General features: G+C 49.5%; 3 protein-coding genes across 8 annotated transcripts; 2 read left to right on the forward strand and 1 right to left on the reverse strand.

Annotated features, from left to right (window-relative positions):
* Positions 1-4,487: 4,487 nt before the first annotated feature.
* On the forward strand, positions 4,488-241,522 carry PPM1L (protein phosphatase, Mg2+/Mn2+ dependent 1L). Of its 2 annotated transcripts, XM_051983101.1 has the most exons (5): positions 4,488-4,573; positions 5,738-6,194; positions 176,632-176,806; positions 225,808-225,969; positions 232,186-241,522. In XM_051983101.1, exons 2-5 carry the CDS (start codon positions 5,796-5,798, stop codon positions 232,530-232,532), a joined length of 1,083 nt encoding a protein of 360 aa, XP_051839061.1. In that variant the 5' UTR covers positions 4,488-4,573; positions 5,738-5,795; the 3' UTR covers positions 232,533-241,522. The 2 variants fall into 2 exon arrangements, with proteins under 2 accessions (XP_051839061.1, XP_051839062.1); XM_051983102.1 differs by lacking the exons at positions 4,488-4,573; positions 5,738-6,194 and adding an exon at positions 166,307-166,470.
* LOC127552840 (uncharacterized) lies at positions 50,290-61,577 on the forward strand. Its single transcript, XM_051983103.1, has 2 exons — positions 50,290-55,925; positions 61,049-61,577. Exon 1 carries the CDS (start codon positions 53,927-53,929, stop codon positions 54,872-54,874), a length of 948 nt encoding a protein of 315 aa, XP_051839063.1. The 5' UTR covers positions 50,290-53,926; the 3' UTR covers positions 54,875-55,925; positions 61,049-61,577.
* A 7,242-nt stretch (positions 241,523-248,764) lies between the features above and the next one.
* B3GALNT1 (beta-1,3-N-acetylgalactosaminyltransferase 1 (globoside blood group)) lies at positions 248,765-268,359 on the reverse strand. Of its 5 annotated transcripts, XM_051983108.1 has the most exons (4): positions 268,050-268,359; positions 267,070-267,486; positions 263,551-263,715; positions 248,765-251,330 (listed from the first exon to the last, which is right to left on the reverse strand). In XM_051983108.1, the coding sequence occupies exon 4, from the start codon at positions 251,256-251,258 to the stop codon at positions 250,305-250,307; it is 954 nt and encodes a 317-aa protein (XP_051839068.1). In that variant the 5' UTR covers positions 251,259-251,330; positions 263,551-263,715; positions 267,070-267,486; positions 268,050-268,359; the 3' UTR covers positions 248,765-250,304. The 5 variants fall into 5 exon arrangements, with proteins under 5 accessions (XP_051839068.1, XP_051839067.1, XP_051839065.1 ...); XM_051983107.1 differs by lacking the exon at positions 263,551-263,715 and having other exon boundaries at positions 267,070-267,188; XM_051983105.1 differs by lacking the exon at positions 263,551-263,715.
* Positions 268,360-285,431: the final 17,072 nt, after the last annotated feature.

Raw genomic sequence — 285,431 nt, forward strand, 5'->3', positions numbered from 1 at the left:
GTCCTTTTTGTGGCAAGAAACTGGAAACTGAGGGGATGCCCATCAGTTTGAGAATGGCTGAATAAATCATGATATGTTAATGTTATGGAATATTATTGTTCTGTAAGAAACGACCAGCAGGATGATTTCAGAGAGGCCTGGAGAGACTTACAGGAACTGATGCCGAGTGAAATGAGCAGGACCAGTAGAACATTGTACATGGTAATAGCAATATTACATAACGATCAATTCTGATGGATGTGGTTCTTCTCAATAATGAAATTAAGCAGGCCAATTCCAATGATCTTATGAAAAGAGCCATTTGCACCCAAAGAGAGGACTAGGGGGACTGAGTGTGGATCACTACATAGTATTTTCACTTTTTTGTTGTTTTGTTTTCTTTCTCATTTCCCCCCCCCCCCTTTTAATCTGATATTTCCTGTGCAGCATGATAATTGTGGAAATAAGTATAGAAGAATTGCACATTTAACATATACTGAATTGATCTGAGTTCAAATCTGTTCTCAGACACTTAATATTTTCTAGCTATATGCCCTGGGCAAGTCGCTGAACCCCAATTGCCTCAGAAAAAAAAAGGAATTATATTCAATGTTTGGAAAGGGCCACTGCACTATTTGAACAAAGAAAGAACTTAGAAAGTATTAAACCCTGTAATACAAGGGTCCAGCAACAGATTCTTCCAGTTAATTGTAACTGATCATCTCTCTTGTCCTATTAGGGAAAAGGTATGATAATACTTTGGCTGAATCAATAGACTATTATATGTCTGATCAATTCTTGGGAGATGTCAGAAATCAGAGGGTTTCCAGCTTTTATGTGTGGCCTTTAAGGCTTATGGTCATAGCGAAAGCCTTTAAATCAGAATATCATAAAAGAGAGATTTATGGGTGACATGATTTAGTTTGGGAGAGAGATTTATGTTTGAATGGAGGAAGAGAAATGGGGCAGGGGAGTCCTTTCCAACTTCGATGAGGCTCAAAGTGGAAGGCTGGACAAGGTTAGTATTTTAAAGGAAAGAGTAAAAAGAGTGAGATGTAAATTTATTTACAGGTCATATTGGGGGGTGGGGGGTTAAGATTTATAGCAATGGTGCAGAAAGGGTAGGAGGCTAGTACTTAGGAAGAAATTCAGTAGAAGAGATTACTGACAGCAGAGAAAGATTCAGAATGACATTAGGTCATAAGAACAGAGACTGACAATTCAAAGATAGGAGTTGGGAAGGGCCACGGAAAATGGGCAACAATCTTAGTTCCTTATGGTAGCAATATAAGTGTTATTTCCTTCTAGACACTTTACCTTCAGGGTCAGATGCCCCTCACACTGACAATAGGGTCGTATAAAGGAAGATGAATTTGTTATCACAACAGCCATTAGATGAGCCACAAATGCTTTCCACCATGAAGAGGCTTTAAAAAAGATGCCAGCGATGTGGTCCAGAGGAAAATGAACCAGATTTGAACCCCAAAGACATGAGTTTAAATAGCAACTCTTTTTTATGCTACCCACTGTTTGCCTCAGTTTCCTCATGTTAAATGAGCTGGAGAGGGAAATGCCAAGACAACCCCAAATGAGGGCGCAAAAACTTGGACATGACTTAAAATGACAATAACAACACAGTAATTGTAATCTTTGCAGCATTCTGCTCTCCATTGTTTTGATTTTCCCATAGATGCTGTTGTATCATTATGTATATTTTATTTATGATATGTTTCACTTTAGATCCGTTGGTCTAATTTTTCCTCTGCTTTTCTTTTTTTTAAAAAAATCATATTTAATTTTTTCTTAGAGTGAAGAAGAAAGGTTCCATTGAATTCACAGACTGCCATTTTCTTGACTGTTCTCCAATTAATGACATGAACTTTATTTCAGTTCTTTGCTCTCAAGGAAAGTGCTGCTCTCATCATAGGGATGCCTGTGGTTGAAATCTCCAAGTTATAGGGTATGACATTTCACTTACTTCCTTTGCATAATTCCAAATTACTATCTGGAAAGATTAGGGTCAATTCACATGGCCACAAATAGCACATTATATATAATATGTACTTCTTACATATTGTGCTTTGCACAACCCTTCCAACTCCTGATGATTCCTCTTTAGTGATCTTTGCCTGTTTCCGGGTGTGAGATAAGACTTCAGCGTTGTTGTGTCATTCTCCATCCCATCTCCAAATTAGTGATTTGACAAAATCTTTGATATGGTTAACAGCTTCATCATTTGGCCAATCTACTAGATTTTAATTTGATTAAAATTTGGGTTAGTCAAAAAAAACACTATAACAATTTATTTTCCTTAGGTTGTCCTTCCAGGGAAAAACAAAAGTGGTATCAGTGGGGAACTCAGTTTATTTTTTAAAAATTGACTTCAAAGAAAAACGTAAATTTTTTTATTAAAAAATTTAGTTTCTCTTTTTGTCCGTTAGCCTCTATTCTCATACAAAGTAGTGGCTCAGGTCAGATATCTGAATTAAAAACTAGTGTGGACAAAAGGCTAATTAGAACACCGAACACCAGAAGAGTCTTGGAAAGGCTTCCTGTGTCATTTGAATGGCTTATCTGCAGTTTACAGCAGTATTGTGTCTGCTTTTCCTTATGTTCTACGAACCCCTTACCCTAATATGTATCAGGGACACTTGCAATAGAATATTAACCTTAGGGTTCTCTGTGGCTCAACTGGGAGGGATTTTTAGGGTGCACCTGGGAATCCAAGGTGAATCAAAGGGGAAAATTAAATATATGGAGTAGGATTTAGGGTTGGGTGGAATTGCAAACGAAAGGAATAAACCTATTAGGACAAACTTAAAGAATGGCGCGATTAACATACTGTTGAGTTGTTTTCATTTTTGTCTGACTCTGTGACCTCATTGGGATTTTCTTGGCAAAGATATCTGATAGTTTGCCATTTTTTTTCCCTCCATCTCATTTTAGGGATAAGAAAGGGCAGGCAAATAGGGTGAGGTGACTTGCCCAGGGTGACACAGCAAGTAAGCGTCTGAAGCCAGGAAGGAGACTTCTTGATTTCAGGCCCAGCACTCTCAGCACTGCATCGCCGGGCTACTCTAAACAAAACCTAGATAACTCTCTTTTGTGGCATTCCTGATCCCATAAAGGAAGTCTTCTAAAGGCAGTTGAAATCTTGAAGCATTTACACACATTTAATTAAGATATTTTTCCAAATAGGAGGTTCGAATTTTATTTCTCTTGGCATGGCGGGGCGCCATGTCCTTAAACCAAGATTAAATTTATAGGCAGAGATCGGTATGTTCGGGAAAGGCTAATAATGTCACCATCTTTCGCAACAGATTTTTGGTGTAATTTGCTGTAGGGACTCGGGACTGTTTTTCAGGCAAAATGAAAAGCCCCTAAAATTTAAAGATAGGATTTTATTGTTAACCCCTTAGCTTTCTGTTTTGTATATCGCTGTGCTTGGTTGTGCTTTGGTGTGTGGGCTTTACGCTTGAGCGTCCATCCGCAAATCTAGGGGGGAGGTCACTGCCGGCAGCCCAGCGGCCCGGTCCGGGCTCAGCCTCACCCCGTGGCATCGCCCCCCTGATTTGCATAGACTTCCAGTGGCAGAGAAGAAGTCAATTTCCTTGGGGCAATGACGTCACGAGAGCCTCAGGTGGCGGGCCAGAGTGTCGGCCTCCAGGCTCGCGGTGGGCCTGCTGCTGCAGCTGCCTGGTCCCGGGCCCCACGGGCCGTGCCCCCCTCCCCCAGGGACTCTTGTCTCTGTCGTCCGTGGGCGCTGATTCTGCCCCCTTCCCTTGGGCCCCTTGATGCCCAGGTCTGCGTCCACTGCGGAGTTTTAGATCACTTTTCACGTGCAGGGAATGGAAGGTATACAGGAAGCGCCCGACAGAGACGGTGGCCTTCCTTGCGCTCTGCAGGGGCGCCCCGCAATTCCGAGGTGCCACCTGAGAGCTGGTTACGCGGGACCCGAACTTGGGAAGGGGGCGGGACAGTCCCGAGCTGCTCTGCCTCTATTTTCCCTCCCGTAAAATGGGGGTGCCTGAAAGATTAAAGGCGATCGAGAACAAAGAAATCGCTTCGAGAACTTGGAAGCGCTCTGTAAGCCCTTGCCACTGTCACAATAGACATAGCGGTTAGGAAAGATCCGGGTCGGGGCAGCCCGGCCCCGCCCCGCTCCCACATTCCAGACCCGCGCTCCTCAGGTCAAAGCCTTTGACCTTGATCTGGCCGCGGGACCCCGGGAGCTCCGGCTCACGTCCAGCGGCTCCTCAGCCCGACCCTTTGGCCCCGGACTGCCCCATTCCTGCTTTCTCCCGCGGTCTCGTGTCCCCGCGTGGCGCGGGAGTCCGGCCGCAGCGCGACGAAAGCGCTCGCGCGCGCTCGAGGAAGTGCGTCCCTCCTCGCTTGCCTTATGCCCGGCACACAGCAGACCGCACCACTGAGCGCTGGCACGGAGGGGGGAGGCTCACGTGCGGTTTCCGATCCCAGCGGGCGGCGGCGGCTCCAGGAACCCTTCGGCCCACGAACCGGACCCAGGCCGTACGGCGCTTCCCCGAGATCGGGAACAGAGAGCAGGACAGGGGTCCTCGGGGGACAGGCGGCCGAGGTAGTATCCCCCGTGATCCTTCTCCCCTTTCAGTTTCCCCGGGCCGAGCGGAGATGGGGTAGTCCGCGGGGGAGGGGAGGCCCCAGAGCGGCGGCGCGTGCCCGCCGCGGCGTCTCGCGAATTGACAGCTCCCGGGGGGTGGGGGTCCGGGACTGAGAGCGAGCCCTGAAGAGGCGTGGCTAGAGGGCGAAGGCGGGGCGGGGGCGGGGCGGGGAGCGAGCGCGAGGGAGCGCGCGCGGGCCGCGTGAGACCGAGAGGGGAGGGAGGGAGGCGGAGGCAGAGGCAGAGGCTGGGCCAGGCTAGGCTGCCGGCGGCTCCCAGGGACAGTGCGGCGTCGCCGGGCTCCGAGCTCCGAGCTCCCCGCGCCTCCGCCGAGCCTTCGCTAAACTTTCTCCCGGGCCCTGCGCGGCGGCTGTGGTTGCTGCGGCTGGGAGGCGCCTGGGCGCTCGGACACCGGCAGCGGGCATCGCGCCCTCCCGCAGCCGCCTTCCCCTCCGGCTCCGCCGCCGCCTCACCTGCCGCCGCTGCCCGCGCCCTCCGGGGCACGCCCGCGGCCCCCGCACCGCAGCGTCCGCTCCGCCCCGCCGCCCGCAACTTGGACTTGAGCGGCCGCGGCGGCGGAGCAGCGCCTGCTCCCCGTGCCCTCCCCGAGCGGCCGCGGCGCCTGTCGTGCCGTCGCCGCTGTCACCGCCGCGTCCGAGGGACCCGAGCCCAGATCAGGGGGCGTCCGGGGGACGAGGGGACAGGTAGGAGCCGGGGCCGGGGCGGCGGGAAACAAAGGGAGCGCGGCTGCCCTTTGGGGGGCCCGGCTCCGAGCACGCACTGATTGTTTTCCCTTCCTTTCCCCGGGCTGCTGCTGCTGTTCCTCCTCTTCCTTCTCCGCTCTTTCTCCTCCTCCCTTCCTCCACTTCTCTTCCTCCTCCTCTTCATCCTCTCCTCCTCTCCTCTTCTTCTCTCACCTGCCTTCTTCCTCCTCTTTATCCTCTATTCCTCCTCCCCTCTTCTTCCTCCTCCACTCCGCTTCCTCCCTTCTTCCACTTCTCCACCTTCCCTTTCCCCTCACTCCTCCTCCACTCTTCCTCCTCTCTCCCTCTTCCACTCCTCCCTCCCCCCTCCTCCTCCCCTCCTCCTCTCTCCTCCTCCCCCTCCCCTGCCTCGCTCTAGGACCGGAGGAGCCTTCGGGGGTGCGCCTCGGTCGCGGTTGGGGCTTTAGCGATAATAAATGATAGAGGATACAATGACTTTGCTGTCTCTGCTGGGTCGCATCATGCGTTACTTCTTGCTGAGACCGGAGACTCTCTTCCTGCTCTGCATCAGCCTGGCCCTGTGGAGTTACTTCTTCCACACGGACGAGGTGAAGACCATCGTCAAGTCTAGCCGGGACGCGGTGAAGATGGTCAAGGGCAAGGTGGCCGAGATCATGCAGAACGAGCGGCTCGGGGGGCTGGACGTGCTCGAGGCGGAGTTCTCCAAGACCTGGGAGTTCAAGAGCCACAACGTGGCCGTCTACTCCATCCAGGGCCGGCGCGACCACATGGAGGACCGCTTCGAAGTTCTGACCGACCTGGTCAACAAGACCCACCCGTCCATCTTCGGCATCTTCGACGGGCACGGCGGCGAGGTAAGCTCCCGGAGGGAGGCGGGGAGGGGGGGTGTGTCTGGGCGCGCGTGGGTCTGCGTGTGAGCGGGGTCCGCGTGACGTCGCGCACTGGGGACCGGAGAAGGCGCCCGGCGATGGCCAGAACTCGGCCCTGTACAAGGACCCCGCGTGATCGGGGGCGGGCGCCTTACTTCACCCCGAGGGAAAACAGAGTTTGGCCGAAGGATCGGGGCCCGCGAGCGACTCCTCAGCTTGGGGGGGTTTGTGTGCTGCTGGAGGGCGAGACCCCCAGCTAAAGCGGGGCGGCGTTTGGCGCACGTTCCGAGTGAAAGCCCGCAGCGCTTTGGGGCCCCCGGCGGGGTCGGGTCCCCAGGTCTCTATTCCGGCTGACCCGGGTTCCGATGTGGAGGGAGCTAGAGCGGCTCGCTTGGCCGGAGGGGCTTCCGGACCGCCAACATGCTCCCTTTCCCCTCCTCCTGCCCCTGGACGGACCCATTTCCCCGCTTTCCCCCCGGGAAGAGAGCGAGCCCCGAGCTTCTTCCCAGACTCGCAACTCTTTCAAGAGGTGCCGGAGACGGCGGGGGCTCGGGGCGAGGTATGGGGCAGAGCAGGGGCAGCCCGGCTCCCCCGCTGCGGGATCCGGGGCGCGGAGCTCTCAGGCTGGGCAGCGGCCGCCAGTGTTTGTGGAGGGATGCGACGGGGAGCTGGGAGAGAGGCCCGGGGGGCGGGGAGCGTCCCTTCGGGATGCCCGATCGCCGGGCTTGGGGACTTAGGGAAAGCCCCGAAGATACCGCCTGCCCCCAATTTCTAGCCCGAACGCCCCGTCTGCTAGATGGCTTTGCTCGGCACCGTGTCCCACCGACGCTCCTTTGTCTCAGCCCTGCCCTTCCCTCCGTCCCCTCCTACCCCCAGCTCCTGCCTTTTCTTTCCGTCCTTGCCCCTGCCTCTGTGGCTCCTCCGCCGCCCCTCCCCCGCCGTCCCTCTGCCGCCCCCCCCCCCCCAAGTCCTCTTTCTCCGCGGCCTCCTTGTCCCTCTGCCTTGCCCCCCCCCTCCGTGCCAACCTGCCTGCCTTTCCTAAACCTCCCGGACCCCGGGGACTCCCGGGGCGCCTAGCAGTTTGTGTTTCGGGGACCGCCTTGTGCCCGACTCTGCCCCCTCAAACTTTCCGCGGGGGGTGCGGGTGCTCGTTGCCGGCTGGACGTCATCCCGCCTCTCCCCCCGTGCCCCCTCCCCCGGCGCCTTCTTCCTGGCCTTTTCCTGTTTGTGACAGGCCGGCTCTGGGGCCCGGGGGTGGTCTCCTAGGAGAGGCCGCATATATGTAGATTTCCTCCCCAGGCCCGTCCTGCTCTGGCCTTCCCCGGGACACTTCACAGACAATCCCGGCGCGATCCGAGTTCCGGGGGTTGGGGCCGGGTGGCAGAGAAGCTTTTCCTTCGGGGAGGCCCCGGGAAGTTGGGGCCGCCGGGTTTGGCACAGGGTGAGGCCATCCTGTCAGATCTCCTCGGGAAGGCCGCAGACGGGTGTTGGGTTCTGGGACTGGCCCAATCCCACTTTACCTGCCCAGAATAACGGCATCATCGGGGCTGGCTCCCGTGGTTGGCCGGGAAGTCTGCTTGGGCTTGTGTCGGCCCTGACCCTGCAGGGATCACGGCCGCTGGGGAAGCCTGGCTGGTTCTGAAAGGAAAAGCCTAGTTCGGGTTCCGGGATCTCTTCCTTCCCTTCCATCAAAGGGGCCTCCGCGGTGAGTGTGAGGGTTACTGGGGCTCAGGGTTTCATTGGTGCCGTTGGCCAAGGGCCTGCAATATTTACTTAAACTACATCCGGCTGCCCGGAGTCATCCGGTCAGCGCGTGTCAGAGGTAAACTTAAAGCCGGATCTTTAGAAGGCGGCCCTCCTCACTTTATTTACCCTGAGGCGTTGGCAGTGTGTGCTCTTGTCAGTGTGTTTGGGATTTGCTTCATTTGTCCATTGTGAATCTTATTTTTAGATGATTCTTTTAAGACCTGGAGTTTTTGAATGTGGTCATTTGGATCAGGTTTGTCTGGATATTTGGGGCCTGGATATGTGTGTGTGTGAGTGTGAGAATGAGAGTGTGAGTGTGAGTGAGAGTGAGTGTGTGTGAGAGTGAGTGTGGATGTGTGTGTGAGTGTGTGTAAGTGTGTGAGTGTGTGTGAGAGATTGTGAGTGTATGTGTGAGTGTGTGTGTGTGAGAGTGTGTGTGTGTGTGAGTGTGTGTGATGTATGTATGTGAGTGTGTGTGAGTGTGTGTGTAAGTGTGTGAGAGTGAGTGTGAATGTGTGTGTGAGTGTGTGGATGTGTGTGAGTGTGTGTGCATGAGAGTGTGTGTGAGTGTGTAAGTGTGAGTATGTGTGTGAGAGTTGTGTAAGAGTGTGTGTAAGTGTGTGTGTGAGAGATTGTGAGTGTGTGTGATGTATGTGTGTGAGTGTGAGTGTGAGAGTGTGTGTGATGTATGTGTGTGAGTGTGTGTGAGTGTGTGTGTAAGTGTGTGAGAGTGAGTGTGAATGTGTGTGTGAGTGTGTGGATGTGTGTGAGTGTGTGTGCATGAGAGTGTGTGTGAGTGTGTAAGTGTGAGTATGTGTGTGAGAGTTGTGTAAGAGTGTGTGTGTAAGTGTGTGTGTGAGAGATTGTGAGTGTGTGTGATGTATGTGTGTGAGAGTGTGTGTGTGAGTGTGTGTGATGTATGTATGTGAGTGTGTGTGAGTGTGTGTGTAAGTGTGTGAGAGTGAGTGTGAATGTGTGTGTGAGTGTGTGGATGTGTGTGAGTGTGTGTGCATGAGAGTGTGTGTGAGTGTGTAAGTGTGAGTATGTGTGTGAGAGTTGTGTAAGAGTGTGTGTGTAAGTGTGTGTGTGAGAGATTGTGTGTGTGATGTATGTGTGTGAGTGTGAGTGTGAGAGTGTGTGTGATGTATGTGTGTGTGAGTGTGTGTGTGAGTGTGTGAGAGTGAATGTGTGTGAATGTGTGTGTGAGTGTGTGTGAGTGAATGTGTGTGAGTGTGTGTGTAAATGTGGGAGTGTGTGAGATTGTGAGCGTGTGTGATGTATGTGTGTGAGAATATGAGAGTGTGTGTGAGTGTATGTGTGAGTGTGTGTGAGAGAGTGTGAGCGTGTGTGTGAATGTGTGTGTGAGAGTGAGCGTGTGTGAGTGTATGTGTGAATGTGTGTGTGTGTGAGTGAATGTGTGTGAGTGTGTGTGTAAATGTGGGAGTGTGAGATTGTGAGTGTGTGTGATGTATGTGTGTGAGAATATGAGAGTGTGTGTGAGTGTGTGTGAGTGTGAGTGTATGTGTGAGTGTGTGTGTGAGAGAGTGTGAGCGTGTGTGTGAATGTGTGTGTGAGTGAGTGTGTGTGAGTGTATGTGTGAATGTGAGAGTGTGTGAGTATGAATGTGTGTGTGTGTGGTGTGTGTGTGTGTGTGTTGCTCGTGAGCATGAGAGCTCGTTTTAAGTCTCTATAAGTTGGCACAGTTGGGTATGCACACGATTCCGGGGCTAAACCTTTTCTGCTTCTACCCAGTGGTTCGTGTGTCTCCATGAAGGCACCAAATAGGTTTATGATAAATGCTTTTGTTCTAACAAAAGCATTTTACAAATACCTGCCTTTGCATTTTAATTTTTTCCCACCAGAGAAAACAAGGTTGTTGTTAGCAGACCATGAAGCACCTGGTTTATGTGCCTTCCATAAAACAAAAAAAGAGAGAGAGAGAGAAGCTGGTGCTGCTGGAACACTCGGTCTCCTATCCCGGCTTCCTTTTTGTTCTGAGGGAGCCTGGTGAAACGGGGCAGCCGGGCCGGCTCCCGTGCGGCCAGTCCATCCTACTACCACATTGTGCTGCTTGGAGGCAAAGGGACAGCGCGCCCTAGAAATGAGGTTGCTGTCCTGGCTTCTGCTTTAGGTGCGCTCTTTTGTGTTTAGAAACAGTAGATGGGCCCGGAACACATTCCAGGTCCAGTCCAGCTCCGCTTCTTCCCATCCCATGGTCTTGGACGAATCCCCTCTCGGAGTTGGGATCTTTGAGCTGTTAGGAGCCTTTGAGGTCCCCAGGCCCAGAGCTTGCATCCCTATGTCATCCTTCAGTTTTATTCTTTGGTTCCCATGGTCAGGCAGCTTTGTAGAACAGGGAGTGCATTATTTTGCTGTATTCTTCAGGATTAGAGCCAGAAAAAAATTCTAGCATTGCATCAATTGATGGGAAATACGGCCATTTCTAATGTTTTAAAATATTTGAGACAAATCCGAGGTTGCCACGGAGGTGAGGCTTCTTTGTCCCTGTCAGGTCCCCCATCTTTGAGCCTTGCTTGGTGGTGGTGTTGCTCTTGCCGGCTCACGTGGGCCGCATGGGTCTGGAATCAGTTGGCACGGGCTCCTTATGGGGCTACTCTACATGCAGCTTGTTTCTTATTCTTTCTGTGAAAAGTTATCAAGAGCATTTAGTTTTCAATGTTGTTTAAGGTGCCCAATCATAGTCTTTGGGGGAGCTCATGGCTTCCCATAATACTCTTACAGATATCACCTGTGCAGATGCCCTAGTAATTCTGGGAAAAAACCAAGACAAAAAAACAACCCACTCCGAGTTAAGTGCTTGTGGTGGAACATTCAGCTAAAATCTGAGTACCAGGGGACCGGTACTTCAGAAGAAAGTGACCTAGATTTGGAGGCAGAGGACCTGGATTTCTGGCCTCCACACAGTGCCCGCTGTCTGACTTGGGGCCAGCCTTTCTCCTCTTCGGGCCTTCATTTTCAGTTCAGTTCAGCTAGCTTTCTTGTGCTGAGAGGGTGTGATGCTTTGGGCTGGGGGGAGGGGGTTGAAGACAAACAAGAAAATGGGGCCTGCCCTGCGGTGGGCATCGTCCCTGCAGTACGTGGCCTCTGGTGGTCCTAACCCTTACCCTCCAAATCTGTGATCCTAAGTTCTCGACTCAGTTTTTAAAAACTTTCTGAAAAGATGATCTTTAAAAGCTAATCTATTTCTAGTACCAAGTATGGGTGACAAGTCAACAAGTGTTTATTAAGCCCTTCCTGTGTGCCAGGCACTGTATCAAGCTCTCTCTGGGCACTCACAGTCTAAGGGAGAAGATCTCAGGAGGAGGGGAAGGGGCTTACATAAAGGGGCTGGGGGAAACCAGCCAGGGAAGCTGGGAATCAGAGGCAGGCAGAGAGAGCTTTTCAGGTGGGGAAACCTCTGTGGCAAGAGCATCACGTGAGCGGTGCGTCAAGAAGGCTGGTGTCCTGGAGCATCAAGCTAGTCAGATCAACCAGCAAGTGTTTATTAGGTGCCAGCAATATATTAGACCTAGGGAGGAGATCTCAGTCTCTGGAACTGGAGAAGGAGGGAAGGAAGGAAAGAAAAGGAAAGAAAAGAAGAAATGAAGAGAGAGGAGGAAGAAAAAGAGGAAGGAGGGAGAGAGGGAAGGAGGAAAGAAGGAAGAATGGAGGAAGGAAGGAAGGAAAGAGGGAGAGAGGGAAGAAGGGAGAAGAGGGAAGGGAGGAAAGAATGGTGGAAGGAAGGAAGGAAGGAAGGAAGGAAGGGCCAGAGTGTGCAAGAGCATCAGATGCTGACTAGCACAGTTATTTGGTTAGAGGCGTGATCTAAGAAGATACAGCAGGAACTGAGGGGAGAGTGGATGGGATGGGGAGGGACTACCCAGGTTAGTGCCCTCCTCCAGGGCTGAGGTGTTGGTGAGTAGATCCATGGATGGAGAAAACATTACGTGCTTTCTGTGTGTCAGACACCGAGTTGGGGATAAGCAAGATAGTCAAGACAGCTTCTGCCCCCAAGGAACTTAAGATAATAACATAAAATGGAGCCAGAAGAGGAAAGTTTGGATTGGCGGCGTTGGGATGGCGAGGAAGGGCGAGGGAGGCCTGCCCTGGGTGAGGTTCGAGGAGAAGCTTGCGCTCAAAATCTAAGAATCTGTCTGGGAGAAGGATGAAGGAAGGGAAGCTTTTATTCTCAGGCAAAGGGTCTGATTGCCTCTGGACACTGGCCTTGAGGGTGGCCTCTGCTGGACGGGAGTGCGGGGGAGCTTCTTACTTTCGGGGGCCTGGGATGGATTTGCCTCCGTGGCCAAGTGTTTGTGGGCCCGTCGCTCCCTCCTGCCGGCTTGTCCAACCTGGCGCCACAGAGTAAGCAGTTACTAGGAGGATTCCCAGGGTGGTCTTTCCTCCCCTCTCACAGCCAGCAAGAGGCTGCTTGTGTTCTTAGTGGAAGGGGCCTGGCTTGCGTGGTGCCCTCTGGGAGGGCAGGTGTGTGAAGCCGCCGGCCCGGGGCTCTCTCAGTGCTCAGGGACTGTCATTTTTGCTCAGCAGCTTCTCCCTTTACTTGCCAGTTTTGTGTGTGTGCGGCCTGTACATTGTGTGCTCAGAAGTTTTCCCTCACAGACTCTTAGCCACAGCCCCAGAGAAAGGGTTTCCTGGCTGCCTCCCCTGGGCTAGGCCTGTGTCAGCTGCTGGAGGTGCAAGAATGGGGAAAGGAGAAGGAGCCTTTCCTTCTAGGAGTCGATGTCCCATTGGGGGTATGGAGGGGGGGGGGCGGTGTGATCAAGGACAGAAAAGGCGCTTATTGAGGACTCGGTGCCCCGGACAGTGGCGAGGGCCGGGGATACCGACCCAAAAACAGAGACAGGCCCTGCCCTGGCATGGGGGAGAGGGCGCCCAGGACAGCATCGCCCAGGGGGGCCATCGTGAGTCGGAATGGAGGGAACGAGAGGCAGGCGGAGGAGCAGCATCCGAGTGATGTAGTCACGGTTCCGGAATGGAGACGAGGGGAGACGGGGAGCGGGGGGCCAGTGGTCGGGAATGCGGCCGGCCTGAAATTGGGAGCCATGTGAAGCTGGCGCCAGCCCGGACAGTGGGAGCAGATGGGAACGAGAGGCCTGGGCTTGCATGGATGCCCTTGTGCAGAGAGCCACAGTGGGAGTAAGTCTAGGAAACCGTTTTTTCCTTTTCTGCGTCTGACTTGCCTTTTGCTCCGAAAGTCCTGGGAAGGCCCCAAACTCTTGGCTAGATAGGCCTGGGCAGGAGCTCCTGCCTCCTTGCAAGCCAAGGGCCGCAGCAAACCAGCCCCCAAGTGGAAGATGCAGTGGGTGCTCCTCGGCCCTCGCCAGAGAAGCCCCCGATCGGGTCTCAGCGGGGCCCCCTTGCTTGGCTTCGACTGGAGGCCGGGCGCCCCTGCTCGCTGCTGGGAGCGGCCTTTGTGGCTGCTTGTACGACCCTTGTGAGCTTCGTCACAGCCCAGAAGTAGAGAATTATCAGAGCTCTCCTGTGATCGTAATCCAGGGTGATAATTAGACCCACGTGGAGGGATTGATGGTTTGCTTCGTGACATTGTCTCTTGCTGCAGCAGAACCATCGGCTTATTTACAGCCAAGGAAACTGAGCTAAAAGCTTGTAATGACGGCTGTTATCGATACCCGGGCTAAGCCCGTGGCGACGACTGTCATTGTTATCGATACCTGGGCTTTGTCTTCTCCCTGGTCTCCCCAAACCTTCCAGAGGAGAGACCTGGCCGGAGGGCCGCTCGTCCTGCCTGCTCCCCCGGGCTCCTCCTGTCTGCTTGGGCCACAGCAGGGACGGGGGCCCGACTCAAATCTGGCCTCAGACACTAACTCTGGGACCCAGGCAGGGTACTGGCCTCTGTCTGCCTCAGTTTCCCCAACTGGGAAATGGGGATGATAGCCTTGACCTCCCAGAGTAGTTGTTAGGATCAAATGAGTCCCATTTGTAGGATGCTGGGTATAGTGGCTGGTGCAGGGCGGGTGCCGTCGGACCCTCAGTCCCCGCCTCCCGGTGCAGGGTGGGCTCCATTGGACCCTCAGCCCCTGTTGCTACCACCGCTACTGCTGAGCCGCAGCCAGCCTCCTTTTGGCTCCCCTGGCCGGGAGCTACAGTGCTTCCGTTTTTAAAATTCCCCTTGTCGACGACTCCTGGGTCTCCGGGGGCTTTCCTAGCTCAGTCTTATGCTGTCGGCCGGCCCTCCATGTTGGCCTGGGTTCTTTGGGCTCCTGGAATGGGAGCGCAGAGGGGTAAAGGGTCCACCAGGGAGTGGGGGAGCTGGGATGGCCCCGACGGCCGTTTTCCCTGAGCCTAACGGTGAGAGTTTGTGGCGTGTGGCCGGCTTCCCGGGCCCCCTTTCTGCGGAGCCGCCAGAGCTGTGCAGTCCTCGTGTCGTTAGCGCATTGATGAATTGAGAAGCGATCTGTGAGTTTTTTGTCTCGCATCCAGCCTTTTTTTCCTGCTTCTTTCTTTCCAGTAAATTAGTTTGCAGACATTAGGTAAATTAGGTGCTGGTCATAATCATTAGGATGTTATTTCTTGCTTAATATGTGGACTATGGACTATCACAGCAAAAGGTGTAATTTTATTAAAAATAATCTCGCAGATCTGCTCCGGGCCAGGAGGGGAGACTGGGGAGATGGGGGGGGGAGAGAAGAAGCTTTTTCTTGATCCTGGAGGACTCTGAGGGGGTCACGGAGCGATGGGAAGGAAGCTGTAACATGGTTGTCTCTGTGTCAGATGAGCTGACTTGGGGCGAGCGCGGGGCGGCCGTGTAAAGTGCCGGTCACGGCGCTGCCGGTACAAATGGATTATGATGGGGAGACGTTGCCGGCCGTGAGCGCTGACGTCTCTGGCCAGACAGGGGACAATTATCCATCCATCCTGCCTCTGGTCTGCAAACACATGGCCTCCCCTCCCTTAGGAGTCAGGCTTTGCCCCCCTCAGCTTTCTGAAATGTCCCGTTGCCAGCATCGTTGGTGGGGTTTTAACACCCCGTGGCAGCCAATCTGAAATATTCTTCCCGGAGAAGTGGAATTTATCTTCAGCCTTGCTCTCGGTGAGTTGACTCTTTAATGTAAAAACTCCCCAAACATTTTCTGTTCTACTGAGTATGAATCGACCCCGGGGCACCACGTGTTTGTTCTGATAAGTGGCCAGGACTTCGCCTTGATGGTCTGTTCCCTTTTTAAGTTGAAACCATTTTAATTTTCCAGAAGGCAGTGGCCATTTCTAGGTCAGGCCACTCGCTCGTTTTCATTGTCTAATCATTTTTATCCGGCGGAAAGATCTATTGATCTGAAATTAAATTTTATTTTTTAAATGGACAAAAATATTTTCTCTTTTTCTCGCCTCTCCCACCACTGTTGGAAAATGAAACCAGATCAGGTAAACAAAGAGGCGCCGTCAAGCAAGATGGATTCCCCCATTGACCATGGATGTAGTTTTAAAAAATGACTCCTTGTGAGCCCGGCACGTTCTAGGCACTTGCTGCTGCTTTTTGTTTCTGTTGTTATTTAAAGGTGATTCTTAATGAGGGCACAGCTCCAAAGCAGATGCTCGGTGCTTGGGTCCGCCAGTCTCCAAGGGTGGTCACCCCTACTCCCTGCCCCGGGGCGGCTGAATCAGCCCCTCTGCATCTGTAAAATCCTGAGGGGCAACTTCGGGAGAGGCGGGAGAGCTGGGAGCAGGCCAAAGCCCGGCCGTCTGTACAATAGATGGGTCGGCCCGATTGGGGCCCAGGGCCGCTTCCCAGGCCGAAGCTGTGATGGCTGCAGCTGGACTACCCTCCCGGTCCCCTCGTCTCTGGGTGGGCATTTGCTGGAAACTAGTTCTGGGGTGAATAATTTCTTTCCCTCCCACTGAAAGGAAGGAAATGGGCATTATGAAGAGTCTGCTATGTAGCAGGCACTGTGCTAAGAGCCGGGGATACAAAGAAAGGCAAAAGACCACGTCCTGGGGGAAATCATGGTTAAACGCAGGACTCTGTGGAAACAACGAGGCACATGGGATACACTGGAAATCCTCAATAGAGGGAGGGCATTCGGATTCACTTCATAGGGCCCAGCCCCTGGCAAGTGCCTAGCGCTGCTGTTGGCTCGAATTGACTCATCTCCCGCTGATCCCTCCATTTCTGAAGTTAGGCCCATGGGCTTTTGTGCGGACCTACTAAGCTTTTAGCATCTGCTCCCAGCATGCTGCAGATGTTGCCATTTGGCTATGCCGGGATTCCCTGCCTGCCACTGAGACCGCGGAGCTGCATTTTCCATGGTGGGTAAAGGAGAAGTCAGTAAACTTGAAATGGGATATACTGAGGGCAGGGAGATGTGAAATTTAGTTTAAAACAGGAGGGGGGAACATATAAAAAGACATCATTTAATAAAGAAAAGTGGTTCTGGGTTCCCTAGTTGTTCCGTGTTCTTGCTGAGGGATTGAGAGATCTGGCTTCTGATCCCAGCTCTCCATACAGCCTGTGTTGACTGGCAGGTCACTTACCTTCATCACTACAATGAAAATTTGGATTGGGGATCTCCAAGGTTCTTTCGAACTCCGGTTGGAGGATCTTATGGAGGGGGAACTATGGGTGAGGATTTTGGTTCAGACCATGGGCAAGAGAAAGACTCTCATTTAAAAAAAAAAAAAAAAAAAAAAAGGACTTGATTACAAATGCTATATGTCTCATTTTTGTTTTTCATGATAATTCCATGGAATGGGTAATATAAATATGATCTCCATTTTATGGCGTTTGGCTGAGGGGTGATTGTGTTTGCTGTGGTTCTGTAGTTTGCAGGTTTCAGTGAGACTTTTTCTGTTAGACCAGGTGATCTTAACCCAAGGTCACAAAAATGGTAAAAAAAAAATTTGGTAGCTATTTCTATGAAATAGATTTCCTTTTACTTTATGCATTTTAAAGCATTATTAATTTTTTTTTTAGAAAGGGTCCATAGACTTCATTAGTCTGCCAGTTGCCCTAACCCCCAATTGAAGAACCCCTATTAGACCACATGAGCTTGGGGAGAGAGTCAAGGAGAAAGGCCCCTCTGATGGAGGCAGTGGCAAAATCAGGATGAAAAAAGAGGGCCAGAAATGGAATGAGGTGGAGGAATTATGCTGACAAACACCTCAAGGAATGGCTTTAGCTTGGCAGGTGGCACTAATTGGATGCCAGAGACCAGATTCTTTCTCTGGGGAAAGCCCTCGCCCCACCCAAGAGGCCTGGGAGAGGTAAATATTCGTCAGGTTATGTTTTCATTAACCATTTATTAAGTGGTATACGAGGGCACCAAACCTGGGCCAGCATGGGAGGGGAACCCGCTGTTCAGGCAAGCACTCCTCAGGATTTGGGGAAGCCCAGAGGAGAAGGAGAGGGTATTCTCCTCCTTCCCACAAGAAGCCCAGCCTGGGAGTCAGTCCTGGCCTTGTTCCCTGCTCTTGGTCAGGTGGTTTAAGCTTTGTCACCACTGCTGGAGCTTTGTAGGCATTTCCCATCCCCTTGGGGATGGGAGGGGTCATTAAAATAACGATCTAAGCCAGATTATTCTGGGATTGCAGTCCTGGCAGAGAGCAGGCTCTAGGCCACACCGAGCTCCCCATGGCTTCAGGACAGGGCCAGCCTTGCTAAGGTGCCTGAGGTTCTTCAGCAGCGGCTCTGGATCGTCCGTGACCAGTCCTAGAGAACACAAGCAGGATGACTGCAGTAATAACGTCCATGGGAAAAAAAGAAAAACAAAACAAAATAAAACAATAACAACAAAAAAAATAATGTCCATGGAGCAGAGCAGTTGGGGACTATGGGAGTCGAGTGGGGTGCACACTGTTAGAATGCTCTCCTCAGTGGCTGGTGTGCATTCACAGTTGGTCCATTGCTCTCCACAAGCCATTGCAAGGGTGGATGCTGAAAATGATCTCGGCCTGTAATTTTTAACATTAAAACTTTTTATTTTCAAAACATATACAGGGACAATTTTTCAATATTGACCCTTGCAAAATTCCAAATTTTCCTCTCCTTCCCCTCACCCTATCCCCCAGATGGCAAATAATCCAACATATGTTATACATGTTAAACTATATGTTAAATCCAATATATGTGAACATATTTATACAATTAGCTGCACAAGAAAAACCAGATCAAAAAGGGAAAAAAATCAGAAAGAAAACAAAACGTAAGCGAACAACAACAAAAAAGAGTGAAAATGCTATGTTGTGGACCACACTCAGTTCCCAGAGTGCTTTCTCTGGGTGTAGATGGTTCTCTCCATCACAAGATCATTGGAACTGGTCTGAATCATCTCATTGTTGAAAAGATCCACGTCCATCAGAATTGATCCTCGTATAATCTTGCTGTTGCTGTGTACAGTAGTACTCCTGCTTCTGCTCATTTCACTCAGCGTGAGTTCAGGCAGGTCTCTCCAGGCCTCTCTGAAATCATCCTTCTGCATGTATTTTGAAAAATCAAAAGCTATTATGAAAAAAAGAGAACTGTTCATAAACAAAATTTACCCCTCCCCCCAAGAAAGACCCACTGTTCTCTCTCATGTTTGTGAACTGTCCTGCGCAGAGTGAGGGAGAGAAAGAGAAGGCCAAGTGGACCAGAGAGGAGACTGCTGTCCCAAGGCCGGGGACCAGAGACGGTATCCATTTGTCATGGAGTAAGAAGCTGGACAGAGGATGCCTCGTGAACCTCTCCCGCCTGAGGTTCCCCCTCCTGTCCCCTCATACTCAGCATCCCAGATGCTCCTCTGCACATGGGCGCGGGGACCTTAAGAACTGACCAGAGCAGCGACAAGGGAGATGATGAAGTCTAACGCTGTAATTGATTGGGAATCTTCTTGGCTTTGTGGCCGTCTCTTTACCGTGCTGCCCTGCTGCACTTCCCCTGTCTTGACATCGGTCCCTTAACCCAGGTTCTTTCTAGATCTTCCTCATTTCACATTGTCTGGCGGTTAAAACTTTGTGTCATTTTCCCCTTTCCCAGATTTCCCTTAGCTGGTGAGTCACTAAAAAGAGTTGAGTTGGACACTATCTTTCCCAGCCACCTCTCATCCCAGTGGTTTCTTATGCTGCCTCTGTGGATTGATCACCAAGTGTTTATTATGCACCTACTATGTGCCTACAAGCACAGGAGAGAAAAGTATATAGAAGGAAATAATCCCTGCCCACAAAGACTTCATAGTCTAATGGGGGAGACCTGAGGTATACATATATGGAAGAAAATAAGCTTTTATTAAGTACCTCCTGTATGCTATCACTGTATTAGGTGCTTTATTATTATTAGCTCATTTGGATTGCATCCAACCCTGGGGGCTAGAGGCTATTAATTTTTCTCTTTTATAGTTAAGGAAACTGGTCAACAAATAACCTGTCTAGGGTCACCCATGTGAATGGCCCGGGACAGTGTTTGAACTCTTGTCAACTCCAGATCCAGTGCTGTCAGATATACTACTTAGCTACTTAAAATTTAGTTTTGTACTTTATATCAAGGCCACCATCCTTAAAACAATAGCTGTCATCTTCTACAATCCTGGGAAGATCCATACGGTGAATGGAGAGGTTTTGAAGAAAAAAAGATCTCTTAGTTTAAAAGTCTGGTACCAGCTTTGCACAAAGCAGGCAGAAGACCACTGTGTTTTCCCAGCAGGCAGCGGGGAGCAAGCAATAATTTAAAAACAGGGCAGGTTAGGGCTGCTGGCCAATTTCCTTCATGTTTAGGGATTGGCTTTTACTAGTTTTTTTTTTTTTTTTAATTCATTAGACAGGTTCTGAATCAACAGACCCTCAAGGCTCTAGACCTGAATCCAGACCAGGTTACCAGGATGTAGAAACGTATCCTGAAGCCACATGGAAAGGATTTATTATTATTATTATTATTATCTCTGTAGCTCCTTTTTGTCATCTTTCTCCCATAATTAAGGACTTATGGAGAGGCAACATCTTTCAGAATGAAGAGATATGCAGTAATTATTGAATATTCAAGAGTGGAAAAACTGAAAGTCACCTGATTGGCCTTGAGTGGTGTGAGGTTGAAATATGGAGCCTTGCCTGCAGACCCCCTGGGAGCTGGGAGATTGGGGTTTGAACTCAGCCGGAGAGAAGGCAGCAGCCGAGCCTGTTTTTGTAACTAACTGCCAGGAAACCTGGAGACAAGATATCACATCTGTGTGTGTTATTAGTGTAGCTCTTCAGTTCATGAGCTGTTCTTTTTGTTTATGCCAGGGAGAGGCTTCAGGAGCAGCAGCAGTTTATAGACGTGGGGCACCTTTGCCAAGCGAGGCTCCTGCACCAGGAAGGTTCCTTGTATAAACTCAGCATTTTCCACTTTGGGGGATGTGCTCGGATACTGATGGAAATGAGGGCAGCTTAACTCTTATCAAGTGACACCAGTGTCTGCCTTCTTGGAGCCCCCCGGGCCACATGAACCAGAATGATGTTGGGGGCTATTTCATGCGTGTTGCCGTGACCCATCGCGCACGCTGGGAGAGATTGGCACCTGGGGGAGAGATTCTGTGCCCTCCCTGCCTCTGCCTCACTCTATCCCACCATTTCCTTATGTACTTGGCCTACCATATGCTTTATAAACTTTCAGTAAGTATAAAAACCTAAGTTATTGTCGGCAGTGAGCTTGTGTTTAGATAGTGCTGATTTTTTGGTTGAGCTTTTCAAGTTCGGTGTTTTATTATAAATCTTAGATAAAAAATGAATACATTGGGGTGAGAGGGAGTGTGCAGCTAGGTGGGGTAATGGATAGATCACCGGCTCTGGAGTTCAAATTTGGTTCAGACATTTGACATCTACTTACTAGCTGTGTGATCCTGGGCAAGTCACTTAACCCCACTTGCCTTGCCAAGAAAACATTATGAATACAGCTAAATGTTCTTAATAATTATTTACTTTCAATTAATTTCCCTGTGCCATGTAGCAGAAGATCTTTTCTGTGCCTCTTATACAGTCCATCTCAAAATGCTTGACCCACTCATTCTCATTCACTTTTCCTCATGTGATCAATCACTGCAGTTCTAATTTTGCCTTTTCCCCTTCTCTTTTGAATCTTTTTGAAAAAATATATTTTTTATTAAAGCCTTTTATTTTAAAATTTCTTTTGAATTTCATAGTCTTTCATAATCTTCATTAGGGTTTGAAAAGAGCTACACAAACTTTATCTTGTTTGAGCTTTGCAATAGCCCAGATAGGTAAGGATGACAAATGGTATTATCCCTATTTCACAGATGAGGAAGCTGAGGCTCAGAAATTTACCCATGTTTACCCAGCTAGTGTCAGAGGCAATATTTTAATCCTGGTCTCTCCTGACTCCCAAATCCTGTGCTTTTCTTGCCAAGGTAGCACACAGTGGTTTCCTCACAGTGATCCTTTGCACATTCATTTCCCAAATGGAAAGGTAATCTCAGAGAGACTGAATGACTTGTGCATGAGCACACAGCTGATAGGGCCAGAGATTTGAACCGAGGTCCTTTCACGTACTCCTCGCCTGCAGTGGTGCCTCATGTCACCAGATGGTTCAATCTGGTATCTCCATCAGATTGGAGAAATTTAGCATTGCAAGCCCTCTAATTGTCATTCATCCTTATCTCTCTTAAAAAAATGCCATCTCAACTATTTCTGATTTAGCACTGCAAGTGACCTCTAATTGTCGGCCATCTTATCTCCCTTAGAAGAATGCCATCTCGACTATTCCTGACAAATTTGAAAATAGACTCGGGGTCATCGCATATAGCTGGCCTTTGGTCAGGTGCTTGTACGCAAGGAAGTAGTGGTAAGAAATGCAAAAAAAAGGTTTTAGCCTCTGAGATCGTGAACAGCCCTTAGCATAGTACCTGGCACTCCTTAAATGCTGAATACCAGACTGACCACACTTAATTAGCCCAACCTCTCCTATAAAAGGGACAGGGATGTGTTGGAGAGGGGAGGGGAGAGAACAGGCATTTACTAAGTGCCTACTATGTGCAAGGGCTAAGTGCTTTACAAACATTTCAAATACTGTACAAGTTAGTAGAAATCAAGCAGGTTTCACGATCCTCCCTGAACCAGGATACAGGAGTTGTCAGAATTGCAGGGAGCTAATGTTTTGTTGCTTGTTTCATTATATTCATTATTGTTGTATTGCATTTTTTTTTTTTTTTTATCCTTCTCTGTCTTTGAATGTAGTGTTCTTGATGACTGCGGCTGTTAGCACACAACACACAGTAGGCACATGACAAATGCTTATCGACTTGAATTGATTTTGTGGAAATCTAGCAATTTCTAGCAATAATAAGAGCTTTGTCCTTTGAAACTTACCCTGTCAAAATACTGGAGGATGCTAAATGATTGAGCTCCATGAGCACAGGTTCTGCCTTTTAAAATTCTCAATTTAGTTAATTTATAGAGCCGACCAGTTTAAAAGAAAATCTCAAAAAAAAAAAAAATGAAAACAGTATTATGTAAATCTAATAGGCCATACTGACTGCATCTGTCACTAAAACAACAGGAATTTATTAAGTGCCTATTGTGTGTCAGGCTCTGGGGAAGTAAAAAACAAAATGAATAAATCTGTCCTTCAGAAAATGTGTATTCCATCAGGGGATAGCCACATCAAGACTCCACCTGGAGTCCTTGAAATTTTTTCAATTTAAAATATTTTGATAATTGTGTTTCCTTTTGAGGAAATCTGGGGAAATTAGGATAGCAAGTGATTCACTATGGAAATTGAGTGAACCACACCAACTCCGTCTTGTGACTCAAATTCTAGAGCTAGTTGGTTTCCTTTCTATTCAGTTACAAGTTTAGTCCAACTTTTGCCTTTGAGAAAACTTGATTCAGTAGTGGGAATTGAGAGTAAACTTTGTTGCATTGTTCACCCTGAGTGGTTGAGAAGCTGGACCACCTCTACCTGCTGCTTGGAGGCCCTTAACATCTAGATGATGCTGATCAGAAATCCAGTCAGGATCCAAACATTCATGCAAGTTTTTTCCCATTTATACCTCACACACACACAAAGGGAGACAAGTCCGGAGTGTGTCCTGGGGGTCCTGGGAGAAAGAGGCCTTTGGAGGAGGGTGGGGGCCCAAAGATCCAAGCAGAGCCTTTTTAAAGCAGGGGATGTAGGTGCCTGTGCTTGTCCTGGACAGCCCCCTGGTCACTGGCCACGGGGTTCCCAGAGAACACCCCCTCATCCCCCTCAGCCAAGGCCCCTCTTGATTCTACCTCACAGAACACAGGATTCAGGGCGGGGAGCTCTGTGGAAGCCGCTGTGATTTTCCATGTCAAAAACGCTTGCTTTCCCCCAAACCCTCAGCAGCTCAAGGTGATGCTTCTGTGCTGGGAGCACGGAATTGGAGCGCGTCTCTTGGAAGAGGATCTGGGCGTTGCCCCTGGTTCCATGGCACATTGGGCTCTCAGGAAGGCTCACTGACCTTAGTCGTCCCGAGGGGGGCTGCTTGTTTGCCTTTGTCTGTCCCCCCTGCGCCATTCTCCGGGAGCTGGGACTTGAGGAAAGAAGAGGTGGATGGCCCGTGGAGAACACGCTCAGAGCACCTGAGCCACATCAAAGCACACCTGTCCTGAGGAACGGGCATCGTCCCGGGGCCCCTGAGGCCCTTGTCATTGGGCCTCCCGGAGCAGGAGAAGCTGTTGCCCTGGGACAGACATATTCCTGCCTTGCCTTTGCCCAGAAACAGAAAATCGGCCTTTTCTTGTGAAGTGATGGAGGGAGCTTCTAGGACTGGGGGGGCCGGGGAAGTGCCCTGAAACACTTAACTCTAACGCCTGGTTTGTAACTGGGCAGGGTGACTGCTCCACCCGCTTCTGGGCCACTTTTCCCAAGTTACAACTTCCTCTGTTCTCCTTTAAAAATAAATCGCATGTGGAGATCAGCTCCTTCCTTAGTCTCTGGCTGGTGCTTTGGAATCGTTTTTTCTCTTCAAAGCCAGTTTTAAGACAAGATAAAACACTAGAAGTATGTGCATTCATTGATTTTTTTTTTTTTTTTGAAGAACGTGAATTGTCAACGTGGTTCTGTTGACAAATCAAGGTCAAACTGACCTTAAAAAAGTTAGAAGACTCTTTGCTTATCAATGTTGGAATTGGGGAACCCGGATGCAGCTTTGTTTAGAATGTCAGACACTTTCCTGATAGCCCAACAGCTGGGGTGATGAAATGGCGGCAGCATGGGGGTGAGGGGGGAAACTTTGGGGAGCCTGCTGCCACTGGGATTCTTCACTGGCCCCCGGAATTTGTGAACGTCCGTGAAAGTGCGTGTCCGGAGCTCTAGCTGGCGCTGGTCTTGGAGAGACGCTCTCTGGCGTCGGAGGAGACCCTCTCCCGGGGATCAGAGGAGATGTTCGATGTTCTCTGTGGTTAAAATGAACAAAGGCCTTTAAAACAACTTGGGGTTAAAAGTCATTTCCAGCCGCTTGCTCCAAGTCTCTCCCAGCTCAGGCCCAAAGGCTGCTGGGGAGGCTGGGCTCTGAGACCGGCTGGGTTCAGAGCCTCTCCTGGGCCCGGGCCTTCACTGTGGAACTCTGGCCCAGTTTCCCAGTCTTATTGCACAGCCTCTTTTCCCTTAGTTGACCTTCCAGCCTGACCAGATTTCTTGTCCCTTCTACCTGGGGCAGGACAGCCCCTCCAGCCCCTGTCCCTCCTGCCCCTCCCCCTCCAGCCCTGCCCCTCCCCTCCCCAATGCCCGGCCTGCTGCAGCCTTCCCTGATGAGCCCAGCTCTCTCTCCCCAGGTCCCTCCCCCCTTCCCCGCCCCCCACTTCTACCCCCAGGCAGAGAGTGTTTCCCCTGTTTCTTGCCTTTGTGTCACCTGCATGAGAACTCAGTAGAGGTTTGTGGCCCAAGTGCATCCCGCCATCCCTCCTGACGTAGGCTCCTGATCAGGGCCGCAGTGCGCCGGAAGGGCCGGCTCTTGTCTCCGGGGGAAGGGCTGGGTGGGCTTGGGGAGAAGCGGGCCGAGTCCTTGGATCTCCCCCTTATAAACTGGGAGCCTGAGCTATGACTGACTGCTCAGGTCCCCGGGGGTGGCGGCAGGAGGTTGTGTCAGGTCTGAGGGGCTTTGGTGCATGAGGAAGGGCTGTGTCATCTGGGGGGGACTTGTCACTGCCTCAGTTTCCTCATCAATGAAATGGGGACATCCCAGATTGTTGTTAGGACCATATAAAGGGCACTTTGTGAACCCAAAGCGCTGTAAATGTTAGTTGTTGCTCCCTTTTAGCTCCGATCCAGCCTCCAGCTTCCTGAGAAAGTGCGGGGTACTGGGATGTGCCTTGGAATCGGAGCTGGGAGACCTGCATTCTAATCCTGTCTTGGTCCCCGACTGCTCATGGGACTAAGTCACACAGCGGAGCAGTGGTTAGAGCACTGCACCCGGCCGGGAAGCTCCAGGGCAGGAGAGGAAGGAGTCCCCGGCCTCAGGGAGCTGAGTTCTGAGCTCCTCGCAGAGACGCCTGTGATCCTTAGGGGGGCCGCTCACGAGGAGGAGGGGGCACAGGCTCCGCAATGCAGTGTGAACACGGGGACCCCTCACTTCTGAGGCTGCTGGGGGGCTCTCCTGCTGCTGCCATCCAAGAAGGGAGCGAACGCTTGGCCTCCAGTGCCCCAGGGAGGGGATGGGGTAGAAGGGATGGAGGTGTGAGGCTCTCCTGTGCCAGAGGGCCCCGTGGGGGCTCGGGGGTCAGCTTCTCCAGACCGAGAGGCTGCGGGCTCTCAGGGAGGGGAGGCCGGGCCGCCCCTCTGCAGAAGGCGTGGTCCGCCCTGAGAACCTCCCGTTAAAACCCTGTTCTCCACAGCCTCTGCCCTCTCCTTCCCGCGTCCCCTCAGGAAGCTGCAGTCAGTGCGGGCCCCATGGCCTCCTGGGCAGAACCGTGGCCCGAGTGGGCCTGGGGAGCTGAGCCACCGAGGGAGGCTCCGGGGCTGGGCCTCTTCTTCCCTCTTAATTTGTGGAGGAGCAACTTGATGCAAGGAGCCTGGACAAGAGGGGCCCAAATCGCCCCCAGAGGTGTGAGAGGGCAGGAGCCAGGGAAGGGGTCGGGGTGAGCAGAGCCCCCTGAGAAGCCTCTCGGGAGCCTCCTCAGGAGCACCCCAAGCTTCCCCGCAGCTGCCGGGCGGATGGAACTCTCCGGGGGAGGCCCTTCTCCTGAGGCAGGATGGCGCGCAGGGGCCGGCTCTGGGACTTGGCAGCTGGGAATTTTAGACATAACTGTCCGATGCTGATGGAACATTTAAGGAAGGCGAGGATTTCTGTTTGCTTCATATTGGATTTAATCAGAGAAAACGAGACGGGACGTCTCCGAGTAATAGTTGTGAGTTAGAGGGAACTAAGGTTTAATTTCTTGGCTGTTCTGTTGGTGTGAAGAATTTTAATAAAACTTGTTTATCCCTTTTGTTTTTATGTCACCTTCATTTCTCTCCATCCGATCCTTCTTATGGATGATAAAAAAAGGAGGAAAGAAAAGCAGCTTAAGCAACTGGGTCTGGCTTACCCCCTCACCGCGCCTGATGCCAGCTGGGCATGGGTGCCCGCCACCCTCCCCCCATGCAAAGGAAGGCCGCTTCCTTCCCCGTCCATTCCTCACATGGCCCGGCCTTTCTCCCAGTCAGCCTGTTTTTGGTTGGTCCTGTGCCTTCGGGTCGCTTCCCTTTGCCTTAATCCCACCATCTCACTCGGCCGTCCGGGAGAGAAGGGCCTTGCCCAGCATCCCGCAGTTGGGAAGGGAGGGCTGCAGGGCCAGGGCCCTCTCCATGGTACCCGGCCCGTACCCGCAGAAGGCGCTCTGTCTCTTCTGGATTCTCCCACGTGCCCCCAGTACCGCTTTAGCCGCCATGTTGGCCGCTCGCCGCCGTGCCAGGGACGTGTGGGTTCTGCGTCTCTGGCGCCGGGTCCCTAGGCCATGGGAACGAAGGGCGTGCGAGCTGGCGAGTCAGTAACAGTGACGGCCGCCATTTGTCTGGGCCCTCCCAGTGACCAGCCCTTGGTAGTTTTCCCATTCCACAGAGGAGGACACTGATGCTCCGGGTGGTGTTTGGTTGTCCGTGGAGCTGAGTTCGAGACACTGTCCTGACTCTCCCTGTGGCAATTGAGTCAGGAGAGTTGTTTGATGAATGGCGCCATCTCGGGAGTCTCCGGGCCGGGCCGATGATGCTCTGGTTTCTTTGAGCGTCTTTCCTCCTCGTTATTTAGTCTGACTGTGTTGGGGGGGGGGGAGGGAGGGGCGCAGAACTTGCCTTGGGAACATTCCCACTGGCCTGGAGCATTTTCTTCTGTTGCTCTCAGGCAGACCAAGTGGTCTTTGACTCACTTGGGACAAGTAGTAGTTTTACGTCAGCCAGCATTTATTAAGCGCCTCCTGTGTACCAGGCACTGGGCTAAGTGCTGGGGCCCGAGGAAAGGCAAAAAGCCCCGCCCCCCCAAGGAGCCCGATGGGAGAGGCCCCTCTGAAGAACTGTGTCCAGGCCAGGCCAGCACAGGAGAGGCTGGGGGCAGGCATGGAGGGGAGATGGAGGGAGAGGGAGGACTCCAGGTGGAAGGAGGGCCGGGTGAGAGGTGAGGGTGGGCAGGGGGGCAACCAGAGGGAGCCCCCGGGCTCAGCAGGTGAGGAGCGGCCAGCTGCCCGGGGTCACTGTCGCCGAGCCCACCCAGTCGGAGGCCGAGAAGGCTTGAAGAGCTCTGCAGGCCAAAGAGAAGGCCTTGTCTTTGATCCAGGGGTCCTAGTGAGCCACTGGAGTTTACTGCCGGGCCACGACGCTGGTTGGCCCCCTTGAGGAGGGAGCAGGAGGAGTCTGGGCGCTGGGGAGGAGCTGGCGCCCCCCGGACAAGAGCAGAGAGATCCGAGGGGGGCAGGGTTGGGGGGAGGTGGAAAGTGCAGTTTGGGGCGTTATTTAAGGTGTCTGGAGCATCCTTGGAGAAGCCTGATAAGCGGTTGGAGATGGCGGGCAGCGGGCCAGGCGGAGGTCGGGGCTCCCCGTGGCTGCAGGGAGGATGACTGGAACCGCGGGAGCCGGCGGGGGCGCCCGGGACAGAGCGCGGGGGAGCCAGCAGGGAAGCCCCTGGCAGACGGGGCACAGGCTTCTGAGGGCCGGGGTCGGCGCACACAGACCAGCGCCAGAGAACCGCCAATTAGCGCCTGAAACACCAGGAACGGCCCTGGAGAGAAGTCACTCCTGCTCCGGGAAACGCCGCTGGCCCCGAAGCCTTGGCGAGAGAACACCGGGGAGCCTCGGGTCCGCTCTGGGAGAGGGCGCGCTGATACAGACTCAAGGACCCAGAAGCAAAGTGGTTCCGGAACTATTTGGTTCCACCTGCGGAAGGATCCGGAGCATGCTGGGTGCCGGCGGCCCTGGGAGGCCAGTAAATGTCTCCTGGGCTGGGAACCTGCCGGAGTCCAACAACAACAGAAGCATCATCCCCCACGGAGTCTGCCTGGGGCCCTAGGGGGGAGGGGGGTGTTCTTCCTGGTCCCCCTCTGGTCAGTGTGTGAGGCGGACCCAGCTCTCTGTCCGTCCCCCCCAGCCCTCTGTCCGTCCCCCCAGCCCTCTGTCCGTCCCCCCCAGCCCTCTGTCCGTCCCCCCAGCCCTCTGTCCATCCCCCCAGCCCTCTGTCCGTCCCCCCAGCCCTCTGTCCGTCCCCCCCAGCCCTCTGTCCGTCCCCCCAGCTGCCCCGTGAAGGAGCCGTCTGGCCCCCGGTGGAGGCTCCCAGTGCAGTTTGTGCCCAAAGGAGAGTTTAAGAACGCATGTTCCAACGGGTGCCCCTGAGGAGACTAGAGCCCTACTGGATGTGTTTAAGGATGCTCAGAACCTGGGAAGTTGATCCCATGCTATTGAATCCTGCAGCCCTCGGCCCACTGGGAAGTGGGAAACTCCCCCTGTACAAGGGAAGCCCCCTCAAGGTTATGGGGTGAGTGGGTAAAGCGTTGACCCCTGGCCCCTGAGCTCCCTGGCCGCCGGCGCACAGGAGGCTGCCCAGTGCTGGTGGGGCGACTATTGGTCAGCCCTGCTTTTTGGACGGGGCTCAGAGAAGGGCCCAGGAGCGTGGGGAGGGGGCAACCGCCAAGGGTCAGACAGTGGGCTGCGGAGCAGGGCTCTGAGGGGCCCCAGCCGGCAGAAAGCCAGAAAACGCCTGGTGGCGGCGCCGGGACTTGTCGGGCCTTGTCGTGGGTCCCAGGGCCTCCTGACTCCCCCGGGAAGAGGCCCCAGCCCCAGGCCGGGCTCCCTCGCTGACCCCCTCCATTGGCCTGCGGGCCAGGGAGCTGTGAGATCTGACACCTTTTCACCCCGGGTGTGCGGAGGAGCCGCAGGCTTTCTTTCCCTAAGAGCCCTGCTCTTTCCCCTGCAAATACAGGCGGCATCTCCTGCACTCAGCGCTCCCATGCTTCCATCAAAAAGCCGAGGGGTTCCAGGCACTTTGCCCCGGGTTACCCCGAGTCTGGGTTCCGGGTCGTGGGCTGTGGCCCTAGAATGGGGACTGTCAAGGTGAGCCCAAAGGTGCCTCATGGGGGCAGAGGTCTGGGGGAGGGGGGCCGGGCTCCGGGCAGGGGGAGGGAAAGTGACGGACTTGGGGCTGGGGGCACTCCTGATTGCAGGCCTGGGGCTCACTGGGGCACTGAGGAGGAAGGGCAACGAGTTCTATTTTGGACATGTCGTGTTTGCTGCCTGTTGGACGGCGGAAAAGGCTTCACTTAGCAGCCCCCTCCCCCTCCTCCCTTACTCTAGCGCTGCTCTACCAGCAGCTTTTTTCTGTCTTACACTTTATATTGTTTTCTTTTCCTTGACTTTGCCCAGTGTATTCAGTCCCTTGCCAGCTCCAGAGCCACTCCTTGTTAAAGAAAAAACGTCCAAAGGAGAGAAGCCCATAGAAGGGGCTCCCAGAACCACCCTGGGCTGAGTCCCATAGTGCTCTGCGGCCAGGCCCTGCAGAAGGGGCGTCCCCCTCCTGCTTCCTGGGGTCACTGATTACCCAGCGTGGGCTCTCGCTCTTTGCGCCTTTGTTGGATGTTGTTTTCGGGTTCCCAGTGGCCCCCCCCTTTCCCTTCAGATAGCGGGTCCTCTGTGGCCGCTGCCACCGTGGCGCTGAGTTGGGGGGTGCACTTTCATGCCGGGGGAGCTGGTCTGGGGAGCGCCTCGATTCTGCAGCTGTGAAATGGTTGTAGCAATTAGGAATCTGGTCTGTATTTTTTATCTAATTAAAGGAGCAGGTTTGGAGAAGTAATTTTTAACATAAACTGGAAATGAAATCAGGCTCTTACCTGCTTTAAGAAAGAACCGTGCTCTTACCCCTGCGTAACGTACATTATTAATCTGCGCCTTCGCGCTTATATTAAGCAGAAGTCAGGCCCGTGTTGTCATAATGGTGTTTGGCGTTTTGCTGGGTAAGTAAAGCCAGGCAGAAACGCTGCAATAGTCACTTCATGTGTGTTTGTGATGTTCGTTGGAAATGTATGTTTAATTTATGTGATGTTTGGAACAAATAAATCAAATTCTCATTGTTGCAAAAAAAAAAAAAAAAAGTTGTGGGGGCCCAGATACAAGAAGATGAGATCCTTATACTCTAAGAGGGGAAGCCAAGCTAGAAAGGGGAGCTGTAGGTGGTGGGGAGGCTGGGGAAGCCCAGGAAGAGACTTCCCGAGGGGTGATGTGGTCTGAGAGGGAGGGGGCGAAACTCTGCACATTTTAACCCCGTTGGGACCCCATTGGCGGTCGGAAGCTGGGCCAGTGGAGCCGGCTGTGACGGGCCCTGTGGCTTGGTGGCCTCGCCATTCTGAGACCGCCATACCCTTGGAGAGCCTCCTGTGGGGGTTTAGCCCAGGGCCGGTGGCGCGCCTGGCCCTGGCAGGGCAAGGTGGCAGCCAGCCTGGCCGGAGAGGGTGGTCCCCAGTGTTGGAGAGCACAGGGCTTTGTTAAATACCCAGGGTGGGCCGAGCATTGGGCTACGTGCTTGGGTCCGTAGCATCCCTGTTGTCAAGGGGTTCCCATAATGAGAGGGCGAGGTGATCTGGGCTCATCAGCATTTATTAAGCACCTACTGTGTATCAACCACTGACAACATTCAGACAAAATACGCACAGGGAGACTTGGAATCGATTTCAGATTGCAGACGCCACTATTTAGGGAGGATAGAAAGGCGGGACTGGAAGGAAGCCAGGAAGCGGAGGTAAGGAGCCAGAGCGGTCCTGGCATGGGAGGTGCCCCCGATTACTCAGCTAGAGCCACCTGCCCAAATTCGTCCGGTGGACATGGCCCTTTCCGGCTGGGGCTGTGTTCCAGGCCCCATGGAGGGGGAGGTGTCATTCTGGGAACCTCCTGAACCTGAGGGGAGATCTTGAGAAGTGGGGAGCTTTAGCAACCGGAAGGAAACCGCAGCACAAAACGATGTGGGACCCCAGCCAGCCTGGATGTTCTGAGGAACTTTTATTTTGTCCTTTTCCCCCTGACTCTTTTTGCTGTAATAGATCCAGACAGTTTTCCTTTATGATTTTGTAATTTCATGACGTTTCTTTCAAGAGCTCATGTCCTGCTTGTAACTGGGCCCTTTCTTTCTTGGCTTTGGGGAGATCTGTTACATTTTTCTCTGGTCACTTCTTGGACATCTGGACCCATATTCTGTGACGTTCCTTCTGCTGACTCATATCTCTAGTTCTGTTCTTTAAATTTGGAAGTTGTGTCTTGACCACAATTCCTTGACTTCCGTTTGTGACTTTCACCTCCCTGGCGTGTCTGTCCGAGTGTCTCAGCTCTCAGACCGCTGCGCATTTCCACGACATCTTTGCTTCTCCCAAGACATCCAAGGTTAAGGAGGTCAGAGTCTGGCTCATCCTAGTCCTAGCTCTGCAATTCCCGCCCCTCGGATGTGGAGCATCTCGGCCCTGAGTGCTGGTTTCGGCGCTTAAGGCCCATGGCAGAAGAGCTATTTTAAAAACGATTTATAAGAATGTTTTGTCATGGTTCTCAGCATAAAGAAAGTCTTTTTTTTTCTTTTTCACATATTTAGTTAAATCAATCAGCAAGCATTTTTAGTGTCTGTTTTGTGCCAAGTGTTGTGCTAGGTCCTGGGCATATAATTAGGAAAAAAATGCACACACACACACACACACACATAAAATAGAATACAGTTTGCATTTTGAGACAGGAAGGTTTTATTAGATCTCTGCATGACCCTGTGTTGTTTTTCTGGGTGGTTGGTAGGAGCTATAAATTTACTCTCTGGTATTTATCTTTTCTTCCTTTGGATTGTTTTGCATTTATGTTGTATTTTTATACCTGTTTTCCCTTTGAGTTTTCTCAGAGGAAATTGTGGGCTTTATCTTTTTTTGTAGGAAAAAAAATTCGTAACAAAGTTTTCTCTTGGTCGTCTATTAAAAGTGTGACTTAGAGTGGATATGATCCTTTTTTTAGCTTATAGCTTCTAATTTCTATAAGATGCAATCTATGTGGATTTTTCTTTTATCCAATTTTAATTTTGGCATACATATAATTGCATCGTTAACATTCATTACTGTAGGTCACTATTGTCTGCTGGATTGGGAAACTAGGAAGAGTCTCGTGCTGCTTAGAAATCTTGCCTCCATTTTCATGTGCACACAGCTGTTTTCTCTCTCAAAAACCTAGACAGAGGCAGCGAGGTGGTGCAGTGGATAGAGCACCAGCCCTGAGGTCAGGAGGACCTGAGTTCAAATCTGGCCTCAGACTCTTCACACTTCCTGGCTGGGTGACCCCGGGCAAGTCACTGAACCCCAACTGCCTCGGCAAAATAACAAAAACAACAACAAAAAAACCCTACATAAAAGTGTGCTATTGTTTCTTTTTAGGTTAAAGGCATATCATGGGAGGTTGGATAATATCCTCAGAACCCTCGTTGGTTTTGTATTAGACTCATTTGGAAACCGAGTCATTGAAGAGATGCTTTCCTTGTAGCCAAGGAACGCTGGAGCAATCTGTACAACATTTATGAGATATATTTGTTATCATTTTATTGTACATTTCTTAGATCCTTTTTGGAAGAACTAGCTCTGTTCAAGCTATTCAAGTCACCATTTTAAAAATCGGTTTATTTGATTTCAGTTGAGCAAAGCATCCCTCTCCCTTGCCCTTTTTAAAAAAATCAGAATCTGTGACCTCACTAGTATAGGGAACTTCTCACAGTTGGAAGTGACCCTAGCCTTTCTTGCACAAGCGACGCTGAACCAGACTCTAGAATGGATCCATATGGGAAGGGTCCAGGCAGGCAGCACACCTTCTGTTGCCTGATGGAGGACGAGGGCAGTATTTGTGGTGTCCCATTGGGCCGATTATGTCTAACACCCAGAACACCAAAAAACCTCTTGGAAGGAAGCGTGCCATAACTGCCCACCCAGGAAGAATAAGTGAGTGTGGATGCTCGGTGTCTGGGATGGACCACACTGAGGGTCTAGATTTGGGGCAGACAGTGAGGGGCACAGCCGAGGAGGAGGAGGGGAGAGAGGAGGCTGCCTTTGGGAAACTGCCCGGGGTGAATAATCATCTCAGATTTCTTCCTGAAATGTGCACCTATCTCTTTAATGTCAGTAGTCAGCCAGGTGTCTCAGCACCTAGAACACAGACTGGGAATCAGGAAGACTCCTCAGAGCCTTATCAGTGGTGACACCCTGGGCAAGTCACTTTATCCTGTTTGCCTCGGTTTCCTCATCTGTAAAATGAGCTGGAGAAGGAAATGGCAACTCATCATAGTAACTTTGCCAAGGGAAACCCAGATGGGGTCATAGACGTGTCTCCTGGTAATGTTGTACGACTGTGGGTCATGGGATAACTTAGTCTCTGGAGAACTGGTGTTCAAGTCGCAGTGGAACAGATCGCAGTGGGCCTGGTTGGGCAGCAATATATTAGCAATGATGTATTGATAAACTGGTCGTTAGTTAAAAAGAGAGATGAACATTGGATATCTTTTGTGCTTGACCACATGTGGATCACAGTGCGCCTAGTTGGGCAGCAATATTGGATATCCTTTGTGCTCGACCACATAATGTCAAGTAACCTTGAGGAAGGTCCTCAGCCTGTTACTTGGATGCCCCTACAGAGGATTGAAGGACTTGGACAAGATTCCCACAGAAATGAGAAGGTATGGAGAGTTTTCAGCTTGTACTAGAGAAAAGAAAACTAATGGAATGAGATCATGATCCATTAAAGTCATTTTAATGACGTGGAATAGGAATTGTATTTGCTGAGCCATTGATTATGGATGCCATTTGTGTCACATATGTCATTTGATTGTTCATTGTAAGCAGAGACCATATCTTTTATTATATTTTCCTACTCAGAGGTCACGGTGCTAGGCTTGAAGTAAATGGTTAACAAATATTTGTTGGCAGGCTGATTGTTAATGAATAACTTGAATAAGAATTGAAAATGAGAAACCATTTTATTTATTAGGAACATTATCGAAATCATTCTTAATTCTTTGTTTACATGTCATTTAAGAATAGGTTTTATGGTCAATATGTACTAATTCCCCCCCCCCCCCCCCCATGGATAAATTTAACAAGTTAATAAAACTTATTAAAATGAATTTTAAGGATTGGATCAAACAGCATAAAGATTGTTATCATAGAGACGTATAGCTAGAAAAAAAATTAAGGCTGGCAATCATTGGACAACCCAGATCCTCTATTAAGATCCTCATGATGTCAGGAGCACATGGGGAAGGGCTTCCAGGTCTTTTTGTGGTGACTTTACTGGGAGCAGCCACCAGAGTTGCCCATGGTGAGTAAGCATGAAGGGATATCATTGTGGGGGAGAACCCCCTTTGAAGGGAATCGAGGTTCCTATTGAAAGAACACATCTACTTTGCACAATGTGTTTTTCCCAGTTATTGCAGCAAGTAAAATCCCTAAGGCAAGTGTCACATTTTATTTCAGTAGAAAAAGTCTCTGTAATTTATTTTAAGAAATGTAGACCTGTCAATAACTTTTTTTTTAAGGCACAGGAATAGTAAGATTTATAAGGTGTTAACTGCCGTTCCCAAAGTCACGTCTTTGTCCTTTTAGGTATATTTAGAAAAGTGAACATTTGCCAAGCTAATTATTACGCAGACCCGAACCTTCACAACAGCGATAGTTGCTCCCTTTTCTTAGACACTCTTTCCACTTTGGGACTAATCTTAGCCTTTTCTGATCAGGACAACAAAGCTTTTGTTCCCAGAGATACCCTGTACTTGGAGTAACGTGTTATTTGTTAAGCAACTGGATATTATGTCTTGTAGGGAGGAAAAAACAGGGCGATTCTGTTTCTGTCAATCCGTCACAAACATCTCTGTTGAATTTTAAGACTAAAGGTTTGTCTCTAAGGAGCCGCTGCCCTGGGCCTGGTCTGTGTAAGTCAGGAGTAATGTATGTTTCTGGAGGCACGAATGTGAGGGGCTTTCCCTGCTGGCAGGAGGTGACTCCAAAGGCAAATCGGGCAGAGTCCAAACTCGGGTCTCACCAAAGGCTGCTGGAAGGTGCTGAGTGGTGGAGGGCGCGTCTCTTGGGGGAGGCTTCGCCCCGCTAAGTGGACTGGCCCCCGGGCCGGGGTCTCACGAAGAACAGATGCCAAGGCCCGGAGAGTTGTTGCCCGAGGGAGCCCCTCTCCGAGGTGCCCGTTATCCTGATTTGTCACTTGTGCGATGGGACCTGGAGCAGCCCCTCCGTCACTGGCTGTTTGCCCAGGGTTATCTGCTCCCACGCCCCAGAGAAATCGGGTTTCCCTCGGGAGACAGCTGTGTCCTGACCCTGTCCAACCCACCAGGCTAGCAGAGGTGACCAGGGAAGGCTCCCAGAGGCGGCCCTTCCACCCTGCGGGCAGCACGCCAAGGGCCAGGGCTGTGGAGGTGGGCAGAGCTCTCCGTGGGCCAGCCCTGGGGCGGCCTCCCCCTTCTCCAAAGCCCCAGCTGCGGACTCCCCGCATGGTGTCTTCTTCCTGAAGTTTGCACCTTTCCTCCCTCCCCAGGGAGTCACTGCAGTCAGCCAGTCACTGCGCAACCACGTGCTAAGGCCCGGGATTCAAACACAGGTCAAGGAGCCTCCGTTCTCATGGGGAAAGACCGCCATGGGAGGAAGGGAAGGGGGAGGTGCTGAAGGACCCAATCCTGGGTCCCGGTCACTATGGCAATTGCCTGGGAGGCTGCGGGAGCCGAACTGAGGCCGAGGGAGCAACTGAGGGGCCAGAGGTGGGATCAGGAAGCTTCATGTTCTAGAAGAGGGAAGGGGACACACAAAACTACCGATGCTTCTTAGGTCGGCTCTCATCCTGTGTGCGAGTGCTCTCAGGCGGCCCTGGGGCGGGCGGAAGTCCTGGCTGCTCTCCCGTGTCCGGAGCTGCCATCTCGGGGCTGCCATCTTGGAGCTGCCATCTCAGGGCTGCGAGGTGACTCCCACTCTCTCACCTCCTCCCTTGGCACTGAACGTGGGCCTGCGTTCTGACCCAGCCGCCCCCGCCATTGCCTTGGCCGGGAGTCCCAGCGTGTGCCGAGGGCAGCCCTTGTGAGCGCCCCCCCTCGGATGGCCCGCCCGCTTCTCTACCGCGTGGGGGTGGCGCTGGGCGGGCCTGATGGCGGCCGAGGTTCCCCCGCGCCCAGATTGGCCTCCTGTGAATGGCCGGCCCGCCCGGAACCGCTGCCCCCACGGCACCTCTTGGCCTTTCCTCCCCCTCCCCCCCTTTGGTTCCCCCACTGCGCAGCGCACTGGCTCCTGGGTTGGGAAGCGCTCCTGAGGGCGCCGGTTCCTGTTGGCCGAGGCAAGGCCGGGTTGGTGCATCCCGCGGTGCCCCCGGGTGTCTCCCTGACGGCGGGAGTCCGAACGGCCGGGCCCAGCTGTCCGCCAATGCCCCCTGGGACGCTCCTGGGTGACTCGGTACAGAGAATGGTGCTGATGGCGGAGGCCTCGAAGGTCAGCCCGAGGCCCTCGGACCGTTCCGGGCCTAATAGAAGTGAGCCCGGCCCGCCTTCGGGTACCGACTGACTGAGGAGCAGAGCCCCCGGGAGGCGGGGAAGCCCAGGACGCATGCGCGGTGCTCTTTTATAGGGCACCAACAGATCGTTTGTTGATGTTTCAGTTCTTGATTAAAAAAAAAAAAAAAAAAAAAAAGAAGCTAAAAGGCTCTGAGCTTGGGTGGGCGGAGCTGCGGGAGGGAAGAGGGGAAAACCTCCTCCCGGGAGAAGGCGGCCACGCCCACGGAGGCGGTTAATGAGCAGCTTTCAGGTGCCTGATGTCTGGCTTTGGAGCCTCCCATTCTCCGCCAGGTCCGCCCTTTCTCGCTGCCGAAGTTCCCTCTGCTGTCCTGGGATGGTTTCTCTGCTTAGTTACTCACTTCTACATGACCATTAATAAACGCAGAGCTGATATTTCCCATTACGCTTTGACACTCCGTGTTTAGAGAGTTTTTCCTCCTTTTTCTAGAGCTCGAAATGGATTGTTCCAAGTTTTGCGTAATGTTTGGATTCAAGTCTCCCTTTGCATAAATATCTGTGAATGCTTATTCACAGCTAAACATTATTTTATTATTAAATTGAATGAATTGAACACTGTCTCCTTCTACGTTTCATGAGAAATATGACCTTGAGCTTTTAATCCTGCGGATCCCACTTCCTCCCATGCAGCTCCTGAAAGGCGGAGGAGGGCCTGGGAGCCTCCCATTTCTGTGTCTAAAATTAGGCTTGACCCTCAGAGAATACCCAGCCGGTCTTATCAGATATCCCGATCACATGCTTTAGAGAAACGGGGCTGTCCACTCTGCCAATAAGTGGCTGCGAAGAGAACAGGCTTTCTGTGTGTGACAAGTGGACCATAAATCAGAGGAGCTTTTCCTCTCCAGATCTCCCCTGTCCCCTTCTTTAGGAACAAAGAGGAAGGGCGTTCGTTGTCGTTGTTGTTGTTAACTTCGTGACACCAAAAAAATTTTGGCTGGAACTCAAGTGTTTTTTAAGTGATTGTTTAAAAAACATTTACATGTGATTGGGAACTATTTAATGAAGAAAATGACTAGACGGGAGGTTTTATATAATTTTTTTCCTGTCCTCTTTCCCCTCCCCCTTCCTAAGAAGGCAAATACTTTGATTTCGATGATACAGGTGAGGCCACACCAAACATTTCCATAGCAGCCAGGCCGCAAACAAGACAAAATCATAAAATAAAACAACAAAAACGTGCTTTCACGTTCCGGGTTCCTCAGTTCTCCTCTGGAGGCAGATAGCTTTATTTGTAATCACGAGTCCTCGGGAATTGTCTTGGATGATTGAGTGGATCGGAGCAGTTAGGTCTTTGACGTTGGATCATCCTTACAATATGACTTTACTGTGTATGGGTTCTGGCCCCGCTCACTTTGCCTGAGCGCATGAGTCTTGCAGGTTTTTCCGAGATCCGCTTGCTTGTCGGCGGTGTTCGGTCGGCCATTCCCCACTTGACGGGCAGCGCCCCAGTTTGCGTTTCTTTGCCACCACGGATAGTTTCTTCCCTTTCCTTTGATCTCTTTCAGATAGAGGCCGAGTGTTTGGGGCACAGTTGGGCACAGCTTTATAGTCCTCGGGGATGAGGGGGGTACCGAGAGTTTGGGGATGGGTACTTCGCTGCGGACGGTGAGAATTCCGGCTGCCTCCAGCGAGGATGGAAAAGGAAGCGGGAAGCAGCTGGGAAAGCTTTGTTCCCGTGGGCTGTAGAACGCCCCCGGCTGCCAGAGCCCGCGGCGCCCCCCGACTTGACATTGGCTGTCCGCGCTGTGACCGTTGCGTCCCCTCCTCCTGGATCGGGCTCCCACGAAGCTCTCCTGCCTCTGGGGTTGGGAGCGAGGCCGTTACAAGTCAGCGGCCTCTTGCACAGTAAGCATTTGGCTCCCGGAGAGAAGCCTTCCTCCTCTGCATCGCCGGACTCCCTCCAGCGCTCACACCTTGTTTGCCGCGGAGCTTCTCCGGCTCCCTTCTCCTCCTCCCCCTGCTGGTGCCCTTGGGCTGGGGTGAGGCTCCTTGGAGGGGCTCCTTTGGGAGGGAGGATGCAAGCGGTCAGGCCTCTGGCTGCAGCGCCGACCCGGCGCGCCCCTGGGGAGTGGGCCGTAGTTTCACCTTAAAAAGGGGGCTCCTTCCGTTGTTGGAGAGCTTTGCTCCCCCCATCCCCCGCCCTCCGATTCCTGCCCCCTGCCCCGGGCCCTCGCCTGGTCCCGCTCTGTGGCACCTGAGGATAAACAGCCAGCATCTCATCACGTCCCTGACAGCGCCCGGCGTCAGGCAGAGCGGAGTGATTCATCTCAGAGCTCGGCCTCCGCCGCCCCGGCCCTAATGAGGCGGATCCGGCCGCACTGAGCCTCCTGTTCCCAGCACTCACCGCGGGGGGAGGGGGAGCCACCAGGCCGGGGCCATCCCCTTCCTGCCCTTAGCCCCATCGCCGCCCGTCTCACTGTCCACTTCTGGCTCCGGTGGGTCAGGGTCGCCCACAGCGGCCCGATTGTCCCTCGGGGCCCGAAGTCAGCGCTCAGGCCTCGCTGCCGACTCCGGACCCCCAGCAGGATCCTCACCCGCCACCGGAGCTACTCCAGGGGCCCAGAGCCACGTGGCCACCGGCACTGACCCCACGGGCCCTCAGTGGGGGGGAGGGACTAATGTCAGGATCCAGGGGACGGGGTCAGCTGGAACAAGCCCCGGAGCCCTCTCCCGCAGGATGACCCTTCGTCACCGGGCCGTCCTCTGGGCAGACTCCGCTCCGGCCGCAGCAAGCGCCTGCTCGGACCTCTGCTCTGTCCACCTTGTAACGTAAGGGGGGGCGGGCCCTCGGCGCCCGCCCGTGTTGGGACCTGGAATTCTTTTTTGTTTCCAGCCTGGTTAGATCAGCAGCAAAAGTAACATTTGTGGCCACTGCTCGCATCCCACCCGCAGGGCTGGCCGTTTGCACGGAGTCCCCGCACAGCGGCTGGGCGTGAGTCAGCGAGCTGGGAAAAGGGGCCTGGCATCGGCCGCTGCTGCTGCCAGGAGACCCTGGGGCTGGCCGGCTGCGGGAAAGGGCCGGGCCTCTCCCCGGAGTGTGTCAGTGCTCCCCGAGGAGCGCCCCGACCTCTCTCCAGAGCACGTCAGTGCTCCCCGAGGAGGGCCCCGGACCTCTCCCCAGAGTGCATCAGTGCTCCCCGAGGAGCGCCCCGGACCTCTCTCCGGAGTGCGTCAGTGCTCCCCGAGGAGTGCCCCGGACCTCTCTCCGGAGTGCGTCAGTGCTCCCCGAGGAGTGCCCCGGACCTCTCTCCGGAGTGCGTCAGTGCTCCCCGAGGAGTGCCCCGGACCTCTCCCCAGAGCGCACCGATGCTCCCCAAGGAGCCCGCCAGACCTCTCTCCAGAGCGTGTCAGTGCTCCCTGAGGAGCGCTCCGGAGGAGGGACCTCTCCAGAGCGGGTCAGTGCTCCCCGAGGAGCGCTCCGGACCTCTCTCCGGAGTGCGTCAGTGCTCCCAGAGGAGTGCCCCGGACCTCTCCCTGGAGCACGTCAGTGCTCCCGGAGGAGTGCCCCGGACCTCTCCTCAGAGCGCACCGGTGCTCCCCAAGGAGCCCGCCAGACCTCTCCCCAGAGCGTGTCAGTGCTCCCCGAGGAGCGCCCCGACCTCTCCCCAGAGCGTGTCAGTGCTCCCCGAGGAGCGCCCCGGACCTCTCTCCGGAGTGCGTCAGTGCTCCCAGAGGAGTGCCCCGGACCTCTCCCCGGAGCACGTCAGTGCTCCCGGAGGAGTGCCCCGGACCTCTCCCCAGAGCGTACCGGTGCTCCCCAAGGAGCCCGCCAGACCTCTCTCCAGAGCGTGTTAGTGCTCCCCGAGGAGCGCCCCGGACCTCCCCAGAGCGCGCTGGTGCTCCCCAGGAGAGCACCCAGCAGTTACAGGCTGCCCGTGCACCTCCTCGTGGCCCATGTGTTACGGGAAGTTAGGTCGGCGCTTGTTAGTCACAATGGCCGTCCCAACATCAGCCACTTCCCTGGTCCTTCAGGCCTTCCCAGATGGCCAGGGCCACTGCCGCCTCGGGTAGGGGGAGCGCTCCCGGGGCCGTGCGATTGTCGGGAAGGAGGCGGGAGAGCCCTGGGAGTGTCAGAGAAGCCCCCGTGGTCGGGGCCACGGGGCAGGACTTTTTAGTGCTTCTCGGTGCCCTCTCACCCCGGGCCGGATTATTCAGTGTCTATCCCTGCCCACGCCTGTGATGAGCGGGGAGCAGGAGGAGGAGCCGGAGGCAGGGGGCGTGTCCCGGTCATGAGGCCGCAGGCTGGGGGGCTTTAGGCGATCGGGAAAGTTCTCTTCCCCTCCCAAGCCCCCGGAGAGCAGAGGCCGGTTCCACCACGTTTGGCCAGTCTGCTCCTGGCCAGAGATGGGGAGGCGGTGGGCAGGGCCAGGAGGGGGCCGGGCGCCCTCTGGGTGGGAGAGCTCTGGGACCTGGGCTCCCCAGGGCAGGCTCTGGGTTCTGGCTGGCCGGGGCTTGGGTCCGGGCAGAGGAGATGAGGGCCCCAGACTGGCCTGCATTTTCCCATCCGCCCCCCAGGCCTTTTCCGGGCAGGGCCGCTTCTCGGGCCCCTCTGGGTGCTCCGGGGCCGCTGTTCCCCGAGCCAGGCAGCCCTGGCAGCAGAGCCCGTGGGAGGGACCCAGCCGGGCCTTGCTTGGCAGCGGCTGCTCCCGCCGGCCTCCTGAGCTTGTGGCTAGGGCTGGGGCGGGGACATGGCCCCAAGGGGAGGGGGGCCGCCCAGAGGCCCCTCGGGCCAGCCCGGGGTGTCGGGGAGACGAGGCCAGAGACATCTGCGCCCAGTCAGAAAAGGACGCCGGCTCCTCAATGGCTGGGCAGGAGAGAGAGAGAGAGATTGGAACTGAGAATGAAATAAGGGGGAATAAATCAGAGCGCGGGTTGGGGAGAACAAGGCCTGATCCTGGGTGGGGGAGGGCGCGGGGCTCGGGGACCCCTCCCCGGGGAGGCAGGAGGAGGAGGCCGTGGAGTCCCGTAACCCCAGGCCCCTGGGGGCGGTTCCAGGAGGTGGTCATGGGCCTTGGGGTGCAGGAGAGCTCCCCTTTGTGGAGGGGGCAGAGGGGGCAGCATGGGGGCTGGCCCAGTGGTCAGGGGTCAAAGGGCAGGGCTTGTTCTGGGATGGCAAGGATGTGCAGCTGAGGGAACGAGCGGCCAGAGGTTCCTGGGCCTGACCCTGGGAGCTGCCATTTCCTTGGCTTCTCGGGATCCTTGCCCGCCCAGGGCACCTCTCGCTGCCTCCCTGTCCCGTGGGTCCCCCCCCCCCCTTGCTTTTCTGCCAGTTTGGCCTGGGAAGTGAAGCTTTCCCACCAACCTCATATTTTCCTCTCCCAAAATATCTCCCGATCGATCTCGTTTCCAGATGTTGTAAGAAGCAAAAGCGCCGGAGCGAGGCTTCTGCTGCCCAAGCACAGCCTCGGCTCCGTCCTGGCCCAGGGAAGTCACGGCTTAGAAGCTGTCGAGGAGGGGCCCCCAGTCCCACGCCCGGCCGGGCTCCATGACCCACTTTCCAGGCGGCTCCCCCTCACCCAGACTTCCCGTTTTAACTGGAGCTGGGACCTGGCGCCCGGAGGCTCCTCCCTCCCCTCATGAATTTTTTCTGGGCTTCATTTGGGCAGAAGGAAAGGGAATGAGCATTTATGTACTGCCTACTGTGTACCAGGCGCTGAGCAAAATAAGCGGCATCTCACTGGATTCTTTTTTCACGTTTAATTCTAAAAAATTGTACTTGCTTTGCAATTACATTTTTTATTAAAACCTTTTATTTTCCAAACATATGCATACATAATGTTCACCATTTACCCTTGCAAACCTTGGGTTCCACGTTCCCCCTCCCCTAGATAACAACTATTCCAATATAGGTCAAACATGGGTAATTACGTTGAACAAACATTTTTTATCATTCATTTTTCCTACAAAATTATTTGCAAAATATGTACATGGACCGTTTTCGACATTTACCCTTACAAAATCTTGTGTAGATGGCAAGTAATCCAGTATGTGGTAAACACATCATTCATTTTAAACAATTTTGAGTTCCAATTCCCCCCCACCCCCACCCCGTCCCGCCTGCCCTTCAGAAGCGGCTTGTCTGGCTGCTGAGAGAACGGTCCTGGAGGGTCGGATTCACCCCTGACTTGGGGGCCCAGAGGTCCTAGGCGTGGACAGCAGGAGCTGGAACCTCCCACGTTCCTGGTGGATGGTCCTCCCTGACATGGGACTTCTCTCCCAAGTGCCCCTGCTTCCTCCCTAAAGGCACCCCGAGATCTGTGTCGGAGCAGCCAAAGGTGACAGGATCGGTGACGAAGGAGAGGGTCGGCCCGCCAAAGTGCTTCTCAGAGGGGGGCCAGGGACTCCAGAGGCTCCGAACCCCTCCAGGCCCTCCTAATTCCACAACAATACTGAGAGTTTTAACTTTCTAGTCCCAAAAATATCCATACGAACCCCCGTCAGGGGAGGCTCTCCGGGGTCCTCGGTGATTTTTAAGAGCCTAAGGAGGTCTTGCCTTTTGGGAGAATCTCTGCCGGGGAGGTGGGGCTTGCCGCCTGTGCCAGGGGTCGGGGGAGTGATGGAGGCCGGGCCTGGGAGCAGATGTGGGGCAGCTTCTCTCCGAGCCTGGAGAAGAGATGGGGAGGAGAGACCCAGGGCTGCTGTGAGATGAGCTTGCTCTGGTGGGCCTCCTGGAAGGGTCTGGGGAGCCTCGGGGCCCCTGGTCCCACCTGGAGAGATGGAACAGAAGGATCAAGATGCAGGGGCCCCCACATGTGGCACCTTGGAAGGGAAAAGGCAGAAACACGGGGTGGGGGTAGAAGGCTCAGGGGGGACCCCCCTCGCCAGGTTGAGACAGCGGGGGAGTCGGCCGTGAGCCTTTCCCCCAGAGCAATAAGTCGGACCTGTCCTGAGCCTTTGTCCAGGGTGGCCGTGAGGAGGAGTCCTCATGTCCCAGGTGTCCGGCGCTCCTCACGTGGGGTCATTGAGGCAGGGGCAGCAGGGGGTCTGGCTTTGCTTTGGTTCTGAAGCCCTGGGAAGTGGGCAAGCAGAAAAATGGCGCAAACGGGGCTATTTGAAAAGAATCCGGCTCTCGTCCAGCCTGGGGAGGCTTTAGGTGTTCACCGGGCAGTCTGCTTCCTCAGCTTCCAGCAGTCTCCCAGCCCAGCTTCCAGGGGTCTCCCAGTCCGCCTTCCCGGGACACAGGTTTCCTGGCCCCTCTTTTCTGAGCTCTGGGGGTCCCTCCCCTGGTTAGCTGCGAGGGGACTCGGCCCGGGGGTGTCCCCCCAAAGAGGAGCATCTGCCCCAGCCGGGCTGGGAGCCCAAAAGGGAGCTGCGGACTCTCTGGGCCTACGCTGGAGTCCTGGGGCCACCTTGCTCTGGGACCTCGTGCTCCCCGATACCGACTTCTCTTGGCTGGCTCTCACAAAGCCCCGTTTTCAGAGATCACTTTTAAAATATTTCAAGGGATTTTGGAATCCCCCGGACACCACCGACCCTCTCAGGATCCTTTATTCATCTGTAAAAGGAGGGAGCCGGACAGGACAGTCTCTGAGGTTTCTTCCCGCCTTAATCCCTGTGTTTTGTACCAATCTCACTGTTTACAACCCAAAGCCCCAAGACTCGGGAACGTTGGTTTGGGAGTTTGGAGAGCTAGCTTCTAGTTCTGAGTCTGCCCTGGTCGTGGCCGGCCGTGGGACCGTGGATCTTAGAGCCAGAGTTGGACCCAATCCAGAGCCCACTGAGTCCAGCCCCCTCTTTTAAATGAGGGGACACAGGGAGTCTATGGCCTGTTACCCCCAAGTCCTAACATGCTGGACATTGGTGGGGCGGGCAGCCGAGTGTCCCGTGGTTACTTTCTCTCTGAAAAGGGGATGCTTTTGTCCAGTGAATCCAGACTTATTTTTACTGTGTCAGAAGCACTCAGAGGTAAATTATTTTGTAAATATTTTTAAAGAGTATTTTTAGGCGAGAGAGATCTAAGTTTTCTTTTCTTTTCTTTTCCTTTTTTTTTTTTTAATATCTTTTTATTGATAGAACGCATGCCAGGATAATTCTTACAGCATTATCCCTTGCATTCACTTCTGTTCCGACTTTTCCCCTCCCTCCCTCCATCCCCTCCCCCAGGTGGCAAGCAGTCCTTTACATGTTGAATAGGTTACAGTATATCCTAGATACAATATATGTTTGCAGAACCGAACAGTTCTCTTGTTGCACAGGGAGAATTGGATTCAGAAGGTAAAAATAACTCAGGAAGAAAAACAAAAATGCAAGCAGTTTATATTCATTTCCCAGTGTTCTTTCTTTGGGCGTAGCTGCTTCTGTCCATCCTTGATCAATTGAAGCTGAATTAGCTCTCTTTATCGAAGAGATCCACTTCCATCAGAATACATCCTCAAACAGTATCGTTGTTGAGGTATATAATGATCTCCTGGTCCTGCTCATTGCACTTAGCATCAGTTCATGTAAGTCTCGCCAGTCCTCTCTGTATTCATCCTGCTGGTCATTCCTTACAGAACAATAATATTCCATAACATTCATATACCACAATTTACCCAGTCATTCTCCAATGGATGGACATCCTTTCATTTTCCAGCTTCTGGCCACTACAAACAGGGCTGCCACAAACATTTTGGCACATACAGGTCCCTTTCCCTTCTTTAGTATTTCTTTGGGGTATAAGCCCAGTGGAAACACTGCTGGATCAAAGGGTATGCACAGTTTGTTAACTTTTTGAGCATAGTTCCAAATTGCTCTCCAGAATGGCTGGATGTGTTCACAATTCCACCAACAATGCATCAGTGTCCCAGTTTTCCCGCATCCCCTCCAACATTCCCCATTATCTTTCCCTGTCATTCTAGCCAATCTGACAGGTGTGTAGTGGTATCTCAGAGTTGTCTTAATTTGCATTTCTCTGATCAATAATGATTTGGAGCATCTTTTCATATGGCTAGAAATGAGATCTATGTTTTCTTAGGAAACATGAGTTTGATTGAAATGTTTTACATAACTTCATATATCTTCTCAGTTGGGGGATGGGGAAGAAGGGAAAGAATCTGGAACTCCAAGTTTTAAAAACAAATGTAAAAAATCATCTTATATGTAATTAGGGAAAATAAATTTTCTTTTAAGAAAGCATATCTTATTTTAGGCAGGTAATTTGGCCCTAAGGTTGGGTTTCTCTATCGTGAGTTTTCTGGTACTTGCCTTTTCCTCTTCAAGAAGGGGTTTGTAGTGCAAGGGAATAAATGGAAGGGAATAATCAGCATGTGGGTGCATTGGGTTATTTCACAGAAAAGCACCCTCTCTATATACTTATTATTAGTAAACCTGACAGTGCAGATTTATTGCCCAGTACTTGGGTGAGACACAAAAACACAAATCAGCAGTTCTGGGCTTGTTTCCTGTTATACCTTCATTTTCTAGTTTGGTAAAAGTATACAGAGAGTTTTAGATCTGGGAGGGATCTAAGCCCCTTCCCATTGAGTAAACTGAGGCGCCATGACTTTTCCGTCAGTCAATCACTTGATTAGTCACTAAGCATTTATTGAGCACCTCCTATTTGCCAGGCTGAGGGCTAGGGATACAATTAGAAGGAAAAGGCAGTCCCTGCCTTGTACCATCCAGAGAGGTTGGGGAATATGCAAATAAATATATACAAAACAAGCTAAATATGGGATCGATAAGAAAAAATGTACATAAGGAATCCATTCGAATTAAATAAGGCAGGTCACACAGGTCACATTGTGGAAATATGCTTTATAAGCTTGCAGAAACATATATATATATATATCACGTATATCAAATTGCTTACCATCTTAAGGAGAAGGGAGGGGAAAAATTTAGAATTCAAAATTTTATTTAAAAAATGAGTCTTAAAAATTCTTTACATGAATTTGGAAAAATAAAAAAACTATTGAAATGGAATAAAATAGTAAAAACAAAACAAAACCAACTTCCTACTGGCTTCTGTTTCCCTTTTTAATACGAGCACCAGGTTTTCCTCATTCCTCCCCACCATAAGGGCGGGGGGCCTTGCCCAGAAACTGCCATTTATATCTGAGCCCGAAACTTGGCACTGGCCAGCCAGCTCTCAGTTCCCTTATCTGGGAAATGGAGGCAGGACCTTGGTGAGGAGCTCTCATGGGCCCTGGTGCAGAGGCCTGACTGTGCCAGCAGGAGCTGTTTGCTTATCCAAGTTAGGCCCCCCCTTCCCTCCTTCCCTCCATGGCGGTCTCTGTCTGTCTGTCTCTCTCTCTCTCTCTCTGTCTCTCTGTCTCTCTCATCTCTAACCTTCTATTTCTTGCGTTCTGCGTCGCCCCAGAGACAGTTTTCAGGGGTTCGGAGGATGGAGGCTGCTCTGGGCGTGGGTTCCCCTGGTCAGCCGCAGCCTGGTTCTCCAGTGTGGACCCCCCTCCCCCCAGTCTCTCTGAGACCAGATTGCGTCTCTCCTGTGCAGCTTTAATGAAAACATTTGCTTGGCTGGCATTTTAAAGCTGAGACTTAATAAAATAAATCACAACAAAGAAGCTGCTTTCTCCCGGACAATTTAATTCGGGTGCCGTGTAACTGGGAGAATTCTGGAATCAGCTTTTCCCTCCTTGTGGCGGCCCAGGAGGGCTGGGCCGTGGGGACGTTTGGCACACAGGGGGCCCCGAGGCCCTCTGCAGAGTGGGAGGCCTCTCTCCTGAATGCCCAGAGTCACGTGGGCAGGCCCAGGGTCTTTTTGTGCCCCCCCCACGCCCCACCCTGCCAGCCGCAAGCCCCCTACCAGAGAGTGGGTGGGTGGGGGTGAGATGGTTCTGGGCCCCCTCTCAGGCCTGGGGACCCCTCGGTGGGAACGCTCCTCCGTGGCCTGTTCCCGCGCACAGAGAGGGCCCGGAGCAGGGGGCCGAGGCCGGTCCCTCAGTCCTGCCAGAGTTAAGGCCCAAAGCCCGTTCCCCAGACTTGTGAGCTTCTGTCGGCCCCCTTCCCCACGCTGGCTCTTCCCTCGGTACGGGCCGGGTTCCTGTTCCTCCTGTCCAAACAGACCCTGAACGGGGACCCTTGGTAATGGATGCCAGGCTGCTGACCAAGGCAGCAGAAGCGCTCCTGCGTGCCCCGGCGGCTCCTTAAGCCATCCCGGATGGGACTCCGGCCATCAGCGGCCTTGGCATTTTGTGGGCTGCTCTCACCTTCCAACCCACAAGGGCCCGGCTTCTTGTGGGGGCCTTTGGAGAGGGCGGGCGCCGAGGGGAGGGGGCCCATTTTCTGCGGGTCATGGGCAGCCTCACCTTGGCTCACGCTCAGACTCCCGGTGTAATTGGATTACCCATGAAAATGCCAGGCACGTTTTCCCAGCTGATTTGCAACTGACATTTTCCTCTGGAGCCTGGGGCCTTCCCCCTCCCTCCCTCCCCCTTCTCTTCCTTACCCCTTCCCTCCCCTTCCCTTCCTCATCCCTCTCCTTCCCTCCTTCTTCCCTTCCCTTCCTCGCCCTTCCTCTCTCCCTTCCTCCCTTCCTCCCCCTCCCTCCCTCCTTCTTCCCTTCCCTTCCCTTCCCTTCCCCCCTCCCTCCTTCTTCCCTTCCCTTCCCTTCCCTCCTTCTTCCCTTCCCTTCCTCACCCTTCCTCTCTCCCTTCCTCCCTTCCTCCCCCTCCCTCCTTCCCTTCTTCCCTTCCCTTCCCTTCCCCCCTCCCTCCCTCTTCCCTTCCCTTCCCTTCCCTCCTTCTTCCCTTCCCTTCCTCGCCCTCCCTCCCTCCCTTCCTCGCCCTTCCTCTCTCCCTTCCTCCCTTCCTCCCCCTCCCTCCTTCTTCCCTTCCCCCCTCCCTCCCCTTTTCCCTTCCCTTCCTCATCCCTCTCCTTCCCCCCTCCCTCCTTCTTCCCTTCCCCCTCCCTCCCTCCCCCTTCTCTTCCTTATCCCTTCCCTCCCCTTCCCTTCCTCATCCCTCTCCTTCCCTCCTTCTTCCCTTCCCTTCCCAGCCCTCCCTCCCTCCTTCTTCCCTTCCCCCCTCCCTCCTTCTTCCTTTCCCCCCTCCCTCCCTTTTTCCCTTCCCTTCCTCGCCCTCCCTCCCTCCCTTCCTCTTCACTCTGAGGAGCCTGGAGTGGGGTCTGGCCCCCGATGTGAGCCGCACAGGAAGGGGGGGGGCTCTCCTGTGCCCTCCTTGCCTGAGAGTGTGGCTTGAGGCCAGTGATGAGTTGTCATTTTCTGCTGAAGTCTTCTGGGTCTCCTCCAGAAATGACCCTTCCCCTTGGCCAAAGCTTGGCCCTGGAGGGAGATTTTCCTAACTAAAGTAAGCTGGGCCAGGGCTTTATAGCGAGGGGAGGATTGTTTTCTCCTCTCCTCCCCCCTGGGGAACAGAGGAGGCTACAGCACCCCGAGCTGGAAGGGGTGGGCGGGGGTCCAGGCCTAGCCCCCTGGACTCTGCCTTAAACCCTCCCCGTCCCAGCCCTGGAACCCTCAGCGGTCCCCCAGAGCCCCGTGGGCCCCAGCAGCAGGGCCGCCCTGGGTACAGCTCCCGGAGCCCCTGCCGGGCAGCGTTTACTTTGGGGAAGGGGCCGAAATCCTGCTTGGGGCCTGGGAAACGAAGTGAAGCCTGGCTGGCGGTTTCTGGGACGCCACCACAGCATTTATTAAGCACTTACTGTATGTTAGGCACTGGGTAGTTCCGGGTTAGTGCCAGGAAGACAGACAGGAGTGGAAGAGGTCTTGCCTCTGAGGAACTTGCCCCCGGCTTCTCATAGACCAACTAGTTTGGGGGCAGAACATGGGCATTTTTACAGATGGGGGCTGGGCCCTGACCATCGTGGGACCCGGACCGGGGCCCCTCCATGTAAGGACTTCAGCTCCCAGAAACACAGAGTTCTTCTCAGTTCAGGAATCGAGAGATGGTCGCCTCGGGGCCTCTCGGTCACCGAGCAGGAGAGCTGGAGTGAGGGGGTCCGGGGTCTTTCCTTTTGTAGCCCCCGCTTGTGCCGTCCCACCTGAGGCGGTCAGAGTGAGCGCGGTGCATTCCAGTGTTCCATGATGGACAAGCTGAGCCCGGCGCCTGGCACACAGTAGGCGCTATAAAGTCGCCTTCTATGTTATACACACCTATCATGTTGATGGATGGTGGTCGGTCCCAAGGCCCGAGCGCTCACCGAGGCTGGCCAGCCCGGGGTCCAGCCTTTGTTTTCAGCGTCATTAGTGCACTCCTCTCAGCTGGCATTTTGAGTGCCTACTGTGTGCCCGCGCTGGGCTAAGCATTGAGATCTGAAGAGCGAACAAAACCAATCTGTTTGTGCTGGGGCACCCGCAGGGGCGGGGGGAGCCGGGATAAGGGGGGTATGGGCAGGAGGACCATGGGGATGAGTGGGGAGGATCGTGGACATGAGCAGGGAGGACCTTGGGGATGAATGGGGAGGATCGTGGGGATGAGCAGGGAGGACCTTGAGGACCACCAGGGGAGATGCCCTGAGCCAGGAACACCCCCATCTTAGAGATGAGGGAATGGGGGCACCGACGGACAGCTCTGGCACGGGCTCTACCTGCCTTTTCAGGCACCAGGGCTCTTTCTATCATGTACTTTTAATAAGTCCATAACACACAATAACTCAAAAATCGAGGTGTCCCAGCCCAACAGGGCAGAAATATTTCAGATTTGTTGTTGAATATATCTGATCTAAAACGTTCCATCTGGGGGTGACGATGGGGACTTTGGGTCACGGGGGGCCACCAAGTCCTGGCCTGCCCCCACCACAGTCGGTCCTGTGGTCCCATAAGTGCAGGAGAAATCCTGTCACTTCCTGTGATTGGTTCTAGCGGGGAGCGGTCACTTAGATACTTGCCTAGTGGAGGGACCTCAAGGGCGCCGCCAACGACCCCTGTGCGGTATCAACAAGCTTGAGAGCCCCTCCCCCCATCACCTCTGATCAGGAAAACCAAAGGAGTCGGAGCAGAGGGAAACTGAATTTCAAGCCGCATCAGTGGGTTTGATGGGAACCAGGGTTTCACTGGACACGCGGGGGATGCACAAGCCACCTTGGCAGCCGTCCAGGAGTCCTAGGGCTTTACATGGTTTGCATATAAATTTATGTAAATCTGATCGCCTTTTAATTTTTTTAACAAGAAAATGACGATTGTTCTGTTTTACTAGCACAAGCTCTGTTTTGTTTTTTCTTTTAATAGTTTAAATTCAGTTTTCTTAAGCTCCTTTGTCACCGATTTCATTTTTTCTTTGTCCCCCAAATGCTCAGCACATAGTTGGTCTCATTAAAATGCTTTTTTTTTTTCCCCTGCTTGTTCTCTTCTCTTCTAGTAGCAGTGAGGTTTTGCTGGGTAAAAGGATAACTTTTTGGGCCTAGTCCCAAATTGCTTTCTAGAATGGCTGGACCAAGAATCTGGAGGAAAATGTTGAAGAGGATAGTCAGAAAAGGACTTAGAAGCATCAGACTCAGACTCTGCTACAAAGCAGTGGTCATCAAAACAACTTGGCACTGTTTAAAAACGAGTACAGTGGGTATAGCTTCCGTTACATAGTACTCCTTAAAGAAATAAAGCCCGGAAATACCTGGAGGAAGAATCAGTGCTCATGGCTAGGCCGGGCCAATATAATCAAGTGTACTACAAAATTAATTTACATTCTTGATACTTTGCCATTCAAATGACTGAGGTGAAACTTAAATGAACTTGATATATTAATAAGAAAATTCACTTAGAAAAACAAAAGATCTAGAGTATCAAGAGAAATGATGAAATGAAGGAACGATGAAGGGAGATGAGTCTTTCAGACCTCAAACTATGTTGTAAAGCACCAGTCATCACAACCATCTAGGTATTGTTAAAGAATAGAGACAAACCAATAGGGGAGAATCAGAACAGTAGAACGTGGTAACCTAATATTTAATAAAGCAAAAAACGAATTACCTAAAGAAAAACTCCTTTAAAAAATGGAAAATTACTGGAAAATTGAAAAGCAGCCTGGTAGAAATTAGTTTTAGACTTTACCTCACACTATATTCCTATAATATATTATAAATGGATATGTGATTTAATACTAAAGAACATACTGTAAAAAAAAAAAAAGAAGAAGAAAAACAGATTATATCTCTCTCATAGCCATGGGTAAGAGATGTTTTTAGCAAAATAAGAGATAGAGGGAATTACAAAAGATAAACTTTGAATACTGGAACTGAAAAGCTTCAGTACGGACAACATTAATGCATCAAGGATAAATAGGGAAATGGTTGAATAGGAAAAACATCTGTATCAGATTTCTCTAACAAGAGTTTGGTATCTAGGAATCTGTCCCTCCCTCTATCTGTTTCTGTTCTGTGTGTTTGTCTCTGTGTCTGTCTGTTCTGTCTGCCTCTGCCTTTGTCTTTCTGTGTCTGTGTCTATTCCATCCTGTCTCTCTGTCTTTCTGTCTCTCTCCATTTTGTGTGTCTGTGTCTGTCTCTCTGTTCTGTGTTTCTATGTCTCTATGTCTCTCTGTCTGTGTCTGTCCTGTCTTCCTCTGCCTCTGTCTTTCTATGTCTCTCTCTCTTTTCTATGTCTCTGTCTCTATCTATCTTCGTTCCCTCACTCCTCCCTTTCTCTCCGCTCTCCAGTAGAGGAATGGTTACAGGATGTACTGTTAAAAGAACTGAGTGTTTTCTGATGTGCCTTTCATAGGTGAACCTAAAGCGATTGGATCCCCAGAGAGAAGAGAGGCTGCTTGTTGACCCGAGGCCCCGTTGGGGGCTGTGAGGGACCCTCCCACCTCTGCCTCTGTCTAAAAGAGGATCCCTCGGAGTCCCTGACCCTCTTGGAGATGAGGGGAGGCCGGAGTGGCCAGGCCCAGTGGGGCGTCGGCTCTTGCTCCCTCCTCTCCCTGGGGTTGCTCTTCTGTCTCTGGCCGATCTCTGAGCCCTGACCCCGTCTGCCATCCCAGCCTGGGCCGGGGGCATCTCCCAGGGTCTCCTGGAGAGCTTGTGGCTGCTCCTGTAAGGAGGGAGGGTCAGGGCAGCTCCCATTGGGAGTGGTCACAGGCCGGGAGCTGGCCGGCTTTATTCTCTGCCTTCTAGTTGCCCAGCATCTCGAGGTTCCTGGCCCACACCGGGTGTTTCAGTAATTACTTACGTGCAGATAAATTGATGGAAATGTAGATTTTGTACCAGAGACGCGCTGTCGGCTCCGGCCTATCTTTCTAGCCCAGAGGTTCCTAATTAAGGTCTGCGATCTTGATTTTTAAATTTGTGCTAAGTGCTGTCCACATAACATAGGATCTACACAGCTCCCCTGGGAGGTAGATGATTGGGCTCCCATTTTGTTGATGAGGAAACTGAGGCGGGATAAATGACTTGCCCACAGGTAGTGAGTGTCTGAGGCTGGATTTGAGCTCCAAGCATCAGAGATGGAGTTGGGTGGGCAGCAAGCAGAGCCCCCAGGTGGAAGCTGTAGAGGCCTTTCTGGGGGGGAGGGCAGGGACTAACAGCTCTCATAGCTGGTTCTGCCCTTCTGGCCCATCTGCCGCCCTGGTGGGGCTAGAGTAGGCCCTCAGCGGGGGCTGTCCCCCCGGACTGGCAAAGGCCTGCTTGGCTGGACTGGAGCGGCTCAGTGGGGGGCCCTGCCCCTCAGCAGAGGGGGTCCCAGAGGCCATGGGGGCTTGTCCCAGACTGAAAACGTGGCCTTTCGGTCACACCTCCTGGTTGCGTAGAATGAGCCACTCCGTTCGTATTTATTCCTTATTCTGCTTTTGAATGTGCACGGAGGCTATTAGACCGGTGGGTAAATTGAGGATAATAAATGAAATGAAATGTTTTGTAAAGATAATGAAGATAGGGATATATTAATAGCAACAAAGGAGCCACACTGGAGTATTATGGATGAGTTTCTTTGTCAGTTTTGCATATTAATTGCCTCAAAATATACCAACACATTTTCTATGACTAGAATGATCAGGTACAGATGAATTCCCTCCCTGATAGAATCATTATTCAAAGTCTAATTAGATTTATTCTGTCTCTTCATCTCTTAGAAGTACAAATGTTGAAAACACCATCTTGGGGTGGGGAGGAAAGCAAATGGGGGAGGATGGCCTAGAAATTGTGCCTCCTGGAGGCTCTGCAGCGGCTCCTCTCATTAGGGGCCCGGCTCCTCTCATCCCGGGTCCGGCTCCCCTCAGTCCGGGTCCGGCTCCTCTCATCCCGGGCCCGGCTCCCCTCAGTCCGGGTCCGACTCCTCTCATTCCGGGCCCGGCTCCCCTCATTCCGGGCCCGGCTCCCCTCAGTCCGGGTCCGGCTCCCCTCAGTCCGGGTCCGGCTCCCCTCAGTCCGGGTCCGGCTCCCCTCAGTCCGGGTCCGGCTCCTCTCATTCCAGGCCCGGCTCCCCTCATTCCGGGCCCGGCTCCTCTCATTTCGGGTCCGGCTCCTCTCATCCCGGGCCCGGCTCCCCTCAGCCCGGGCCCGGCTCCTCTCATCCCGGGCCCGGCTCCCCTCAGCCCGGGCCTGGCTCCTCTCATTCCGGGTCCGGCTCTCCTCAGTCCGGTCCGGCTCCCCTCAGTCCGGGTCCGGCTCCCCTCATTCCGGGCCCGGCTCCCCTCAGTCCGGGTCCGGCTCCCCTCAGTCCGGGTCCGGCTCCCCTCATTCCGGGCCGGCTCCTCTCATTTCGGGTCCGGCTCCTCTCATCCCGGGCCCGGCTCCCCTCAGCCCGGGCCTGGCTCCTCTCATTCCGGGTCCGGCTCTCCTCAGTCCGGTCCGGCTCCCCTCAGTCCGGGTCCGGCTCCTCTCATTCCGGGCCCGGCTCCCCTCAGTCCGGGTCCGGCTCCCCTCAGTCCGGGTCCGGCTCCCCTCAGTCCGGGTCCGGCTCCCCTCAGTCCGGGCCCGGCTCCTCTCATTCCGGGTCCGGCTCTCCTCAGTCTGGTCCGGCTCCCCTCAGTCCGGGTCCGGCTCCCCTCATTCCGGGCCCGGCTCCCCTCAGTCCGGGTCCGGCTCCCCTCAGCCCGCCCGCTCTATGCGGATCCGTACGTGTAGTTGGCCGGACACGGAGACGTCTCCCAGTCTGAGTCCCCCGTGGCTCCCGCGCCCCGGAAAGCGGCAGCTCTGACTTGTTTTCTCACTTGGCGCGTTTCTCATTAGGTTCCTCCCCCCCCCCCCCATTTGTCAGCTATAAATAGAGATCAGCTAATTTGATGAAGAGGCTGCAGGTTTGCAGATAATTGGACAAATACATCACGGTACAAGAACAACTCCAGAGATGACAGGGGTGGGGGTGGGGGAACCGAGGGGAGCCGACCAAGGGCGGAGGAGGAGGGGGAAAGAAAGGAAAACGGAAACAATGGTGGGTCTGTGTGGTCCCCAACCTGATTCCAGAGTCAGCCCACTTAGCACTCCCGCTCAATAGAGGCCATTGTTCTTTCCCGAGTCTTCCTCCCCGGCTCCCTGGGGGCCCCCTCGTGGGGAGGGCCCTTTAGCTGAGGCCTTTGAGGGGTGAGGGCATTTCCATGTAGAACGCGTCGGGGATTTCCATGCAGAATGTGACCGGCCTTCCCAAGCGTGGCTTCCCGCGGGACCCCGAAGGGCGTGGGAGCCTTTTATTTCCGTCGGTTCTCCCTCCTCCCGCGTCCCTTTCTGTGTGATTGTGGGACAGCTTCATTTGGACCCCCCCCCCTCCCGCAGAAGCGCCCCTGGGCGAGGGACCGGAGAGCCAGTGCCCGGTCCCTGTCCCCGGCCAAACCGGGCTCCCGCTCCCGCGCTCTTCGCCAGCGCCGTCGGGGTGGGTGAGACCTCGAACCTGCCCCGGCCCTCGAGGAGCTTCCGCTCTCTCACAGGATCGAAGTCAGTGGGAGTGTTCTGGCGGGGGAAGTAGTAATGTCCGGGGAGCTCCCAAAGCGCGGACCAAGGAGAGAGAAGGGCCCCCCAGACAGAAGCCGACCGAGGGGGGGGCTGCGCCGGCCCTTCTTCCAGCTTATTGCCTAGAAGGACTTAGTCTGGCCTCTCCCGGGAAGCCTCCTGTCTGGGACAGGGCTGGGAAGTCCAGTAGGAGACTGCCACGGTCAAGGAGACACACCGGGGCAGCGTCCTGGTAAGGCTTCCTGGCCTGGGGGCGCAGGGAGTGCTGGGGGCTGTTCCCACTTCCGGGGCCCCAGTTTCCTCCTGCGTAAAATGGCGAGTGGCTGGGATGGGGTCCGAAGTGCTTCCAGCTCGCACAAAGTATAAATGTCAAAGCCAAAGCTGCCGTTATTGCTGCGATCAGTACTTTCCAGACCCTCGTGTTTAGTCCGGGGAGTTAAAGGGACGCTCCGGCGCAGGAAGGGTTAATAATCCGGCGGATTGTCGAGAGGCTTTCCCCAATTAGGGATAATGATCCATTCTCTGCATACCTATTGTCTCCCGGGAGCGCTCCAGCCTTTCTCTTTCTGCTCCCTTTCTCTCTGTCTAGCAGCGCCAAGTCAAGGAGACCTTAGTGAGTGCTGACTGTGTGCAAGGCCGGGTACCAAGAGCTAGGAAAAGCAGCCCAGAGCCCCGGGAGCTCACCGCCCGGGGGGAGGAGACAAACGGCCCAGGGGGCTTCCAGTGGGGGAGGGGGTTAGCGAGGGGGAGAAGCCGGGTAGGGGGAGGGCCGGGCAGGACAGGCGAGGCGGGAATGCTCTGCACGCGGTATCCCTTCCTTCTGAATGTTCCTCGGATCATTTGTTCCAACGGCTACAACGCCCCTTTTAGTCGGGATTTTTGTTACTCTCTTCAATTAAGAAAACACACTTGAAGATTAATTAAGAAGCAACTGGTACCGATCCTGTTGGGATTAGGGATGCAGGCAATTAACTACCTACTCGTTCTCTGACTCCTTTTGGAGAAAGCCCGACGTGGCGGATGAGACGAGTTCCGGACTTGGAGTCGGGAAGGCCGACTCCGCTCACCCTTCTCACCGAGCTCCCGCTACTCTGGAGTCAGTGCTTCAGCTCAGAAAGTTTCCCTAAAAATCCATCATTTAAAAAGGGATTTGGCGTCTCATTCCCAGCTAAGCTTCTCCGGTCTCTGTTTTACCCAGGACCCACCCTTAGCCGCTCCTCTGGCCCCCGAGTCCCAGCTTCATTGGCTGGGTCGCCCCCATCCCCGCTCCGAGCCGCTCCTGGGTCTGTGGGCGATCCAAGGCCGCACTAAGCCGTCCTCTCAGCCGACGCAATCCCGGCCCTGTTCTTGTTTCTCATCTCCGGTTGTCGGCCTCTGTCGCGGGCTTGCAGAGGAGCCTGCGGGGGCTGCCCTTGACCTCGGCAGCTTTTTGTAACATTCGCAGCCACAATTAAAGGTGAAACAACTTTAGAGTTCTCCTAGTCAGTGTGGTCCACTTCCCACCCACCGCTCCTCTTTGCTGGAGAAACTGTTACATGGTTACCCTTGGCAACCAAGATAAAGAAAAGGCGACAAAAAAAATTTCAGCAAAACTTACCAATTTACTGGTTAGTAAAAAAAAAAAATGACACTGGATGCAGTGCCCTCCCTCAGCTACCCTCTATGCCCAGGAACGAGGCCTATTTGCCCACTTGAGAGCATTCAGGTGGCAAGATGGTCTGGCTCCTTGTAGGGAGGATGGAGTCCCAGCAAGAGGGTTCACTGTTTTTTCTAGTTTTGATCAGTATTTTGATGATGATTATAATATAGTTTTGAGGTATGGAAAAGCATATCCCCACTTCCTTCCATCCCTTTTCTTTATTTCCCTTGATATTCTAAATCACTGTCCCTCCAAATAAATTTTCTTATTTTGTTGCCTAGCTATACAGTATATTCCTCTGGTAATTTGATAACTATAGCATTGGGTTTATAAATCAGAGTGGATATTACTATCATTTTTATTATGTTGACTTGGCCCAGCCATGAGCACTGATAAATCTCCCAGTTATTTAAATGATTCTTTATTTCGCTAAGACATTTTTATAATTGTTTTTATACAGGTATTCTTACTCGTGTTCAATTCAGTGTAGCTCAACTAATAAATTATATATACATATATAATATACATATGCATATATTTAATAATTATTTTTAATGACATCTCTTTCTATTATGTATTGACAACTAAATTTTACTATTGCTATATATCTGGGTTTTGGATTTTTATAGATTATGATGTAGCTTGCTACTTTGCTAAAGTTATTAATCATCTCAATTGCTTTATTTGCATACCTATATACTTTTAATTTTGTCATCTTACTAGTAATAGCATTTTTAGAAGTATGTAAAATGATGAAAGGAAAAGAAATATACATTTTTTACTTTTAGATTTGTGGGGAGAGTTTTTAGTGCTTCCCCACAGCATATAATGCTAGTTTTTGGTTTTAGCTACTTAAAAAAAATCAATTTAAAAATATTCCGTGCCTGTATTTGGTAGGGTTTTGAACATAAATGGGTGTTATACTTTGTCAGCAGCATTTTTTTCTGTATCTATTGAGATATAACATATGGTTTTGTACATTTTTGTTTTTATTATGATTATGTTAAATGTTTTCCTCATGCTGAAATATTCTAGCATTACTGGCAGGAATTCAGTTTGATCTTAGTGAATAACAGCAAATGAGCCTTTCGATAAATTGCTATCATCATTTTGCCAGGATTTAAAAAAAAAAGTTTGAATCAAAATACATTAATGTGTTATTATCTTCAGTTTTCTTTCTTCGCCATATTCCTTCCTGGTTTAAGTGTTAGGACTATGTTACTCTCCATTATTCTCATAAAAAGAATTGGTTAAATCCTTTCTTTTTCAATTGTTGACACAATTCATATCGTATTGTATTTATTAATTGCTCTTTAAAAGTTTAATAGCATTTTCCTTTAACTCTGTCTGGAACAAGAGTACCTGACAACTTTAAAAATAAAAATAGGTTTTTATGATGCCATTTGCTTCTCTGTCACAAACATGTCCTGCTCCCTTCCAGATGGATCTCTCTCTGTCTCTGACTCTCTTACACATGTACACAATTTAACAAAAGCATCTGAAGAGTGATCACATAAATGATGTTCTGTCCTGCTAGTCCCCTTTATTTGATCATTTGTTTTCCAGTTATTCAGTCACAGTTTGACTTTGTTTTATTAATTTGTTCCTTTGCATTGTTTTGCTCGTGGTGTAGGTTTTTCTCTCAGTTCACTTAACTTTTCTCCGCATCACTCACTTTGCAGGTTACAGCTGGTGACCTGACAGATGGTGGTACCGGCCTATTTTGTCCTTGGCAGTGGCAGTGACTGGTGTCCACAAGGATCACCTCTTGTGTGCCCTTGTAACCACATTAATCTTGTGCTTTTAAGCTCCATATATTGGAACTTAAAGAAAGACACATTTTATCATTGTTTTAAAAGTATTTTGAAAATCCTAAATCATTATTTAAATGTGAGTTCTTATGGTTATCACTATTAGTTTGCATTGGCAAGTATCATGGCAACGAGGAGACAAGTTCATTTCCTATTTGGCATTTTGCTTATGGTTTACGATTCAAAAACCAAAGATGTTTTAGTTGTGGCCTTGTGGTCCTAAGCTGGGCTGTCCATTGCTCAGTTATTTAAAAAAGATAGAGTAGCATGTTTTTCTTTTAAATTATTACCCTTTATAAAATATGATTATTTAGACAGTTGAACACAAAACACAATCTCTTTAACTAAAGATTGCTTTTGAAAATTAGTTAGAAAGCTATTCTCCAATTGATAAATGGTCAAAGGATATGAACAGACAATTCTCAGATGAAGAAATTGAAACTATTTCTAGCCATATGAAAATATGCTCCAAATCATTATTAATCAGAGAAATGCCAATTAAGACAACTCTGAGATACCACTCCACACCTCTCAGACTGGCTAGAAGGACAGGCAAAGATAATGCGAAATGTTGGAGGGGATGTGGGAAAACAGGGACACTGATACATTGTTGGTGGAATTGTGAACACATCCAGCCATTCTGGAGAGCAATCTGGAACTATGCTCAAAAAGTTATCAAACTGTGCATCCCCTTTGATCCAGCAGTGTTTCTACTGGGCTTATACCCCAAAGAGATACTAAAGAAGGGAAAGGGACCTGTTTGTGCACGAATGTTTGTGGCAGATCTCTTTGTAATGGCCAGAAACTGGAAACTGAGTGGAGAATGGCTGAATAAATTATGGTATATGAAAATTAGTTGGAATAGTTTAAAAGAAATGCCCTTAGATATATCACCTTTAAATTTTTTTTTCTTTTTTATTGTTAAGTTAATAATTGTCAACAAAGATTTCATTATCTCCAAAAACCCAATAGAGAGTTATGTAAAGTTTTATTTTTTACATAACTTATGTTATGTAGTTTATTTTCTAAAAAAAGATATGATCTTACTAGCTGGGTAATCCTGAGCAAGTCATTTAAACCCAGCTGCTTTGCAAAAAAAAAAAAAAAAATTTAAAGAAAAGGTTATGTACATAATCTTTCTCTGAATATATAAAAGCAGGCAAATGTGTATATATATATGTATATATATATTTATGTTCATATATATATAGATACATCTACCTATACATGGATATGTATATACCATATCGATGTACTCATACATATATGTCCCATATATGTATATAATGCATATATGGACTCATACACCAATATGTGTATATATACATATGTGTCCCCATATCTATATATTATGTGTATAGGTGTATATATATATGTATGTGTGTATGTATATAGGGCATCTGTTAGATCATTACTACAGAGAACCCCCAGATGAGGAGATTCCCTCTCCTCATGCAAGTCCATACCTTCCCTGCGATTTATAGCTCTGAGGATCTTTCTTTGGCCTGGAGCACTCACAGGTTGAACGAGTTGCTCGGGATGTGTTAGAGGCCAGTCGTCCTGCTCCGAGGTCACCTTGCAATCCACATGGCGTCACCATTTTATAATGAGACTCTCCCAAGGTTTCAGCTGTGAAATGACCGTGTGTCCATCTGTGTGCAGATTTAACAGGGCAGCAACAGAACTGTGCGGCTGGTCGGGGCCCCTTTTTGTACTTTTCTGGTTTTTTCATGTGGGTTTTAAAATGTGTTTTATTGGTGCTTTTTTTTATAGTTGTTACCCACACTTATCTAACACTGTACTGATCTTTCCGCCTTTTGTCCCCTTCAGTCAGAAACCCTTTCTTCTAACAACAGGCAACGTGTTGCCCGAGCATCCCCGTCTCATTTCGCCTTCCAACTGCAGGCTTTACCTTTCTCACCAGCCCTTACCTGCCGTCAGCTCTGCCTTGACTAGTTTTCCGGACAGGTGAGCACTGCCAGCGCCCCCAGGTCTCCTCAGATTCCTTGAGGCAGCAGCCAGATGGGACAAGCCTTCCATGCAGGCCCGTGCATTGGCCCCCACAGCCTGGGATCTGTCCAGCGCCTCCAGGGAGGTTTGAAGGCCGCTGTCCTCCTGTCCAGATGTTTCCAGCCTCTGGTTTCCTGTCCACTCAGCACGGCCTGAGTCCTTTCAGCTCAGCGGGAAGGAGGTGGTACAATTGCCCACTGGCTGTTCCCAGACGGCACGATGAGTAATTGCATCTTTCATCGGCCTCTGAGAGAAGCGGACTCTAATGGATCTGTGCAATGCTGAATTATCTCTCTCCAATCAGAAGAGCCTTTCAGGACCTCTTCTCCAGGATCCTCGAATCTTTCCCCTCTTATTCTTTGGGGAGCATAACAAGGAATAAATACATGCAGCAAAATGCCTTTCACGGGGCCTTCACCACAAACCGCTGTTCGCAAGAATTTGGAATTTTTAAACCCCGCTTCCCAAGACGCAAACAAAAGCGCCTCCTCCCACCCCCCGTCTCCCCAGTCATTCAGGGACTGTGCAGTTTGGAGCAGTTGTAGAAAGTGGGATGGAGGGTCAGCTGGGCGATAGAATTACAGAGAGCCAGCCATGCAGTCTAACTTGTACTTGAGAAGTAAAGCATCTGCCAGGGACTGGCCAACTGGTTGCTCCGATGAAGAAGCCCCCACTAAGGAAGCACCCTCCATGGCCCCAGTTGTCCAAAGAGGGGGCTTGAGTTGCACAAAAGGGATGAGAAAGAAGGGTACGGACTGAATGGAAACCGTAGGAAAGAGCCAGGAAGAGGCAGGAGGACTGTGTGTGTGTGGGGGGAGGCAGGGAGGTGGAAAGTGTGGTGGAACCATCCCCATGCCCACCCTGGAGGGGAGAAGGAGAGATGGACGACTGTCCAGGGCTCCCTTAGTCCGCATCTCTCCTAAGATGTGCCCCGGGGCACTTTGGGAATCTCAGGCTGGCAATGGCTCTGTGGTGTCCCAGGTATGAGAATGACCATTTAACAGATGGAGAGACGGGGGTTCTGGCAGATGCATTGGCCGGTGATCAAGGCATGTCAGGGGGCACCCCTAATCCTCATTCTTCCCCTGTTTGTATTCCCCTCAATGGAACTTTGTAGACACTTGAGGAAATGTTTATTGATTGATCAGTAGATTGATTCATAAAAGCAGAGTCACTTATGATGAATTAATGTAAGATGGATGCAGAAGAAGGAATAAGGGGTTTGATTATGAGTAAGGATAATGGATAAGGAAATTTCAGGAAAAGGATTAGGAAAAAATGGCCATGTGGAAGGGATGGGGATGCAACCTGTACCTCAAGAGGAAGACTGATACTCATGATAGTAATCGCAAGGCTGGCATTTGTCTGCTGAGGTTTGTAGAACACTGTACCTGGGTGTCCTCAGTGATCCTCACCACAGGTGGGGATTATCCCCATTTTTCCAATGAAGACTTGCCTGTGGTAATACAGCCAAAAAGGGTCGGGTAGACTTTGTAGAGGCTGTCCCTGCTCCCTGAAGACAGGCCTTGCTAGGTGTCCTGTGTGATGGGTCCTGGTGGTCTGGGCAGCCATGAAACACACAGGCCCAAGGGCCCTCTTCCCTGTAATAGTGAGGGGCTAAGACGGGACAGGGGGCTGAGGATCCGCCGCCCTTGGGTTCTCCACCAACCTGCTGCTTTAAGGAGAAAGAGCCGAGCCCTCTCTGACTGGGAGAGGCCGTGGGCCCCCCCTGAGGGGTGCAAAGATTCTCCCTCAGGCGTTTGCTGTGCGGGCATGGGCTGAACGGGCACGTTGGAGGCTGGGTGATTCTCCGGGCCAGGGCAGGGAAGCCCCCGGCCCGAAGGTCTCTGGGAAGAGCCTGAGGGCCGGAGACGGCCAGCTTGGCCCTCACTGGTAGGATCTGGTCCTTCTCAGTCAGATGCCAGCGCCGGAGTGCTTTGCCAGGCACTGGGCGAAGCCCCCTTGAGGAGCTCCCAGGAGGGAGAGGTCAGTGGAGGGGAATCTTAGAAGGAGAGGAGAGTGGAGGGAAGGGAAGGGGATTCCTGCAGGTGGGATGAGGGGATCAAACAGTCCCCAAGGAAGCCAGAGAAGTCAGGAGGGAGAGATGGGCGGGCAGGGGAGGCTGGTTGTGAAGCTGGTGGGCCAGGAGGGCAGGGCTGCCCATGGCAGAGCGTGTGGAACCATTAGCCTCCTTTGCATTCAGATGCGATTTGCTTTGATCTGAAAAATTAATGCAGAACTGGGCTTCTCGAGGTGAAAGCAGAGCTTGCCGGGGAAGCTGAATATGCATGATGCTTTGTGCACAATGAAGCCTTGGGAGAAATATTGATTTGTATTTTTAAAATATCAGGAAAATAGCCTCCCGCCTCAATATTGATCAGAGCCTGGGAAGGAGGCGAGCCCCCCGCGCTTTGTTTCCCAGTCCGCGGGGAATGAGCCGCCATAATTCCGTGAGCGGTGACATCTGCTCGCGGGGGTTAATGGCAGGAATGATGATCCCGACAATGACCACAGCTCCTGTGCAGGCAGCAGTCCCCGCGCCAGGCGCCGTGCAGCGGCCCCCGTTCTTGCCGCCTCCGAGCTCCTCGGCAGCTCTGACCCAGCTCCAACGAAGCCAGGCCCCGTGGGTGCCCTTCCCTTGCGGGACCCGAGACTGGACTTGGCCCCTCGGCTTTTCCAGGCCATGGCGGGCCTGTTTCATCCGGCGCAGAAGCGGCGGCCCCCGGGCAGCCTTCCTGGGTTTCACTGATACCTTGCTTCCTGCGGGCTCATCGGTTTTGTTCTTCTCCTGAGCCCCTGGAAATCAAACCGTTAGGCTGTGGGTGACATTAATTTGCCTCTAGTTCCTTTACGGACTCAATCAGTCGATAGTTAAAGAGTGACCGCGGTGTGACTGGCCCGGTGCTGGGCGCGGTGGCGGTGAGAGAGATTACCGGGCTGTAGATCCGGTGGGACGGGGTCGACGCCCCCCCCCCCATGCTAAACCTTGGGGGTCTCCTTGGCCTCCGCAGCCCAGCAGCACGGGCCACCCTTGGGCCACATGTCTCCTGATCCTCAACAGAGCAAACCCATCAGGCCCCCCGCCGACCTCGGGGGACCGCCCAGCCCATCCCCATCTTACAGCTGAGGAAACTGAGGCAGACAGTGGAAGGGTCGCACACACTCCTTTTAGACTCCAAGTCTCTGGTTCGAGGACCCCCTCCTTTCGCCCCCTCCATTTTCCAGAACGGGAAACACCCGCGGTGAGACGACCACCCCCCCCCCCCCCCCCACCGGTGACCCACGCCAGGCTGTAAGGCAGCCCCTGGGTAGGTCGAGTTGGGCCTCCTGGGGGTTGGTTTTAGCCGCCATTGGGGGAGGGGGATAATCCCTCCTTGGCTGTGGTTTGCAGTTTCCTTCCCGGCTCCCTTTACAGATGAGGAAACTGAGGCAGGCTTGGGGAAGGGGCTTGCCCAGGCTCTCAGAGCACAGCGAGACAGTGTCCGAGGTGGGACTCGAGCTCGGGAAGATGCCCTGGGGGGCCTCCCCACCGCTCCTTAGTCTCCCTGTTCTCCCGCACCCCTGCAGCATTTACAGGGGAAGTGTCTCTCTCCCGGCTTCCAGCCTTCCGGCTCCCGAGGTCGGACCTAAGCTCCGGGGCCCACTTCTGAAGCCCCCACGCGTCCCCCCACTCCTCCCCAGGTGGTGGGCGGCCCGGGGCGTGGCCTCCAGCGATCACGTGGTTTCTGGATTTTGGCCAGTTTGCCACGCTCTTTGGTGTTAGCCTTCAATGCGCGGCAGTCACCCGTCAAAGCGCGGGCCCTCCTGGGCCTCTCATCTGCTCTTACCGCCCACCTTACGCAGGAGAAAACTGGGGCTGAGGGGGCCGAGGGCTCCGCCGGGCAGCTGGTCCTAGCGGGCGTGGGAGGAGCCTGGATCAGGGATCCGCGGGGCCTGGAGGAGCGGAGGCGCTTAGGGAAGACGCAGCTGGTGGCCCCTCGGGCCCAGGGGACGGGGCACCCCAACCTGGTCAGCCTCGGCGGTCTCCCACGGAGAATGGGAATAATCACAGCGCGCACCTCCCGGTGATCGGGAGGAAAGGATGCCGTCATTTACAGAGTGCCATATGGATGCCGCTTGTATTAACGTGCACCGCCAGCACGTGATTAGCAGCGCCATTGCTGCCTCGGTCACTTCGGGGTTCAGGGAGTGAGGTTCTCACACCAGGGCGGGGCTGTGGTGGAAAGCGTCAAAAAGGCACCCGCGAGGGAGAACGGCACGGGGGCGGGGAGAGAGGCACGGGGGCGGGGATTAGGGCTCGTGGGGGCGGGTAGAGCGGCACGGGGGCGGGGATTAGGGCTCGTGGGGGCGGGGAGAGCGGCACGGGGGCGGGGATTGGGGCACGTGGGGGCGGGGATTGGGGCACGTGGGGGCGGGGATTGGGGCGGGGATTGGGGCACGTGGGAGCAGAGGGGGCACACAGGCTGGGAGAGCGGCACGCCGGTCAGATGTACGGCACTTTTCAGGCTGGACGCTCCAGCACTAAATAGCAGAAAGCAGATCCTGTGGAGGGACTTTCTTGTGTGACCTTGGAAGTCAGCTGACTTCTCTTAAACTCAGTTTCCCCATCTGTAAAATGAGGATGTTAACTGTTTCATGAGGTTGTCACAGAGGTCAAATAAGATTTTTTATATCTAGATATACATTTAGATAAATTTAGTTATTTACAAGTCTTTCTACACTGTATGTCTACATCTAGTGCTTGCTGTTTTTGCCGCAGCTAGGATTTGAACCGGTTCCTTTGCCATCTGGGGCGTCCTTCTGCCTTGGAGCAGAGACCTCGTGGCAGCATATTTCAGACCGAATCGATGGACCAGGATTGTGGGAGTCGAGGGAAGGGTATTTTGTGATAATCAGATTGCTGCTTTTTAGGTAAAAATAGAATTTGGATCATTCCTATTCAGTCAGGTTTCAATTTGATCTTCCTAAAAATGAAATACTTGGAGAAAGAAATCTTTCACTTGACCTTTAAATGAGAAAATATACTTAGAAAATGAAACCATCAGGAGACCGAGGAGGATGGGGTCCGCTTGTCACCCAGTCACGGTGTGATCTTACATCTCTGTGGGTCCAATTTTCCCACCTATAAACCGAAGATAATTCTCCTCGGCAGGACCTTGAGGATTAAAGCCAGAAATTCTGAGTTCCTGGAATGGAAGCTACTTTATAATTTCATTTGAAAGGACTATGATTAGAATAGTTCTTATTAAACTCACCCCCAACAAAGAAAAATTTTAATGAAATTTCTCCCCAAAGGGGAGAGCTACGTGAATTATTAGAAAAGCTCTACCAATTTTGAGCTAAAATAATAAGCTGTAATAAAATGCCTTTTTTCATTTTTCACTTTTTTCCTTGATATTTTGCTCATCCGTGGCTTTTATTAGGTTGTTTGTGAGCAGTTGGCGGACATGTGGTGAAGTCACACCTCATTAATTGAATATAAATTTTTCTTGTTGTTACGGCGTCTCCTTCTTTGCAGTGATTTTATATCTAGAGAACTATTAGTTTATTAAAAAGTTTCGTCTTCTCTCGAGGTTTGCTGAGAGACCTACCTGTAGGATATGTATAGATATGCATTACAGAAGCAGAGCTATGAAGATGTTAAAATGACTTCAAATGTTCTTTGATTTTTCCCAGCATGCAAAGACATTGCATATCTTGAATTGTATTCTTTTAAAGAAAGAAATGCTGATTTTTGTTCATTTATAAATAAAGCACATTTACTAAAAGTGATTTTAATGAAAGAATTCTATATTCAGTATGAATCCTGACTCTGCCGCTCATTACTTGGGTGACCTTGAGCACGACCCTCGAATTCTCTGGAAATCCATTTTCTCATTTGTAAAATGAGGGGGTTGGCTTAGTTAGCCTCCGCGAGTTCTAGCTGGAAACCCACGGTGCTCCAATGACATTTAACATAAGCTGAATTCTGCTTTAAAATATAACAATCTCCCTGAACTGCCGGGGAAAGGAAGTATATAAATTAATAGCTGGTTAGGTGAGAATTGAGATGATTTGATCGGGTTCCATTTCTTGTTGGTCACTGCAATATGGACACTTTCTCCCTCCCTGTGACTGTGATAACAGATAAACTGTAACCCCTCCTTGCCTTTTGGTCCCATGGGACTGTTTCTTTTTTGTTATCTGGCTTTCCCATGAGTCCTCCCTGCACATCGGGTAGTCTCTTGACATTGCATGGACACCAGCAAAGCGCGTAATTCCATGAGTTATCTCTCGCTCTCTCTAAATGGCTAGCCCATAAGTATCCTAAATGGAAGTGCTCAATAAACACTGCTGGGTCAGCTGCCCTGGTCAATCCATTTAGGATAGTTATGGGCCAGCCGTTTGGGTCCTCGTGGCTGCGGGGCCTTTCTGGAATTATAGACCAGCCCATCCGAGTAAGAGCCGCTTAAGAGCATTGATGAAGAATCCTGCTCTCAGCCTACACTAGACACTTTGGGTTTTTTTTTTCAAATGGAAAAACAATCCATCACTTGGTGGCCAACTGTTCTTTGGCCAAGTTTGGTTTCCTAACTTCATTGAGCTGGTTTTCACATAAAGATGGGGCCCAAACTTCAGAACTTGTCCAGCTTGGCAGATCCTTATGTGCTACCAGATGAACCATTGAGAATACAAGGTGGCTTTCCTGCCTCAGTGATGTATCAGGACAGTTGTGGGATTTTATATATACACCCATCTATCTATATCTATCTCTATACACACACACATGCACGTACGTGCACACACACACATCTATCTATCTATCTATCTATCTATCTATCTATCTATCTATCTATCCCTTTATCTACTTATTCATCTATCCATCCATCTATCTATCATTTATCTATCTCTATTCCTTTATTCATCTATCTATCTATCTATTTACCTACCTATCTATTCATCTGTCTATCCATTGATCATTTATCTATCCATTCCTTTCTCTACTTATTCATCTATCCAGCCATCCATCTATCATTTATCATCTACCTACCTATCTATTCCTTTATCTATCTATCCATCCATCTATCTTTCTATCTATCTATCTATCTTTTGTATTTCTATCTACTTATCTCTGTATCGTCATACTGAGACTAATCTAACCTTACATGCAGTACCATCGTGGTACAGTTGCCAAACAATTCATGCCTTTGAACTCTGTAGTTTTTTTTTCCAGTTCTGGATAAGTAAAGTTGAATTTGTTTTAGTTTATAAGTCATTAAAACATATATTATTTGTGTAATTTTTTGATTTTCCTTCTCCATCATTTCCTTGCTTGAGAGCAGATTTTTTTTCTTTCCAAGTTCTTTACCTTTGTCTTTCCCAATATTTAGCATATAATAGGCGCCTAATAAAATGTATGCTGGTTGATTATTTATCCACATATCAGATTCTTGGCAATAGAAAATGCTTTACAAACACAGGTGTTGTTTATAGTGATTGAGGACACTGGGCAAATGCCCTCTCCCCTTGTTGGATTAAAAAAGTGAGACTCTGGTAGTTGAGTGAATGGCACAACAGACAGAAAATCCAGTTTCCAGATCAGTTTGTCTTCGCTTAGGTACTTCCTCCTTCCTTGAGTGTAGTGCAGGGTAAAGAAAGAAATTAAAGCAAGGATTTCATGTATGCATCTCTTGGAATAGCTGAAGCCATTTATTTGCAAATCGAGGCCTGAATCTGGGTGAGTGAAAGGGGCCCCTCAGAAGTGAATTCCTCCTCAGCTCACAGACAGCTGCTGGGCAGGTGCCAGAAGGGCCTTTGGGAATGAGGCTCACCAGATAGGGGGATCGGCTTTTCTGGGAAGCTCGGTCTTCTTGGAAGAGTGATTTTTGCTTGGAGAAATGCTTTGTCTCAAAGACAGGTGGGCGCTTCTTCCAGGAGGAAGCGTCATTGGGGAACAGCCGGTGGTGTTTTTTGGGTCTCGATCATGTGTGGTGAGTAGGTGCTGAGAAGAAAGAGAAATAAGGTCCTTGCCATGAAGGAGCTTGTGATGTAAGAGGAAAGATGGCATCCTGTGTACACGGCATGGTCCAGTCCAAAGGCCATTGTCAGTAGGGCAGCCCTTGTCTCTGGGGAACTCGGCTTTGGTGGTTTGCATCTATAAAGCCCGCTGTGCTTCCTGTAGATCCTAAGATCTGAGGACTGCTGTGATTCACGTTACAGACAGGGAAACTGCAGGCTCCCCCCTGCAGCAGAGGCAGGATTTGAATCCAGGTCCCCTGCCTCCCGAGCCAGTTCTCCCCCCTTCGGACGGACACAGGATTCCAGGCGGGCTGGTCAGCACCTTGTTGAGGAGCTCCTTCCAGACCCATCTCTGCCTGGGAGCTCTCCCTTTACCCTCCCCATCCCTGCTCTTGGTCCTGGAATCCTGGAGGGGTCGGCTCAAGCTTCCTGGTGGCAGCTGCGGGAGGGTGGGAGGTGAAAAGAAACTAGGGGGAGGGGCTTTGTGCTCAGGGCCAAGAAGGGAAGTCTGGGTGCTGGGATTGGCCTGGAAAGCCCTCCCACTGCGGAGCTGCAGAGATGGTGCAGTTGGTGACAGCCTCAGACAGGTGCTGCTGCGTACTGGTCCGTGGCCCGAGATGCCTGCTTGGAAGGAGGGCAGCGCTTCTGCCCAGGGGGTCTGTTCCACTTAGGAAACGTTCGGGCCTTAAAGGGAGAGCCGAGGAGCTGCAGTGCAGACCTCTCAGCGGGGCGAGGGGCGGCATGCCCTGTTTGGGGCTCAGGGGGTGTCTTGTTTGGGTTTTGTGGGTTCAAACTCTGAGGGGCTGGGTTAAACGGGGGCTTCTGCAAGGCTTGTCCGGTGACATTGTGGGGGCAGACCTAATGGCGAAAAATTCAGGACAAATAAAGATTGCTTCCTGCACAATAACTGCCTTATTCATTCATCCATGCATCCATGTATCCTTCCCTCCCTCCCTTCCTCTTTTTCCCTCTCTTCCTCTCTTCCTCCCTTCCTTCTTTCCTTCCTTCCTTTCTCCTTCCCTCCCTTCCTCCTTTTCTCCCTTCCTCTCTCCTTCCCTCCTTCCCTCCCTCCCTTCCTTCCTTCCTTCCTTCCTTCCTTTCTTCCTTCCTTGCTTCCTCTCTTCCTCCCTTCCTCTTTTCCTTCCTCCTTCCCTCCCTCTCTCTTTATTTTCCTCTCTCCTTCCCTCCTTCCCTCCCTCCTTCCCTTCCTTCCCTCCTTCCTTCCTTGCTTCCTCTCTTCCTCTTTTCCTTCCTCCCTCCCTCCCTCCATCTTTATTTCCCTCTCTCCTTTCCTTCCTCTCTCCCTCCCTCTTTGCTGGTTGTTTCTTTGTGTGCCCTCCTCAGTGACCAAAGGAACCACCGCCACATGAGGTCTCCTCCCTACCCCCTCTTCTCTCCTGGGAATGTGGTAGATGTTTAATAACCACACATCGCCTCATTGCTTTGTCCATTGTCCCGGCTAGAGACGTTATTGTAGAGACTCGGATGTCCTCGCTCCTTCCTCCTCATTTCCCTCAGTGTTGTCCTTGTGCATCCCTTTATACAAGGCTTCTGGGTTTCCCCTGAAGTCCATCCTTTCTTCCTGTACCCCTTGATCCATGGGCACCTACTTTTTTACTGTCAGAAAAAGCGCTGCTCTCAATCTTTCTTGGGACCTTTGCCTTTGACCTCCTTGTCTCCATGAATTTTCAAGGCAGGGCTGACTTGCATAATCTCAGCGGGTGAGGTGAGGTGATGCTGCTGGTGCTAATGAGAGGGGCGTTTAATTAAGCGGAAAGGCTTTTTCCGGAGTCATCAGGATGGCCAACAGCGGCCTGAAGTCTGACACCTGGGTTTGTTACCAGGCAGGAGAGCTCCCTGCCTCAGGCCCTCACAGGGCAGCAAATTTCAGATCTCACCAAGTCCCCTGAAAGAGTTCCATCTGAATGTCTCCTGGAAGATGTCTGTCCGAATGTCTCCTGAAAGATGTCTGTCCAGATATCCTCTGAAAGATGTCTGTTCGAATATCCCCTGAAAGATGTCTGGTCTCCTAAAAGTTGTCCGTCCAAATGTCCCCTGAAAGATGTCTGTCCAAATGTCCCCTGAAAGATGTCCATCCAAATGTCCCCTGAAAGATGTCTATCCAGATATCCTCTAAAAGATGTCTGTTTGACTATCCCTTAAAAGATGTCTGGTCGACTATCCCCTGAAAGATACCTATCCGAATGTCCCCTGAAAGATGTCCATCTGAATATCTCCTGAAAGATGTCTGTCCAGATATCCTCTGAAAGATATCTGTTTGACTATCCCCTGAAAGATGCCTATCTGAATGTCCCCTGAAAGATGTCTGTCCGAATGTCCCCTGAAAGTTATCCATCCAAATGTCCCCTGAAAGATGTCCGTCCGACTGTCCCCTGAAAGATGTCCATCCGAATGTCTCCTGAAAGATGTCCGTCCGAATGTCCCTTAGAAAGTCAGGGGATCTCCCTGTCCCTTCAGCTTTGGGACGGTAGAAATGAGCCACGGGCAGGGCTGGTATCCTCGGAGGCTTGACTGTGTGGTGGGCTCCGCGTGAGACAGGGCAAAGGCGAGATCTGTTCGACCAGTTGGGACTTTAGAAAACTGCCCTGTCCTAGAATAGTGGGGCTATTCCATGGAAGCCAGGAATTAGGCTAGCTACAGTGTCCTTTATGGAAACATCATTTCTCTGGCAAAATCAAATGTAACTTGGCTGATTTAACCTTCAGTCCAGCCCACTCCAAGCTCAAGCAGCTGTACGACTGACGGAATTACTTCAGTGATGGCCGGCATAGAGTGAAGAAGAGAAGTGGGAGTTTGTCAGAGGTGACTGAAGACAAGGAAGACTCAGAAGGAAGAAGAAAAAATTACTTCTATGAATGGCAGGGAGGGGGGAGGGCATTCCAGGCCCAAGGGATGGGGCCCTGAAGATGGGGAGAACTCTTGGGAAATGATGGTGTGCTTTAGGGAAACAAGAGTCACATGGGAAAGGGAGAATGTCAGCTCATTTGTGAGGCTGGGGACAGAAAGCTGAGCTACACAAAGGAAGGGGCGAGCAGGCAGGGGGGTGGGGGGAGAGGGCAAGCAAACTGAATAGAACGGGGGGAGGTGATGGGGCTGCTTGGGGGCCCAGGCAGACTGGCCCGAGCGCTGAAATTCATTGTGTCTCCATCACGTCGGTGCATGGGGTGATGTTTGGAGAAGAGTGTTTGGGCAGCTGTGTGCGGGGGGTGGAGGCTGGGAGGCCCTTGGACAGCCGGGTCGTGCTCACTTGTGCCCTGTTCCACCGTCAGTCCCCGGGGGCCTCTTGCGTGCCGGGCGTTGGCCCCCCAGAGGGGCGATGGCGGCCCACGACCCAAGCCCCAGTCCGCCATCTTTCTACTTCACAAATGTAAGGGTCACTTGGGCGGGAAATAGAGCAAAGCAAGGACAGAAAACACATCTGAGCTATTTCCCTGTCCCTCTCCCTCTCTCATGTGTTACGGTGCATTTCATTCCAAGGAGGATTGATGACTTTTAAAGAGAGAAAATCCTTCCTCCTCCCTTGGATGAGCGGCGGCGAGCCGGCGGGGCTGCGAGGAGGGGCCCGGGTTGGCCAGCCCTTCTGCCCTTCCCCAGTTCTTGGCAGCGCTCTCCTGGTTCGTTCCCTGTGTGCCCCAACCGCTTCCCTGATCTGTCACGCCTGATGGAGTATTTGCATTTTAATGGGAATCTAAACCTCGGCCTCTGCCTTCCTGAGATAGCTCCTGCTCTCTCTCAGGGATGCTGGAGGTCACCCAGACCTAAATTGATCAGAGTGCTCCGTCCTGGGGGTGACAGGGAGGGGACCGCGCCAAGAAACTTAGAAGGAAGAAGCAGTGGGTTTGCAAGCGGGGCATCGCCGGCCTGGCCTCCTGGTCTGCAGCCCCCGGACGGCGTCGGTTATTTGGGGGAGGATCGGGCCGCTCCATCAGACGACATCTAAAATTAATATGGGGGCGGGTTCCGGGCTTATCTTTGGGGTCTCACTTTGTGTTCCAGTTGCTTATCTGTGGATGGAGAAACTGAGGCACCCTGAAGTTCCGAGTCTCCCTTCCCACCCCCCCTTTTTGGGTGTCATCACTACCCCATCCATTGCCCCTCATACTTCTCCACAGAAAAAAAGCCCTTTCTTACAACAAATAAGACAGCAAAACTTCCCTGTGGCTGTGTTAGAAATGGCATTTACCCCCACAATCCGTGACCTCCCTGCCAAGAGCTGGGGCACGTGCCCCTTTATCAGAAGTCTCATCCGGCTGGCGCGAAAGCAGCCGGGTCTCAGTGGGACGCACTCCTCAGTGGGGACCCTCCTTCAGGAGACCGGATTCCAAGGGTTTGGGGAGCTCAGCTAGAGCCCCCAGAACAGGGCCAGGAAACCCAGAACGGGGGCTTAGATCTCCTGGGCAGGGCCCATTCAGGACAGGGCCAGGAAACCCGGAATGGGGGCTTAGACCTCCTGGGCAGCTTCTTTCTGGCCTGGCGGCTGCCTCACATTCATGAAACCCTGCGCCATAAAGCAGACAGTGATGCGTCCCTTTGTTCCCCAGGACCAGCCCTGCCCTTGCTGTGTTCCCTGACTTGGGTTCTGGGCGTTTCGAGCAAGTCCAGATGCTGCTTTTTGGGGAGGACTTTGCCTTGGACAGTGCTCCCACTGGGCTGAGTGTTTGTCTGTGGGGCTGAGGGAGTGACAGAGAGGAAGCCCTTCGTGGACGCTCCTTCCCTCTGGGCCAGCCTTCGGCTCGAGCCTGGACAAGATGAGCAGGAGCTGCCGGGGGCTCAAGGGGAAGACAAGTGTTTTGCAGCAGAAGTTGCCAGCTGCTCTCCCAAAGTGGAAAGAAGTTCCTGGCTGTAAACCATGCTGAGGAGGAAGATTTATAACAGCATCCCGCGCCAGGGCAGCCGCGGATCCAGGAGGGCCGAGACTGGGGCCTTTTGTTAGTGTCCAGGGAGGGGGAAGGGGAAGAAGTGGCTTCCTTCAGCAGTCTTTCCCCCACAAAATAGCTGTTTTTTAATCCAGGCTCAGTGGAATCAAAGAGTCTGAGCTGAAGTCGGATAAGTGCAAGCCCCTCGACTGACAGATAAGAGAATTGAGGTCAGGAGAGGGGAGCCTTAGCCAAGAGCCCAGGGTGCCGTGACCGAGCCAGCCGTGTTCCCCAGTGCCCCATCTCCTTGGAGAGGACTATAAAAGGTTGTAATAGGGATTACTCTTTAAAAACAAATATGTTGCCACATAGTAATAAGAACAATAAGGATGATAGTGAGCATTTGCTGTGTGCCCGGACACCGTGAAAGGTGCTCTGCAAATGTCATCTCATTTGATCCTTACGACAACTCTGGGAGGTCAGTTTTACAGGTGGGAGAGCCGAGGCAAATCCAAGTGAAGTGACTTGTCCAGAACTACGTGGCTAATATCTGGGGTTGGACTTGAATTTGGATCTTTCTGACTCCAGGCCTGATAGTCTATTCACAGTGTGTATTGGATCTGTAGCAGAAGGAACATATTTTAATTTAATTTAATTTAATTTTATTTTTGGTCATTACTCTATTTTTTTTTTTTAAAGATTTTTATTTTCAAAATATGCATAGGTTTCAAAAAGTTTTTTTTGGGGGAAAAAACGGTTTTTGCAAAACCCTGTGTAAGGAGGATATTTTAAAAATAACAGAAGTGAAACTGTTTATCCTTTTGTTATTTATTTATTTATTTATTTTTTTACCAAAAGAAAACCCTTAGTTTGCACAGTAGAAAGAAGGCTGAATTCAGAGTTCCCTTGGTCCGGCCATTCATCTGTAGGACCTTGCCAATCATTTCAGAGCAAGAATTTGAGAACTGGAGGAGAATCCTCAGTGGTCACCAAACTGACCTTACCTCTCCGAGCCTCAATTTCCCCATCTGTAAAATGAAAGGAGTCGAACCAGATGGCTTCCAAAGTCCACCTCCAAAGCTGTGATTATATGAATGAATATTGACTCAGGCAACAATGGATTAGTAAAATTTATCTTAGCACTTTGCAGACTTTAGAGTCTTATGTGAAGGTTATTAATTATTCATTATTATTATTTCTAATCTATGAAACATCAGTCCAAGTGCAAAGATAGAGAACTTTGTGTGTGTGTGTAAATATTTCAGAATCAAATGTCTAAATAATCTTTCTTCTGTCTGTAGAATGTCTTATTAGATGGGCAACGCCCCTTCTGGTCCACAAACTACATGGAGACACGCAGTGTCCCTATTAGCACAGTGTATGGAGTAAACATTTGAATTGACTCAAACCAGTTTTTCTGGTAATATTTTTTTCTTCTCTTCCTTTCATGGGGGAGAGCTCATGAGTCGGGATTTTTGCAGGGTTCTCCCCCTTTTGATAAAGTTGCATGAATTGATCTCTGTTGATATTTGTATCACTAGTGATGATCACTAGCTTATCTCTCTCTCTCTGTCTCTCTCTCTCTCTCTCTCTCTCACACACACACACTCACACTCATACAAATACATCATCTTTGTATGTAACCATTTGCATGTTGTTTCCTCCATTAGACTGTGGGCTTCTCCAGGGCAAAAACTGCCTGTTCCTTTCTCTGTATCTGACGCACTTAGCACAGTGCCTGGCACACAGTAGGCTCTTGGTCGGGCCTGGGGGGGCTGATTATAAATGGCAGAAAGCAAATGATCTGCAGAAAGAGCCATTGGTTTTAGGCTGGAGAGGTTTTAGAGAGACCTGGAAATGAACATTTTTATGTGTGGTTTCTAATCATTCGTAAACATGTAGCTCTCCATGCTAATGAAGGAGAGCTGGAAAACGGCCATGAGCATGTCTGAGACTCTCACTGGTGCGTTAAGCAGCTGGGGCCCCACACAGATCCCTGGGCCCTCCATGGAGACCCTCCTCACGTGCACCGAATCGTTGACCGTTGCTCTTTGGCCGTCCATCAGTTCTGCCTCCCTTTAAGTAGCCATTGTCTCCTGGGGAGCAGCATTGAAGGTCTGCCTGAAATCAAGGGGAGCTCGGTCCACAGTGTTCCCCTCATCCCTATAGTCATCCTGTCCAAGGAGGTCAGGGTGGCGCGGCCTGAGCTTGAGGAAGCCGGGCAGGCTCTGGGGCTCTGGAAGCTCCCCGGAGCCGGGGTCAGGCTCCTTGGCCCAGAGTGTGCAGGTCCCCTGCCTTCCCTGAGTGAGAAGGGGACATTGGCCCTTCTGCAGGGGGCTGGCGCCTTGTAATATCGCTGATGGCATCTTGGGAGGATGGGTCCTTCTAGTCTGGCTCCCTGGATTTCCTCAAGGGCAGCAGCTCGGGGCTCCCCTCTTCCTCTAGGCCACCAGCCCCTGCAGGGGCCTTTGGGTTCTGTCGTTAAGGCCATTCTCCTTTGCTTCGCTCAGTGAGGATCCCTGTAGTTACCATCCCTGTCCCCTCATGCCCCAGGGGGGCCCTCCCTTCCCTCTGTAGGGGCCGGAGGACGGGGCTGGGCCTTGGAGCGGCTGCCTTCCTGGTGTCACCTGCGTGCTTATTACCTGTCACCTGCCTTGCCTCCATCTTCAGTACATAGAAGGGGAGAATCAAAGTGATTCAAAGGGTAATCTCTACATCCACATCATTTTCTTCAGAAAAATTCCATTTTTCCTCCTCATTGAAATTGTTTCCCTTCATTGTCTTCAGCATGGTATTCTTTTTTTGTTTCGTTTTTTCTGGTGATACATGTATATTAACTTTTTGAAATACACATTTCTTTATGAATCATGCTGAGAGAGAAAAATCAGAACAAAAGGGAAAAAGCCACAGGAGAGGGGAAAAAAAAACAGAAAAAAGAAGTGAGCCCAGCATATGTTGATTTATATTCAGTCTCCATAGTTCTCTCTGGATGCAGATGGCATTTTCTATCCAAACTTCATTGGGATTGCCTTCGCTCACTGAACCGCTGAGAAGAACCAAGACTTTCGTAGCTGATCGTTGCACAATTTTACTGTTTCTGCGTACTATGTATTCCTAGTTCTGCTACAGAGCAGTATTCTTTTTTTAATTATTAAAGCTTTTGCTTTTAAAACAGATGCATAGATAATTTTTAACGTCCACCCTCGCCAAACCTTGTGTTCCACATTTTCTCCCTCCTTCCCCCCACCCTTCCCCTAGATGTCAGGTAATCCATTATAGGTTAAACACAGGCAATTCTTCCATATGTACTTTCACAATGATCACAGCATGGAATCCTTGGGCCGGTCCTGACCTGACTTCTCCTGAAGGGGCTACCTCTGTGATGCTTACCCAGGACTACCTGCTCTGAACTCTTTGAAATCTGCTTTTCAAAGTACGCATTTCCCAAGTCATCCGGGCTGGGCTGTGGGTCTGGGTGCCCGCCGCTGGCCTAGCGGGTCGTGTTTGCCGAGTGGTCAGTCTGCCAACACTTATTAAGTGCTTCCTGTGTGCCAGGCACGGGGTCGAACCCTGGGAAGATGAAGAGCCTGGCTGGGGACGAGCTGACATTTGCTGTGCAGGGAAGGCCTTGCATGCCGGCTGGAGGCCCTTGGATGGTGCTCCGGGAGCTCTGGCTGCCAAGGAACATTTTATTTCTTTAACCCCTTCTCTATCTCCGGCTAGTTCTGCCTCTGGCCAGGGCAGAGAATGGAGAGAGAAAGCACTCGGATGGATAGAGGCAGCTGTGAGGGGACGTTATTCCTTCGTGTTATTTAAAAAATAAATTTCTGAACCGTCCTTCCCAGGAGCAGCTGCACGTTTCTGTGCTCTTATTCCCCATTGCTGCCAGACCTAGAAGTGTGTGTGTGTGTGTGTGTGTGTGTGTGTGTGTGTGTGTGTGTGTGTGTGACAGAGACACACACAGAATGAGACAGACTGATACAGACACACACACAATTGTTTCCCTTCATTGTCTTCAGCATGTGTTCTGTGACACACACACACACACACACACAAAGGCACACACAGATAGATACTCACAGAGAAAGACACAGTGACAGAGACAGACTGAAACACACACAGATAAATACTCATACGGGGAAAGACACACAGAGATAGATAGTCACAGAGAAAGAGACAGTGACAGAGACAGACCGAAACACACACAGATAAATACTCATACAGGGAAAGACACACAGAGATAGAGACTCACAGAGAAAGAGACAATGACAGAGACAGATTGAAACACACACAGACAGATACACAGGGAAAGACACACAGAGATAGAGACTCACAGAGAAAGAGACAGTGACAGAGACAGACCGAAACACACACAGACAGATACTCACACAGGGAAAGACACACGGAGATAGATACTCACAGAGAAAGAGACAGTGACAGAGACAGACCGAAACACACAGACAGATACTCACACAGGGAAAGACACACGGAGATAGAGACTCACAGAGAAAGAGACAGTGACAGAGACAGACCGAAACACACACAGACAGATACTCACACAGGGAAAGACACACGGAGATAGATACTCACAGAGAAAGAGACAGTGACAGAGACAGACCGAAACACACACAGACAGATACTCACACAGGGAAAGACACACAGAGATAGATAGTCACAGAGAAAGAGACAGTGACAGAGACAGACCGAAACACACACAGATAAATACTCATACAGGGAAAGACACACGGAGATAGAGACTCACAGAGAAAGAGACAATGACAGAGACAGACTGAAACACACACAGATAGATACTCACACAGGGAAAGACACACGGAGATAGATACTCACAGAGAAAGAGACAGTGACAGAGACAGACTGAAACACACACAGACAGATACTCACACAGGGAAAGACACACGGAGATAGATACTCACAGAGAAAGAGACAGTGACAGAGACAGACCGAAACACACACAGACAGATACTCACACAGGGAAAGACACACAGAGATAGATAGTCACAGAGAAAGAGACAGTGACAGAGAAAGACCGAAACACACACAGATAAATACTCATACAGGGAAAGACACACGGAGATAGAGACTCACAGAGAAAGAGACAATGACAGAGACAGAGTGAAACACACACAGATAGATACTCACACAGGGAAAGACACACGGAGATAGATACTCACAGAGAAAGAGACAGTGACAGAGACAGACTGAAACACACACAGACAGATACTCACACAGGGAAAGACACACGGAGATAGATACTCACAGAGAAAGAGACAGTGACAGAGACAGACTGAAACACACACAGACAGATACTCACACAGGGAAAGACACACGGAGATAGATACTCACAGAGAAAGAGACAGTGACAGGGACAGACCGAAACACACACAGACAGATACTCACACAGGGAAAGACACACGGAGATAGATACTCACAGAGAAAGAGACAGTGACAGAGACAGACCGAAACACACACAGATAAATACTCATACAGGGAAAGACACACGAGATAGAGACTCACAGAGAAAGAGACAGTGACAGAGACAGACCGAAACACACACAGACAGATACTCACACAGGGAAAGACACACGGAGATAGATACTCACAGAGAAAGAGACAGTGACAGAGACAGACCGAAACACACACAGACAGATACTCACACAGGGAAAGACACACACAGATAGATACTCACAGAGAAAGAGACAGTGACAGAGACAGACCGAAACACACACAGACAGATACTCACACAGGGAAAGACACACGGAGATAGATACTCACAGAGAAAGAGACAGTGATAGAGACACAGAAAAGAGACAGATACACTCACAGGGAAAGACACAGTGACAGAGACAGACCGAAACACACACAGATAAATACTCATACAGGGAAAGACACACGGAGATAGAGACTCACAGAGAAAGAGACAGTGACAGAGACAGACCGAAACACACACAGACAGATACTCACACAGGGAAAGACACACGGAGATAGATACTCACAGAGAAAGAGACAGTGACAGAGAAAGACCGAAACACACACAGATAAATACTCATACAGGGAAAGACACACAGAGATAGATACTCACAGAGAAAGAGACAGTGACAGAGACAGACCGAAACACACATAGACAGATACTCACACAGGGAAAGACACACGGAGATAGATACTCACAGAGAAAGAGACAGTGACAGAGACAGACCGAAACACACACAGATAGATATACTCACATAGGGAAAGACACACAGATAGATACTCACAGAGAAAGACACAGTGACAGAGACAGACCGAAACACACATAGACAGATACTCACACAGGGAAAGACACACAGATAGATACTCACAGAGAAAGAGACAGTGACAGAGACAGACCGAAACACACATAGACAGATACTCACACAGGGAAAGACACACGGAGATAGATACTCACAGAGAAAGAGACAGTGACAGAGACAGACTGAAACACACATAGACAGATACTCACACAGGGAAAGACACACGGAGATAGATACTCACAGAGAAAGAGACAGTGACAGAGACAGACCGAAACACACATAGACAGATACTCACACAGGGAAAGACACACGGAGATAGAGACTCACAGAGAAAGAGACAGTGACAGAGACAGACCGAAACACACATAGACAGATACTCACACAGGGAAAGACACACGGAGATAGATACTCACAGAGAAAGAGACAGTGACAGAGACAGACCGAAACACACACAGACAGATACTCACACAGGGAAAGACACACAGAGATAGAGACTCACAGAGAAAGAGACAGTGACAGAGACAGACCGAAACACACACAGACAGATACTCACACAGGGAAAGACACACGGAGATAGATACTCACAGAGAAAGAGACAGTGACAGAGACAGACCGAAACACACACAGACAGATACTCACACAGGGAAAAACACACGGAGATAGATACTCACAGAGAAAGAGACAGTGACAGAGACAGACCGAAACACACACAGACAGATACTCACACAGGGAAAGACACACAGATAGATACTCACAGAGAAAGAGACAGTGACAGAGACAGACCGAAACACACACAGACAGATACTCACACAGGGAAAGACACGAGACAATGACAGAGACAGACTGAAACACACACAGACAGATACTCACACAGGGAAAGACACACGGAGATAGATACTCACAGAGAAAGAGACAGTGACAGAGACAGACCGAAACACACACAGACAGATACTCACACAGGGAAAGACACACGGAGATAGATACTCACAGAGAAAGAGACAGTGACAGAGACAGACTGAAACACACACAGACAGATACTCAGGGAAAGACACACAGAGATAGATACTCACAGAGAAAGAGACAGTGATAGAGACACAGAAAAGAGACAGATACACTCACAGGGAAAGACACAGTGACAGAGAAAGAGACAGACTGATACAGACACACACACACACACAACTGTTTCTCTTCATTGCCTTTAGCATGTGTTCTATGACACACACACAAAAAGGCACACAGAGATAAATACTCACACAGAGAAAGAGACAGAGTGATAGACAGACAGAAACACACACACAGACAGATACACACTCATGGAGAAAGGCACACAGAGAATGACAGACACACAGAAAGACAAAAAGACAGACAGATACTCGCAGAGAAACAGAGACACAGAAAAGAGACAGATACACTCACAAAGGGAAAGACACACACACTGACAGAGAAAGAGACAGACTGACAGACACATAGACACGCACACACACAGACTTTTTATAGAGCCAGAAACTGGACTTTTTTTTTTTAAACCTTTGTTTTTAGACAAAATATGGAAACTCAGCTTGTAAAAGGTCAAGGTTTCTTCTATCTAATGAGGTCCTTTTACAATTCCGACAGCTTGGGCCCAGACACTGATAGCTCTGGGTTTAGTCTTCCCAACACACAGCGTTTTCTAGCCCTGGCAGTGCTGAGGAGCCGGCCATGCTTCCTCCGGCGGTTTTGCTCGTGGCTGCTGGCAACATGATGGGGACCCGCCTCGAGGGCCTCTGGTGGGTGGCGTCGCAGTCATTGGGCACAGGTCAGAGGCCTCTCCTTAGAGCTGCCAGGGATGTGGCAGTGTAATGTAAGCCAGGCTGTGCACCCCCCCCCCCCCCACTCCATGGACCGTCTAAGAAAACCATCCCAGCCCTTAACGGGAAAAGTTATTTTGGGTTCCCTTTTCCTGGGGGCTACGTTTAGAGCCGGCCCATCTGCTCTGACAGCCAGAAAAATATTTATTGAACACTTAGCACGTGCCTGGCACCCAGTAGGGGCTCTCTAAGTATTGTAGTTGTTACCTCCTAGGGAGGATCAGAGGAGACAGTTTGCTTAGCAGAGTGCCCGGCACCCAGTAGGTGCCCCATAAATGCAGGTTCCATCCCGCCTGCTCGGACGCTCTTTCTCGGGGCCCTGCTGGCTCAGAGCTGCTTGTCCCTAACAGCAGTATGGATGCTCGTGGGCCGCCTGAGCTTGCCCCCGCACATGTGGCCTCTTAGCGCTCCTGAGCCCCAGCGGGCCCTCGCAGAGGCAACCTGCCCCTTCCGGAGCTTGGGGGCCTGCTTCCACCCTCCTCTCTCCTGGCTGATTCCCCTCCTTCCTCCCCGGCTCCTGTCGGGGCCCCCTCCCCTGGGAAGCGCTCCTTCACCCCCTTTTGACCCCCAGAAGACGAGGTCTCTGCCCCCCAGGTTTCCTGTGCTGACTGAAGCTGGTTTCCAAGCTCTGTTCTGACTGACTGGTGGCCCACTGAGGGCCGGCTCCCTCTCCCCTGCACCTCCCGCAGCCTGGGGCTCTGCCCACCGCCAGCCTTGAACAAGCTTTGGTTGAGTTGATTTCTTAGACAATGGAAGATGATGGCGCCTCTAATCCCCACGTTGGAGAGGCAGCGGGAGCGCCAGGTGGGCAGGGCCGAGCCCTTTGCACGCGCAGAAACAGGCGTTGGGGGGGCCAGAGAAAGCCCCGCAGGTTTGCGTTTTTCTCGGGAGAAATGAGTTGGGATAAAGCATAAACCCCGAGGTTAGGCGCTAACTGCCGAGAGACGCTGGGACAGAGAGGGCCGGGGCGTCATGGCGGTGCTTCCCCTGCTGCGCCCCAGGCCATGAATCACACGCACGGCCGCGTGTGTTACAGTAATAAAGGCGGTGACTCTGCTCCCCAAAGGGGAATTTCTGCTTTCCTTAGTAGCTGTCTTTGGGGAAGATGGGGGAAGCTTTTGGAGAATATGTTCCATAAATCAGGCGCGGGCTCCTCCCACTAAGGGATCACTAACTGGCGGGTCACACTGACTGGCCCAGCCTCCCCCGGGGGCGCTTGGGGTGTCTGCTGTGGCCCAAGGGCGGGACTTCCGTCCCTGCCCCCGCCATGTGCCCGGTGCCTGCTGTGGGAGTGGGTCCCCCAAGCTCCCTGGGGCCTTCCGGAACAGGGGACCCCGAGTGCCCATGAGCTTCACCTCCTTGTGCCCAGGAAGCTCCCCAGGACTGAGCCCAGGACCCCTTCTCCTCGCCCTCCCACCCTCCCCTGCCCGAGGGGCAGCCTGTCCTGCACAAGAAAAGGCTCCCGGCCAGGAGACGTTGGCATCCCAGCTGGTGGCTGAGGGAGGGGGCATCCTTCCAAAGCCTCGTCCTCCACTTCCAGGGGACCTTGAAGGCCACTGGGTGCTTCTACAGGGCCAGGGCAGTTGTGTGGGCTGGGAGGTGGGCCTGGCACATAGTGGGCACTTCTACAGGGCCAGAGCAGTTGTGTGGGCTGGGAGGTGGGCCTGGCACATAGTGGGCACTTCTACAGGGCCAGAGCAGTTGTGTGGGCTGGGAGGTGGGCCTGGCACATAGTGGGCGCTTCTACAGGGCCAGGGCAGTTGTGTGGGCTGGGAGGTGGGCCTGGCACATAGTGGGCACTTCTACAGGGCCGGGGCAGTTGTGTGGGCTGGGAGGTGGGCCTGGCACATAGTGGGCACTTCCACAGGGCCGGGGCAGTTGTGTGGGCTGGGAGGTGGGCCTGGCACATAGTGGGCACTTCCACAGGGCCAGAGCAGTTGTGTGGGCTGGGAGGTGGGCCTGGCACATAGTGGGCACTTCTACAGGGCCAGAGCAGTTGTGTGGGCTGGGAGGTGGGCCTGGCACATAGTGGGCACTTCTACAGGGCCAGAGCAGTTGTGTGGGCTGGGAGGTGGGCCTGGCACATAGTGGGCACTTCTACAGGGCCAGAGCAGTTGTGTGGGCTGGGAGGTGGCCTGGCACATAGTGGGCACTTCTACAGGGCCGGGGCAGTTGTGTGGGCTGGGAGGTGGGCCTGGCACATAGTGGGCACTTCTACAGGGCCAGAGCAGTTGTGTGGGCTGGGAGGTGGGCCTGGCACATAGTGGGCGCCTCTACAGGGCCGGGGCAGTTGTGTGGGCTGGGAGGTGGGCCTGGCACATAGTGGGCACTTCCACAGGGCCGGGGCAGTTATGTGGGCTGAGAGGTGGGCCTGGCACATAGTGGGTGCTTCTCAAGGCCGGGGCAGTTGTGTGGGCTGGGAGGTGGGCCTGGCACATAGTGGGCACTTCTACAGGGCCAGAGCAGTTGTGTGGGCTGGGAGGTGGGCCTGGCACATAGTGGGCGCCTCTACAGGGCCGGGGCAGTTGTGTGGGCTGGGAGGTGGGCCTGGCACATAGTGGGCACTTCCACAGGGCCGGGGCAGTTGTGTGGGCTGGGAGGTGGGCCTGGCACATAGTGGGCGCCTCTACAGGGCCAGAGGAGTTGTGTGGGCTGGGAGGTGGGCCTGGCACATAGTGGGCGCCTCTACAGGGCCGGGGCAGTTGTGTGGGCTGGGAGGTGGGCCTGGCACATAGTGGGCGCCTCTACAGGGCCGGGGCAGTTGTGTGGGCTGGGAGGTGGGCCGAGACAGACCGAAACACACACAGATAGATATACTCACATAGGGAAAGACACACGGAGATAGATACTCACAGAGAAAGAGACAGTGACAGAGACAGACTGAAACACACACAGATAAATACTCACACAGGGAAAGACACACAGATAGATACTCACAGAGAAAGAGACAGTGACAGAGACAGACCGAAACATACACAGACAGATACTCACACAGGGAAAGACACACGGAGATAGATACTCACAGAGAAAGAGACAGTGACAGAGACAGACTGAAACACACACAGACAGATACTCACACAGGGAAAGACACACAGAGATAGATATTCACAGAGAAAGAGACAGTGACAGAGACAGACTGAAACACACACAGACAGATACTCACACAGGGAAAGACACACGGAGATAGATACTCACAGAGAAAGAGACAGTGACAGAGACAGACTGAAACACACACAGACAGATACTCACACAGGGAAAGACACACAGAGATAGATACTCACAGAGAAAGAGACAGTGACAGAGACAGACCGAAACACACACAGACAGATACTCACACAGGGAAAGACACACGGAGATAGATACTCACAGAGAAAGAGACAGTGACAGAGACAGACTGAAACACACACAGACAGATACTCACACAGGGAAAGACACACGGAGATAGATACTCACAGAGAAAGAGACAGTGACAGAGACAGACTGAAACACACACAGATAAATACTCACACAGGGAAAGACACACAGAGATAGATACTCACAGAGAAAGAGCCAGTGACAGAGAAAGACCGAAACACACACAGACAGATACTCACACAGGGAAAGACACACACAGATAGATACTCACAGAGAAAGAGACAGTGACAGAGACAGACCGAAACACACACAGATAAATACTTACTCACACAGGGAAAGACACACGGAGATAGAGACTCACAGAGAAAGAGACAGTGACAGAGACAGACCGAAACACACACAGACAGATACTCACACAGGGAAAGACACACGGAGATAGATACTCACAGAGAAAGAGACAGTGACAGAGACAGACCGAAACACACACAGACAGATACTCACACAGGGAAAGACACACGGAGATAGATACTCACAGAGAAAGAGACAGTGACAGAGACAGACCGAAACACACACAGACAGATACTCACACAGGGAAAGACACACGGAGATAGATACTCACAGAGAAAGAGACAGTGACAGAGACAGACCAAAACACACACAGACAGATACTCACACAGGGAAAGACACACAGAGATAGAGACTCACAGAGAAAGAGACAGTGACAGAGACAGACCGAAACATACACAGACAGATACTCACACAGGGAAAGACACACGGAGATAGAGACTCACAGAGAAAGAGACAGTGACAGAGACAGACCGAAACATACACAGACAGATACTCACACAGGGAAAGACACACGGAGATAGATACTCACAGAGAAAGAGACAGTGACAGAGACAGACTGAAACACACACAGACAGATACTCACACAGGGAAAGACACACGGAGATAGATACTCACAGAGAAAGAGACAGTGACAGAGACAGACCGAAACACACACAGATAGATATACTCACATAGGGAAAGACACACGGAGATAGATACTCACAGAGAAAGAGACAGTGACAGAGACAGACTGAAACACACACAGATAAATACTCACACAGGGAAAGACACACAGATAGATACTCACAGAGAAAGAGACAGTGACAGAGACAGACCGAAACATACACAGACAGATACTCACACAGGGAAAGACACACGGAGATAGATACTCACAGAGAAAGAGACAGTGACAGAGACAGACCGAAACACACACAGACAGATACTCACACAGGGAAAGACACACGGAGATAGAGACTCACAGAGAAAGAGACAGTGACAGAGACAGACCGAAACATACACAGACAGATACTCACACAGGGAAAGACACACGGAGATAGATACTCACAGAGAAAGAGACAGTGACAGAGACAGACTGAAACACACACAGACAGATACTCACACAGGGAAAGACACACAGAGATAGATACTCACAGAGAAAGAGACAGTGACAGAGACAGACTGAAACACACACAGATAAATACTCACACAGGGAAAGACACAGAGATAGATACTCACAGAGAAAGAGCCAGTGACAGAGAAAGACCGAAACACACACAGACAGATACTCACACAGGGAAAGACACACACAGATAGATACTCACAGAGAAAGAGACAGTGACAGAGACAGACCGAAACACACACAGATAAATACTTACTCACACAGGGAAAGACACACGGAGATAGATACTCACAGAGAAAGAGACAGTGATAGAGACACAGAAAAGAGACAGATACACTCACAGGGAAAGACAGAGTGACAGAGAAAGAGACAGACTAATACAGACACACACACACAACTGTTTCTCTTCATTGCCTTTAGCATGTGTTCTATGACACACACACACAAAAAGGAACACAGAGATAAATACTCACACAGAGAAAGAGACAGAGTGATAGACAGACAGAAACACACACACAGACAGATACACACTCATGGAGAAAGGCACACAGAGAATGACAGACACACAGAAAGACAAAAAGACAGATAGACAGATACTCGCAGAGAAACAGAGACACAGAAAAGAGACAGATACACTCACAAAGGGAAAGACACACACACTGACAGAGAAAGAGACAGACTGACAGACACATAGACACGCACACACACAGACTTTTTATAGAGCCAGAAACTGGACTTTTTTTTTTTTAAACCTTTGTTTTTAGACAAAATATGGAAACTCAGCTTGTAAAAGGTCAAGGTTTCTTCTATCTAATGAGGTCCTTTTACAATTCCGACAGCTTGGGCCCAGACACTGATAGCTCTGGGTTTAGTCTTCCCAACACGCAGCGTTTTCTAGCCCTGGCAGTGCTGAGGAGCCGGCCATGCTTCCTCCGGCGGTTTTGCTCGTGGCTGCTGGCAACATGATGGGGACCCGCCTCGAGGGCCTCTGGTGGGTGGCATCGCAGTCATTGGGCACAGGTCAGAGGCCTCTCCTTAGAGCTGCCCGGGATGTGGCAGTGTAATGTAAGCCAGGCTGTGCACCCCCCCCACCCCCCCCACTCCATGGACCGTCTAAGAAAACCATCCCAGCCCTTAACGGGAAAAGTTATTGGGTTCCCTTTTCCTGGGGGCTACGTTTAAAGCCGGCCCATCTGCTCTGACAGCCAGAAAAATATTTATTGAACACTTAGCACGTGCCTGGCACCCAGTAGGGGCTCTCTAAGTATTGTAGTTGTTACCTCCTAGGGAGGATCAGAGGAGACAGTTTGCTTAGCAGAGTGCCCGGCACCCAGTAGGTGCCCCATAAATGCAGGTTCCATCCCGCCTGCTCGGACGCTCTTTCTCGGGGCCCTGCTGGCTCAGAGCTGCTTGTCCCTAACAGCAGTATGGATGCTCGTGGGCCGCCTGAGCTTGCCCCCGCACATGTGGCCTCTTAGCGCTCCTGAGCCCCAGCGGGCCCTCGCGGATGCAGCCTGCCCCTCCCGGAGCTTGGGGGCTGCTTCCACCCTCCTCTCTCCTGGCTGATTCCCCTCCTTCCTCCCCGGCTCCTGTCGGGGCCCCCTCCCCTGGGAAGCGCTCCTTCACCCCCTTTTGCCCCCCAGAAGACGAGGTCTCTGCCCCCCAGGTTTCCTGTGCTGACTGAAGCTGGTTTCCAAGCTCTGTTCTGACTGACTGGTGGCCCCCTGAGGGCCGGCTCCCTCTCCCCTGCACCTCCCGCAGCCCGGGGCTCTGCCCACCGCCAGCCTTGAACAGCCTTGGTTGAGTTGATTTCTTAGACAATGGAAGATGATGGCGCCTCTAATCCCCACGTTGGGGAGGCAGCGGGAGCGCCAGGTGGGCAGGGCCGAGCCCTTTGCACGCTCAGAAACAGGCGTTGGGGGGGCCAGAGAAAGCCCCGCAGGTTTGCGTTTTTCTCGGGAGAAATGAGTTGGGATAAAGCATAAACCCCGAGGTTAGGCGCTAACTGCCGAGAGACGCTGGGACAGAGAGGGCCGGGGCGCCATGGCGGTGCTTCCCCAGCTGCGCCCCGGGCCATGAATCACACGCACGGCTGCGTGTGTTACAGTAATAAAGGCGGTGACTCTGCTCCCCAAAGGGGAATTTCTGCTTTCCTTAGTAGCTGTCTTTGGGGAAGATGGGGGAAGCTTTTGGAGAATTTGTTCCATAAATCAGGCGCGGGCTCCTCCCACTAAGTGATCACTAACTGGCGGGTCACACTGACTGGCCCAGCCTCCCCCGGGGGCGCTTGGGGTGTCTGCTGTGGCCCAAGGGCGGGACTTCCTTCCCTGCCCCCGCCAAGTGCCCGGTGCCTGCCGCGGGCGTGGGTCCCCCAAGCTCCCTGGGGCCTTCCGGAAGAGGGGACCCCGAGTGTCCATGAGCTTCACCTCCTTGTGCCCAGGAAGCTCCCCAGGACTGAGCCCAGGACCCCTTCTCCTCGCCCTCCCACCCTCCCCTGCCCGAGGGGCAGCCTGTCCTGCACAAGAAAAGGCTCCCGGCCAGGAGACGTTGGCAACCCAGCTGGTGGCTGAGGGAGGGGGCATCCTTCCAAAGCCTCGTCCTCCACTTCCAGGGGACCTTGAAGGCCACTGGGTGCTTCTACAGGGCCAGGGCAGTTGTGTGGGCTGGGAGGTGGGCCTGGCACATAGTGGGCACTTCTACAGGGCCAGAGCAGTTGTGTGGATTGGAGGTGGGCCTGGCACATAGTGGGCGCTTCTACAGGGCAGGGGCAGTTATGTGGGCTGAGAGGTGGGCCTGGCACATAGTGGGCGCTTCTCAGGGCCGGGGCAGTTGTGTGGATTGGAGGTGGGCCTGGCACATAGTGGGTGCTTCTACAGGGCAGGGGCAGTTATGTGGGCTGGGAGGTAGGCCTGGCACATAGTGGGCACTTCCACAGGGCCGGGGCAGTTGTGTGGATTGGAGGTGGGCCTGGCACATAGTAGGCGCTTCTACAGGGCCAGGGCAGTTGTGTGGGCTGGGAGGTGGGCCTGGCACATAGTGGGCACTTCTACAGGGCCAGAGCAGTTGTGTGGATTGGAGGTGGGCCTGGCACATAGTGGGTGCTTCTACAGGGCAGGGGCAGTTATGTGGGCTGGGAGGTAGGCCTGGCACATAGTGGGCACTTCCACAGGGCCGGGGCAGTTGTGTGGGCTGGGAGGTGGGCCTGGCACATAGTGGGCACTTCCACAGGGCCGGGGCAGTTGTGGGGGGGGGGCGGGCCTGGCACATAGTAGGTGCTTCCCACTAGCCAGCTTTGGGTTTTCCCTAGCTTGACTTTTACTCTGTAAGATGGAGATAATGCTGCCCTATCTGCCTCATGAGGTTGTGAGGGTCAGTGGTCTTGGGGAAAGACAAAGAGTTATTAGAGTATTGTCAAAGTGGAGAAAAATGCCTTATGGCCAGGCCAAAAGGCCTCGAGGGCCTGCTCTGTGGAACAGGGGGTTTAAGTCGGGGGAAGGCTCAGCAGGGGACCAGCTGGCAGTGTGCAGAGGGGCCGGGCCAGGAGAGCGGCAGCAGAAGGTCCTCGAGGACAGAAACCTGAGGTTGTCTGGGCACGGCCAGCCCTAGGGATGCCCCGCATCCGGGCTGTGATTCAGGCTCACCAGTGTCGCCTCTCTGTGATCCCCATCTGGGGCTGTCTTGGCAAAGACACTGGAGCAGTTGGTGCTTCTCTGGCTCATTTCAGAGATGAAGAAACTGAGGCAGGTTGGGCAAAGGGACATGTGGGATCGTACAGGTAGTGTCTGAGGCGGGATCTGGGTTCAAGCCCAGGGCTATTAGCTGCACCATCTAGCTGCCCAGTCTGGTATGCAGTAGAGGTATAATAAAGGCTGCTTGGCACCTGGCAGCCCAGTCTGACATTCAGTAGGAGTATAATAAAGGCTCCTTGGTACCTAGTGGCCCTGTGGCATGCAGTAGGGGTATAATAAAGACTCCTTGGCGCCTAGCTGCCCAGTCTGGTATGCAGTAAGGGTATAATAAAAGCTCTTGGGTTGGACTGATTGTAAAAAGCTTTCAGTCTTTCACAGATTGGGACGTTAGGATTTCCTGTTGCCTCATTACTGTGTTCCAGCACAGGCAGTCCCTGCCTTTGTTTGGGAGCCTCTCCCGCCGGCCCCTTCCTCCCTCCTGACTCCTGGCCCTGCCCCTCTCTGCCTTCGGCCAGATCTGCCCTAAAGATGCCTGTGGGCCTCTGTCCCGTCCCACCAGCCTCTCTTCCTCTGGCCCGCTACCCCCAGGTCCTTGGGCTGAGTTTCCCACCACGTCCCTCCTCCCTGGCTGCGGTCAGTCTTCCAGGGACGGCTACCACGGCCATTGGCAGGGTTGTGAGGGACCCCATGAATACCGACTTTCCCCTCCCTCCATTTTTGTGTCTCGGGAAAACGAGCCTCTCCTTGTCAGTGACAGCGTGGCTACGAGGTCACGAGGAGAAGCGCCCTGGGGAGTCTCTCTGAGGGGACCACAGTGTCCCGGCTTCCCAAGTCCAGAGCCAGCCTGCTCATCTTCAGGGCTCATCTGGGCCCATTTTACAGGGGAGGGGATAGGCCCAACTGCAGCCTTGATTTTCACTGGGCCTGGGCCAGATCAGGCTCCCAAGTCCGCCTTCCAAGAGGTCCAACGGTGACCATTAATGAAACTCTGTCAGAAAGTGAGCCCTCGCTCCGAGTCCAGTCGTGCTGGGGCTCTGCAGGGGGGCTTCTGGGGTCCCGGGACGCGGCCGGCGCTCCTCTGGGTCTGGCTCCCCGCTCTGTCATTTAAAATGATCATAGGTCACTGTCTTCATTTTATCTGCGCTTTTAGAACCGTTGTTGGGCGGAGCTGTGATTTATCGGATGCCAAGTTCATGGTCAAGGATGCCCTTTGAGTTACGCCGGGCGGTGGCCTCCCGGATGGGCCACTTTCCAGGAACGCCGTCCTTTGCTGCGGAAAGCGAGGGTGCGAGGGCCTCCGGGGCCTGGCCCGGGGGCTGCTATGTCTCCTAAGGAGTCTGTGTCTCCTTGTTGGGTAGCATCTTGTGATAAGAAGGGCCCGTGGAGCAATAGAGTCATTCAGGTCCCACCTCTGGGCAAGCCACGGAAGCTTCTCCATGCTCAAGGCTAGCAGTGTTCTTTTAAGAAGGTTTTTCAGCAAGAGTTCATCCACACTGGTAAAATCCTATCTCTTGGTTGATATCTGAACATAGAACTGTGGTTCTAGATGTGTTCTGTTGGGATCTATAGTTTTAGAACAGATCTGTGGCAGAACCTAGAGCTGTGGTTCTAGTATGGATATAAAGGCACAGAGAAGTGGAACTGATCTATAGCTATACCTAAAGATATGGTTCTAAATATGTATTAGATAGCTGAACCTAGAACTGTAGTTCTAGATGTGTTCTATTCACACCCATATTTTAGAACAGATCTTTGACAAAACCTAGAACTGTGGTTCTAGTTGTGTTCTATTGGGATTCATAGTTTTAGAACAGATCTGTGGCAGAACCTAGAGTTGTGGTTCTAGTTGTGTGGATATAAAGGCACAGGTCATGTGGAACTGATCTATAGCTATACCTAAAGATATGGTTTTAGATGTGTATTATATATTTGAACCTAGAACTGTAGTTCTAGATGTGTCCTATTCACATTCATATTTTAGAACTGTGACAAAACCTAGAGCTGTGATTCTAGTTGTGTGGATATAAAGGTTCAGAGATGTAAAACTAGAACTATGGTTCTAGATGTGTGTCATAGAGATTCATAGATTTAGGACTTATTTTTACATGAACTTAGAGCTGTGGTTCTAGATGTGTGGATGTAAAGGTTCAGAGATGTAGATTTGATCCATAACTAGACCAAGAACTAAGGTTCTAGGTGTGTGCTACAGTGATTCATAGATTTAGAACTTCTCTGTACCTGAACCTAGATCTGTGGTTCTAGATGTGTTCTATTGAGATTCATAATTTTAGGAAGATCTGTGGTAGGACCTAGAGCTGTGGTTCTAGATGTGTTCTACTTATATTTATATTTTAGAACAGATCTGTGACAAAACCTAGAGCTGTGGTTCTAGTCATGTGGATATAAAGGTTCAGAGATGTAGATTTAATCTATAGCTAGACCTAGAGCTATGGTTCTAGATTTTGCTATAGAGATTAATAGATTTAAAAGTGATTGGCATCTGAACCTAGTACTGTGGTTCTAGATGTGTGTTATAGAGATTCATAAATTTAGGATTTAATCTGTAGTTGAACCTAGAACTGTAGTTCTAGATGTGTGTTCTAGTGAGATTCATATTTTCAGAACAGTTCTGTGGCAGGATGTAGAGCTATGGTTCTTGCTGTGTGGATATAAAGATTCAGAGATGTAGAACTAATTCATACCCAGACCTAAAGTTACGATTCTAGATGTGTGTTTGGAGATTCATAGATTTAGAGCGTCTGTAGCTGAACGCAGAGCTTTGGTTCTAGATGTGCAGATAAAGGGGCTCATAGATTTGAGACTGGAAGGGATCATGGAGATGAGACTCTGACGCCCAGGGACAGGCGGGACCTGCTGGAGTTTACCCAGACCATAAGCAGCAGTGACTTGGGTCCTAGCTCTGGCTCTCTCTCTTTCTGTCCTCAGCATCATGGAGCCTCCCGGCTCCTACACCCACTCTCGCTCACACACACTCATCCACCCACAGAATCACACACACATGCGCGTACATGTATATACACACTCACAGTCACTCATACACATATACACACATACGTGTGCTCACACATGCATGGATGTACTCACACATACAAAGTCACCTATCCAATGAAATATATTCTACTGTAAAATTCACCGCATATGAGAAGTGCTTGTTAAAAAAGAAGGCGACATTAAACAAGGCACTTGGTGGCCCAGAATATTACTTTCAGCCTCCCCTCCATGATCTGTGGAACCCATTTGAGCTGAAAAAGATTCCTTGACCAGACGAGTTCTAGATTAATTGCTAAGCAAGGCTAGTTTTGTTATGAGAATACCTAGATTCTGACAATTTACATGGAATGGAATGAAATTTTCCCCTAAAAAACCTTTGAAGAGATTTTTTTTTTTTTAATGCAAGGTATCTGTGCGTGGGAAAAGAAACCTGTTGTCAGAATTCTGACAACAGGATTTTATTTCTAGATTTAGGAAAAAATCCTTCTGCAGCGCTTCCTGGAGGCGGGTTCAGGTGTGATGGGAAATGGAAAAGTGAGTGGATTTGAAGGTTGTTTTTACCGTGGAGAGAAATCTTGTTGCTTGCTGTGAACCTCCCTCCTAAATTTAGCTCTGGTTACAGCTGTTATTATTTGATCAGCCAGTTTCTTTCTCCCGAGTAGAGGGATCGATCAACAGTCGGCCCTGGATGTGAGGGGGCCTGGGCAGCCCTTGGATGTCTTTGGGAGAAGTCCTGGCGCATCCTTCTCCCCGCTGCTCTGGGGAAAGTCGGGGCACACTTGGAAAAGAGGGAGAGGGACTAGAGGTCTTGGAGATCTCCCCCGAACAAAGGAACCCCTGCAGCCTGCACCCCACCTGTCCCTTTGTTGTAGCTCCCGGGTAGACAACATCGGTACTAAAGGAGAGTGAAGGAGACCTTGGAGACGATCTCATGTCCAACTGTCTCATTTTACAGAGGAGGAAACTGAGGCATGAGGAGTGAAAGGGGATTGTTCAAGATTACATGGTATAGCAATGAACACCTGAGCCTCAAAGAAAAATAGGGATTCTAAGAGGGAGTGCGTTGGGCAGGAGGCACAGCGGGTCCAGAGGGGGAGGGGGGAAGAAGGCATGTTGAGTGGGCAGCTGATGGTAGGCTAGTTTGGTTGAAATGTAGAGTACAATATACAGAGAAAGAGACACGTCAGCCAGATTGGGGCTGTATTTAGAGACATCTTTTCTTCCATTTATTTATATAATTTCTGGCATTCATTTTTTAAAAATTGAGTTCCCAAATCTCTCCTTTTTTCCCTCCCCTTCCCCACCATTAAAAAGGCTAGCAATATGATGTCACTTTTACATGTGTAACCATGTAAAACATATTTTCATATTAGCCATGTTGCAAAAAAGTATCATATGTATGTGTATATATGTGTTTGTATATATTTATACATATATATACATATATATGTATATTTTTTTTACCATAAGTCCTTTGGAATTGTCTTGATCTGAATGGCTTGGTCGTTGGTCTTGGGGCAATACTGATGTTACTGCATCCAGTGCTTTTCTTGGTTCTGCTCATTTCACTTGGTATCCGTTCACACAGACCTTTCCAGGATTTTCTAATCCTTGATGTTTCTCCCAGCACCACCATGTTCCATGGCAGGCCCGTCCCCTGTTTGTTCATCCGTTCCCCCGTTGTAACCCCGGCACTGAAGCGGTTCACCTGCCCCCAGGCTGGGCCACCTGCCTCCTGACAGGTCCCTGGGACGGGCCAGGCCCTTTGAGAGGCTCGGAGCCGGCTGCAGGAGGGTTTTCGGGTTCCCTCTCAGCTCTTGGGGCCCCCTCTTGCCCCAAAGCCCTTCTGTGTTTCCCTTCTGGCAGTTATCCTGCGCATTATTATGTGTACCCCACTGTGCTCCTCACAAGGAGCGGGTCAGCTGCCGAACTGGGGCGCCTGCTGCTGCTGTTGGACGTCGGGGGTTGCGGGGGAGGGCCCGGTCCCCGGCCGCTCCCTCTCCGGAGCCTGGGGCCGCCCGCTGCTGCTGCTGGACGTCGGAGGGGCTTGTCGGGGAGGGCCCGGTCCCCGGCCGCTCCCTCTCCGGAGCCTGGGGCCGCTCGGGGCGCCCGCTGCTGCTGTTGGAGGTCGAGGGGCTTGTCGGGGAGGGCCCGGTCCCCGCCAACTCCCTCTCCGGAGCCTGGGGCTGCCCGCTGCTGCTGTTGGAGGTCGGGGGGACTTGTCGGGGAGGGCCCGGTCCCCGCCCGCTCCCTCTCCGAAGCCTGGGGCCGCCCGCTGCTGCTGTTGGACGTCGGGGGGCTTGTCGGGGAGGGCCTGGTCCCCGCCCGCTCCCTCTCGGGAGCCCGGCGCAGCTCCGGGACTTGTTGCTGAGGAAAGAAGGAGGGAGACACCTGCTCCCTGGGCCCCCAGGCCCCCGGGCTTGGGCGTGGTGACTCCGAGAAGCCCCCGGCGGGGGGCGAGGGGTGCCCAGCGCGTCGGGGCCGCCATCTCCGCGCTTTCCGAGCCTCTGCCTGGGAGTGTGGCGCGCCGGGAAGCCAAGCAGAGGTTAATGAGTTGGCGGCAGTCAGACTAATTAGCTTTACGGCTCTCCAGTTCTGGAGTATTTACTGGCGCCCACTCCGGCGGAGAGCCGCGCTGAAGTGCCAGGGAGAGAAGTGGAGGAGGCTTCCCGGGGGGAGGCTGCGGTCCTGAGGGGACGCAGAGCCGGAACTGGCTGGGCTGAGGCTGGGGAGTGGGCTTCCCTTATCCCAGCATTCCCCGGAGCTGTACCTAGGGCAGGACCACGGGGGTTTCTTCCAGGGCCCAGAACTTCAGGAGGCAGTGAAAGGACTTGTCGTCTGAGCATCCTGGGAGGCAGAATGACCGCTGGAGAGAGGAAGCTGGGTGGTGGGCGCTTCTTCCTTATCCCGTGAGCGCTCTCCTCCCGTCCCCGCTCGTGCTCGCTCAGCTTCCCCAGGGAGAGATCTCCCGGTCTCCCTCGAGCCTCTCTGCCCTTCCTCCCCCGAAGGCTTGGAGGGGGGGTGTTGGTTCTGGGGTTTCTCACCCCGCATCTCTTGTGCCCAGTGCCCCTTACTGAATTTGGGCTCATTGAGATGAAGCCTCCATCGTGCTGCCGGGTCCGCAGCATTGGATGGACCGCGCTGAGGATCACTGGCTGAGGCCTCGAGGGGACGGCCGCCAGGATGGACAAGCCCAGAGCTCCCTGGGCGCCCCCGGAGCTCCTCGGTCTGAAACCTTGTTTCACCCCGGCAGCCGGGGTCCCTCCACCCGCCGCTCCTGGGGCTTGGCTTTAGACCTCAGGAGCCGCCCTGGCCCCCCCTGGGAGCCCGCCCTGCCCCTCCCAGCATTCCAGAGTGGGATTTCTTTTGGGAATCACCCAGTGCAGACTCTGGGATTTAAGCTGGTTTTTCTGGGTGATCAGTTTATACAAAGCAGGAAAAACAGGACCCTAAAGTTAGGCATTAATGTTGTCATGTCCCCTGCTGTGCTGAGTTCGGGGACAAAAGGGAAATCTCCTGGAGCGGGGGATATAGGGAGCACACAGGTCATTAAATAAAAAATAAATGCAAAATAACCAAGGAGTCCAAGCATTTCCAGAGAGAGAGGCCAGATCATTCCTTCGCTCATTTTTTCCTAGTCTTAAACTTTTAAGAGAATTTTGTCCTGAATTCTTTTTTTCCAGAAATATTTGCCAGCAGAAAATTGGAGGTTTCAAAGTTGTTATAAAGTTATTTTTTTCTTCATCATGGTGCAACAGAGTAATAACGATTTTGTGATTAGCCAGCAAAATACAGTTGGCTGGTCCTAAAAACAATAATATTGTGCTGCAGTTTTAAAGACTAGCTGGGCCAAAGAGCAGCCCCCAATTTTTTTTAATAGCTTGCTTTTATATAGCATTTTAAGATTTACAGAAGCTCACAGCAACACTGTGAAATCACTGGTACAAGTACTGTTAAACCCATTATAAAGATGGGGAAGCTGAGGCTTAATGAAGTTAAGGCATTTTCATTGCTAATATCAGAAATTCAGCATTTGAAGCCAAGTATTTCAAATCTGTGGTCCCTTCCTCTTTCCCTCCTTCTTTCCCTTCCTTCCTTTCCCTTCCTTCCTTCCTTCCTTCCTTCCTTCCTTCCTTCCTCCCTCCCTTCCTCCTTCTCTCCTTCCTTCCTTCCTTCCTCCCTCCCTTCCTTCTTCTCTCCTTTCTTCCTCCCTCCCTCCCTTCCTCCCTTTCTTCCTTCTCCCTTTCTCCCTCCCTCTCTCACTGTCACTTGCCAGTAACTAAAGTTCCCTCTCTTCCTACCAAAGGCTTTGGATGCTTTGAACAAGTCCCCAAAACCCACTAAAGAAGAGACGTTGTAGGAAACGTCAGTAACGATCAAGTGAGGAGCCATGGCCACAAAGAAGCAAACTTAGTCACCCCATTGCTGTCCCCAGTGCCCTGCTGTCCCTTGTGGGAGCAGACTGATAAGAGAAGGGTGTCGAGCTGTCTCCCTAAAAGCTGCTGGAGACGTTTGGGCCACGGAAGCCGGGACAGCGCTGCCTGCCCTGAGACCTGAGCCCAGCACCATCAGTCAGTCAGTTAATGGCCTGCTGTGGCCCAGTCTGTGGGAGTCCCAGGCTGACAGGTAGCTACCTTAGGGGCCAGGGAGGGCCCCAGGATGAGGGAGGATTACAATCACACGACCCTTTGTGTGAATCCAAAGCTGAAATCAAAGTGCTTAACTTGCTAGGAACGGCCCTAAGTAGAAGGACCTTTTCTGCTAATGCTCCAGAAACGTTCTGCCTCCCCCTTCACTTTTCTAAATGTCAAGAGCCCTGCTGTCTCCCTTCACTGAGATGGTTTGCTCATAATTGGCAGCAGTCACATAATTATTAGACGGGCCTGTCAGGTTCTGGGTAGCTGCCTTGGGAAGGATTTGGAAAAGTCACTCCAGCCCGACCAGCCTCGCTGGAGCCCCACCCGTGGCTCCCCAAACACAGGGGATGCCTCCTGCCCCGGGGAGCTTCCTAGGAAGAAACAGAAAAGCTGCATGAAGTCAGCCCTTGGCCATTGGAGTGGGGCTGGTGACTGGAACCGGATCAGGCCCGGCTGTGAGTCGGAGGCCTCCTCTGGAGCCCGTAAAAGCCACCCCTTCCCTCCGCTTTCCAGAAGCAGTAAGAAAGCAAGCCTTCCACATTTCCTGCCCTCAGTTCCTTGCGACCTTTTCCTCCGGAGATGTCCCAGAATGTGTTTTTTATTTTTTTGCCTTCATGGTAAGTTAGTGTTTATGTGCCACCTTCCCCTTCCCCATTCCCCTAGACTGTAGCTCCCTGAGGGCAGGGCAGGGGTCCTCCCAGATGTGATGCCGCAGTTGGTGCTTCATAAATGTTTGTGGAAATGAATGGAGTTCTAGAGGAAAGGTGAAAAGCACATCTTAGAGCAGAAAATAGGATGTCAACTTGGAACAATTCAAACTATCCCATTTAAACAAGTTATTGATGCTGAAAACTGGGAATCAGACTAAAGAACAGACATTGACACAGACTCACCATTTCCTACAGGAATAAATTAATACAGTTATCGCACAGCAGTGAGGAGACCAGAAAGGTTCCCCATAATAGGGCCTTCATATAGATTTAGTTCTTTGTGAGGACCCCTTGATGCCCATTAAAAAATAAATCTCAGGAGTTTCAAGGGACATCAGAATCTCAAGCTATGCCTGAATAAGAATTAAATCCACCGCATAACCAATGGGTGATCTTCCGACTTTGGCTTGAAGACTTCCAGCCCCACTCCTACCAAGAGATCCCATTCTTTCTTGTTGCATAGCCCTGTAGATGAAGGCAGAGTCCGAAGACCCCAGGAGGTCACACGTAGGAGGCTCTGGAAATCATGGCTGATGGAAGTTTATTACATTTGTGAACAGAATCACTTTTGCTGAAATAAGACACTGGGCTTTGCAGGAGTGCCCCGAAGTGTGGAGTTGCCGGCTTCTCTTTGCCGCACACCGAGGCAGGATTTGTGTGGGGCCGTCTGCCTCCGGGACCCCACCCACAGAGACACTGGGTGCTTGGCCCTTTCCTTCTCCGGCTCGTTACCGATGAGGAAATGGAGGCAAATTCGTCCAGAGCCGAACTGGAAGAGGAGCCTCCTGGTTCTAGGCCCGGCGTCCTGCCCACCGTGCCACTGGCTATCCTGTAGTTTGTAGAGTCCGTAAGAAAAGGACTTTTCAGGGGGCTGCCCCTCAAAATCCACCGCAGCCCCCCGCAGGATGCTTGCCTGCCATTCCCAGATGCGCTTTGGGTTGGAAATGCAAAGCCACGTGTCCATCTGTTCCGGCCCCAGCTCAGATCCTTTTAGGAAGCAAAATGGGTGTCTGAGGGCCGCCACTCAACCGGCTTTGGCCGTCCCTCTCGCCAGCCTCGACCCGGCTTCAGGAGTCTGCAGTAACTCCCAGGGCCTCCGTGGGTTCTGCTGCCGGTCAGTACGGACGTGGCTCCGTGGCTTCTCCCTGTTCGCTCTCCCCAATCCCCGTCACATGTCCCGGACTTGAGCTTGGTGAGGATCCCGTGTGCGTGAAGCTGGAGTTCTAGTCTTCGCGATTCTCAGAGGCATCTTCCCGAGGCTTCATGATAGGTTAAGTTACGCTGTAAAAAGGGCCTGCGTGTCAGTCCCTGCTTTGCAGAAGATGCTCCAGCACTTAGTGTAGAGGAAAGAGTGAAAGGTGGAGAGTGGGGAGCGTCCCCGGCCTGAATCTCTGGGAACTAACTCAGGGGTGAGAACTGGAGCAAGGGGGTCCTTGGAAATGGGGGAGCAGAGGCTGAAAACGGGCGGTGACGAGGGTGAGGAAGAAGAAGCCCAGGGGAGCCCGGCCATCCTGGAGGGGAGCGGGCTTGGATTTGGCTGGAGATTATGGGCATCAAAGGGTCCTGGACAACCCCCTGCCGGGTTTGAGTCAAAGGCACTGGGGTACCTGGCCCTGCTGAAGAAAGATAAGGCTCTGCACACAAAAGCCCTGTATAAATGGCAGTTATTATTAAGGAAAGTAGATAACCTTAATCCTCCTGGTTAAGTTTATTATTATTATCATTTTTAATCTTTAGGGTTAGGTAGGAAGTGTCACCGGGGCTAATCCCAGAAGCCATAAAGGAAAAACTGCCTCAGAGCTGCAGGACTCCTCTACCAGGCGCACACTAGGGAGGCTGAGGAGGAGAAACTTTTACTTTAAAGCAAGAGGTGTCTATTCATCCCTTCCCCCTCCCCCCTCTCTCCCTCCCTCTCTTCTTCCCTCCTTTCCTCCTTCTCTTCCTCCCTCCCCCTTTTCTCTCTCCCTCCCCCCTTCCCTCCTTCCCTCCCTCCTTCCCTCCCCCCTTCCCTCTCTCCCTCCCTCTCTTCTCTCCCTCCCTCCCTCCCTCCCTCCCTTCCTTCCTATATCATGGTAGCCTGGCAAAGTCCACGGACCTCTCCTCAGAATAAGCTATTTCAATGCCCATGATGCACATGTTGACAAAGGAAGCCAAGTAGATTGGCAATTCAATGTTTTTAAGGCCTTATTTCCCAGGAGCCCCCGTTATAAGAACCTCTAGCGCCTACTCTGTGCGGGGCTGGCGGATACAAAGCGGGGAGAGGCAGCCCCTGCTCCGGGCGTCTCTCCGGGGGGGACCCGCAGCCGCTTGCGGTGGCCCAGGTGGGCGCCGGGGAACGAGGGAGCTGCTGGGAAGCCGCCCGGGAGCGCACTCATTGTATTCTGCGGCTTGCAGGGTTGCGAAGTGCAGGCCTCGGGCGGCGGTAGTAGCCAGGGCTTGAATGATCTGCTCGCGGTTTCCTTCTGTGAGACTGTGGTGGGCTCCCGTAACAGAGACCCCTGAGGCGAGAAGAACAGCTGTGAGGGGCGCTCCCCCTTCCCGAGCGGCGCTAAGAAGTCCCCGGTGCAAGTCCGAGAGGTGCAGTCCCCCTCCCCCGACCTCCCGAGAGGCTGTGGGGAGCGGGGGAAGCTCCTGGGGGCCGGGAGCTGGGTTTGTATCCTGCCGCCCAGCGGCCTTCCAGCATTTAGTGCGAGATTAACGATGTTTCCAGTCTCTGCCCTAAGGACCCCCGCAGGGGGATGGCGCCTTTGGCTCCGCGGTGCTGAGCAGAATTGAGTGCTTCCTGCAGCTAATGGAGAAGCCGTTCTGAGAGAGGCTCCCGCAGAGAGGGCCCCCCCGGAGAGAGGCCTCCCAGAGAGAGGCCCCCCCGGAGAGAGGCCCCCCAGAGAGAGGCCCCCCCGGAGAGAGGCCCCCCAGAGAGAGGCCCCCCCGGAGAGAGGCCCCCCCGGAGAGAGGCCCCCCAGAGAGAGGCCCCCCAGAGAGAGGCCCCCCAGAGAGAGGCCCCCCGGAGAGAGACTCCCCGGAGAGAGAGGCCCCCCAGAGAGAGGCCCTCCGGAGAGAGACTCCCCGGAGAGAGGCCCTCCGGAGAGAGGCCCCCCGGAGAGAGGCCCCCCCGGAGAGAGGCCCCCCAGAGAGAGGCCCCCCAGAGAGAGACTCCCCGGAGAGAGGCTCCCGGGAAAGGGGCCCCCCCGGAGAGAGACTCCCCGGAGAGAGGCCCTCCGGAGAGAGGCCCTCCGGAGAGAGACTCCCCGGAGAGAGGCCCCCCCGGAGAGAGGCCCCCCGGAGAGAGGCCCCCCAGAGAGAGGCCCCCCGGAGAGAGGCCCTCCGGAGAGAGGCCCCCCAGAGAGAGGCCCCCCGGAGAGAGGCCCCCCCGGAGAGAGGCCCCCCAGAGAGAGGCCCCCCGGAGAGAGACTCCCCGGAGAGAGGCTCCCGGAAAGGGGCCCCCCCGGAGAGAGACTCCCCCGGAGAGAGGACCCCCTGGAGAGATGCCCCCAGGGGAGAGGCCCCCCGGAGAGAGGCCCTCCGGAGAGAGACTCCCCAGAGAGAGGCCCCCCGGAGAGAGACTCCCCGGAGAGAGGCTCCCCAGGCTGCCACCAGACCGCCACAAGGGCTCGGGGACTTCACTGCCGCTTTGTGTCTCTGAGTTTTATTTAACAGCCTCTCCTTAGCCCAAGCTGGGCCTGGGCGTGTTTGCGGATCTTCCCTCCTTTATAGGAACTTGACCTTGAGAAAGGGCCAGCTTCCCTTCAGCTCCCCTAAAGTTGCAGGGACCATTTAAGGACACAGTCTGAGGCCGGGCGGATCGGCCCCAAGCCAGAGCCGGGTGCTTGCGCTAGGCCCCGGGGAGCCCCAGCCTGTGCTCCGCCTGGGAGCAGGACCCCGATACCCACACGGGGAAGTCGGAGGCCCCACCAGCCGGGAAGGGCTTCGGGAGGGCGGCCCGAGGGGGAGGGGGAGTCACCAGGTGCCCGAGCTTGTCCCCGGGAGCAGCTGACACTTGTGCCCGGAGGGCGAGGGGTCGGGCCTGTGTGGGGGAGGGCGGGCTTTGGCAGGCTGCGGGGAGGAAGGATCCATCTTCCTCAGCATCTGGGAGGGGCTCCTTTGCCGCAGGTGCTAATGTCTCTGTAAACACCTTGGGGTCCCTTCTTTCCTGATTCATCGGCGCCTTCCAGGAAAGTCATTTTGTTTCCTTTGGGAAATGGCTGGGGAAGTTTCTGATCCTCTCAGGGTGTTGACAGGCAGCTAATTACAAAGCACCTCGAATCTGCAGACGAAGGGAGCCTTGGCGTGTGGCTAATTAAATATTTCCGCGTTGTTGTAATTATTAACCGTTTGAAAGTGCTCGAGGGGACCTGGCCATATCAGCCACGTTGGCAATGGGCGCCAGGGATGGCCGAAGGGGGTTTCAGGCCCTCCGCCCGGGGCCTTCCTTCCTTCCCCTCCCCCGGCTCCCCTCTGATTCTTCCCCAGACAAACACTAGGAAAAGCTCAGAAGCCGGTGGGCCCCGGATGCTATGAGAGGTAGGATTCCTGAACACGACCCCCCATCCCGTAGCTCTGGGCCTCTCCCCCGTGTCTGGGACGCTCTCCCTCCGCCCTTTCCCGGCTTCCTTCAGGCCCCTGAGGACCCTGACTGGAGAGGAGAAGGGAGATTGCCCCAAAGACAGTCAGCGAGAGCCAGAATACTCTGCCCCTCCTCTGCGGGGATGCGCCCCTCTTCCCGAGCCCTCCTGCCGAGGCGCCGCCGGCCTGATGGTCGGAACCCGTGTGGGGAGGGAGTGACCGAATGCCTCTGGAGCCCAGTCCGGCGGAATCCTCGGGGGACCTCTGGTCTAGGGCCGAGATTGGCCGGTCCAGGCCCGCTCTGGATGATTTGGAGCAGAGGGGACTTTCTTGTCTCCATCGGTCCCCAAGGCTCCCAGTGCTTCTTCATCCCATCTCTGTAATCTTGCCTGGGAACGGGAGAGAAAACATCCCTTCTCTAGAAGGAAAATTGTACAGTTAGGAACTAAATATAGCCCGTGTGTATTAGTCCGTGCCTGAAATATGGCCGCCGTCCTGGGGAGCCAGACCTGGAGTCGGGCCCTCCATCTCTGGCCCGCCCTGCCCTCCTTCCCTGCCCGGCTCAGTCCTGCCCACCTCGGTCCTGTCCCTGGGTTTGAGAGCGCTTAATTAACTCGTGGTGTTCAGCCTTTGCGGAACAAATGAGTTGCTGTGACCGTGTGTGGTCCTGATGAGAATGACGTCCACGCCCAATTAAGACCCAATTCATTAGGCGACACCGAGGGGTGGATGAGACGGAGCTCTGGAGGGGGCTGCTCGGGACCCTGGGACGGTGGGACGGATTGTCCTGTTCCTTCTCCCCTGAGCGCAGCGCTGGACGAGGGACTCGGTCTGTGAACCTGAGGACCCAGGGAAGTGTTTTTCTTAGGGAAAATAGTCTCCAAGTGCGTGATGCGAGGGTGAGGAGGATTTCTTCCCATTACCATTTCAAAATGCTGTTTTATATAAATGTCAAGTCTAATGGTAGGTTAAATAAAATTATGAATTTTAAGAGGAAAGAACCATTCAGGATGAGTCTGTGTTGCTCTGTGTGGTTATTAAGGTTGGCGTGTGCGTGTCTGTTGGTCTTAAAAATGGAGATGAGATTCCGACTCTTCTTAAAGCCCCGTAGAGTTCCTTCTGAATGCTGGGGTTAAAAATAGCTGTTTACTTCAGAGAGCTTTGGGAGGCAAGGAAGCAGGATCAGGGCTTACGCTTAGGATGCTCTGGAAGTCCGTGACCCGCTCCCTGCCGTCAAGAAACTGGGGTCCCCATGAGGCGGGGCTCATGGCACTAATTACGGAACCACTAAGACGATGCCGGGAAGTGCCAGGAGTTCAGTAGATCGGGGTCTCCTTGAGGGGAGAGTCTCCACCTTTCAGGATCTGCGGGCCCAGCAGTGGGCCAGGACCGGTTTTTGCCTGGTTCCTCGGACACTTGAGGCTCCATGTGCTTTGCCAAGTCGCCTGGAGCACAGGGTTGTGGAGCGCCTGCGGGCTTCCTGATAAGTGGGTGCCCAGCGACTCCAAGGGCAATGGGAGAGGGCCGGGGAGGCTGGGCGCACTCTGGCTTTCCTGGTGGTCCCACGTGGGCCACAGGGTGTGGAGGGTCTCCAGCCTCCTCCAGATGGGGTGGGGGGCTTCAGAGCTCATTCGCTGAGCCTCCAGATTTCTTCCTCCTGCCAAGTGGGTATGGCCCTCTTCCTTGGTGGGTGAGGAGGCTGGGGCTTAGTTACCGCTGCAGGTGGGCACTGGGGGCAGTCAGAATACCGACTGAAGTCTGCAGACTCAGAGACAAGTTCTCTTTCCATTCTTATTACGGTTGGAGACAAGGAAACATCAATGGGAAATGTTGGTAACAGTGCAAGGGCCAGATGGGAGGAGAATGTGGGAGGGAAAACCACTGGGATTAGGGTCCAGATTAGGGGACACCGAGAACGCCCCGACAGAAGAGAACCTCCTTTCTCCCACACCGTATCCAACAGGGATGGCGGAATATCCAAGGCGAGCACTTCGTCTGTAACAGAGTCTGGCCCTTAATCTTACACAGGAGAGGAGGGATAGATTTGGGAGACAGGCCGCTTACCGGAGGCCGCTGGGTAACACGTGGCAGGGGTGGCCTTTGAACCAGGGTTCTCCACATTTTCCACTGGGCTACGACCCACCCAGTGTTTCGGTGTTGGGGCTGAAAGCCCCTGTGCCAGGCACCCGGGGAGAATGCCGTGAGCTTGGCGTGACGGCCGCAGCACCTGTTGGTCTGTGTCAGTGTTGCTTATTGACAAAAACAAGCTTTTATTATTTGAAATGACATATGACCGGGTATGGGATAAATAAGACACAATCCCTCGCTGTAGAAAGGCCTGTCACATGGAATGGGGAAGTGAAGTGTCAGCCTTTTTTTGTTCAAGACCACGTCCACATATCAGTGGTTGAGACCTACCCCCAGAAGGAGCAAATATTGCCAATGTGCAGATGTGATGGGCTGGAATATCCCGTGACAGGGGATGCCCTTGGGGACTGGGATAGACTGGAAGGCAGTGCTGAGCTGGGAGCAGGGATGAAGCTGAATTTTGGGAGAATATTCTTTATTTTTAAATTTAATTTAATTTATCTATCTATCCATCTATCCATATATCTGTCTACCTATCTATCTGTCTATCCATCCATCTGTCCATCCATCTATCTATCTATCCGTCCGTCTGTCCGTCCATCTGTCCATTCATCCATCCATCCATCTATCTATCTATCTATCTATCTATCTATCTATCTATCTATCTATCTATCTGTCCGTTTGTCCGTCTGTCCGTCCGTCTATCCGTCCGTCCATCCATCCATCCATCTATCTATCGATCGATCTATCTATTTTAGAATGTTCTTTTAGGGGAGTGGGAGTGCCATTCCAATAAGCATCTTTGCATTTATTGTACTTCTGTCCCCAGAGCCCAGCATGGTGCTCGGCCCATAATCGAGCAGATACTTTAGCCAGGGCTTGTGCCATCTGGGCTCCCGTGGGCAGCAGTGCCGAACCATGGAAGGAGCATTTATTGTCTTTGGAGCCGGAAAACCTGAGGACAAATGCAACAAGTCATTTAACCATTCTCCATTTTTCCTTTCTGTCAAATGAGGGAATGTGATTAAATTGCCTCTCGAGGTATTCTTTAGTTCTTAAACTCTGACCCCAGAATTTCCATTTTTCTCTGTTCCGTCTTCTGTTATTCCTCCCCACTTTCAGCACTTTACTTAGAGGCTCATAGGAAGAGGAGGTGAAAGGTCGAGGTAGGTGTGGGACAAAAGTGGGGCCGCCAAAAAAAGAAATGAGGTTAGCTGAGAAGAGATAACTGAGGATAGATTCTCCTTCTGTTACTGGATCAGAACAGAATTTCCTGAGATGTATAATTCCGTGCTCAATGTCTGTGTTTGATTTGAAAGAAAAATATTTCACTGTTATGTCAGAGCCTGAGGGTGTAATGAATATGTTTTCTAAATGCTTTCTATCGGATAAATGACTTATATCATTTGCTTGCAGTCAAAATTTATTCAGAGTCATTGCATGCTAAATTCAGTGTCATGTCGCGCCTGAAAGAAGGATGTCCCTAAAAGCAGCCCGCTTTCCCTTCTTCCGTGTGGAGGGTCTCGGCAGACTCACCTTGCCTTTCCTTCGATAATGAAATGCCCACGGTGCCTGCGAGAAATAGCAACTTCCTTCCTCATTTTTATGATGGATAAAAATTGTCCCCCCAAAGAAGGCAAGGGACTAATAGAAAGAAATGCCTTAAAGGTAGCTCTGTATGTTGCTAAAATTTATGCCCCCTGAAATCTTGTTAAAAGCATCATAAATAGTGTGGCGTGCCCCTCCCCAGCGATGGCGGGGCTTTCGGAATCGCACACTCAGCATTCTCGGGAAATGGGATGCCTGGGACACGAACCAAATAGCATTTTCTGCCCGCTCCTCATCTGTCATGTTTCCCACGTGTCACAGAGTGAAGGTGAGACTGAAGGAAATTGTTTTTGTTTTGCTCAGAGCTTCCTAAATCAAATAAAGTATAAAACAAATGTTCTTTTCTAAAAAAAAGATGCCCACACGAGGCCGTAGCAAAGCACCGGAGATGGGCACATTCAATTCAGCTCAAACAAGCATTTATTAAGTGCCTCCTATGAGCCCGTGACCCTGTCATCTCTCCAGGGTCCCAGCCCCCCGGCAGCTCCACAAAACGGGCCGGGAGATGTGGGCATGGAGTGGGGGCTGGAGCTCCCTTCCCGGGAGTTTGCTGCCCCGGCGAGGGGCTCTCTGAGGGGTAATCTGGGAGAAGAAGGCTCAGGGCAGCTATTAGAGGGGCTGCCACGTCCGGGAGGGCCTCCTAGACTTGGGGATAGGAGGGGAAGGAACCAGAAGTCTCTGGGAGAAGTTGCCAAAAGGGCCCAAAGTCAGGAAGTGTCCTAACAGTCAGAATTGCCCCAAAGGGGAAGGCACTGGCCAGAGAGTGTGGGGTACCCCACGCTTAAGGCCTTTAGGCAGAAGCTGGAAGATGCACCAAGTGGGCATCCCTCTCCTGGTTGGCTGCAGTTCTTGACTCCCCGAGACAAGCAGACCAGTCTGTGTGCTCGCTGTCCTAGTGCTGAATGTTGGCTCCTGAGCCTCTGTCTCTGGGTGGGGACCTGAGGCCCTAGACTTAGGGTGGTCAGCGACCTCGAGGGTCAAGAGTCCCATCAGGGGAAGGAAGCCTTGGCCCAGACCAGTGAGAGGGGGTGGGCCGGCCCCTGGCTGGGTACCCATTGCTCCTCCCGCTGCTGGAGCCAGATCCGGTTCTGCTGTGCAAACCCCCTGTATGATGACCCTAGGCAGGTGCTCCTCCTGACTGGAGAGACTGCTGGTTAAGATGCTGCTCATTACCTAGCTGGAGGACTGCCGGTAAATCCTTCCCTTCTGAAAGTTTCTTTTCCTTCTCTGTAGATTGCGTGTGTGGGGCAATAATAATAGCTATCATTTACATACCACTTTGAAGTTGCAGAGTGCGTTATATCCATCATCTCATTCAATCTTTTTTCTAATATATTTATTTTTTAATACACTTTGCTTTATGAATCATGTTGGGAGAGAAAAATCAGAGCAAGAGGGAAAAAAGCATGGGAGAGATAAAAAACAGAAAAAAGAAGTGAACCTCGCATGTGTTGATTTACCTTCAGTCTCCTTAGTTCCTTTTCTGGCTGCAGACGGTGTTTTCTGTCCAAAGTCTATTGGAGTTGCTTTGGAACACGAACCACTGAGAAGAACCTTGCATGGTTGATCATTGCACATTTTTGCCGTTACTGCCTACAGCGTATTCCCGGGTTCTGCTTGTTTCACTCCGCGTCAGTTCATGTGACTCTTTCCAGGATTGTGCATCATTTTTTATAGAACCATAATATTCCATTATCTTCATGCACCATAACTTGTTCAGCATTCCCCAAATGATGGGCATCTATTCAGTTTCCAATTCTTTGCTGCCACAAAAAGAGCCGCCACGAACATTTTGGCACATGTCCTTTTCCTTGGGATACAGACTCAGTAATGACCCTGAGGGGTCAAAGGGTATGCACAGTTTTATAGCCCTTGGAGCATAGGTTCAGATGGCGCTCCAGAATGGTTGGATCATTTCACAACTCATCTCTTTTGCTTTTTACAATTACTCTGGGAGATAGGTGCTATTATTGTTCCCATTTGATGGATGAGGAAACTGAGGCAGACAATTATTAAAGTAACTTGATCAGGGTCATGCAGTCAGTGTCTGAGACAAGATTTGAACTCAGATTTTCCTGCCTTTGTCCCCACCTATGTGGGGTTGATATGAAAATCAAAGAGAGCCTTTGTATAAAGCACATTACTTACCTTAACATAATATTGTTTGACTAGATGGTACTGATGACTTCTGTCTTTTATACCACAAACATTTCCCAGTATCCCCTCTTTACCAACTTAGGAACTGACCCTCCCCCGCATTGTTTCAAGGTAAAATAGTTAAGTAAAATCAACCAACAAATGCATTATTTGACCCAGACTCTGGTTTGTAGAGAGGGAGATGATCTATACTGATGGTTGGAGTTTCCCCACCTGGGACTTCACAGGTCAAGTCCCTTTCCTGATAAACTTCCTCTCTAGCTTTTAGATATCTCAAAAAAATCGCCAACTCTTTTTTTGATAAATAAGCCAGTTCCTCAAAGCCATGCGTTATGTAGGTTTGTTGACTTTTAAAAAGTATTCTGGCTCTGCCCAGCCATCAGTTTTCTGGCTAAATATTCATTATCGGACAAGTTCAGACTCAGAGCTTCAGCTTCAACTAAGCGGTAACAAGGCTCGTCTCCACAAAAACAATGGCAACCAGACTCGAGGCGTGTCAACAGCCGATTGCCTTCATCCTTATTAGAGAATTTGAGAACTATCAAGCTACTATTGGAAAAATATTGTTCTTGGCTGGCAGCCCGTGTGCCCGGTAGTTCTGCCAGAGTGAGTTTTTCCATGGCCTTATAAACTTTGCAAAGTCAAGTTTATGATGGAAATTCTGACAGCTTCGTAACTCACGTTGATGCCGGTGGGTGCCGTTTCACAATAGCCTTGTCTCGCCTCCTTAGAGGGATGTTGGAAAGCCGGAGATCCCCTGCTCCGGAGGGGCTCCGTCCTGTGGGCACTGATGGCTACTGAGCTCTCAGACCTGTCCCCAGGCTCCTCCTTCCCTCAGAGACGCCAGGAAAGTTGGTTCTCCCCGGCCCTTGGGCCCTTGCGCCCTTGCCGCTTGCCCCTCCCCATGGAGCTCTCATGTTTTTATTCTGCCCTCAGGGGCACGTTCCCCTCCCCTTTTAGACTCAAACCTAGCGTGCCAGATGTCTGTGGGCAAAGGATGGCACCTGTCCCAGGTGTGCTGTGAGGCTCGTGTGAGACAGTGAATATAAAGGACTTTGGAGACCTTAAAAAGCTCACCACTATTATGATATAAATGTTGCCAAGCGTAGTGTTCTGCACATAAGCACATCACATTACTACTAAGAGTAATAAGAATATCGTAAGGTTGGTATAGCACTTTATAAGTAGTTTCTAATTTGATCTTTCCAATGATCCTGGGAGAAAACATCTATTATTATTATTCCCATTTTACAGGTGAAATAAGTGAGGCAGATAGAAATTAAGGGACATTCCCAGCATCACCCAGTGTCTGAGGTGGGATTCAGATTCAGGTCCATCTCCCTGTCCGTTATGCTCGTCTGTGGAATGAATGTACACTGAGGTCAGCGGAGAAACGGGGACAGCAGACCATAGAGCGTGGGAGGAGATTAGGGTTCCGTCCAGCGCTGACTGTGACCTGGGTGGTGGGTACGCCTTATGGCCAGTAATGCTCAAGGTTTGGTATGCTTTCCCCTCAGGCCCTGACTTCCGTTCTGGGCCAGATTCTATCCCCCCAACTCAAACCATCTCTACCCCCTGAGAGGGTGGGGGTCAGAGCCAAGATTCCAGCCGAGTTCTCTGGATGGATTCGGTGTCTTCTCCACTCTTGCCATACTTCCCATGGAGGGGTTGGAGCTGGTGCTGACCATGGTACAAAGACCAGGACGGAGACTCCCGGGGTCTGGTCTACCTGGTGATGGTTGATGGTAGACATAGATTAGACAATGATAGATGTAGATTAGCCAGTGGTAGACATAGATAATAGACATAGATTGATCAATGATAGACATAGATAAATAAATAGATTAGTCAATGATAGACATAGATAATAGTCATAGATTGGCCAATGATAGACAGATAGATAGCAGATATAACTAGATTGATCAATGATAAACATAGATAATAGTCATAGATTGGTCAACTGTAGACATAGATAGATAAGAGACATAAATAGATTGGTCAATGATAGATATAGATAAATAAGAGACATAGATTAGTCAATAATAAACATAGATAAATAATAGATATAAATAGATTGGTCAATGATAGACATAGATAATAGACATAGATTGGTCAGTGATAGACATAGATAAGAGACATAGATTGGTCAATGATAAACATAGATAAATAATAAATATAAATAGATTGGTCAATGATAGTCATAGATAAATAATAGATATAAATAGATTGGTCAATGATAGTCATAGATAAATAATAGATATAAATAGATTGGTCAATGATAGAGATAGATAGATAAGAGACATAGATTAGTCAATAATAAACATAGATAAATAATAGATATAAATAGATTGGTCAATGAGACATAGATAGATAAGAGACATAGATTGGTCAATGATAGACACAGATAGATAAGAGACATAGATTGGTCAATGATAAACATAGATAAATAATAAATATAAATAGATTGGTCAATGATAGTCATAGATAAATAATAGATATAAATAGATTGGTCAATGATAGAGATAGATAGATAAGAGACATAGATTAGTCAATAATAAACATAGATAAATAATAGATATAAATAGATTGGTCAATGAGACATAGATAGATAAGAGACATAGATTGGTCAATGATAGACACAGATAGATAAGAGACATAGATTGGTCAATGATAAACATAGATAAATAATAAATATAAATAGATTGGTCAATGATAGTCATAGATAAATAATAGATATAAATAGATTGGTCAATGATAGTCATAGATAAATAATAGATATAAATAGATTGGTCAATGATAGTCATAGATAAATAATAGATATAAATAGATTGGTCAATGATAGTCATAGATAAATAATAGATATAAATAGATTGGTCAATGATAGTCATAGATAAATAATAGATATAAATAGATTGGTCAATGATAGTCATAGATAAATAATAGATATAAATAGATTGGTCAATGATAGAGATAGATAGATAAGAGACAGATTGGTCAATGATAAACATAGATAAATAATAGATATAAATAGATTGGTCAATGATAGACATAGATAAGAGACATAGATTGGTCAATGATAGACATAGATAGATAAAAGACATAGATTAGTCAATAATAAACATAGATAAATAATAGAAGTAAATAGATTGGTCAATGATAGTCAGATAATAGACATAGATTGGTCAATTGTAGACATAGATAGATAAGAGACATAAATAGACTGGTCAATGATAAACAGATTGGTAGATAATAGAAAAAGATAGATGATAGACATAGATGGTTGATAGATAATAGATGGTAAACATAGAGTGATAGATGATAGACATAAATAGATGACACAGATGAATTGATTATAGATGGATGGATGAACAGATGCAGTTGCCGTCTACATATTCTTTCTAGGGCTTGGGCTCCCAGACTCTGAGGACCCTGAAAAGCTTGACAGTCTACTCAGAAATCACTGGGCCGTGGCTTTACGAGTTTAACTTCTTCAAAAAGAACATTTACTTACAGCAACACAACAACCTGTGTTATTTCATAAAAAATACTTCGCTTCTGGGCACGACCGACCTTGGCTGAACTTTGAGGTCTCAGGAGGTGCCTGTTTGCTTCCGATAAAGCAGACCGGGTGGGCGGAGCCCAGAAGCAGTGATTCTGCTGCAGAGCCTGAGGAAGCCCCTGCAGCTGGCTCGGCTCTCCCTGGGGGGACAGGGGACAGAGTGACAAACACACTCGCAGGATCACTGGGCCCGAGTGGGCCTGGCCAGGCCCCGGCTTGGCAGCGGCACAATGCAAGAAAGGGCCTTGGGGGAATGTTCCGGATCATACGCACCCCGGCAGCCCGAGCTCGGTCCGGAGGCCTGCGCTGTCCCCCCCCCCCCGTAGTCATGGGCGCTCACGGAACGTTGGCGGGGCCTAGAGATCGCGGCTCTAAACTCGCCATTCTGCGGAGAGGGCGAGGCCGCCCGGCTGGTCAGAGGCACAGGGCCCCGAGGCCTGGGCCCCTCCTGGGAAGCCCCCCCCCCCCCCCCCCGCTCTCCTTTGGGCATCTCCGAGCCCTCCTGAGGTCACCCCCACGGGCGGGAGGAGCAGGGGATCAGACGCCCTGCCCTTTAAAGTGGGCCAGTGTCTCCTGCCAAACAACCCAACTGTAGTTAGTGAGGGCGGCTTTCCAGGTACCTAGAGAGCGCCCCCTGCGAGCGCCGGGCTAAGCGCTTTCTGTTAGTGTCTCATCCGATCCTCACAGCACCCCGGGAGGTCCGTGCTCTTGTTGGCCCCATTTCACAGATGAGGAAACTGAGGCAGACGGGCTCACTGGCTGTGAGTAAGTGCCTGAGGCCTCATTCGAACTCAAAGCCGACTCCAGGCCAAGTGCTCTGTGTCCTGTGGCGCCCCCTGGTGGCCCGTTACAAATCTACTGTGTGTACATTTCAGTCCTGAAATCGATGGAATCCCTGGGACCCGGGATCTCCTCAAGCTGAGCAGGGGGCGGGGGATGGAGCCGCCGTGGTGGGCGGTGCCCTTTCCATGCCCGAATTAACTCGGTGCTGATCTCCGCCAGAGGTGGCGCTGTAGCTGGCACTGGTCTAAGTGTCCGGTCCTACTGGGTGAGCTCTGTCCCTCCCTCCCTCCCACTTTCCCTCCCTCCCTCTCCCTCCCTCCCTCCCTCTCTCTCTCCCTCCGTCCTTTTTTCCCTCCTTCCCTCTCTCCCTCCTTCCTCTCTCCCTCCCTCCCTCCTCCCTCCCTCCCTCTCTCCCTCCTTCCCTCCTCCCTCCCTCTCTCCTTCCTTTCCTTCCTCCCTTTTCCCTCCCTCCCTCCCTCCCTCCCTCCCTCCTCCCTCCTTCCCTCTCTCCCTCCTTCTCTCTCTCCCTCTCTCCCTCTCTCCCTCCTTCCGTCTCTCCCTCCTTTCCTTCCTCCCTTTTTCCCTCCCTCCCTCCCTCCCTCTCTCCCTCCCTCCTTCCTCTCTCCCTCCTTCCCTCTCTCCCTCCTTCCCTCCCTCCCTCCCTCTCTCCCTCCTTTCCTTCCTCCTTTTTCCCTCCTTCCTCCCTCCCTCCCTCTCTCCTCCTTCCCTCCCTCCTTCCTTCTCTCCCTCCTTCCCTCCCTCCCCTCCCTCCCTCCCTCCCTCCCTCTCTCCCTCCATCCTTTTTTCCCTCCTTCCCTCTCTCCCTCCTTCCCTCTCTCCTTCCCTCCCTCCTCCCTCCCTCTCTCCCTCCGTCCTTTTTTCCCTCCTTCCCTCTCTCCCTCCCTCCCTCCCTCCTTCTCTCCCTCCTTTCCTTCCTCCCTTTTTCCCTCCCTCCCTCCCTCTCTCCCTCCGTCCTTTTTTCCCTCCTTCCTTCTCTCCCTCCTTCCCTCTCTCCCTCCCTCCCTCTCTCCCTCCGTCCTTTTTTCCCTCCTTCCCTCTCTCCCTCCCTCCTTCCCTCTCTCCCTCCCTCCCTCTCTCCCTCCATCCTTTTTTCCCTCTTTCCCTCCCTCCCTCTCTCCCTCCTTCCCTCTCCCTCCCTCCCCTCTCTCCCTCCTTCCCTCCCTCCTTCCCTCCCTCCTCCCTCTCTCCCTCCCTCCCTCCCTCTCTCCCTCCATCCTTTTTTCCCTCCTTCCTTCTCTCCCTCCTTCCCTCTCTCCCTCCTTCCCTCTCTCCCTCCTTCCCTCTCTCCCTCCCTGCTGCTGCCGCGGGCCTGGGTTAGCCTGCTGTGGGAGCAGGGATCTGCCCCGGGGCAGTGTGGGGGAAGGGCGGGCTCGGAGGGCTGCATGGCCGGCACTCCTGGCGGGTGGGCACCGTGCCAGCTGCTGGGCGGGCCCTGCCCTCACGGAGCTCGCTGCGGGCCCACAGCGGCTGCACCCAAAGGCAGACCCCTAACAAGGACGTCCCAGGCGGTTCCGAAGGGAGAGGCCCCCAGGTCCGGAGGAGTCGCAGCAAGGAGCCGGGGACAGTCCCGGAGAGCGGGAAGGGAGGTCAGGTGCAGCGAGTCTGGAAGGAGGCTTCTGTGAAAAGCTCCCCAGAGGGTCCTGGCTTTGGCCAGAGACACGTGCGTGTGGAAGGCCTCTTTTTCACAGGCCGGTTAGACCGGTCGCCCACGGGCCGGTTCTGTGGTTCTGCACATCGATGGGGTTTCACCCAGAAAATAAAAACGTTTTCTCCTTCACTGCCCCCAGGTGGCTCTGGGCCTCCTTCCAGATCACACGTTTCCAGTGACCAGGCTTGAGGAGGCAAAATGGGTCATCTGGTTATTTCCCACTGAGGGGAATAGTCCCTTTGCCCTTTCTTGACCCCTTCCCATGACCTGCTCCGGCCCTGCTCCAAGCCATCGGCCTGAAAGTGTGACAGTGGCTCCCTGGGAGCTCCCCGGGTGGGCAGCCCCTTTGGTCCCCCTTCTATGCCGAGGTTACTATGCGGTACTTGAGATTTCTTAAGCCAAATTCTTCTGCTGTGTCCTTGAGGACCTTTTTTAATGTTTAATTAGGAGAAAGTGCCCAAAGGCCAGTGTTGTCAGAAAGTCCTCCCTGCCCTCCTCCCCGCCCTCCTCCCCAGCACTCCTCCCTTGCCCTCTAGAGTCCTTCGGGTCTCTAGGAATCGGGAGAATGTCTCTGACCTCTCGGGCCGAGACAGCGCGACCTCCGGGAAGTTATCTGGTGGGAGCTGTGGGTTAGGGGGGTCAGCTTAGTTGACTATTCACAATTAAAAAGAGATTTCATATAAGCTTGTCTTCCCGGCAAATATTGAAGCATCCCTTTCATGCACTTAAGATCATTAAAATTGGCAATCTCTGGAAGAGCCCTCGGCTGTTTCTCTTCTCATTAATATAAATTAAATTCCTGGGTAGGTCTGGGTGTCTGTTGTATTTGGGGGAACTGTTGCATGGATTCAAATACTGACAGACCCATTTCCATTTTCGGGGGTTACTCTCCGACCTCCCTTGAGAAAGGCCTGCTGCGACCTAGGAAGAAGTTAGTACTTTTACTAGAAGTTCAAACTGGGTGTTGGGGTCAGCTATTGTCCAGAATTATTTATTTTCCTTTCCTTCATTTTCTTTTTAATAGCAAGTGTGCACTGAGCATCAATGCTGAGACTATTTCTTCATCAAAACTCTTTTTACCCCTTTTTCTACCTTCTGAATCCAATTCTCCCTGTGCAACAAGAGAACTGTTCGGTTCTGCACACATAGATTGTATCTAGGATACACTGTGACATATTTAACATGTAAAGGACTGCTTGCCATCTGGGGGAGGGGGTGGAGGGAGGGAGGGGAAAAAATCGGAACAGAAGTGAGTGCAAGGGATAATGCTGTAAAAAATTACCTTGGCATGGGTTTTGTCAATAAAAAGTTATTTTAAAAAACTCTTTTTACCTCCATTAAACAGACTTTTTCTGTATGGATCCCTACAAACTAATCTAAACTAATCTAAACTCCAAGAATGGATGATCCAGGTAGGTTCCATGGCTGCATTAACGCTGGTTCTCCATTTAATTTGTAGCCAAGGCTGGATTGCAGTTATTTCAGAATCTCAGGATGTTGGATCTGGAAGCAACCTTGAGAATACTGAGGGAACTGCTGCATTTTACATGCAAGGAAGTAGAAGCCAGAGAATCTCGCATAAATCATGGGTGGACGTGGGCTAGAATCTGGGTCTTCAAGTCTAGTGCTGAGTGTAGGGGAAAGAACTGATGGAACTGAGGTCTGAAGTTTGGGGAAACGATGGTTACCAGTCAGGGAAAGAGCCTGAGCTCCCTCCGTAGTTACCTGACCAAGGGCCAGTTTAAGGATCTCAGCCAGTGATGTTCTAGTCCCAGATTTATTCTTTCTAGGCAGTGGTGAAATGGAAAAACCCAAGACAGGGAGAAAATTCTCAGCAAAGGGTGCTGCGGTCAGACCAGGAAATGCTGTGCAGCTGGCGGTGAGGGATCTGGAGGTCATAGAGCCGGCGTCCTTCTGGGACAGAGAGGAGCTGGGGCGCTCCAAGGACACGTGATCCTACGAGGTGCAATTTTCACGCTGGTCCCCTGACTCCAGAGCCGCTCTCTTACTCTTCCTCTCTCCTTCCTTCACAACAGTCAGAATGAGCTGACTTCTCATTATGCAGGGAACATTATGCAGGATGCGGATTTCACTCTTTCCATTTTTATTACTATTATAAAGATAAAAACATTCCTCCTTCGTTGGCTCTAATTTTGGAGGCAGCTTATACCCAAATTGCACAATGACGCTGGGTTTCTGATGATGTTTTCCCCCCAGTTTTCTGGTGCTTCCTGATTGTGGGATAATCTTAGTGCCGAGGAAGGCAGCTGTCCTTTCAAAGACATCCCTGTTTGTTTGTTTACTTATCTATATATTAATTTTCCTGCCAATATTTTTAGATCCAGCCATCTCTGAGCAAGGACCTTCTCACATCTGTATTTTGTAGAGAAAGCAGCACCTGTTTCATTAGTCCCCTTGGCATTGGTTTCTGGAACAGCCAAGGAAAAATAGCTTTTGGACTTCAAGTGGTCCAAAGGGAACCTTCATCAAACTTAGCACAGATGGATCTGGGAGAGTAAATTGGGGCTCTCAAAAACTTGTGCATTAGCTAAGGACACAAAAGCTTAAAACAGGGCACTCCATTCTTTAAAAAAAAAAAATCACATCACAGAATAGCAAAATTACAGAGACTCGCAGTACCGAGGGACCGGAGAAGTCTCCATGGCCAGCTTGTTCCCAAATAGGGATCCGCTCTCTGCTGGGCCTGAAGGCCCCGAGGGGGAAACCACTATTATTTTCATTGTGCAGGCTCGAAGCATCGGGTTTGTTGGTTATCCTCAGCATGGCTTCTGATTCCTGGTGTCTGCCCAGCCCTGTTGGTCACTTAGCATGATCTCAGCTGGCGTTAATCCATTGATGGCCAAAGGGGGAAAAGCGCCTTTGGTACATGCCCCTACCTCAACATTGAGCCCAAGGAACTAAAGCGTGAACTAAAGCCCTCTACTGGCCACTTTGAGGACTTGGGACGTCCCAGAGAGACACTCAGTGCTGACTTCAGAATAGCCTGGTCCATGTCCCGATTATCACAGGAAATGACGAGGATGAGGAGATTACAGAGTTGCCAACTACATCAGTCCCCTTTGCTGGCCACCATGGAATACCAGCTCTGGAGGAAACCTGAGAATCTAGAACCTAGAACACATGGACTATTCAGACCTGAGAAACTAGAATGGAGTATTCAGCCTTTAGAACCTAGAATGGTGGAGCAGAATGGAGTATTCAGCCCTTAGAAGATAGAATATTACAACATGGAATGTTCAAACTTGAGAACCTAGAATGTTACGATTAGAAGGCTCAAAGTCAGAGATGAACTGGTCTCGGTCTTTCTCTGTTTCTCTCTCTCTCTCTCTCTCTCTCTCTCTCTCTCTGTCTTTCATTGAGATCTGCAAAAATATGCACATAGTGAATATTTACTATAATAATATTGGCTTAGACTTGATATCTTCTGACACTGTAGATTTGTGGGGGGGGAGGCAGAGTTCTGTTCCCTACTAAGAGAACTGTGTTGGAACATTAATTTCTCCTTTTATTCCACAGTTTTTGTTTTGTTCCCATGGAGGGACATAGGATCATAATGGTCAGAGGCCTTGTAGTCTGATGCCATTTTATTGTTGAGAAAACTGAGACCTGGGGAAGTTGTGAGGAACTAGCTCATGGATAACAATCACCAGTGGTAGGATTTGAATCCAGATCCTCTGATATCTTCCTTCATTTGATGATAATCATAGGTAGCATCTTCCCAGAGCCTTCTGGCCTTTATAAATGGCGTTACTCAGATTCTGTCAATTGGCCCCACAGCCTGAGAATTCACTAAAAAGCACTTCTGTTATAGTATATGTGCTCAAGTCCAACTGATAGATGATGGCCACCAATGTGCATTTATAAAGTGCCTATTGTATGAAGGGCCTAAATCTGTGATTTCATTGGGGCAGCAGGTCCATCACTGTTTCTGAAACTCATGGTCTTTTAAGAGACTCTCCTAAAGCAATGAGAGATTAAGTGACTTGAGCCGGGCCATGAGCCGGGATGCTTTTCCTGCCTCCTAGGCTGGCCCTCTGTCTACCATACCAAGGGACAGAAGCGAGGGACTTCTTCCTTCCTGATGGGAAGGCAACATGTACCATACGAATGTGATCATGGAGTGGCTCCCAGCAGAAATCTCAGAGAGAGAGCACTGGGGGTTAGAACAGGAAGTGTCTGTGCTCGGTCCAACAGACTGTGGGAGCTGAAAGGACATCAGTGGGCATGGACCCCCGTGCCCGAGGCCCTGGCCAACGTCCCCAGGGCTTGTTGGAGCACCAGGAAAGTCAGCCCAGGAGGAGGATCTCATGAAGAGAGGCCGGCCTCTGAACTCCCAGCTGACGGGCAGAAAGCCGTGCAGAGAAGTTGATGCTCCGGCCGAGGAGTAAGGATGGCTACGGGCTTTAGAACGAGCCGGTCCCCAAAGGAACCCTAAAATTGCTGTGAATGGGAGAAAGGAAGACAGAGAAAGAGGGAAAAAGGAGGAAATTAGGTATTGTGTGAATGTGCATGGATTTACTTAATTACTGCCATTCTAGTTCCATCCTCCTGGGGATGGAAACAGGTGCGGAAACTGGAGGCAGCCGTCTTTTACCAGAAATTTTATTAGGGAGCTTTTCTTGTCTTGCTAATTGCAAATTTTCTAACAGTTTTTCCTTGATTATTTTTTTAAAACTGGCACTGAATTTTTATTAAGGAACATTTTTTAGTTGGGTTTTCTGTTTATTTGCAGCATCCGCGTGACGCACTTACCCACTTCACTGCCAGTCAGGGAATTAAGACAGAGCTTCAGTATTTGGAAGGCTGTGTTTGCCGGCCCCATTGAAAATAGAATCTGAATCTCCTTCCATTTGGTTCCATACTCTCTTCCAGGAACTGACAACATCCTCAGACTTTTGCTGGCTCCTGGACCAGAGATGGGGGGCTTTTTGGTGGGGAGACATCTGGGCCTCTCCCCTCAGGATCTGTCGCAAGCCTTACGATAAATAACAGAGCTGGGATTTGCCTCCAGATGTTCACTTCCCTTTCTTCCAAATCACGCTCTGTTTTGTGTTAATCAGGTGCATGAAGGCCAGAGAAATAAATCAGCGGGCTCACCGGGTTATTCTTTGCAGATCCAATCTTATTATTTTCATTCCACAGAGACTGACACGCGTAGATTTCTCATTTTTTGGCTCTTCTGTCTCTCCCTCCCCGAACCCCCTCTCATCTGCCTCCATCTTCGGGGGCTTTTACCCAGCTCTGGAGACTGGAGGTGTCAAACGCCGGGCTCACAGCCCTGGCCCGCAGTCCTCTCCAGCAGCCTTGTCAGACCAGAATGTCACCGGGAAACATTTAACAAAGTAAATAAAAATACGGCAGAGCCCGGATCATGTCACTCGATGGTTTTCTCAGTCAGGGAGCTTCAGGTGAGTGACCCCGATTATTTGATTCTGACATCACTGCTGTGGCTCATCGGGTGGAATCTCCATTGCTGTGAGCCCTCAGCAGCCCTCTCTGGGCCTCGGACTCGAGTTCAAGGGCCGGAGGCCCCCCGTGGTCATTTCTCAGCTAGCTCTACGGCATTGTCACATCTGCAGGTTTACTCTTCTGATCTTGCATCACCTTTGGGGTTCTGGCAGGTGAGGCCCTTTCCCCCGTGTGAAGTGAGGAGCCAAGCAAATCCCCCAAATCAGCTTTTACAGCCCAGGGGATGATGGGGGCTGTGAGGGCGGTTTCCCAGCTCAGGACTTGGGATGATGGGGTGCCCCTTCCAGCAAACAGGTGAGATGAACAATGAAAAGGCGCAATGTTTCTAAACGTGAAATGAGACGGAAAACTCATCTGGAAAAGCAATTTATCAGCTAAATGAATCTATTTTCTGGGTGGAAAATGGAAATATGGAAGCGTGTGCTGTTGAAGAGCCGAGCTTTCTTAGCCTAATACCCATTAGGAGAATAACCTCATGCCCGAGTTAGACATTTAATAGGTTTTCTGTATTTGAAATGGTTCCTGTGTGTTGGCTTAAATTGGTCTTGGGAGAATAGGTACTTGAAAAAGCTAACTGAAACAACCCAACTAATTGTCACTTTCACATCAGATTTGGTTTATTAATTGTTTTAAAACATGCTTTCTTGAGGCTTATGTTTTGTTGCTCTGGGCACTGAAGGCAGAATCTTTGCTCGAGGATTATTTAATTTTAAATTTTGCCTTGATTTGCTACATTATTATTTATTGGGGTTTATGTTTCCTCTTCTCTTTTCCTATTCCTGCATTTTTTTCTCCTTTCTCTTCTTTCTCCTTCTTTCTCCTCTTCCTCTTTTTCTCTTCCTCCCTCCCCTCCTCCCTTTCTCATCCTCCTTTCTCTCCTCCCCTCCTCCTTTTCCTTTTTTTCTACTTTTCTTCTCCTTCTCTTAATGCTACGGACACAAAATCCCAAATAGGCCTCCAAGACTTTCTCTCCCTGTCGGGAAATATTTTTCTTCCCCTTCATCTTGTCACGTGGTTCAGCACTAAGCCCGTTGATATCATCCATTTCCCTCTTAGGCTGGGCGCTGCTCCGCTGACCCACGGTACCTCTGAGCACTCGCTGGGGCGATGATCTCAGTCGGTTCTGTTGGGGTGGAAGCTTGGGGAGGGCAGGGCCCGATTTTCCTGTCCCGGAGGGACGTGCGAAGGCTTGGGGGACGATTAATGATCACTTGTGAGGTCCCATGAGGCAGCGACTGTGAGCGGAGGCTTTGGGGCCGGGCAGGCGGGGGGCGAGGACCTTCCCTCTCTCACAGCCAGGCTTCCACTGCCCGGCCTTTCCCCAGTGCTTCGGTATAAGGGTCGGGGTGACTTGGGAAAAAAGAGAAAGAAAAAGCACGAGATGAGAGAACTCTGGGGGGGTTGGTGAGTCCGCGGGCTGTCTTCGTTCCCAAGATTAACAGCATTGGGGGGGTTGGCTTGTCGAACAGCGTGAAGGATTGGGCCGTAATTCTCCCGCTGCCGGCTCTCTGCCCGTTCGGGCCTCAGTTTAATTCAGCTCTTTCTAAGGGCCCGTTCGGTGGGAGCGGCTGGGATGGGCTGGGGAGGCAGAGAAACCAAAGGAAGCAGTTCCTCCTTCAGCGAGTTCGTGATCTCCTGGGTGCCCAGGCCGTGGGCCCTCGGGCCAGGGGGTGAACCCAAGGGCATCTGAGTGTCAGACTGGGATGGAGGGGAGGTCTGAGAGGGACGGGAGGGAGCGCGCCCCAGGCCCGAGAGGGGATCCAGCGGGGAACTGGGGGAGGGCACGTCCCAGGCCCGAGAGGGGACCTTGGCACAGAGATGGGACTTGTCAGGCTCTGAGAACCACTCGTGCCCAGTTTGACTGAGGAATATTTGCAGGGAAGCCTCCTGAGAGGAACCTAGCAGGTTGGCTTGGAGCTAGACTGGAGCAGGCTCTAAATAAAGCTGGAGACTGAGTTTTATGCCAGAGGCAATTGGGAGCCATTAACAACTCTGAGAAGGGGAGTGACAGAGTAAGATCTGGGGGATTATTTTGGAGCTTTTATAGAAGGTGAGTAGGAGAGGGGAGAGAGCAGAGGAAGGAGGCCCATTAGGAAGCGCTCTCCACATCTCCACAGATGAAGTAGAGGTCGTGAAGGCAGTAATAGAGAGTCCGGGGCCTGCGGGCTGGACCACAGACTGGACTCCAAGGGTAAAGGAGAACCTAGGTTACTGTGAGGTTGGGAAGGATCCCCTCCAAGCCACAGGGTGGGCTGCGGGGAAGGGTCACAGTCATCTCGCACCTGATGGAAACGGAGGCTGGACAGGTCAGTCTGGGCCCTCCCGCCCAGAGGTGAGGGGTCATCTTGAGGACTGCCTGCCTGGTGAGGGACTCTCGGCTCAGGCCCTGAGGAGGTTTGTGGGAGAGGCCGGGGCTGGAGGAGCCTCGGGGGCTCCGGGGACCGCAGCATCCCGCAGGGGCCCGGGCTTTTCTGCTCGGCCCCAGGGTGGAGCCTCGGGCCCCGGGGATGGCGGGAGATGGCTCTGGGCTGGATCGCAGAGGCGTGCGGCTCCTATCACCCAGAATGGGGGGGCTGGCCCGGGAAGGGCCTCTGAGCCGGCCGGGAGACCACGGGATCCTTCCCGGGGGCTGGTCTGGGCGTGGCCTGGGGTCCGTCCCCAAGTCCTGTCCCCGGCCCGTCAGCGGCGTCTGGCCCGGAGATCTGTGGGGCAGCGGCCCGGGGGTCTGTGGGGCAGCGGCCCGGGGGTCTGTGGGGCAGCGGCCCGGGGGTCTGTGGGGCAGCGGCCCGGGGGTCTGTGGGGCAGCGGCCCGGGGGTCTGTGGGGCAGCGGCCCGGGGGTCTGTGGGGCAGCGGCCCGGGGGTCTGTGGGGCAGCGGCCCGGGGGTCTGTGGGGCAGCGGCCCGGGGGTCTGTGGGGCAGCGGCCGGAGGCTCCTCTTACTTCCCGCTCTCTCCTCGCGCCCCTGATTGTGTTTCCACGAGGACTTCCTCGCCTTCCTTTGTGGCTGTTGTTTCCCCCGCGCCCTTGGATGGCAAGAAGGCGCCAGAAGTGGAGGCCGCCGGGAAGCGACTCCTGGGGGAGACACGTGGGCCCGGGGGGGGAGGGGAGCGCTGCTGCAGGCCGTGGGGGGGGGCTGCGCCCCTTTCCCGGCCTGTCCCAGCTGCCCGTCAAAGTCAGGCGGGCCAGCAGCGGGTTTAATTGGCTGTTCGGCGCTGCCGCTTCCCTGATGCTGACGGACAGCTCAATCAGCTGGGCTGGCCGGACGCGACCTTGTCCCTCGCCCCCTCCCCGCTCCGATTCAAGAGAGGGAGAATAAAAACCTGGGCCGTCCCTCGGGGCTGCTCATCTGTAGAATGGGGATAAGAACAGCCCAGAGCCCACAATGTGCAAAGTTCCCCCCAAATCTTCCAGCACTTCAGTCAGTATTGTTCTCTAGCTCTGGCTGGTGCTTACTGAGGGTTATTCTTCACCTGTCCTCCCCCCAGTCAGATGCCCCCTCATTGTGCTCTCCTGCTTCAGGCCCCTGATGCTTCCTGGGGCCCCCGCCTTGGGGGGATCTTGGACAGGACCACCTCAGAAGTGCACAGTGCCGGTGCTGCTGCTGACACCCCCTCCCCCTGACCATACTCAGATGGGGGCGCCTCCTCTGGGCCTGGCCTGGAGAAAGCCTGGCAGCCCTTGGAAGGAGGGGAATGGGGGGCAGGGAGCCTTCTGTAACATGGGGTTAATGACAGGCCCCAGGACTGGCCAGAGGCTCCAGTGAGACATAAAGCGACTGCGGCCACGCCCAGCCCCCCCTCCCTTGCTCCCTCCCTCGATGCTCCCGGTGACCAGGTGTGGGGGCGCTGGGCTTCGGGGCACCAGCCACGTCTCGGGGGCTCCAGGGCCTGGGTCTCCAAGGGGTCTCTAAGGGTCCTGATGCATCGGGAGGGGCCTGGCCGGCTGTGGAGACCCCTCCTTGGGCCGCTGAGCAACATCCCGGCAAGCCGCAGGGAAAGCAGGTGGAGGGGAGAGTCTCCAGGGGGCCCAGACACACACAGGTGGCCCCTGCCCATCCTACAAGGCCCCTTGGGAATGCCCCGCCCTGGGGGGTCCTGTGGCTGTCGGAGGCCTGAGCTCTTTGGGAGCCAGAAGGAGAAATCGGGGTCTCCGTGGGACCTTAAAATGGTCCAGGAGGTGAAACAGGGCACCCGGCACTTGGGGAGAGAGAGCGCCCAGAAGGGCGTCTGGCCCTTTGCTTGCCGCTGGTCTCTTAGATAGACCCTTGCTGAGAGGCTTAGGCCCTGGGCATATACCCCGGATCCTCACTCAGAGGCATAAACCTCGGGCACATACACACCCCGGGCACACACTCTGGGCACGGACTCCAGGCCCTCACTCAGAGCCACACGCCCCGGGCACACACCCCGGGCCCTCAGTCAGAGGCACACGTCCTGGGCATATGCTTCAAGCACGGACCCCGGGCACATACACACCCTGGGCATGCACCCCAGGCACGCACTCTGGGCCCTCACTCAGAGCCACACACCCCAAGCACGCACCCCGGGCACGTGCTCCTAGGCACTCTCGGTGCCAGGGGGAGCCACAGCTTGCCACTTTCTGGCACTCGTTTTCCTTCGGCACACGGCACATTTTGATCCCAAAATAGAAAGCAGCGAGTGTGACACAGGAGGAGAGCTCGGGTTGAAGCAGGAGGAGCCTGGAGCTGTGGAGCTTCCCCCCGGCCATTGTTCTCCAGGGCCCCGCGTGGGGTAGCCGGCCCAGGGTCTGCAGGGGGCTTCCGGTGGCTAGCAGGGCCTCCCTTTGCCCTGGGCACGGCCCCTGCACCGGAGCCTTCCCTGTAGTTTAAGCAGAGAGGGCCCACTCTCAGGCACTAACAAAATGAATGACTGTGTAGCACATCATGGGGAACAAAGGCTACATGGGGCCCGTGGGCAGTGGGAGCCTGGGGCCTTCTGAGGCAGCGTGTGGCCTGGGGCCGGTGTCCAGGGGGCAGCCGGAGGCGGCCCCCCCCCCCCGCACTCCCAGGAGGGCCCCCCAGGCTCGCACGGCCGTCAGCGGCAGGGTCGGAAACAGGTCCCAGCTCTCCCGGTTCCAGGTCCAGGACACGGCCCCCAGAGGGAGGACTCTGAGGAGCATCTGGCGGCGGAGCCGGCGTGGCAAGGGCCCGGATCCCAGCCAACGGCTCTCGGGTCAGCTGCGGGGGACTCGAGCTGCTACAGGAGAGCCATCGGAGGCGTCTGCAGTCATAGGGGACGAAAGGTTCTACTCATTTAGTTGTCATGAGACAAGAGTTGAATTCATCCCCACTCTGTGCCAGGCCGTGCCAGGGTCACAAAGGCAAAACAGAAGTTCCCGCCCTCTGAGGGGACTGAATTTTAATCACAAATCCATCAGAAGTGTTTGTCTGCGCCGTGAGCTCTGGTCCATGAGGAGCCATTCGCTAGAACAACGACATCCCCGCCCCCCAACGATGCTGAAGGAGAAGCGCCACGGACCCCGGGCTCATACACACAGGGAGCCCGGACACACGGCCTAGGGAGGGGAGGGCCAGCTCGCGGCTCGGAGCTTTCCTGCCAGCGGGAGGGACTAATGACGGCTCCCACGGGCTGGGGAGACTCGGTCTCACAAAGGGAAAACGAGCCCGCTTGGATGCCAGTGTCGTGTTCACGGAGTGTAATGGGACTGAGCTCGACCCCCCGCCCCAGGTCTAGAACGCCACGGAGAACCAGGCAAGAAATGTCGGGGCGTGAAAGGGATCTTTAAGGTCTGTGCAACTTTGCCCCGGATAGCTGGGCCCCCCGGAGAGAACCTGCGGCCGTTTTACACCGAATCTGACGATCCTTTTCCTAGAACGCCAACCAGGGTCAAGGGAGGGGGCGGCTACAGACAGGCCTGCTGAGCAGTGAGGGGGGGCAGCTGGCGGGGGTCAGGAGGACACTGTCAGAAACCCCAGTTGTTGGGAGTCATTTTGTGTAGGGATGGAACGGCCTCTGCTTCTGGAAGGCCTGGAGGTGAGAGCCGGAGCCTCATGGGTGAGCAACCTTTGATTAAAAGGCAGAGCGTGTTGGGAAAGGGACGGGACTGGAGAGAGAGTTCTGTCTGAGTCCCGTAGGTTTTGGGATCTCCACAAGACAGGGAGTTCAGATCTCGCAAAGCAGGTGCTGATTTGAGACAAAGGGCAGGAATCCTTCATTCCCCCTTCATCAGCGGAAGTGTTTAAGAGAGAAAACAGTCGCCATTTGGGGGAGACCCCGAGTAAGGGGAACTCCCTACTTCCTCAGTCAGCTCAGCCCGGTTCTGGAGAGCTCAGATCTCAGTACTCGCTTCCTTCCAACTCCCACCAGTTCCTCCAAGTCCGGCCTCTGGATGCAAGCGGAGCAAGGCCAAAACTCTTCCCCACCAGAGTCCTTTTAGGGCCTTGAACATCGCGTCTGTGTTTCCCCCAAGCCTCCAAAGTGAAATAGTCCAGGCGGGTCTCCTCGGGCGTAACAGTGAAGGGACGTGGTGGTGTGGACCAAGAAAGTTACCTCAGCACTCAAGTCCTCCCACCAGGAAGTCAGGAAAGGGTGTGGTTTATTTTGGGAAGATTTTCATCCCAAATGGTGAAAAGGAAACAAACTTCTGCTGCTTCAGATAGATCAGCTGCGGGATACACTTGTCTCCCTCGTCTCCGAGGGCTCTAGCTCCCCGATGTTTTACTGCGCTTCAGAAGCACGACTGCCGAGGTATCCTGTAGATTTATGCTGTAACCATGAAGATCTCGTCATAGCGGAACAGCAAGAGCCCCCTTGGGGAAAGAGGCCAGAGGGCGCTGGGGAGGACTGAGAGAAGCTGGACAAAGGAAATGGCCCCGATGAGTCATTCTTCCCTTAAATGCCATGAGGGGTGACCAGAGAGATGGGGGAGGAGAGAAGGGGAAGCAAAAGAGTAATAATTTTAGCTTATTGTTTTTAAAATATGTGCATAGATAATTTTTAACATTTACCCTCGCAAAACCTTGTGTTCCAATTTTTTTCTCCCAATATTGGGATTATATTGGAAGAACAGTGACAGATTCTCCACAGGTCTGGCACTTTTCCTGGGTGCGGTACTCTTCCAGTCTAACAATTTTTCCTTCTGTTTGCTGAGTCTGCTGTTGTTGATTGTGTGATTTTGGGCAGGTTCCAGCCCTTCCTCATCTGTGAAGTGAGGGGATTGGGTGATCTGATAGCCAAGGGCCTTCCAGTTGTGTTTCATGGGAACCTGTTAATACGGGGTGAGGGGGGCGGCCCAGTGTCACCGCTCCAAATGACCCTGGAGAAAGGAGCTAAAGGGAAAAGGGTGGAATTCTCCAGCCGGAGGCTGAGCTTGGTGGGTCAGTGATTGAGCCCTGAGATGGGTTAATCAGGGAGGCGGTGAAGGTTCCCAGTCCGTGGGAAGGTCTTTCCGAAGCCCGACGCTGGCTAGCTAGAAAAGGCGATTATGGCCGCTCGCTTTGCCCATCCTGGCTCAGTAGAGTTGAGATGGATTCAGGCCGGACCGGGGCACTGTCCTGTGGTGATTCTCTGCTGCTTAATCTGCACTTGCTCAGTGGGATCAAATGACGCCTTTTCATGATTGGGCAGAAGGCACCGAGGGATGTTGTTTCGTCATTCCCGTTGGGGAGCCCTGTCCCGCATCTCATGGCCCGGGAGGGGGCCTGGAGCTGCGTCTCCCTGATTCTCAGGCTGGCTCGTTATTCGCCCGTCACTCTCGAGGATGAATGATTTGTGGGTGACCTTTACCACTTGTAAGGGGCCTTCTCACACCTCATTATCCATTAGAATCAGGCCAGTCGTTGCAAGCCTTTGGTCTGATCTCTGTTATACGTTCAGCCCAATTAAGATTAGTCCAAAGGAACTGTGACCAGCCCTTCTCCTCCCCCGCAAGGCTGAAGTGCCAGGAAGAAGGAACCTTCCTTCAGCTCCTCAGATACTAGGGAGGAGGAGGGGGACCTGGGGAGGATGAGGGGGTGTCTCCTGCAGGAGCTTGGAGAAGTCCCCCAGCACGGCACACAGCATGGGCAAAATGTCATGTCCTAGGTGGGAAACCCCCGAGGAGACTAGCACTAAGAGTATCTGGAGGCAGGTGGGATATCCGGACTCGGAAGGACCGAGCTGTCCCAGAGGGACAGCCGCACTTTATCTGTAGTGGGAGAAAAGGCCGAGCACCAGATTCGGCTTTATGTACTTTTCTCTTGGGGCCTTTTTATTCCCTGTCTGCGGCCTTTGACCCCTGACCTGCCGAAGGATGGACGCAGCGGGGATCCGACACTGGCCGACGCTTCTGTTGCCCTTGGAGATTTTGGCCCTGATCTTCCCCCTCACGAAGCCATTTTGGGTTCCGACTCATCCTTTTCAGTCAAGTCTGATGCTGGAAGCGCTGGGTGCTCTGAGTGATTGGTTAGGAAAAGGTCTGATTTCCACTTGAAGATATTTCCTGAAGGAATATTTTATCATTCCGACAGAACTTTATAGAAGCCGTTTCTTTTATTACCTGGTTCTCAAGAAAGGGCTTTAAAATGATTCCATCAGTCACAATTACTTAGTTAGAAAATATAGATCTCTTACTTAAGCAGTTTTGGGGCTCTGAACGAGTCTCCTCCAAGTGGTTTGTGTTGTTAGGAACGGGAAGCCGAGATGATGAGAGGAGACACGTTTTACAAATTGCATTTATGTCTGAGGAACAGCTTCTGGAATAATAAATAGAGCAGTAATTTGCCAGGAGAAAATGCCAAACACTTCAGTCATTACTCACCAGAATAATGAAAAGGACCTCAGTAAATGGCAGACCTGTCATCCGTCTGTCAGAAAGCCTACTGGGTGCCAGGCACCTTCCCCAAAATGCTGGCCCTGCACATAGTAGGTCCTGCCTAGTGGTCCATTGGTGTGCTTGACATCTTGGCAAAGTCCTTTCCTCCTATTTTATCTCCTCGTGTCTGTCGGGGGGACAGAATGTTAGGGACATGAGACCTACTTAACCGCGTCATTTTGCAGTAGAGGAAACAGGGGCTAGGGAAGGTAAGGAGCTTAGTCGGGTGGAGATTCGAGCTTCGCACCTCGATTTGGAGCCTCCGCTTTGTACCCATAGAGTACACACTCAGGTGCTTGATGGGAATGAATCATGCCTCCAGACAGGGCTCAGGCCAGCCCCCCACGTCAGACTTGCCGCCTTCATCCCTTTCTCCAAACTCCACTCCTAAGTGAGTGCTGTGGATTGCGATCCTAGGGCTTCATCTCCTGTTCTCTTTTGTGACTCTTCAGAAAAACGGGAGCTCAGTCCCAAAGCCTGGAACCCGACCTTGGAACGCCGGCCCGGCTCTGTGGGGGCTCCAGGGGCACTCAGGTCTCCAGGGGCGCTCGGGTCTCCAGGGGCGCTCGGGTCTCCAGGGGCGCTCCCGTCTCCAGGGGCGCTCCCGTCTCCAGGGGCGCTCCAGTCTCCAGGGTGCTCCCGTTTACAGGTACACTCAGGGCTCCAGAAATCTGCCGGAGGATGGAGCTTTAACGGGCCTTTGATGGTCACGGCACAATTTAAAAAAGGGGGGACCTACCCTAGTGATGGCATGAGGGAGATGAGGTACTCTAAGCTCATCTGGGGGGCTGTAGGGGAGCTGTATTTCCAAACCCGGTATCTCGCCATCATTCTCCACTCATTTCCCTCCCACCAGAACCTCAGACCCCGGCTCTGGAACCACTGTGGCTGTGACAGGTGAATTTTCCCTGCCCAAGCCTCCATCTCACTTTGCACCCATGTATAAACCATTCCTCTCCCCCTCCTCCCACACATCGTATTCCGCCATTCCAATGTTGGCTCTTTGAGCGTTGAGACCATCTTGTTTTCTTGCCCTTGTTTAGTTTAATGTCTGGCGTGTAGCAAGTGCTTAGTGAATGCTTTTGGATTCCTCTTTCACAGTTTTTTTCTCTATTTCTTTTTTGTTTTTCCCACTTTATTTGGGTTTCTGTTTGTTTAGTTATTTGTTTTTCCACATTTTTTTAAGGCATTAGAGGGGAGCCTTATTTTATGAGACGTATAGATTCAGGCCACAAGGTGAGAGAAGCCTTCAGCTCGCTGAGCACCGGCCCATTCCAGGAGGCTCAGAGTGGGCCAGCCGGTTCTGCAGGGCCCCTTTCCTGGGAGGATGTGCCCTCAGGGAGGTGCAGGTGGCTGGGAGCACTGGGCTGGCCTTTGTTCCGAGGGCATCCCCATCCATCCAAAGCTCTTTCCCTCCCCCAGGCTATGAGTGTTCTGACAGCCTCGACTTGAGTGCCTCTCCTCCCTCACCTGGCCAAGGGCTGGCCTGAATCCAGTGGGCTTTCTCCTTTCTCCTTTCTTTTTCTTCTTTCCTTTCCTTTCCTGCTTTTTGTTCCCTGCTTTCTTAAAGAAATAATTGGCTCTGGAGCCCTATCTCCTAATGACTGGGGGAGGAGGTCTTCCCCAGGCCCAGCCCCCTGCCACGAGCCTTCACAAATGGCAATAGTGATGATGAGAATGAGAAAGAACTTGGTCAGGAACTAAGGCTGAACTCACCAGGCAGGCACAATCTAGTGAAAAAAAAAATAGACTGGGGATGGTGGACTTTGCCACCTGTGCATCCTCCAGGAAATTGCAGAACCTCTCTGTGCTTGAGCATTCTCCTCTGAGAAATGAGAACATGAGAGACCCTTATTAGACACGAGGAGGAGTTTTTAAGTTGGAAGCTGCAGACTTTTTGGGATGATCTCCAGGAGGTTCTTGAACTTTGGAGGGTAAAAGGACATCTTTATTTCAAAGTAAATGGTTTCCTTTATGAGCTTATGAAATTTATTTGATATATTTAAAAACGTGGTTCTGAGAAGGGGCAACAGGCTTTCTCAGAGTGACTGCAAAAAAAAAAAAAAAGATTAAAAACTCCTTTATTGAATGATTCCCAGGCTGTCTTATGACTCTAACATTCAATGGTTCTCTGGCTGCTTCCTCCACATCTTTATTATAAAGGGTTTCCTTTATGAGCCTCTGAAATTTATTCTGTTTATTAAAAAATATGGTTCTGGGAAGGGGCAACAGGCTTTCTCAGACTGACAGCCAGAGGGTTCAAGGCCACAAAAAAGATGAAAAACTCCTTTATTGCATGATTTCCGGGGTGTCTTATGGCTCTAACACTCTATAACTGCTTCCTCCATCCTGCTAAAACCGTAAATATTGAGGAACCCAAAGATGATAAGAATCTGTGCTAGAACAGGCCCAATCTGGGGCCATCTGAGTTCTCCTTGAACTTCACCTGTAAAGGTACCAGGTCTCCTGGTTGGGAAGTTTTGTCGGACACTGGGCTTCAGTTTGTGGGCCTGAAACTCCCACCCGTGGCTCGGGGCTTCCTCGGGGACAGACGGACAGGTCTGATCCCCGCCCCCCAGGACGGCCCTGTGGAAGAAACCTTCCATTTTGGAAGTGTTCCTGGAAGGCAGGGATGCTGTGGAGCGGTGAGGTGGTTCCTCTGGCCTGCCCCTTGTGATCAGAGAAGTCCCTGAATTGTTCATGCCCTGTGATCCGCAATCCCACTGGCTACAAGATGGTCCCAGAGACGGAGAAAAGTCTCTTTGCCAAAGCATTCCTAGGAAGACTGGGAACGGAATAGATGCGGAACAGATTTCTCTAAATGAATCCCACAGAAAATAGAGGGAATTTGGAGAAGCTGAGAAAACTGGGAGGGAGTGACGCAGGGAGGCAGAAATAGGGAGCCCTCTCCCTGGTGATTGGGCCCGGATCCATGGATTCCCTGGCGAGGGAACGTCTGCCCAGGTAGGGCGGCTCCTTCCCTGCAGTGGCGATTATTCAGGAGCCCGGGGTGGGGCAGAGGTGGGGCTGGAGTCCCACATGACCATTAGTTTTACTTCATTGATTGTGTGAGTGTGGTCATGGGAATGCACAACAGGAATATGGGGAAATGCTGTTTTTTAAAGGTGTCGGCAAAATTTCAAAAAAGAAGGAATTCCAGATATCCCGTGGGCATTCAGTGGGCATCTCTGTGGGCATCTGCTCTCTGGAGGGTTTGGGAACCCTAGCTACTCAGTCTCTTGGGCAAGCGGGAGCTGGCAGGGGCTTAGGAGAGCAAAGCCCCGGCTCTTTCCCCTGGCAGCAGCCAGAGGTACCATGTTAGAGATATGGTCACGCCACATGCCCCATCATGGTGGTTTGTGGCGCAGGTAAAAATAAACCCTGTGAACAGAGAGTCCTCTCCCCTGGGGACTGCCAGGACCTCCCTAGAAGTGGCTTGGAAGTGACCTCTGAGAGATGATTCAGGCCAGTTCCAATGGTCTTGTGCTGAAGAGAGCCATCTGCAACCCGAGAGGACTGTGGGAAGTGAGAGTGGACCACAGCATAGCATTTTCTCTCTTTGTTGTGGCTTGCTTGCCTTTTGTTTTTTCTCCCATTTTTTCCCTTTGGGTCTGATTTTTCTTGTGCAATATGACTGTTGTGGAGATATATATGAAAATTGCACAACATATATTGGATTACTTGCCATCTAGGGGAGGGGGTGGGAAAAGGGAGGGAAAAAATTGGAACACAAGGTTTTACAAGGGTGAATGTTGAAAATGATCCCAGGCATATGTTTTGAAAATAAAAAGCTTTAGTAAAATGCATTTTAATAAATGTATTTTGATTTTCAAAAAAAAAAAAAGAAGAAAAAGAAAGAAAATGATCGATCCCTGAGCTTGACACCAAGTGTTTTCCTTAGCTTGAAGACCAGCTAATTAGGAACCAGCGTGGGAGGGTTTGAGTTTGAATTGGGCACTTGCCCTTGCCAGCTGTGTGACCGTGGGCAAAAATTCCGTCTCCTCTCTCCCGACCCAAGCGGTAATCAGGCAACAGAAACGCTCTGGGGCGAAGGGGGGTGGGGAACGGAATCGGTGGTAGGCTCACCCACTCTATTTAATGGCTTAACTCCATTAGGAAAAGGCCAAACAAGGTTTTCTTTTGAGGAAGCTTGTAAATGTGACCTAGTAAGAAGCTGTTTGAAGAACAAGGAATTAACTCTTGGTTAGTCAATCAAACTGCAGGAACGGGCTCCCCCACTTTCCCCATGAATGAGTGGGTAGAAGCCCTTGGTCCAAGATTCACTCCTGGAGGCATGGGAAGCCCTCTGGGCATGAACTTCTGAAGAAACAAAGTCACTCAGTTCTAACTGGAGCCTTCCAAACACCCGGATGTGGTACCCAGGGACCTCATCAAACCCAGTAGCTTTGCTTTGGGTCCCCGCCTCCCCCCCATCAAACAACATTGATTTTTTTTTTAAGTCCTTGTGGAAGAGAGAGCTAAGAACCAATAACTGATGATTAGAAAAGCACCATGTGGTTCTTGTAAAAGGTATCAGGGGCTGCGAGTGCACTGGGGCTGCAAAAGTATGGGAAGAGCAGCTCGGGGAAGGTGGGAAGATAAGGGCCAAGGGAGAGAAGGCAGAGCTGCTCCCCTCCGGCTTTGCTGCTGTTCTCTGGGACGAGGAAACGGTCTTTGGAGGGACGAGAACGGAGCCTATGGACAGGAGCCTCCGGTTACGTGAGCAGCAAGAACTTCCAATATCAGAGAGCAGCAGCTCAGGGGGGAGAATTTCTTCTTAAATTTTGTCTAAAACACACACAGAGTGAAAACAGAATGGGAATTTCCTAAAGACAAAGATGTAGACCAGAAACTCAACACAATGACTTTTTTTCCTCTAAAAATATAATCTTCTCATTAACCAGCAGCAGTCAATCTAAGGGACTGGAAGTGCTGGCTATGAATAATCATGAAATCCAAGTAGAAAGAACAGCATAAAACTGTCAAAAAGCATTTTCATGATGGAGGAACACATCAGTCTCCAAGCTTTGAGCGTTTTTGGCAAATGCAGTGAAGTCCCCTACCGCGGTCGTTCTGCAGAGCAGGATGGCTTCTCACGGGCAGGAAGGAGACTGGGCTTGTGGAGGATGAATCCCTTGGTGTCTGTGGGTTCCCGGAGTTGCACTGTGTGGCTTCCAAGCCTGTCCTCTGGTCGGCATTCAGGGCCCTGCGTGATGGAGGCTGCTTCTGCCTTCCCGGCACCCTGACACACTGGCCAGTCTGTGAGCAGGACCCTCTTTCTCCCTGCTGGACATCACTGGCTGTTCCCAGTGCCTCCCTTTCTCAACTCTGCCTTCCACCTTCCCCGACTTCTTGTGAGCCCCAACTTCTACAGGTATATAGCTCATTTATATGCTCTTGTTTGCTCCTTGTCTCCCTTTTGCTTCTTTTATATCCCAAGTGATCAGCACAATTCCTAGCACATAGTAGGCCCTTAATGAAAGTTTAGTGACTGGCTAAGTTCCCTTTTGGGTGCTAGATCTACACTAAGTCATTTGCATTAAGTAAAATAGCTCAGATTTCTTGATTCAAGCCTGCTGTTTTCTCTCTTAGCTTTCCATGTGTTTCCTTCTAAGAATTACTTTTCCTCAGGGAAGAAAAGATAAACATAGCATCTGATAGCAGTTTCAAAAAAAAAAAAAGTGCTTTATTTTTTCTAATTACATAATAAGACAGTTTTCAACACTCAATATTTTATAAAATTTTGAGTTCTAAATTTTTCTTCCTCCCCCTCCGTAAGCAATTTGATATAGACTATACACGTGCAATCATGGAAAACATTTCCACATCACACATGTTGTAAAAGAAAAAATAGACAAAAGGGAAAAAAAACATGAAAAAATTAAAATAGTATGTTTCAATCTGACATCAACATTTTAAAAAATCAATTAATTTGTCTCTAAGAAATGGTTAAATCGATCACTGAGATTATTTTCCTTTTTTAACTTTTCCTCAATAGTATTTTATTTTTCCAATTATATATAAAGATGGTTTTCAACATTCATTAAGATTTGGGTTCCAAATTTTTCTTCCTTACCTCCCCCTCCCCAAGACACCAAGCAATCTGACATAGGCTGTACATGTACAATCATTTTAGACATTTCCATATTTTCCATGTTGTGAAAGAAAAATCAGAACAAAAGGGAAAAAAAAGCAAGAAAAGTAAAAAAAAAAAAAAAAAGTGAAAACATTATGCTTTAATTTGCATTCAGTCTCCATAGTTGTCTCTGTGGAGGCAGATGATATTTTCTATCCTAGTTTATTGGAATTGTCTTCAATCACTGCAGAAGATCCGTCTATCATAGTTCTCCTGGTTCTTTTCATTTCCCAAAGTATCACCTGATGTGAGTCTTTTCAGATTTTTCTGAAATTGGCTTGTTTATCATTTCTCAGCACAATCGTATTCCATTCCATTTATATACCATAACTTATTCAACCATCTCCCAATTGTGGGCATCCACTCAATTTCCAGTTCCTTGTCCTTCCCTTTTGCAACAACAAACATTTGATGCCCAAGATCCCTAAGATGCAGGAACGCAGACAACATTTCCAATATCGAAGACTATCATGTGGAACCAAAGACAGAAGGAGGCCCCTAAGATGATGGATGGAGCAGAAGTAAAAGTGGATGTTAAGCAAAAGCAGAGTGTGTGGAGGCAGACAGATGGAAACCCCGCTTTGCACACACCATCCATAAGTCTTCATTAAGATTTCTGTCTCTCCTCCACCGACCGCTAACCAAAGCGTCTCTTAGACTAGGGTATGGAGAGTAGAAATCACGGAAAACTTGTGTCTCTGATATATGGACGCCTCTTTTAGCTGCTGAATCTTACATGCAAATTAGGAAGAAATGGTCTTTGGGGAACTTGCCATTTTGTATCAATCTGGTTTCTTCAGATAAATGGCATAGTTCAGATGAAGGAGATATCAAATTGGGAACGTTCTCCATTGAGCCAGTGGAACTGTGATCTCATTGGTGGGATTCCCTCTCCAGGAATGCTGGTGGTTGCCCCCTTGGGAACCTCTCATCCATGTCTCCCTTAAATGTGTCCCAAAGGTTCTTCCTCACATTCTCTTCCTAGTATGTGAACACCAATGGAGAATGTAGGTGATTCACATCTTAACGTACAACAGAGGTTCTCCATCTTTTTTGTGCCTCTATGGACCCCTTCTCAGAATAATACTTTTAAATATATAAAGCATAACATATAGGATTGCAAAGGAAACCAGTTATTTTTAGATACAGTTACAAAAATGTTATAAGAAAATAAGCTCAGAGATTCAAGAATTCTTGATTGACCCAGTGGGGTTATGAAAGATAACATTATTGTCACTATTAAGATTATTAATCACATTTTCCTTTGGGATTTCAATTTGGGTAGAAAAACAGCAAGTGACCAATGACCAACCTATTTACTTTTTTCCTTGCCTGGAGGATTTTATAGGGGCTTTTGATTTTGACCCAAATATTCCAATGAATTTATGATTACATGTATTCAGGAGTTTCCTCTAGTATTGCATACATCATGTGCAGCTGTTGTCCATGTCCTCCAAAGAGCTGATCACAAGAGTCCACCTGGTGTTTCACAGGTGTTCCTTTTCTTCTTCCAGTACTTTCAGTGTGGCAGGGAAGGATCTGGGCTGGACACCTGTCACTCCTTCTTCTACCCCATGACTGGCCCATCTTCACTTCCCCTTCTGCAATTTCTTGATGACATTCCTGGTTCTCTCCCATTAGGATATGTGAATAAGCGCTCTGTATTATTATATTATATTACATTCTATCATATATTTTACTTATTATATTGTACTATATATTATATTATATCATGTCATGTCATATCATATCATATTATATTATAGATTATTACTCCAGCATCCAATCCAGTGGCTGCTGCTACCTAGATATATAACAGATGCTCGTCGGTTGGTCGTCCCCGTTATCCTCGTTGGTTATAGGTCGTAGCCTATACATCGGACCTTTGCATCGTCTCCCAGGCAACGTCTCCTCCGGAGGCAGCCGTATTCTGTGTCTTGGGTGAACGGGAAAGTGGGATTCTTAGTAGTGCTGGATTCAGCAGATTTATCTTGAAGTCTTTTAAGCGCGTCGTATGCATTTCATCTTTGTGGGTTTGGAACTTGAACGTTTTTTCTCCCAAAGAACAGTGGTTTCCAAAGGTTTTGTTATTGGCCCCTCCTAAAGGAGGCGAGTTCGTGTGGAGAAGTCTTTGGGAGTTCTGGATGTTCAGATAAAAGCAGGAACTTGTATTACATAAGGGAACTCACCTGAGATCTAAGCGGGAGAGAACGCAGGCCTCCTTGCGAGGTACCTTGTGTAGATTTGGGAGCATGACCCTTTCTGGTTAGTTTGTTTTATTTGAACTTAGTCAGAATTCTTCTGCTCTGTGGAAAAACTGCCTTGCTCATCCCGATAAGTGTAAATCCTCTTCATTTTCCTTGCCAGATTGCTTCTTATCTTAAATTCAAAGAGCTGAGTTGTTGCTAGCAAACTCGGTGCTTTCGTCAACTATATCAGGGAGGCAGAAATCCATTTTTTTTCCTTTTAGAATTTTTTTTTTTTAATTCCGAACTTAGCATGCCCCAAATAAAATCAGCATTTCCATATATATATATATATACTAGAGAAGCAAGAGAGGATTATAGGTGAAACCGAGCTTCTGGTATGTACAGCTTGCTTTTCTTTCTTTTTTATCAGTATATCAAATTGAATATGTAACTATTTTTAAATACAAATACCCACAGACAAGTAATACACATTTTAATACGGCCTCTATTCACAAGTGGACGTCCTTATTCTATATTTATCTCTGGCAGGAAGTCGATTCTTTGAAAGCCATTGAGTTAATCAGAGGGCTAAACTCTCAAAATTGTTTTTCTTTATAATCTTGTCACTGTACAAGTTGTTCTCCTTCTTCTGCTCATTTAACCCTACATGGCTCCTTAAAAGCCTTCCCAGTTTCCGCCTTGTTTATTTGATCATTGCTCCCAGGGTCATTCACTTACCCTAACAGGTGGGCATCTCTTTGGTTTCCAGATTATACTTTTCTTGGTCCATATGGAGTCTTCCCCTCATTTTCCGGGCCATTTGTGGGCAGACCTGGTTGGGACCGAGGGCACGCGCAGGTTCCACGTTGCTCTGGCCCGGTTCTGAGCTTCCCTGACAGGACGTTAGTGCTCCCACTTCCCCACGATCTCCCCAATTTTTTTGGGGGGGTTTGTGGTAACAGGTGTTGGGCGCCCGGTCAGAACCACCAGTTTGCTGGGCTCCTTCCCCTGCGGAGGCCCTGGGAAGCTCCCACTGTGGGGGAGCCTGAGGGAATGTTGGGTCACCGGTTCCGACCACTGAGCCCGGGAAGCGCCCTGGACATTTGGCAGCCTTCAGAAAGCCCAGGGAGTCTCCTTAGCCAGTGTTCCTGGGGGAAGGGGAGCTGGGCGCTGGCCCTTGGCTCTCGGGGAGAGGAGACTCGGGGGCCCGGGACGTGGCCTTCGCCGGCCTCCCAGCTGTGGCAGGGCCCGGAAGCCGTGGGATCCGCCCTTCTCTGCCCATCACGGATGGGGAGCGTTTTGCTGCTGCTGTCGGTAGCTTGGCTCCCTTCCATTGAATCTGCCTGTTGTGCTGCTTTGGCCATTTATCTCCGCGGGGACGGCAGGCGTCCAGTTCTATCTAAACTTTGTGTCTCTCCCGGTGACTCCCCCAGCGGGCAGGTAAATGAACCGGTGACCGAACTGATGGTGACGCAGTCAGTGCCTTCAGCTAGCACCCGGAGGGGGGAGAAGGGGGGGGGCTCTGTGGTTATGGTGGGAATGGGCACCCCCCCTCTGTGAGAGCCCCGTTCCCCACCCCCCAGGCTCGCAGTGAGACCAGATGGGACGGAGACTGCAGGTGCTGTGAAGCTTGGCCCAGTGCCCATTATCCTTGCTATTAGGACTAATTCCTATGGCTTCTAGGGCTGGCGATTTGAGGAGGCCCTGCCTCTACTGGCCGGCAGGCTCAGAAGCAGCTTCGTGCCCGGTATTACAGCTGGTGACCCTTTTGTAGGCTGGCATCTTGCCCCACTTCCACGTGTCCCTTCCTCCAGTATCTGAGCCAGGGGCTCTTAATCTGGGTCCACAAACCCCCCCTAAGGAGAAATCAGGGAAAAATCAATCATTTCATAAAATGGTTTTATATTTTATTATTATATTATGTTGGGTTTGAAGTCCTATGCATTTCATTTTACACATTTAAAAACATGATTCTGAGAAGGGATCTATGGGCTCCACTAAGCTGGCAGTCTAAGGGGTCTAAGAGAAAAAATATTAACCCCCTCCCCCCAAACCTGCTCTTTAAAAAAGTGTTTTTTCCCCCCTCCGGTCTCATTCTCAGATGCCGTGGGGGTTTTCTTCCCTGGATCTCTTGCCACAGCTTTGATAAAGGCCTCTGTCTTCCGCCAGCGTCTTGCTGTTTTTTGACCCGACACCACTCACGGATACGGCGCCGCTCCTCCGCCATCTTTCTTTCTGATGGGTCTCGAGCGAGAGCATCTCCAAACCCTGGCTGGCTTCTTCACCTCTGTGATCTCATTTGTTAAAGAGACCGGTTGTCTATTGGCTGAGGGAATTTCTTCTGCCTTTTTGATTGATTTATGTCAATTAAACTCCCTTTGGAAATAGCTGTTCTTTTACATGGTTCCCAATTTTTAGCATTTACGGTTTCCTCAGTTGGATCTTGCTGTGTCTGTTTTCGTTCTATACCATTGCTCGCTCTTGTCTTTATTCTTCCTTAAACAAGTTTGGGATGAGGAGCATGGAATCCTGGGTGATAAGCTGGAAGACAATCTAGCTGCCGGCCTCCCATTTCACAGATGAGACTACTGAGGTTTAAAGAGCTTAAATGACCTAATTAAGGGCCTAGAATTTAAACCAGGTCTCATCCCCATGTGTCTATATAGGGCATTTACATGGACTTTAACATGTGCCTCATAACCAGTATCTCCCTTGATGTTCCCAAGGGCTCTGGCAGGTCGGTGCCGCTTTGATTCCTATTTTATAGATGAGGAAACTGAGGCAGAGCGAGGTCCATGATTGTCCAGGACCGCCCAACTGGGGAGGGTCTAAAGCGGGATTTGAACGCTCATCTTCTTGACTCCACAGCAAGTTTAAAATAGGATTTCCTCCCGGGGTGAGCTCAGGCCGGCCCGTGGGCTTCCCCTGTACAGTGAGGGGGCTGGACGCGGCCCCTCCCGGCCTCACGGCCCCTCCCGGCCTCACGTCCCCCCCGGGCAGGCTGCAGAACCCCCGGGCCCTCTCTCCGACCATTACGCGCCACATGCTTTGGGGAGTTTTCGGCCCCCAGACGGGCTCTTGCTGGGCCCCGATCCTGTCCCAAGCTGCTGTGAGGACAGCCCTGACCCCTCTCCCCGAGATGGGGCTCTGTGAGGCGAGTCTTTGTACTGGCCCTTGCTCTGTGGTCCTGTTTAACGGCTGCTCTCCCGATGATGGCCCCGACTGCTTCAGGGGTTGTAGCCTGTGGCTGGGCAGGCCAGCGGGGGCCTAGGGAAGGCCCAGCCGCATCCTGCCGGCGTCTCTGGTTCCGGCCCCTTCCCTTCTTCCCTTCTTCCCTGGGCTGCCGGCGGGCTCTGGTTCCGGCCCCTTCCCCTTCTTCCCTGGGCTACGGGAGGCCGGTCCGGGAGCGAGAGGGCCGTGCCGTGCCTGGGCCTTCGCCTCAGCTCTGCTGCTCCTGCTCTGTGACCTTGAGCAAGGGCACGTCCCAGGACTCACCGAGCTCGCATCCTCCGTGGCTCTTAGTGCATCGGGGCCGCAGCTGCTCCGTCCTGAGTCTGCAAGTGTCTCTGGTTACTTGACTCTCGCCCTAATGAACCATGACTTCATGAGCAGCTGCAGGAGAAGGACGAGGGGGGAGCAGTCGGGGAAGGAGAAGGACGAGGGGGGCCCTCGGGAGCGGAGAGAAAGCACCGGCCGAGCCCCCTGCAGTGGCTCGGGGCATCCCGCTGCCGAGATCGGGTACCGGCCCTCATTGTCGTCTCAGCTCCGAGCATCCCGTGCCCCGAGTCTTCCCTGCGGAGGGCATCGTGCCTGGCCCGTTACGGTCAGGAGCTCTGCACTCTGTGTGTCTGGGAGGGCCCGGCAGCGTGGACAGCCCCGGTCCCGGGGTCCCCGAAATCCAGGAAGGAGCTGCTCCCACTTCTTCTTTGCTGGAAATCTAGGATTCAAGAACTGAGCTGTCCGGCTTCCAGCTGCAGCCATCTCAGTAATTCAATAAACTAACCAGTTATTGATCCCTCCTGCGGGGCCTCCTCCGAGCTGTGTTTTGGGGGTACAAAGCGGAGAGCCCGATGACCCCTGCCTTCCAGGAGCGTAAATTCTACTGAGGGGGGCCCACAAATGACAGCTTAGGAAGGGCCATGAACATATGTTGGGGGAGAGACAGTGAGTTGCAGAAAGATCCAGGAATCGGTCAGGCAGCCCCCTTTGAGAAGTGCCCACTGCTGCCCGGCGTTTGGGGTAATGAAAGCGCTCCTCCCTCCCGGAGTATATAGGAAGGGAAGGAGAGGGGGAGAGGGGACCGGTGAGGGGGCAGATGCTCACAGCCCACGAGCGACCGTCATGGAGGCTAGTGTGGTGAAAAGCTGCTTGTTAAGGCAGGAACTATTCCGGTCCTCATTTATAGGGGGGCATTCACACCGGGGCTGAATGAAGTGTAGACTTGGATATTTTTCCTTTGGGCCTTCATTTCTTAAGCCACATTTCCCAGCAATCCCAGAGTTCAGAGGTGAAAGGGATCCTGGTGACCTTCTCCTCCAGCTCCCAATACTCCAACAGGACTCTGCCCTCCCACTCAGCAGGGGAAACTCTCTGCTTTTTTACGGTGTTGTTGGGGGGGGGGGCTTGCTACCTCCCAAGGCAGCCCCTTCCACTTCCCGAGCTCTTCCTGTTATAAAGTTGTTTCTAACTTTGAGCTTCAGTTTGTCTTTGAGCCCCTCGTGCTGGCTCCAAGGCCTGCTCTCTGAGATGCTAAATCACACCTGTTCCCTCCTCTGCCTCAGAGCCCGTGGGATGTTGCAGTCAGAGCTGAACCTTCCCCCTCTCTCCCTCCCTGAGCTCCCTCCCCAGATCGTGGCTGGGCCCGAGCTCCAAGGCAGATCCCCGTCCCAGCCGGAGACGCTCGGGGCCTTCTCTAAAACGTGACCCCATCACGGAGCCCCTGTGCCCGCTTGGGGGGCCGGGGTCTGGGGCCGTCCTGACAGGGGAGCTCCCTTCCCCAGAGAGATTCACGGGGAAGCCTTCGGGGGTCGGGGAAGGCCGCGGTAGTTACACTTGTGAGCGTCAAGAGTTAGGATTTAAAACCCGCTCTTCCAGGCTCACGCTGCCATAGTACAGCTCGCTTTCCCTTGGGAATATTGTGTTTTTGAGCAAGGAATGGTGAAACAGAGATTCCTCTGTGTGTGTGTGTGTGTGTGTGTGTGTGTGTGTGTGTGTGTGTCTGTGTGTGTGTGTGAGTGTGTGTGTGTGTGTGTGTGGAGAGAGACAGCGCGATAATAACAATAATAACTCATCCTTTATAATGTTTTCGGGGTCACAGAACGCTTTGTCAAAAGGCTTTCTGTGCGTGACTTTGGAGGGATTACATTTCGCTAACAAAAACCCTCACAAGGAGTTTACGGGATGGGATTTTTTCGTTGCCATTATAGGTGTTCCAGTTTAATAGTGTAATTACTGTCTGTCATTAGTCCTGCCCATATGGAGAAATCACGTTGTGTTAACAGCATTAAGAGAGTAACCAGAAAGAATATTTTGAACTTTGGCATGTTATTCATTTCAAGCATCAGTTGACAAATTGGAACAACAATAAAAAGCGTCCAAGAAAACCTAAAGGACGGTGGGAAACCGCGGAGCCCCCCTCGCGGAAACAGGATCTCGGCGCATTCGCGTCGTTTGCCTTGTTTCTTAGTAATTCATCCGCATTTCTCTCTGTTCCTCCCTTGTTGGGGGAGCGTCATTTCTTTGGGGAAGCATCTCAGTGGAGCTCTGGACTTGGGCACAAAGTGATTTTGTTTTCCACGGGCAGGGCCTTCTTTCATTTGTCTGGGAGTTAGAAGAAGAGATTAGAGGTGTGAGGGCCCATGGGAGGAAGACAGGATGGGCAAAGGAGCGGGAAAGGGCCAAGTGTGAGAATGGGCCCTCCCGCAGTGGAAGGTGTCTCCCAAGGCTTCCCATTGGTCCGTATTCAGGCCCTTTATCAGGATCGTGTTTTCCTGCCCAAGTTCCCAAGGATGCCCAGGGTAATTCTTTTGGTCTTTGGGTGGCACCGAGTTGGCAGTCACCAGTCCAGCCCTTGTCCGGAGGGCTTCCTGAGCCAGGAGCCATTGGCCGAGTCTTTGGAAACCTCCCCCGTGCTTGGGCCGTGGGCATCCTGTCTGACTGGGGAAGAATATGCCCCGGCCCTGAGGAGGAAAGAGGAAGCTCTGGCAGCTGCTCAGCGGGCGCCTGTTTTGTGCCCAGAGTGGAAGCTCCTTGAGGGCGGCGGTTGTTTCATTTTTAGCCTTAGCACCTTGCCCAGAGCCAGAGGTGGCAGCTCGGAAATGCGTGCGGATTGAGGGCAGATCATGGGAGATCCAGGAAGAAATAAAAAATACCCGGGGAGCCTCTCCGTCCCCAAGGGACGGGACTCCAGTGGGGCGCAAAGACACGAACCTTTGGAATGATGAGGAAGAATGAAAGGCACTGAGTCATGTAATTATAGATTAAGAGCAAAGGCAGCTATCTAGTGTGAACCCCTTATTTTGTAGTGAGAAGACTGAGACCAAACAGGCTTAAGCCACGTCCAAGGTCATAGGTCAGAACAGACCCATCCCACCATGTCCCTCTGAGGTGGGAAACAAGATGGGAAATAGCCTCATGCCTCTATAGGGGAAAGAGGTGGAGAGGGAAAAAGCGGGGAAGGGAGGGAAAGAGAGAGACAGAGACACAGAGAGAAAGGGAGGCAAGAAAAGAGGAAGGGAAAAAGAGGAGGAGGTAGGGAGAGAAAGAGGGAGAGAGAAGGAGAGACAGAGAGAGACAGAGAGACAGGGAGAGGGGGGAGGGAGAGACAGGGAGAGACAGAGAGACAGACAGACAGAGAGATGGGGGGCGTAGGGAGAGACAAACACACAGAGAGAAAGGGAGGCAAGAAAAGAGGAAGGGAAAAAGAGGAGGAGGTAGGGAGAGAAAGAGGGAGAGAGAAGGAGAGACAGAGAGAGACAGAGAGACAGGGAGAGGGGGGAGGGAGAGACAGGGAGAGAGAGAGAGACAGACAGACAGAGAGACGGGGGGTAGGGAGAGACAAACACACAGAGAGAAAGGGAGGCAAGAAAAGAGGAAGGGAAAAAGAGGAGGAGGTAGGGAGAGAAAGAGGGAGAGAGAAGGAGAGACAGAGATAGGGAGAGGGGAGGAGAGAAACAGAGGGAGAGAGAGACAGAGACAGAAAGAGGGAGAAGAAGAGGCAAAGGGAAAGAGGAGGGAGGGAGGAAAAGAGAGGAAGGAGAGGGAAAGAAAGAGAGAGAAAAGAGAAGGAAAGAGAGACAAAGAGAAAGGGACAGTGTAAACATCTCCTTGTTGTGTTTGATTTCAGTCGTGAGAGAAAATGAGACTCTAGATATAATTTCCTGGGCCAGCAGCACTGGCCCATATTTCCACTTAAGTATGGAAAATGCGAATACATTTTAGATCGGACAGCATTAAGCCGGCCTTGCCTAAGTAGAGGGAGAGCAGCTCCCTGGTTTGCCAAGGCCCTTTATCCTGCGCCCTCTGCGAGCCCGGGAGGACCCCCCCGCCCCGAAGGGTCTGGGATTGGGCTGACTGAGAGCTCACTGAGGTCATTCACACACAGTATTTCACCAGGAGCTGCTGGTGAGGGGGAGACCGTCCCCAGGCTCATGGGCTCAGTCTGCCGTCCAAAGGGGAGGTTGTGCCCTCCTCTCCCCTCCCCTGTGCCTAGATGCGGTATTGGGATGCCCCGGGAAGTCCGGCTGGGTGGCCGGCCACTGGCCCCTCCTGCATCTGTCTGACGCGGGCAGACATCACCCCCCCAGCCCTCGCTGGCCCAGTCGCCATTAACCCTAACCCTTGCCCACAGCCCACACGCGGCCCTCCCTGTCATTCAGAAATGGTCCCTAAGTTAGATGTCTGCCCCCCATTCCCCCTCCCTTCGCTGGTACATGGCAGTTTCTTTAGTCATTTTTAGTGGCTTAAGTGCGTCCCGGCCTGGGTTGGACTCCCAACGAAACCCGAAGGCCTCCCTCGTCGCGCTCCCGTGAGTGGGGGGTTCGTCAGATCTGTAGGGTTCCATCAGGGTCCCCGGACCCTTTGTTTCCAGGGAGATTTCCCCAGACAGAAGGGCATCCGAGAGTATTAGATAGGATATAATTACGAGTGCATCATCATGTGGAGAAGGAGAACCTGTCGCTGGAGAAGGAGAAGTGGGATGGCAGGCCCCGGGTTCTGGAGTGAGCGGCGACCTTGAGGGTCATGGAGTCCGGCCCCTCGTCTTACATGGGGGGAACCGAGACCCGGCGGGGGAACCGAGACCCGGCGGAGGAACTGAGACCCGGCGGGGAAACCGAGACCCGGCGGAGGAACGTTCCGTGACCAAGGTCGGGCAGCGGACTCGGCAGCTTCTCCCCGTGTAAAACCCAATGTTTCCCTTCAGCTTCTCCTCACACGGGCCCCAAAAGCCGCCCTGGCAGGTATTAACATTTTTTCCCAAGGTAATTGTAGCCATCCTTAATCTAACCTGAATCTAACCATCCTTAAGGAAGGAGAAACTACAGGGGACAAAAACGACTTCCGTGGGCCAGAAGCACGGTCTTTAGTTGTTGGGGACCTCTTTCTTTATGTGGGGGGGGGTCCCCAAAGACTTAATGCCCTTTCGGATTTCCGTAGCTTCAGTGGTCTCCAGCCTGCAAAGAGGCACTAAGACTTTTGGGATACCCTCACAAAAGGATTCTAAGCGAACATTTTTGTCCCAGTTTCGTTCTTAAATGTTTTACCGGGGCTCATGTGTGTGAGATCTTTCTGCCCATCCCGTTTATTCCTGTGCGTCACGCCTGGCTTTTCCTGGGCCTTCTTCGTAGCGCTGTGAGCCTCAGTCCCTTCACATCCCTTTGCTGCCTTCTTTAAGGGTTTTTGGAAGTCGCTGCCGTTGAATGGAAGGATTTGTTCCCTGTCACTAAAGTGCGCGCGTGACGAGGGTAGTTGGGGCCGTCCCTGCTCCGTAACTTATTTGGGTATCACAGGAATTAATGACCTTGCCCTGACCGTGGGTGAGAGCCGAGTCCCTGGCACTCTCTTACAGGTGGAGGGGAAGCTTTGGGCCTAATGAAACATGAAATTATCTGCATTGTTTTGAACCTTCAGGATGATCCATATGCCTCCTGTCTCTGGGGCCCAACCAATTTAACTTTGAAAGCGTATTACTAATGAGCAAATTGAAGGTCTCATTAGAATGGTCCCACGTACCTGTATTTTTCCCCCTGCTCCGTGAATCCTGTCAATATTACGGCCAATTCTCGATCATTCCTCGTCTGATTATGGGACTTTGGGGCCGTTCCAAGCCCTTGCTGCCCGGGTTTGCTCCTTATGTGACTCATTAATCACCTCCTGGAGGCTGGGCCGGGGAGGGAGAAGGAAGAGTCTCCCTGAGGAAGCTGCCCAGTGTAGGGCCATCCATGCTTCAGTACGGGGGTGGGGGACGGTGCCCCCCAGAAGCCCTCCTGCTCGGGGCCTCCCCTGCCCTTACGATATGAGATAATTCGCTCAGAAGCATGTTCGACAGCGGTGTGGCAGTTCCCTGGGCTGCCGCCGTCTGCGGGGGCGGGGAGAGTGCCCCTCGCCTGTGACATCCTGGGTGGGGGCGTATGTGAGGCTCTGTAGTAGCCTCTGGTGATACAGCCCCACGGACAAAGTCCTGCCTTCGGGACGCTTCCACTCCTGGAGCGGGCGGGTGACCTGCAGGGAGTAACTCAAGTGAGCACAGAACGATTTGGGCACCGATAACCAGGAGCACCTGGGCAGACTTTGCATGGGAAGGGGCTCCCAGACAGACCTTTAAAGCTCCCCGAGTTCTTCCTCCGAAGGACGCTGTCGTCTTTTCCTTGTTACGTGTCCCTCGTTCTCGAGGAGGACCGGGACACCAGGGAGGCGACGCCGTGACAGGCAGCTGAGACGGAGTGGGGGAGGGCTCTGCAAAGTCAGGACGGCTGAGATGGCCCTGGGAGGGCCCAGAAATTCTAACACAGAGGCCTGAAGGAGGAGAGCGGAGGCCGGGGGCCGGGAGAGCTTTTTCAAAGAACATTGTGGAGAAAGTGGAGAGAGGTGAAGGTCAGTGCTTGGGAAACTGCACTTTCCTTGGTAATTGGCCGTATTTTATCTGACGCATTCAAACCCTGGCTGAGAAGGAGCTTCACCAGCTGCCCGAAAAGCCCCTCACACACCGTGGGGGGGAGAATCTGGTTTGTGAAGCACTCCAAGTCCCAAACTAAGGGGTTCTCTTTTCACACAGAAGCGAATCTGTAAGAGCTTAGAGCCCTTTGGTGATCAGGAAGACAGATTCAGAACTACAAGTTACCTGAGAGGTTCCTTTGGCCCATTCCCTTGAACTTACAGGCGAGGGAACCAAGACCCCGAGCAGCCGGGGCCCTCCCCATCGGCCCTCCCCATCACTCACTGACGCAGAGCCGGGGCCGGTTTCCTCGGCTCAGTCCTAGCTGGTTCTCCTTCCACCCCCCCCCCTTCCCCCGGGGCGGCAGGAATCAGGGAGGTCCCGGGTGCCACGTGGAAATCCCCATAACGGTTTTCCATGGAGAGAACATCGAGGTGATTTGGATCCCCTCTGAGACAGCCGGGGCTGGGCAGGGTTAGGGCCTAGCTCTCCGAGGAGACTGTCCAGTCCGTGGACTCGAGCCCCGGCAGATGCGGCCTGGCCAGGCTCCAGTGGATTTCCAGCAGGAGGTTTGGGATTAACGGTGGATTCATTTTCACCGATAGCCACAGGCAGTTGAACTGATTAGACTGAGCGGGAACCGCTTCATGTGTTTAACCATTTGTGAGCAAGTCCCCAGGGAAGGGGCTCACAGGGACACTAGGACGGGGAAACTGATCTCAGGGGTCTTGGTCCCCTCCAGGATCCACTTGGAGAACAAAGGCCAGGAGAAGATTGATGTCAGATTTCAGGGGGCTGGCGGGGTCGGGGTGGCTGGGAGGGGAGGGGAGCTGCCAGCACTGAGTGGGCAAGGAAGCTCTGCAGCGAGCATGGGGACGGATCAGTCAGTCAGGCACCATGGGGTACCTGTAGGGGCGGGCACAGAGTGAGACTGGGATGCAGAGGCAGAAGAGGCCTTCAAGGTGGATGGAGAGCATCCGGGGACGAGTCCAGAGGCAGAGTGGGGGAGAGGGGGGCGCTAGGGCTGAGCCAGGAAGGTCGTCGTCCCCGAGGAGGCCTGTGTCCCCGAGGAGGCCGGCCCGCGTGTGAATGTTTTGGGTTTTAAATTCTCGCTGGCTTTGGAGCCTCTTTAAAATGTTCTCTATTCATTTGGTAGAATTGCTTTGACAGATTAGAACTTAGCCAGTTACCTTCCACAGATCATCCCCCACCTTCCCACCTTCATGTGGGGCGGTCTTCAGATGCGAAGATAAGTCTGAGGGCTTTTCCTGTGGCCATATTCCTGAGGGCTGGTGAGAGAGTGGGACCATTCACAAGCTCTTCTCGATCCCCGAGTCGGTGCTCAGGCCCATCCCTATCCCAGCCCTGCTTAAGGCTCTCCCTCAGTGCGGCCCTTTTGGAAGTATCGGCTCCCATCTCGCTGCTTCCCAGTGTTACCAAAATAACCAGCAGCCACCATCCCAAGGTTAAATGCACACGCTCCCCTGGGACCCAGGGCTTGGAAACACGAGCACCAGCGGGACAGGGGGCGAATCTCTCTTTGTCCCACAGAAGAGTTCTTAAAAAAGAACAACTATGGAGGGTCCAGAAGAGTGCACGTGGGTGCTGGGTGTGAAGCCTGAAATGTGTAGGTGGTAGGACATTATAGGCGTGTGAGATGTGGGGGAAATTCTCTGTACCACTGAATGCCATCCAGATCAGAGCCTCTTGTCCCAGGAAGATAACTGGGCCAGATAGGAAAATAGCCTAAGAGGACATTTTCCTATAAAATAAATCCAGAGAATAATTTTTAAGAAGCTTCTAGTGCCATGTGGAAGTATTTTTTTTAATTATGTTAAGCTCACTGTGGCTTGGCTAGAGTGCTGGACTCAGAGCTAGAAAACCCCGAGTTCAAATCCTACTTCATATGGGCTGTGTGACGTTGGGAAAATCACTTAATGATTAACCTCTGTCAGCTTATGATTTGCATTGATTGGATTGGGCTCAATGGACCTTCTAGAATCTGTGATGGATTGGTGCCCTTGGAGTCAGGAGAACCTAAATTTGAATACTACCTACAACATTTTCTCGCTGGGTGAGTCCCTTAACATCTCTGAGCCTCAGTTTCCTCAGCTGTAAAATGAGGTAAATGATAGTATATACCTTGGAATGAGCTGCTAGGGACAGAAGGGATGTTAAAGGCTTTGCAAACAATAAAGTATCTCTCTCCTTCCTTCCTTTCTTCCTTCTTTCCTTCCTTCCTTCCCTCTCTTTCTTCCTTCCTTCCTCTTCTCCTTCTCCTCATCCTTCTCTTTCTCCTTCCCCTTCTTCTTTTACTTCTTCCTCTTTTTCCTCTTCTTTTTTTCCCTTCTTTCCTCTTCCTGCTTCTGACATTATTATCATCATTACCATTGTGGTCATATTATTGTTGTTGTTGATATATCCCCCAAAGAAGCATAAAGTTGGAGCAGAGAAACTGACAGCAAGGTTGAAAATGAGAGAATGGATGAGTGAGGACAGACGGATCTAGGAAATGTGCTTTTCTGCCTGAGAATAAGTCTCTTTGCAGATGGTGGGTTGTAAGAAACGCTTAATGAATACTCTTAAAAAAAGAATGGTACCAAGTGTTGAAACTGCTCATTTGTCTCCATCATTGCCAGGATTTGGAACCAGGGCGCCAGCTCTCCAAATGCTGCCTCCAGAAGGCAAATTAAAAATGATAGCCAAATTCCTGATAGAGGAAAACAATAGAGCCCTCAGAATTGCTCGCTATGGGATCATATTTTCCAAATTAAGCATTGGGGTCTGGCTGGTTCCAGAGGTGCCATTCCACTCCTGTGAGGACGTCCTCTTTCTGTCGTGCTGCAAAATGGAATCCCTTTATAATTTGTGTTACTTGTACTTTCCAAAGGATTAAAAAAGTTTTTAAATACTTCAAAGCAAACCCTTGGGTGCACTCAAATTACTGCCATACCCAGAGCTTCTTTTAAACATAGGCTGTTATAAAAATCCTAGGGCTGGAATCACAAATTTAGAATCAGAAGGAAATTCTAAGGTCAGTTGGTCCAACCCATTCATTTTAGAGATGACGAAACAGGCCCAAAAGTGTGAGTGACCCCAAGATCACCCAGTTAGGCAATGGCGTGTCTGGGGACTGGGAACATCATAGATGCTGAAGACCAGCTCCGGCCTTAAGGGACAGGGCTCATGTTGCAGCTCAGAACTGTCAATAACTGTATGACTTTGACAAAGTCAAAGTAACTTGTCCTCCAGGCTTCCATTCCTTCGACTGAAAAATGAGGGGGCCGGTTGGACTAGATGGCGTCTGATCTAGGGATTTCTGTAGCCCCGTCAGCAATCCTCAGACGCTTTCTGAACGAAAAGCTTTTCTTGCCATAATTCATCATCTCTTTTTTTAGGAGCAGAAATGATCCTCTTGGTTTCATGGCCAAAATCGTTGACTCTACGGGCGTATAAAACGGAATAAAATTATGTAACTAGATTAATATTTTTGGATTCACCTGAAGATTTCTATTTGAGGGTTGCTTCCATTATCTCCGACTCCTTGACTCCCCTGTGTGTACTCTAGGTATTTATTGAAGATCTTCACGGCCAATTTTTCTGAAAGCATTTTCGGTGAGGTTTCTTAGCACAAAAGCAGATGGGAAAACTCTCCGTGTGCTCTTGGGCAAAGAGAAAATACACATTTTTGCACATGCTGTAAAACCCCAGGACTCTAAAAAATCAGCCTTGTAGAGAATGGTCATGAGCCTGGAAGGAAAAGGGAAAGGCTTTTAGGAGTAAAGAGCTGTGTGTGTGTGTGTGTGTGTGTGTGTGTGTGTGTGTGTATGTGTTCCATGATTTCATTGCCATGAAATCGGCTTCCACAGTGGAGACTCCACAGATGGACGACATTTTTTTTTTTTTTTGTTATCCCTGCTCTTGGAATTGAGGGTTTAAGTGACTTGCCCGCAGTCCCATAGCTAACATGTGCCACAGGGAAGGATTTGGACCGTGCCTTCGGAACTCCGAAGTCTGCCTTTTACCAACTGCCGTGCCGTCTTTCTCGGGGGAAAAATCACGGATAACCTATCTTCTCTGATTCGAATCAACCACCGAAATCCTATTGACCTGAATACAGATGTACGACTAATGTAAGAGAAAGAATCCCAGCCTGTACCATTTACCTTATAAATGATGTTGACTTTTTGAATGACTTCTTTATCCTTAGGTGCTTAAAGAACCCTCTTTTCTTTAAGGAAAAAGTGGCCGTATCTTAGAAAATGAAAGAAACTCTAATTGGGGGCTCTCCAGGGTTAAGTTAATCATCATCTGGCTGCGCTCTTCCTTGCTCCAGACTAGGGGTTCAGAGCCTCAAACCAGGATTTCAGCCGGAGCCAGATGGCCCTTTCTTTCCATTTTGTGGACAACAGCTCTCACTAGACCATTCATTATTTCCTACAGTTGAAGCAGCTGTGGATTACTGTAATTACGGACTTAATACTTCCCCGTCAATCTGCTGTGAATCCTAATTCAAACTTTACATGTCTCTTTAGAGCCTTCTTCATGATTAAGGGAGGCTGGACAAAGGCAGAGTCCCAAGGCTCTGGCCACTCGATCTGTATTTGCCGGGCCCCCGCCAGTCGCAGCTTCGGGCTCCCGAAGTACAGGAAAAGCAGTAGGTGTTTCCAAGTTCTGAATGATCATTAAGGAAAAAGCAAAACTCCACCCACTTCTTTTAACTTCAAAAGGCTGGGTATTCCCAGATCTCTCTTTGTTTCTGGAGCTTTTGTTAATATTGTTCTTTCTTGTAGAATGATGTAGTTCTCAGGATGGAAACTCCTTGAGGACGGGACAGTATGGCCTTTCTCCCAGTGCGATGCACATAACGAGCACTTAATAAATGCTGGTTAATGGCTATTTAATAAATCTGCACTGCCGCGTGACTCGAGACATCCCACCGAATCTCCAAGCTTTCCGTCACTCCCGCGGGGAAGTCTCACCCGCTGCCTGGGTGCTTGACCCAGATGACCTCCGAGCTCCCTCTCGGTTCTAAAGCCGAACTTGTGGCCGGTTCTGGGGCCCTTTGCACGCTCTGAGCAGGGGGACTCCACACAAAGGGCTTCACTTGGTGGGTGGGTAGGTCTGGGGATAGTTCATTTCTTGGGAATTAAATCAGTTGGAATGAGGGAGGAGTTAGTTCCGAGTTCAGTCAGTGAGGAATATCTGGCTTCTGTTTTCTCCCCAGTGCTGCCCATTTAACATGTAGCACTAGAGCGGTGGACGTTGGTTGTGGAGCTGGTCTGTTTAGGGGAGCTAGGGATTGAAGGGGACGGACGGGCCCGAGGAGACCATCCAGTTCAATGGGGAGCAGCAGTGCCAAGATATTCTAGGACATGAGGGTTTATCAGAATCTGATATTTGTGGGGTTAGACTCCACACGGCTGGAACCTCAATTTCCTCCTCTGTAAACTGGGCCTAATGATCATCAGACTTTCCAGGTCTTGACCTGTGGTAAGAAAAGCACTTTCATTCATTTAGATTGTTTTTGGACGAGGTGCAAGAGGAGGCTCTGGTTCTTCTCCCTAGCCTTAACTGCGCAGGTCAGGGCCCCTCAGACCAATTGCCGCCATGACCTCCGAGTGCAGAAGGCTTCCTAAGTATGGCGAGTTTCACCGTGCTTTGTGAGAAAGCGTGAGGGAGAAATCCAGAGAAACTCTGGCTCCCCGCTTCCCTCCGTCTGAAAGGCCGATGTCCTTCGGCCCCCGCCTTAGACAGGAGGCTCAGCAGGTCCAGGAGTGAAGATAACAGCTCAGAGATGAGAAGTACATTTCATAATTCGCTCAAAATAGCGGCATCCCCTCCCACAGGCAAGCACCAGCCGGAGCTTTGCCAGCGTGGGAAAATGGGAAAGCTCCTCATTAATCGGCCTCTTTGGAGCCTCCTGGGCCTTCTAGCAGCCTCCGCCCTCCCAACGGCCTTGGAGACGTCTCTGTTTTTATAAGATCATCCTTTTAAATGAAGGAAAAGGTGCGTCCTGGTGACAGATCACGGGGGTCGTAGGCATGGAACTGGCCCCTTAGGGCCACCTAAGCCCTCACCCTCATTGTATAATTGACAAACCTAACCCCACGGGGTCAGGGGCTCGGCCAGAGGTCACACAGCTGGAAAGGCCACATGTTCGCCCTGTTTGACCTCGGGGCCCGAGGCTCCACGGCGCCATGATGGTCGCCAGCTCCCATGGATCGGACAGCTTCCCGTACAGGTGGGCAGCCTTTGCGGAGGGGAGGGTGTAACTCTATTTGTAATATCTATTTGAAAATAGACCAAGACTCCTTGATGAATATGTATTGAATTAAAAACTATTTGTGGAGCTGAATTTCCCTCTACCCCACACTCCCTCCTTTCCCCCTCCCAAAATCTCTCCCTAATACTTCCCGCAATTAGAGAGCCGTTGGATGGCACGTTCCTCTCTGGAAACCCCAGGAGTGTTAGGCTTCCTTCTCACTGCAAAGTGAATTCCTCTAATCACATAATTAGTTTGTATTCTTCCTCGCTGAGACCAGCTGCCTTATAGGGAGAGAAAGTCTTAATTGGGGAAAAGAAAGGCAGGTTGGGTGGAGGAAGAGGGTGAGTTAGAGGGTGGAGCGCTGGGGGAGAGGTCTGAGGGGGTCTTGGGGAGCGGGGAAGGGGGGCTCTGACCTTCCAGAGGGCCGGGACCGTGAGCATCCTTTGGGGTGGGGGAGATGGGAACCGTCTGAAGCAAGATCCCCGGCCCACAATGGATCCTTCCTAGATTTCGCTCAACCTCCTGAAGACGCACATGTTCCTACTTTTAAAAGGCCGGGGGTGTGGGGCCTGTGGTTTTAGGGGAATCGAATTTCTGGATGATGAAACCCCTCTGCCCAGGCGGGTGGGCACCTTCTCCTCTGCCAGGGCACCGAGGGGTCAACAGACACTGTGTCGGGGGAAAGACTTGAACCTGGTCTTCTTGCCTTGAGTCTGCCTCTCTGTAAAGTTGTCCCATAATTCTGTCACACACACAAGAGAATAAATGTTTTTAAAAATGTTGACTTTCATAGAGCACCAGCCCTGAGCTCAAATCCGGTCTCAGACACTTAACCCTTCCTGGCTGTGTGACCCGGGGCAAGTCACAACCCCAATTGCCTCAGCAGAAAAAAAGTCGACTCTGTTAAGCTGGCAGCCGGCGCCCCTTTGGGGACGGACCAGCTTGTGCTTTCTGGGCATTTGGGGCGCCCATCTCCGGTCTGGGAGTTTGTATGACCGACCTCCGAGTGTGTCCGAGCCGCTTTGCCAGCCCAGGGGCGGCCGCGTGGCAGTAAGGACTGATTTCCCCTGGCCCTGGGCAGGGCTTGTGCTTTATATAAACATGTGAAGCTCCCCGTCCCCTTCTGCAGCTGTGGCCTGATTTCTGGAAGTTAGTGCTCGGGGAGCTCACTGCTGACCACCCACGGCTCCTTCCTGGCATGGTGGGGGGGCAGTTTGGGGCCTGGTGGGTGCCCTAGAGCATGAGAATGTCTCCACCTTGGAAGGGACATTGGGGGCGGAGCGAGGACACCCTTGGGATGCTCAGCAAGCGCTCACCTGGTCCCTGGCCCCGGAGGGATCCAAGACCATGGGAATTGGTCCTTTCCCTCCAGTTTCCTCATCGTTCCTGCTCCTGCCTCCACCAGGGGTCGGCGCCAAGATGGCGGCCTCCCCACGGACCATCCCATGGCCTGATGATTTCGCGGAGAAGGGCTGCGATCCAAGCTGTTCTTCCTCTCTTTCCCCAAGGGGATTGATCCCTGTCCTCAAGGTTTCCTGCACCCAAACTGTGGGACCCTAACGGCGCAGGGGGGAACCGTAGCCTCCATTCAGTCAGGGTCCCTCCAGTCAATGAGGGCTTTCGAGGGCGCTCTCTCCGCCACAGGGCACGTGACCAGTCAGGGCAGCCCGGCTGGTGCAGAGAGAGCCAGGAAGGCCCGGGTCCAATCCCCACATCTGACCCCGGTTCTCCCGAGTGACCTTGACATCTGACCCAGGGCCCCGGCAGCTCTCCAAGTTCTCCATGGCAGAGGCCGGGAAATCATGGGTGTCTCCCGGTTCCGCAGGCCGTCAGAGTAGCTAAAAACGACGTATATTTTATATTCTTACACTCCTTATGGTGTCTGCTCTGTTAGCCATTTTTGGTGGCTCTTAATGAGAAACCCCAAGAAAGGGACTCATGAATGTAATTAATGAATATTAATTGGGTAACTCTTGATTATTTGAATTACCGCAAACTCGGAGAGGTTCACAGCGCTGACGTGCTCCTCAGGTCCTGGAAGGGGACAGAGCCGGATCGAAGTGTTTCTGGCCAGTGGCTTTCTTGCCAAAAGGCCGCTGATTTTCATCTCGTGGGGAACGTTTTTGGTTCCTGTTTGGGTTGCATCTTTTCCCAGCTTTATTTCATGCTCTTCCCCCTCATGGAGCACGGGTGCGCAGTGGCTTGAGATTTGGTCCAGAACCCCTTCTAGCAGCGCCAACGGGGGCGAGTCACTTCCTTAACCTCTCAGGGTCCCAGGCCGGCCCAGGGGGACTTCCCAGGCTCCCCTGCCTCCCTGTTCCCCAGGTACTGTGGCTGCCACCTTCCCCTCCCACCAAGTGCCAGGGGCGTGGGTTCCCCCCCAGGGCGCCCTGCCTGAGGGCACCTCTTACCCCACTAACTACCCAGCACTGCCAGGCCCCCCAGTGTGCTCGTTCTCTCTTCGATGGCGGCTCCTGGCTCCCCTCGCCCCCTTCTGAAATCCCAGAAGGATTTTCTTAACCACCTTTTTAATGAGACTCTGCCCGGGGGCACCGGCCTCCTACAGGGGCAGGACCCTGACGTGCCTGTGGCCCGGGCCTGGTCTCCCAAAGCGTTGGGCTTCTCTGGCAGTGGGCTTTCCCAGAGGGCCCTGGGGGCGAGCCGCAGAGGCAAGGCCGGCTCTCCCTTCTTCCCTTCTACCTCCGTCTGTGGGGCCTTTGTGCCGCTCTCCCTGGGGCGCGTGCTCTGGGAGGCCTTTCCTTGTGCCCTATGCCCATCGGGGGAGGCCGTCCTGTGCCTGTGCCCGGCGGGGAGGCCGTCCTGTGCCCTGTGCCCAGCGGAGGGGGGGGCCCATCCTGCACCCTGTGTGCACCCTGGTCCCTTCTCTCTCTCCGTCCGCCCTAGTGACTTCTTCGTCCTGTCCCCGGCCCCTCCCTCCTGCCCTGAGTGAGCGCCTGCTCTGGGCCGGCCCGCGCTGGGCTCCCCGAGACCCGTCTCTGCTGCGATTGCGCATCTTACCCTGGCCCCGAGGGGCCCAGGGAGTGCTCCCGGAGCCCTCCTCCCGCGGGGCTTCTCGCGTCCGGTCCGAGCCGAGCCCCTAGGCCTTCCTCTGGAACACGACGCGGCATCCCGGGAAAGACTCCGGGCCCACCCGACAAGGCTCAGCTCTGGCGTTTCTCTCGGGGAATTTCTGGGGGTGCTGGGGGGGGCTCGTCCCGAGGCGCGGCTCATTGCTCCATTGTCTGGGCTCCGTCAGTCATGCGGAGGGAGCCAGAAAGCGGAGCCGGGTGTATCTTGTTCTTTTCCTGAGAGCCGGTTGTTAAACAGTGACCGGCACCTCCTTCCTTCCACTCTCTGGGTCTCAGAGCGAGGCTGGTTAAATGACACATCGAGGTCCTTTCCAGCCCGGACGTTCACCGAGTCTGCGCCGTTCATGGGATTTCCCAGCATTGTGCAAGGAACGGGTCCCCAGAAACTGTGGCCGGGGCAGCCCTGACGGCCCCCGGCCCCGGAGCGCGGCTGCACCAGGTCCCCTTCTCTGTCCCACCAGGTCTGCCTGTAAGGTCCCGAGGGAGGGTTCCTCCTCCGCGCGTTGCCCATTGGCCGCAGAATGTGGCCCTCGCCGGCAGGAGAGAGAGGGAAACGCGGGCTCTCGGCGGCTTGGTTAAAGTCATTTACCTTTTACCCTCCAGTGGGAACGAGCCGGTTAATGTTGTTGTGCTAAGTTCCCAAACAGAGCCTGTCTGGAAGGTGAGATGCCCCAGATGGGGGGGAGTCCTCCAGGCTTCAGAGGTTTGGGGAAATTTCTGAGAGTTGTGAGGCTGCTGAACAGCAACTAAAAGAGAGGCCCCCGGGCTTCCCCAACACAGGAGATCCAGCCCTGGGCTCGGGAAGGCCGGCTCCGAGGGGCAGATGGATGGACGGATGGACGGATGGGTGGATGGATGGAACGCTCACGTATAATGCGTATATAAGTATGTACTCATACACACACACGTACAACAAGGACAGGATGGGCTCACCAGTGAGGAAATGCCTTCTCTTCTCATTGCCTCCCCCTCCCCCCAGCTCTAGTAATTGCAGACCCCCTGCCCTGCGCTGGTAAAATGCTTATTGTCCACATACCAAAGAAATCACAGGCCTGAAGGAAACACATCAAAAACCACCTCTCAGGCCCTATTTAAAGCTGCCTTTTAATTCATCATCATCATCATCATCATCTTACAGGGTGTAGTCCCAACGTCTCCTGCTGATTGGGTAGAGCTGGGAATGGGGAGGGGCAAGTTACCTCCCTAAGACCACAGGCCAAAGGTGGCCCGGACGGTTGTGACCCCGGGTCCCTGTTCTTAGAGCCAGTGTCTTTCTCTCATTCTCCCCCACTGACCAGAATCATCCTGAAGCCCCCGGGGAGGAGCAGAAAGAGCCCCTCCCCTGAGAGTGGAGGGTCAGGTTGGTCCTTGACCCCCTCCCTCCTGCCTTCAGGGCTTCCGAGCCATCTCAGGGTCTCCGGGGATTTTCAGCCAGGCCCTGCCTCCATGGACGTTGCCCCGGACACTGTCCCCCTCCCAAAGGAGGTGACCCTCTTCAGGGATTTCTGGGAACTCCTAGAACATAGTAGGCCCTTAATGAAGGCTTCTTCCCTTCCCTTCACTCTCCTTGCCTTCTCCCTCTCCCCCTCCCCTTTTCTCCACAGCCAGAGCCCCTCTCAGCTGTAATCTTTGCCCAAGATCACACAGGCTAATCTGGACTCAGGGGCTCATAGTCTTACAAGGGTTCTCCTTAGGTGGTAACATGGTGTCCTAATCGTGGAAGTTAAGGGGAAGGGGGGTGGGCGGGGCATCCGGGGCTGGCTGCCCACCTGAGGCTCTCCCGGCACGCACAGGCCCTTGACTGTTCAGCCCTCAGGTCCCGCTAGCCCTGCTCCCACTGACTTCCAGATTCAAACAGCATGTTCCCAAACCCAAGCGCCTCCTTTCAGTTGGAGAGCACAGGCCACGAGCACCAGGCCGGCCACCTCCGGAGGCCTGAAAGGGAGCCTGGGCGGCTTTTTCTGGCCTGCTTTCTGGTCAGGGATGGCTTAGCCAGCCCAGGGTGGGCAGAAGGCCCGGGGATGGAGCAGCGGCCCCCACAGACGCCTGGCCTGGGCTCCCTCTCTCTGAGGGCTGACTGCCCACCCCGGAAGGCTCCTTCAGCCCACGGATTCGGGCAGTTTGGGGTTCAGCTGAGCTGTTCTGCTCAACTTTCTTGTCCTGGCTGGACTTGCACAAAATGACTAACTCCTCGCTGCTTCCTCATTTATTTATACGGCGGGTCCTGTCCCTTTCTGGGTCCCCAAGGCCCTTACTTAGCATTCCAGGGCTGCCTCAGAAAACTGACATTGCCCAGAATCCACGGAGCTAATCTTGGCCTTTTATGGCGCTCTGGTGGCCAGAGGGCTCGGATGGAAGCTGGGCAGGGATTAACTGTCCTTCAGATGGGGACGACTTTTCTCTATATAAGTCGAGAGGGCTCCGCCGTCCTGCCCGAGCTGCTTCCAGGGCTGCCGAAAAAGGAGAGCGGATCACCTAGCCGAGTGATCCGAGGTGACGGCTTTGGCCGGGCGCCGCGGCCTGGCAGGGGATTTATGAAGGGCTCTGGGAGGAAGCTATTTTTAGGATGACATCTCACAGGAGGAGCGTGGTGATTTTTTCCCTGAGAAAGTGGCCACGGAGGAAGCACGGTTACAGTGCAGTGAGTTGATGAGTTTTTCTTTAGCAAGTGTTGTGAGAAGACAATTCCAGCAGACTCGGGATGGAAAATGCCATCTGCACCCAGGGAGAGAGCCGTGGGCACTGAATGTGGATCCAAGCAGACGATTTCCACCTTTTTTATTGTTTGATGGCTTTTTCCTTTTTGTGGTTTCCCCCCCTTTTGGTCTGATTTTTCTTGCCCAACATGATAGATATGGAAATACGTTTAAAAGGATCATATATGTGTAATCTATATCAGATTGCGTGCTGCCTTGGGCAGAGGAGAAATGAGGGAGGGAGGAAAATTCTGCCATACAAAATCTCACAGAAAAGATAGAAAGCTATCTCTACATGTAAGATACAGTTGAGGGGGGAAAAAAGAAAGTGTTGTGAGAATTGAACGGACAAGACTTGAATAAATCATAACATTTGCAATCGATTTGAAGCTGGAAGGAATTCATCCAGTCCGGCCCCTTGGAAAATGAAAGCCCAGGTTAGGGGACGTGCCCAGGGTCTCGGTAGTAAGTGGCAGAGCTGAGATTTGAATCTGAGACTTGCACTGCCAAACATAGTGCCCTATTTAATGCACTGGAGAGAAATAGCATTAATAGTGCCTGCGGTGTGCCAGGCACTGTGCCAAGTGCTTTACAGATCTTATCTCACAGTAACTCTGGGAAATAGGCTCTGTGATTATCCTTTTTTACAGATTAGGAAACTGAGGCAAACAGGAATTAAGCGACATGCCCAGAGTTACACCCCTACGTAAGTGTCTGCTGTGCCTTTCCTTAAGTCCTACCCCCTTCACTAACAAGCTGCTGTCTCCTTGGATCAGAGAGCAAGAAGGAAGTGCTTCGCTTTTAAAGTGACAGCTAAGACTCCGAGGCTTTTGGAGGCTGCTTTTATGAGAGCACCTGCCAGCGACACCTTCTCTAATGATACCTTTCAGTCTGTTCGTAGAAAATTTTTCTGAGAGCCATAGAGGCTGCAGGGCCAGAGACCTCAGTGGATAATGTGAGTACATTAGGACATAGCTGGCTTGGCTTCCCATGCCTGCTGCCTGAGGTAAAGGGCGAGGCTGTTGGCCAGGTGCAGGAGGCCGGAGGAGGATGGAGAAGGGAGGGTGGCTGGGCTGCTGCTCAGGTGAAGGAGGATGGAGGAGAATGGAGGAGGCCGGAGGAAGATAGAGAAGGGAGGATGGCTGGGCTGCTGGTCAGGTGCAGAAGGCCGGAGGAGGATGGAGAAGGGAAGATGAAGGAAGTTGGAGAAAGATGGAGAAGGGAGAATGGTGGGGCTGCTGGTCAGGTGCAGAAGGCCGGAGGAGGATGGAGAAGGGAAGATGAAGGAAGTTGGAGAAAGATGGAGAAGGGAGAATGGTGGGGCTGCTGGTCAGGTGCAGAAGGCTGGAGGAGGATGGAGAAGGGAAGATGGCTGGGCTGCTGCTCAGGTGAAGGAAGATAGAGGAGAATGGAGGAGGCCGGAGGAAGATAGAGAAGGGAGGATGGCTGGGCTGCTGCTCAGGTGCAGAAGGCCGGAGGAGGATGGAGAAGGGAAGATGAAGGAAATTGGAGAAAGATGGAGAAGGGAGAATGGTGGGGCTGCTGGTCAGGTGCAGGAGTCCAAAGAAAGATGGAGAAGGGAAAATGAAAGAGGTAGCAGGAAGATGGAGAAGGGAGAAAGGTGGGGCTGCTGGTCAGGTGCAGAAGGCTGGAGGAGGATGGAGAAGGGAAGATGGTTGGGTTGCTGGCCAGATGAAGTCTGGAGGGAGATGGAGGAGGTCTTTTACATGGAGGGAGAATGGGCAGGTGGTGGAAGTGGAAAGGGTCAGTGAGGATTTGGACTCGAGGTATGTGGGCCTCTGGGAGCGGCCCTCCTGAGAAATGAGGAACTGCTGAATTATACAGCCAGTGAGTCTCTTCCCAGAGAGCCCCCCACCAATCTCACGCATGTTTAAGAGCCTGTGGTGGCTGTTATTCGCCACATACCTGTGTCTTAGCTACTCCAGGTTTGTCTCTGATTTACAGCTGAAGAAATAAAGGCTTGGAGAGTTTAGGTGACTCATTAATCTCATGCCATACGGCTTTCAGATAAAATCTGATAAAATGAATACATGATATTTGGGAAAAAAAATTTAAGGAAGATCCTCAGAGAAGAAAGGCAGCAGTCAGCATTGCTGTTAGCCTGCCCTGAGACAGGCCGGGCCGTCTGTGGCTGGAAGTAGGCCACCTTCATCACAGTCTGGAGCAGAAAATCCTGACGCTGATAGGAGCTATAGATAAAGTCCCAGTAGTTAGCCTATTTGTGAAATTGGCGAGCTCAAAAGGATGCTGATTTTGCAGGAACCATGGTACCAAAGTATGAGAAAGCTCTTGCTCTCTCTCTTTTAAAATGTAATTGAGATGGATAGTGAGTCGTGTTCCTTTAGTATAAAAGAAAAGCCCAAATCAGAGATTTTTAAGATTAAAATTACAATCGCCTCTCATTTTTTTCAGATCATAAGCAGCTCTTATATTTCTTTTTTTTTTTTGCAATTCTGAAAATTACGATCATTTGCAGACTGGCTAATTTGAGCCTTCTTTCAGGCTTTGTCATTAATACGCTCATTTTGAAATTATTTCAGGAAAGGGAATTGAATAATGAGATCCTGGGGTGGTGAGAAACAGAAAAAAGAACGAGCTCTCTCTCTGAATGAACTTAAGAAAAAAAAGCTGCTTTCCCTACTTTTATCCTCAGTGGCATCGATTGCCTCAGGAGGATGTCTGTGGGTAGCACAGCTCTACCTCTAACTTGGAATAGTTCTGCTTTCTAAAGAGTAAAGAAACAAGAAGAACTTAAATGCTAATGGCTAATTAGGGGGAAAAGGGGGAAAAATGACTGGCCAGAAAATACTATCATGCTGTATGAAATGTTTGAAAATTCAGTGTTCCCAAAGATCAGGAGCGATAGAGATTCTTGTACTTCAATTTTTTCCTGAACTATATTGAATAATTACAGCCATGGCACTTGACCTTGATGGGATTTTTGGCTTCTTGGCTAATGCCCTCCCAGATAGACTTCGAGTTGCCTGAGCTGGTGAGAGATGGTCAGCCTTTCCATTTTATGATGTTCAGTCTTCTTCACAGAGAAGGTGACTTGTTTTTATTTTATTTTATTTTATTTCACTATCATCTTCTCCCTTTGGAGAATGCATTGGTTTGCTGTAGCTTTCTTTGGATGATCTTTGAAGGTCTAATTCTCCTACAAGATGAGAGCACGTTTACTTCCTGATGTTAAATACTGTAGCTGAATTGCTTCCTACCCTCTAGCGGTCGTCAGAAGGGATTGCCTCTGGTTGGATGGTTTGTTCTGTATGAAAGCCTAATTTGAGGTCTGATGGGTGAGTGATGTGCACATTAATCAAAGAATACAGTAGCTGCGTGGGGGTCTTTTCATATTGGTGAGAGAGGGGGCTGGGCCTGGTACAAATCCTTGTGATAATTCACATCCCCGATCCTTTCCAAAGGGGCTGGTTAATGAGAAGATGCTAGGATCAAGATGGAGAGCCGGAAATCACCTCAGGGGCCACCAGATCCAAAATCTTTGTTCGATGGGTGGGGAAACCGAGACAGAGGTCACCCAAGGAGTATCTATGGCAGGATGTGAGCCGGAGTTTCCTAACTTAGGTCCAGTGCCATGTCGGTCCCAAACTACTTCTCAAAAGCCCCAGACACCCCCCCCACCCCGCCACCATCACATCACGGCCACAATAGCCACAGCCATCTGCTAGCTCACAGGATTTAGAACCAGAAGGAATTCTGCCAGTTTCATCCCTCATTTTACCCAAAGGGGACACTGAGGCTCAGAGAAACAAGTGAAGGTACATGGAGTGCAGGCCCTCTGCTTCCTAACCCGGTGCTCTTGTAATAACAGATATGTCTGAGGTATCTCAGCTAAAACCTTTAGGGATATCGCTCAGTGTCCTCCCCACCTCGACCTTATGAGGAATTAGTTTCCTATATTAAAGATGGAGGGTCGGAGAGATAATTGGCTTGTCTGTGGATGTGCAGTGAGTAAGCGATAGAGAGAGAGGACATGATTCCTCCAGAGTCCCTACCATGTGCCCCTCATTGGACAGGCTTAAGTGGAATAGAAAAGAAGGCTAAGGTTAGTCCCTGTCCCTGGAAAGCTTACCATCTTCCTGGGGAGATAGAATCGACTGCGGAATCAAGAAGAGAACAGTTAGGGAGCAGTGAAGTACAAGGTTGGGTCCCTGGAGGAACTGATGGGTTCTCCTTTATAAGCCTCCCAGTGCTCCATAATTGGGAGGTGATGCTCCTCCTTATGGATGGATGGAGGGGCCTTCCTGGAGGAAGGAAGACTGGACTAAGGCTTCCTAACTGCAATAAGTGCGAAAGCTGACCAACTTTCCAGTGCTGGGGCTAAGGGGCATTGATTTGGGGAGCCCAGGATCGGTTAGATGAGATTCCACATTCAAGGCATTAGGGGCACTCGATCTCTCTCTTTTTTTAATTATAGATTTTTATTTATAAGATATATGCATGGGTAATTTTTCAGCATCGACAATCGCCAAACCTTTTGTTCCAACTTTTCCCCTCCTTCCTCTCACCCCCTCCCCCAGATTTATAAGTTAAATACAATATATGTATACATGGCCATACAGTTATTTTGCTGCACAAAAAGAATCAGATTTTGAAATAGCGTACAATTAGCCTGTGAAGGAAATCAACAATGCAGGCGGACAAAAAGAGAGGATTTGGGAATTCTACGTAGTGGTCTATAGTCATCTCCCAGAGTTCTTTCGCTGGGTGTAGCTGGTTCAGTTCATTACTGCTCCATTGGAACTGATTTGATTCATGTCATTGTTGAAGATGGCCAGGTCCGTCAGAACTGTGGCTCTCTTCCTCCCCGCTCTGTCCTCCTCCTCTTCCTCTCTTCCCCTTCCTCCTCTTCCTCTCTTCCCCTTCCTCCTCTTCCTCTCTTCCCCTTCCTCCTCTTCCTCTCTTCCCCTTCCTCCTCTTCCTCTCTTCCCCTTCCTCCTCTTCCTCTCTTCCCCTTCCTCCTCTTCCTCTCTTCCCCTTCCTCCTCTTCCTCTCTTCCCCTTCCTCCTCTTCCTCTCTTCCCCTTCCTCCTCTTCCTCTCTTCCCCTTCCTCCTCTTCCTCTCTTCCCCTTCTCTCTCTATTACTCTCAGAAACGCCTGAATGAGAAGCTCCACGAAGGGGCCACCTTCCTGCTCACAGACAGTCCTAGAGTCTCCTGGAGTGTTGGGCCGTTATGTGACCCCCAGTATTTAGTTCCAGGTGGGGTCGGAGGGGAGACTAGGCTTGGTCTTCCCGGGGCTGTTCACAAGGCCCCGCCTCCGCTGGGCGCTGACAGAACAGAAAAGTAAACCCCGTGTCCCGTGTCAGCTACTTGTGGGTCCTTGTAGGTTGGGGGGGGACCTTCAGAGACCGTTGAATCCAGGCTCCCGAACCTCCTGCGGGTCACGGCCCCTGTGACAATCTTCTTGCAGCCTCCGGACCCCTTCTCAGAATCATGATTTTAAATTCATAAAATAGAGGATGACAAAGGGAAGCGATTATGTTGGGATAATTACTAAAATAATTAAAAACCAAGTTTGTCATGGAGTCACCTACCCAGTGCCAGGTCTAATCACAGTAATTTCGAAGTCTGATGAGTGGCTGCAACGGCTGCCTGAGCTACCAAGCTATCTGGGCTTTCTAGTGGCGACAGAGACCCCGGTCTGGTGGCGGTTGGGAAATGACCAATTTCAGTGAGAGGTCAGGGAAAATAAACACGCATTTCCCGTCCTGCTTCACAGACCCTCTTCCCCCATCCCTCCCCAAGGCACGCCCTTTGACCTTCCCTCTTGATGGATCCCAAGCCAATCGCCCTCATCTGGTCCAACGCTCACTTAGTAAACGAGCCCTAAAGGCCGGCGCCGGGATGTCACGTGTCCAAGCGCCCGTATCGGGCCCAGTGACTTTGCCATGACGTCACTGAGTGCCTGTGACGGGCTCCTTTTCCTCCATAGGAGGGACCCCCGAGTGTATGACCGAGTGCCTGCTCCCGAGAAGCTCGCCCCCTGGAGGGCGGTGGGTTTGGGTGCAGGGGCGTCTGGCCACGGGACAGCCGAATCTCCGAATGTTTTCTCCGGGACGGGACTAGCTTTTTGTGCCCTTAAGCCCGGACTCCTTTCCCATGCTCTTCCGGTGACAGCCATTGTGCGCCCACAGCCGGGTAATTCCGCTCGCCTTTCGCCCCGTGTTCTTTCATGGCGGCTTCCCAACTATCTCGGAAGTCTTCTGTTCGGTCCGTTCTTAGGGCACTGTCGCGCCCTCCTTCCCTCCCGCTGTTCCCAGTGCTTTTCCCAATGAAAAAAGTGTAGGGGGCAGCTCGGTGGCGCAGGAGGGCCTGGGTTCAGATCTGACCTCAGACACTTAGCGCTTCCCGGATGCGTGACCCGGAGCACGTCACTTCACCCCAATTGCCTCAGGGAAAAAAAGGTGTTGATGGAGAGATCTCGTTCCGTGCTGATTCTGTTTTTGACCCGCTCAGAGTTTGCGGCCGGTGGGGTTGCTCCATCAGAAGTAACGAACGACCGGGTCATGTTCTGTTTGTTTTTGCCTGATTTTGCATGTTGATGTCGGAGCAGTTGGCCGGTACTCTGAGATGCCCCTTTTCCCCGCGGCTTCTCCTACACCGGCTGTTGCCAGCTGCCTCCGCTGGGGGGCGCCCTGCTCCCCTGGAGGGCAGAAGGGGCCGCTGGGGAAGATGCTCCCTTGACGTAGTGCTCCCAGTGAGGAAACTACGGTGTGGTGTAGGGGACGTGGGAGGGGGCTGCGGGCAGCCAGAGTCCCAGCAGCCCTCGGGGTGGGGGGAAGGATAACTTCATCTCGTCCTTGATGTTTCCTAATTTAATATCCTGCGCTCCTCCCGGAGCAGCCGGGCGGACTCATTCTGACATTGTTTTCCGAAAGAGCCCGGAGCCAAAGAGCAGCTGTCAGGAGTTAATGACATGTTACCATAAGGAAGATGAATTCCGCCATAGACGCGAGTAAATTAAAGCAGGAGGCCGCGCCCGCACCGTGCCAGCCCCGAGCCTCGGCCAGCATCCGGCAAGGGCGGCGAAACCTTGTCCGCCGCCCGGGGCTCCGCTCCTCCCCCCCTCCCCGCCCCGGGGCCTGCCGGGTCCTTCCTTAGTCCCGCAGGGCCCCTTCCCAGCAGGGCCCCTCCCTTCTCCCCTTTGGGCCCCTTCCTTAGCCCGGCCCGGCCCCTTCTTTAGCCTGGCCGGGCCCCTTCCCAGCAGGGCCCCTCCCTTCTCCCCTTTGGGCCCCTTCCTTAGCCCGGCCGGGCCACCTCAGGTTGGGCCCCTTCCTAGCTCGGTTCGCCCCTCCTGGGGCTGACGGCTTCTCTGCAGGAGAGCCAGGCGCTCATAAAGGGGGACCCCTAATGTTGGGGGTGGGGAGTGGGTACCACAGGCCCTGCACAGTTATCGTGGGCTCCGAGAGTGGGCCCTCGCTCTCGTGCTGACGGGGAGGAGAGGGGGGAGTGAGAGCCCGCTCCTTCTCGTTCCCATCCCCCGGCTGCCCGTCCCAGGAGGATTCGGACCGCTCAGCATGGGGGAGCACAGTGTAAATAAAACTTTCCGGGGACCTGTCCTTGAAGGGAGTGTCTCATCCAGCTCAATGGAGCACCAGATTCCTCGGGGCTCAGATGTGGGTTTGCAGGAAAATCAGAGTGAAATATGCTTAATGAAATCCAAAGAAGCCGGAGGCCCCAGAAGGCAGGACCCGGTGCTAGGGAGCGCCCAGCTCGTGCTGGTTCAGGGCTCCCGCCAGCACTGGGCTGAAAGGCAGAACGGGGCTCTCTCCTGCCCCCAGGAAGCTTACATTCTGCAAGGGGAGCGCGGCGCTCACACAGGTCAGGCAGGCCTCCCTGAGGAGGAGGTGCTGGAGCCGAAGCCAGAACAAGTGCCTGATCCGGCAGGTTGCAGGGGGAGCCAGCCTGGGGCCCCGAGAAGCTGGCCCTGCCACCCTGGCCCAGTCGTTTACCCTCTGGAGCCAGTAAGCTGCCCCTGTCCTGGTGGCCAAATCCCAGGCCCGTTCCCCACCCCCATCCCTTAGGAAGTCAGCGGTCACAACAGTCAGTGGCTCATACAGGGGTCCCCAGCGCCTGGCAGCACAGTGCCCGGTACACCAAAGGTGCTTCATAAATGCTGGCTGACTTAGCAAAGAGCCCCGTGGCTGGCTTGGGGTCCGGAATCAGGTTCTGGCTTTGGCTGGCTTTTAGGGTGATACCTTTGCAGGGCTTCCGGAATCACTGAGTCCCAACAACAGCGTTTGTTCCCCAAGCATTGTTTCAGATCCAACAACTCTGATTTAACTCACTCTGCCCTTAATGGGATTCTTGGCCCTCTGTTGAGAACAAGATTTCGGGGGGCAGTTGCTTATTTTTAGGCTCGTTTTGGCCCTCCGGGGAGCCCCTTCTCATTTGGCCCCTTCAGACCAAGAGGAGACCCTTCTCCAAATCAACCTGATGGCTATCTCTCTCTCTCTCCCCCCTTGGGGGTCCCCTCCCCAGCTCCTTCCTGCTGTCTGTCCCTTACTCTTTCCCTCTTCCCGTCTGCCCTGAGACCAGCTGGTGGCACTTCACTCAGTGGCCTTTGAATTTGCCTCTATATTTCTAAGCTCTCAGAAGTTGTCACATCCCATGGATTGATCCCCAGCATCTTCCTGCCTCCCCCCCCAAACCCTCCCCTTCCCAGGAGCCGCCTGACGCCTGTTCCCCGATACCATTTCATCTTCCCCTCTCCTTCCTTCCTCAGAAGCTTCCTCGCATCTCTCACCTCACATCCCAGACAGGAGCGCAGTGGAGGAGTCACGTTCCTGCAGCTTCCCCGCCTGCGTCTCTGTGACCAGCCTCATTTCTCATTTTCCCTCTACCCTGAAAGCCACTTTCTCTTCCTGACAAATCTCTCACCTTGAAAAGCTGTTTCCGATATGGCCGATGTGCAAACATGGTTTGTGTGATTTCATCTGTATGATGGGCGTCGGATTTCTTGCTTTCTCCAAAAGTGGGGAGGGGGAAAGGTGGTGAAAGGAGGGAGAGAAATTAGAACTGGGGGGGAGGGGGAAGATATAAACCTGCTTCTGAATTCTTCCAAAACATCTTTGATCGATCCTTCCTCCCTCTCCTCCAGATCCATTTTCTGTGTCCTCCTGTTCCGTTGGGACCCTCAGTCCTTATGAATTCACTTTTTAATCAATATTAAGTTATTCATGTATCGGATTACCTGCCATTTGGAGGAGGGGATGGAAGGAAGGGGGTGGAATTTGGAACACAAGGCTTTGCAAGGGTCAGTGTTGAAAAATTATCCATGCATGTGTTTTGAAAGTAAAAGCGTAAAAAAAACCCCTCAAAAATAGTAGCTCATTGGAAAGAGATTTGGAGTCAGGCAAACATGGCTCAAGTCCCACCTTTTACCCTCGAACGTTACCCTCCCCTCGGGACAGCCACCCATTCCCTGTCAGTTATGTCTGTAAGTGACCGTCATATTGCCCATCTGCATCAGGGACGGGAGCGAGAGTTTCCTACACTAATTAAACTCAAGTCTGGACAGCGACAATAAGGATAACACTAAGTTGATCAGAGGATACCTTTGCTGCAAAGACTTCACTGTATGTTGCTTAGTAAAAATGTGTATTTTCCCATTATCCCATGTGCCTTTTAGGCCGAGCCCGGGTCTTCCATTTGGAGTGTGAAGGGCAGTGACTTCTGACCCTTGGTCTGAGTCGTTGGCTCATGGAGATGTTGCTTCTTTAATATGGCTCGTGGAACAGCTCAATGGCTTTGTATAGTGTTCCAAGAAAGAGGCCCAGGTCCATCTTTGCATAATCTTACCCCGGTTGGGAGCCCAAAGAGTCCCACTTCATCTGCTGGGTGGATTCCGCTGGACGCTTCGGTTTGGGCCAGTGAGCCTCCCCCCACACCTCCGTGTCTGCTTCTTGCTTTTGTGGACACCAGACAGCAGAGGGCAATGTGAGCCCAGGTGTGTGTCTGCTGCCAAAGGTATCCCAGGAAGGAGGAGGTGGGACTTCCTCAGGTAGCCACCCCTGAAAATAGTGAAAAAACCATGCAGCCTCCAGCCCACACCACAAATGAGTGGTTCCCTTCCCCAGCCTCTGAATCTCTAGCAGGGATCTAGGGCAGCGTCAGAGAGCTTCAGGGCCTTTCTCTTTAACCTTCCTAAGGGAGAAAGCAGTCAATGAACATCTAAGTGCCTCCAGTGTGTCAGGCGGTGTCTGGAAGCAAATGAATTGTATTTACAATCTGCCATTGTTAACATTGGAGACTCTTCCAAGGCTTCCTGGGTCCCCGTGCTGTTCAGGCAGATGACCCTTTAGAAATGATACATGATTCATTTGCTCTTTAGGAGGAGAAGGGCATGTTAATGGTTTGAATCCCACATGAGCTTGCATTCACTGAGTAATATATTCATGCAATTCATAGAATCTCTGAATTGGAAGGGACCTTAGAGACCAGCCAGTCCCACTCTAGAAGTGGAAAAAGAAATGTCTGCATTATACCTGACAGCTGGTCCTCCTGCCTCTGCATTTAGGCCTCCCGAGGCCGCCCAGCCCACTCTTAGGCAATGGTTAGCAAGACTGTCCTGACCCAAGCCGAAATCTGCCTCTTTGCCTTCTGTTCTGCCCTCTGGGGCCCAGCAGAAACTTATAGCAAGTGATTCAGAGTTGAAGGAATGGATGAATGAGACAAAGAAACCCAGCAGAAAGAACCCCAGTTCCTTGATCTCCAGAGACGGAGTTCTCATCCTCATTTGGAGATATATTAGCTATGGACAGACCAAGAGCTTTAGGGCTTTAGTGATCACTAGTGGGACTGTCCCACTAGTCTCTTTGTTCTGCAGAGGAGGAAACCGATTTCTCAAGAAACGAGAAATTTCTCAAAGTCACAGGGGTTAGAGTGACGGCCAGGATTTGCACTCGGGTGTGGGGCGATACCCTTCCTGTCACACTCCATTGCCTCCCATCTCCTTACCTCACAGCCCATTTTCCCAGGGGAGGAAAAAGGCCCAGAGAAGGGGAGTGTCCCATTCAAGAGATAATAAGCAATTTCTCTGAGCCCCCATTTTGCTCATTTATAAAACGGGAATGAAACTAGACATGCTCCCTACTTGACGGGATCACCACAAGGAAAGTATTTTGAAAACTTTCAGGCCCTACAGAAATGGGAATCCAATGAACAAGCACCTACTGTGCATGTACCCCTATTTCATAGTAGGCTAGAATATCATTCCAAATGCAGCTCATTAGACACCAAGGACACTGTATGGTGAATGACACATTCTCCATTTGCCCAGAATTTCCATGGTACCAGAAGTAGATATTTGAGTAAATCAATTTCCTTTACAGAAGACATTGTGTGGAGTGGTGTATTATTAGGTCACTGCTAATGGTCCTAATGCTTTGGAACGACCCTTAATGAATCTTCATATTTGGGCCGGGTCATTGGGCGACTCCAAATTAGGTTTCAATTAGAGCCTTTGGAAAGCTTTTGACGGGGGCGGGGATGGGGGGGAGCTCCAATTAGTGCTTATCAGAAAGAATGTGTCCCTTGCCTCAGATACCAGATTTGAAAATACCTTGAAAAGTATGAAACATTCCAGAGATAGAAGAGATAGCCCAGAAATCTTATCGCTGCTATTTCTGGAATGGACAATTGGTCTGGCTGGCTCAGAATTTAAACTCGTTCGAGGTAAAAGGATAGACTTTTTTAAAAGTATAATTTATGTAAATTTATATACTTTTAAAATATGTATAAAAAGTCTAGACTTTCATGATATTTTCTTTCTAATGGTATTAATCCCCGATGTGAGATAATAATAGTGATGAGAATAATAGCATATAAATGTTTATGCATACATATATCACTTTCAGTCATGTTTTACAGATATTTAATTTTTATATCAGGACCCTGCAAGAGAGATATTGTTATTATTCCCATCTTACAGATAAGAAAACTGAGACAAACAAGTTAAGAGGCTTGTGTAGGTTTACACAGCTATTAAATATCTGGGGTTGGATTTGAATTCAAGTCTTCCCGACTCTGCTCAAGCATTCGATTCACTGTACCTCCTCACCCAATTCAGTTCAATTTGTATTAAGCAGCTGTCCTAGGAAATATTGGCAATATTTCCAAATACTTGGAAATATTCGTGCTCAAGTACGCCCTCTATCTTCCAGTGCATCTGTGATCTCGTCAATCTGGTTCTTCCTTCCATCGACGCAGATTGCAACCCAGCCACGTTTCCCCATCCTGTGGATGCTTGTCCATGCTCTCCCATAACCGTCCCACAGAGAAGCCGCTGGATAGTGTAGAAAGCCTCCTGTTTCTCCTAATATCTGTAGTGCCCCAGCAAAGTCTTCTGGCATGTACAGAAACAACAACAAAAGAGACCCAGTATTCCTCCTCCTCGGAGAGAAAGGCACAGGAGTGTTGTTTTCATAATGTGGCGTTATGATGATATTCCATTTTTGGACTTCCATTGAGATGCTACGCTTTTAATCTCCCCGTTTTGTCGTCCGTCGCTTGCCCCATATCGTATTGTTATTTCACAGGTAATTAATACTCTGGCAGAGAACCTGTGTAGGCTTCTCACGAACACGAGGTTAACCTATCACGTGAATACATTTAGCGCATCGGCTGAGTCTAACGGTGGTTTCCTGACACAGCTTGGGAAGGGGGAGGCTCAAGGCCATTTTCCTCCCATAGGTTACGGAAATCTCTCCCGATGAAAACAATCTATTCCCAGAAATGACATAGTTTGCAAAAAGTAATGGAAAGGATGGACCCTGATTTTATCCACCTTTGTATCATGCTTTTAATGGGGAAAAAAAAATTAATCTAAATGGGAAGGAAATAGGACTTGGTTTGGATTCACTGGTATCCAGTCCATTGATTCTTTTAAAATATATTGGGGATCGATTTCTTGGACATCTTAAATCCATTCCAAGAAAAAACTAAAATGGAATGTTGTGTTCAACAGCTAGATATTGTGAGTTAAAAATAATCCTTCTCTGATGTGCCTTTCAGCCTCCCGGTGTCAGAAGGAAATCATTATTAAATGCTAGAATTAAATGTGTTGTGCTTATGTGGTGAGCTCATTTACATTTTATGGAATAATTTCATTCGTTCTGTACTGACTGGCTTGCATGCAAATTGAACACAGTTTCAGTGAGATTTTCAGGTTGTAATTTAATCAGCAATTGACTTACAGAATCTAAATATAAATCTAGGAAGACATTGTTAGATGCTAGCATCTGGCTATTCCTCAGGCTGAAATATTCTGCTTTATTTGGGGGGAGCTTTTCTCCGCGGACAGAGCTTCCACTGACCTGATTTTCTCTCTCCGTTCTGAGCTGCAAAGAGGCAACCAGGAAAATAGCAAGGAAACAGGCTGGAGACCATGAGAATTGGGCCTCTCTTGTTTCCCATCTCCAGCCATGGCCCCCTTCCCAATAATGAGATATATGAGGAAGAATACAGAAGCTGTCTCACAGTGTGAGGGATGTTGCCCAAAGGGCATAGATAAAGTATGTAGCATCCCACTGTATTATGGCTCTCCAGCAGGAGGTACCAGACCTAAATCGGCAAGCCACTTGTTCAGGATACCGCTGGACCCGCTGCTGCTCCTCAGATGGGCAAGACCATATACATGCATTAAGAGTCTTCCTTTCCAGGCAAATTATTAAGGGCCTACTGTGTGTCCAACTCCGTATCAGCAGCTGGGAATGCTAATTAAAACGACAAGGAGCTGAGCATCAAAAAAGTCGTAAGGACCTATCTCCAGATCTCTTTGGCTAGGCTTTAAACCATTCTCAGTTCTTCAGACACATGGCTGAGGAGAAGACTAATTTGACAGTGGGGTCCAAGGGAGACTGGAGACTGGGAGGATGGGTAGGGAACCATTACAGTCACCCAGGTGGAAGGAGGCAGAGCTGTAGAGATTTCTGGATCTATTTTTGGGGAGGGGACAGATGGGTCCCAAAATGAGGCGCCTACCGGGATTGATGATTCATTGAATGTGGAAGGCTTGGAAAAGAAAGACTCCAAAATGTTGAGCCTTGTGCTTTGGGTGAATGACTTTTTTAAAAAAATCATTATGATAGCTTTTTATTTACAAGATAAATGCATGGGTAATTTTTCAGCATTGACCTTTGTAAAACCTTCTGTTCCAACTTTTCCCTTCTTTCCCCAGCCCCCTCCCCCAAATGGCAGGTAGACTAATACATGTTAAATATGTTAAAGTATATGGTAAGTACAATATATGTATTCATATCCATGCAGTTATTTTGCTGCGCAAAAAGAATCGGACTTTGAAATAAGGTAAAATTAACCTGAGGAGGAAATCAAAAATGCAGGCAGACAAAAACAGAGGGATTGGGAATTCTATGTAGTGGTTCACACTCATTTCCCACGGTTCTCTATCTGGGTGTAGCTGATTCTCTTCTTTACTGAACAACTGGAACTGATTACCGAAGATATCCACGTCCATCAGAATTTTGTCATCATGTAGTATTGTTATTGAAGTATACAATGATCTCCTGGTCCTGCTCATTTCACTCAGCATCAGTTCCTGTGAGTCTCTCCAGGCCTTTCTGAAATCATTCCGCTCATCCTTTCTTACAGAACAATAATATTCCATAACATTCATACACCACAATTTATTCATCCATGGGGTGAATGACTTTTACCACCGATAGATATGAGCATCGCGAGAAGAGAGGCACATTTTAAGACCATAGACTCACTTTGCTAATAATTGCTCTTTCAACACCATTTACAGTTGATGCCCAATGGAGAAAATAATTCAGTTCAGCCAAAATTTATTTTATTTATTTTTAATATATATTGTTTTATGAATTTTGTTGGGAGAGAAAAATCAGAACAAAAGGGAAAAACCATGAGAGAGATAAAAAGACAGAAAAAAGAAGTGAATTAACGTGTGTTGATTTACATTCAGTCTCTTTAAGTTCCTTTTCTGGATGGAGATGGCATTTTCCATCCAAAGTCTATTGGGCTTGCTTTGGGTCACTGAACCCCTGAGAAGAAGCAAACCTCTCATAGTTGATCATTGCCCAATCTTGCTGTTATGATGTACAATGTATTCCTGGTTCTACTTTTTCACTCAGCATCAGCTCATGTAAAACTTTCCAGGCCTTTCTAAAATCAGCTTATTCATTATTTTTTATACTATAATAATATTCCATCACCTTCATATACCCCAACTTGTCCATCCATTCCCCAATTGATGGACATATACTCATTTTCCAATTTTTTTGCTACTACAAAGAGAGCTGCTACGTGGGTCCTTTTCCCTCCTTTATGATTTCCTTGGGATACAGACTCAGGAATGGCACTGCTGGGTCAAAGGGTATATATAGTTTTACAGCCCTTTGGGCACAGGTCCAGATTACTCTTTAGAATTCAACCACCATTTTTTAAACACCCAAGTTGTTCAAGGCTCTGTGAACTCCCCCCGTCCCTCATTGGAGAAGAATCCAATTGAATGTGGAAACCTTCCAGGCAGAAACTGTCTGCTTTTTGTCTCAGATCCTTAGCACTGGGTTTCACAGTGGGGAGAGAAGCCGAGATAAATTTAGTTTTAAATACAGTAAATTTCGGTCACAAAGGGATGTCCAGTGTGGTTGGGAGCATGGGGACAAGTTCAGAGTCATCTGTGAACCAGTGACAATTGTTGATGCCCTTTTCCCATCAGAAATCAGAGAATAAGGTGGGCAGGGATCCAAGTGCCCTGAATGTAGGGAGCAGGGAGAGAATGAGGGAAAGAGAAGGGAAAAGGAAAGAAGTCTCGCAGTAGGGAGGAGAGAATCTGCAGCCATATAACCAGCGTGACCCATATCAGTCTCCAGATGCCTCCAGGCTTTGTCCAGGTTCTCTGTAAGCTCACAAAGGGGGGTCCAGCCAACATGCCAGAGGGGCTTTTCTCTTTCTGTTGCCACTGCCAGCTACCAGAGGCAGAGCTTGGCACAGAAGCCTTCTGGGAGGGGGAGACCAGACCTCTTGGATATGGGGTGTCTATGGTCTCTGGAGGTAGGGGCTGGGGACCAGAGCTCGGTGTAAGATTGATGGCCTAGCTGACCGGCCAAGGGTGTTTCCCGAATCGTGCTTTTTTACTTTCTGTTGCCCGGTGCGTCGGTCACTCATTGATTGGCTTTGGCAATCTCTTGCCCTGTTTATTCCCCTTCTGGTTCCCGATTTTCAGCTGCAGCTCAGTAGTCTGACAAATAAAGGTTCAGGTTGAATATACAAAGGACTAATCCAATTTATTTATTTTTCTTGCTTGTTTTATGACAGTCAGCTGCTGAATATGTGAAATCCCGCCTGCCTGAGGTCCTGAAACAGCATCTTCAGGACTACGAAAAGGACAAAGAGAACAGCGTGCTCTCCTATCAGGCCATCTTGGAGCAGCAGATCCTGTCCATCGACCGAGAGATGCTGGAAAAACTGACCGTCTCCTACGATGAAGCAGGTACGTCTGGCGGCCGCCTTCTCGCGAGGGCTCCGGCAGTATGTCTGGGCCGCTGCCAAAAGCCGTGCATTTTAAAAAGAGAGGTGACGAGCGGCAAACTCGGGGTTCAGAGCTATCAGGTGCACATGAGAAAATTTCCTTACACAACGTGAAGTGTAAGACATGTCTGTCGATTCCTGGAACAGGTGGTTAAATACCAAATCCCTTAAAAAAAAAAAAAAAAAGCTGTTTCGCTAATGGGATTTTCTGGTCTCTTATCTATTATGTGTTCCTATTGATCTAATCTTAAATGTCACTTCTCTAGTTTGCTCTTCTTCCTTGAAAACTTTAAATTAGTCTAGCTGAGAAACCATTTACTCATTTGTTCAGCAGGCATTCATAAAGCATCTACTGTGTGCAAAAGCACAGTGGTGTCTTCTAAGGTGACGGACAAAAATCAGAACAGACCCTGCCCTGGAGGTGTCTGTGTTCTATTGAGGGATAGAATATTTAATGAAGGTATATAAGAATTTTACAAATCTTCTGTTCCTTACTATGTACTTGATTCATAGTAAGCCATTTTGTTTTTGCCTTTTCTTCCGAAGGATTATTTGGGGTCCAGGCCTTTCTCCTTTTGGAGAAATCTTTAGAAAATCAGGAAGATGCTTGGATCTGGACTTAGCTGTAGCGCTCTGAGAGCTGGACCAGAAGAAGAGGGGGGGGGGCCTGATTTCTAGGGGTCAGCCGTGTTACTATTGGTCAAGACACTGAGCGTCTGTGGCTCTTGGTTTCTAAATCTATAATCTCTTTCTCTATGTATAATCTACATTAATCCATGAGGTAATCCTATAATAATTGTGAAGCTTAAGTAACTTAATATTTACTAAATTACTTACAATATATGTTATAACATAGATGTAAGTATGTCTGCCTGACATATTTTTCCCATCTAATTAAATAATTTATTTTTCTATCTAATTATCTTCTCTTATTTTTCTATCTAATTATCTTTTCTTCCCTTCCCCTCTCCCCATCAGGTCTTTGAGGTCAGGGACTGTATAATATTTGTGAATATATACTATATATTATATGATTATAATATTTTATAATAATTGTGAAGCTTAAGTAATTTAACATTTACTGCACTATGTTATATATAATATATGTTCTAACATAGATGTGTGTATGTACCTGTCTGTCTGTCTGTCTGTATCTATCTAATTATCTTCCCTCCATTCCCCTCTCCCCCATTAGCTCTTTGAGGTCAGGGACTGACTTCTGCCTCTTTTTGTGTCCTAGGTGCTCAGCACAGTCCCTGGCACGTAGTCAGTGCTTAATGAATGTTGCTTGAGGTAGTTCCCACTGGGAACACCATCTTGGCCCTTCTCTCCACAGTTCCACCCGCACATCTCTCTCACTCTTGGGCTTAAAACCTGTTCCCTCGTAGTTAACGGTAATTGTTGGCGTTTGTTTGCAAGGTGCTTTGCTTGGGTCACGGCATTTGGGCCCGGTTACACCCATCCAAGGCTGGAGGCCATTTTGGGGGAGCTTGCCCAAGAGCATTCACCAGTGTTGAGAACTCTACTCTGTGCTCGTTGAAGGAAATAATTTAAAAACAGAAATGAAAAGAGAAGTTAGAGAGTCAGGGATAGTTTTGCCCTTGCAGCGTGCTTCGGTCAGGTGGTGGGAGAAGGGCCCTCTAGAGCAAATATTTCCAATAAGCGGCGGGAATGCTGTTGGACTTTGGACACCGTGATACGGGCGTCGCTCAGATGCTCGATGCGGCCTTAGTTCTGTGCACATTTTCCATTTTACTTTCTCATCCTCTTGAAACAACCCTCTGAATTTTAGGAAGTGGCTCACTGGAAAATATCCCAGTCTGGGGAGGCTGATCCATCATTAATGCTTGGCTCCTGATAAGTCCTCCTGGGGGACTTAATGGATCTCTCTGCCATCTGTGACTCCCCTAAGCCAACCAACAGAAACCAGCGAGTGAGGAAGGCTTCCTGAGCAATTGTTTAAAATGCTGGCACCTACTGGATGGCCGACACTCGGTTTTCCCTCCTCTCTCACTTACTCTTTCTTCTCCCCTTCTCTCCCCCGACTTTTCTTGTCCATGTACGTGGACACCTCCCCTAGGCATAATCTTAGGGCGCTAAAGCCGGAATAATAATAATGATCCTAACTAACAGTTAACCCTTGAGGTTTGCAAAGAGCTTCCATACATTATGTCATCTGCTCTTCACAGCCACCCCGGGAGGTAGGTGCCATTTTTAGCCTCATTTTACAAATGGGGAAACTGAGTCTTGAGTGATTAAGGGACTCGCTGATAAGTGTCAGAGGCGGGAGTTGAAGCTGATTCTTAATGACAAAATCCAGTACCTAACACCTCTATTCAGCTAGGGGATGAGTGGGTGAGTATACATGCTACATGTGTGTGCATAATTCTAATATATGTGTGCATACATATAAATGTAGATACACATGTACACACTTTTCACTTCTTGGGGGAGTATATACATTTCAAAGAATAAGAAGGCTCAGAAATGGACTTTTCTGCATTTGTTAGATTATGTTGGCGGTCTTATTTTTAAATATTTGCATTTTTCAGTGAAAATACAGTGAACCTTCTTGAATATTACCCCTTAACGCACGCTTCCCTCCTCTCAAAGCGGGGGCCCATCGAGGTGGGAGGAGGCATATATTGTCAGATGTGGCCAATGGGCTGATTTACTTTGCTATCCCGTATTCCGTCGTTAAAAAGTATTCTCTGGGTGTAGGAGGTGAGGTGAGGGTGGAATCGTTGGGAAATGATAGTGATGTTTTAAAAGACTATTAATAAAACATTTAAAAAGATTAACCTTGAAATATAAAAGAACAAATGGGTCTGTATCTCATGTGGGTCCCTTTTTATACATACACAGACATCTACAAGTCCTCCCCAGGTATCTGCATTTTATTATCTTCTCAATCTGGCTTGTGTTCCTATGCAGATATATTCAGACTTACATTTCTTGGTAGTGTGGGTTGGTCCTGAAAGACTATGAGTCATTCTTCTTTCTTTCTTTTCTTTTCTTTTTTTCTTTTTGGAGAGAAAAGAGCTGTTTAAATCTGTCTGTCTTTTGTGGATCCATTTTTAGTTTTGGGAGATTCCCACATTCTTGTATCCCAGTGCTCAGTGGAACCCAAGTCTTTGCTCTTGGGACCGTTTGGATGGATGGGTGCTGATCTGTGTCAGATTGTGACAGAAACTCAGCCTTTGTGAAAGGACCTGGGATTGAGATCGCGCCAGTGCATTTAGAATATACATCCACGCATATATACGCAGACCTGCATGCACACGTACACACAGCTATAAACCCACAGAGTGAGAGATCTGGGAATGTCCTGCACAAGGCAGAGTCCCATTGGCTCTTAGGGAGTGTCATTGCCCCAGAGGGGCAACTTTCATAATTACTGGGCCCGAGAGCCGTTATCATTCTGATCCCCTGATTCAGCCTCCACGGTCCCCTGAGAAAGAGAATGGGATGTAACTGAGGGGGCCCATGACACAGCGGAGAGACAGTGGTCACTTACATTTGGGAGTTTCTGTTTCCTTCTCACACTCAGGCTGAACTTTAGAAGAGAAGGAAGAAAAACTGAGGGATTTTTCCTTCGGGGAGAAAAAGGAGTAGCCAGGTCAGAGGGGAAGCCGTGGGGAACCCTTCTCAGAATCATGTTTTTAAATAAGAAAACAGTTAGGGTACCAAGGAAGCCAATTTTACCAAAACGCAGCCATCAGAATATTTTTTTTAAATAACTTTTTATTGACAGAACCCATGCCAGGGTAATTTTACAGCATTATCCCTTGCACTCACTTCTGTTCTGATTTTCCCCCTCTCTCCCTCCACCCCCTCTCCCAGATGGCAAGCAGTCCTATACATGTTAAATATGTCACAGTATAGATACAATATATGTGAGCAGAACCGAACAGTTTTCTTGTTGCACAGGGAGATTTGGATTCAGAAGATATAAATAATCCGGGAAGAAAAACAAAAATGCAAGCAGTTTACGTTCATCAGAATATTTTTTAAAACAAGTTGAGGACTCTGGTTAGGAACTCCAAAGCTGGAGGGTGTGGAAAGCAGCTCCAGGGCACTAATCCCTGATTTAGGGGGCCTGTGAGTGCCCAGGGCTCCTCCTTCTCAGAGATGGATGATCCCTGAGCTCTTCTTTTATGGAATGGAGGCCACTGGGAGCCCATGATCTTCCAGTGTCTGCTTTCAAGTAGAAAACGGCACATTCAATGCCACAAACACTTATTGAGCACCTACTGTATACAAGCCTCAGTGATGCTTCAGGATACAGGAACACAAGAAACAGATCCAGTCCTCAGGGAGCTTAAATCCAACAATGAAACAGAGAAGTAACTACAAGGAAATTTAAGGAGGGAGAGGGGGCCACCCTAGAACACGTTCCTGGGTTACCGAGGTCTTCTGTAAGTCAGTTCTTTACGGAGCAGAGAGAAGCGTCCCTCCTAGAGTCCTTCCATGAGGAGTAGGGTGGTGGTGAGCTGGCTCAGGATTATCGGAAACCAGGCAACGGCAGCAGGTGGAGAGAGTGCCGGGCTAGAGGCAGGAAGCCTCGTTTCCCTGACTTCCAGTCTGGCCTTTGTGCCAGCCGTGGGGCCCTGGGCAAGGCCTCTGGTTGCCTCCATTTCCTCCAGTGTAAAATGGGAATCATTGTAGTGCCCGTCTCCTGTGAGAAGGGAAAGCACTTAGCATGGAGCCTGGCGCGCCAGTCAGCTGCTAATTACTGCCACTAACTGTACCAGGGGGGTGCCAGCAGGAAGGGCACTGGGGACCAGCCGGGTACCAGCCCCAGGGCCCTCGGACAGGCTCTCATCACCGAGCTGGCCAGGAGGCGGCCCCTTTTCCAGGCACAGTGACCCCAGAAAGTGGCTTCTGAGGGACAAAGGAGTTACTCTTGTGCAGACAGAGGGAGTGGCAGGAGGGGGCCTCCACGTCCGGCTCGTGCACAAGAACCCTTCTTCAGCCGTACCTGATGAACAGCCCTCCAGCCTTGGCCGAGGACCTGCAGGGAAGGAGAACTTACCTCTCAGGGTCGCCCTGGCCAGTGCTCGGAGCTACGTCGGTGCATTTGTGAAGCACTTACTTCCAACCAGGCAGCGGTCAAAGCATCCAGGGGACAAATACAAGCGAAAAACAGCCCACCCCTGGGGGAAGCTCTAGTCTAAGGAAAGACAAAACTTAAAAGGGAAGTGGGAGGGGAGGGAGGTTGAAAAGAGTCAGGAGTGAGCATGGTCTTTGTATCTCAGGACAAAGAGTGGTCCCAGCCGGGGACTTCCCGAAGAGGAGGGGGCCGCAGGTGGGGGCAACATCAGAGCGGGGAGGCTGGGGCACTCCGGTATCCATCTGGTTCTATCAACCAAGAAGGAAGCAAGGAAAGAACGAGGGAGGAGGAAGGAAGGAGAGGGAGAAAGGAAAGAAGGAAGGAAGCAAAGACAGAGAAAGAGAAAGGGAAAAAGAAAGGAAGGAAGGAGAGGGAGAAAGGAGGAAAGAAGGGAGGGAGGGAGTAAGAGAAGGAAGGAGGCAAAAGGGAGAAGCCAGAGGGTGGGCCTCTTTTTGGGGTTCCAAATTACACTAAACTCCTAACCCTCTCCGGACGTTGCCCCCTCTGGAGTCTTCCGCTTGCCATTAAGATCCCAAGGAGACGAACTGTATAGAACATACAGGACGTTAAAAAAAACAAACAGTTGTCCTCAGCAGTTCAAGATTTTAGGGACAAACTTGGGTGGGGGATGTCGCCCTGTGGGATGCCATGAGGTCACTCCTGGGGAGCTTTGGGGTGTGTGGTGTGGGAAGGAGCGGCCCATGGCTTGGGAGGAGCTAAGTCTGAGAGAGTCCCTTAGTGGAAAGAAGCAAACCCTCCGATCATACCTGAGAGTTCTTGTAAACTATGTCCTAAACACAATTGTTTCTAAGAAGCTGAAGGACAGAGTGAAAATGCTGATGGCACCCTTTAAATTTTAGTGCCTGGGACAAAACCCACGTTTCCTCACCCTAGTTCTGTCTCTAGAGAGACTTGTGGCAAGATAGTCCTTCACTAAGTCATACTGCGATTCCTCATCCCAGTTTAGAGATGACCTTTGGTTCTCAAAGTCTGTGCCATAACATCTGACCGGGTCTGTGCTCAAATGGTATGTGGAGTCTGCTTCCCCAGGACCAGCCTAGCTAAGTACAAGAGGCTCATCACCAGTAATTAATTCTTTGGTGACAATGATGGCTAAAATTTAAATTAAAAAAATTTAAATAAGCATTTTAAGTTTGCAGAGCGCTGTACAAATATTCTCTCGTTTCATCCTCCAGTCTTAGAAAACATGTATTTTTACTAGCCCCATTTTACAGACGAGGAAACTGAGGCAGGCAAAGGTTATATGATTTGCGTATCACACAGCTAGCAAATGCATTTGCAGCATGTTTTTGTCAGTCAGCCAATAAACATTTATTAAGTACATACTGTGTGCCGAGCACTATGCTAAACGCCATGAAAATAATGACAACGTATTCACTACCAGCTGTTGCAGGGGATTAAGAGGTCTGGAAATTGTATAAAGACTTACATATACTTTGGTATTAACTTCAGTTAAAAATAGGCATAAAGATGGCGAGACATATTTGGGTGGCTCAGAAAAAAGAGAGAGGTCAGAGATGAGGGACCACTCACAGGCCTTCTACATAGTGTCTGGGAAGTAGTTTTGAGAAAGGAATCGGGGCAGCTAGGGGCACAGTGGGTGGAGCCCCAGCCCTGAAGTCAGGAGGACCTGAGTTCAAATCCACCCTCAGCCACTTAACCCTTCCTGGCTGTGTGACTCTGGGCAAGTCACTTAACCCCAATTGTCTCAGCGAGGGAGAGAGGGAGGGAGAGAGGTTCCGGAGAGCTGTGTTTGCCCCTTCTCTGTGGGGAAGGAGAGGGCCCAGAGGGAGAGGCCGGGGATGGCTCCTGCGTCCCACTGGCTGCATCTCTTCCAGGGCACCGCAGCCCTGCAGAAGCCTCGGGCCTGCCCGTCCACATGGAAAGAATGATTCTTTCCCCTAAGAGAGTCACACTGGCATTTTTTCCCTTGGGAACAAAGATAAGGTTTGAAATAAAAATGCGCACAGCAGAACGCCAGGAATCAGGAGCTGCTGCCCGTCTCCTCCGTAGGAGGCGGCCGCCCAGCAATTAAGCCTGGCAAGGGGATGGTGGGGCTCCATCTCATCAAGTCGCCATTGTTTTCCACAAAGGAGACAGACGCTCTACCTGCTTCCCCAAAGAGCGTTTGAGAGCTCGGATGGAACCAGACGGAGCCACTTCAAAGCAAATCCCGTGGCCGATGTTCCCTTTTAGCCACCCGGACATAGGCCAGGGGTATCATCTCTGGTTCAAATGCCATCCGTGGTCTGAAAGCCCCCCTCCGTGCCTTGGGGCACCGTCTCCCTGGCTCACTGTCAGCCTGTCAGGTCAGCAAGCGTTTCATTATGTGCTGGACACTGTCCTGGGCACTGGGGATAGAAGGACTCCCTGAGAGAGAATATACTGGGGGGTAGGGGGCACATAGGGACACCTGCAAGGTACAAGTTAAGGCCAGGGTGGCCACGGGCACTTCTGAGATCTCCCAGGCTTCCCCCAGGATGCAGCCCTGGGACTGAACCTGGGCCCAGATTCTGGGAAGCAGCAGGAGGAGCCCGTTCCAGGCCAGGGGCCCAGGGGCCTCGTTCATTCACCGGTTCCCTCTAGCCCAGGGCCTGAATAAGGCCGTACATGCTTGGGAAGTCTGTCAGGAAGTGCCCCATATGCCTCGTGGCACAGAATCCAAACGCATTTTTAAGGAATCCCATTTACCAGATGGAGAGCCGAGTTGTTGGGGAAGGAGGGACCCTCGGCTTTCCTCTTGTCTTTTTCTTAATCTCGACATGAAGTCCCGAGAGAACATCGCCTTGGATCCTGGGGTTTAGAACTGGGAAGGGGCTCCAGGTCTGGCAGAAGGGGAAGCTGAGACCCAGAGCATGGACTTCGGGGCTGGGACTCCTGCTGCACCGACAGCGAGCTACCACCAAAGTAAATGAAGCTGCCCTTGGAGAGCAGGGAGCCTAGGAGCAAATACGGAAGCAGAGGACTATGGGAAGGCCGGAGGATGCGCTGAACAAGCGTTGGGAGGCGGGACGCTGCCGCAGTTTTAGGGAATCCGTTCAGAACCTTTTGTGAGGGGCGCCATGAAAAAATGCAGTTCTGGAAAATGCGCTGCTTTTCTGCGCTCATGTAACAGCTGGGCCCCTTGAGCTTGGAGGCCTCCAGCTCCTGCCTAGCCCTTTTAGGTAACTCCCTGGAAGCCATTAAAGCATCCTCTGCATTTAATGAAGTTGTAGCGGGGGCCATCCATGGCCTTTTGTATTGTTTTTTTAAAGCATGAGACCGCAGGATAAGGTTCGCCCCTTGGCCGGTCATCCCCACCGATCACCCCAGAACATTCATCTCTTTTTGGAGGGAAGTGATTTTCTGAGTTTGATTTGGGCTGGAGGTGAGCGGGGACCTCCAGGGGACCACAGAGACCCCCCCGGGGCTCTATCAGGGGTCCTCGGCCTCACGGGCATCCAGAAGCGCTTGTTCTTAGGTCAGCTGGACAGGGCCTGGCCCCCTGCAGGGAGAGACTCAGGCTAGGTCTGCAAGCTCTATAGGATGAAGCTTTATCTCCTTTTTCCTTTTCTTGGCAGTCTCTGGGTTGGAGATTTTGATGCTGCTCAGGCATTTCAGGGTTCAGAAGCCAGGACGGGCAGAACTTGGGCGGGCGTCCCGGGAGAGCAAGCTTGCTGTGGAAACCTAGCTCCAGTGCTACCTTCTGGGGATAGGATGCCCTGGTCATTCATCGGACCCCCCTTTCCCCCGGGTACCATGCTCTGCCCCGGTCCCTCAAGCATCAGTCCGGGTTATTCTGCCCCCAGGTAGAAAATGTCATTGGGAGGGAGCTAGCCCATGGGCCAGCCTAGTCCAGGCTCTGCTGCTGGGGGACGGAAACCATTCCTCTCTTGTCTTGGTAATGTCCTTCTTGCCCTTGAGATTCAGGGACGGTGCAGCCCTTTTCCAGTCATATCCAGCCCCTCTCAATCCCATTTGGGGTTTGGGTCCCTGGGCTCCTCTTATAACCCTGCCCTGTCCTATTTGTGCCTGGCTAGTGCCACGGCAGATGCCCCTTAGGCATAAAGCATCTGGTTCTTCTCCATCTGGACTCCTCTGACTCCCTTGAGAATTATGTTTGAAATAACACATCCTTCCCCAAATAAGAGAAAAGTCACCAGTTATTTATTGCCTTCCTCTCCAAATCCTGGGCTAAATCAGCACCCTGTAGGCCTTTATTCTTCAATGAAAATGGAAAGTTAAAAAATTACAATTCATGTAAAAGCAATTTTTTAACATTGATTAAAAAAAAAAAAAAAACTGTTCCAAAATCTCTGCTTCCCCCCTCCCCTCTCATTGAGAAGGCAAACAATCTGATAATAGGTTATACATGGGCAGTCCTGTAAACCGTTTTTCCATATGAATAATATTAGGAAAGTAAACCATCCCCAGATGACCCTCCCCAATAAAAACACCAAGAAAAAGAAAGCAAAATAAAATAGGCTTTAAGCTCCATCAGCTCTTTCCCAGGAAGTAGAAAACATTTTCCATTATGAATCCTTTGGGATGGTCTCGGATCATCGCGCTGCTGAAAGTAGCCGAGTCGTTCAGTTTTTCATCTGACAATATTGATGTTATGGTGTACGATGTTCTCCTGCTTCTTCTCATTTCACTTTCTATCGGTTCTGTTTAATCTTTCAAGGTTTTTCCAAAAGTATCCTTCCTGTCCCTTCTTAGAGCACAGTAGCAATCACGTACCACAGCTTGTTTGGCTATTTTTTAAATCCCTGGATAGCCTCTCAATTTCCAATTCTTTGACACCACAAAAAGAGCTGCTGTAGATGCTTTTTTTTTTTTTTAATTATTATTACATATAAGTTCTTCCTCCCTCTTCCCTAAAAAAAAAATCTCTGGAATACAGACCTAGTTTTGGTATCATCAGGTCAAAGGGTATGGGCAGCTGTATAGCCCTTGGCACCTAGTTCCAAGTTATTCTCCAGAAGGGTTGGAGCAGTTCACAATTCCTCCAAAAGGGCACTAGTGTCCCAATTTTCCCACAGCCCTTCTAACATTTCTCTTTTCCTTTTTTTGTCCCATCAGCCAATCTAATAGGTATGAGGTGGTACCTCAGAGTTGTTTTAATTTGCATTTCACTAATCACTAGTGATTGAGAGAATTTTTTAACATGACTAGAGATAGCTTTGATTACTTTGTCTAAAAACCGCCTGCTCTTAGCTTTTGATCATGTACCAATTAGGGAATGATTTGTATTATTTCATTTCTCTATATTTGGGAAAAAAGAGACCTTTTATTGAAGAAGCTTCCTATAAAAATGTTTTCCCCGATTTTCTGATTTCCTTCTAAACTTGGCTTCATTGAGCTTGTTAGTGCCAAAACTTTAAAAATAATTAATGGAATCAAAATTATTCATTTGACGTCCTGTAATGGTCTCTATCTCTTGTTTGGTTGAAAATGAAAATATTAAACAAGCTTTCCAAGTCCCCGTGGGGGAGACAAGCAGATGGGCCAGGTTGGGCAGCCAGGAGAGAGCTTTCAAGTCTCGGCAGCCGTATCAGCCTTCCCCCCTCCCGTGATGACCCGAGCCAGCTTGCCCAGTCTCAGGTGGATGCACAGCTGGACCCCACTTCCACCGCCTAGGGCCTGCAGGCCTCCAGTGTCTAAGAAGGCTTGGCCGAGGGATTTCTGGGTCCAGATCACACAGGGACCCATTGGGGGCCTCCCCGCCCCTGCCCAGCTCCTGCTCAGGAGCCACGGGGAGGAGGAAACTCTGCCTGATGACTGGGAGACCTCAGGATGTCTGAGGGGCTGCCTCAGTGACCGGATGGAGCCGGGCCCCCTGGGTAAACCTGGCGGGAGAAGACCGTGTTTCATTCACTTATTATCTAGCTCATCTGTACAGTGGGAATAATAATAACAACACCCACTTAACAGAGTGAGTCCATCATGATAACGATAATAGCAATTATTAGATCAGATGAGAGAATGTCCATAAAATGCTTAACAAGCTTCTCTCCCCTTTTCCCTTTTCTTCTCCTTATTTTTCTCCCCTTTCCCCAGATTTTTTTTTAATCAAATAGAGTTTTATGTATTCATTTTCATGTCTCCAAGTAGAATGTTTTATGTTTCTCTGAATGTAAAAGTCACCAGGTGCGTGCCGCCTCTGTGTTCCCAGTTGGCCAGTGGCTGCCCTTTGGTAGGGGAGAAGCTTGCCCACTTCTGCTTTAATTATGGTCATCCCTCCTGGGACAGGGAGGAGGGTCTGGGTTCCGATTCCTGCTTGGTTATCTCAGAGCTCCCCTCTGGTGATAAACTTTAGTGCCCCCCGAATCCTGCCTCTCTGGCGGGCAACCTTAGGCCTCAGGAGAAAGTCCGGATCTCTTCATTCCATCCTTTAGGGCTAAGAATTATACTTTACTCATGTTACTACATTTGAACTCTGAAGGTGGGTGCTCTTATTATTCCCATTTTAAAGATGAGGAAACTGAGGCAGGCAGCGGTGAAATGGCTCTCCCAGATCCTCCAGCTAGTAAGTGACTGAGGTGGGATTCAGAGCCCATCCCTCTCCATAACGGGCTAGAAGCAGACCTGGCTCCTTCATGCAGTCCGGAGACTCGGCCCTCTCCAGGAAGCCCCCCCCCCCCAAGTCTCCAGTGCTCCCCAGCACGTTCGCCCGGGTGTGTGGACGATTCTGCCTTTCCTGCTCCGGCCCTGGGAGGCTGGGTGCCCTGGCCCTCCGAGCTTGCCTCCTTGCCAGCCGGGCCCCTGGGAAATCAGCATTCCGGAGCTACCAGAGAAAACGCGCTGCTCTAAAAATAGCTCCTTGTGGAGATGTGAGCCACGTTTAAATCACCCTACAGAAGCTTTAGAGAAACGAATGAGGTCGAACGGGACAAATGTAGTCAAATCCCCTTTAAATCCAGAAATCCTTCCCTGCTGCCGCGGGGTTAATTTTTTTAAGTGTGTTTTGAAGTTTTGTTCAATCCAATCTCATCCTCTCCATGTTCCAAATCCAGAGGTTTGTAGGGATGCTCTGCAGGTCTGAATCCCCTGTTTTCTGGCATTGGAACCTGAAATCTCAAGTCATAAATGTGCTTCTCTGGCTTTCATTGACAAAGATTGCTTTTTGCTTGTTGTTGTTGTTTTTTCTGTAGCTGAAAACAATGACATTTTGCTGGAATACTCCATGCTTTCCTTCCTCCCTCCCTCCCTCCCTCCTTTCCTCCTTCCTTCCTTTCTTCCTTCTCTTCCTTCTTTCCTTCCTTCCTTCTTTCCTTCCTTCTTTCCGTCCTTCCTTCCTTCCTTCCTTCCTTCCTTCCTTCCTTCCTTCCTTCTTTCCTTCCTTCCCTCCCTCCTTCCCTTCTTTCTTTCTTTCTTTCTCTTGCTCTTGCTCTCACTTTTGCTCTCGCTCTTGCTCTCTCTTTTAAATAGTGTTTTATTTTTCCAAATACATGCAATGATAGTTTTCAACATTCACCTTTGCAAAACATTGTATTCCAATTTTTTCTCCCTCTCCTCTCTCTTTCTTCTTCCCTAAGACAGCAAGCGATTCAATATAGATTAAACATACGCAATTCTTCCAAACATATTTCCATATTTGTCATATTGTGTTAAAAAAAAGATCAAAAGGGAAAAAAAATAAGAAAGGCAAAAAACAAGTAATCACAAAAAAGGGCTATGATCCACATTCAGTCTCTCTCTCTCTGGATTCAGATGGCTCTCTCCATCACAGGTCTATTAGAATTGCCTTGAACCACCTAACTCTTGAAAAGAGCCAAGTCCATCGGAGTGGATACATAACCTTGTTGCTGCTGTGTACTATATTCTCTTGATTTTGCTCACTTCATTTAGCATCAATTCATGATAATCTTTCCAGGCTTTTCTGAAATCATCCTGCTGATCATTTCTTATATTACAATAATATTCCATTACATCCTATATATTATATACTGTATACTATATCTTATTCAGCCATTCTTCAATTTAGTCCCACCCACTCAGATTCCAGTTTCTCACCACTTGAGAAAGAGATTCTGCAAACATTTTTCTTTTTTTTTTCTTTTATTTTTTCTTATAACTTTTTATTGACAGAACATATACATGGGTCATTTTTACATTATCCCTTGCACTCACTTCTATTCCAACTTTTCCCTTTCCTCCGTCCACTCCCTCCCCTAGATGGCAAGCAGTCTCATACATGTTAAATATGTTATGTATACCCTAGATACAATATATGTGTGCAAATATTTTTCACATGTGGGTCCTTTTCCCTTTTTTATGATCTCTCTGGGATACAGACCCAGCGACACTGCTGAATCAGAGGGTGTGCACAGTTTGAAAACCCTTTGGGTATCGTTCCAGATTGCTCTCTAGAATGGTTGGATCAGTTTACAATTCCACCAATCATGTATTAGTGTCCCACTTTGCCCACATCCTCTTCAACATATTATCATTATCAGAAAATATCATTTTAAGCAATCTGAGAGGTGTACCTCACATTGGTATCTCAGAGTTGTCTTAATTTGCATTTCTCCAATCCTTAGTGATTTAGAGCATTTTTCATATTACTGGCAATGGTTTTAATTTCTTCATCTGAAAATTGTCTCTTCATATACTTTGACTATCAATTGGGGAATAGCTTGTATTTTTATAGAGTCAATTCTCTATACATTTTAGAAATGAGGCTTTTATCAGAATCACTGGCCATAAATTCTAATTTCTTCTAATCTTGACTGCATTAGTTTGGTTTGTGCAAAATCTTTTTAATTTAATGTAATCAAAAGTATCCATTTTCTTGTTGCTTTAACTTTCTTGGCGCTAGAACTAAAAGACCTAGCGGTCACTTCCAGCCCTCGATGCACAAGAAGAGACACCTGGGCTGGGATTGGAAGAAGCTGCTTATAAGCCCAAAGTTTAGAGATTCCACTTGGAGGCTTGCCATACTTAGACTGTGCCCACCGACGTGTGCACTAAAGCCGAGTTATACCTTGCATATTAATCATCTCAGCTGTTAGCTGTGGTTCTGTGCGTTCCGACACATCAGAAGGGGATGGGAATATGGTGAAGGACAAAGGATGTTTCCTTTCTTCCTCTTCAGGTTCCCAAGCTTGGTGTTGTGATCTCGAACAAGGTCTCTGTTTCTTTATCTGTAAATTACAGGGTGAGGTGAAGAACTGAATGTAGAATAAAATTGAATAACAAAAAAGAAAAGAAAATGAGGGAGGGGAAGTTCAGCTCTAAATCTGGCGTCCTACGTCTCTGTTCGCCTCCTCCAGTGCGGTGGTATTCCTATAGACAAAACAGTCCCCTCTGAGGATTTCCCATCTAGATCTCGGCTCTTTCCCCCTATATTTCTCACTAACTGCTCACAGTTTCGGTCTTTGATACTATCTTGGGAGGCCTAGGCCCTCAAAGAACTTTGGCTATAATATTAACCGTTAAATAAATGTTAAAGTTAATAAATACATGTGCAGAAGAACTGCCTGGTTTCTTTGGAGGGTGCCGTCTCTGAGCCTCTCTGTACCTCCCACAGAGTGTAACAGAACCATATTTAGGAACACGGAAGGGAAGACTGCCCTAGAGCAAACCCACATAGGATAAGGGAGCGTAGATTTAACTCCTGAAGCGCCTTTGGAGGGGGAGTGGAGGAGGAGAGGGGCTCCCAGTCACGCAGGAAGCCCAGGAGTAGGAGCAGATAGACCCCGGAATGAAGGAGTAAACAGGGCTCAGCCAATGGGATCAATCCGAGGAATGGGCTCCGGGGCAGAGGGACCTTCCATGGGCCGACAGTGCAGAGGATCCTCTGTCCCCCACCTAATTAACCTGCGTGTTCGGGGAAGGTGCTCGGTGTCGGGGGTATGAAGACAAAACACTATTTCCCGTCCCTCAGAAGCTTGTGTTTATATGCTGCACCCCTACTCCCTAGGGGTAAATTCTGAAGCCCCAAAGTCACAAAGTGACCTTGGGAGGGGAGTCCGCTGTCCCTCCTTGTGGGCAATGGAAAGGCTTCGGGGGTTTCAGGGCTCCAGAAACACACGGCTGACACCAGGCTAACTGGCTTAGGCCTCTCCTCCGAGGGGCTTCAGCCCGGATCCCACCACCCTGGTCTTTCCCTGTCCTTGGGCAGGCGGGCCCTGCTCCCTCACTGAGGTTTGGGGCTGAAGGAGAACCTTTGCTGTGGTTCCAAGAAGCTGCCTTAGGGACCGCAGACACACCCAGGAAGAGCATCCTGGCCGAGCAGCCCAGCCAGGTCCAGGGTGACTGGCAGGTGCTACCTGTCCGCCCAAGCTTGTGAAGGCCTTCCCTCGGGGAAGGGAGGATGGGGGCAGTTTGTTCCAATGGCCACGAGGGGGCTGAAGCGGGAGGCGAGGAGCGCTGAGAGCTCGGTCAGTCGTGGACACATCCAAGGTTCGCTGCATCCCCGGCCATCGCCGGTCACCTTGGCTCTGTCCTGCCACTGAAGCTGACGGCGTGGTGTGGCTCCACCTCACTTAAATCCAACTCACTCACAAGTCAACCTGTCACCCCCAGTGATGGGGACCTCTAAAAATGGAGGACGGACGCCAGCTGTGATCGTGGGAGCCGCCTTGTGCAGCAGACCCCGGAGACTGTCGTTGTCGTCATCATCATCATCATTGTTGGGTTCATCATCGCCACCATCATCATCATCACCATCATTTTTATTCCCTCAGATTCCCAGAAAAAAAATGGCTGAAGCTGAGTAGCCTCTGAAGGAGGATGACTGGCATATTTCAATGGGAAACTCTCCCTGGTTGTGCACCCTTTCTATCTTTCTCTCCTCCTCCCCATCTTTTATTTCTCCCTTTTATTTCCCCCTTTCTCTTCTCTTCTCCCCATTGTCTTCTCTCTCCCTTCTCATTTTTCCTCCTCTTCCCCATCTCTTCCTCCATTCTCTCCTTCTTCCCATTCTTCTCTTCCCTTGTTCCCTTATCCCTTGCTTTCCATTTTATTCTCCCCTCCACTTTACCTCTTTTCCTTGCTCCCTCTCCTATCTCCATCTTTCCTCTCTTGTTCATCCTTTCCTTTGCTTCTCTCCTCATCCCTTTCATCCCTTTCCTTCCCCCCTCCCCTTTCTCACACGCTTTCTTTGTCTTATTCTGGCTCTGTGGGAAAAAAACACCATCTCTGGACCTTGCTTTAAATTCCTCACCTGACATTTGCCTGGGTGACCTTGGGCTCAGTTTCATGATCTCTTAGTAAGGAAGTTGGACAAAAAGACCTCCGCCCTTCCTTTCCCGAAACCTTCCTCCCTTCTGCTGCAGTCCTCTCTCCTTCTTCTAACACTCTTTTAAAAATGAGCTCTGGACTTACACGAACTGATGCTGAGTGAAATGAGCACAACCAAGAGAACATTGTTCCCCAAACCAACAAGATTATGTGACGATCACCTGTGATGGACGTGGCTCTTCTCAACACTGAGGTGATTCAGGCCGGTTCCATTAGACTTGGGATGGAGAGAGCCATCTGCACCCAGAAAGAGGATTACAGGGACCGAGTGTGGATCACAACATAGGACTTTTCACCTTTTGTTGTTGTTGTTTGCTTGCTTTTTGTTCTTTCTCATTTTTTTCCCTTTTTGATCAGATTTTTCTTGTGCGGCATGATAAATGTGGAAATATATTTAGAAAAAATAAACATAAAGTAAGCTCTGAGCCCTAGAACTCCAACACACAAGACTATTGATCAGTGATATTGAAAACAGGAGACCTCAAAGAACTTCTCCGGGCATTTATTTCCTGAGAGAAACCTCATATATTAGATGCTGGTAAAAGTAGCAGCATTTTCCTGGGCCAAATTAATAACATTTCCCACTCGCTTCCTTTGGTGTTGCTTTAAAACCTAGTTCCATTTTGTGGTTAAAGTGTCTTAAAACTTGCTTCACCTTTTCAGGAGGATGAATGGAAGTTGGGGTTTTTGGTCAGGATGAGGCGACATGAGGATCCATGGATATCCCAATAAATGGATGAATGAATGAATAGGGATGCAAGGGGAAAGCCTTTATTAAGCACTTACTGTATGCAAAGCCCTATGGGAATATCTTGAGGAGCTCTTGGTCCAGTGGGGAACATTACCCACAGGGAAGATTCCAGCTGCCTGTTAGGGGGAAGTTCCCTGGGTCCTGAGGGCACAGCTGCAAAGCAGATGCTAATACTATCTCAATGTCATCCCCACTAACAAAAATACATTCATTTCTGGCACCAAGTTATTCGACAGGGTCAAAGATTTGGGGGAAAATGCCCTCTTTTCTGGGTCTTCAGTAGCTGTGGCTGTCAGCCCCTGCCAAGAGGAGGGTTGGGGAGTCTTGACTGGAAGCGTGGTGGTTCCCGGGGCTCAGACAGTCCCCATCAGAGCGTGGGGGGAAATGGAAGACTTGGGGATGGTGACTGGGGCAGAGGGGTAGCTCGCCAGCCACATGCTGCCTTCTAGCTGCCCTGGGGATGGCATTGGGTTGGCTGTTGGTTGGGTAGGGCTGGCCCCTTCTCCATGAGGATTGCTTCCCCGAGTGATGGCTTTAAGGACTAGAAGCAGGTCTGATGGTATTGGGGGTCAGGGTGGGGGCTGCTTCTTGTGTTTATCTGTGGCAGTTCCTGCAGCTGTTGCTGGTGACCCTTTGTGAACAATGATCAGCCCCTCGGGGATGGCCATGACGGCTGCGGTTGACATTGGTTCGGTGATGGTTGGGAGAACTTCTTTTTCAAGGCTTTGGGGTTCAGGGTAGGGGGCTCCCTCCACCAGGGTCTGATGGGAGACGGTGGGCAAGGTGAAGGTGACCTCCCTGCTTCTGGGTGCCCCAGGGCACTTGGGTCTGAGCTCTGGACTTGGAGTCAAGAACCCGGCTTTGCACATCAGCTCCAGCCCTCACCCGAGTGGGCTTGGACAAGACCCTTGACTTCTGGGGCTCAGAATGAGCAAGTGAACCAGGCAGTCTGAGACCCCCTCTCTTCTGGAAGCTTTCAGCCTCTCCTAGGGGCTGGGCAGGGTCCCAAGCCAGAATCAAGACTTTGTGGAGGGAGACATGGAATATAGATGCATGGACCTATTATCGACATATATTTGCCTTTCTCTAGTTGATTCATATTACAGACTCATAGAAAATTGAATTTAGTCCTATTGTTCAGTGATGAAGAGAGCTATCTACACCCAGAGAGAGGACCTTGGGAGCTGAGTGTGGACCACAACATAGAATTTTCACTCTTTCTGTTATTGTTTGCTTGCATTTTGTTTTCATTCTCAGATTTTTTTCTTTCTAGATCTGATTTTTCTTTTGCAACAAGATAACTGTATAAATATTTATACATATAGTGGATTTAACATATAATTTAACATATTTAACATGTATTGGACTACCTGCCATCTAGGGAAGGTCTGGGGGAAGGAGGGAAAATTTGGAACAGAAGGTTTTGCAAGGGTCAATGTTAAAAAAATTACCCATGCATATGCTTTGTAAATAAAAAAGTATAATAAAACAATTTAAAAAAAGAAAAAAGAAAAAAAGAAAATTGAACTTAGAAGAGAACTGAGGCTGTCGGTCTGCTCATTCATTTTACAAATGAGAAAACAAAGTCTCAGAGGACATGATTCTCCCGAGCTCACCCAGATAGTGACAGAGACAAAATTCTCTGATTTAATTAATGCTTGTTGATTGATTCACTGATGACTGGGCCGACTCCAAGATGCTTTTTCTACTATACCACGGTGTTGTGCCGAGTTTCGAAAGGACTTGAGAAGCGTATTTTCCAAACTTCAGGCATTTGATTTTTTTTTTTTTGAAATAAAAGACCCATGAGAAATCTGGCACTTACTAGAAATAATTTGAATTGATCCAGAGTTCAATTGAGCCATTTACATTTGTTCCCTCAATAGCAATTTCTAGATGGCAGGTTGTTTGGCCATACTTTTTGTAAATGCGTCGCATTGTACCACGGCAGATCTTATTGAAATCTCATTAATCTATCTATAATCGTGTTAACAGAGATACCAAAGCTTTCCCTTCAGTAAAGATGAAAAGCATGTTGATCAATAGGTCATTTGCAAAATCAATTCCACTCCCTCAAACCTAGGTGCTTTTAAAAGGGTTTCTGGATATTTAATTTCAGGGACAGGATCTGAAGTCTCTTTCCCCTCCTCAGGCTTGGGGCTTTCCATCAGTAATTCAGACCTTCTTATTAAGTCAAATGACAATAATTGCTTGTTCCTCTCCCATATCACCTCTGAGAAGCCCAGACAATTACTTAACCAGTTCCTAGAACAGTCTGCAAACAAGATGTCAAGGAGGATTTTTTTTTTTAAAGCAAATGCAATGCTTCCTGGGGGTTAGTAAAACTTATGGAACTCCTTAGCCCCCGGGGAAACGAAGGGAGCTTCTGTTATTAAGAGAGAAGGGAGCTCAGTGGAGTTGTTTGACAAGGTTGCATCTTGGGAGCTCCGTGGGATTGTTCGACAACGCTGCATCTTGGGATATATGGCTCAGTGTGAGGACTTGGGACTCATCTCCTCTCTGTCCAGAACCCCCAAGTCCTTCCACACTGCGGGCCTCCCAGTGTGAGGTCACCCAGCCTTAGCCACCGAGTGGCCAGCTTTCCCCTCAGCTCAGCTGAGCCCTTGACTGCCCACGTCACCTCCTGCTCCTTTTTGGTCTCCCTGCCTGGGCACTTACTTGCAGGCGTGGGCCGAAGGAATAGAAGCTCCTTGAAGGAGGGAATGTTTCATTTCTGCCTTCATCTCCCCGCACTCAGCGCAGGGTCTGGCCCGTGGGAGGCGATGACAAACAGCTGCTCATTGATTGATTAATAAAACAAAATGAGCAAGTACAGAAATGTGAACCGTTACTGCCCGTGCATCCATGCGCAGAGCAGAATCATTTGGAACGACTGTTCTTTCCTGTCCCCCGGCTCCCTTCTCCCCTTTGAGACAAACTGTCAATCAATCAAGGAACTAAAAGCATTGTGCTGGGAGAGGGCTTCAACAGAGGCAGAGACTATTAATAATAACAGCAGCATTTACATAGAGCTTTAAGCGTTGCAGATCACTTTACAAAGGCAGGTGCTCTTAATCCCCATTTTACAGATGAGGACACTGAGACAGAAGACAGGTTACATGACTTGTCAGGTAGTCAGTGTCTGGAATAGATTTCCCACCCAGGTATTCCTAGTTCTGAGTCTAGCCCTCTGTCCACTCTAATCCCCAGCTGGCAAAATACAAGAATGGTTCAAAGATCTCTCTCTCCCCTCCTCCTCCTTCTCCTTCTCCTCTTCTTCCTCCTTCTCCTCCTCCTCTTCCTCCTTCTTCTTCTCATTCTTCTTTTTCTCCTCCTTCTCCTTCTCCTCCTCTTTTCTCTCCTCCTCCTCCTCCTTTTCCTCCTCTTCTTTCTCCTCCTCCAATGGCTGCTCCCACCATTGATGGAGCTCAGAGACTCTCCGTGGAGATGGTCTCTGTGTGGGAGGGGTTTTGGCCAAAAAAAGTCTCACCTGGTGATGAGGGGCCCTAACTTAGCCGGGCTGTTCCTTGAAGGGCAGGGGGCCGGCCCCCTGGGGCACCTGCTTCAATCCCCCCATGGAAGATCCTTGGCTCTGCCGACTGAGCCTCAGCCTAGAGATTTCGTGGAGGACCCGGCTGCTCTGGGTCACGGGCCCACAAGATTCAGGCCATTGACTGATTCAGCATGGCGACTCAATGCAAGTACTGGGAAGACCCAAATTCAAATTTAACCTCAGACACTAGCTGGGTAATCTAGGCGAGTCACTTAATTATGTGCCTCAGTTTCCTTATCTATAAAATAGGGATAATAATACCATGTAGCTGCTTAGTTTGTTCTGAAGTTCAAATGAGATAATGATTGTGGCAAGCTATATAAATGTTAGCTATTAGCTATTTATGGTTCCCATTTTTCACGGCTGACAAGGAAAATGGTGAGATTTAACGGACGTCTCTCTTGGAAGAGCAGAAAGGAAGCAAATAAAGCTATGGCAGTTGATTGCAAAGCTTTAGCTCTTAAAAAAAAAAAAAAAAAAAGAATCCAGCACAACTTCTGAAAAAATTCTCGGAAAAAAAGAGCTGGAAATCCGACTATTGGTAAAAGGATCTGAATGGGAAGTTGTCAGAGGAAGAAATCCAAGCTGTCAGGAACTAAATTTAAAATGCTCCAAATCACTAATAATTGGAAAAATACAAATAAAGACACCTTCATGGTTCTACCTCCCACCTATCAGATTGGCCAAGATGGCAAAAACAAAGTTGTTTGTAGGCAGACAGGCTCACCGGGCTGCTGTTGATGGAGTTATAAATTGGTCCAGTCATCCTGGGAGGAAATTGGAAGGAACACTACATACTCTCTGACCAAGAAGAACCGTTCCTAGGCTGATGTCCCTGAGAGATCAAAGAAGAAAATGAGGTACAAAATTGTTCACTGCAATTGTAGGTTGTAGCAAAGAACTGGAAATCAAAAGGGGTGCCCGTCACCTGGGAAACCGCTGGGCAGCTTCGGTCTGTGAGTGTGATGGAAGATTAGGGCCTGTAAGAAAACATAAAGGGGTCCATGGATTTTATGGGAGAGTGAAGGGAGCAGAACCGAGAGAGCAATGGGCAGTGACAATATGGTGAAGACAGACAAGTTGGAAAGATTTAAGAATCCAAAGATTTAATTTAAAAGATTGAAATCTTTAAGATTCACATAGTGACAGATTGCAGTTCCAAAGGGCTGATTATAGATATAGATAAAGATATAAATGTATCTATATCTATCTATCCATCTCTCTATATAAATAAATAATGGTGAAGGAGGGGAGAAGAAGGGAGGAAGAAATAACAATTTTATATATATATTATATATATTATATATAAAATGGTGAAGGAGAGGAGGAGGGAGGAAGAAATAACAATTTTATATATATAATGATAAAGGAGGGGAGAAGGAGGAAGAAATAACAATTATATATATATATAATATATATATAAAATGGTGAAGGAGGGGAGAAGGAGGGAGGAAGGAATAACAATTATATATATATATCTATACTATATATATATGTATATATATGATGGTGAAGGAGGGAGGAAGGAATAACAATTATATACACATATATAATATATAAAATGGCGAAGAAGGGGAGAAGGAGGGAGGAAGGAATAAGAATAGGGTCCTCCCCCTCCAAAACACCCCATAACCAAAAAACAGAACATGGAAAGGGGCACGTAGGATATGGAAGAAGGCAACAAGACATCACAAACAGCACAAGGCAATCAGGGCGACCTTAAAAATTACACATTACATTTATGTCCTTTAAAAGACAGGCAGACTCTGCATAATAGGGGCTTACAGTTTCCTGTCTCTTCTAGTTCTATAATGTATCTGGAAAGGTCTGTCTTATTGATGTGTAAGTTCAGATTTTTAAAAAGGAAAATGGAACAGAAGAGAACAAAAAAAAGTTCGGAAAGAAGCCGACAAGCCAAACAGCTTTGAGAATCAGATGGTGAATTTATTATATCCTTTTGAAGAAGCCAGCTGTACATAGGAGCGATTTCCAGTCTAACATAGAATCCTCTTTTTTCTGTCCTACTTTATATATGGAGATCTCCCTCCCCGCTCAGTTCAGAGTCATTTCTTTTTCCCGGATGGAAGCCGGCCGTGTCCAGGCTGGCCCCCCGGCCCCTGATCCTGTTCCCCGGGTGTCCTCCCAGGCCCCTGATCCCGTTCCCCGGGTGTCCTCCCAGGCCCCCGAGAGGACGGAGGCCCCTGCTCCTGGGCCAGTCCTTGTGTGAGTCCCCATTGATCCCTCCTGTCAATCTTTGCCAAAGGCGGTGGCCAGATAACAAGTCTGTACAGAGGCTGCCCTTTTCTCACAACGTTCTGAGAAGCCTTCGTCCGGGGAGGCCGAGGGGGAGGGTCTTGTCAGGGATCTCGGAGCGGGGTCAGCGGCCCCAGGTTCTCTCTGAGCCAGAGGGGGCGGTGTCTGCTCCGGGGTAAATCTCTTGCTTTAAGCCGCAGTGTTTGCGGGCGGACCTTCAGCGCCCAGAAAGAGCCTTCTCAGCCACAATAATGGGGTCCCACGGTACGCTGGGAGAGGGCTCGCGCTCAGCGTCCGCGGCTCTCTGGGTCACGAGGGATTCTGGTCCGCGTCTGCAGGCCTTGCTACCCTCCGTCCGTGACGGAGAGCCAGTGAGGCTCCTGAGCCCAGTCACGGCCGGTCTCCTCGGGGTTAATATCACCCCAACCCCCCCACCCCACCCCCGCTCCCCGGGAGCCCGCTTGAGCGCTGAACCCTTTGGGGTTTGCGGGGCCGACGTTCACGGAGTGGCGGATGTGCAAAAGGCGCTTCCTTTGTCTCCCGCGTCCCTGGGCTCAGGAACCCCGCCCTGTGTGCCGCAAAGACGCCATGTTGGAGGGAGGGGACCCTGCAGGTGCAGGTGCAGGAGAAGCGCTGGATGGATGCACGGGGATGGGGGAGGGCCAGGGAAGCAGAGGGGGGCGGCAGGACGGGAAAGCCTTGGGCCGAAAATGAATTCTCCCACTCTTGGCATCTTAAATGTCATTGTATCGGAGCACATTTCATGAAAACAAATCGATGCGTCTTCATTATGACAGTATTTTTTCCCTGGAAGTTACCATATAGAATATTACCGTCTCTTAAAATCATGAAAATGAGATTACCCAGAAGGCCGTGGGAAGGTGTGTGGCTCTGGGAGGAGGCGACAGGACATCCCAAACAGGAAGTGAGGATTGGCGGGAAGGTGGGCCGGGGTTGCGGGAGGGGCGAGGGGCACGTGCTGCCTGTCGGAAGGGGTCCCTCCTTTAACAGATGCGTGAGCGCCTTGGAGTTTATCCACGTCACGCGCCCTGACGTGGAGTCCGACACTCCCGCCCCTTCGCAGCCAAAGATTCCCACCCGGGGACCTTTAGCTAGGCCGGCCCTTCCTGGGTAAGAGGCCCCGCCACCCCCAGGCCCTCACGCCCTTTCCTCCTTGGAAGCCTTTCTGGCTCGCCCTCCTCTCCATCAGCAGCCGCCGTGGCCCAGGCCCTGCCCCAAAGGGGCATCCCCAAGCGGGGCACGGCGGCGTGGGAGCCCCGGGAGCTCGGCGGCTTTGTCCGCACCGTCACGGGAGAAAACCTCAGTTGCCGAGGAGTCAGTGCGCCGGGTCTTTCACTTCAGGGCCTGCGGGCCCACAGGAGAGCGGGGCCGCTCCTCAGAGGGCGCCTCCGAGAAATGGGACCGTGTGCCAGTGCTCCCTAAAAGCCGACTTGCAGGGCCCGGGGATGATGCAGCCGTAAAAAGTTTGTCAGGAGTCTCTGAAATCCCGGAGGGTCCTTCCTGCAGCTGCGCCCCGTGCTGGCTGGGGGAGGGGGGTGCGGGCCCCCGGCCCTCAAGGGGCCCTCTTGGGGCGCTGGGCACGCAGGCGCTGATTAAGTCCCTGAAGCGCCCTGTCCCTTGCACCCAGCCCCCTTGTGACCCAGCTCCATCCGGGTAGGGCTGGTGTTCTAGCCTGGGGTCTCTGCCTCTTGTGGACTTCTTGGCCCTTTTGTCCCATCCCCGAAGAATTTGTTTTCTGGGCTGGCAGCTGACCGGCTTGGTTCCTGTGGGAGACCCCTGTGAGCTGGGCCTGGGGTACGCAGGGAGCCCGTGGCAATGTCCCGACAGTGCATTTATGGGAGTGGATGGCGGCCGTCCCTCCTACAGCCCACCTGACCCTTGTTCGCTTCCTCATTGCTCCTGGGAAAGATCTAACCCTAAGGTGCCCAGGGACCCGTGTGAGCATCAGGGCGTCTGGAGTCCGCAAGCTCTGCTCAGGCAGCCGCCTGCGGCTTCCCCTCTCCCTTTGGCCTGAATGCCCCCTCCAGGCTGCGTCCAGCCTTTTCCAGGCCTGTTTTCCCTGCTCCCCTCCATTCGCTGGACCTGCCAGCCCAATGGCGCATTTCCTGCCGCCCACATTCCGAATTCCATCTCCTGTGCATCCCTGATGTCTGTCCCCAAGAAGTATCCCTCCTTCCCTTTGTCTCCCAAGAAGTGTCCCTCCTCCCCTTTGTCCCCCAAGGAGTGTCCCTCTTCCCCTTTGTCCCCCAAGGAGTGTCCCTCCTCCCCTTTGTTTCCCAAGAAGTGTCCCTCCTCCCCTTTGTCCCCCAAGGAGTGTCCCTCCTCCCCTTTGTCTCCCAAGAAGTGTCCCTCCTCCCCTTTGTCCCCCAAGGAGTGTCCCTCCTCCCCTTTGTCTCCCAAGAAGTGTCCCTCCTCCCCTTTGTCTCCCAAGAAGTGTCCCTCCTCCCCTTTGTCCCCCAAGAAGTGTCCCTCCTCCCCTTTGTCTCCCAAGAAGTGTCCCTCCTCCCCTTTGTCCCCCAAGAAGTGTCCCTCCTCCCCTTTGTCTCCCAAGAAGTGTCCCTCCTCCCCTTTGTCCCCCAAGAAGTGTCCCTCCTCCCCTTTGTCTCCAAGAAGTGTCCCTCCTCCCCTTTGTCCCCCAAGAAGTGTCCCTCCTCCCCTTTGTCTCCCAAGAAGTGTCCCTCCTCCCCTTTGTCCCCCAAGAAGTGTCCCTCTCCCCCTCCAACTCCTGGGATCCTTCTCGGTCCTCAGTGCTCAGCTGCTCTCACCCACAGGCCTTTCTTGCTCCCCACACCAGTCAGTCAATCCACAGTATTCATTAAGGCCCCGCTCTGTGCCAGGCCCTGGCCTGGACGCTGGAGATAAAAGAGACCAGGGTGAAATCATGACTGCCCTCAGGAAACCAATATTCCATTAAGGAAAAAAACATGAAGGTAGATAGTGGAGAAGGGGCAGGGAGGGAGGGAGAGAGAGAGAAGGAGAAGGAAGGAGGGAGAGGAAGAAGAAGAAGGGGAAGAGAGAGAGAGAAGGAGGGAGGGAGAGAGAAAAGGAGGGAGGGAGAGAAGGAGAAAGGAAGGATGGAAGGAAGAAAAATGGAAAGGAGGGAGGGAGGAAGGGAGGGAAGAAGAAACATCTGGTAGCTGACAGATAAAACAAAGAGAGATGGCAGAGAAGTAGATTTGATAGATGGTGGATCCGCGCTTAGGCAGATGGGGGATGGTCTCCAAGGTCCCTTCCGATTCCGTCCAGATCGGGGACGTCTGCGTTCCTTGGAGGAGTGACTGTGCTTGGGATTGCTCGGCTCCCCAGGGCACAACGTCTGAAGTAGAGAATCCTCCTCCATGGGAGATCTCTTGTTGATAAATTAGGCAACAGGCACTTACTGTAGGGAACCTTTTGCTCTGCAGATGCTTTTATGGCCTTAAGAACACGGAAAGCACAGACAGAAGTAGCAGGTCCCGGGGAGGAGCAGGCTTCCGGCCTCCCCCTCCCAGGTGCCCCATGTCCCCCTCCCAGCGGCTGGGAGCCCAGTGACGCTGGCCCGTTCAGTCCCAGCAGGAGCACCTCCCCGGCCGGGGGGCCTCCCGCAAAGCCCTTCTCCCCGCGGCCTCAGCTTCCGCCCCTGTGAGACCCCTCGCAGCCCCCAAACCGCCCTGTGGCTCAGGGATGGCTCCAGAGCGCTGACCCGATTCATTTAAAAAAGACGGGCCAAGGCATTGAGCTCAGTGCCCCACCCAGGGAGGGGGAGCCTGAGAGAAGATGGGGTTTGACTGGCACAAGGGGATCCTCCTCTGGGAAGGAAGGGAAGGCCAGAACATGGACTAAGGCCTAGGGAGGCCCCACGCTGATGGGGGGAGACAAAGGCAGCTGAGCAGGCCCACGTGGGAACGGGCCAGGAAGGGGATCCTGGGCTTGGAGGCAGCTCCGTCCTCAGCACTTGGCAGCGCCGGCCACAGCCCTTCCTCTCCTCCTGCCTCAGTTTCCCCCAGTTGTGCAGTGAAGGAACCAGCCAGCCTCCACGGTCCCTTACGGCCCAATTCGAGGATCGAGGATCACCTGTTTTGTGGGTCTCTTGAAGAAATGTCTGCATTTTAGATTTCTCAGATCATATTTTCTATCCAGCTACATCGCGTCTGAATCAAACATAATCTGCCTTTATAAATAATTTCTCTCTGCTGATGTGCTGACAAAGTAGGCAATACCTGCTTCTAACACGGGCGAGCAGCGTTGCCTCATGTATTTTTTGGTCTCTGGACCCTTTTACACTCTTTTTTTTCCCCTTTTTATTATAGCTTTTTATTTACAAGTTCTATGCATGGGTAATTTTACAGCATTGACCATTGCCAAACCTGTTGTTCCAATTTTTCCCCTCCTTTCCCCCGCCCCTTCCCCCAGATGGCAGGTAATGTATACATGTTAAATATGTTAAAGTATAGATTAAATACAATATAAGTATACATGACCAAACTGTTATTTTGCTGCACAAGAAGAATCGGACTTTGAAATAAGAGTTGTTAAAGTCCCACCTCCCCCAAAAGCCTTTGCTTACGTGGGAGAGATCTGTCAGATTTGTCATGTCAGAAATTATAAATCTTGATTATCATGGAAGTAGTTTTGATCTGAAAGGATCCCGGGACCGTGGCCACATATTACCCTTTGGGAGCTGTCAGGGCCAGCCCCCGGGGCCACTTCCTAGCTGTGTGAGCTGGTCAGGTCCGAGGCTCTGTGTCTGTGATGTAGTGGGTCAGTCACCTCCTAGGTACCTTCCTGCTCCCAGTCTCTGATCCTGAGGCCTCCGTGGCCGGACTCGGCCGCAGGCTGACCTTCAGAAGCGGCAGAGGCCCAGGACACTGAGAGAAGTCTCCTTCTAGCCTAGCAGTGCATCGTCCTGCGGACAAAATTAATGTGGACTTTTTCCTTTAAAAAGCATTTTGGGAATGATTGTGAGCTTTGCCCCCTGCGTGGCTAAGGCAACCTGGACCCCTTTGTTTTCTGGGCAGCCAATGATTCTGGAGGAGGTTTCAGCTCTTTGGGAGGAGGGATGATGGGGCTGGTTTGCAGGGGGTCCCCTCACTCCAGAAGCCCCAGGGGGTCAATGGTGGAGCAGGTATTCTCTCCCTAACTGCTGGCAACCCCCAGAAGGGCCCCCCCATCCCTGCCCTCAAAGGGGGAGCCCTCCTCCAGAGAATGGCAGAATCTGAATTTGAGCCCAGGCCTCCTGCCTCCCAGAGGGCACCCGGCTAGCCCCTCCCACTTCATGCGGACTCATCACCCAGGGACCACCCAGACCCCATTTTGTAAAGCTGTTTCCTGGCCCAGGAGACAAGGTAATTTCGCTCCTCCTTGGCGCCTCATCTGAGTCTCTCATTATCCAGTAAATTAGGTTTCCGGACATCGGACTCACCTTCTGACTCTGGCAGGCTCTGAGCCGTCCATGGTCGAGGACCCGTGATGCCCAAGTACTGGACAGAGGCCCCAGGCCCATTGCCCCAGAGGAGAGCCTTCCTTTGGGGGACCCTGTTAGCCCCTCTCTGCAGCACGTCACAGAGACGTGCAATCATGTCCCAGGGAGAAGGCTCTCATGGGCCGTTAGAACTGGAAGGGACCCCAGAAACGGCCACTGGGGACCCAGAAAAGAGGCAGGGCTTGGGGAAGCTCACCCTGCCAGCCTGGGCGGGCTCGGAGTCTCAGAGGCCCAGCATCGGCCTTGGTTTCCACTTCATCCCGCTGGACTTCTCTCCGTTCATTAATGAATCAGCCTCTTTTAAATGAGAAATGTGCAAATGCATCTTATCCCATCTCTACTTGATGAGACTTCATTACTGGATAATTTTTATGTGGAAATAAATAGAATAATATTTAACAGATAATAGAATAAATATTCATCTATACAGAAGGCAAAGTCCATCTCATTGAGATAATTTTGTGAATTGTGATTATAATTGTAAAATGTAACTTTTTTGTATTTAAATGAATGTACCACACATTTTATGCAAGATATAAAAAGATCATTGATTAAAAGGAAAATTGGGCTCAATTTGGGGTTAGTTTCACATTAGTGAACACGATTCATACTTCATTTAAATTTTTTAACTTTAAAAATGCAGATTCTATTATAAATGATCTGTTCATAAGCATTAATGTTAATAAATTCTGCCTGCGTAGTATTAGCTTCTATGAAAGTTGTACTTTGAAACCACATGATAATGTAGAAGAGAGATAGGAAATTTGTTTTTCATATCTGAAGACATCCATCTCATTGATTTCTTATAGTTCCTTATCTATGTAACAACAATTAATAAACATGAGTAGATGCCCATCAATTGGGGAATGGCTAAACAAGTTGTGGTACATAAAGGTAATGGAATATTATTATTCTATAAAAAGTGATGAACAAGCTTAGAAAGGCCTTGAAAGATTTACATCAACTGATGTTGAGCTAAACAAGCAGAACCAGGAATCCATTTTACAAAAATAACAGCAAGAATATGCAATGAAAGACTTGGTTCTTCTCCATGGTTCAGTGATCCAAAGCAATCCCAATAGACTTTGGACAGAAAATGCCCTCTGCATCCAGGAAAAGAACAATTAGAGATTGAATGTAAATCAACACAAGCTATGTTCACTTTTTTTTCCCTGTTTTTTTTTTTAATCTCTCCCATGGTTTTTCCCTTCTGCTCTGATTTTTCTTTCCCAACATGATTCATAAAGCAGTGTTTATTAAAAACAAATTTGCTAGGTATTGAAACTGTCCTTGAGATTAAGTTGCTTCAGAGAACAAAGTCTCATATAAATACGTGTATGTGTTTGTGTGTATATACACAAGTACAACCTTTCAAATAAATATATCAACCTTTAAAAAAAACAAACATAAAAAAGCAGATTGTTTTCTCCTCATGTACAGATATTTTAGATAGCCTGACCCCAGTGGATTTTAAATTCAAACTCAAGGATATTTTTTTCTTATCAATTTATTTTCACAATTTACACAAGAGGAAACCTGGGGAGAGAGAATTAGAGAAATCTGGATTCAAGTCCTATTTCTGATATCTTATGGGGCTGTGTGACCCATAGTGAGGAGATGAGGGACAGTAGAGTCAACTCTTTTTAAAAATAATAACTTTTATTTTCAAAATATATGCAAAGATAGTTTTTAACATTCAAAAACTTTATGTTCCAAATTTTTCTTCCCCCTCCCCTAGATAGCAAGCAATACAATATATGTTAAATATGCAGTTCTTCTATACATATTTCCACAATTATCTTTCTGCACAAGAAAAATCAGATTAAAAAGAGAAAAAAAAATGAGAAAGAAAACAAAAGCAAGCAAACAACAAAAGGTGAAAATCCTATGTTGTGATCCACATATAGTCTCCATACTTTCCTCTCTGGATGGGGATGATGCCGTCCATCACAAGTCTTTTTGGCCTGAATCACCTCAGAGTTGAAGAGAGTCTTGTCACTCAGAATTGATCACCGCATAATCTTCTTGTTGCTATGTACAGTGTTCTCTTGGTTCTACTTCTTTCACTCAGCATCAGTTCATGTAAGTTAAAGTCGGCTCTCCCAGAGAACTGATTGTTAAATTTTCACTCTGAGCACATACACCACAGAAATCATCACGACTGCAAACCAGAATCTGGTTTGTTCTTTTGTGGGTTGGGTAACTTCAGAAAATTTTAGTCCTGAAAATGAAGCTTGTACTTTTCAGAGAGCTGGATGTTAATTTTTGGGCCCTGAACAAGTCACTTAAGTCACAGGCAGCTAAATTGACTAAAAAAAATTTTTACAAAAAAAAAAAATTAATAAAATTTTTTACTAAATTTAATTATTAAATTTACTGAAAAGCAGTCCCTGGGCTGTATGAGCAGAGGATGCAGTCTTTGTCAGGAATCCCTCACCTCTGCCTGTCTAGCCCACCAGCTACAATCAGAATTGTATTTAAACTATGAAAGCCAGGATTAGCCCCCTGACTGCACACAAATCTGATACCCCTGCCCGAGGTTTCGCCAGCCCTGCCCTGAACTAGAGAATACATAGGTCTGGCCAGAAAAGAAAGGAGTAAAGGGACATCTGGTACAGCAAAGTGATCGATTCGGGCTCACTTAGCAGATTGGGACAATGTAGATGTCCAGAAGAAAATTGCTTGATTTATTTAGTCATTTCAGCCCCTCTCAGAAATTCTTACTTAAAACTTTGGAGAATACGTGAAGAAAGGGAACGTGAAGTAATACGACTGAAGATGGAGCATAGGAAGCCGGGCTGCGGGTTTCCTACTTATCCTGGAAACATCCGGGACTATATAAATTAAATTCTGGGCGAAGGCTTCATGAGGGAGCGGAAAGGACAGATCTGAGAGATGTGGTAGAAGTAGAACTAATGAGAATCAGTAACTGGCCATTCTGGGGGGTGGAAGGAAGAGGAAGACTATGGGTGACTCAAGAGCTTTGGAAGGGCTCCTCAACCCCTAAAGAGGGAGAATGAAACAGCAACATTTGAGTTAGTGTCTGAGGATTTCGGACCTTACAGCTGGAAGTGATTCTCTGACTTCATCTGGAACTAATTCTTCTGTATCAGTGTTGTCCCAAATGTAGCCCCAAACAGATCGAAATATAATTGGGAAACATTTAATAGAATAAACAGAAGCACAATAAAGTGTAATACTAGTGCATTTTAAAATTAAGTCAATATGGGGCTACTGGGTCTTTATATATGGATTATTATGATATTAATTATGGTGTATTGATATATCACTGGTACGTGCTTTAAGGTATCATTACTAATAATAACAACGCTGTCATTTATACGGAGCTCACTATGTGCCAGGCCCTGTGCTAGGTGCTTTCTTGATCCTTCCAACACCCCTGGGAGGTGAGTTCTGTTTGAGTTGCACGGCAGTGCTCTTTATCCTTGCATTACAATATTGCATAAGAATATTCTCCATCATTAGTCAGTCACTGGGTGCATCTCCTCTGTGCCCAGGACTGTGCTAATTACAACAGGTGTGCATGTGTACATATACGTGTAATGCAAATGTGTGTTATAATACAAAGTATGATATTGTGGGAGATCATTTTATATGCACAATATGCAAAGTTTTCCTTGGGCTGACTCAGTGCAGCATGGGGCGTTGTTTAGCCGGTTGACCTTGCTCTCCAGAAGCTTGCTAAGGGGAAAAGGAAGAGCGGGCATCCTCAGCCAGATGGTTCTGGCCTTGGTCCTGCTGACGAGCCCTGCTCTCGGTTCGTTGTTCCGGCCGTGAGCCGAGTAGTCGGGCGTCCTCAGTGGACCGGCCCCAGTGGACCTCAGTCCCATCGCATCCAGCCAGCTAAGAGTAAGTGCTTGGAAGAAGGCCATCTGTGGGGAGGAGTCAGAGTGGGGGAGGGCTCGGGGTTTCATTGACACGTGCGTCTGGTCTGTAGCCCTCCCTGAACAGATGAACAGACTGAGCCCCAAGACCTGGGCAAGCTCCCAGAGGCGCCGCAGGGGCAGGGGCTGGGACATAGAGCATCCCTCTGGGATGGGAGCGGGCCCTCAGACCAGGGGTCAGCGGGGAACCCTCAGTCAGTGCAAACACTGAGTCACGGTATCGCCATTTATACCAGTGGTTGTGGAAATGTCCTTTTGTCTGCTGAAACGTACTAGAGGAAGCTGTGATCCCCCCCTTTGGTCGCTGGGGGTGACCAGCTTTCTGCTTTCTCTCGGTGTCTGTCATTAACCACTGGATTTCCATGCGGGCCCTGGCCACAGAGTTTATGATCTCGCAGGGGAAGCAGGCCAAAGGCCTTTGGGCCGGGCTCCTCAGAAAGAATAATAAGGACTTGAACTCACACAGAGCCCCAAGGTTTACAAAGTGTTTTACTTAGGTGATTTTGTTTGTTCCTCACTACAGCTTTGAGTCAGCTGTTCTTCTTAGCCCCATTTTTATAGATGGGAATACTGAGGCAGAGAGAGGTTGAGCTCCAGATTGAGCTCAGGGACTGCTATTATTCCCCATTTTACAGATGAGGAAACTGAGGCAGGCAGTAGGGAGTCCATGTAAGTTTCCCCCACCTAGTGAGGATCCATCTCTCTGTCTCTCTGTCTCTGTGTCTTGTCTCTTTGTATCTCTGTCTCTGTCTCATCCCTCTTCTCCCCCGCCACACACACACACACACACACAACACATCACGCCTCTCACTTGGTTGTGGTTCAGAAATGGCCTGGGGAAACCCGGGGGTCATTCTGCGGGTCCCTCCCAGGGGGCTGAATCTCCAGCTGCTGAGGAAGCAGCCCCGGTTTTCGAGGCCTGATGCCTCAGTAACTGAAGCGGCTTCCTCCGAAGGCCGGCCTTCCGGCCCCACAGTCGGTCACGTGCGATCTCCGACTCCCCCGGAGCCCGACCGGCAGGTTTCCCACTTGTGGCTGCAGCTGCCCGTGCTTCAGGACTCTCCGAGGTTTCATAGTGAGAACACTGGAGCCCGTGGTAGATCTGGGGATGGATGAGGTGAGCAGGGCCTGCTCCTGCACTGTTAGAGCTGCCTGTGCCCCTGGGTGCTTGAAAGCGGGGACAGAGCTGGAGGAGAGCGGTCAGCAAGGAGACAGCCTTTGAGAGGGGTCCTGGAGGAGACACACACAGCAACACACTCACACCCAATGTTCTCTGGAAAGAACTCTGGCAGGATCTGTGAACGTCAGGACCTTGGCCCCCGTGTCAGACTGAGAGGAGCACGGAGAGCTGAGTGACCCGACGCACCGTGGAGGGGGCAGTTCACCCAATGACCCAACAGTAACGTCTCGGAAGATAACTTTGAAGTACAGAAATCTGGTCCTCACAGGGAGCCTGGTGACCCGGGACCTCAGAGGGCACTTGATGGAACAGCCCTGGCAGCCCTTGGCTGAGGGGAGGACGGGACCTCTTCCTTCTCAGGGGTGGGTTGCTAAGTCGGGAAAAAGAAAGCTTGGGTGGCTCACTGGATAATGCTCTGGGCTTGGCTCAGGAAGATTTCGGTCCAAATCCCCTCGCTGAGCATCCCTGGGACTGCCTCCTCCTCTCTGTAACCAGGACCTGCAATAGTATGGGCTCTTGGGCTGTTGTGAGGAGCAGAGGGGAGTGGCTTTGTAGCACCCCCCCCCCCCGGCCTAGCTCTTAGGGAAAGAGCTCACCCTTGGTGGGACCCCCTCCGCCCCGGCAGATTGCATCCCCTGCCCCTCAGCCCACAGAGTGCTGTCCATGGTCCTGAATCCCCACCACCCTGCCAGAGAGCTCTCTCCTCTCTCTCAGGTGCCAGGGCAGCCCTCCAGCCTCTCCTCCTAGGCCCTTGTGTCCCCCTTGATAAGAGTTTGTGAGATCTCCAAGATCAGATGTCATAAGATTGTGAAAAGGTCTTCAGAGGCCTGAATACAGCCCTTTTACTTTACAGACCAGGAAACAAGCAGCGCACGAGGCTTGCCCCTTGGCAATGGCAAAGCTAGGGCTCCAGCCTAGGCCCTCCAGTCTCCAAATCCTGAGCTTTTGCCATTGCCCTGTGCCTTCTTGTGATGATAAATAACATCTTTGCCCCTTCTTCCTTGTGGCTATAGGGTGACCTTGGATCATTCAACATTTTGGTTCTTCTGATGCCCTATCAATCATTCACAGCCACAAAGCATCACTGGAAGAATCATTCGGAAACAAGTAAATAAACTGTCAACACATTATCAAACCCCAAATAAGGTCTCTTCTGCATAATTCAATCCTTGGGTAAGAGTTGGAAGAAAATCAAGCAAAAAACCAAAAACAAAACTAAGAAAAGCTTTAAAAAGATTTCAGTGGCAAGGGAGAAAGACAGAGCGATGTGGGCTTTGGCTCCCGTCTGAGACACGAGGATGGCTTTGATTTTCCAGTCAGAGCTGAATAGTATCGATGAGAAAAAGGTGAACAGAAACAGATGCTGGGGCCATTCAGAAGGAGTGTTCTTCTTTCATCATTAACTTCCCTTGCTGAATTACAAACACTATCATCAGTATCATGAGACGGTTGGGCTTCCTTTCTCGGACTTTATCACGGAATGAAATTTATGTAATGTAATCTCATAAGAAACTCATTTCACATAATTTAATCCCGTAAACCTCACGTATAGACAGATCTTCCCTACTGAAACCAAAATTGGATTTGGATTTTTCTTAGCCAGCTCACCACGTCCTAATTATTTTTGGGAGGGGGCGGTCATGCGACAAGGGATAAAATCCATGATTTCATTCACGTAGCAAATTCCCCGTGTGCAGACTTCCTGCACTGGTGTAGACTGACTTCTTTAATTTATCTTCCTAGATAATCGTTGAACCTCCAATCTGTTATGTCTCAGAGACAGAGATCTGGCAGTGATCAGAACCTTCCCTGAATCCAAATGCAGCCTCCGTATTCACTAGCCAAGTGACCCTGGACTAGGACTTTTGATCTGAGCTTAACTTTGATCTGACTCAATTTCCTCATTTAAAAGGCAGATATAAATAGCACCCATCTCTTAGGAACATTGTGAGGATAAAATAAGATAATATTGTAAATTGCTTTGCAGACCTCAAAACACTTTAAAACTGCTAGCTGCTATTAATATTTTTTTCCCTCATTCTCACAACTCATCCTTATGTTCTGATTGGGTGCTTGGACTGGAGGATAGGGTCTCTGTTTAAAGAGGGGACCGACATAATCTCTTCCCCGTTTTCCATGAGCTGCACAGCTTTTGGTCTTGTCCACTTTGCCTGGCTTGTCGTAGGGACTTAATCACTGTTTATTGATGAATTGATCGTTGTTACATTCCTGACTCCAATATTGGCTTTGGAGCCATTCTGCTTTTCAATCTGGTAAATATTCTTCTTTTGTGAACATGATGCACTTGCCTCAGATGATAAGACTGAAGGTTTTGGTCCTCAGAGATCTTATTGACCAAAGGTGTCCATCTTTGGCCACAGTCCCCATACGGCCCATCCAACTCCCACGTGAGGTCTGGGACAGATTAAAATGGAATTGGGAAACACTTAACAAAATAATGCAGCACGACGTAGGTAATGCTAATTTGAGGTTTTCTAAGTCACCAGCTGTCCCATAGGATCCATTTGTGTCTGAGCTGACATCTCTGGTCCAGACCAATGCCCTCATTGTATCGATGATGTGACGGGGCTCCAGTGAGATTAGGGCCCTTGTTGGAGGTCACAAGGGTAGTAAAAGGCAGCATTAAGACCTAAACTCAGGTCTAGAGATTCCATATTCATCACTCCTTCCAGTCAGTGCTGCCTTGAGAAAACCTGAAGAGAAACAGACTTTGCCTCCTAAGAGTTACAGCCCAAATGAGGGTTTACATTGAAATCGGTTAATCACAACATTGGTCAAATAAATTTTAACTCTTTGAACTCCGTGCTTTGATTAGCTGGAAGGAAAACCATCCAGGAGCCTCGTCATGGGGGCCCGAGAGCCTCAGGTTCTAATTTCCTCGAGGAACATTTAGAATGACTTTCTAAGTTTGGGTTTGTCTCTTGGTAGAACTTAGTACCAAAGGGCCATATTTATTGGTACGTACAAGCTCTGCAAACAAAATTCTTTTTTAGATTGAATTTATTTTCTGAATCAAAAAGAAAATTGGTAGTTTCAGAAGTTGCTGTGACAGATCCTCAAGAATTGACATGTAAACACACGGTAGGAGTTCTGAATATTGTGATATAAAACCTGAGGAAATAGGCCTTAACAGGACAAGAGGAGGAAATCCTTCCGTCTCTAACCTTTCAGGCAGGGGAATTGAATATTCTATCTTTGTCATTCTCTCCGTTCCTTCCTTCCGAGCAGAAAACAAATTCAGTGTATAAAAGCCAGAAAGCGAGTGTTCTCTGGAAAATCCTGCTGCTTTAATGGAGCATTTAGTCTCGGAGGTGAGGGACACCGGGGCCTCCAAGGCTGTGCTAGCCGAGCCCTGGCTCTGGGAGGTTCACAAAGATGTCTTTTGCAGGGCTTCCTGATTGGAATGAGATGACATCCATCAGAGATGTAACTAGAGTGGGGTGGCTGGGGCTTTTCCTCAGGTGCTGACATTTAGAGGATGCTCGGGGCACACAGACCGTTTCATCAGTATAGAAACAAGTGAGCCGAGCACATGATAAGAATAACGGGTTATAGCAGGATGCTGCCAGATGGCGAGCCCGGTCCCCACGGCTTCACTTTATTTTGACGTTTTTTTCTCCCTCCAACCCCATCCAGATGAGTCTGCCTTTAAAAGTCATAAACATTGTTCTTCCTGGCGCGCTCTTCATGATAATTGCTCGGGTGTTGTTTTAGGAAGCTCGCCCCGGGCATTTAAAACCGCCAGTGATAACTCTTCCCCATAAGCTATAACTGCAGTACAAAATAAAACCTCAGCAGCGAGCAGCCCAGCCAGGAGGGGGATGGCTCTCGCCCCTCCGGGGATTAGGTCTCACAAAGTGCATTTGGAGAAAACGTACAGGGCAGACATCGGGGTCTCCTGGATCAGTCCCCCCTTTCTGCTGGGCCCCGACCCGTGGTCACCATCGTTAGAGGTCCCGAGGGACTCGGGAGCCCGCTTCTGCCCCAGCTTTCATGCTCAGAGCTCAGAACATCCCTTCCTCTCACCAGCTTTATAAAGTAGGTAAGGAAAGGAAGGCCATCCCCATTTTACAGAAAAGGAAACTGAGACTCGGCATAAGTAACTTGCCCAAGGCCATCTCACCATTGATTTGTGTAGTCGGGAACCAAAACCAGGTCTTCCTTAGAATTCTGCGTTCTCCACCCCTCCTCGGCTTTTGGACGAAGACGGTTTGGTTCTTGGCCCCACCTGGGTTTAAGTTGGAGGCCTCCGGGCTCATCTGGCTGGGGCGGTGGGGGCTTTGCCGGGCGTTGGCTCGGCCTCTGCTCGGATCCCCCGCTCGCAGAGACGGCTCCTTCCCGATTTAGGGTCTGTGACCGTAACCCTGGACACTTGGAGCGATCCCAGGGACTTCTTCTTTACACCCCGCAGGGCTTTCCCTCCCCGGGATGCTCTGACCAAATGGTTTGAGGACTTTTCCAGCGCTGATGGAGTTTAAGTCCCCGAGCATTCACTGAGCACAGAGGAAACAAGGAGCGTCCATGGGGGGGGACGCAGAGCAGAGGACTCAGGGAGTCCGTCCCTCACGGTCTGGAGCCCCCTCACGCTTGCCCACCCCGGCCTCCCGTAAGCTCCCTGCAGGAGCCCTCCTAGTGCGCTGGAGGCCTTCCCTTCTCTCCCCACGCGCCATCCCGCCTTTCCTTTCCCCATCGCGGGGCGGCCGCCTGGAATGGTCCTGCCTTCCCCGCATCTCGTCACCCTTCCTCCCCAAAGGTCTTTGCTTACACACCCGTGAAAGCAAAGTGACCCAAAGTAATTTTAAGTGAGGAAAAGGGAGAACAAATGGGGGCGTCAGGAAAGGTCTTGCTTTGCGTCCCCGAGGGTTCTCAGTGTGCCGCAGGTCCCGATGGTCTCTGGGGCCGCCCGGAGGCTCGAGGCCCCCTCTCGGCGGCCGTCTCCTCCCCTGGGGGTCACTCGGGGACTACAGTGCCGCGTGCCCTCCACGTTGTGCCATCGAGGCTGGGACCTGCCATCAGGCCCCGTTTCCAGGCAAATTATGAGCAGCCTGTTTTTGATTCTGCAAAAGGTTAAACGAATAAACCAAAAATGAAGGAAAAGTAAAATAATCTGCTTTCAGCGACGCTCTAGCCGAGGCCTGTGCCTGTGAGCAGAATCTTAATATGACTCAATTCAGCCAAAGAGTGCTAAGCCCCTGCCTGGGGGAGGCTCCGAGGGCCCAAACAGGGGAAGGCCTCCCCTCGAGGAGCTCCCCTTCTCTGGAGGAGAAAAGGTCCCAGCCCTTGGCTGCCGGCAGGCTTTGGCTGCCCACTGAAAACCTACCCGAGGTTTGACTCACCCTGGGCACCAGGAACTGGCTTGGGCAGCTGCATTGGGGCAAACTCTCTGCTGGGTAAATGTCACCTGGTCTGTGCCCCGGGGCTTGTTGGGAGCTTCCCCAATCCCGGCGCCCACGTGGTCCATGGCGGGGCAGAGGGGAGGGCACGGACCAGACCACTCATCCATCACTGACCTGCAGGTCCCCCCCCAGTCTCTGTGAGTCTGCCCAGCAGCCACCCCCAGGTAGAAGGACGGAGACTTGGAGCCCCCCACTCTTGGAGCCCCCCTTAGCCCAGTGGGCACCTGTGGAGCACTGGGGCTGGGGGCCGTCGCGTGCCCGAGTCACGGTCCTCGGAGTGGACAGACACTCGGAGTCCCCGCCCCTGGAGCCCCCCCTTAGCCCAGTGGGCACCTGTGGAGCACGGGCTGGGGGCTGTCGCGTGCCCGCGTCACGGTCCTTGGAGCGCTGGAGCTCTGGCTCAGCCCCTCCCATTCAGGACCCCTCCCCATAACATGTGCAGGTGCTGAGCCCCCTGAGCACGGAGGAAGCACAGGTGCTGGGGGTGGGGATTGCTCCCTGAGAAGGTAGCACCCCGGGAGGAGGGGACAGACCCCCCACACACACATAGGGGCAGGAATGGGGAGAGGGGATATGAAGTCCAGAACTGCCAGTCATTCAGCCAAGGTAAAACTCGAAACACTTCTGAAAACCTCACTGGGGGCTGGGGGCCAAAAGCCAAGCCGAGGGAGCTGAACTTTTCCCAGAACCCCCGGGAGCCAGGACCGGTTGTTGAGTGAAGAAGTGACGGCTTAAGCCCTGCGGAGGGCGGTTTTCAAGCTGTGTGGGGGAGTCTGGAAGCAGGAGAGTCCTTGTGGTCCAGGACCTGGCTAGGACGGGGACCGAGCAATGGGGGGTCTCTCTCTAGTCCCTCTGGCCCCCACTTCTGCCCCCCCACCATGTGGCTGCCATCTTTCAGATGCGTCTGTGCACGGCTGCCACTTGGGGGCACTTGTCCTGGCGACGGCATCGTGGGGGGGGGCGCCGTGGTCCCCTATAACACAGACCCCGAGGGGCCGGCCCCGCCTGAGCCGCGACCCCCTTCTCCCCACCAGGCAGTGCCCGAGTGGTGACCGGCCGGCCAAGGATCGGGGTCCCCCCCTCCGGGGGCAGCTGGGCCGGGCAGCGGACAGGAGACCGGACTCCCGAGTCAGACGCCTCAGTTTCTTCGCCTGCTAATTGGGGCTCCTGACAGCGCTCACCCCCAGAGTTACTGCGAAGGCCAAAGGAGAGCGCGTTGTGAGGTGCTCCTGCACCGGGAGATGAGAGTGTTATGTGTGCTCTGGGAAGCCGCATAAACAATCGTACGCATATCCACACATCTCTCATTGGAAGCTCGGCGCTACTGTTTTTGAATAGCTTTTTATTTTCAGAATAGTCGCAAAACTAGCTTTCCCCTTTCCCCTTGCAACCTTGTGCTCCAGTTTCCCCTCCCCAGACAAAAGGCCATCCCCCACAGGTTGGACTTGCGCGGTTCTGCCCTGTATTTCCACGCCGGCCGGGCTCGGGTACGTTGTTTGATCATCGGGTAACCCTGGGCAGCGGGTGCTGCCATTTCTCCCATTTTACAGATTAGGAAGTAGAGGCGCCTGAGGGAGCTGTCCAGGGTCACGCCAGCGGTCAGGCTCCGGGGTTGACCCCAGGTCCGTCTGCAGCGACCCTCGCGGCCTCGGCCGGCCTCCTGAGCCTCAGTTTCCTCCTCTGGAAAATCCGGTGGCAGCAGCGGCATAGCCGGGAAGGTCCCGGAGCCACGATGGCTCTGGGAGGGAGGACAGACCCCCACTGGCGGCCGCAGCTCCCATAAGGGCTGACCCGTCCGTGGCCCGGCTCCCTCAGGACCCCCAGAAAGGGCAGAAATTAAATGACGCAGATGCCCTGCCCTTGTCAGGGGGATCCCAAGTGAGCCTCAGAGGGAGGCCTGGAAGCTGTGACTGGGAATCATCATTCCTTCCTGGGCTCGCCGCACTCTGGTGGGATGCTGCGGGCCGGACCGTGCCAGCCTCAGCCTCCGGCTCAGGCGCTTCTCCTCGGGCCTCGGGGCCTCCGTGATCCCCCATCGCTGCCGTGTCAAACAGCATCACGGAGGGGGGAGCGTCCGGAAGGTTCCTGGGCCTCACTGGCACAGGAAATAAACACCGTGTCTGTGTCACCGTCTGAAAGCAAAACTGGAGAACACAGAGTGGTCCGGAGGAGCATCGGGCCGACACATCCATAATTTATGTCTGTCCGAGTGTGAAAATTAAATGAATAATGGGTCACTTTCTGAAGGCTTGGAGGGAAATATCATTTTCCGTCCTCAGCGGAGCGGGTGTTACTTGTTGCAGAAGCTCCTTGCATGACCCACGTATAATTGTCCTGGAAAAAGACATTTCTCATTTCTTCAGTGACAGCAGGAGATGGCGGCGATATTCCCATCATTCTCTTTGCCGCCAGAATTGTCCCAGAGCCCTTTCTCTGAGCTCACATCCTCATGCTTTATTCGGAGGCAGGAAGCAGTGTATCTACCTGTGTGAGGTAGGTAAACATTAGCTGTGGAGCAGTGGAGGAAGACAGTGTGTCCCACGACAGCTCCCGCTGACCTCCGTCAGAAGGCGTGAGAAAATAAAAATAGCCCCCAAATGTCTGAGCTCCCCCAGCTTGGGATGATCTCACTGGATTTCCCCCCAACAGCCCTGTGCGCTGGAGGCTTTTTTAGCCTCATTTTGCAGAAGAAAAGACGCTATTAAGTGCGAGGTGTGCCTCATTAACACGCGTGCAGACAGTGCACACACATGCACATCAGTGCCTGGGATACCTCATAGGGGAAGAGACCGAAGCTCATTAATAGGGATGGGACGGGGTGAGGTTCTCGTCCAAGTCTTCATGAAGGATTCAGGACCCTGGAGAGTGAGCATCTCAGGACGCCCCTCTAGGTGAAAGTCTGCCAAGGCCCAAAGTGCGTTTGTGTCTGCACTGACCCTGGCTGTATTTGGACTGAGTCTTCCAGGTTTTATCTGGACTGACCTTCCAGGTTGTGTCTGATCTTAGAGTCTTCCAGGTTATATCTGAACTTAGTGTTTTCCATTTTTGTTGTATTTAGACTGAGTCTTCCCTGTTGTATCTGTGTTGACCCTTCTAGGTTGTGTCTGGACTTAGAGTCCTCCAGGTTGTATCTGTGTTGACCCTTCTATGGTGTATCAGGACTGACCCTTTCAGGTTGTATCTGAACTTAGAGTCTTCCATGTTTGTTGTACCTGGACTGAGAATCTTTCATGTTGTATTTGGACTGAGTGTTGAGTCTTCCATGTTTTTTTCTGGACTGACCCTTCCATGATTCCTTGAACTCAGATCCTTAAAGTCTATCATGTGAGCCCTTTGTACTATAGTCAGTCAGCAAGCATTTATTAAGTGCTTGCTGTATTCCAGGTCCTGAGTGAGGTGCTGGAGATGCAGAGGTAAGGAAGAAATGGTGGCTGTCTTCAGGAGCTCAGGCACCGGCAGGGGAAGTGTCGGGAACTGGAATTTGGAGTGCCGAGCCCAACGGGGACTTTTTTGTGGCTGCGGTCCCAGTCCACAATGGTCCGCCTGGTCTCTGGCCCAAGAGCGCCCTCATGACCCCTTCCTCGCCCACCTGCCCCAGCTTAGTTTCCCAGGCCCCTTGCGGAAGCTGTTGTGAATGGAACGTCTGCCAGCTGGAGCTGTGCTGAGTCCCCTGGGAGGGGGGCTGGGGAGTGAGGGAGAGCCAGTGAAGGGCACCACTCGCCCCCTCCCCCTGCTCTGGCCCCTCCCTCTCACATCCCCACAGCCTTCTGAGACATCCTCCTCCCCAGGACCCCCAGGAGGCACTCATTCTGGGCCAGGCCCCTGCTGAGCGTGGGGAGACAAAGCAGCAGACGCCCCAAAGTATCTCCCCTGGAGGAGCCCATGTTCTCACAGGAGCAGAGCACCCCCCCACGTGTCTCCCACCAGCTGCTCTTCTCCCTTCAAGTTTAAGGGCAGCAATGCCCCGTGGGCTCCGCTCTTGCCCCTTCCCCTCTCTCCCAGGCTCCGTGTTCCCAGCTTCCACCACCTGGGTCCCCAGTTCACATCCACCTCACACAGGGGTGGGGTCCCACAGGGGGATGCCCTATTCGACTCTGACTGGCAGGGGGCTAGTCCTGCTAAGAACCACTGAGGGTCTTTAAGTGGTGGGCTAGGACAGGTACGGGGGAGCCCGGGGAACACTTATTAGCGTTTATCACCCCGAAGCCTTCTGTGCACAAGGGAGCGCAGCCGCCATTTACACAGCCCGTCCGTCCGGTGGGTTCTTTTCCCAAAGCCCAAGACCCCCCAGTATGAGAGGGCCTTGGGATGGTGGGAAAGAACATGCATTTAATAAGCATCTGACCATGGGTCCGCCTGGCTCTCACATTACAGAGAAGGAAACTGAACTCCGGAAGAAGTGGGATCAGCTTTTGGGGAGAGTGGACACTTTTAGGGGAGTAAAGCTTTTGGGGGGAGTGGACACTTTCAGAGAGAAAATCCCCCTCGGCACTCTTGCATTTTCATATAGCCTTGTCCCTTAGGGTTAACTTTTTCAATTTAATCAATTTCTTTTTAGAATATCCCTCTTGGTCCTGCATGCATTGGTTAGCGCAAACTTTATTATAATTTTTTTGGGTCAAAATTAAAGCATCTATTCTGATTGCTGCTTGGGATAGATAGTTTCTTCACAGGGTAGCCCCGACTACTGAGTGAGCAATCTATATAAAGTTTAATGGGGGAAAAAATGACTGAATATTATCTGTTGAATGGAAACAAGGCAGGAGGCAAAGAGTTGACAGTAACACAGGGCCCGAAATGATCATCAGTTGTGTGTTAAACCATGGCATAGAGATCTGGATATATTTGCACAACCCCAAATACAAATACCGTGTCATTTGGGAATTAGCATTTCACAGTTTCTTCTATCGCTGTCTATGAACTTCATAATTAAATGATAATTTTATATTTATACAGTAATTTAGGGAAAAAATTACTAATTTATGAAGTAATTTCATAATTTGTGCTCTGCAAAATTAGGTATCACAATTTTTATGCTAGCAACAGTGTAAGCAAGCTAAGGATTTTGGTCTTTATATATATATAAAGTAACATAAGTCAGGCTGAAAAGCTGAGTGTGAATTCACAGTTCCCATATTGCACAGATGGCTATATCAGGAGAACTATACATAGTCCAATGTGAGCATTGTAATAATAATAGGTTAAGACCGATGCTCATCATGAACACGTCAATAAGGTTTGAAAACAATAACTACATTGACGGAGAACTTTTTTTAAAAAATGTGCCCCCCCTATTTCCACAGATTTGCAGCAGTTAAAATTCAATTTGGAATCTGCTTAAGGTGATCATCTCCGTGGGGTTTTTTTAGCTATTAAGAACCTTTTATTCAAATGTTCACTGATGGGAAATAAAAAGCCCTAATCACAGCGCAACAAGAAAACTCACTACTTGGGGCAATATTCCACCGAGAAATCCAGATCCAACACTGAGAGGTTTTTGATCCTTTCCTTCGAGAAAAACACATGTGAAAGTTTGAAAATAGTAAGAGCGAAGTATGTCTTAATTGTCTGCTTATTTGGAAGTCTTAATATAACCGTCTTAATATAACTCTGGCTTCATAAGCGGCCCGGCCCCCATGACAAAAACAAGTCCTAAAGTTCCCGGATGAGCCCAATGACCCATTTCTGAGAGTGCGAATTGAATAGCATTTGTGGAGAGCTAAAAGCATCATGGTGAATCCTAAGCATTAAACAATTACATACCGAATATGTTCCTTAATATATATTACTTACTGACAGAACCTTCCACGTACCAAATAGATCACATTTGTTCCCCGACTTTAAGAGCAAATTGTCCTCTGATAGGGCAAGGCCAAAATAATGGAATCTTAGAAAATAGGTTGCCCGGACTGAAGCTCCGAAAGATGGGAGGCTGGGGCAACGTGTGCTCCGCGGGACTCTGGCCCTAGCACCTTCAGGCGGCAGCTTCTGGTGCCCCTGGTGGGGGTGTCTGGCCACCCACCAGGAGCCCCCAGCTACCTGTGTGGCCCCTGAGGTGCTCCTGATGCATGCGACCTTGGAAATCCCTGGTTCTTTCCTGAGGCTCCATTGGGTCATAGGTTATTCTAGAATTGGACCAGGCCTTGAGATCAAGCTCCCTGACCTACATCCCATGAGTACTTTCCCCTTCCCTTCTTCAAAATCAAGATTCTTCCTCTTCCCTGGGGAGAAAAGCGGTGGACTCCAGAGAATTTCCTCAGCAACAGGCCAGTTTTCCCAGGGAACTAGGACTGGGAACTAAGATTTAAATAGCTCTAGGACCTCCAGTCTCACAATGCCAGGCCAAGGGCACAAAGAACCCCCTAAAAATAAAGCACCGATGGAAGAGTTATTGCTCTTCCATTCCTGTCCTGCTTGGGTCTGTGCCACAAAATGTTTTGAAAAGATTATTTCAAGTAAATCTCTTTCACAAGACTGGGCCAGATCACAGAGCACAGATGAGAAAAGGGGGAAAAACATTTAAAATACAAAACTGGGGGCAGCTCGGTGGTGCAGTGGGTAGAGCGCTAGTCCTGAAGTCAGGAGAACCTGGGTTCAAATCTGGCGTCAGACACTTAATACTTCCTAGCTGTGAGACCCTGGGCAAATTACGTACCCCCAATTGCCTCAGCAGAAAAATAAAATGTAATCATAGTGACCAAGCTTGACTTCAGAGGAAAAAGTGTTCCTCCCTTTCTTCTTTGCAGAGTTGGGGAGCCACGGGTGTGGAATATTGCACACACTGTCAGATACAATTGATGCATTAATTGTTCTGGCTGAAATGATTTTTTCTTCTATGTAAAACAAAAGCCTGGTCTGTATTGGGGAGCAAGGAAAGTTATGAGCAAAATATATCAATAAAAACATTTTAAGAATAAGCTTTTTTTTGAGTAAGATAGGGATGGCTAGAGAAGACATATCCCTATCACGGTGATGTAGAAGCGGGGCTGGGGAAAAGTTCTGGCCCCAGAATTCTTGTCTTCAGCCTAATCTAGGGCTACTTGGATTGAAGCATGTTGCTCCTAAGGATCGTATCTTCCTCTTCCTCCTCGGTAATTCAAGTTTGTATAAAACTGGAACATTGACAGAGGGCTCTCCTCACGTGCAGCAGGTGGAATTATCTCTGTGTGGCAGATGAGGAAACTAAGTCTGAGTGGGGTTCCCTGGTTATACAGAGTCACAGCAGACACTTGGGCTCGCTGCCTCCAGAAGCACCTGGGGATAATAAGAATTTAAATTCAGGATACATTTATTAAGTTCTCATTCTGCAATCCCACCAACTCTGTTAACTGGTACTAAGTGGGGATGCTGATAATTGCTGAGGAGACAGATGAATCTGCCCTGCCCTCAGGGAGAGGACATTCTGGGAATTTTGAGCTGAATGAGAAAACAGAATTATTGAAGAGGGAAGAAAGTAGAACATCTAAGACTCTCCAACTCCTAATTCTTTTATTATGGGAAGAAAGAACATTTTCTGGGCGAGGAAGCTGAGTCTGTGGTGAATAAAAACTACAAGAGAGAGTTCTGGGTAATTAATAATCAGTTATCAATTAGATTAGCTCATGACCAATAAATTGATAGTGGTTTCTCTTGGTAAGAGACCTGATGGAGACACTAAATGCCTTTGTTTGTTTGTTTGTTTGTTCTTTTGTTGGTTTTTTAAAGGAAAGGCCTCCAAAAGGAGAAATCAGCTTTGATATGGGAACAGTTAATGAGGTGGTGAGCATTTAAACGAGGAGGTGGCTTGAAAACCTTCAGCTCCTCCTGCTGAGAAAGCGACTTGATCATGAGACTCGCCGCCTCCAGCACTATGGACAGAGGAATCTGTCTCTATTCTGACCACTAGGCCTGGTTTTCTCCTTTATGAACTGGGTCACCTTGAACTCTCATGGAGGGTTTCAAGGGCCTGGGATTTCCCCTAAGGGCAATAATTCACCTAAATTATTTTCTGTTTACCCCCTACACAGAAGTAAGGTCTCCTAGTTGGTGTTTGTACCCCGAGGATTAGGGGGTTCATCAGCCATCAGTGTGCCATTCCAAGACCCACTGACTGGTCTACAGGGGCTGGTCTCTGAATAAGGAAATAAAAGGAAGGTCTTCATCCAAATCTAATAATTGGTTATTTAAAAAATTATAGTAAAATACAATTTTTTTCTTAAACTCTAGAAAAGTGGTCCAAGGACTCACTTATGGTAAATGTCAGGATTTGAATTCAGATTCACTGGCTTAGGCTTTCTACTAAAGCCAATTTGTTTCTTAAAGCCAATTGTACTTTTCTACTTCGGATATGGGCTCAATGTCAAATAAACCATAGGTGTGACCTGTCATAGGAGGGAAGAAACAGCAGATTTAAACTTGTTACAATATTATAATTAAACATAGAAGTTAAAACAGTGACAGTGAATTTTAAAAATCAGTGTGGGCACTGTAGAAAAATCCTGAAGTCGGAGTCAGAAAAGCTCTGGGTTCTAATCTCACCTACAGTGTTAAGTAGGTTTGTGACCTTAAGCAAGTCATTTAGCCAGTTTCCACCTCAGTTTCCTCATCTGTAAAATGTAGATAATAATAATAGCACTTACCCCCCAGTTCATTATTAGGACCAGAGAAATAACGTTTGAAATCAGTTTTTTGAAAAATGTTTATGACATTCTTGGTCAACCTTAAAATGCTATAAAAATCATTGAATCAGATTTAGAGCAAGAAGGGACCTTGAAATACCTGTCACTTTAGAGACACGTGGCAGTGTGACCTTCTCTGAATGTCAGGCTCCTCATCTGTAAAATCTGTAAAATTATACCATCTGTATCATAGTCTTGTTGTAAGAATCAAAGGAGATAATATAGTAAAGCACTTTGTAAACTATAAGGTAATGAAAAAAAATTCTGTATTCTTGTGTATCTGTGATTCTATACATGTGATCCTTTCCTCCATTAAAGTTGATTGCAGCCTGTCCATCCATCCATCTGTTCGTCCTTCCATCTCTCTATCCATCTGTCTATCCATCTCTCCATCTGTCCTTTCATATGTCCACCTATCTACCCATCCATCATTCCTTCCATCCATCCATCTATCCATCTGCCCTTTCATCTCTCCATCCATCTATTGTCCCATTTCTCTATCCATCCATGCTTCCATGTATCCACCTATCCATCTGTCCTTCCTTATGTCCCTCTATTTATCCAACCAGCTGTATATCCTTCCATCCATCCATCCATCCCTCCATCCATCTGTCTATCCTTCCCATTCAGACCAAGAGGCTGAGCAGATAAGCCATGAAAACAGACATGTAAACAGAAGCCCATTCTTTTCTTTTTTCCTGAGGCATTTGGGGTTAAGGGACTTGCCCAGGGTCACACAGGCAGGAAGTGTTAAGTGTCTGAGACAGATTTGAACTCAGGTCCCCCTGACTTCAGGGCCGATGCTCCATCCGCTGCGCCACTAGCTGCCCCCAGAAGCCCATTCTCGAATCCAGTCCTTGTCCGTCCTCGGCTTTGGCATTTGTCTACACCGATTCCTTTAGCAGTAACATATGTCGCCTCTGGAAGGCCCCGGGGGGAGCACGATGACAGCTTTTTCATCTCGGTGGCAGAGGCAGTCAGGAGGCGAGAGTTTCCCAGCATCCGTCCCTATGGATGGAGAGCCAAGTTCTAAGGAAGGCAAAATGATGAATTATGTAAACAGGGAAGAGCTCCAGGCTGGGCCTTTTAGGAGGCGTTTGCAGATAATCACTGAAGCCGGTACCTCTGGAGGGAGAGGGAGGCACGGTGTCCCGACCCCTTGCCCTCCAGAGTCCTTTGGCTCCTTTGGGAGCTCTGCATTGAACTGGGATGGAGCTGGGGAATGGGGACAGAACAGAGACAAACGGAGGAGCCAGCGGCGGGACCCAGGCTCTCTGGGAAGCTGTCGGGGCCGAGGAGGTCCATCAAGCAGACTCGGGGGTCTGCCCGCCGCTCAATGGGCCGGGAGACCCTCCTCCCCAGTCCTGGCGATGGCCCCTCACCTCTCCTTCCTCCTGTCTTCCAGGGACCACGTGTTTGATCGCGCTCTTGTCAGACAAGGACCTCACCGTGGCCAACGTCGGTGACTCGAGGGGCGTCCTCTGTGACAAGGATGGCAACGCCATTCCCCTGTCTCACGATCACAAGCCTTATCAGCTGAAGGAGAGGAAGAGGATTAAGAGAGCTGGTGAGTGCAGGAGGGCCCTTGGGATTCCCTTTCTTCTATAAAAGTCCTCCTTTCTTCTTTCTTAAAAACGGATTTTCTCGATGCTTCTTGTGTTTACGGCCCCCTCATTTCCAGATTTATCCCTCTCTCCCAGGGGCCTTCCCGTCCCTTTAAAACTCAGGGCCCATTTTCAGTGATGTCAGACATCAAACATCCACAGCGGGAACAGATCATTGAAGTGAAAATAGAGATAATAGTAACAGCAGACACACTTAGGGAGCATTGTAGGGTTCGCACAGAACATTTGCAAGTATTATCTTTTTGGCCATTATAGCCCCCAGAAAATCAGCACGCGGGCAGTGTGGTCCCCATTCTGCCAGGGAGGACGCTGGGATCTCCTCAGAGGAGAACGGCTTCTCTATCCCACAGACGTCTCCAAAGCAGAATGTGAACACAGGCTCTTCTAGCTCCAAAGCTGAAGACAAATGTGACATAGTAAGGAAATTCTTATTATCTACTGAAAGAAAACAAAACAGGGTCTCCCTGGGACAGCTGGGGCAGTCGCCTTTCCTCCAGAGACGAAGGCCAGTGAATCCTGGACTTCCCGGTTCTGATCCATGGGCCTTGTCTGTCGCTCAAGGCTCCGTGCTGAGGCGTCTTTTGTACCAGTCGCTAAAAGTAAACACATGAAGAACAGCGGCCATAGTCCGTGGATGGGCAGGGAACAGGAGTTAATCATCTTGGACGTATAGCTTGGATCGAAAACTGGGTTCTAAACAATAACTGAGTCATCCGTCAGGCTCAGGACCCAAATGGCTCCAGGCTCTCTCTCCTGCCCCCTTCTCTGTCTCTGTGCATGTCTGTTTCTACCTCTGTTTCTCCTCTTATTTCCGCCCCCTCCCTCCCCCCTCTTCTCTCTCCCTCCTTCCCCCCTCCCTTCCTCTCCCTCTTTGTTTCCTCCTCCCCCCCCCTTTCTCTCTCTCCTCCCATTCCTCCTCCTTCCCTCCTCTCTCTCCCTTCCTCCCCCTCCCAATGCTATAACACAAACCCCCCAGGAGCAGTGACATGGGTTTTGCTCCCAGGTGGGCACCCATGGAAGCCCTTTCCAAGTGGGCACCTGCCATTTTCACAGGGGCTATTGATGCTCTAGTAGGTGATTTTCTGCCCCCCCCACTTATCTGCACAGCAGGTCCCCTTCTGCTCTGGCCCCCTGGGGATTCCCCAGGCCAGCTCCCCTCCAAGCCTTGCTCTGTTGCCCGGGGGCCTCTGGGCACTTAGTCTGAGGCTGGAGCAGGGTCTTCGCTGAGCAGTGTGGGTTAAGCAGAGACCAGCTAGAAGGCCCTATCAGCCTCTAAGTGAGAGCCCAGGAAACACCGGAGTTTTCCGAGGAGCAAATGAGAGAGGGGCTGGAAGCCTCAGCCCTGGCCTGAGTGCAGAAGGTGTTCTGGGGAGGAGGCGGGGAGGGAGACAGAGAAGAGACATAGAGACAGAAAAGGAGAGAGACAGAAGAGAGAGAAAAAGAGAGAGACAGAAACATATAGAGAGACAGGAAAAAAGAGAGAGAGAGAGACAAGAGAGGGAAAAGGAGAGAGACAGAAGAGAGAGAAAAAGAGAGAGACAGAGCCAGAGAGAGGGAAAAGGAGAGAGAGAAAAGGAGAGAGACAGAAGAGAGGGAAAAAGAGAGACAGACAGAGAGAGAGAGACAGAGCCATAGAAAAGGAAAAGGAGAGAGAGAAAAGGAGAGAGACAGAAGAGAGGGAAAAAGAGAGAGAGACAGACAGAGAGAGACAGAGCCATAGAGAGGGAAAAGGAGAGAGAGAAAAGGAGAGAGACAGAAGAAAGGTAAAAAGAGAGAGAGACAGACAGAGAGACAGAGAGAGACAGAGCCATAGAGAGGGAAAAGGAGAAAAGGAGAGAGACAGAAGAGAGGGAAAAAGAGAGACAGACAGAGAGAGAGACAGAGAGAGACAGAGCCATAGAGAGGGAAAAGGAGAGAGACAGAAGAGAGAGAAAAAGAGAGACAGAGCCATAGAGAGGGAAAAGGAGAGAGAAAAAGGAGAGACAGAAGAGAGGGAAAAAGAAAGAGAGAGAGAGACAGAGCCATAGAGAGGGAAAAGGAAAAAAGGAGACAGAAGAAAGGGAAAAAGAGAGACAGACAGAGAGAGAGACAGAGAAAGAGAGAGAGAGAGAAAAGGAGAGACAGAAGGGAGGAAAAAAGAGAGAGAGAGAAAAGGAGACAGAGACAGACAGGGAAAAGAAGAGACAGAGACAGAGAAGGGGTCAGGAGAGAGAGACTGCTAGCCATTTGGGTCCTGAGCCTGGCTGAATCTGGATGATGTTACTACCTCTGTAGTAACTCTGTACCCCCCCCCCAGCACCCCCTTTCTCACTGGTGAAATAAGGGGGTGGGATCGTATCCTGCTTTTAGAGTAACTTGAATCCATGTGCAGGTAAGTCCATGCCAGAAAAAACCCTAAAAAAGAGGACAAAGCCCCCTCTCTACGCTGCTGGCCAGGGTCCCAACCTTTATTAAATAAGCGCAGAAAGCATCAGACTGGCCCGATTTTGGATTCTCCTCCAAAACCAAATGGTGCGTTCATACCTGGGGTGAGCGCTGCCAAATGTGGGACCCGCAGGGGGCCCAACAGTCTCTCTGAAAGTTAGCCTTGGCTAGTTTTAGGGAAATGTGAGCTAAAACCACTAGGTTTGAGGCTGGGAGTTCTGGAAACATGTTTATCGCGTTGCCTTTGGTTTGCTTTTGTACCTTCTCGCTCTCACCCTTCCTGTTTGTCTCTGAAGTGTCCCATGAGCCTTCTGGGAACCTGTTTTTGTTGTCGCTTTTTAATCACCTCAGGGCTTTCTGAGACCCCCTCTGGTTGCCATGAACCGGGGTCAAATTCACAGGGTGTGGGGGCTCCAGACATTTCAGAACTGGCCAAGGGAGAGACCCCCGGGGGCTGCGAGAGACCCCCGGGGGCTGCTCCAAGATCTGGGGATCGCACTTTCATTCCTGCAGAGAAGAGAAAAAACCATAAAACACTGAAGAAAAAGCGACATTTCACAGGATTCGGGGCTGGAAGGGCTGTTGAGGTCTGGTCCCATCTCCTTATTTCGCAGGTTCCAACCGCCTTTCCTTTTTTTTTTTTTTTTTTTGGCTGAGGTGATTGGGGTTAAGTGACTTGCCCAGGGTCACACAACCAGGAAGTATTAAATGTGTGAGGCCAGATTTGAACTCAGATCCTCCTAACTTCAGGGCCAGCGCCACCTTTACTTTTACAGATTGGGAAACTGAGGCCCTGCCGGATGACAGGCTCTGTACACAGTCCTCTAGTGGTGATGTGAGAGCCCAGATGCTGAGCCGGATCAGGGGATCAGAGACTGGGAGATTCTGGGCGGCCACTGAACCTCATGCACTTGACAGATGTGGAAACTGAGGCACATTAAGACCTGCCCAGGCTCGCAGGGCCAGCAAGTGTCTAAGGCTGAATCGGAACCTAGGGCTTCTTGACACCAGCCGGGCACTTTCTCCAGCTGCTTAGCCCTCCCGACTTCAGAGCCGGTACTTCTTGCCACCAGGATTACTTCCTGACATTTCAGAGAGGGGTCCCATGGGGGAGCCAGCCTACTTGGGGCACAATCAGCAGGCACTAAATCAGGGCTTAACTTATTGTTTTGTTTCTTGAGAAAGTGATAAATTGGAGATAATGCAGATTAAACTTGAAAGTACATCGTGTGCATTTTTTGGGGGGAAAGGTTGTTAAATATTTATCTACCAGCTGCCTCTCCCCTCTGGTTCCCCACATACACTTTTTCCTATCCCCTCCCTGACCACACACACACACACACACACTTTTTGTGTGTGTGTGTGACCAGGAACCAGTAGGATTCTTCAAGCTGTAAAACCTGAGCTTGGGGCTCCGCTGACACTTGCTGGCGGCCTGACCGCCGACTTGATTTCTCACTGCAGAGTTTGCTCAACATGGGGACGCTAATTCTGTCACCGCGTATTTCTGAGGCTCACCCGGAGGGGGAAACACTAAAATAAAGAGGCCCACAGCAATACGGGAGCTTTATTGTTCTATTTCTGTTACGGAAGGAAGGCTACAAAATTAATTAATTTCTAGTTGTTCTTTCTTGTCGCAGCCATTAGGAGTTTGGTCTTTAGCTGAGAGATGTGTACGGAGAGCCATGTGTAAGTGATTTACTGCGGAGACGTCTCCGTCTCTTCTAAATATCTTGGCTGAAGACCAGGCCGTTACTGCCTAAATCAGGGAAGGGCGAGGAGCGCATTCATAATTTAGCTGTTTTCCGCGTCCATTTGCTCACCAGTGGTTGGCCGGAAAGCCTGTCGGGGAGGGTTCCGTTAGCCAGCGTCCCCAATGCTGCCTCCCCTCCCAAAGAAACCGGTAATTAATATTGTGATATTAGTATGATGTAATAATAATATAATGCTAATAAAAGGGGAGGCCCTGGCCTAGCCATGACTCGGACCTCTCTCCCCTGTCGGTGAGCCCGCCCAAGGCCCACACTTAGTGTTCCACATAAATCCTGTTTTGTTTGTTTGTCCCAACTGCAAACCTCTAGAGGGCGTTATTTGGGATATGTCCCAATGCAGCCTGGAGAAACTGAGTCAGGGACGCCGCTGTGGGGGGAGCTTCCCAAAGCATCCTTGGGCCGCCGAGACCAGTCCCTGCTGTCCCGTAGAGCTCAGTGGCAGCCGTTGGAGGCCCTAAGTCTGGCCAGGCTCCTGGGAGGCTCCCTTCACCTGCAGCCCCCTCCAGGAAAGCGGCGATGGAGGGCAGGAGACAGAGAGACCCGGCTGCAGATGCTCCCTCCCTGTGCAAGGTTCACTGATACCACCGCAGCCGCCGGAGGCCCACAGAACGATCTTCATTTTGCAGATGGGGAAACTGAGTCCGGAAGGGCTTAAATGCCCTGCGGGGGTCCTAGGATGAGCCAGCAGATCCTCCTCAGGCAGGATGGGAAGTCTGTGCTCTTCCTGCTGAGCCGCCTGCCTCCCTGCCGACTTTGTGCTGTGGCTAAGGTCTCCGTCCTGGGGTCTGTTTCCTCATCTGTAAAATGGGGGCTCGGCCCCGCTGGGCCACTCAGGCCCTCAGCCCCCATCCCGCAGGCCTGTAGGATGCTCCCGTGGGAGTCTGTGGAGCCGGAGGCCCGGGGCCCGGGGTCAGGGAGGAGTTCCCTGGGGGTGGGTTCAGAGCTGGGTAAAGGTCAGGCCAGGACCTTCTTTGGGCCTCCCTTCCCTGGGTCTGCCTTCGGGAGCTGGCAGCTTAAGGGGGCAGTGACACAATGGGCAGTCTCTGTGTTTTGAACAGCTCGGTAGGAGTCTGACTGCTCTCTCCCCATCCAGCAGAGCAGGGCCGCCTTCCTGGGATCAGTCCTGGTCATTAATCTCACTTTCCCTCTTTCCAACCCGCCCAGCACCCGCCTGCCTCAGCGCCTGTGGCCGAGCGGGGCGGGGGCCAGAGCCCCCTCGGGCGCCATGTTGGGTCTCCTCCATGCCACGGTTTCCAAACATCCCCTAAGAGAACCACCCACTGTGACTAGGAATAAATGCCGATGTGGTGAGGCAGGGGAGCTAATCCTCGGCCGGGGGCCATCTAGGCCATGGGCCCCCCCACAGAAGCCCCCGGCCCCCCTCCCACTGTGGAGGCCAAGCTCGGCGGCCCCCTTTTCCTTCCGGGGTTACCGGCTGGGCCCCTTCTCCTCCTCCCCTCCCCCATGTGCTGCTGCCCTCTCTGGGAGCCCTTCCCTCCTTGCTCCCTCAGGGGATCCTGAGGCTGATTAACCTAAGGCTTCCTCCCCACGGCATCCCTGTTTTAAAAGGAGACTCTCAGAGTCTTGCACATAAAAGCCATGAAAGCCCAATGGTCCATTTCAGACCCCAGGCTTTTGGGGGGAGGAAGTAATTTTGGACAAGGAAGCAGGCCATAAAAACACGGAGCTGTGCGGAGGTCGGGGGGCTGGAACTGAGCCAGGAAGAGCCGAATCCAAATCCAGGTACTTAGGGAGTCACCTTGCTGTGTCAGCCTCGGTTTCCTCACCTGTAGTGAGGGTAGCAATGGCCCCTACTCCCAAGGGCTGGGGAGAAGCCAAGGATTTAAGATTTGTGCCGGGCTCTGCGCCCGCCATAGAAACCCTGGCCGTTCCACGAGCCGCCCTGGCCCCTACTGAGAGGCCACAGGCCCGGCTCCCGCTAACGCTCTCGCTGTTTTCCAGGTGGCTTCATCAGCTTCAACGGCTCCTGGAGGGTCCAGGGGATCCTGGCCATGTCCCGGTCCCTGGGGGACTACCCGCTGAAAAACCTCAACGTGGTCATCCCCGACCCCGACATCCTGACCTTCGACCTGGACAAGCTGCAGCCCGAGTTCATGATCCTGGCCTCGGACGGCCTGTGGGACGCCTTCAGCAACGAGGAGGCCGTGCGGTTCATCAAGGAGCGCTTGGACGAGCCCCACTTCGGGGCAAAGAGCATCGTCTTGCAGTCCTTCTACAGGGGCTGCCCCGACAACATCACCGTCATGGTGGTCAAGTTCAGGAACAGCAGCAAAACGGAGGAGCAGTGAGGGCCCGGCCGCCCCGGACTGAAGGACTCCGGCCGTTGCTTGACTTGGATGTGGTAGAAAAGTAGCGAAACTCCTTAAGATTGGGCCGGAAGATCCAGGACAGCCCCTTCCCTGCCGGCGGCGCCGTGAGCCAGGATGGAGCGGCCGGGGCTGGGCCCGCGTCTTCCCGCCTTCCTCCCGCCTTCCTCCGCCAGGTTTCTAATGCGTATCTATAAGCTTTCCCATGTATCTCCGGAGAGGGCGCCTCGGCAGCCTGGGCTGCCCGCTTTCCATTTTAAGGTTTATTTTTCATCCCCTTTAAATGTCTTCAGGTTGTCGCCTCCCTGAGCCTGCTTTGGAGCCGCAGCGTGGGCGGGTCGGAAGGCCCGCGAGGGGACGCTCCCGGGGGCTGGACACGGCCAGGGGTTTGGGGGAGAGCTGAGCCTTGGGAAGGGACCGCGCCGCCTGCCCGGGAGCCCGTGCCATCGGCTGCCTTTGCCTGCTTTCTGGGGACTGGAGGGAAGGGGAAGAAGCCCCCGGGGGAGCTCGGGCTGGGCAGGGGGAGCTCCCCGAGTCCGGAGCAGCCTCTGACTCCCAGGCCCCTTCGGGCACGTCTTTGGGAAGCCCCGTCCCCCGCCGGAGTCCGGCCTCCCCGTGGGCCCCGTGGCCAGAGTGTCCCGGGGAGCCGGGGAGCCGGGCAGCCGGGCAGCCGGCGCTGGATGCCCGGGGTCCTGCCCGTAGAGAAGGAGGGGCCCCTGCAGAAGCCGGCCGCTTGCCGGGGCCTCGGGCCGCGGGACACCCAGCGCCAACGTAGTTCCGGCCGCGGCCTCCTAAGAGACAGACTCTTTTTTTACATCTTAGTGGCTCTGGGGCACAGATGTTTGTCAGGCGTCCTGGGCTCCTGTTTGTCCTGTTGGAGGAAGCCCTAGTCACTCGGGCCGAGTGGAAACGTAGCCAAAAGTGAGCGAGCGCCCCTTCCCCGCCGGGCTCCCTGCGGTCACTTCCCTGAGGCCGGCAGTGGCCTGGAGAGCTGTCCTCCGCAGTGGCCGCCCCTTCCTGCCCGGGCTGTGCGAGTGCCAGCCCCTGCGTGAGCCAGCGGAGGCGGAGAGCATGCGGCCTGCCCTCCCCCGGGGCCTCCGGGCCAGCTTGCCTCGGCTCCCCGGTACTCGGCTGGGCGAGCCCGCAGCTCTCTGTCACCGGCCTGAGGCCTTACTCCTCTGGAGGGGGCTCATGCTCCTTCTTGCTCCGTTAGGCCCGTTGCCCCCCGAGTTTCCCTGGCGATGACAGGAGACTCCCAGGAGGACCCGGGAGCTGGTGAGAATGACAGCCTGGGGAGGGGCTCAGCTCAGGGGAGGAGTCCCCCAGAGGCAAGTTAGGCTTGGTCAGAGGTCTGGAGGTCAGGCCTTGTCTCGGAGAAGGAAGTGGGGGCAGCAGCTTGGAGTCGGGGCAGGATTTGAACCTTGGGTCTTTGTCCCCAGCTGCACCCGCAGGTTCCCCCTTTCTGGAGCTCTTGTCCACAGCGAGCTCCCCAAGGTACTGGGAGGGAGGGCCCTGAGCAGAAGGGCAGTCTGACAGGACGCTGAAGGAAGAGACGGGCTGGGACCCCAGAGAGGAGGGGGAGAGTGGGGGGCTCTGGCGGACCCCTTCCCGGCTCCCCCAGAAAGTAACCTGGGCTCCCAGAAGTGTGAGTGCTTGGGGGGGCACGCGGCTTCAACCCCACTGCCCGAGCATTTGCCATCGGATGGGAGAGTGAGAGGCCCTCAAGCTTTTCTAGAGCTGGGCCGCTGTCCGTGGTCCCCACTGTGCCAAATTCAGGTGTGATTTCCAGTCTGTCCCGGGGACTGAGACCGGGGGACCCAGGTGAGGAATCATGCCCAGCGCTGCCTTCTTGCCGCATCCCAGGGACAGACTCTCCTAAGGGGGGCTTTGGGTGCTGGTCTTGTGTCTGCCCGCCTGTCAGAGGGAGAGCTCACTGGCTGAGGCCTTTTGGTGTGACAACCAAAGCTGGATGCGTCCTTTGAGGCCGGCCGTCGAGCTGCTTCCTCTTACTGTTGGGGTGACTGGGGGGACGCGTGGGGTCACTCGGCTGTAAGTTTCAGTCTCCAGGCCTCGCAGCCCCAGCCTCTCCTACAGACAGTCCTCATGGACGGGACCCAAAGGCACGCTTTGTGCACCCATCACCCAGAGCTTCTCTAGAACCCTTTCTCTAAGGGACGGCTCCAGCCCCGCAGAGCCCCTTCCACCCAGCCCTTGTTTAATGCCCTGGGAGTGTAAGGGGCAGCAGTCTGGTGTGTGTGCACCTCCCTTCACTCAGCCCCAGAAGGACCCCCTGTAGGGACACCCATTATTCCCCTGAGTAAGTTAGGTAGGGCAGACCATTCTGAGGTTCTTGCCATCAATGAAAGACACCCACCAATCATGGTCCTTTTTTCTTTGCCTCCCCCAGTATTTGTGCAAAGGGGAAATAGTCCCTCCCATAGCTGGAGAATTTAGTAGAACTTGATCATGTAGAGAGCAAAAAAAGGCCATCAAGGTCATCCTTAAAGCAGGATAGATGGAGAGCCCAAAGAGATCTTGCTGTTCCCCTGATCCACTCCCCTCAGGTACAGATACAGATGCTGAGGGATGACGGGACCTTCCAGTGCAGAGGGAAAACTAAGCAGGGCCTGCCCTCAGGAAGCTGACAGGAGAAACGCATTTCGGGATCCACAGAACAAATACAGCGATGACAAGTGTGGCTTGGTTCGGGCCCAGGCCGTCGGCCCAGCCCTCTCACCACTCTGCCTTCTTGGCTGACATGCACAGGAAAGCCTTCCGTCCTTGTCATGGTTACATGTGTGTACGTATGTATAACATGTAGCAACACACACATACATGTACATATGTGTGACACATTTTTAAAGCAGTCTTTTTCTAGGGCTTCACGGCGCCCCAAGAATCATGGAGTGGAGCAGCGTTGTATGAAGGAGAGAATAGAACAGCTCTTATTTTATTCCAAGATAGGATCGCAAAGTTGAATTTTAGTGGCGATGTGCCCGTCAGTGTGCCAAGGAAATAGCAAACTTTAGAGGGTATAGGATAAAAAACAGGCTCAACCTGTTCTGTGATTTGGTCGTCTGGAGAAAGTTAGGGACCCCTCCTCGGAATCATGTTTTTACACACTTTATATGAAATACATAGGATTACTAAGGAAATTAGTGATAAATAGCTAACAAAATAATTTGCTTTTTAGCAAAAACGTTCTCTTCCTATGTGGATTTACTACTTTACAATGGCATTTTTTTTCCTGACTCATCCAAGAAAAGGAAGCTCTAAATTTGCCTGTTTAGTTATTGAGGATCCTTTATGAAGCTGATCACCATGTTGGGTAGTTACCCCTTACATAAATATAGGATGTAACATCCTCCTTAATCCTTGAAAGGATCTGGATGTTTTCTAGACCACACGCTTGGTCTTTTGGTCTGTCATAGCTCAGAGCTGTGATTTCGCCAGTTTAAGGAACTCCCGCCACCACTGTACAGCAGCATTTTCCGTTATTTACGGGTTTCGAGTCGCGTAGAGTGTTGAGAAGTTGGATGACGTGCTCAGGAGGACAGAGCCGGTCTGTATCAGAGATAGGACTTTGAACTTGATCCCTACCAGATACCCGCTTTGTGAAGTTGCCGCCTTAAAATCAAAACAAATAAAACCATGGAATAACAGTAACGTTTTCCCCAATCCTGGAAAGGCTATGTCTTTTCCAGAGAAATTGCGAGGTTTTTAGTGTTGGTGGTGGTGCTTTTAGCAAGCTCTTGTATCCATCCGGTACCTGAGTCGATTTCCAGAACGCTCCATTGCATGGTTATGGTTTTGGATGTGGTCCATTCTGGGAATCCTTCCCTTGATTAACCAGGTATCCATGAATAATTGGAAGTAAATGAGATGGGGAAGTCCTGGAACTGTGTATTTAAATGGAACGTGCCTATTTCTGAAGATGGAAGAGCTTATTATAGGTTTGCATCTCTATAGATAGTCAGTCCTCATCCCCCTATCCCCCACACTCTCACAGCTCCCCATATGTTCAGCAAGGAAGGCATCCTCGGTACCGTTGGCTTTCTAAATCTGAGTCAGTCACTGAAAGGAGAATGTGGATCTGTCTCTTCCTACTTGACCTTAAGGGACTTGGTGACTTCATGACTGATTTAGAACCTTGTCCAGAAATTCCTCGCAGGAGGGAGCAGCCGGCTTGGGGTGTTTCAGGCTTGATTTCCTCGGCCAGATTCTCTCCGGCCCCCCTCCTGCCACGGACATGTGGCCGTTCTGTCATCACCGAGTCTCGTCACCTTCGCAAACAGATTCTCCTTATGGTTGGGGTATGTTTTTAGGATCCGATGCTAACACTTCCTTTGAATGTGAACAGTTCCTAGATTTAGAAACAGCCTTTTTCTAGGGCTTCATGCCCCTAGAACAGTGTTGTGTGAAGAAGGGAACGGAGCGGCTCTGCTGTTTTATTCCAAGACAAGGCCACAAAGCTGAATTTAAGTGGCGATGTGCCCGTCCGTGGGCCAAGGAAGCAGTCATGGCGGATATTAGAGGAATAGGATAAAAAACAGGCTGACTGCGTTTTGTGTTATGTGTCAGATACCTGGAGAGACGTAGGGACCCCTGCTCAAAATCATGTGTTTATACGCTTTATGTAAAATGCATGGGGTTACAAAGAAAACTAGGGATAGTAAAAAGCACTCTTACAGATTCCAGGTGGAGCAGGTGTGACACGAAGGGCACCTTGATGGATGCCCTCATCCCCGTGGTCCAGGTCAGGGCCCATCCTGCCGTGTTCCCCGCCTGATTCTCGTTGGCGCCTGCCTAATGGGCCTCCTTCCAGATTTCTGGCTGTGGCATGGGTGCTGTCTGTCAGTCATCCCTCTCTTATTGCATGACTTCTTTCCAACCATGCTTCTGTCTGGCAACGCCTTTCCTTAGGAAAGATCAAACGTGTTTAAATTTTGAAAAAGAAGGTACGGCCTAGTGTTGTCTCACACACCGGGTACTCGGTGCTCCACCAGATCCAATAAAAGAATTGGACTCAGAAAGATGACATTGTGGGCTCATGGGCAGGCGGAGGAAAAGCACGGTCCCCGGCTCTTGTTTTCCAAGGTAGGGGACACAAAGTTAAGCATATTATTTGTATCTTAAAAATCTGGCTAATCCTTGTCTATCTAACACCCACATTTGCTTGGATTATTACCGATCTGGATGACCTCTCAGGCCTCTTTGAGCTGTAAAGAATCCCAAGATGCCATTTTTAGTCTTTCTTATTTCACTTTGGGCCCCACTCAATGGCATATGTTTAATACTAATGAATGATTTCTAATCCAATTCTTGAGCATCCATTATCCATTATCCATATCCATAGCGTATAAAATGAATCCAGGTCATGTGGAATTGAAGTGGATTTAAACAGGCAGTTCTTGTAAAAAAGTTTTCCCGTGGACTTGACCTCCTGATGATTTTGATGCAAAAGCTGGACTAACAAGAAGATATTATCAATAGAAAAGGCAGAAAGGAAATGTCCTTTCTGGTCCACATGAATATTGTGGATATTGTTGCGCTCGGCACAAAATGCGACAATCTGTATATACATGGAAGCACTCTCCTAAAAGAGCATCTTGGAGACTAAGTGTCCCTGCCATGCTCATGCACAGACTCGGAAGGAGATAAGGTGGGTGGGCACAGCAGCAGAGCCTCTTCAGTCCCTCTCTGCCATGACCCACTCAGCTGGCTTCCCTTCCCTCCAGGGGAAAAATCCCTCGTGGACAGCCATCATAGGATCACCGATTTAGAGCAGGAAACTGACCTTGGGGCCAGCTCGTCCAACCTCGGATGAGAAAAATAGGTTCTGGGAGGTTGTGTTTGAGCCAAGTTCACACAGCCAGGTAGTGACATAGGAGGGTCCAGGTGTTCCAGAACCGTGGCACAGTCTACACAAGTACACTGCTTCCCCCTCTATAAAAAGGAATTTTAGGGAAACCCATCCCCTCCCTTCTCAGCAGACTTTTTTAAATGAAAAGATGGCCTGACGATGAGGGATGGAAACAGCTCTGCAGGACTCATTTTTCCTTGGCTCCCAGGTGGCTACAAAACATACAAGTAAGATGAGGAGCAGGGATGGTATTTATCATCATGCATTTCTGGCTTTCTCATCGGTCAGTCATATACAAACAGTAAGAATACCACTTCTGATGACCAGCTCCTAATGATACCGGATTTGCCTTGTTATTCGAGCTGAAAACTTGGCTCATTGCGGTCTTAGATAGTAGGGCATGGTCTTACATCCTGACCAAGCACAGGAGCCACCGATAGTTTTGTTTTCTGTGTCAAAATAAAACCGAACGTTCCAAACCACCCCCAACCCATCGCTACAAGGGGTGGGCCCCAAAGAGGAAGGGGCTTTGGGGAATTGCACAAACTGCTTCACCTATAGGAATTAAGACGGAAGCTTTCCCTTGTTTGGAACAGATATACTTACCAGGAGAGGTTTGGATTTGTTGGTTTTAAGCTGGTCATAAAGGGAGTCAAAAGAAATATCGTCCACCGGCTTTCGAGGAAAATGTGCGACGTGTGTTGAGGCACATTTGCCAAATTCTCTACTTTAGTTTATTTGGATGATGAATCATAGGAACATAGATTTGAAGAAGAAATGGGTCTAGTCAGTGCCAGGAATCCAGGTTCATCCCCAAGTCCTTGTACACCTAAGGCTCTTTGTACTGCTCTCCAAAGCTTTGCCGTGCTTCCTCTCATTATGCTTCATTCCCAAGACATATTTTAAAGAGAGAAACAAGGGTTGCCATGTGTGAGAGACTTTGATTTTCTTGATTTTTTAAGATTGCAAGTGTGGTGCAGTAGGACTGAATCCAGAATTCTGGCTTTGCATTGGCTGGATGACCTTCAGTAAGGCACTTCAGAGCCTAGTTTCCTCATCTGCAAAATGTCAGGGTTACATCAGATGATCTTAAAGGTATCAGTTTTGCAGTTGTGTATTTTAGGCTCTTTTCTGGACTTCCCCAAGTATCCATCATTTTACAACGTGCCAGAGTCAGAGACGGGCTAGTGTCAGGAAGACCTGGGAGCAAGCCTTGCTCTGACACGCATGGTCACACTATGAGCAAATCACTCGGCCTCTGAGGGTCCTCTGAGAACTAAGACTATGAATGGCAGAGAATGATGGGTCTGCATTGGTGGAGGAAATCTCCCTCCTGGGAATTCCCTATACTGTTGAAATCATAGGACTGGTCCAAAAGACTAATATAAAATAGAGACAGAAATGAATTGGCAATAGTGGGAAAATAGGAAGTATGCCCAGGTGGGCAACCTATCCTTCGCATCTTGACAAGGAGACCAATGCTTTCTTTGACAAGGACATTTCAGTTTCAATGTACGAATGGCTGAGAAAAGAGTTTTAGAATAGGGCCTGGCATACCATAGGCACTTAATAAATGCTTTAATTGAACTGAATTTTCTTATCTTTATGCACCATGGATTAGGGCTTGTCATCAGTCAAGTATGAATATCATGTGGAAGAATGCATTTTCAAGCTGAACAAGGGATATCTCTTCCCATAGGGCCATGGAATAAAGGAAGATGATGATCATAGAGAGATTCCCTCCCTTATGATTGGTTGGCATTTAAGTCCAGGATAATCCTTTGCTCATCTCCCATCTTCCTCTGTAATCTGTGACCTCTTTCCAGTTTTGCCTCCTAGGAGTATAATTAAATAATACCTGTCTTTCCTTTGGAAACCAGTCAGATCTTCCTCCCACGCTTCCTGTATCAGATCCACAGTCACTTAGCTTCCTTACCTGCCACCTGGTCTACACATGGTCACGTGGCCAGTTCACCAACAAGGGTCCCCAAAGCATTTTCAGGAAAGTAACAGCAAAGCTTTGGAGCGGGAAGTTTGGGGCTTGGATCCCAGCAGTCACTGAAATGCTTTTCTTCATCTGTGGAGCGAGCAACTTGACACAGAACTTCCAAGGTCCCTTCTGTTCAGTAGGGCGTCAGGTCTTTGAGGGCAGGGACTCTTGCAGGTTCTTTTATCTCCGTCTTCCCATGCTATTACAGGCTGGCACGGAGCCAGCCCTTCAGTGCTTTTTGAATTACCAGACATATATTACCCAATCCTTTTCCCAATCTATTCATAGTGCCAACATCTGGAGTTGAAAATCATTTTCATCAGGCCCAGGAATTCTTTGTCATTATCACTAAATCAGAGTAAATTTAAAGAAAATGAAAATCTTTTCTGGTTTGATGGAGCCCAATTTTAGAAGAAATTAGAACAGAAATCATACATCCTTAGACAGGAGAAGCAATCTCAAAAAGTTCTAATATCTTCAAGGGGCCAATTTTCTAATACTCAGTAGATGAAATTTCAGAATCAAGAAGGGTCCTTAGCATTTTCCATTTATAAGAATGAGAATGGGTTATTATTACTATTCCTATTTTGGCCTTTCAACTTTAAACGCTCGACTCAAGACTTTGTCACAGTTCCGCCTTTTCAGAGCCACCAGCCTTTGTTTGGGGTAGAAGTGGCACAAGTCTGGCTGAGACTTTCCCACGAAGGCTCTGGCGTGGTGGTGGACAGCGTGTGGAAAGCCAAGCTGGCCGGGAGAACAACCACAAAACCCTGGGGCAACCTCATTACTCTTGTTACTTGTCAGAGGATTTTATAACGACATTCTACATTTGTCTCTGAGAGACAATTCGAAAAAGCAAAACCGCCATGTCAATCCGCCATTACGTTCACCGTAGCCCTTCGTAGAGTGGATGCTGTGCTTGGTCCCACCCCGGCAGGGAGCTCTGGCCCTCTCTTCCCCATGTGTATTCTGGTTAGATGTAGCAGTGTCCCTCCTAATCCCCGTGTTTGTGCAATTTCAGATGCTGTATTATTGTATCCAAAACAATGGACTACTGAAATTTCAGCCTCGGTGATATGATTCCAATGAAAATAAACCCATTAAAATTACCTGACTTTACATATGGACTCCCCTGTGGTTTATTTATTGTTGTTGTCATTGTGGAGATTATTCAAGGCTGCAACTCTTGGGTAAAACTACGGGGCTGTGAGAATTATTTGGGAGCAAGAAAATGCATTAGATTTAAGGACATCCAAAAGACCCTTACAACTTTTTTATACTTTAAATAAAATTTAATAGAATGACCAGCATTTGCTTTCAAAATCACTTGTTTTATACAAGTTATCATTGAGTCCACAAGATTCTGAGATATGTTCTTTAATTATCCACATAAAACTGTACTTTCCAGATGTTAAATATATTTTTGAGAAAGTTCATTTTTCCAATTCTAGAATTGGTTATAGTGCACATATATATAGCCTTCAGTGAAATTCAAATCAGGTAAGTTCTTGGGCCTTGCGATCTGTGTATCTCTATCACTTAAAAAGCTTAACTTTTCATGATATGTAGCATTGCCTAATCATCCTAACAGTCCATCTCCATTTGGGAATTTCTACAATTTTAGGACAATCTAACAGAATTTAAATTTACTCAACAAAGAAGTCTTCCAAGATCAGTGAAAGTTAAAAAGATTTTTTGTGTGTGTGTGGAGATGAATGTTTTACTGTTTGATACAAATAACCAATCTTACAGATTTCTTCTGACAAGACTTTGAGTATATATATATGTATATTTTTTAATAACTTTTTATTGATAGAACCCATGCCAGGGTAATTTTTTACAGCATTATCCCTTGCACTCACTTCTGTTCCGATTTTTCCCCTCCCTCCCTCCACCCCCGCCCCCAGATGGCAAGCAGTCCTTTACATGTTGAATAGGTTACGGTATATCCTAGATACAATCTATGTGTGCAGAACGAAGTTTTCTTGTTGCACAGGGAGAATTGAATTCAGAAGGTAGAAATAACCCGGGAAGAAAAACAAAGATGCAAGCAGTTTATATTCATTCCCCAGTGTTCTTTCTTTGGGTGTAGCTGCTTCTGTCCATCCTTGATCAATTGAAACTGAATTAGCTCTCTTTATCGAAGAGATCCACTTCCATCAGAATACATCCTCAAACAGTATCGCTGTTGAGGTATATAATGATCTCCTGGTTCTGCTCATTTCCCTTAACATCAGTTCATGTAAGCTTGAGTATATTTTTGAATTTTAAAATGATCTTTATCAGTACAATTACTTTTGAAAAATTTTAGTACTCCAGTCTTTCACTTGTCTTGCTCATGACAAGCCCTTTTTTCCCTATCCTATGCTTCAAGGAAATCATTAACAACCCCTCTATCTGGCCCCTCTCTCTGAAGGTCTCTTCTTGTTTTTTGAGGATTAATTAGGCTGTTCCAAAGCACTATTTGGTGGTTCTTGATATTGATTTTTTTTTAATTGCACTTACCTTTGCTTTTCAGAATGATTGATTTTGTTTCATTGTGGGCTTGAATAATGCTTGGGACTATTGAGTGTAGCACGCCAACAGCCCCTGCAATATCTCTTACGGTCGTTGGAGTGTGCTTTTTAAGACCTACAACTTTTGTACATTGTCTTAGAATAACAGCTGTTCTTAAAAACTATATAATTAAAAATGCAATAAAAGACAGCAATGGAATATGTATGGCTTAAAATCCTTCACTCAGCTGACAAAGAACTAACTTACGGTGGCAAAGGTAAATGAGTCCACGTTCCTCTCCTCAGATCATGTTTTGAAGTCATCTATCTGGGTAGATAATATTCAGTCAAAGACTTCCAGAGCATCCACCAGGCATGAGAGAGAGAGAGAGAGAGAGAGAGAGAGAGAGAGAAGAGAGAGAGAGAGAGAGAAATATGGTCGTTTAAAAAAGTAAAATACAGCCACCAACTAATGAACTCTATATTCTATATTACAATGACATCAATATCAAACAGAAATAGGTCTCTGTGGGCCCATAATGCCCCACAAAAACCACAATTAGCATCTATCTTGTATCCTATTTTTATTTATTTTATAAAACATTTCCCAATTGCTTTTTGATTTGGTCAGAGCAGCACCTACCCTTCCCCCCTTCTCATTTTGACATATTTGATCTAGAGGAAGATTGAAAACTGAGAAAGAAATAACTAAAAATAGGGCCAAGCAACAGTAGGATGGTTAGAGAAAACATGAGGAGAGTATAACTCAGAACGGCAATCGGCCTTACCCCAAAAGTCATTAAAATTAGGGATAAAAAGCATGTGTTTTATAAAATGGCCAGGCCCCCAGTTGTGAAAGAGCACACTGACTTTGAATACTGACATCTCCTGGCCATTGCCCCAGAGATGATCCCGGATCTCTTAAGCGCCGAGTTATGTTATTTCTGCATAAAAATGCCAACTGAGATTCTGTGTAGGAAAGGAAATAAAAGATCATGTCAAGGAGGGGGAGCCTCAGTCATGAAGATAACTATATCTAGGTGTCTACAGGCATGCATGTATGTGTGTATATATTATATATATATGTATTATACATGTATGTATTTATATGCACATGTATATATATTTTTAGTAATCAATACTCTCTCATTGGTACTCCCCAGAGGAAAGATGGAAATTTCACTTAGAGGCTTCTAAGAACCAAACTTATCCCTCTCTGCCTGAGAGACGGCAAGTTGCGGAGGAAAAATCCTAGATTCGTATTTAGAGAACCTGATTTTGAATCCCGGCTCTGACATTTCCCGGCCTTTCCTCCTGAGTTGGGGAAAGGGGGAATAGCTTGGTGGCTTCTGAAGCCTTTTCTAACTCTAGAGTTCTGACCGTTACACACCCCCAAGCCGGACACTATGAAGGAGTCATTGTCTAATGGGCCTTAGAAAACTGAGGAGCCGTCCCTTTGGGCATCCCTTGCTGATATTTTCTCTTATTGTTTTTCTTTGTCACAAGGGAATGTTTGGAGGAAATAGAAGCTTTTTTCCCTCAGAAATGACTGTAATATAAAGACAAAAAGCACTAAAAAAGTCTCCCAACGTCCTCTCCTCTGACAATACAAACACCAAGTGAATTCAGTGGGAGTTCTCCGCCTAATGGAGTCGATTTTGGTGAAATGCAAGAACCAGTGGCTTCTACTCTTAAATTTGCCCTAAGTGCAGAGAAAAGTGCATTAGCATCTGGAAGGCACCTTTGAGATGATGTAATCCAGTGGCTCCTATTTGTTGGCTCACAGTCTCTTGAATTGAAGGTGCATTTGGCTTATACGGAAAAATACATAATGATAAGTGGTAAGAATGACCCATTATGCAACAAATCATTATTTCCCCCCACGATAACAAGCAAGTGCATGTTTGGAGCACCATTGGGTGTTTTAATTTGTTTTTACAGCCATTCAAAACCATCATGCTCTTGCTCACAATGATTTTGATGTCTATGTAGTAATTCCATTAAACTCACTACTTAGGATTAAGTGCTTCGTTCTTGAAGTTTCTTAATCTGTCATTAAATAATTTCTAGGGACAGTTAGGTGGTGCAGGGGATAGAGCACCAGCCCTGAAGTCAGGAGACCTGAGTTCAAATCCAGCCTCAGACACTTAACACTTCCTGGCTATGTGACCCTGGGCAAGTCACTTAACCCCAATTGCCTAAGCAAAAGAAACCCCAAAAAACAATTCTCAAATCAATCAACCTATCTAAAGATATATATATATATATATGTGTGTGTGTGTGTGTGTGTTATTGTATATGCTATGCATATGTGAATATATATAATAAAAAATTAACATGAGCAGAGGATAAATTTAAATCAAAAAGCACCTTTAAAATTGTTTGTTAATACATATATAGAGAAGTTACTTATATATGTGTACGTATATATATGTGTGTGTATGTATATGTATCCTATTCCCTTTCTCTCCCTCAAATTTCCTCACCTGTACAACGTGCGCTCACAAAGAATCGAAGGGCTTATTGTGTTTCAGACGTTGTGGAAAGTGTTGGGGGAGGCCCTGCCCTCATGGAGCTTCCCCTAGTGGGGAAGACGCAGGCGTATAACTGTGTATCCGTGGAAAGCTCCCACCAGAGCCGTACGTTATAGATGGAGGCTAATTCTTGGAGCCAATAATCTCCGAAGCTCTTTTCACCCCCAACATGCTAGGATGGCCTCGGGATTTATTCACCCAACTCACCAACCAAGACCCAAAGAAGCCCCAGCGTGAAACTGTTACACTCTCAGTGACACCCCCCCTTCTTGAGTTTGCTTTGGCTTAAAACTTTAGGGGGGCCATGATTACCTTATGGCAGAATAACTCGTCCTTTGTTCTAGGATCTTTCTGGATACTAGGATTCTGGACTATAGGATTATAATGAGGATATAGTGAGGATACTATGATTTGGGGCTTCAGTTTCCTCATGTATAAAATAAGATCCAAGCAAGTTGCCCCAAAGCCTAAATAGTTGGGCCGCCTCAAGGAACCCAGGAAGCCCTGGGACACGTGATGTAAATGAAACACACACACACATCCTAACACAATTCCAGACAAAACCTACGTGGGCCACGTAAGCACCCACCAAGGCTGAGCTCAGGACAGCCGGAGCTCCGTTTCAACCACCTCCTGAGGTCATAAAAGTTAATTCTTTATTTCTAAAATTAATTTTAAGGGAGACCCATTGTTCCAGTGTACAGAGAATGCCATTTTTTTAACCAGGAAAAAGGATCGTTAACTGGAAGCTGGAATGGATCCTAAAGAGCATCTCTTCTAATCTCCTTGTTTTAAAAAGGAAGAAAAGGCCCAGAGAGGTTGGGGCCGGACCGAGATCACAGACTGCAAGTGGCAGAGCTGAATTCAAATCCAGGTCCCGGGCCTGCTGTGTCACTTCGGGTGGTATTGCTTCAGTCCGGATTACTGATTTTTAGGCGCTCAGATATGGCAGATGCTTTATTTGATTCTGAATCTGCAAGCGAAATGAGGCATTCTGGGCTTTTTGGCCCAGCAGGACATTTTTAGGGGGTTTCCTTGGATGTGATGACGAGGGTCTCCAGCCCCCAGGGAAGTAGATGTCCTCAGTTTTTTTTTTTTTAATCAGAGGGAAGCCCAAATGGAAGTCTTGCAGATTTAGAGTGGGTGTGATCAGGGTGGCTCGCACATCCTGGACTGGGGAGGGACAACTGCAGGGAAGTCCCCGAGTCCCGGGAGTGGAAGGAGATCGCTGAGCTCATGAAGATGCTGTTAACAGCGATAGAAATACTGGGGCAGGTTCTGGCACATCTGTCAGGCGGGGAGCATTTATTATGTGCGTGGGCACGGACGGCAGGCGGGGACGGCATTAGAAGGCCAGGGGAAGGGTCCAAGCCGAGGTGATGAGGGCGTGTCCTGACTTCTCATTCAAAATGTCCGGTGGGCGATGGAGGCTAAAGCTAGATAGAGACGATGGCTGAGTCCATGGAGAATGCATACGGGGAAAGGGGCCAAAGCTTTGGGGACCCCACAATCAGCTGCCACTAGATGGAGAGCCCTCAGAGGGGACTAAGGAGGGGTCAGACAAGTAGAATACTGGGTAGGGACGTGCGCCCAAGGGCAAGAATTGTAGAATTCTTCTCTTCACTTTTTCCTCTCCCTTCTCTGACGTCTCTGCAACTGCATGATTTCCCGACCCCACCCAAACCCCACCTCATGGGACCCCAAGAGCACAAGGGATCTTATTTTATACATGAAGAAACTGAGGCCCCAAATCATATCATCCTTTATTATAATCCTATAATCATGGCCACATATATCCTTAATTAAAAATTAAATGGTCATAATTATAGTGTCCTAAATTAAAATTAATTGAACGATTAACTGATAAATAAGCAGAGCTGGCCTTTGAACCCAGGTTCTAAACCTCTTTCCTTTTAATCCCTCTCCCCGCTCTCCCTTTATCTGCCCTCCCGCTCCCAAGCCTCTTCCCCGACAGAGGCTTCTCCCTCTGAGGGATCACTTGGCTGCTTTTCCAGAGCCGGGCTCCCCATCCCACCTTGCTTTTTTCGGGGGGGGGCAGGCTGGATCACCCCCCATCTGTCAGGGAGGTTCATCCAAGACTCAGTAATTACATGGGGGAAGGGCGGGAGCAGGTGCGCCTAGGGAGACACCCGAGGGAATGCCCGCCACTGTTTATCTCTTACAGGCCACCCTTAGCAACGGCCTGAAAGCCAGCTCCTCAGATCCCCAAGTCAACGCGGTTCACCTCCGTAGGACTAAAACACACGGGGATTTAAGAAACTATTCCGAATAGCTGCCGACCCTTTTTACTTCTTGCCTCTCGTGAAGTGGACAGACCTGTCAGTTATATGTAAATGTCAGTAAAGGTAAAAGTACAAAATTTATGCAAATAAGAAAGGTAAATTAATCGATCTATTCTGACATGATAATGTCACGGGTACTTTTGCAGCCCTCAGCAGTGGTTCTTTTGGATGATTTTTTGAACAATAATCTTGATTGCCATAAAGTCCCATACCCACTTGGCTTTTGGAGTTATAAATCCATTAACTCAGCGTCACTTTACCTCCAAGCCTCAGTTTCCCCCTTTGCAAAAAGGGAATGATACTTGTCCTTCTACCTTCATAGGAGTTGTCTGATGAAACAATATTCAGGGAAACCGCTTGAGCATTATATGTAGGCTTGAAATACGGGTCCTCCCTAGCCAGAAAACCCTTTCAGGTGACCATCAGAAATCTTGTATTTCTCTAAATTATTTATATCTTCTCTCCATCATTTAACTATAGATTTATGAGCGTAGGGAGTATTTTTTTTTTTTGCCATTTTTTTTACTCTAACACTCAGCATAATACCCAGAACACAGTAAACACTTAATAAATGTTCACTAAGTCAATCCCAAGAGCTCAATGAATATCGATTTCACCAGGATACAAATCCTAAAAACCAAATGACGGTGAAATTCCAGTGGGGCAAAAACGGTTTTTTTTGGATGGGTTTTTCTATCTTTGGGACGAGTGCTAAAAATTTCAGATCACTGTTTTCAGTGACATTTCAGGAGTGAATGTTCTCTCTAGTGTCCTTGAATGGCTCGGCTTAAGCAATTCCAAACAGAAGGCCCATCCTAAGCTTCACTGCTGCTGCTCCCTAACCCTAATGAAAATATTTTTAAATAGAACCTTAGAACAAAGGGATTAGCTGTTACCTTCCCTTCTCTCTCTTCTTCCCAATATAATTATTCTGTACAGCCAAGAATCTTATCAGTGATGCAAGAAAATAAGTGATTATCAAAATAATAAAAACAATAAGCATAACCAGCAATAGAAACAACAGAGGAATAAAGAACACGAGCATTTATTAAGCTCCTACTGTATGCCCAGAACTAAAATAATTAAGCCAAAATATCCACTCCAGAGATCACATCTGACAATCTATGCAGCTTTCTGTCTAGCAGTTTTCTGGCTCTGCCATTAAGAGTAAGATGTTTTTCACATCTGATCAAGCACTTTTGAAATACCCATTTATCATGAGTTCATCTGCCTATTAACATATGTCTTTTCACTAAAGCAAGTCACTCATTTATTTGCAAATACTTTATTAGCCCTTTCTAGTTGCTATTTGTACATGAAAGTAATAAAATTTTATTTCTTTTAAAATAAAATTTAAAAAAAACATAAAGGAATTATTTCCAAAAACAAGACATAATTCAATATACATCCATATATATATATATATATATATACACAATATTATCCAATATCTCTACACATGAAAAAATGTTTTCTAAACTCCAAATTATGCTATAACGCCCAAATGATTAGCAATTAATGAGCTCTTAGTATGAGCCAGGGACTAACTCTGGGGAGAAAAGAACAAAAATGGAACCACGGCTGGATGCCCTCAAGGGGTTCACATTCATCCATTTCCCATTGGCAAAGTGTGCACCAAGTTGGTTGAGAAGCGATCCAACTCCAAAGAGCCCAAACTTATCCAAATGTCAAGATAAAAACCTGAAAGAGCAAACGTACATGTCTGTATTACCGATATAATAACCGAAGCCCATAATAATGACCCGTGGATATTGAAAGTTCAAATGTCTTCTGGCTTGGGCATTTAACTGTCTATGGAGAGGGTCCTATCTATAAACTACTCAAATAAAACCCTAACCTTAATTCTCTTCAATGACACAGATTGCCTGTATTTCCTATGTTTGGCCAAAATAATGTCACCGTTAAGTAACCAGGCTATGGGTGATGTGCTTTCCATAATAAGCTAGCTTGGTCTCTGAAAAACCAACCTGGTTTTTGTTACAGAGGCCATACTGAAGCTTTTCATGTGAAGAAAAAGAATTTAATTATATTCAGTGCAATAGTAAGTGTTTAGAGTATTACAACTTTTCAAAAATGGTTAATCCAGCTATAGCAACACTCTTCTTTAACCTTAAAGTTTGTTTTTCCCCAAATAATCTCATTTTTATCAGTAGTCCTAAATAAGTCTAACGTAAATAAAACAGAACTCTATGAAGTACCTACTAGTAAAATTTTCCCATGACATGTTCAAATCTTTAGGCCTTTTTCTGTGTGGTTGGCAAAATCTATTATTTTCTTTCTGAGTTGTTATTTTATTTATTTTTTTTTGGTACTCATCTCTTTACTTTAAGAGCATCACAAGAGAACTCTTTTGCACTGTCAACCTCAAAAGCAAAAACCAATGACACAGGAGGTGGCCCCTGCAAGGGGGGTGGGATCCGAATGCGTGAAAGCCAGGTGGGTGCCGGGACGAGCCCTGCCTTTGAAGGGACCCTCCGTTGGCAAGCTCCCAGGCCGACCTCACGGGCTTTCAGCAAAGTCTTTGGCGCGGTCACCACAGGATGGAGGGTCAACAGCTGCTTTCCGTTTGCACGAGCTGCCAATACTGGATTAGTTCCCTGGGAGAATAGTCATGGGCTGCAATCAAGTGCTGGAACTTGCAGACATTAAACTTAATCCGGTACAAAAAGAAGAGGTCATCGGACTCGGGGACATGGACGTCCACTTTTAAGATGCTCAGAGTGATCCCCACGTACACGTCTTCGAACCTGAAGGGTCTGACGTGCGCCATCATGCCGTAGACTCGGGAAACCAGGTCTCCAGACAGCACGTAACCTAGACCGCTGCAGTACGGGGGAAACACCCGAAAGGGATACTCTTGGTAGGAAATGTATGTTTTTTTGAAAAATTCTCTATTAGAAAAGTTCTCTATGAGAGGGTAGCCCGTGTAGAAGTTCTCAGACTGGTTGTGGGTCAAAAGATATTTTACTAAGTTTCCAGTGTTGATAAAAACATCCGAGTCGGCCTTCATTACGTACCGGGCCGTGGGGCAAAACTCCGTAACCCACCTGAAGGCCATAATTGTCTTTAAGGTCAGGTTATCGTAGGAATCTATGAAGTCCTGACGGATGATGTCGCCGTAGAGAATGCTTTCATCCTGGACGGATAAGGCCAAAAGGTTATCTTCCGGCTCCGTCTGCCGGCCTAGCAGAAAGAACGTCAGGACCTCTTGCCCCCACCAGGACTTCTTTGCGCCCCAGGTTACCCGGATGGCCTGCCTGGCTTCCACGTCCGCGGGGCGCGAGGTCACCAGGATGACGAGGAACGGGCCGCGCTCGGAGCAAGTCTCCCGCTCCCGGAGCGTGAAGGCAAACTCTGAATGGTTCACGGGCGTGTATTCGTAGAAATACATCCAGTTGAGGTTCTCGATCACGGCGTAGGAGGGGAGGTTGAGGTACCAGAGCATGGCGACCGTGAGGAAGCAGAGTAGCCAGAGGCTCCATCTCAGGCATTTCACAGACATTCTGTGTCTTCAGGGCTCCGATGGGAGGTTGGAGATGAAGGTCTGGAGGCTTGGAAAAGAGAGCCCCAAAATCTGAAAAAAAAAAAAAAAAAACAACCCAAGGAGGCTTGGATGAGTGCTTTCCCAGTCCCAGTCCCCTTCTAAAAAGTTCCCGACACACACGCTCTGGCTGCCTACAGGCTAATGCCTTCAGCCTTCCATTTCCTCATTCCTCTCCAGGCTGGCCTTAGGACTTCCCACCCTGGCTCCTACCCACCCTTCCTCTTATCCCGTGACGCTAAGAGAGCAGCCCTCCTCATGGTCTTCCTGGGAGCTCTGGCGGATTCTCCTCGGCTTCTTTTTCTATCCCATGTCTGTCATACAAAAGGTACTTAATAAATGTTTATTGATTGACAGATGGCTAGATGGAAACAGGTTGTCCTGTGAAGAATAAAAGTGAGGTAGCTCTTAGGGATCAAACTCATAATAAATACTCCTGAGATTAAACTAGATTAAAATATAACTGGAAACTACTTAGCTAAATAAACAAAAGTAAAATAGAACATAGATAATGTCAACATGTGGTTTCCTAAGTCAATATGCAGCCTACAGGGATTCTTCTGTGCAGTTTAGTGGCCTCCAGTTTCTGGGGCGCTTCTAGTTCTACAAGGAGGCAAAAGAGCGAAGGGATGAAAAATGCCATCAGCAGAATCTGCATTTTATCTCAATTTTCTATCTGCTTAGTCCCTTCTGTGATTGGACAGGTCCTTATGAAGCACCCACTATGTGCCAAGGATGGGCTAAATGCTAGGGATACAAAGACAGCCCCCCTCCCCAATGGAAAATTGTTGAAAATAATCCTGATGGTAACAACAGCTACTATTTACAAAGCCTTTACTCGGGCTTGGCGCTGTGCTAAATAGCTGACAGTGGGCAGATTATCCCAGAGTCACCCTCCAGGTTGTGAGGTCCCTGTACGTACTGACAGCGAGTCAGCTGTCCGATATCTTAGCCTAGAATCACCACAGGGATGGCGGACGAGCCGGCATTTAGAGATCTGCCACGAGGAGATATGGGGGATTCCTGTGGATTCTACTGGTCTTTGTAATTCCCAGTACCGGGCCCAGCTCGTGCCCAAGGACAGGCGCTTCATTTCTTCTAGAATTAAGTCAAAATAATAGAGCTGCGGTCTCACCCTGGCTCCACGAGAGATTTGCAGAGGAGGGCGTTTTTGTGACGGTGAATGTGAGGGGAAAAGCATCTTTATTTTTGCTACAATCAGACTCCTCTGTTTTATTTTACACATTTAAAAGCAATATTCTGAGCAGAAATCCCCATGGAACTAGAGGATTCTATGACCAAAAAAAAAAAAAAAAAAAAAAGGTGAGAATTCTGAAACAGTGATGGGTTCTGAGCTCTGTCCAGCACACCACATGAAAGTCCCTTTCCGCTCTAGACCCAGAGATCAACCAGTGATCCAGCTTTTTTTAGTCTCTTGGACCTAAAAATGATGTTCCTTTTCTTATTCCCCTTATACTCCCTTTGGAAATGGAGGAGGAATTTGGCAGCAGCAGAGAAAAGGACCCAGATTCATTCCATTCTATGAATGCCATCATTAATTATGACACAGTGTATATTTAAGAAATCCCATCTCACCTCTGATGCTAGCTAGGTGATCCCGTAGAATGGGGGTCGCAATAATTGTGCGAGCTTCCTCAAAGCCAGTAAGTATTTATTAAGTACCTACTAAGTGCCCAGTACAGGCAGCCAGTAAGTATTAAGTACCTACTAAGTGCCCAGTACAGGCAGCCAGTAAGTATTAAGTACCTACTAAGTGCCCAGTACAGGCAGCCAGTAAGTATTTATTAAGTACCTACTAAGTGCCCAGTACAGGCACTGGGATAAACATTAAGGATACAGAAAAAGGCGCAAGAGATAATCAAGATAGAGAGAATCCCTGTCCTCAAGGAACTTACAGTCTAACAGGAGACAACATGCAAACAAAACACATGCAGGATAAATTGGAGGTCAGGCATCTAGGAATAAAAACTGCAAAGCAAAGGAAACCAAAGTAACATTTAGGAAGCAGAGGATCCGACGTGAGGAAAACCTGGAATCATGATATGATGCTCCTGAGTGCTTCAGAAGAGAAATGGGAAGAATAAGAGCAGAATTTATGTTCTGTTCAACAAAAAATAATGAGTAGAACAGAAAAGCTAGAATTGGTAATGGTGAGTCTCACCAAAGAAACAAGGTGAAATAATAGACTAGGAATGGAAATACACGGAAATGAAAGACAACCTTGAAGAGAAGCAGAAAAGAAAAACATTAAATGAAAATATGATCATTACGCAAGCAAAACATGGATCTCAAAGACAGGATGCATGGAGACAGCCAAAGGCTTATACATCTCCCAGGAGAACACGGTAAGACAAAAAATTAATAACCCAACAAAAGGAATATCAGACCTTTTTCAAAAGAAATCTCAGTACTTCTAAATAAAGGAATTGATGGATCTTCTTTAGAAAGAAACAAAACAAAACAGAAAATAACAAAACCCAAGGCTGAAAATTCTAAGACCCTTCGTGGTTAAATTTACAGAATAAACAACTGTCATCAGGAGAAATTTAAAGAAAAGAACATTCAAATAATACAAAACTATCCTGCACCCACTAGAAGAGAATGGAATAATGTGTTTTGAAGGGCATTGGTGTCCAGTGGCTCATCCTGCAAATTTGAACCTAATCACAAAGGACAAAAGGATAGATGATGAGACAAAGAAAAGGGGGGAAGGGAGGGAGGGAAGAATGGAGGAAATGAGGGAAGGAGAAATAGGGAGAGATGGAGAGAGAGGGAGAGAAGGAAGGAGGAAAGGAGGGAGGGAGGGAAATGGAGAGAGAGAGAGACAAAGAGAGACAGAGACAGTGAGAGAGAGATAGAAAAATGGAGGAAAGGTGGGAGGGAAAAGAAGCAGAGGAAGATGGAGAGAGACAGAGAAAGGGAGGGAAGAAAGGAGGAAAGGAAGAAGGGAGAAGGAAATGGAGAGACAAAGACATAAAGAGACAGAGATAGGCAGTGAGAAAGACAGACGGGTGGAGGAAGAGAGGAGAGGGAAAAGATGGAGGAAAGGAGAAAAGGAGGGAGGGAGAAGGAGAAGGAAATGGAGAGACAGCGAGACAGAGAGAGTGAGAGAGATGCAGAAAGAGACAGTGAGAGAGAAAGGGGGAAAGAAACATTTTTAGAAAGAAAATTAAAAAATGAAGAGATTATTTGCTTCTCTAACATCTCAAACAGCCCAAATGCAGGAGGAATGATTGCATTCAGCAGGTAAGGACAACAAAAGCAGGAGAGTGACAACAGAGACAGAAAAAAATTTCTTTCTAAAAGTAGACAAAGAGACCAGGATGAAGGCAGATGTCTGGCAGAGGTAACAGTGAAGAGGCAGACAGGGGTATTATGCATAGAACCTGACACTACTTTGCTGACAGGTAAATCAAAGGTATAGTACACCTTGGAAGGGTACAGGAAAATGGGGCAATGGAGCAAGGGCTAGCGATGAGGGGAAAGTGGTCTCAGAAAGAGAAGAGCCTAAAGGGGAGTAGGAGAAGGGAGAAAATATCGAAAGGGGTAGGAGTGGTCATGAGGAAGGTCTTCCTTTGGAGGCGTAAAGGGGTTCCATTAATGAATACTTCTATGAGGGAAGACAGATGGGCCCTGGATCAGGCTCAGGGGATTTGATGCTTGAAAAATCTACTTATCCTACACTGGAAAAAAGGGAATTAGACACCCCCTCCCCCAGGGGATAACCAGCATCTGGGAGAGGGGGAGCACGGACCCCAGGAGATGAAGGCAAACGTCAAAAGAAAATCAGAGAGAGACTTCGGCTCCGTGGTGGACTGCAGAAGCAGAAATGTGGTGGGGGAGGGACTCTTCCATGAGCCAGTGTCCCAACAATGGCAATAACTGGCCTTATTCTGAGAACAAGGCTCAAAGGAAAGGGGGAACTCATGGGGAAACTCTATAAGGCACTGGCAGAACTGCTTACAGGGGAGAGCCTAGAATGAATACTTTGGAAGCTTTTATTTCATAAAGAATACAGAGAAAAGAGAGCGAAGGGATCATTTTACAGGAACCAGGAATCAGAGAATGAGGGTCTAGAATAAACAGGAAAAGAATATGAATAATGAAAAGAGAAAAATCCTTTTTGGAAAGGGGTACAAAAGAAGAAATTAAAAGACTAAGGAAGAGGACTAAATGAAGGGGAAAAGAAGAGGGGACCAAGGTGAGGGACAAAGAGTCAGTGATAATATGACTACCTTTAAAAAGATTAAAGTGAAAGGAAGGAACATAATACTCTATAGCAGAAGAGGGATCTTGAAACTGAGAAGCTTCTGCATAGACAACACTGAATGAGAGGGGGAAAGAACCTTTATATCAAATTTCTCTGGTAAAGTTTTGGTATCTAAGCTTAATAAACAATTAATAAATGTATCTAAAACTACAGCCATTCCCCAGTAAATCAATGATCAAAGGATATGAACAGTCAAAAAAAAAAAAAACCAACCTAAAATACACTGCACAATATTTACAACCAAGTGCTCTAAATCACTAATAATAAATGAAATTAAAATCCCTGCAAACTGGCAAAAATGAGTTTTAAAAACAGCAGCAATATTTAACGAGTTGTAGAAGGTGAGGCTGTGAATTAATGTGACTAATCTGGAAAGCAATTTGGAATTATGCAAATAAAGCAAATAAAATGTCTAAGAAGCCAAAGTTCATTACTGGGCTTATATCCCCACAAAGCCATCGATAAGGAAAAAGTCCCCTCTATTCCAAAGTATTTATAGCAGTGGGTTTTGTGTTGTATGTGTGTGTGAGCTAAGAATTAAAAACAAAGTAGATGGCTATCAATTAGAACACCCAAATCATGATATATGAAAACAATGGAATATTAGGGTGCTATCAGATATGTGTGCGATGGATACAGAGAAACACAGAAAGACCTTTTTGAATTTTCGTAGCGTGAAGTGAATGGAATCAGGAGAACTATCTGCACAATTACCCCGGCACTTTAAAGATGAACAACTTTGGAAGACTTCAGAACTCCGAAGAGGACAATGATCGAGCCTAGCTCCTACAACCTGAGGATGAAACCTGCTGGCCATGGCTAAAACAGGGCTCTATTTTGTGATTATGCCATGATTCAATTGAAAGGAGGAGAGAAGACTAGTGATAATAATGAAGAAAAAAATAGATCAATGGAATGTTTTTTTAAATGCTCTGAGTTTTAAAACGTTCAAAAGGAAATTAAGTGAAAAAGCTTCAGAAACTAATGAGAAAAGTCAAGTTTCCTTTGTTCATAAGTTCATGCTTTAAATGAAAATTGTTCTTAAGAAATGGTGATTCAAAGTTTTTAAAAAAGAAAACTATTTTTGTTGTTCAGTTATTTGAAGTCATGTCTGACTCTTTGCCATTTCTTTCTCTAGCTACAGAGTTAAGTGACTTGCCCAGAATCATACAGCTATTAAGTGTCTGAGGCCAGATTTGAACTCAGGAAGATGAGGATCCCTGACTTCAGGCCTGACACTTTCTACGCTGCGCTACCTGGCCAGTCCCCAAAAGAAACAAATTATGTTCAGTCCCAAACAAATTATGATATACGAAGACAATGGAATATTAGTGTGCTGTAAGATATGATGTATGTGATGGATACAGCGAAACACAGAAAGACCTTCAGAATAAGAAAGTAGGTTCAGTTATAATTACACAGGAAAAAGACAAATTAAAGGCTCAATACAGAAAAATGAAATAAATCATTCAGTGAAAAATCAAATACTTGAAAATCTATTTTATCTCAAGTAGCATTTTCATTCAAGCTTTGAAATGAACTATAGTACCCATAATAATTCAAGCAAAATATCAGTTAATCCTAATAATTATAAAAGAAATTTATATATTATATATATATATGAAATTATAAAAGAAAAAAAAGAAAAGAAAAGAAAAAAAGGAAGGCAGCTAGATGGTACGGCACATAGAGTATCAGCCCTGAAGTCAGGAGGACCTGAATTCAAATATGACCTCAAATACTTAATACTTCCTAGCTGTGTGATCCTCGGCAAGCCTTACCCCCAATTGCCTTACTCACCCCCCAAAAAAAGGAAAAGAAAAAAGAAGAAAAAAAAGATAAATACAAGCATATACTTTATCTTTAAACACATTTTCCTTGCTGTCTTTTTTTTTTTTTTTTTCACCACTTACATTTCCCAAAATATCTGTCCTAGAGAACAATCCCTTAGAAGACATGTGGGAAAACTTTTTGACATTATTTGAATTTAGTCTCGCATGACTGAGAAGTCAGATTTATTGCTTAGAGCCCTTCTTCTTAAACTATGGTTCGTGACCCCATATGGGGAGTATGTGTAATAATGAAATGTGGGGGTCATGAAATTATGATTTATTATCAGTAGATGTTTGATTTGCATTCCTTAATATCTGGGGGTCATGGAAAATTTTTTTCAGGCAGAAAGGGGTCACAAGTGGAAAAAGTTTAAGAAGCTCTGACTTAAAGACTAGATTTGTTTGATGTTTAACAGTTATGCTGTTCAGAAACCCAGTCAGATTGAAACAGTGAGATGATTCGGGCCAGTTCCAATGATCTTGTGATGAAGAAAGCAATCTGTACCTAGAGAAAGGACTGTGGTAACTGAAGGTGGCTCACAACAGAGTATTAGCACTTTTTTGTTGTTTTTTTACTTGCATTTTGTTTTCTTTCTTACTTTTTTTCTTTATGATCTGCTTTTGTTATGCGGCATGATAATTGTATAAATATATTTACATATATAGGATTTAACATATATTTTAACATGTATAACATATATTAGATTGCATGCCATTTGGGGTTGGGAGAAGGGGGAAAATTGGAACACAAGGTTTTTCAAGGGTCAGTATTGAGAAATTATCCTTGTATATGTTTTTAAAATAAAAAAATTCCCCCCCCCCCAAAAAAAAAACAACACCCAAGATACACGTCAAAGCAACATACGCATCTTACAGTGCACTGATCTGTTACTGTTTTCTTGAAGTGGGGAGAGTGACCACCAAACTGAAGTGAGCCACTGAACTGACCTCATTGTTGTATCCATGTGAAATCCAACAATCTACCAGCACGTGCCAGGAAACTGAATCGCTTCCATTGGAATTGTCCTAGGAAGATTCTGAAGGTCACCTAGCGGGAGGAGGTGCCGGACACTAGCTCCTTTCTGGAACCAAACTGCCCACCAGCATCCCAACTCCACTGGGCTGGCCACCCTGTTTGGATGCCAAACGTTCGCTCGCCAAAAAGATTATGTTATGAAGAACTCACACATGGCAAACGTTCCCAAGGTGCTCAGAAAACAAGGACACTCTCAAGAACTTTAAAATCAGTTGTATGACAAGGGAGACACTGATCCAAGACCGCCCAGCATGGCGTACCCTCCTCGGAGAGGGGGCAGTGCCCTGTGAGCAAAGAACTGAATTAGCCCAGAAGAAAAGTGAGAAAAATGAGAGAAGTTTATGTCCAACCTGTGGCCGAGCACTCCGAGCTCGTATTGGTCTGATCAGCCAGTCAGTCACGCTGTAACTTGATTCTAACACAGGATGTTATTTGGTCCTTTCCAGATTGAAGGAAAGCCATCAATGGGTAACTTACAGATATTGGGGGGGCACCTCTTTTCTGGTTCTCCCCCTCTGCTGGACACTTAATACATTTCTTCCTAAATTATTTCAGTGTAGGAATCTTTTATCTTCAACTAAAATAGGAAATTTAAAAAAAAGGGGGGGGGAGGAAGAAAAAGTCCACCAAACTCTGAAAAGAACCTGACATTCTGTGTCATCTTCCCCCTCACTATCTCTAGGTGGGTCTAATTTAATAGATAGATTTTGTATTCTGTCCCACCTGGAGGGAAGGCTGTTTCTGAGTCTCACAGTCCCTTAGAAAAGGCTATGAGAAATTGAGAGAGGGACACTTGGTACTGTAGAATAGTCATGGGCCTGAAAATCACCCCATGAGGTTTTGATTCATATGGCACTTTCTAAAGCTTGACATATTTTTCATATAAAAAGGAAAAATGGATCAGCAGGTATACTTTGCTTCTCCTGGTTCAAAGTTTGCATCTCACATATTACTAGCATGGGGAATGGAGCCTAGGGTGGGGTCTTTGAGCATCATGCCATAATACTGTTCTTTAGGGAAAGCTGCTGTGCCATTTCTATTACCTCAGCAGTTCTTAACCTGGGATTTGTGAACTAGTTTCTCTGTGAATTGAGTTTCGATAGAAATGGTTTCCTTTGTCATCATATTTTATTTTAAATAAAAACAAATTTTTAAAAATCAATTTAAAAAACATAGGTCCCAAATCCCCAAATGTCTTACAAAATGTAAGTGATCAGATTTTTGTTGTTGTTCATACATTGGTCCACTTTAAAGATGAATGAACAACAATAATGTGTTTTAGTTTTTAAAAAGTAAATTTAAGTGAAAATTAATTTAAAATTCAATTTAAAAAATATTCTGAATGTTATAGAATATTATTGTTCTATAAGAAATGGTCAGCAGGATAATTTGAGAAAGGCCTTCAAGAGACTTACATGAACTGATGCTGAGTGCAGTGAGTAGAACCAAGAGAACGTTGTACACGGCAACAAAAAGATTATGTGATGATCAATTTGATGGACTTGACTCTTTTCAACACTGAGGTGATTCAGGACAGTTCCAATGGACTCATGATGGAGAGAGCCATCTGCATCCAGAGAGTGGAATATGGGAATGAATGTGGGTCACAACATAGGATTTTCACTTTGTTCTTGTTGTTTGTTTGCTTTTTTTCCTTTTTGATCTGATTTTTCTTGTGCAGCATGATCATTGTGGACATATGTATAGAAGAACTGTACATGTTTAACATATATTGGATTACTTGCCTTCTAGGGGAGGGGGTAAAGGGAAGGGAAAAAAAATTGGAGCACAAGGTTTTGCAAGGGTGAATGTTAAAAATTATCTCTGTAGATATTTTGAAAATAAAAAAGACATTATTTAAATATATATACATATTCTGAGAGGGAGTCGACAGGCTATATTTGACTGTTGATTCAACCCCACCCCCACCTCCCCACTCCCCATGCATTGTCTGTTCTGTGTATCCTGATACAGAAGGATCCTGAAGGGGCTCATTTCCAGCTCTTTTCAGTTAAGTTTAAAGTCCTTCACTTTCTTTTCTTTTAGAAAAAAAAATGAAAACAAAGAATTTGTGATCCTTGAACAATGTTCTTTTCTAAAATATGATGGTTTTCTCTGGGAGCAGGTTTCCTGGGGAGGTTTTCTGGAGGCAGCCTTAGTTTCAATTCCAAGAAATAATCACTTCAAATACAGCCAGGAGTTAAAATCCAATCTTTTGTTGTCTCTTCCAAAATAGCCCAGTTAGCTTTCTTTGGTTCCGAGAGCTCTCGTTGCTAGTCTTTTGCCTCTGCCAGTTTCTGCCTCTAGCTCAACTCCGACTCTTGGCAATCTTCTGAACTGACTGACTCCACTGACTCAGCTCCTTTAGAGATGTAAATGCAAAGGTTGACTCCTCCTCCAAGAGCGGGATTATGGGAGGTGAAAACTTGGATATCTCCTGACTTGTGAACTCTAATGTGTGAGCCAATGTGTGAACTCTCGAAGGTGTAAATACAAGCATTGTTTCTCTCAATTCCATTGAGTTAACACCTTGTTTCAAGTTCTGGCCCATAACATCTCCCGCTTTCTTTTGATTTAGAACATAGATGGTCATGACCTATGAGGTGAAAATCCCCAAAAAGGTGATCACGCCTTCCCTGACTGCTCAAAAAAGAAGTGAAAACACCATAAAAAGGAGGTGGTCACACCCTCCCTGACTTCTCAGGAAGGGAGATGAAAACACCAAAGGAAATGGGAAACCAAATCAGATTAGCGGGTTTTCTGAAGGGGCTCACTTGAAACAGGCATACATAAATCCATCAATATGGGAGGTAATATACATAATTACATCAATTATAAAAGCACATAGCAATATAACCCGGGTTAGTAGTGATGAAACAAATAACATGAATCAACATGAAGAATTTACACATGTCCATAAGTCCTAGAAATAGTCCAAAAGGAATCCACTGTCCATTAGTTCATATGTCAGGAATCCAATAATTCCTGTTAGCTTTGCAATACTGCAATAGCCTCATCAACAATTTTTCATCTCAAGGAATCCAATGATTCCTGCTGGTTTTCAAGTCCTTGAAACAGTCTCATCTTGTGTTAGGGAATCCAATGATTCCTGAAGATTTTAAAGTTCTTTTAACAGTCTCATTGTCAGCCATGCTCTTTCAGTGTCAGATGTTTCTTAAATCTTCTCCTTTATTTTGAGGTTTTTCTCTCTTTCTGTCTCTCTCCAGGTGCTCATTGCCACCCATCTGTTTCCTTCTCTATCTGTAGAAACACAAGCAAACCCTCTCTCCCAGGCAGTTAACTTATCTAATTCCCTTCTATTTATCACTTTTGGGATTTCTCCTCATCATCTGGTAATGACATCAGAGCTGCTTGCACTGAACACTTCCCTGTTGGGTTAAAAAACCTGTATTCTCCCCAACTGTAATCTCTTCCTGCCATGTGATTGTTTTTAGGCTGATTGATCACATCAGAGTTCTGACCTTCTAAAGTCTCTCTGGGTGTAACCTCAGCTGCCATCATGCCCCATCTGTCTTTTGATTGATATCTTGGAGCTGGGCTCTGCCTCTCATTTCCCTGTGTCAGTCTACATTCTGAGGCCCAGTGGAAGCCTCTGTTGCATTTTGGACATGGGATTTGGGGTTTTCTCTCACCCTGTCCTCTCACTCTATCTCTGTATCTACATTGGGCTCTCATATGTCCAACTTTTGCACACTGAAAATATCTATGAGTTTCTCTAGTCCCTTGCCAAGAAGGACCTTGTCTTTCCATGTTCATCATAGTTTGGGTATAATAAGCATTTGTGCACACCATGGCACAGCACCTTATGATCTCCTCTAAAGGAACATCTTTTTCTAGGTCCCATATAATTCTTTTGCAAACCTCATTGGCATTTTCCTTAGTCAGATGTCTAGTCATTATTTCTGTTGCTGCATTGTCTGCAATGGTTCTTATTACACCTGTTTGCAAACGTCCCACGAAATCTGCAAAAAGTTCATTGGGACCTTGCTTTATTTTTGTGAAGGCTTTACCTCCATCTTTCTGTCCGGGGAGAGAAGTCCAAGCTTTTATTGCAGCCTTAGAAATTTGCTCATACACTGGTATGGGATAATAAATCTGTTCTGAACTCTCTCCGTACTGACCTTCACCAGCTAGTTAGTCAAAAGCTATTTGTCCAATAGCTCCTGTTTGCCTATTGCATTGGGCTTGAGTCCTACATAATTCATGATACTCTGAAAGCCACAACAAGTTTTGTCCAGGTTCTAAACATGTCCTTACTATGGATTTCCAATCACTTGGGGTTAAGATTTCATAAGACAAACTATCTAGTAACATCTTAACATAAGATGATGTAGCCCCATAAAAAGTACAACCCTATTAAATCCTTAATTTTTTCCAAATTAAAAGAAGTGTATCTTCTCCCTTTTTGACCTGAAGAGTCAAGCTTTTCAATCACAGGATATGCATTTATAAAATCAGATACATCTTGTCCTTCATTTTTTGCTTTAATTAATGCCTTTTCTAATCTTGTCATATTCTGTTTCACAGGAGATGCTGGTTGTATTTCTGCCTCTCCCCTTCCTCCTTTTCCCTCCACCCATGAAGGGTTAACTGAGGGGAGAGGATCATAAGGTGAGGAATGATCTAATTTCTCCTGGTGTGAATCTGATTCTTCATCCTTTTCACCTAGTTTAATTGGCACTTCCCCCCTCCTGCTTTTTCTTCTTTTTCCTCATTCTAACACTTACATAATTTCCTAAAGTCAGTTGTATTAAATTATATGTATTAAGTATGTCTTTGGAAATTGAGTCAGGTCCATTTTTATTATAGAATTGACAAAGATCCTCTCCTACTAATTTCCACTTGTCTAGATCCAATTCTTTTTCCATAGAGAAACAAGGATATATGTGCTTTACAGTTTCTAAAAGTTCAGTGATCTGCTCCAAAATTATAATCAAACCTTTTCATAACCTTGACAATGCTCTCTAAACATTTTCCTTGAAGAGAAACAGAAGGCTGTTTTATAAACATCTGTCCCATCTTAGCTGAAATTCTACTTTAACTCTTTTAACAAAATTTCTTTGTTGTACTCACCCTGATTTCTGGGTTGAGGGGACTTTTCCACTGGATCAGGATCAGAGGCTTTTCCACTGAAATCAGGGTCCTGTCAGTCCCACGTTCAGGTGCCAAAATGTGGCGTTCTCTTCTTTTCTAAAATATGATGGTTCTCTCTGGGAGCAGGTTTCTTGGGGAGGTTTTCTGGAGGCAGACTTAGTTTCAGTTCCAAGTAATAATCACTTCAAATACAGCCAGGAGTTAAAATCCAATCTTTTACTGTCTCTTCCAAAATAGCCCAGTTAGCTTTCTTTGGTTCCGAGAGCTCTCGTTGCTAGTCTTTTGCCTCTGCCAGCTTCTGCCTCTAGCTCAGCTCCAACTCTTGGCAATCTTCTGAACTGACTGACTCCACTGACTCAGCTCCTTTTTATGCTCTTTTAGAGGTGTAAACTCAAAGGTTGACTCCTTCTCCAAGAGTGGGATTATGGGAGGTGTAAACTTGGATATCTCCTGACTTGTGAACTCTAATGTGTGAGCCAATGTGTGAACTCTCTAAGGTGTAAACACAAGCATTGTTTCTATCAATTCCACTGAGTTAACACCTTGTTTCAAGTTCTGGCTCATTCAATTTCAATTAGTGTACACCAATTCTGGATATTATGGGTCTGAGAAATGCATTATTCAGAGAGGGGCAAGAAATTTGCCAAGAGCCAGGAGTGGGGCTTTCATTTCATTGGTTGAGGGACTCAATTCCCATGTACAATACTTCTCCTCCCCTGGTAGATCAGCCCTTTCTCATCTATCCCAACTCCAGTGATGCTGGATCATCAATGTCCACAATGCTCCCCAGAGGGGCCTGAGACAAATTAAAATTTAATTGGGAAATATTTACCAAAATAAGTTTGAAAACAAAACATAAATCACATTACATTTTAAATTAGTGAATATGAGGTTCACGAGGAGGTGTGATGGAGTGGTTCCCCCATTCTATTGGAACTTGACCAGATCACCAAAAGGCCATGAACCTCAGTCTCCTCAGCAGGCATTCTATTCGCAGTTATTCTCCCTTGAATGATAGGCTCTAAGTTGAATTTTTCCATTATGCCAGATCTTTCCACTGGATCTAATTTATAGTATCCACATCACCCAAAAGAGTTGACCCAGATCTAAAGACTAGTTTGTTTAATAAACAGAATGATCTGTGATGACTGACTTGAACAACAATATCACATTGTCCCATCCTTCGTCCAGATGAGGAAAATAAGGTCTGGAAAATTGAAAAGATCTGCCTGAGGTAGGAAGTGATTTGTTAAAATGGCCTTTAGACCCCTACCAGAGAGGAGACCAGAACCAAGTTGTTGTATGGGTGCCAAATCTTCCTGGTGAGATGGGACCGGAGAGAGACTGAGCCAAAGCTCGAGCCTTGAAGTCAGAGGGCAAGGGTATTCAAAAAAACCCAGGCTCACTCCCTCCTTTTTAAATTTCAGATCAATCTCTTAAAACACCCCCTCCCCCTCCGTTTTCTCATTTGTAAAATGAAAGGGCAGGACTCAGTGATGTCCAAGTTCCCTTCAGGCTCTAAAATCTTAACATGTGCTCAAGAACCTAGTAAGTTCCTGGCATTGTGCTAAGAGCTGGGGCTACAAAGATAGTCCTTGCACGTAAGGGGCTTATAATCTAATAAATACTGGTCATTAGAACTATTTCCAAGGAAAAAGATTTTGTAAGTATATCTACTTGTGTTTTCAAATCTTTCCTTCAACCAAAGCAATTGTTCTGGATATAATGTCCTCAAAGAAAGCATCATGAATTAATTTTTAAAAATTTTGAATTGAAGCAAATAGATGACAGAGTGGATAGAGCACCGGCCCTGGAGTCAGGAGGACCTGAGTTCAAGTGTAGCCTCATTCACTAACTGGCTGTGACCCTGGACAAGTCACTTAACGCTGACTGCCTCCAAAAATATTTAAATTTTTTTTAAAATTAAAAAACAAAAGTAAATAAAAACGATAAACCTGAGTTTGGCACCCTGCCTCAAGCACTTACTAGGCTGTGTGACTCTAAAATTAAACTTATTCAACACTAATTTCTTCCCCTGCAACTTGGGACTAATAATAGTTGTATCACTTATTTCATAAGGTTGTGAAGATCAAAGAAGATCATCTATGTAAAACATTTTGCAAACCTTAAATTACTGTCTATTATTATTGTTGTTGTTGTTGTTATTCCTATTCTAGGCCAGAGACTTCTTTAGTGGAGGGAACTGCTTCTAAGCAATTTAGATCACTAAGTGCTCCACTTAGAAAGCTGCCTAAGCACCGAGAAGGTCAAAAAATCGTTATTTGTCAGGGGTAGAACTCTGTATCTCCAGACAGTGTCTGGCAGAACCACTAAATAATTATGATCATGTACTTCACGGATCTTCTTGGAGGGAAAGAATCAAGTGGAAACTGTATTCATTTCAGTTATAAAATAACAAATTCTCTTCATCTTCTCAGTAACACTGCTCTGGAGGTTTTGATCCTGGTTTGTGGAACTTAAAACTTTTGGGAAACACTCATCCCATATATAATTGCTTAAGGTATCCGTCCTGGCCATTATATGGAATATTTTGGATCAATAGCTCATTTCTGCTGACTCCCAAAACCGGGCCCCTCCTTTTAGCTCCTGTACAGATAAGGATGCTGATTTTAAGAAAAACTGGATGAGCTCATCTGGGAGGAGGGAGGGAGGACATCCCACACAAAAACAATTGAGACAGTTGAGTGGATACACTGGGCAGTGAAGTTAATAGAGACTGTTGACAGGAAAGAACTCTTTGAAAAGAAAATTCCTCTTTAGCATGATTTATTTTACATAAAATGTGGTCTGGAAGTTCCCTAAGACTTTTTTCACATACGAAGAAGTCAAAAGTATGTTCATAATAATACTAATTCCCCATATGTAGTATAGATGGTTAATATAACATCAATATTCATAATATGTTAATTTTCTAATAGCATTAGAATATAACCTCCCTGGAACAAAATCTTTTAGGGTTGGGGGGGGTGAGGAAATGCTGTCCCTCCATCATTTTTCAGAGTGTAGCAGGGTTATGGGCATCTAAATGGCAGAGTATAGCATGCTGGGTCTGGAGTCAGGAAGAGGAGTTCAAAATTGGCTTCAGACACATACAAGCTGTGCGACTCTGGACTACTCACTGTTGGCCTCAGTTTCCTTATCTGGAAAAGGAAATGACAAACCACTCCAGGATCTCAACCAAGAAAACCCCAACTGAAAGGATTGAATAACCACAAAGAGATTTTTAAAAAGGTTTGAAGAAGGCTGATTTAGAGTTCTTCACCCTCCCTGCCCCGCAGACAATGCTCTAACACAGGGCAGATGGGGCTGGAAGAGCTAGCTGGGGGGATTGGAAGTTCTACAAAAAATCTGAGGATTTCCCAGTCCTCCCTCTCAGCCTCCTGTGGTTTGGGGAGCCCCAGAATAAGGGAGCTCCCACCCCCCAGCCTCGGAGGCTCCAAGCTATCCTATCAGAGACAAGACGGCTGAAGAACTTACCAAGGCTGTCTCAGATGGGCACAGGAGGGCCGGGTGTTCTCGGGGCCGGGCACAGGCCTAGTTCCATCCTGGGCTCTGCTCGTGGGCAATGTCCAAGTCCACGCCATCCCCCGCAGACTCTACCGGGAAAACAGAAATGGCCCCAGTGGGAGGCCCGCCTTCACTTCATGGGCTGAACCAAGACGTCTGGAGCTGGTTTTCCTTGGAAACACATTTCTCCTCCCCTCCCTCCAGCCCAAAGCCGGAGCACTTTCTCTCGGACAAGCCCTGGGTTTTCTTTCCCAGGGCTGCTGAAATTTGGCTGTCGGGGCAGCAGGAGCTCAGTTATCAGGAAGCCGAGTATTCCAAAAACAACCCGGCCGGAGGCTCCCTCCTCGGCTGACCCCGGGCGATCCAGCCATGCCTCAGTTTCCTCCTCTGTAAAAAAAAGGCGGGTTTGGATGGGATTGGCAGTGGCGGCCTCCCCCACCCCAGTCGCCCCCTTTCCCAAGCACATCAGTGATTGTGTTGGAAGCATTTTCTTGGCCGGGAGGCCCAGCTTCCCGCAGATCAGGGGTCGCGGAGAGGGGAGGGGCCGTTCAGCCCCAACTCCTGCCACAGGACAGAGGCCTCTGCTCGTGGAAGTAAGAGTGTCTCCGGATTTGGGGAGAAGCTGTCCCTGGCGCGCCCCGGCTAGCGCACTTCCCTCCCCCCTCCCCAAGAAGGGTCCTTTGCGAAAACACGGGCCAAAGGGGGTCCCAGTCCAGATTCTCGATCTTCTCTCGGGGTGACCTTGGCTACGGGGGCACTAGATCGCCTTTAAGGCCCCTCCCACGCCCAAGTCTAACTTTCCGCCTGCGGAGAGTCTCCGAAAGCCCCACCAGCACCTACTCGGCCCCGGGGAGGTAGAGAGGAGAAAAGGGAGGCCCCTCCCCTCAGGGCCCAGCTAGTGCCGGGGAGGGGGCCGTAGTGCAGTACCCTCCCTCCTTGCCCCGCCCTACCTGTCCAGCTAATCCGCGCCCCTCCTCCCTTTCTTCTTTTTCTGTCCAGTAGCGTCTCGCTCGGGAGGTGAAGCCCCGGACTGGCAGCCAGGCCCACTCGGCCCCGGAGGCACCGAGCCCCCGCCTCAGCCGGGCCGGAGCTCCCGGCGTCGGTCCCTGCGGGCAACAGCTTGGGCTCGGCGGGACGTCTCTACCCTTCCTCACTCCTCCCTCGCCCCCCCTTCCAAGGGCGCGCAGGACGCCCCTTCAGGTGAGGGCGTGCCTTGTCCGGGGCTCCCGAAGCCCGGCGGGTCACTTACCCGCGAGACCCTCTGCTCCCGCCTTGTCCAAAAGGGCGTGTAAGGCACGCCTGGGGCGGAGGGCGGGGCCCGGGGGGAGGGCGACTCCCTCCTTGCTCCACCCTCTTAGTCTCTGCCGGCCCCCATGACTCTGGGAGGGCAGGGGCGAGGTGTGGACCCCGCTCGAGCCCCAGGGCCCCTCTGCCTTGGCCCCTAGAGGCGCGAGCCGAATGAGACCCGGAGGCCCACGGGGTCTGGGGGTGAGGGATGTTGCTTCCTGCCTCAGTTTCCCTGCGGGGTGGCCAAGAAGCCGCTGGCTGAGTGCAGCCCGGGCGGACTCTGCCCCTCAGGGGGTAGTTTTCCGCTTCCGAACCTTTGCTTGGCCGCTAATCTCCTCACACCTGCACTGGCCCTGGGCCATATCGCCTTGCCAATCTCAGCTCTGGCACAGCTTCAGTGAGGGTGCCCCCTGGCACAGCAAGCTCTCCCCCATGCCACGCGAGCCCCTGGCACTGGGGATGGAGCGCTGGGTCTGGCCCGAGAACGCACCAGCCGTCTGACCCTGCTAATCCCCTTCAGTATGACCCTGGTAGTTCACTTCTGCTCTGCCTGCCTCTGTTTCCTGAGGATGACCAGAACACCGACCTCCCAGGGTGGTTGGGAGGATGCAGTGACCTCAGGTAAGTAAAAGGCTTTGCCTAACGGGATGTGTAAGTGCCAGCTGTTAGGATTACCTACACAAACCTCCTCATAGCTCCCCCCCCCCCAACAGTCCAAGTTAAACATGTGACTTCAAAGCGAAGCAAAAAACCACTTTTTCGAAAATAAAGTGCCCGTGAATGTGAAGCATCAAAATCAGCAGCTAGCCCTCCATTCACTTTTCTCAAAGTCACCTCTTTTCCTCCCCATCCCAATCCTATCCTCCCCCAAAACCCCAAGTCAGGAAGGAAATAATTCAGGATGTCAACAAACCCAGTTCTGTGAAATGTGCTGATTGTCTTCCTCAGCTTTGGCAGAAGGTCCTTTCCTGGCCTTCTTTGGTCCTGATTTCCACCTATTTGGCCAAAAAGTCTCCGGGGCTGCTCTCCTTTATGCTATGGTAGCGTCCAAAGGGCCAAAGGGGCCAAACTTGGTTGAAGGAGAGTTTGGCTCATACATACCCTCCTTCTCATCTGGCAGCACCATCTTGGGACTTCTCTGACTTCCTCATCAAGCTCAGGAAATTCATGATTGAAATAACCTTATTATCCTCTAGGATCTAATAATTAGCCTTAGCATTTCCACTTCATCATTGCCCTCTGCCTCTGATTGGAGGGTGGAGCATGAGCTTTAAACTTCCATCTGAGGAGAGACCTGGGCTCAGCCATATCTTGATTTCTCAAACTTTGCTGTTTCTCTAACTTCTCCCTGGTTTGGGGATTTTCTCCTGCCCCCTCTTTGAGCCTTCTCTCATTAGATTGTAAGCCTCATGAGGGCAGGTACTATCTTTTTTCTTCTTTTTTTTTTTTCCTTCTGTATGGTGTCTAGCAAATAGTGGGTACTATTAACTCAGATCATTATAAGAACTCTGAGATCACCATGCATCTGGTCATCCCTACTTGTCAGTGCTAAGTCTGTCCTGGTGTGGAAGCATATTTAAAAAACAAACAAACCAACGAAACCCCCACATCCTTCTAGTTTTTCTAGAAATATCAAGGAATAAATATTTCACTGATCTAAAATTTTTTTTTCCAGTTTGAAAATGCGGAGTCAGTCAAGAAGAAAAGCCTTTTTTTAGGGAGGTGGATTAAGAGTGGAAACAGGAAGTCTTTTTGAACAGGTAGACCGCCTGATGTCCCTCCAGGACATTAAAGTTCCCAACCTTGAAAGCAGGACTCATCCATGAGCAGTTCCCAGTTTTCTGTTTTGAAAGGATTAAGCTTGATTTATGGGAGGAGGTCCCTTATTACTCCTGGGAAACTTTGGAGAGGAGGAGATCAAGAATGCAGTTGAGTAGTTATTCAGGGACCCTTCATCCTACTTGTAGAGACAGAATTGTTAACCTCCAAACTGTTCTTTAACAAGTTGGGACTTTCCCCCTAGTTCAAGGTCTCTAGAAGTACTATTTCAAATAGAGACGCATCAAGAGTGTGTTCAAATGACAGCTCAGGTATTTTAGCTTCTCATCTAGAACATGCTTGGAAATTAGGTGTTGTTAAATTAAATAAAATTGCTTCTAATGGACTTGTCTCTAGAACAGTGGTTCTCAAAATATGGTCCAGAGCAGCCTGGGAATCTCTGAAATCCTTTCAGAGAGTCTATAAATTTATAATTAGTTTTTATTTTTAATGTGATCAATATAACTATAACCCACATAAACAAAAACTCTTTGGACAGATCCTCAATCGTTTTTGATAGGATAAAGATATTGAGAACAAAAGTTTGAGGACCACGGCTCTAGAACAGAGTCTAGGTATGATACTGATTCCTAACATTTCTCTGTGGTTGTTTTTGACCCTGTCCCAGTTATTAAAGCTCCTCATTAACATAAAGGGAATAGAAAATTAAGTAAATACCATTTTAAAAAATGATTCCATATCAAATTGGATTGAAGGAACTCAGGATATTCAGTTTGGAAAAAGACTTAAATCTATATTTATGCTCTGTTTGGCCCTAGAATTAGAAAAAAAATGAATGGGAAAGTACAGAGAGGCAGATTTAGGGTCAATGTCAGTAAAACCCCACAAACTTCTTCATAATGAGATCTGATCTTAAAGTGGAAAGGGCTGCTTTGGCCTGTAGTGGCTCTTCCTTACCGAAGGTCTTCCAGCAAAATCTTGAAGTGTCTTAGAGAGTTTTCTTTTTTTTTTTTTTAATTTTATTTTAAAAATTTTTTCCCCCTTAGAGATGATTCTTATGCAAGTTGTTGTTGTTATTGTTGTTGTTGTTGCCCCATTTTTCAGTTTTGCTCAATCTGTGATTCCTTCTGAGATTTTCTTGACAAAAATTTCAGAATGATTTGCCATTTCCCTCTCCAATTCATTTGACAGATAAGGAAACTGAGGCAAGCTGGGTTAAGTGACTTGCCCAGGGTCACAGAGCTAGTAAGTGTCTGAGGCTATAGTTGAATTCAAGAGGATGACTCTTTCTTACTCCAGGTCTAGTGCTCTATCCACTACCAAACCTAGCTGCCCCATGAATTCACTAGATGACCTTTACAATCCCTTCCTCCTTTAAGATTCTGGGATTCTGTCATTTTGAACATCATAGGAGCCTAAACTCCTTTGCGTCTTAAAGACTTTCAGTCTTCTGTACTATTTCTGATCTATCCTAGAAACTTGATATATATTCAAATCAAGCACTCAACCAGTGATTTTTTTCCTCTCCCAGTTGGGCACAGCAGGTTCCCCTGTACCCTCTCTATTCAGGAGGATGATAACTACAGCAAGGCTAATACCGTCTTCCCCACCTCAGCAGCCAGTAGGAAAGAAAGCCTATTAATAACAGATCTTGTCATCTGTTGTTGGCAACTCAATTAATGGACTGAAAAAAAATCCTTTCTATATTTGCAAGGACGCTTCAGGCCATTAATATTATTTTTCACAGACCCTGTCTCCTCATAAACCTCCCAGCCTCTGTCTATTTTTTATTGTTGAAATGCCCAGTGGGTACTCGGAGATGTATATTCATTGCTGCTACTCATTCTCATTCTCTTTTAAAGCGACCTGGGAAGCAAAAGAGACCAATGGAAAACAGCTTGTTAGTCCCAGATCTTCCCTGGTAAAAGAAAGCAGGGCAGGAGGAGATATAAAAGGACGAGAATCCAGTCTCCAAGATTGCCCAGTGCTTCTGCTGAGTCGGTCTTTTTGGGCCATTTATCAGCAGAATGACCAAGGGTGGGAGGACTGAGGAACAGCTTCCCACTGTTTCCTAGGCTGGGGGTGTGAGGCTGCTGTAGGCTGAGGAAGACATTTTCTTGTATTAGACTCACAGATTCTCAGGGTTGGAAGGACCTTCGAGGTCAGCTCATTAGTTGTGGGCTCTGTTGACTTAAAATGACTTATTTCGGAACAATCCAAGATCATTGTGGATAGTGACTGTCATCTCTTTCTTCTATGTCCAGCCTCCAGGACACTCAGTCAAGCTGGAATTATTTATTAAGCTGTGGTTACCAAAAAAGGGGGGTGGGATGGGGTGGGGAATAGCTCCCTGCCCCCCAGAAGCTCAGATTTTCATGGGGAAGATAACAGGTAAATAAATATGTACATACAAGTTACATACAGTGGAAAGGGACAGTCATCTCTGGAGCTGGAGCGAGGGTGGTAGGGAGGTTGAGCCTTCCACCAAAGGTGAAATTTGAGCTCGGTCCCAAAGGAAGGCAAGAAATCAGGTGAAGAAAGGCAGTCCTTGTCACAGAATAGGGGCTTAACGTTCACTCTAATGAATTAAATACATCTCAATGTCTTTATGCCTTTAAAAAAGAGTTAACACTTCATGTATTCTTACTAGGTCAGTAGCTCAATTAAGGACAAGAATATTCCTTTTTCTTTTTTTATTGTGCAAGAATAACAAATATTGACTGATCGATCTAGAATTCTTTTGAATTAGTATTCTTCAATAGTCATCAGCAAAAAGAACTTGAAAAGGATGTTTTAAAAAAACTGGTTTATTTGCTCACTAAGTAGAAGTATAAAAGCACATGTAAAACACTAGCACCTATTGAACACAACCTGGGAAAAAGCTTTTTGTGTTATTTCAAACACACACACATATACACACACTCATATCCATACCCAAATATACACCCCCCAATAATATCCAAACACACTCACATCCAAACACACATACATGTACCATCACATCCAAATACATACATTTACATACACACACACACACACACACACACACACATATACACACATTCATACCCAAATATACACACCCCCCCCCAATCACATCCAAACACACATACATACAATCACATCCAAATACATACATTTACACAATACACACACACACACACACACACACACACACACACACAGAGTCTAATCAATCAGGTGGAAAACAATCTGACACAGCTACAAACATGTAATCAGGAGGCAGGATGCTATGAGCCTGATTGTAAGCAAGAACACTTGAGATTTTTAACCTTCACTCCATCTATAGATGTATAGAGCTCTACAATAGTTGATCATATGGGATTCATGCATTCAGAAATTAAGAAACAATCTTAATGATTCTGAATTCAGGCTCTGTGAGGTTGTGAATATTTCTACTATTTAATTAGTGGGGTCCCTCACTATAATTACTATTTCCCCACTTCTCTTGCCAGATCTTTAAGGACTATATGAGAATAGATTTTGAGATTATCCAGTCCAGCGGTTCTTTACTGTTTTGGGTAATCATGTCACTATTTGATTTGCCTTATGTCATATAACTAGTAATTACTGTCCCAATGTAATTTTGAACAGTAATCTCCTCAATAGCAGTGCTAGAAAGGTTTTAAGATATTAGGATGGATATTAAGATATTAGGTTATTGATTATTGATATTAGTAGAACACTCCGGATCATGGTTCATGATCAGTAGTGTTAGACAAATACTCCACAGACTCTTAGGGACTACTTCTAGAAAGTTGGGAAATTAGGGGAGAAGAAAGAGGGGGAAAAGAGAAATGAAGCGTACTCTGGAGACCTAACTTGCCCATGCACGTCTAGACTATTCAAAGCCACCACTGATGGATCGATTTGTCTCCCTCAATGTTTACTTCAAACTACCTTCCGAGGTAGGGATTGTTTCATTTTTTATTTTGTGTCCCCGGCACTTAGTACAGTGCCTGACATGTAATAGATGATTAATGGGTGTTTTTTGATTGTTGTTTGTGTTGACCTGAGATTAAGATGATAGTTGCACTTTCATGACAAAATATAAATAAATAAACCCCAGTAATTTCAGGAACATAACCTGTAAATAAGTAATTGTTTTGAGTTTTCTTTAAAATTTAACTTGAAGTGAGTGGAAATTCTTGGTTTCATTTAGAATTGCATTTTTTTTTGAAATACTTCCTTTTATATTTTTCAAAACAGAAATAAAATTTTAAACAGAAACAGAAACAATAGATTTTGTACTGTATTCCGATGCTTAGAAATAATTTGTTCTGTTAAGGGGAAAAGTAGAGACTTACAGAAGTGCTGAAAGAGACAGAGTTCTGAAGGCTTTCAAGGCTTAAGGATGGTGTGCTATTGCTTATATATGGTATCTAATTTGCAGTCAGTGTTTACATTTCCCATTTCCCAATATAGTCACACTTCCCAGCTCTGCTGCATTCTAATGGGATAATCTTGACCAAGTCACTTAATTTCTCCAGGTCTCAGTTTCCTCATCTATATAATGGACCAATTAGTAGCTAGCTCTCAATCATTGATCCTAGGATTCTGGTGGGTCACTAGCAGTTCTCTCTTGTGCTTGTTCGCTCAGTTTAGAGTAGTAACTTTCTGCTTTCACTCAAGTCAGGGTGAACCAGTGAAGGATCCCACAATCCTAAGCTCTCAGAGCTCGAAGGAACCTCATGAGCTAGTACCTGAACGCGGCCTTTCCTCTAGAATTTTCCTGACGAATGGCCACCCAGTCCTGTTTTATTCGAGGTTCATTGTCTGATTCACATAATGCCATCTTGTACTCAAGAATAGCATGAGATTTTTTCAAATGTTGTGTTAAAATCCAGGTAAATCAATCTCATTCCTCCAAACTAAGAGTTTAGTAACCTTGTAGGGAAAAAAAAAAAGAAAATCAGGTTATTCTGGCATGATTTGTTCTTGAAGAAGCAATGGTGGATCTGGGGGTTCCTTTATAATGGATCTCCCCCTACCTCTCTCCTCTCTCTCCTCCCTCCCTTCTCTCTTCTTCTTTTCTCCCTCCCTTCTCTCTTCCTTCACCCTCCTCTCTTTCTCTCTGTTTTCTGGTGAGGCAGCATTAAGTGACTTGCCCAAGGTCACACAGTTAATAAATGTCAAGCATCTGAGGTCACATTTGAACGCAGGTCCTCTAACTTTAAGGCTGGTGCTGTCCATTGTGCCACCCAGCTGCCCCTTTAATGGTCCCTTTAACAATATAGTCCAAAAACTTGCCGTAATCAAAAGTCAAGTTTGTAGGTCTCTATAGTTTATAGACTTCACTTTAAAAACAAATTGGAACAGTATTTGTTCCTTCCCTTTGGTCTCTTTTATACTTCATGATCTTGTATTCTATAATCTCTTAGTCTTCAGCTTCAAGTCCCTTTTAGACATTTATACTGTGTTCTTTCCAGAACAAAATGATCCCCATGGGAAAGAAAATAGAACAAAAGTAGCAACTGAGAACTGTCTTTATCACTGTCTATAGGACCACTAGGATATTCTAAGTGGGCTGCACCCTTTTAAAAATCATCCTTTTGTTTAAAAAAAAAGCTTCCTTTTCTTTTGCTTTCATCAGCAGCTTCAGTTTATTCTCAAAATTAACTTGCTTGACCCTATTTTTACAGAGCCACGTGACTCACTTGAATTCACTCTCTCTATTAGCTTCCCCGACAGCCATTTCTTTCAATGTAATTTTCCCATCTGAGTTAGTCAATGACTTCCCTACACAGCCAGATCATTCTCTCCAGACAAGCCCTTCCTTTCTATCCCTTCTGAATTATTTGTTTTAGCGAGATGAAAATTTTCTTCTGAAAACTTCATTCCCTCTTGGATCCATTTCTCCTCTATAATTTAATGAGTTTCTACCTGTCCTTTTTCTGAACTCTGAAATCCGCTCTCCCAAAGTCAAGGGTGCCTGATAGTCATAACTGACTCTCTCCATCTTTGTTATGAATTCCAAGCTGAACTGGTCATTTCCATCAAAGATTTCAAATGAGTTTACATTAGCAAAAATTTCCTTCGTGTTGGTCAAAGCCAGCCCCGAAATAATGGTTTCCCTAACATTTCTTCCATCTTTTGCAAAATGAAATTTAAGGTTTTATCAGATGCTTCACTTGAGGAGAGAGATGGAAATGGAGGGGGGGAAGGGAAGGGGAAGGAGGGAGAGAGAGAGACAGAGAGGGGGGCGGAAGGGAGGGAGAAAAGGAGGACGAGAGAGGAAGAGAGAGAGGGAGAAGGGGGGAGAGAAAAAAGGGGGGATGGAGGGGGCAGGGGAGAGAGAGACACACACACACACACAGAGACAGAGACAGAGACAGAGAGAGAGAAAGAGAGAGAGAGAGAGGCAGAAATGGAGAGAGAGAAAAGAAGAGAGGAGAAAGATAAGGGAGGGAAAGAGAGACACAGGAGAGGGAGAGACAGAGAGAAAGAGAGAATCTTATGCCAACTTGTTGCATGAAAGACTAAATAGCCCTGGGGGAAAACTAGAAACAAGGAAAATTTAAAGCTTCTTGCAGACTTCTTGGCGGGGGCTGACATGAAACATTGAATTACTTACCTCAAAGCTCTATTCAAGTGCCACTTCCTATATATTTGATGCCTTTCTCCTCAGCTGCTAACCTCTCCCATGAATACCTTGTATTCACTTTGTGTGTGTGATAGCTATACACACATATATGTGTAGGTATAAATAAATAGATACCTATACTTATAATATGTATGTTCATGGTTCTCCTCACCAAACAGGATCTCTTGGAGATCAGAGACCGCTTCATTTTGTCTTTGTGTCTACAGCACCTGGCGTGTTCCCCGCCTCCCTGGGAATAAATGCTTCTTGATTGCTTGAGCCTGTTTTCAGCTGACACATGGGCCACGTGAGCATTATCTGCATTTTAACAGAGAAGGAAACTGAGGCTGGGGACTGTTGTTACTTGAGCACAATCCTGTGACTAGTAAACATCTGAATTGGGCTACAAACTCAGGTCTCTTGACTTCAAGCCTAGCAATGGATGTGTGTACAGCATAGATGTGGATATGCATATATATATATATGTATATGTATATATGTTTATGCTATACACAGCACACATGTATGCATATGCTGATGTGTACATGCTTGCATTGCACCACATATACATCTATATATTCACACGCATGTGTACAAACATGAGTAGATGCACCCACACATGCATGTATATATCATACATGCAAATTACATGACATATTCAACCAATTTAGGGATTTTATAATATTTTTCATTACTTTTTATTATTTTCCCCATTAATTCTGTAAAATTGAGTAAAATGAAAATAGGGCTGGACATGCAGGAGGCCAGTTAGCTGAATGAAATCCCAAAGGTAGTAGAAAAGCTCCGAAAAACATGATTCAGGTCATTAGGAAACAGAAGCCACATGAAGACAGACTGAACAGATCAGGATTCAGCTGGATAAATGCAGCTGGAGAATGGATTTTCCATGATTTTAACGGACGTTTACCGAAACTGTTCTCATTCCTTGACTCTTGCGAACCCTGAGTATGTAAGATCATAGATACAGAGCTGGAAGGGATCTTTAGTTATCTTTAGTTAGTGCCTTTAGGTTACAGATGAGTAAACTGAGGCTGAGAAGTCAAGTGACTTGCCCCCAAATCACAAAGCTGGGATTCAAACTCAAGTCTTGTAATGCCAAATCTAGCAGACTTTTCATGGTCTCTCCAAATTTTAGGAAGTCCTTTATGGGGGGGGGGAACATCTTGTGTTCTCTATGCCCATCCCTAAAGGTTTCAATTCTGGATTTTGAAGCAGAAAGTCTCAATCTGGCCTCTGGCATCTGTTCGCTGGACGATAGTGGACATGAAGTCACTTGGATTTCTGTGCTCAGTTTGCTCACTCCACATCTAGGAAGCACTTTGAACCACTGACCTGAGGTAGATCGACTTCTTTGCCCAAATTATCTTTAGTGACTCATTCTTCCTCCCTTTTGACAGAGCAAAGCAGTAAATCTGCCCTCATTTTATAGCCTAACCCTCATTCCCCACCCAATGCTGAAACATGTATATATCATGCATGCAAATTACGTGCCATATTCAACCCCACCTTCATGCTGAAAGGAGAGAGGGCACGAGCTATTCTCTGGGACTCGGGTGTCATTCATTCTTGTCAGATGATCGTCTCTCTTCCTTTGTAGTTCACTTCTCTTAAACAAGTCATTCTCAGTCTTTCACCTTTCTTTTGCATTCCCAACACTTAGCACAGTGCTCGGCACATAGGAGATCATTATGATCTCCAAAGTCTCTTCGGACTTTTTGATCCTATGATATCCTGCTTAAAAGAAGCCTTACTACACTTCTCTAGACTTGGAACAGAAGAAAGCTGCTTAAATTTGCTCATCCTCCCTAGAGAAGATGAGAAGATGAGATATAAAAAATTAAACTGACTTGCCTTATCTCCCTTGAAACGCATCACAAGTTATAGAGGAGTAAGTGATCTCTCAGTTTAAAATAGCCAGACTTAAAGACTTTTTAGCAGCACGAAATGGGAGGCGATGTGATTAAAGGAAGAAATAATGGATCTGTCTTTCAAAAGAGTTGGGTTCAAATTCTATAACTCAGATTTATGTCTCTCGCTCTCCCTTTTCTCATCTGTAACTCAATAGCTTCTACAATCCCTTCCAACTCTAAATCTACAATCTAGGACCAGATGACTGATAAAGAAAGGACAAACCGTTTCTTCCGGCTTGAAATCATCAATTACAAGTGACTCAGAGCCTCTGAGAAATGACACATGTGCTGGAGAACAAACTTCCAAATCTGGAATAGTTTAGAAAGAAATTTATTAAGTCATTTGGAAGGGGAGGGAGTCAAAAAAGTGAATGGTTTACTTTTTGTGATTGACTTTACCTGTAGTATTTTAACAAGAGTATCTGCACAAACGCTGCCAGAGGGAGTGACTTGCATGCCAGGTAGATTGAGAAGGATGCCAGTAAATATAAACATTCAATAAAACTTGGGCAAAGCCAAAACACAGTTTCGTGGACATAAAATACTGACCTGGGACTTGGGAGAAGGAACTCAAAGTCATTTGTAGCCATCTCTGGTGTTCATGGAGAGTCACTGAGGTGAGGGCAACATTCTGGGTTGGAACAATCTCTAGGGATAGAATACTAGGCTTGGAGCCAGAAAAGCCTGGGTTGCAGAGGCTGATTTATATGGGCGAGCAGATGAGTCCCTGACCAGGTCACTCACTTATATTCACTTTCTTCTCTTGGAAAACAGGATGGTAAAGGCACCTATTACCAAGGGGTTATTGTGAGCATCAAGGGAGATAATGCTTATAAACATTGAATCACTAAATAAGGGTCTTTTCCATCATCCTCATCATTTTCTTCATCCTTTATATCTTCATCTTCCTCTAGCCAATGCTTCAGCCTTGGGGATTGATTGACAAAACCCAGGATCATTATACTTTCCTGGGGGAATTTATATTAGCATGACTGTGGGTGCATCTAAAAGCATTTATTTGCAAGGAATGGCCCTTCCTGAAGATGACTATATGAGACTCAACATTTTGACTATATACATTGTTGTCAATATGCAACTTTCTTAATACTGTTGCAGAACAGCAGTAATTGTGGCAAGAGCTTCTGACTTTTAAACTGTGGAAATTCAGACAAATTAAAATTCAGATGGATGAAAAAAGGAATAGGTAAAGGAAAAAGCATTTATTAAATGCATGTACTTGGCTAAGTGCTTGGGATACCAATCAAGAAGAAAGCTCTTCCCTGCCCTCGACACTGGACAATTCTAATAGGGGAAGACAATACTGAGAAGGGAGTTGGAATCAGAAAGGGAGGAGAGAGGGCCAGAATGCAAAATGGCCTAGCAAAATGTGGAGGATTTCTCACCAGAGATGTTACAATAGCTCCTGAAGCCCACCTCCTGAGTCTGGGAAATGTTGAAATCTGTTTGGGAGCCTGAAGCACTTGTATCAGCAAAATCATGAATCCTCAAAGCATCAAAAGCTAAATAATTTGGATTTTATGGTTCTGGTTTTGGAGTTTTTTTTTTTTTGGTAATATTGCATATTTTGCTTTTTTGTTGTGATTATCTTTGTTGTAAAATATCTATATCTCTATATATCTGCAGGATCTGGCCACGCAGGCTAAAATAAATAGAGAATTGTGCAACCGGGGAATTTGGCTAATGCCTTTCTAAGAAACCAACCACGTGAGTCAGAGCCAGATGCACTGAATGACTTTCTTTCTAAATTCTGGAAACCAGAAATTGGATTTTTTTGTATTGCCACATTTTTTAACTCTTTTGCTTTGGTTGTGGGAACCTGGACTCATCTAAATGATAAATTGCTGCCTCCCTGACCTGAAGAATAATTAAGAGTTGATCTGATCGCTAAGTTTTTATCTGAGAGTTCCAAACAATTTAACCAAGTGGTCTTGCATAAATCAAACTCATGCTCGTAACTCAAAGGGCAGCTAGGATCACTATAGAACACAGAGCACTGGATCTGGAATCAGGAAGATCTGAGTTCAAATTCAGCCTCACAAACTTGTTAGTTGTATGACCTTTGGACATTTAAACTCTTTCTGCCCAAGTTTTCTGTGAAAATAAAAATTAAGTAATATATCTAAGTGTTATTGCAGGGCACTGATGCCTCAAACTCCCCGGTGTCCCACGATGTCATTCCCTAAGACCCACCTCTCCATGCCCCTCAGTGACAGAGGGATGACCACACCCCCAATGAGGCTCCCCTCCTCAGAACTCTGATGTCCCTTTGACCACCAGCTCTTCTTTGTGTCCCTCCCTAAACCTTAGCCCTTCTAGACCAATTGTGTTCTCTCCCAGGGCGCCTTTGCTCTCTCTGTCTCTCATTTTTTTTTCTCTCTTTTTCCCTTTCCCCCTCTTTCTTGCTGCTTCTGTCTCTTTCCATCCATGCTTCCCTCTTCTTTCTCTCTGTCTCTGTCTCTTTCTCATTTCTCTCTCCCTTCCTCTCTCCCTTTCTCTGTCTCTTTTTCTCTCTGTTTCTTTCCATCCATGCTTCCCTCTTCTTTCTCTCTGTCTCTGTCTCTTTCTCATTTCTCTCTCCCTCCCTCCCTCTCTCTCTCTCTCTCTCTCTCTCTCCCTTTCTCTGTCTCTCTCTCTTTTTCTCTCTCTCTGTCTTTCTGTCTCTGTTTCTTTGCATCTGTCTCTGCCTCTGTGTCTCTCTCTCCTCTCTTCCATTTGTGTGGAATGGAGAGATAAAATGAAGAACTCACAGGAATGTTTAAATTCTCTTTCTATATTTTTTTATTATTTCTATGTCTCTGTGACCTGCATAAGTCCGGTGTGTGCAAGCCGATATTTACTTCAAACTTTAGGTATATTTACTTAACCAGAAATGATGCCATTTCTCCTTGTTCAATGTCATCAATATTTGGATTATTAAATGTCGTCAGCTCAGTGATCTGAAGTTTGAAGGTCTGACTGATGATTCCTCTCGGAATCAGGGAAACAAAGCAATCTGTTCTAATCTGAATGTTTAACATTCAATTAGGAGAGAGAGCCCCTATTTCTCTCTGCTCCCCAACTTATGATGTAACAGAAACCTTCCATTCCAATCTCCCCAAAATAGCAACAACCAATTAGATGCCCCTCCCCTTCTCAATGCTCTCTTACTTGGGATGTAATTTCTTGTATAAAAGCTGTGTATCTTTACTGCTTCTTTAGCCCTCCTACCGAGAGCTTTCTTTTTCTTATTTCTCGTTGGGACATCTTCCGGAGGTAGGTTTTCAATAAACAGCTTTTCTGCCTTCTACTGAGTGATTTCTGAGTAGTCATTTTGGATAAGGGTCTTCTTATCACACGTTTCTCTCTCCTTTCCTCTCTTTCTTCTTCTCTTCCTCTCCCTCTCCTTTTCCTTCTTTCTCTCTCTCTCCTTCTCCCCGTTTCTGTGCCTCTCTCTCTTTCCCTTCCTTACTGTCCCTCCCTGTCTCTGTCTCTCTTTCTATTACTGTCTCTTTCTCTCCCCACCCATTTTCCTCCCTTTCTTTCCCTCTCCCTCCCTCTCCTTTTCCTTCTCCCTTTCCCTTTCTTTCTCGCTTTCCCTCCCTCTCTCTTTCTCTCCCTCTCCTTTTCTCTCTCCCTCTCTCTCTTCCTCTTCCCTTCCCCTCTCCCAATCAGCATGTATCTCCTCAGAAGAATGTAAACTCCCAGAGGGCAGAGATTTTTAGTCTTTGTTTCTCCAGCACACAGCACTGTGGGCTTGCCCATAATAATTGATTTATAAGTAGACTGAATTCACTTGAAACCAGACAGTTTACCACAGACTACAAGGAATAAAGGAAGAATTATTGAGTTCAATAACATGTAAAACATATTCTCCACATTTGTTCCTCGTCATAGATTCTCTGTGTCTTATAAAAGCTGATTCTCGTGCTTGACATTAAAATATTACTACTTTAGGCTTTGCAGTGAACAGTATTTTCTTTGTACCCGTGTAAGAAAAAGCCTTCAGAAAGAAACTAATCAATGGTCATATTTTTTCTGCAGACAAATTCTGGCTCAAATTATAGGCCTGCAAGATTAAGAACATAGGATTTGGGCTTTCCTATTAAGGTCAGCAAGCACTAGAATTCTATACATTTTAATCAAACCTCCAGTGGCTAATTCTCTCGTAAGGAGCAGGAGGCTCAATTGTGCTTGTAAATTTTTTATACCCAGTCTTCCAGTAATTGTCCTCTTTCCATCCATCAATATAAAATTAACCCCCGGATTACTGAAAATTGAGGAGAAAATGTAAAGCACGTGGCCCATCCATTTTTAATAGACTAGGTAATGAATGTATAGTGCTCCAGGGAATGACTCTGGCTTTTTCTTTGTAAAATTTATGAGATAAATTTAAGAAGAGTGAAACCGACTCTGTCTCCTTGTGCTGAAACATTGGGGTTACCTGGGAGAGGGACTGATAAGCACCGTGCATAAATTGCACGGTTGTGCCCATAACTTGCCAGTCCAGTTGGGCTGTGTGTACTTGGGTCTGCTTTATAATGGAAGTGGCCCAAAATTTCTTTCTGTTTATTTAATTTGGATGATGTAATTTGCATTCTTTTTCCAGCTATTATTGTTGAGAGGTTTTTTTTTTTTTAGTTACATTCTTTATGATCTCAATGGAGTTTTCTTGGCAAAAATAGTGGTGTGATTTGCCATTTCCTTCTCCAGGGTCCCCATTTTATAGCCGAGGAAACTGGGGCAAATAGAGTCACAAAGCTAGTGTTTATAAGTTCCGGCCTTCTTAACTCCCAAACCAGTGCTCTATCCAATGAGCCACCCAGCTATCCTCCAGTACAGTAGATAAAACTTGAATTATAATGTTCAATAGTCTTAGTTGGCCCTAGTCATGTGACTTTCAAATAAATAGATAATATTTTGAGGACAGGAAGAAAAGGAGGGATTGGGGGTATTGTTTTCTTGTATGCTTTCTGATGCAAAGAGATGGCCCACAGTCCTAGAGATGGAATTGGAGCTCCCAAGTTGCAAGTGAGAGGAAGCCCCTTGAGGTAGAAATGTGGTTTAGTGGGGAACTTGGGTGCAATTCTAGCCTAATACCCACTACCTACAATCACTTAGTCTCTCAAGGCTTCAGTTCCCTTATTGTAAAGTAAGATGGTTTGACTATATTTCTAAGTTTCACTTCTGCTCTAAATCTATGCTCTCTGTCAGATGAAGGAGAATGGAAGGTGATTTTTGGAGTTTCACATGAGGAAAAACTGGAGAGAGGTCCCAATGGTATAAAGTATATGGCATTGAACAAGGAAAGATAGACGACAGGGTCATAAGTTGGAGAAGTGATAGTGATGTTAGGAAAGGAAGAAAGAAAAAATGAAACATAAGGAAAAAAAACCAACCATGAAAGACAGCTCAGAAGGGATTCCAAAAAAGCAAAGCAGTGTTAATACTACTGGGTTCTATTTAATATATGATAAAAAAAAAAAAGACAGGTAGGTGTAGTGGAGATTTCATACACGACCCTCTTTTTCTGCATTTTCCAGATTTATTGATGTTTGTCAAATTTATAATGTTAAAAAGAAAAAAATAAGATGACAATATAATTTTAATGTAATGGGGACCTCTTCACAAGTCTGGAGGAAAAGGGCATGCAGTACTGGCCACCTCAGAGGTGGGAGAATCCTGATTTCCATTGGGAAGCTAGAACTGATAGTATCTTTAGAAGCCCTGGCTCTGTATCAGTTGTGGAGGCTTTTGCTCAATTCTTATCTGAGGGTCGGTAAGGCAGAAGGTCCTAGGGTCTTCCTTTTTTTGTTGTTTTTTAAAATAATAATAGCTTTTTCTTTTTCAAAATAAAAGCAAAGATAATTTTTAACAGTCACCCTTGCAAAACTTGCCTTTGCATTCTTGCAAAAAAAAAAAAAAAGGGTCTCTTTTTCCCCCTGCTGAGAGGCCATATGGCACTAAGAAACACGCCTTTTTGTTCATTCTTTCCTCTTCTAAATACAAGGATTGAGTCTCCCATCTGACCCAGGGAGATCTAGCCATTGGGGGCTGGGAGTGTAGAAATCGTGGCTGGATATTATAATGAGGTCAGCAGTCAGGTCCCAAGGACCAGCAATTCCAGGACTCCATTTAGCCCGATACAAGTAGGCAGGTTTGGCTTTGGATTTGAACTGAGTAGGACCAATGTTTCATGGGAACTGAGCTAAATGAGGAGCCTAATCTACTCCTCCCTTTCCCAGGCTGGGGTGGTTTAGGATTATGCCCTTTATATCTTTAGGGAAAATGTGTTTGCTTTTGCCTTTTCTTTGAACTAAATATCTATTTATAAAAGCTAACCTGCAGTTAAGTAGTTGATTAGAACTGGGTGCTGTCCAATAACCTCCTGAAATGGGAAAAATATCCTAGATGGGGACTGGAGCCAATGGCAGAGGAAAGTGCTTCTCTAACCCCCTGAGGTTCCTGAATAATATTGAGACTGAGGCTGGAGGGAGGTTTATCTCCCAGTCTAGTCTAGGCTCTCTTGTTAGTCAGTAAGGAAGTCAGCAAGCATTCACTAAGCCCATACTGTGAGCCAAGAAGTGAATAGGGGATTGCAAAAACAAAACAAAACAAAAACAAAAAACCCAAACAACAAATCCAAACTTTGTTTTTCTGGATTTCAAGAGCTGCTTTCTGAACCCACGATAACTCTTTGCAAGGTAATAATAAGACAATTTAATCTCTAACCC

This window comes from Antechinus flavipes, chromosome 3, assembly GCF_016432865.1.
Source record: "Antechinus flavipes isolate AdamAnt ecotype Samford, QLD, Australia chromosome 3, AdamAnt_v2, whole genome shotgun sequence".
Lineage (NCBI taxonomy): Eukaryota > Metazoa > Chordata > Mammalia > Dasyuromorphia > Dasyuridae > Antechinus > Antechinus flavipes.

Excerpts from the sequence above, each read along its gene's own strand:
- LOC127552840 (XM_051983103.1), top strand. The coding sequence starts at position 53,927 with ATGGGGGAGGATGGCCTAGAAATTGTGCCTCCTGGAGGCTCTGCAGCG.
- PPM1L (XM_051983101.1), top strand. The coding sequence starts at position 5,796 with ATGATAGAGGATACAATGACTTTGCTGTCTCTGCTGGGTCGCATCATG. Across the intron at positions 176,807-225,807 it reads CGTCTCCTACGATGAAGCAG|GGACCACGTGTTTGATCGCG; the intron begins GTACGTCTGGCG and ends CCTGTCTTCCAG. Across the intron at positions 225,970-232,185 it reads GAAGAGGATTAAGAGAGCTG|GTGGCTTCATCAGCTTCAAC; the intron begins GTGAGTGCAGGA and ends GCTGTTTTCCAG.
- B3GALNT1 (XM_051983107.1), bottom strand. The coding sequence starts at position 251,258 with ATGTCTGTGAAATGCCTGAGATGGAGCCTCTGGCTACTCTGCTTCCTC.